The sequence below is a fragment of the Staurois parvus genome, unplaced genomic scaffold (assembly GCF_062004578.1).
Source record: "Staurois parvus isolate SC_StPar_1 unplaced genomic scaffold, SC_StPar_1.0 ptg000604l, whole genome shotgun sequence".
NCBI lineage: Eukaryota > Metazoa > Chordata > Amphibia > Anura > Ranidae > Staurois > Staurois parvus.
Genome location: NW_028318400.1, coordinates 2,945,329 through 3,167,439, shown reverse-complemented (window position 1 = coordinate 3,167,439; position 222,111 = coordinate 2,945,329). Strand labels below are relative to the sequence as shown.

At 42.1% G+C, this 222,111-nt stretch overlaps 1 protein-coding gene across 4 annotated transcripts; it reads left to right on the top strand.

Moving 5' to 3' along the window:
* The first annotated feature begins 21,809 nt into the window (after window positions 1-21,809).
* On the top strand, window positions 21,810-148,335 carry KIF20B (kinesin family member 20B). 4 transcript variants are annotated; one of them, XM_089692768.1, is made up of 35 exons: window positions 21,812-22,023; window positions 29,660-29,826; window positions 35,070-35,159; window positions 36,552-36,665; window positions 41,146-41,284; window positions 42,901-43,085; window positions 46,706-46,781; window positions 48,459-48,698; window positions 52,108-52,219; window positions 53,521-53,592; window positions 54,633-54,779; window positions 57,669-57,831; window positions 62,898-63,194; window positions 63,749-63,888; window positions 64,092-64,245; window positions 75,299-75,458; window positions 79,585-79,646; window positions 80,958-81,077; window positions 86,118-86,244; window positions 102,641-103,763; window positions 104,081-104,219; window positions 106,129-106,251; window positions 107,629-107,689; window positions 110,246-110,371; window positions 111,355-111,494; window positions 112,342-112,497; window positions 116,372-116,548; window positions 121,937-122,062; window positions 123,086-123,202; window positions 125,609-125,812; window positions 129,921-129,989; window positions 143,464-143,559; window positions 145,571-145,691; window positions 145,799-145,941; window positions 147,946-148,335. In XM_089692768.1, the coding sequence occupies exons 2-35, from the start codon at window positions 29,665-29,667 to the stop codon at window positions 148,021-148,023; spliced, it is 5,559 nt and encodes a 1,852-aa protein (XP_089548894.1). In that variant the 5' UTR covers window positions 21,812-22,023; window positions 29,660-29,664; the 3' UTR covers window positions 148,024-148,335. The 4 variants fall into 4 exon arrangements, with proteins under 4 accessions (XP_089548896.1, XP_089548894.1, XP_089548893.1 ...); XM_089692767.1 differs by having other exon boundaries at window positions 75,251-75,458; XM_089692770.1 differs by lacking the exon at window positions 123,086-123,202 and having other exon boundaries at window positions 21,810-22,023; window positions 75,251-75,458.
* The last annotated feature ends 73,776 nt before the right edge of the window (window positions 148,336-222,111 follow it).

Genomic DNA, 222,111 nt, shown 5'->3' with positions numbered 1-222,111 from the left:
CCCCCGGGCAATAGGGGATCATGGGGCCCCTGTGTCCTTGCCCAAACTCAAAAAAGCCTATGAAAAAGGTACCAGGGGCATCTCATGGGGCCCCCTACTGACCCCGGGCCCTCGGGCAGTGCTCGAGTTTTCAAATGGTCAGTCCGCCCCTGCTCTGCATATGAACACAAACAAACATCTATTCCTTCAAGATAACAAACGGCAGGAATCTGCAACAAAGGTTGTTGAAATCCTTGCAATCTATAAAGATCACCCAGAGGGAAATGGTTTTTTTCCCAACAAAAGTGGAGTTAGCCCAGACTGACATATGTGCGGCCGTGCGGGCCCCGATTTGTGGGGGTACAAGAGCCCATTCATTTGAATAGACTCCCGAGCCACGGGACACGCAGGGAAGAAGTCCCTGCACTTCTTTGGAAATCGCAGCCTGCATGGTAACCGAGGTTCCCAGTACGCAGTGGCGTCCCTAGGCAGGTGTGGGGGTGCTGCCCGCACCAGGTGACACCGACCGCATGGGATGACACCGGACCCGCTCCACGAAAAGGTAAGTTGTAAAGAATGCCGATGATCCCTGCAGGATGGATCGGATCTGCGGATTGGGGAACATAATGGATCAAACTCCGATCCATTATGCTCAATCCACAGATCCGAACCATCCTGCGGGGATCGTCGGCATGCAACCTACACGGGGTGACACCGGACCTGCTCCACGAAACGGTAATTTGTAAAGAAAGCCGTCAATCCCCGCAGGATGGATCGCATCTGCGGATTGAGCATAATGGATTGGAGTCCGATCCATTATGCTCGATCCGCAGATTAGATCCATTCTGCGGGGATCGACGGAGGGGGGTGTCACTAAGTGTTACCACACCAGGTGACACCAACCCTAGGGACGCTCCTGCCAGTACGGTTGCGATTTCCAGTGCAGGTTCCACATTCCTCTGTGTTGGCGGTGCGGCTGCAGGTATTTGTGCGGGTCCCGCAGCGGCACCACCTGCACAGATGTGAACCAAGCGTTAAGCTTGCCGTACACAAATAGATATTCATTTAATAATTTTCATTTAAAAAATATTCGTTTGATTATCTAATCGTTAGTGAGGTCAAATCAATGTTCATTTCGACAGCAGTGACAAGAAAATTTGAAGGGGCAGGAAGGAAAACTTCTCCTAATCGAACAAATTTTCAGCCAGTGTTATTGTTCAAAAATTACATTCATTTTAAAGGTGAATGTTAAAAGCAAAAGACAATTTTCCAACGACATTCGTCCATTCATCGAATGTGCAAAGAATTTTCTTTCGACTTTTCTTAGGAATATTCTTGTCCGCAAATCTACACGTGTATGGCCAGCTTTATTCTTAAAATAAGAGAATCAGAACCATTGCTAAGGCTCGGCTGACATTATAAATCGCACAGGATTGCACACCACATTCCTGTACAATTCACATGCGATTCAGTGCAGTGCAATTTGAGCCTATTTATTTTGAATAGGTTCAAAATGCACTAAAGTAGTATATGCATTACTGTTGGAAACGCTCTGCAAGCGGATCACATGGTAGTTTTGTACAAGGCAATCAGGTGCAGGCAAAGGCATTTGGGGTGTTGTTAACATTTCACTGACACCCTCTGTGACCAAGCCCCCAAACGATGGGCGAAATGTGTCAGAGGGGGTGGCCAGAACAGTAGCAAAGGTCATTCCTTAACTTTGGACTCCTGTTGTGTCACGTTTTTCAGCATTAGAGCATTTTGTACAGCTAAACATCTCCTCTAGAAACCCACTAGTCCTGGGATTTTGTTCCAGCCAAAAAACACACCTGACAAAAAATGCTGATTACAGCCTATGTGTGCATGGACACATAGGATAACATGCTGGGGGGTTTACTAGCTGCAGAAAAAAACGTCAAAAGCCAAAAACAGCCGCTGTAGAAACGTCAGTTGTGCATGAGGACTAACTAGCATGCTTTACTGCATATACAGACTGATTTTACTGTTGTGGGTTTAGTAACGCTGCAGAAGTGCAGCTCAATTTACATTCTGTGGTGGAAAGGTGTACCTTGTAGTGGCAGGATATACTTTTTTTTTTATACTTTTATATATCTTTTTATACCGTTAAAGTGTAACTAAAAGCAAAACAATTTTTTTACTTAATTTTTAATATCGTAAGGGAATTTTATAACCCCTGACAGTTTTTTTTGGCTTCTGTGTCCCACTGAGGAAATTTCCCTTCACTTCCTGTCCTATAGCCAAAACAGAAACTGAGAAGAAAACCCTTCAAAGTGAGGGAATCCTGGTGTGTCATCAGAACTAGTGTCCTTATTGAAAGATTTCCCATTTATTAGTGTTCTGATATAAACCTCAAATTTGGGATTTTCTTTTATTTTCACTCTTTCACAGGACAAATAGAAAGGGTTAATCTCCCTAACAGGGGTAATAAACACTGACAGGGGTACTAATTCCTCTCCACTCTATCCAAAACTAAACAAAAAAAAGTTTTTGCCTTTAGTTACACTTTAAAATAGCTACCGATGATTATATAATAGTTACAGAAACTAGCCTCTGCTTTTACTTCTCCTTATGTTTAATGTACATATGCATCTGCGTGTTGTAACCCGTGACCACAGGATCAGTGCAAAATCTGGAGACATTAAGTCATAAACCTTATAAATGAAATATATGCAGACAGCGGGGAAAGTCCAGCGGAAAATCCAGAAGCCGTCTAATATTTTTACCAATCCTCACCATCACCTGAGTGTAGTCACCAGTTTCTGATCAATCATCAAAACCATCTGACCAGTGACCAAAGACTGTTGAAAATACACGTCAAATCTGTAATATAAAGTGACGGTCCCAGCATACATTTGATGTTTGTGTCTGATCTCCCGTACTAAGTGTCAGATTTATAAAGGGGAAAAAGGACCAACTGCCCCGGGCCCCCCTCTATACAAAAATCATATAAAACAATATTAAAAAAATTATATATGAATAATAATAAATAAATAAATAATAACATAATCTAAAAAGTATAATAAAAAATGACTTTCTTTTATTAATTGTATTTTGGGAAGTAATATGTTGCCGGCCATTGTCTGTAAAAGTTTTTACTCTGGACTGGTAAACTGTATCATTTTAAAAAATATTTTTGGTGGTTCAAGCAAACCACACATAGAGTGCTATGAGTGTTGTGTGCACACGTGACCTCAGAATGACGTTGTGTCAAGCATTTTAAAAATGTGTGACTGTCGCTGAGAATGTAAACCAACTCTGTGTATAAGGGCTCCCCCAAAGCTGAAGTGCCCTGCCCCCCCCAAGGTCTAATCTGGCTCTGTCCATACTGCAGCATGTCTTCCAGTTGGGCTTCATATATCTGGAGAGCAGTGTTGTCGCTCCTGTATAATATATCCGGAGAGCAGTGTTGTCGCTCCTGTATAATATATCCGGAGAGCAGTGTTGTCGCTCCTGTATAATATATCCGGAGAGCAGTGTTGTCGCTCCTGTATGATATATCCGGAGAGCAGTGTTGTCGCTCCTGTATGATATATCCGGAGAGCAGTGTTGTCGCTCCTGTATGATATATCCGGAGAGCAGTGATGTCGCTCCTGTATAATATATCCGGAGAGCAGTGTTGTCGCTCCTGTATGATATATCCGGAGAGCAGTGTTGTCGCTCCTGTATGATATATCCGGAGAGCAGTGTTGTCGCTCCTGTATGATATATCCGGAGAGCAGTGTTGTCGCTCCTGTATAATATATCCGGAGAGCAGTGATGTCGCTCCTGTATGATATATCCGGAGAGCAGTGTTGTCGCTCCTGTATAATATATCTGGAAAGCAGTGATGTTACTCCAGTATAATATATCCTGAGAGCAGTTGTCGCTCCTGTATAATATAAATTATATCTGGAGAGCAGTGTTGTTACTCCTGTATAATATATCTGGAGAGCAGTGTTGTCGCTCCTGTATAATATATCCGGAGAGCAGTGTTGTCGCTCCTGTATAATATATCCGGAGAGCAGTGTTGTCGCTCCTGTATAATATATCCGGAGAGCAGTGTTGACGCTCCTGTATAATATATCCAGAGAGCAGTGTTGTCGCTCCTGTATAATATATCTGGAGAGCAGTGTTGTCGCTCCTGTATAATATATCCAGAGAGCAGTGTTGTCGCTCCTGTATAATATATCTGGAGAGCAGTGTTGTCGCTCCTGTATAATATATCCGGAGAGCAGTGTTGTCGCTCCTGTATAATATATCCGGAGAGCAGTGTTGTCGCTCCTGTATAATATATCCGGAGAGCAGTGTTGTCGCTCCTGTATGATATATCCGGAGAGCAGTGTTGTCGCTCCTGTATAATATATCCGGAGAGCAGTGTTGTCGCTCCTGTATAATATATCCGGAGAGCAGTGTTGTCACTCCTGTATAATATATCCGGAGAGCAGTGTTGTCGCTCCTGTATAATATATCCAGAGAGCAGTGTTGTCGCTCCTGTATAATATATCCGGAGAGCAGTGTTGTCGCTCCTGTATAATATATCCGGAGAGCAGTGTTGTCGCTCCTGTATGATATATCCGGAGAGCAGTGTTGTCGCTCCTGTATAATATATCCGGAGAGCAGTGTTGTTGCTCCTGTATGATATATCCGGAGAGCAGTGTTGTCGCTCCTGTATAATATATCTGGAAAGCAGTGATGTTACTCCAGTATAATATATCCTGAGAGCAGTTGTCGCTCCTGTATAATATAAATTATATCTGGAGAGCAGTGTTGTTACTCCTGTATAATATATCCGGAGAGCAGTGTTGTCGCTCCTGTATAATATATCCGGAGAGCAGTGTTGTCACTCCTGTATAATATATCCGGAGAGCAGTGTTGTCGCTCCTGTATAATATATCCGGAGAGCAGTGATGTCACTCCTGTATAATATATCCGGAGAGCAGTGTTGTCGCTCCTGTATAATATATCCGGAGAGCAGTGTTGTCGCTCCTGTATAATATATCCGGAGAGCAGTGTTGTCGCTCCTGTATAATATATCCGGAGAGCAGTGTTGTCGCTCCTGTATAATATATCCGGAGAGCAGTGTTGTTGCTCCTGTATGATATATCCGGAGAGCAGTGTTGTAGCTCCTGTATAATATATCTGGAAAGCAGTGATGTTACTCCAGTATAATATATCCTGAGAGCAGTTGTCGCTCCTGTATAATATAAATTATATCTGGAGAGCAGTGTTGTTACTCCTGTATAATATATCCGGAGAGCAGTGTTGTCGCTCCTGTATAATATATCCGGAGAGCAGTGTTGTCGCTCCTGTATAATATATCCGGAGAGCAGTGTTGTCGCTCCTGTATAATATATCCGGAGAGCAGTGTTGTCGCTCCTGTATAATATATCCGGAGAGCAGTGATGTCGCTCCTGTATAATATATCCGGAGAGCAGTGTTGTCGCTCCTGTATAATATATCCGGAGAGCAGTGTTGTCGCTCCTGTATAATATATCCGGAGAGCAGTGTTGTCGCTCCTGTATGATATATCTGGAAAGCAGTGATGTTGCTCCAGTATGATATATCCGGAGAGCAGTGATGTCGCTCCTGTATAATATATCCGGAGAGCAGTGTTGTCGCTCCTGTATAATATATCCGGAGAGCAGTGATGTCGCTCCTGTATAATATATCCGGAGAGCAGTGTTGTCGCTCCTGTATGATATATCTGGAAAGCAGTGATGTTACTCCAGTATAATATATCTGGAGAGCAGTGATGTCGCTCCTGTATAATATATCCGGAGAGCAGTGTTGTCGCTCCTGTATAATATAAATTATATCTGAAGAGCAGTGATGTCACTTCTGTATAATATATCTGGAGAACAGTGTTGTCACTCCTGTATAATATATCTTATACCTGACTCATATCTGGAAAGCAGTGATGCCACTTCTGTATAATATAATTTATATCTGGAGAGATGCAGGGGCGGACTGACCATTTGGGCACCCAGGCACTGCCCGAGGGCCCGGGGCCAGTAGGGGGCCCCATGAGATGCCCCTGGTACCTTTCATAGACTTTTTTGGGTGTGGTTTGAGTGTGGGCTAGGACAAAGGGGCCCCATGATTTCCTAATGCCCGATGGCCCCATGAGTTGTCAGTCCGCCCCTGGAGAGTTGTGATGTCACTCCTGTATAATATGACTTAGATCTGGAGAGCAGTGATGTCACCCCTTTATAATACAATTTATATCTGAAGAGTGGTGATGTCACTCCTGTATAATATAATTTATATCTGGAGAACGATGATGTCACTCCTGTATGATATAACTTATATCTGGAGAGCAATGATAGCATTTCTGTATAATATAATTATAATATAATTTATATCTGGAGAACGATGATGTCACTCCTGTATACTATAATTTATATCTGGAGAACAATGATGTCACTCCTGTATAATATAATTTATATCTGGAGAACGATGATATCACCCTGTATAATATAATTTATATCTAGAGACTGGTGATGTCACTCCTGAACAATATAAATTCTCTCATGCTACCAGTGGTGTGCTGCCATCCACGGGTTGTGTTGTGGTTTTATGTGCACATCTTCCCTGGTATAGATCTGGGGCCACCTTCACTAGAAAGCCTCTGTATGATGTAATACACATCCACACATTGGGCTCAATTCACAATTCTTTAAAACAAGGATAAGAAGATTAATTTTTGGCCATGTGAATAATGTTTCAAACCTCATTGGGCTCTGCCAACAAAAAATATAACAGGTTTATTAAAATAAGTATCCTGATATGTTTGCTTTGGCCAATCTAAATGCACTGTGAAAGTGCAGTGCATTATGGGGTGTGGTGGTGAACAGCCCGCCGAACGCCCTTATTGTTTGTGTGTTCGCCGAACACAGGGACGGCCGATGTTTCATACAACTCAAACATTCAACACATCACTACTAAAGACCTCCAAACGTCGTGTGGCCTTCAGATTAACACAGCAGTGCGTAGAGAGCTTCATGGAATGGGTTTCCATGGCTGAGCAGCTGCATCCAAGCCTTACATCACCAAATGCAGGTCAAAGCGTGGGATGCAGTGGTGTAAAGCACGCCGCCACTGGACTCTAGAGCAGTGGAGACGTGTTCTCTGGAGTGAAAAATCACGCTCCTCTGTCCGGCAATCCGATGGATGTGTCTGGGTTTGGCAGTTGCCAGGAGAACAGTACTTGCCTGACTGTATTGTGCCAAGTGTAAAGTTTGGAGGAGACTATGGTGTGGGGTTGTTTTTCAGGGGTTGGGCTTGGCCCCTTAGTTTCAGTGTAGGAAACTCTTAAGGCGTCAGTATACCAAGACATTTTGGACAATTTCATGCTCCCAACTTTGTGGGAACAGTTTGGGGATGGCCCCTGTGATGGGCGTGGCGTCAGACCCCAGCCCTTCTCACCAACTTGTGACCGAAGGATTAGCCAATCTAAAACCACGCTGCCACTTGCATAACAATGCCACACTCAGCTGCACCCTGCACAAAGATTTTCCAGCTCACTGGAACACAATTTATGTGCCCGCAGCCTGACAGCGATTGTTACTGGGTCAGGTTAATTATGCAATTAACCCTTCACACTGCCACCACCACCTTTTTACAGAGAAGGAGGAAACTCACTAATCTTAGCAGTAACACTATGATGTTTGAATAAGTGTCTGTATACACACTATCACCTCAGGCAGATGTATCCAGAGGTCTTAAAATACAGTAGCACTCTTCAGAGACAGGGATTCTTAGTTTGCATTAAAGAGCTTTAGAAACAGTTCAACACTTTTCAGAAAATAGGATTTATTACTAAAAAGGTCAAAATGGCGCAATAAAAATATTTACAGAAAAAGATGCAGCCAATATATGTACATATAAATACAGAGAGCAATAACACAACAGAGAGATAACAGAAAGAAGTTTACGGAGGTAGAATACTTGCAGAAGTCCTGGTTCAAGCAGTGTTCAAGTGTCCTGAACAAAAGGGTGCCTTTTCTCCCAAAGTTGGTTCCTGATGTTAAAAGGGAGAATCTCTTTATCTTCATCTTCAGGCCTGACAGCCTGTTTTCTAGTCCCCCAGCAGGGGGTGTCTACTGAAGCCAAGGGCCAATCGCCTCATTTGGGGAGGGGGTTTAGGCGGAGACCCAGGCTGTGACCCAAATCCCTCCCAAGTTTATGCCATGGTTAATAACCTTTCATAGGTACATGTAGCATCCTATCCACTGGTAGGATAATATGCAGAATCATCTGCTGAACGTCCAGACACAAGATATGACATATCTGCCTGTGACGGTTAAAGAGATATCGCTTTCTGCTCTCGGGTAGACGTTATCTACAGGTGTAAGGTATCAGGTGACTTGTATTAAAATGTCCTACCTGAATATATGCTTTGTTTTATTGTACTTTGTTCCTGTCGGGAGTTATGAATTTGTATGAAAAAGTGATTTCAGTGGAATGTACGTTTACTGCTACTTCCGGAATGCTTTTCATGTCCAGTGACTGACAGATTTATACTGTAGCTTTACGATCAGGCCAAGGCAAGGGTTTGACAGACCTCATGGAACCAGCTAATTGGGTTTACAACCATGAAGTGTATCCAGCGGTGCCCTGTGCACTCCTGAACTCAGCACACACACAGACCACATGCCATTGAAAAAAAAGGGAGGGGGACTGATTTGGAGTGAGAATGACACAAGATGGTGGATCTTAGCAAAATGGTTGTCCGCGTCCATATCTGTGCCACACAATTATCACAGCCCCTTTCTGTTCCAACATGACTACGCACCAGTGCACAAAGCAAGGCCCATAAAGACATGGATGAACGAGTTTGAGGTGGAGGAATTTGACTGGCCTGCACAGAGTCCTGACCTCAACCCGATTGAACACCTTTGGGATGAATTAGAGACTGTGAGCCAGGCCTTCTCGTCCGGCATCAGTGCCTAACCTCACAAATGCGCTTCTGGAAGAATGGTCAAACCTTTCCATAGACACACTTCTAAACCTCGTGGAGAGCCTTCCCAGTAGAGTTGAAGCTGTTAAAGCTGCAAAGGGCGAGCCAACTCAATATTGAACCCTACAGACTGGGATGCCCTTAAAGTTAATGTGCGTGTAAAGACAGGCATTCCAATACTTTTGGTAATATAGTGTATGTATACAGCATATAGTTATTAATAAAGATACCGCCAAATGAATGTTGCAGCAAAGTCCAGTTTCAAGGCACCGATGATGATGTGGCATCTGCCTTGTGTCAGAGACCCAAAGACAAGATAAGCGGTCATGGGGGGGATCCTCCAACTGTTGTCCATCCAGCTTGGAACAGAGCTTTTCACCAGCAGGAACCATGGTGTGGCAAAGGAACTCAGAGTCAGCCTATGCATACTGTGCTTCAGCAACCCCATTATAGTTTCTAAGCTGATATGCAGACCTCTTAGCCTATGATCCCAGCGTGGCCACCGGATGCCTAACCTGGCTCTAGCCTATGCTGGTTATTGAGCCCTAGGATAAAACTAAAGGGGGAGTAGCTGGGGCAGCACTGGCTGAGGCCATATTCATATAAATACTAATGCACTGGGTTGGTGAGTGGTGCCTTTTCTTCTCTTTGATAATGCTCTCACACCTCTGAATGGTGCACTGACCTCAGCTCCCTTCACTTAAACTGGTAGGCAGGTCTCTGTCTCAGCTTAGAGTGGCACTGCAAGTTTTATTTGGATCACTGCATATAAACTCTATTGAAATAAACAGGCTCACCTACTAATATAATGGATGGTGACCCCTAGACATACTGTAGCACAGACCTAGCTATCTGACACTGTGCATGTGACATATGAACAAGGAACAGCGCAGGGATACTCAGTCTGTCTCAAGGATTTTTATATACCCTCAGCTGCAGATAAACTATGAGATCATAACAATAATGCATAATAGTCCCTTCTGGCTTGGTGTTTAGCACCATGAACAGGACATGTGGCAGAGAATTTTCCTCTCTCTCTCTCCACTTCCTCCTTCTGGGATTTCAAAGCCAACAACCCAGGGACAGGAAGTGTGTACATAACATATTTACAGGCATTGTCAAGCACAGCTTAAAAATGGAGTGCACCCTTGTAGTTGGTGCACCATGTAGCTGGTGCACATGCTCCGAAACGTTGTTGCATCACTTTCCACAGTGGCGAGCTGGTCCTGTTCTACCTCACAGCCAGCTCTGGACCCAGGATTTGAACATCTTTCACCCACAGCTGATCCACACCGGTCCCGGATGATTCTTATAGACTTCAGATGTACTTGTATATATCTTCCCAAATGTAAGTGTATCCATAGCAATGTTTTAATAAAGTGTATTACAGTCTGCACTCAGTGGCGCCTTCTCTACCTCTCTTTTTAAGTGTTTTAAAAGCACCTCTTGTGCACGTGCAGACACTAGATACAGACTTGTGTCTTGGGATGACATAATATTCTCCTTCAATTGAAGGGTTAAGAACAGAAATGAATGAGGTTTGCAGTGTCAGCTTCAAATGCTCTATTGACAATAATAATATGCTTTATTTAAAGGTAGTGAAACTTGTATTAAGCCATTAACCCATTACGCCATTCTGAAAACCTCCCTGAGGGTAGTAATGAAAGCTGGCAGCAGGGGCGGACTGACCATTCGAGCACTCGGGCACTGCCCGAGGGCCTGGGGTCAGTAGGGGGCCCCCCATGTGGGCAAGGACACAGGGGCCCCATGATCTCCTGTTGCCCGGGGGGCCCCAAGAGTTGTCAGTCCGCCCCTGGCTGGCACCTAATTTGCTGAAGGCAAAGCTGGATTCAATGTGCATAGGGCTCTGCAGTATCTCTTATTCATCCAGATGAAACAGACTCTGTGGAAGTTGTATGCACTGCATAGGACACAGTAGTAGTGACTGACACCCCTACATCCCAAGGGACACTTAGGCTCTGTTCACACCTATGCATTTTGCTTTTTGTCCATTCTTCAGTGCTTTTCGCAGATCGTTTTGCGTTTTCTGCATGCGGTTTTGATGCATTTTTGACGTGTTTTGATTGTGTTTTGCATTTTATTCAGCTCCTTTTTTTTTTGTTAAAGTGGATTTTTTTTGTTGCCGGCAAAAATAGAAATGCAAAACACAGTAAAACGGCACTACCATGCATTTCAGCAGATTCTCAATTAAACTCTATTGTAGAAAAAACACTGCTTTTTCCTTTTAAAAAAAGTCCCTGACCCTTTCCAAAAACGCAGCAGCTCAAAAAAGCATAGATGCGAACATGTTCCATAGGAAACCATGTTAAATGGACTGTGAAAAGCAAAAAAGCACTAAAATACGTATTGGTGTGAATGAAGTCTTAGTGGGTCATGCTCTTCAATGAAAACTTGAAGACACACAGTGGTGAAGGAAGGGAAAGAAAATGAAAGTGGTTATAAAAAGAAACTTTTTTACCTTAATGCATTCTTTGCATTAAAGAGGATCTTCAATCTAGAGAGAAAAAAAATAAAACCCAGCAGCTACAAATACTGTAGCTGCTGACTTTTAGTAAAAGGACACTTACCTGTCCATGGAGCCAGCGCTATCCTTACCCGGGACAGTTCTTTGCTGGTCTTTGATTCCCTTTTAGGGTGAACACCCATGTGATCTGATTCTGGTGCAGGCAAAAAAGGGGTCCTGCACTTTTTTGGTGCAAATGCGGTGTGATTTTAGCCATACAAAACGTATGGCTCAAATTGCACCGCACAGAAATCGCATGCGAATTGCACAGGAATGCGATGCGATTCCTATACAAATCACATGTGGTGTGCCACACCGCATTAGTGTGAACCAGGGCTTAAGGTAAAAAAACCTTTCAATAGTTGCTCCCTCCAGCCCCCCTTAAATGCTTACCTGAGCCTGATCACAATCCAGCACTGTCCCGTCTGCAGCGGCAATTCTCCCATCTCTCTCCTCCCACGGCAGACTCAGCAGCAGCCGAATCATGCAAGCAGGGAGCAAGGGGGTGGGGCTAAGCTGCGCTGTGTGTGTATATGGGTGCAAACAGCATGGTTCAGGAGCTTGCCTGCATGAGTGGCCCCATGTCAGCCAATTTGCTATGGAGGCACTCAGAGAGGATTAGGAGCTGAGAGCGCTGGCAGGAGACTCCAGAAGAGGAGGGTCGGGGCAGCTTTGTGCAAAACCATTGAACAGAGCAGGTAAGTATAACATGTTTATTATTTGCAGGAAAAAAAAGAAGCTTTACAACCACTTTAAAGAGCAGCACAGTTTTCCACCAAGCACCCGAAAAGAGCAGATGGGACAGAAACAAGTGTGGTTGGAGCAAGTGATTGATTTTATGGGTCAGAATTAACTGATTATGTCTGGTGTTGTCATTGCTAAAAAAAACATGTAAATATTCAAGGTAATCCACTGTTATCTGTTATTATTATTATTATACAGTATTTATATAGCGCCAAAGGGTATGCTCAGCGCTGTACAGTAGCAGGGGGGACAGAACATGAGACAAGACAGTAACAATACAATACATGAGGGGTTCGAGGGCCCTGCTCTTTCAAGCTTACAATCTAGGAGGGAGGGGAAGGTGGTACAGGAGGAGATGGCTGTGGGGGATGGAGTGGTGGGTGGAGTGGAGGAGGTTAATTGTTAGGTGAGGTCGGGTGTTAGGTGAGGTTGGGGTAGGCTTCCCTGAAGAGGAGGGTTTTCAGGGTGCGCCTGAAGGTGAGGAGGGTAGGTGACATTTTGATGGATTGGGGTAGGGAGTTCCAGAGGATGGGGGAAGTCCTAGAGAAGTCCTGCAATCGGGCGTGGGAGGAGGAGACCAGGGAGCTAGAGAGCAGGAGGTCCTGTGAGGAGCGGAGGGCATGGGTAGGGTAGTATCTGGGTATCAGGTCAGTTATGTAGTTCGGGGCGGCATTGTGAGTGGCCTTGTAGGTCAGGGTTAGCAGCTTGAACTTGATGCGTTGGGCAATCGGGAGCCAATTAAGGGAGTGGCAGAGGGGGGAGGCAGATGTGGAGCGCTTGGTGAGGTGGACGAGTCTGGCCGCAGAGTTTAGGATCGACTGTTATAACTTGTGGCTGCTGTTTAAGAAAGTTACTTCACATGAGAATTGTGCCAGATATGATTTCTCTTTCTGTTTGCATGCAAACAAAAACATCTGTAGAAACATGCTGATGGACTTAGTGTTGGACTGGGGATGCATTTAATCACTTTCTTGTGTCAGCACTAGATGGCACTATATAGCCACCATTTGTATGTCTGCACAGAAAATTCAGGGAATGATCATTCATTCTAAGAGACAACAGACACACAACAGGATGTAGTCAAAGACTATGGGCATGATACAAGAGATGGTCAAAGACTGTGGACAAAATACAAGAGATGATCACAGATTGCAGACATGATTCAAGAGATATGCAAAAAAAACTTCAAAAAAGTATTCCAGTGGTGCATAAATCAATTATCAGTGTAAAATAATCTATATAAATAATAAAAATAAAATAAATGGTGAATAATAAATATTGATTAATATATTCCACATAAACAATATTAATAGTGTAAAAATAAATCCTGAATAATTCATATTATTCCAAACGAAAAAGTTCAAATAACTCAGTCCATCAAACAATCACCACATGAATAAACGATGAATAATGTATGTTATTTCAAACGAAAAGTCCAAATAACTCAGTCCATCAAACAATCACCACGTGAGAAAACTTGTGCCAAAAGTAAATTATATATATAAATGTGTGGTGCTCCCCTCTCAGGTGTGCACTCACCAAAAAGTGTTGCCTCCCACTCTCATGGTTGGCACACTGAGCTTTGATTAATGATTTTCTAAGGACTTGATGTAATAATTTATTCTCCTTAAACTTGTGACCATGGAGTCCCAGGACAAGCGTTCCCGATCTCCAGAGTACAAATTTCTCCTTCCGGTGCTCCACTCACAATAGACCATATAGGAGATAAAAAAACGAGAAAACCCCAAATGGTGCAGTACCAACTAAACAGTTTTATTGCCACAATAGAGTACTACTTACAAAATGTAAATAGATAATAAAGCCCAAAGATGTTAGCTTTACAAGCTCTCAATATGAAGAAAGCCGGATCAGTTCCCTCACCACTGTCGGCCTTCGATCTCTGAAGCTCACGCGTCACTGCCGGTTCCGGTCTGCGTCACTTCCGGTCACCACACAGCCTCGCCCTGATATTCATAGGGGAATAAGTCGGAAACGCGTCAGATCGAGGCTGTGTGCTTGCTCAATATAACTCCAACATTAAACATATAAATCAAAAAATATAAGAAGCCAAATGTCAGGGTCCACCACGGCGTCCGATCCGACGCATGCGCAGTTTGCCGGCTCGCGCCGGGATACGGGCGCTAGGTCCTGGCCGACTGCGGCGGAGGGGAACTCGCGCATGCGCACTAGGTGCCGCGGGTGCGCGCCAGGCACTAATGACAGCGCAGGGCGTGGTATTTAAAGATGCCCTGCGCTGACACTGGTTGTCGTTAGGTCTTCCCTGTGTTCCCCTGCTCTGTTCCTGTGTACTATTGCCTGATTACTGACCCGGATTGCCTCTGACTTTCTGCCTTCTCCTACCCTGACCCCTGGCTTGCCTGACCACTCTTTTGGATTACCCCTATTGGGTTGAAAACTCTGGTATTGACCCTGCGTGTGACCCGACTCTCCTCTGCCTGCCGCCTTGTACCTCGCTGCTCCCATGATAACGATCTGGCCTGTCTGACCACGAAACATCCATCCATCCATCCTGCTTGGGCCTGTTGGCCTCTTCACATCGGGCTCTCCTCTTGTAGATATTCCCTGCGGGACCCTCTGCCACAGGTGGGAGTGCTCAGAGGTCGTGACCTGGTCCTGGTCTGCTCCAAGTCCATCCCCACCATCAGGGGCCCTGGTGAACAAGTAGACCGGGACTTAGACTCCACGCTCTGGGAAATCATGTCCGGTGGACTGCCAGAGGTACCACCAGGTGGATCATAACACCAATATACCGTATGTGTATCAATAAAGTGCTTTCCCAACACCACATTGAATAGTGAGAGTCCTATAAAAGGGTGTCACATTGATCCAGATAGGTCTTTTCCACCAAATGTACAAATTTCCCACTCGCCAGAAGGTGTTGACCCCCAATATGGATAGTCAAATATCGCTTGGATGGTCAAATAACACTTGGATTCCCAACTGTAAGCTCTCAAATGGTGGGTCTTTAGGCTCACCTTCTCTCAGTAGTGGCTCTCAAAAGAACTCAAAATAAAAAGTGAATATCTATAAAATATATTCTAAATGTAGTATTTATTGAGGACCATACTCACATTGTATGGTGCCTAAACTCCGGCACCAGTCTGTACAGCCAATGTAGAGATATCATGTCTCTTTAAGTATGGCCGGTGTGTGTTCCAAACCTCCTGTTAGCAGGCCAGACTTGACGTCATGCAGGACCCGGAAGTGACAGGATCACGTGATTTATGTCACATCTATTCATGGTTTTGCAACTTAGCATGGGATTTCACTTAACAGGGGCAGCTGCCACTACTGCCTTTGGCAGGTTTTTCAGGTTGATTAGAGCACGGTCACCCACACAAGGTTTTCAATAGGTGCCACGATAATGGTTTTTTGATTTATGTCATTAGATTCGGGTTATTAAACAGAATCTGTGCTCCCTTATATCAGGTGTTCCTATCAGAGTCCCCCTTTATATCAGGAGTCCCCATTAGAGTCCCTTTTTACATCATAACTACTTATCTGAGTCCCCTTTTACATCAGGTTCCCATCAGAGTGTGCCCTTACATCAGGTGTCCCATTTAGAGTGCCCCTTACATCAGGTGTCCTCATCTGAGTCCCTCTCCCCCCCAACACCAACATCAGGTATCCCCATCGGAATGCCCTTTTAAATCAGGTGTTCCCATCAGAGTGTCCCCTTACATCAGTGTCCCCATCAGAGTGCACCTTACATCAGGTGTCCCCATCAGGGTGCCCCTTACATCAGGTGTCCCCATCAGAGTGCCCCCTTACATCAATATCCCCATCAGAGTGTCACTTACATCAGGTGTTCCCATCAGAGTACCCCCTTACATCAGTGTCCCTATCAGAGTGCCTCCTTACATCAGGTGTCCCCATTAGAGTGTTCCCTTACATCAGTGTCTCCATCAGAGTGCACCTTACATCAGGTGTTCCCATCAGGGTGCCCCTTACATCAGGTGTCCCCATCAGAACGCTCCCTTACATTAGTATTCCCATCAGAGTGCCCCTTACATCAGGTGTCCCTATCAGAACGCTCCCTTACATCAGTATTCCCATCAGAGTGCCCCTTACATCAGGTGTTCCAATCAGAGTGCCCCCTTACATCAGTATCCTCATCAGAGTGCCCCTTACATCAGGTGTTCCCATCAGAGTACCCCCTTACATCAGTGTCTCTATCAGAGTGCCTCCTTACATCAGGTGTCCCCATCAGAGTGTCCCCCCTACATCAGTGTCCCTATCGGAGTATCCTCTTACATCAGGTGTCCCCATCAGGGTGCCCCTTACATCAGGGTCCCCATCAGAGTTCCTCGTTACATCAGGTGTCCCCATCAGAGTGCCCCTTACATCAGGGTCCCCATCAGAGTTCCCCGTTACATCAGGTGTCCCCATCAGAGAGCCTCTTACATCAGGGTCCCCATCAGAGTGCCTCGTTACATCAGGTGTCCCCATCAAAGTGCCCTTTTGCATCAGGTGTTCCCATCTGAGTGCTCCCTTACATCAGGTGTCCCCATCAGAGTATCCCCTTACATCAGTGTCCCCATCAGAGTATCCCCTTACATCAGTGTCCCCATCAGAGTATCCCCTTACATAAGGTGTCCCCATCAGAGTGCCTCCTTAAATTAACTGCATCAGGCTGGCTCATAGATCAGTGGATGCACTGTCAAAGACCTGGGGGGAGGGCCCACAGCCCACCCCAGCACCCCCCTTCAATCTGGGCCTGTGTGGGACTGGTTCATGGCAATACCAGAGGATGTGTGATTCTGCACCATGTGGTTTTAGTAAGTAACCCCCATGATGATGAAAAAAGCACTTGTTGGTTTAGCCAATAATTGTTGCTTAATAATTCTTCATCTGCCCCGTAATTGGGGTATGTCAGGGAGTGCGTCCTTTGTCTACGCACTTTGTGCTAAAAGTTGTCTCTCTCTCCCATTTTAGAAATGTGGGAGGTGGGGACACACCTTTGATGACTGTGCAAACCTTTTGGAGTATAGACTAACCAGTGTAGTGATGGGAAATTGAGTGCTTGCTCCCTCTAGTGGCTAATCTGCAAATCACCGTACATAATATGTAAGTGAAAATATGACAGAGCAAACGTGGGAATATGAGTGACATATACAAATTTTTACGATAACCATTGTTATAATGACTCAAAATACATGTGTTTATTGGAAATACACTATTCTTGCTATTTTCAAGTTAACCTGTCAATCAAATCCTGTGAAGGGGGAGCAGTGCTGAGCTGCGTTGTGTGTGTCTATAGATGCGCACTGCCTGGTTTGGGAGCAATCCCGCAGGTGCACCCCCATAAGAAGCAGCTTCCTATGTTGGTGTACTGAGAAGAAGAGGAGCCCAGATCACTGACATTATTATTATTATTTCAGGTACTTATATATCGCCATCAATTTACGCAGCGCATTACATATATATTGTACATTCACATCAGTCCCTAACCCTCCAGGGGCGTACAATCTAAGGTCCCTAACTCACATCCATACATACACATACTAGGGCCAATTTAGACAGGAGCCAATTCACCTACCAGCATGTCTTTGGCGTGTGGAAGGAAACTGGAGTACCCGGAGGAAACCCACGCAGGCACAGGGAGAACATGCACACTCCAGGCAGGTGGTGCCGTGGTTGGGATTCGAACCAACGACTCTAGTACTGCCAGGTGGAAGTGCTAACCATTTAGCCACTGTACTGCCCTATGGGACCCCAGAAGAGGTGGTTTGGGGCTGCTCTGTGCAATACCATTGCACAGAGCATGTAAGTATAACATGTTTACATTAGTTATTATTAAAAAAAAAAGTTCAGTTTTAGGTATTTTTTTGTAGCCAAAATTGCTGATTTTGACAAGTGCAAAAAATGGAAAAAGTGGTTAAGTGAAACTCATTCAGTGCAATGACAGGGTCTCTTTAACAACTTCCCGCCATTAGGTCTTATACAGTGCTTGGAAGGCCCCCCTCTGTCCTTGCTGCTATTCTCAGGCTCTTCCGTTCCACTGGGGAGCCCAGGACTGCTGGAAATGTTTTGTCCAGCTGCCCAGAGAGAAGATAGAGGAACATCTGAGGTGATGTCTGCTCCCTAAGGAGACCTCTGGAGCAGACATCACCCATTTACTGCAGAGCTGCCCAATAGGAGACGGATGTCCCAGATGCATACCTCACTACTCTGGTGCTCCTGCTTTGGATACATCAATGCGCAGAATCTATGCCCTTCTGGTAAGCGCATCATTTTATCATTTGCTTGGAGCACCACTAAGAAGGATACGCTTACTGGCACTATTCACTATTCACAACACCGATTATATTGAATTATATTGGGACTTTATTTTCATTTATTTAGCGCTGCACTTTATTATTACTCAATCAGAGGCTATCACAGCGATCATGTGACCTGGAATCAGAAGTCCCAGGTCCTGATCGTTAGAAGGGGACCCGGGGCTCTCAGTGACACCCTGGTCTTTGTGCTGGGAGCGTGCTGTGTGGCACAAAGACAGGTACGCAAATATGCGGCCCCACGGAAAAAAGCCCTGTTCTGTGAGGCATATTTGTGTGACGTCGGCCTCAAGGGGTTAAATTTTTTTTTTAAAGTACCCCCATCCTTTGGGCAAATGCAAACGCGCACGTAGGTTCGGCATGCATATGTGAACGGTGATTGCACCATACAGGTGAGGTATTGCCATGAATGGCAGAGTGCGGGCAATAATTCTAGTGCTAGAGCTCACGTTTAACTCTTCACTGGAAAGGACCCTTTCACATAAATGTTCCGATCAGGTCAGCATGTCCGCTTTTCAGGAGGACCCAATCAGACTCTCTATTCTCCTCTATGGAGCGGTTAGTGTAAGCGGACAAGTGTTCGTTTACATCTACCTACCTCCAATCCGATCTGGGAGGGGATCTGTTCCCTTCTGTCTGGGTGGATCAAATTTACATCTGACTGCCCATAGTGAAGAGTTGCCTTGGTCTGTGTCTGCTCTGCATAAGCTGATCAGACAAGGACCTGTTATCTGCCTGCTCAGTGGGGGATCAGCAAACAGACCCCCCACTGAGCAAGCAGATCTCAAGCAGTGTCCCCCCCCCTGTGAGAAAGGGGACTGACCTGTAATGGCTTTTAAAGTGTTGTCTATGGATAACTGTAGGTACCGTAGTTGTCGCCATTCCATGCGTGTACGCAGTTTTAACTCGACACGTTTGGTATCTATTTACTCTGCAAAACATCATCTTTTTTATTTTACCATTTAGGTATATACAGTACTGTGTGCATTCAATTCATTTAACTTTATCTTTTCCTGAAATTTTCATTTGATAAAAAGTGCAAATGTCATGTGACATAAGAAATTGCAGCAGCCACTATTTTATTCTGCAGGGCCAGCCCTTCTTTACCAGGCCAATTTTCAGCGCTGTCGCACTTTGATTGACAATGCAAGATTGTACCCATATAAAATTTTTATCATTTTTTCTCACACATAGAGCTTTCTTTTGGCGGTATTTAATCACCGCTGGGTGCTTTACTATTTGCACTATAAACAAAAAAATTGCAAAAAATTTGAAAATTTTTTTTTTTCCTTTGTTTCTATTATAAAGTTTTCCAAACAGGGAATTTTTCTCCTTCACTGATGTGTGTTGATGAGGCAGCACTGATGGGCACTGATAGGCGGCACTGATAGGCAGCACTGATGGGCACTGATAGGCAGCACTGATAGGCGGCACTAATGTGGTGGCACGGATAGGCGGCACTAATGAGGTGGCACGGATAGGGGGCACTGATAGGCAGCACTAATGAGGTGGCACAGATAGGTGGCACTGATAGGCAGCACTAATGAGGTGGCACGGATAGGCGGCACTAATAGGCAGCACTGATGATGGGTACTGATAGACAGCACTGATAGGTGGCACTGACTGGCATCACTGCTGGGCACTGACTGGCAAAACCGCTGGGCACTGACTGGCAGCACTGCATTGATGGGCACAGGTGGGTGGCACTGCTGGGCACAGGTGGGTGGCACCGATCATCAGGGCACTGATCATCAGTGCCCTGATGATCGGTGCCGATCCCTGCTCTGACAACTGCCAGTTCTCAGCAGTACTTTCCTCACAATCTGACAGCGTGAGGAAAGTGCAGCCGAGAACCGGCAATTGCATTTCCCGGTGATCAGCATGTCATTGGACACGGCTGATCACGTGGTAAAAGGCCGCTGTGATTGGCAGAGATCGGAGATCGCCGGGTGCGCGCCCCCGGGGGCGCGCAGAAGAGCACGTTCTGGGAGGACAACATATGACGCCATCCCAGAACTGGCCGGACGCAGTGTAGCCGTCATTCAGGAATCTGCGGTTGTTAAGTAGTTAAGAAAATATATATTGTGTGGGGGCTCTAAGCAACTATTAGCAGAAAAATGTAGATTTTTTTAATACATATATGTGAGAAATGTCAAAACTTTTGAGACTCATTTTGGAGGTGTTATAATCCCAGTCGGGTTGTTTTACTATCTGTCTGTGTCCAAAGGGAGATTTCCCTTCACTTCCTGTCCCATAGGGGAGATTTTCCTTCACTTCCTGCCCCATAGGGGAGATTTCCTTTCACATCCTGTCCAATAATGGAGATTTCCCTTCACTTCCTGTCCCAGAGAGATTTCCCTTAACATCCTGTCCCATGGGGGAGAATTTCCTTCACTTCTTGTCCCAGAGGGGAAATTTCCCTTCACATCCTGTCCCGGGGGAAGATTTCCCTTCACATCCTGTCCCAGGGGGAAGATTTCCCTTCACATCCTGTCCCAGAGGGGAGATTTTCCTTTACATCCTGTCCCATAGGGGAGACTTCCCTTCATTACCTGCCCCTCAGGGGGATTTCCCTTCACTTCTTGTTCCAAAGGGATTTCCTTTCACTTCCTGTTCCAAAGGGGAGATTTCATTTCACTTCCTGTTCCAGTGGAGAGATTTCTCTTCACTACCTGTCCCAGAAAGGATATTTCCCTTTGCATCCAGTCCCATAAGAGAGATTTCCCTTTGCATCATGTCCCATAGGGGAGATTTCACTTCCTGTCCCAGAGGGGAGAATTCCCTTCACTTCCTGTCCAGAGAGATTTCCCTTCAAATTCTCTCCCAGATGGGAGATTTTCCTTTGCATTCTGTCCCATAGGGGAGATTTCCGTTCATTTCCTGTCCCAGAGGGGAGATTTCCCTTCATTTCCTGTCCCAGAGGGGAGATTTCCCTTTCTTTTCCTGTCCCAGAGGGGAGATTTCCAGGAAGTGAGAGGAAATCCCCATTGGAAGCCTTCCCCTTACTGTTGTGGTATGTGTGGTGTTCTTGCACTGTATGTGAAGCAGAGATGGTCTGTGTATTCGGGATAAACCTGACCCCGCCCGGGTCTCCCTTCCCTCTCAGACGGGACTGGATGGTGAACAGAGCGGACGGACTATATACTGAACGGGGAGCCCGTCCAACGCTCGGCTCAGGACCGCCTTCTAGAAGAGCACAGCGATTTCTCGCGCTTATTGGCGGACCTCACGCCACAGTAGGCGGGGTTATAGAGAAGTAGGCGGATTATAGAGAGCAGGAAAACGGTTGGCTAGTAGAATGCTCGGAGGAGCCCAGGCGAGATGAGTTACTGAGCATGCGTAACGCAACCAAGGTTTCTATTGGGAGTTGAGACTACTCTTCCCATAATGCAGTACGGCAGGCGGCTGCTCTGGATTGGAGGAATTTAAAAAGAGTCGGTGGCGGCAGCGGGTGAATGGTGGCTGGCGGTCCCGGGGGCCTAGTGAGGAGAGTCAGTGCCTTGTCTTCGTGTACAGCGGTGAGCCCAGCTATGTGTGTGACAATGGTTGTGTCTTCAATGGTCTGTGCGGGAAGGAGGACTACAGGTCCCAGAATGGCCGGACTCTTTTCAGCTGTTGCTCTGGTTTGGGGTGTTGTGGTCAGCAGATAGGTGTCATAGCCCCTCCCCCAGTCCTGTGTATGGAGGTGTCCCCTGTGTGCATCCCCCCCCCACACCCATCACTGGGGACACTCCATACGGAGGAGGGGATAGGTAGAGCCCAGCACTTCCACACTTTTTTCCTTTTCATCCTGTGCCAGATTTTACATCACTTCCTGGCCCAGAGGGAGCCAGGCCCCAGCACTCTGTATAGGAATGTAGGCCTAAAGGCAGCTCTCTGTTTTGTCTTAGACAAAACCTGTCCAGATTTTATTGCAGTCTGTGTCCCCGTCAGGGAGATCCATCCTCTGTCTCCTGTTTACTATTATCAGCAAAAGTAAGAAAACCCCAAATTTTGGGTTGTCACTTGAACAGGTAATAGTGGGTAAATCTACCAATGGGGACACTAGTTCTGGTAACAACCCCAGCAGAAGGGATTTCCTGTTTTGGCCATGGGACAGGAAGTGAAGGGAAATCTCCCCAATGGGACACAGATGGCTTAAAAAAAAAATAAAAAAAGCTTGACGGGCTATAATCATCTATTAGCCACTTTTCCTCCAGAAGGTTTTATTGTTTTTATGACTTGGGCATTTTCTTGCTATTCAGCACTGCACTGCTTTAACTGCAATTGCGCAGTCATGCAACACTGTATTCAAATGGAATTTCTATAATTATTTTCACACATAGAGCTTTCTTTTGGTGGTATTTGGTCGTCGTTCGGGTTTTTTTTTTTCGTTTTTTTTACTTTTTAACCATTAGCCTTCCGGCCAATGGCCGTTTGGCGGCTTCAAATGTGTTGCTGCATTCCGGGTGCACGCCATTGCGCAGTTTGCGCTAATGCGGAGCGGCGCAGCGGCGCGATCTGTCACCGGCTGTGCACCTCGGACACGGCCGATGACAGATCCGAGTACTGGCTCCCGTTGCTGGTACCATGTGGCCGGTCGCAGCAGGTCACATGACAGTTGTATACAATGGATGGCTTCGTTCATGCCATCCGTTGTATACTGGTGCCTAGCTGTGGATGGTCACAGCTAATCACATGCACATGTCATGTGATTAGCTGTGGCCAAATCACAGCTAAGCACAAAAAAAAAAAAAGCTGAATGAATCGATTTCATTCAGGTAAATGCTTGCTTATAGCAAAGTAATTCTTTGCTATAAGCAAATTGTGTGTAAAAAAAAAAAAAAAAATACTGATCACTTCCCCAAAGTAGTACAATGTTACTATGGTAACATTGTATTACTTTGGTCATAGTAAAATATGAAAAAAAAATCTTAAAAAAAATAAAAAAAAATCTAATTAAAAATAAAAAAAAATATATATATATTTTTTTCATACTGTCACCAGTCAGTGTCCCTGTTCACCGCCATGCCAGTTATATGATGACGCTGTACTGCACTGGTGACAGTATGTAAAAAATAAAAAAATAGTGAAAATAATTTTTTTAATTTTTTCATTTTCTGAAAAATTATGACAAAAAAATACAACTTCAAAAAACTCACCATGCCTCTTATGAAGTACGTCGGACTGTCTACTCTGCAAAAAGGGGTCATTTGGGGATATCTGTACTATTCTGACATTCTTGGACCTCAAGAAATTAGATTGGCTGTCAGTACTTCAGGATTGATCAATATTCAGATCTATACCATAGTTTGTGAACTCTATAACTTTCCTGCAAACTAAATAATACATCCTAATTTGGGTTATTTTCACCAAAGACATGTAGCAGAATACATCTCGGCCTAAATTTATGAAGGACAATTATTTATTTGTAAACTTTTATAACCGAAACAAAGAAAAATGTGGGTTTTTTTTTCAACATTTTTGGTCTTTTTTTTGTTAATTTAGCAAAAAATAAAAACCCCAGCGGTGATTAAATGCCACCAAAAGAAAGCTCTAGTTGTGTGAAGAAAATGATAAAATTTTAGTTTGGGTACAATGTTGTATGACCGCGCAATTGTCATTCAAAGCGTGAGAGCGCTGAAACATGAAAAATGTTTTGGGCAGGAAGGTGTAAAATTGCATGGTATTGAAATGGTTAATAAATGAAAAAAGACCAGACATTTTGAAGAAAATACTCTGTTATAAAACCTATCCAATAACAAAAAAACAAATTAAGTCATAAGTGTATTTTGCTACGTCTTTGGTAAATAAAAAACCTAAATTCCAGTGAGTGCGTATTGATCGGTTTGCATGAAACTTATACTGTCTACAAGCTAAGGTATATATTCTGGAATTATTTATTTTACTATATATACTAGTAATGGTGGTTATCAGCGACCTATAATGGGACTGTGGGGCGGGCAATCTGGCACTGGGTGGGAACGGACATCTCTAGTGACACTACTACAATGGTCAGTGATACTTTTCACAGTCCTAATGACATTGGCTGGGAAGGAGTTACCAGCCAGGGGCAATCAAAGGGTTAACTGTGTGCCTAACAATGTGTAAGGTGTGCTACTTTTACGAATTGATGTTACTGATTATCTGCCTGCTTTACATGGAGGAAAAAAAATTGTCACATCGCTGCTGTCTGTAGAGAACCTATAGATGTGCGGCCTATTGCATTAGGGTATGCACCCCAAAGCTCAAACACACGCATGCATGTGTGTGTATGTACGTACAGTTAGGTCCTTATATATTTGGACACAGCACACATTTTTTAGTTTTTTTTTTCTTCAGGTATTTACCAAAACATATGCAAGCTCTAGTTATATAATGGATAGGGGCTGAAAGTGCACACTCTCAGGTTTAATTTGAGGGTATGACGTGAGTGACTTTGGGTGGGGGGCCCATGGAACACAGCCCCCTTTGGAGAGGCGGGGAGACCCCTGTCTCAGCTCCCCATATCTCTCCTATGTGTAAGTCACCCTGTGCCTGTTAGGGGTACAGGGTGGAATGTCCTGGTATTGTGTAGACATGTATAGGTGGGGTGTGGGGTTGTTCATTGTTTACTGCCATGTGGTGCATCACAGTGTGTCTTGCTTGGGAGCAAACTATTATGGGATGTATGTGTTTGTGTATTGGCTTGGTGGGGGGTGTCTGCTGATGTCTCTGGTTGAAATATTTGGTTGGCCACGCCCTGTGTCCATATGCAGGGAGGGGGGTTGTTCCCCTGAATGTATATATCTTGTATCTGTGTTTAAAATAAAGCAGTCTATTTCTGTTTTATAAAAGTCTGGTGCTGTCTCGTCTTGTATGGCCAGCGGTGGTGTCCGTGAATCTGTGTTCGGACAGGGAAGCAGGAGTGTAACGGAAATACCCTAGTGCAGTCAGGGTCCGGTACCGTTACAGAGGGTATGTACATCCAAATCCGAGGAAGGGTTTAGGAATTACAGCTCTTAAGAGTAGTCATCCCCCCTTTTTCAAGGCATCCACAAAACGCAGCAATACTCACGCATGCACAGTGGGCACCTAGCTGGGAAGCCGCAAGCTGTCACAGCCGGTTGCCTATGCATAAGATGCTGGCGAGAGAGGACAGCCGGTGAATCTGGCTGCGGTGAGGATACCATGGGATCGAGGGACAGGTGAGTAGCTGTGTTTGTGTTTTTTTTTTTTTTTTTTTTTTTTTGTTATTTGTTGTTTTTATTTATTTTCTTTAAGTCAGCAGCTACAGTTTTTGAGGGAAGAGTTTGATGGATCGTAGGATGGCTGCAGTGGTGATCCTGCTGGATAGACGCACATTCCTGGTCAGGGAGGTGTGCTGTTAGTGTGGGAGTGTATGGAGGAAACATCTGGTAAATATTTATGGTGGAGGAATACCAGAGGTTCCTGTGGCATGCACAAGGTAGTATACATGGCAATAATTCTGCTTTATCAAGTACAATGGTAATAATGTGGCTTTAGGGCTCATTCACACCAGACCAAATGCTGAAAGGGGGAGGGCAGGTGTATGTTGGTGAGGGGCCACCTCCCAGTGACCCTTTAGGCCTCATTCACACCAGTGTACTACAGCATAAGCCCACGCCTGGGCTGTGTTCACCCAAATGATGCACAAGTTCTCCATTCAGGCAGTCCCATTGGCAACAATAGTGATGTAGCCGCTGCTTCCATTTTGACATTGGTGCAGGTGCACAGTTCTGAATGCAGACCGTGTGCATTTGGTGCTGTGCACCCACACTGATGTTACATTGAGAACAATGGCTGTGTCTCTACACCTGCAGCATCCAAATTGACATCAATGGGACTGTCTTCACAGGGATGCAAGGAGAACCTGTGCATTACCATACAAGTGTACGCTGTAGTACACCAATATTACATGGCACTAAACATAAAACGGAACTTGACCCATAACAACTTGATAATAAAGAATGTTCTTTAGCATGGAACATACATTCCACATTAATTATGCTGCCAAAATGATTTTGTGCTGTAAATTGCCTCCAGCAGTGTTCCTGTTTCTTCTTGCTAGAGGCGGACATTTTGATTAAGCTCAGAGCCCCTGAGCAGCAGTAAATCAAAGCAGAACTAAACCCATTAATTTATCGGTTTCCAAAGACTGTTACATTCCTGGAATGCCAGGATTGCTAACTGTCACATTTGCTTGTGTCCTCAACCAAACTGTCAAACCATCAAACAGCTGGTCTCATAACTGATCACATGTGCAGCAGCACCATGGCTGTTGCAGATCAAGCAGAAGCAGCTTCCTTGGCTGTAAAGGATAGGAGGGTTTAATTCAGCCTTAGGCCATGTTCACACCATAGTGCAGAGGCCTCAGTTTGTCTGCTTGCGTAGTGCAAGGGTGCAAAGAAAACAATTCTCTATGTGCCCTGTTCACACTGCAACACTAGCATTACGTTGTAACGGATCCGGACCCCGACTGCACTAGGGTATTTCCGTTAGATTTCCGCTTTCCTGTCCAAACACAGATCCACGGTGTTAGATAATGAGTTTATGTGAAATCTCCATTAATGGATGTAAATGGTGTTGTAATTGCAAGTATTTTTTGGTTAGATGGAAATGTACAGTATTTGGGCCGTTGAGTGTTTTGCAGCATCAAGGCTTTCTGGCATCCATGCTGGTATAGATGTATATAGTTTTCCACTGTAGAAGTTCTGGACTTTTGTTGTCCCCTTAGCATATCTCACATGAGTGGTAAACAGCAGCCTCCTTTGAACTTCCAATCAGGCTGTGCCCAATATACATTGGCTAGGTACAGTGTCCAATTGGTGAGCATTATATTAGCCACAGTACAGACAGGAGGGGGGGGATATAAGGCCTGGTCACCCATTCTCAGCATCCATTAGTCACCCTGTGCCCCTAAGAGACACAGGGTGACTTACACATAAGAGGGATATGGGGAGCTGAGACGGGTCTCCCCACTCCTCCAAAGGGGGCTGTGTTCCATGGGCCCCCCACCCAAGGTCACTCCCGTCACATACGTGCAGATTTTTTTTCTGCTCAGGAGCCTGAAAACGCGTAAAAAAAAAAAAAAACTTAAATGCAGATGAAAACTGATGTCTCTGCAATTGAAATCTGTGCGTTCTTTCTATCAGTTTTTCTGTATGTATGGTGGGAACGAGGCCTAAGGCTGTCAGCAGATCGGCCTCGACAAATTCAGCACAGTGCTTTAAAAATAGAGAACAGCTGAGCATGTGCAGAGCAGGATGAGACAGGGTATTACTGGATTCTAAGACGTATAGACACTTATTTTTAAATGTTTTGTTTCGCTATACCTGCAAAAGGGGCCAGTATGAAGTGACCTGGCAGGACTTTAAAGTTGTTATAGCCTGAAGGTTTTTTACCTTCATGCATTCTAGGGCAGACCACCCTCAGGAGTGAGCATTCATGAGTGCCCTCAGAGCAAGCAGCTCTGCATTTAGCAGGGGTAGGAACCAGGAGCATCTGTGGGGGACTCGAGAAGAGAAGGGTTAGCTGTGTACAAAACCATTGCATAGAACAGGTAAGTATGCCATGTTTGTTATTTTAAATAAAAACAAATCTGAACCTTTAGTGTCACTTTAAAGTGTTCGCCTTTACAGAAACGCTGTACTTGCCTACCGCAATCCTGAGCTGCCAGTGTTCCTGCAAGCCCCTCCGCCGATCCAGGCATTTTGAATCTGTTTTTTTTTTTCTCCTCTCAGTCCAGCGCTGCAAGGATGGCCAGGTGGATCCCGATTGCTCAGCACAATGTATGTGACAGTGCTGACCAATTAGAATTTTACAAGCAGAAAATGACATTTCTGTGAGCATTCTGTACAATAACTGTGTACAGAAGCTGCAGATTGAAAAGGATGGTTTTTAATAACATTACAGTATGGCTTGTGTTGCAATTGATTTTTTTTTTTTTCTCATTAAAGTGGAGTTACCCTTTAAGCAGCTTTGCACTGCAGGCCAAGCTGAGAAAAACAGTGGTGTTACCTACTTGGCTGTACTTTGTGCTAGTGGTGTGTAAATAACAAGAATGACTAAGCAGGTAAAAAAAAAGTTTGCATAACTGTATTTCAATGGTGTATTTAGCTATTTACATGCTTTGTGTCGTAGATGGGATATCAAACCCATATTGTAGTCTAGTCCAGACTATGGGGATATCCAACCACATATTGTAGTTTAGTCCAGACTATGGGGATATCCAACCACATATTGTAGTTTAGTCCAGACTATGGGATATCCAACCACATATTGTAGTTTAGTCCAGACTATGGGATATCCAACCACATATTGTAGTTTAGTCCAGACTATGGGATATCCAACTACATATTGTAGTTTAGTCCAGACTATGGGATATCCAACCACATATTGTAGTTTAGTCCAGACTATGGGATATCCAACCACATATTGTAGTTTAGTCCAGACTATGGGATATCCAACCACATATTGTAGTTTAGTCCAGACTATGGGATATCCAACCACATATTGTAGTTTAGTCCAGACTATGGGATATCCAACCACATATTGTAGTTTAGTCCAGACTATGGGATATCAAACCATATATTGTAGTTTAGTCCAGACTATGGGATATCCAACTACATATTGTAGTTTAGTCCAGACTATGGGATATCCAACCACATATTGTAGTTTAGTCCACACTACAGGAATGCATGTCTTAACAGAACTGCTTTTATAACCAATCGTAGAGGTAGTTAGTTCACTCTGGCAGGTGGTGAGAACTACAGAATGTGTTCTTGATCACCAGGTACCTGTGTACCAAGCTAACACCATTGCTCCGTATAAAAGCAGTGCATTGAGCTAAACCACATCACACATACCAACGCACATCACACGCACCAAAACACAACAAAGCATTTGAGTTGAGCAGCACAGCACTGGATGCAAGCATCCACTTTAGTTTGCACTGTGGTCTCCCCTTGTTATACTGTATGGACGTCCATGCAAGACTGTCATCTAAAAATGTTCAAGACTCCTAACAAGAATATGAAGTTGATCTAATTTATGATGCTCTAAAATCAGCCTGTATGTGTGATAATGGAGTCTGTTAAATTTCAGGGCATATGGTGCCATTTGGTTTTGCCCATATTAAAAAAATGTTTTCCTTCTAATTCTCCTTATGTTTAGGAAGTATGAAGCCAAGTGAAGATCCACATCCTCATTCAAGGCCATCGTATCTTGGGGTCGGAATAACTTATCCAGAAAGAGATGAACCACAAGAGACTGATGATATCAGAGCAAATCTGTCAGAGAAGTTTTTATTGATTGGAGATGCTGAATGTGACACTACCCAGGTGAGACAAAAACCAAACCATGTTTTCATATAATGCCTTAAAGCGGAGCTCCACCCAAAAGGGGAAGTTCCTCTTTAAAGACTGGTCCCCTGCTCCCCATTAAGGAGTGAGTGCCTGAAATTAACAGGTTCCCACTTCTGCTGCGATCGCCATGGCGATCAAAAGAGGAAGTTGTCCTTGTACCCTCCCTCCCTGTAGTCTTCTGGCACACGTGACAGGTCCCAGAAGACTTGCGGGACCATTCAGGAAGCGCAGCGCTACTCGCACATGCGCAGTGGGCACCCGGCTGTGAAGCCGCAACCTGTCACAGCTGGGTGCCCATACTGTAGATGTCGGCTCCTGGAACACCAGACTGCTGGGGAAATGGGTTGCGGGGAGGAGTCTGTGGGATTGTGGGACAGGTGAGTGGCTGTTTTTTTAAAAGTTAGCAGCTACAGTTTTTGTAGCTGACGACTTTTATTTTTTTCACAGTTTGACTGGAACTCCGCTTTATGCACTTCAAGTGAGAGTCGTCATTATCCTTTTCACTTGGCATTGCTGTTCAATTGACTGAAAGATCTATAATTTAAATAGATTTTGTCATTTTGCCCTTTCAGGGAGAAAGTGGTAATCTCTTGGTAGCCAACCTTTATTCCATTATTACTTTGCTTCATATTGCCTCCCTGCTGCTCTTTCCTCTGCCGTAGCCACTCAAAAATTCTCAGCACTTTCGGGGCAAAGAGAAAAATTTGACCTCATTAAGCAGTGCTTTGCCGTCAGTGGCCAGTTGCCAGGACTAAACACTGTCAAATGATGGAGGCAATTGGCTATATAAACCCATGTGTAAGCTCCAACACACAGCTCACACAGCTTATTTGGTGGTTGCTGTGATTGAGGAAGAAGTGCTGTGAAGGCAAGTATAAATACGTAAGGGGTTTGGGTCTAATACTGTCAATGAGCAAGGGCACCTTTTTAAAGGATAGGTTCACCTTTAGGAACATGTTAAATGTTCAACCTGTTTTTAGGGTGACAGCTAGCGTGGGATCTTCTCTTCCCCCATTCCCCCCCCCTCCTCTGCTTGCTGTCTCTTTTTAAAAATAAATAAAAACATGGCTGTGCGGAGTTCCACCTTCCTGCCCACTTCATTTACAGAGTTATGTGAATGGAGAAGACTCAAGTACCGACAGTCTTTGCGGCTGTCGGCTTGTAGTTCTGAATGAGCTACCAAGGTGCTGTTGAGCGCTCCGGCAGTTCATTTTCTCTTCCTATCAGTGTGTATCTGCCTGCCCATACGAGGTAAAAGCAGACAGATACGCTGACAAGTTTGCTGGAGTGCTGCATAGCACTTGAGATCTGCTGATCGCGGGTGCAATGCCTTAATAAATGCAAGTTTTTATTTACCTGCAAAATGATGTATGTATTCTATTTTTATGTACGCTTATCCTTTTAACCACCTCCCGCCCGGCCATTGTATATAAACGTCCAGACGGTGGCAGTGCCGGGTTGGGTGGCTGTTTATAAACGGCCTCCTCTGCCCCCTGCTTGTGCGCGCTCCCTGGTAGCGCGCAGCACCGTGACCTGGTGCCCGCTGTGGTCTCCGGACACAGTGGAACACTGATCGTCGTACGGGACCTCTGCGAGGTCCTGATCATGTGATCACTGATTGGCCAATCAGTGATCACATGCAGAGTAGTAAGCAAGATGTCACTTCTGACATCATTGCTTACTACGTGTGAAATCTGTGAAAGATCACAGAGGTCACATGGTACAAGACTATTCAGAACAACCTTGTACCATGTGACAAGCTATGATCAATCAGAGCTCACACAGTATTTCTCAATGGCTGCAAGAATGCAGCCAGAGAGGAGGAGAAATGATTGCTTTTACACCCATAAAGTCTGTAAAAGCAATCGGTGTAAAATAAAAAAAAATCTTCATCACCCCCAAGTAGTAGTGTCACCATGGTGACACTGTACTGCTAGGGTGACAGTATGTAAAAAAAAAAAAATAACTAAATAAATAATACAAAAAAAGTTAAAGTATAATTTTTGGTTATAAACTAATTTGGGTTTTTTTTTTTTTTTTTTTTTTTTTTTTTTACTAAAAAGTTAACTGAATACATTTTACCAAGATTTATGATGAAATATTATTTATTTGCAAAATTTTATAAGAAAAACTTTTTTTTTTTTTTTCTTCTCCAAAATTTTTGGACTTTTTCATTTATATAGCAAAACAATAAAATCCCAGTGGTGAATAAATAGCACCAAAATAGTTTTCCCTCTCAAAAAATGCTAAAATTCATATGGGTACAGTCTTGCATGACCGCGCAATTGTCATTCAAAGTGTGATGGCGCTGAAAGCTGAAAAGTGGCCTGGGCAGGAAGGGGGTAAAAGTGTCCGGACTTGAAGTGGTTAAGTGTATGTAAAGGCAAAAACATATATTTTTTTTCTTATTTTGTATTGCATTGGGAAGGCTATTATTCCTGCCAGGTTTTTATTGCTCCGTGTCCCTACTGGAAAGATTCACACTCTGTCTTGCTGAGACTGAACGTGATACAAAATTAACTTTGTTGTCACCAGAAAAGAGTAAATCATCCAATTGGGGACAAATGTCCAAGTGACAACTGTCTAAAATGGGTTATCCCTCACTGCTGGGAGAATGCGTTTCATTTCACGTTTCCCCAGGTCAGGAAATAAAGAGAAATTGCTCCAGCAGGACACAGGGAGAAAAAATAACCTTAGGCAAAGTGATGTATTTTTTTTTTTCCCTGCCATACTTGACTTTGGGGCTGTTGCCTCTGTGTTAGTGGGCACTGAAGTGTCACCTGGTTCCAGAGGCTTAGGAGAATGGCGAGTCAACCTTATGTGACGTAGTGATTGGCTGCTACACACAGTCACTAAGGAGGAGTTCGCATTATCCTCCATACCCAGAAGTATCATGTTTTTCTTTGGTTGAAGCAAAAGCAGGACTGGTGAGGGAGCACTGGTAGATGGGTATAACTAGGCCTAGCATGGGGTGCCCTTTACAAACCTTCTCTTTGCCCTTACTGGGAAAGATGACTGTCTCTTTAAACAAAAGTAAGGCCCTGTTTACAGATTGGCCCTAGGTTTCAAGGGGCTTCACTGGAAAACCATGGGCCTTTGCATATGAGCATTTGTCTGCTTTCGAATTCCCTTTCCTTATACAAGTCTATGTGATTGCTAAAGTGGCTTGATAAAGCTCAATGCATCTCATAAGCTAATCCTCAGAAGTAAGTTAAAGGATAAGTTCACCTTTTTATATTGAAAAAAAAAAAAACCCCAAAACATTGCATATCTTTTTTCAGGTTAAAAAAAATGGTTTTTGTTTTACACTGAAGCCTGTAGAGCATTGCACCCATGATCAGCAGATCGCTGGTGCAATGACAGGGTCCTGCAGACTCTGTACACTTTCTGCCTATACCTACAGTACAGGAAGTCAGTTACTGAATATACTGAATGTAATTATAAGTAGATAATATCAGCAGCCTTTACAGTTCATTGAGAACTACTACAAGCCATGAATTGCTGTGGCTGCCGGTACTTTTAGTTCAGTCAGTCGCAGAACTTATGGGCCCACTGTTTTTAAATTGTCCCAGCGGGTGTGGGGAGGAGATTCTCTGCCCACTGTCACGGGGGGCACTGGTTTTTGTATCCAGCCTTGCATTACTTCCCCCAAGAGCAAGTCACACACACTTCATAGGTATGATCAGAATCCGCACTCGCACCATAGTTTCTAAGCTTGTGAGGGGCACACTACAAAGTGTAAAACTGCCCTGGCACATCATGCAGCATTCACTCAGCACACCAAGAAATAATGGAATCCAACTGCACTGTTCTTGCACTGTCAAAACCTTTACTTTTATTATCACACAACACACAGGAGCATATTTCGTATGGTCATCACAATCTGCATAATAACACACCATCAATAGTAATGTAAGTATTACAGCATGAAATAAACACATCTTTTGACAGTGTCCCAGCATGGAATTAATACAGTATCAAAGTTAGGGGAAGGAAGAGACCTCATCGGACCACAGTGCACAGGAGATCGTGGCGAAGCCCAGAGCATGACTGACCGATGAGTCCATGCAGCTTCAGCAAAAATTTCAGCATCAGAGCGTCCCATTATGCGTTTGCTGGCTTCCCATCGTATCGTCTCCAGGCCTCTCCTAAATACCCCCGCTCAGTGCTTCTGGCCACAATCCCAGATTGGGCAGTGCCTCACCCGTTCCAAGCTGCTTTCTTTCAAATAACACTGAAAGGTTCTGTGAGGTAACAGAGTCACACCGTGTGTGTGTGTTTAAAAACCTATTCAGACTTCACAAAGTGCTTGTACTTCCACAGTCTTGTTTTATTAAAGTGGCTCTCAAGGCACAATGTTTTTCACTTTAATGTATTTTATGCACTGAGGTCAAAAACCTTCAGCATGCACCTCCTCCCGCCCCATTCCTTATACTTGCCTGAGCCTGTTTTTTGATCCAGCGATGTACATGAGCAGCACCTCTCTTGGATCTCTCTCCTTATTGGCTCCTGCTACTGTCACTCACAGCCAGTGAGGGAAGGTGGGAGTGGTGCTGAGCCGCACAGTGTGTCAAAGGACAGAGGTGGCTTGGGGACGAGCATGCACGAGTGCCTCCATAGCAAGCGGCTTGCTGTGGGGGGGGGAGGGCCAGGAGAAGGGGCTGGAGACCCAAGAAAAGGAGGATCTGGGCTGCTCTGTGCAAAAGCATTGCACAGAGCAGGTAAGTATGACCGGTTATTGTTTTTAAAAACAAAAAAAAAAAAATCTATTTTTACAATCTAGAAGTTTAAAAAAAAAAAAAAAGTTTTAGCAAGTTCAAAAGGTAAACATATTATGTACTTCAGACAGCTTTCTGGCTTGCTCAGAGATTTCATAAGATCGTCCTCTTACTTGCTACCCATTCCCTATTTGCCAATGAGCAATGACCTCTCAGGCTTTGATGGTTTTTCCATGTATTATTTCTTTGCCTGGTATACCAGTGGCCTTACCAGATTTACCAAACTCCAAGCAGGTCAGTGTATGCGCAAAATAACCTCATCTGCTCAGTGTTGGATGGGCTTATCCTTTACTTACCAGTAGGAATTTTCTGAAGGGGGGGGGGGTATGGAAAGAAAGCTGACTGCCTGGAGGAAATCCACATATACACTGTGGTATCATATGCAGAAATATAAAGTATTTTAAGGTGTCCCAGCATGTAAGGTCCTCTTTTTCGTTTCAGAAAAGCACAGTAGAGTCTAAAGAACATATGCATGTATATCTTCGTGTGCGACCTTTTACTGCTTCCGAGATTGAGCAAAATGAGTCACAGGTGAGTGATGCAATGCACAGGTTGGTGAATGTAAACAGCACCTGCATATATACATGTTTAAAATGTAAACATTTTAAATGGATTCTGTACTTGGAGAAATATAGAGACAGTCATTACTAACCAACTTTTGAAAGATAGTCACCTTAAATTATTATCCTTGAACATGCAGCAAGCAAATTTAGGCCTCATTCACACTGGCACTTTCAAAACTTGAGGTTATGTCTGCATCCAGGATCCGATCAGACATTAAACACAGGTAAATGCAGCTAAACCGGTTTAAAACCAGAGACATCTATACCAGGGGTGTCTAACCTTTTGACATTCCTGGGCCACATTGGAGGACAAAAAAAGAGTCTTGGGCCACACATAAAATACACTAATAATAAGGATAGCTGATGAGCAGTTCCTCCTGCAGCTATCAGCAGATAGGTGTGGCTGCCATCTCCGTTCACTATATTGAGTCTCCGGCTTCCGCAGGAATTCTCAGATCTCTGCACAGTCAGCGATTACCTGCGATAAACACTTCTGAACGCAGACAAAGTGTGTCCAGCAGTGGTCACCACATGTAATCGCTGGCTGTGCAGAGAGACTTGCGAATAGATGTGGCCATGGCGACCTGCCATTATAGGGAACGGGCCAGCGGCCACATCTACCTGCTGAGAGCTGCAGAAGGGACCACCGCTACAATTCGCACCGCCCCTAATTGCTGGTGTGAATGTAGCCTGTGCATGTGCTGTGTGGGAAGGTAGAGGGGGGGGGGTGTGGGCAAAGGGGTGCAAGTGAAATGGGGTGGCGCAGCCCACCCCAGCACTCCTCTAGATCCGGCCATGCAGCATTTACTTACCAGGCGCCCCTGCATTCCTTGCTGCCTGTTCTATTGCAAACAAGGCAACCCCAGCATCCCTCCAGATGTACATTTGCCTGGCTTGCCAATGCAGGCGCCTGCTATGCTTGCAGGGCATCCCTGGAGTCCCTACAGATGTATATAGCCTGGGATGTCTGTTTGCCACCACGGCTGCTGTGCTCTGTTTGCATGGCATCCCCGGTGTCAGAGCCTCATGCTAAACTCTTTGGGGCTGCGGGTTGCACACCCCTGATTTAAATGCAGGCAAATCTCATTTGAGAGGCATACAAATTGTTTATAATTCTCAGATGACTTCCGTGTTTAAAAGAGCTAGATACAGGACTGCAGTGTGAATGAAGCCTTAGTTATGTCAGATCTGCATTCCAGAATAGTGAATTATAAGTTACTGTTACCAATGGATAAGTGAGATGGCTGAAATCCAGGAGAGTTCAACAATGTCAACCTCTATGCTTTCTCAAAAGAAATGTCTGTATTCTGAACTTTACCTTCTAATATAATATAATGGGTTGTTTATTTTTCTCTTTAAGGATTGTGTCAGTATCCCAGATGCCTGCAGTGTCCTAGTGAAGGCGCCACACAATTCCCAGGCTAGTCGGCTAAGCGAGAAAGGCTCAGTGGTTCAGAAGTTCACCTTTACTCGTGTAAGAATTGGATGAAGTCTGCAGTGTCAGATTTATATCTTCTGCTAAAAATAGTGTTTAATAAAGGCACGGTACCTTGTAGTAATCCATAGCATCCATTCTATAAATCCAGAACTGTCCTTTCTACAGTGGGGCAAAAAAAGTATTTAGTCGGCCACCAATTGTGCAAGTTCTCCCACTTAAAAAGATGAGAGAGGCCTGTAATTGGCATCATAGGTAGACCTCAACAATGAGAAAAAAAAATCCAGACAATCACATTGGCTGATTTGGAAAGAATTTATTTGCAAATTATGGTGGAAAAAAGGTATTTGGTCATCTATAAACAAGCAAGATTTCTGGCTCTCACAGACCTGTACCTTCTTCTTCAAGAGGCTCCTCTGTCCTGCACTCATTACCTGTATCAATGGCACCTGTTTGAGGTTGTGGACAGGTGTCTTTTATACTGATAACAAGTTTAAACAGTCACACTCCACTATGGTGAAGACCAAAGAGCTGTTGAATGACACCAGAAACAAAATTGTAGACCTGCACCAGGCTGGGAAGACTGAATCTGCAATAGGCAAGCAGATTGGTGTGAACAGATCAACTGTGGGAGCAATAATTAGAAAATGGAAGACATACAAGACCACTGATAATCTCCCTCGATCTGGGTCTCCACACAAGATCTCACCCCGTGGGGTCAAAATGATCACAAGAACGGTGAGCAAAAATCCCAGGACCACACGGGGGGGACCTAGTGAATGACCTGCAGAGAGCTGGGACCAACGTAACAAAGGCTACCATCAGTAACACACTACGCCGCCAGGGACTCAGATCCTGCAGTGCCAGACGTGTCCCCCTGCTTAAGCCAGTACATGTCCGGGCCCATCTGAAGTTTGCTAGAGAGCATTTGGATGATCCAGAAGAGGACTGGGAGAATGTCATATGGTCAGATGAAACCAAAAAAGAACTGTTTGGTAGAAAGACAACTCGTCGTGTTTGGAGGAGAGAGAATGCTGAGTTGCATCCAAAGAACACCATACCTACTATGAAGCATGGGGGTGGCAACATCATGCTTTGGGGCTGTTTCTCCACAAAGGGACCAGGACGACTGATCCATGTACAGGACAGAATGAATGGGGCCATGTATCGTGAGATTTTGAGTGCAAACCTCCTTCCATCAGCAAGGGCATTGATGAAACGTGGCTGGGTCTTCCAACATGACAATGATCCCAAACATACCGCCCGGGCAACGAAGGAGTGGCTTTGTAAGAAGCATTTCAAGGTCCTGGAGTGGCCTAGCCAGTCTCCAGATCTCAACCCCATAGAAAACCTTTGGAGGGAGTTGAAAGTCCGTGTTGCCCAGCGACAGCCCCAAAACATCACTGCTCTAGAGGAGATCTGCATGGAGGAATGGGCCAACATACCAGCAACAGTGTGTGCCAACCTTGTGAAGACTTACAGGAAACGTTTGACCTCTGTCATTGCCAAAAAAGGATATATAACAAAGTATTGAGATGAACTTTTGATATTGACCAAATACTTCTTTTCCACCATAATTTGCAAATAAATTCTTTCCAAATCAGCCAATGTGATTGTCTGGATTTGTTTTCTCATTTTGTCTCTCATAGTTGAGGTCTACCTATGATGCCAATTACAGGCCTCTCTCATCTTTTTAAGTGGGAGAACTTGCACAATTGGTGGCTGACTAAATACTTTTTTGCCCCACTATATATGGCTTACTTCACCTCACAATAGCTATTGTCTGTGTGTGTCTTTTTATTCAGATATTCCTGTCACTTTGACAAAAAAAAGCTATTGATGGATGTAGACTACAAGCACCTAGAAGTGCCTGGTACTTCCTTACCGTGTTAACCCTCCCCCAATACATTATTATCCTCACTGGTTGACAGGAATGTGTGGGATGCTGAAGGTGGTGAGGGGTGAGAATTTTCACACTGAGTGGATGCCAAAGCTTTGCACAGTCAGGCTTAACATTGGCAGTCTGATTGGCTGATTGCTGCTGCAAGTATATAGGTACACCTTTAGGCATCTGCCCTTTTTTACACCAATTCATTTTTCTTACACAGGTTAGTCAACATAGGAGGGGGCAGCATTTTTAAGACTAGTTAGATTTATCTCAGAATTCTACTTTTAACTTTAATTTCATATCAGAGAAATTGACTGCTTCCAAGCTCTAGCACTAGATTAATATAATCACCCAAGTCAGCGCTATAGACATCTAGTAGCCCAAACAAATATTAATATAATGTGCAATCGTGCTGCAGCCTTCAAATCAATATACCCCAAAAATGTAACACAATAACACAATAAAAAAAGGTGCTGTGAACATAAAATGTGCATTATATCAAACACCACTGAAAACCAAACTGACCAGGTGTATGACAACTAAAGCTTAAACCATCCTGCCACAGGTCTAAAACAATTCAAAAGTTCAGCTTTTCCACTGTGAATAAAAAGTGCTCAAATAAAGAATAGTCCATACTCCAGCAGTTTAAATAAACTTCCCAAAATAGTTCAATCCCTCCAATGTGAATAGAACGTGTTCAAACTGCTCTCCCCAGCAGACTAGGACAGCAATGCCTCTCTTTTTTTACAGGTTGGCATATTACTCGTGTACAGATGACTTCCATCTATAATGGCATCCGGTCCCGATACTCCTTTTTTTGTTGACCTCCCCATTTGGTGAACAGGAAAGAAAAAAAGGGATTCCAACAGTGTACAAACTTATTTAAAGTGGCTGTAAAGGCTCAAGGTTTTTTACTTCCATGCATTCTGTGTGCGACAGTTTCCCCCCAACCCCCCTAATACTTACCTGAGCCCCACTGCGATCCAGCGATATGCACGAAAGCCTCGGTTCTCCATAGACTCTCCCTCCTCATTGGCTGAGACAGCAGTGAGAGCCATTCGCTGTCAATTACAGCTAGTGAGCCACAGAGAGAGAGACGAGGCAGGCCTGAGCTGTAGCTGTGTGTGAATGCGACACAGAGCAACGGCTTGGGAGCCACCATAGCAAGCTGCTTACTCTGGAGGCAGGAAGGAGGGGCCAGGAGCTCCGGTGGGGGATCCGAGAGGAGGAGGATTAGGGCTGCTCTGTGCAAAACCACTGCACACAGCAGGTAACTATTACATGTTTGTTGTTTAAAAAAAAAAAAAAAAAAATGCCTGTTTTAATATCACTTTAATGGGTTCATTAAAGGAGAAGTATAGCCAAAGCTCTTTTGGCTGTACTGTGGATCACAGGACTACAGTTTGTTCTGCACTCCTGTGGCCCGTTTTCAGCTAACAGTGGGCTGATGTGAAGCAGCCTGTCCAGGCTGGGGAAGGATCTGTACTTTAAAGTCGGGATCCACCCCATAGTCTGGAGCGGTTCCTGGCTCAGCCTCTCAGCAATCCACTGAGAGCCTGAGCCAGCTGCTCCCTCCCCCTCCACAGTCCAGCGCTCCAGTGAGCGCTGGGGGGGGGGGGGGGGGCAGAGCAGACAGCGGGTGACTGACTGTCACTGCTCTTCTCACAGAGGCTTTGAGAACTCAGTGATCATGTTACCACTGAGTTGTCACACTTAGAACTGGCGGGGGACAGATGCAGCATCGGAACGATACTGTATCCACCGAGGTAAGTATGATATTTTTTTTTTTTTTTTTTTAAAGGGAAATCCCACACTTTTAAGTTCAGAAAGAATGGTTTGGCTTAAAATATTGTCTGCAATAAGGTTTTATTTGAAGTGCGTACTTGAATATTAATTTTCTTTGATCTTTTAGTTATCTTGAATATAAATAGCAAGGAGTTCTTTGCCAATATAATCTAGGTGAGAGGGGACAACCTCTTCTTTGCCCAGTGATAATTGATTTTTATAAAAAAACCAGCATATTTTTCTTTCACTGAAGGACAATCAAATAAAATTGCTATTCCAATCAAAGTTCATTTTAATGCTTTTTTTTTTTTCGTGAAAGCGAAATAGAAATATTTCAGAGATCTATTATCGGAGATGCATAAGACTTATTCCCTTCCTTAAATTCACAGGCTTGTCTCTTTGAGATAAAGCCAATATGATCCCTAGGAATAATAGATCCCAGAGGTGTTGATTCTGGGTGTAAGAATTTTGGCTGCGTTTTTAATGGGTGTTCATCTTTACATCGTTTTGAAATCATTATATATGAATCGGTATGTTCTGGGAAACTTCATAGCTTTAGTGATCATTATTGGCTTCCCTTTTTAAGGCATTTATTTTGGAAATGAGAAATTTCCCCAAACAATTGCATTTCAATTCTCATATTCTGCAATAGTGTAGAAATAAAAGCTGACGCTGAATTTGCTGCTGAGGGCGCCACCTGCATCCATTTTTAAATTTAGTCCCAGATGTGGAGGACTGTAACCTGAAATCTTTCCAATATTTTAGCTGGATACTGTACAATGCTATGTGTGTCCTAACCAAAATCTTATGTCTTACTATCTGGCTGTTTTTTCTTTTTTCAAACAGGTCTTTGGCCCTGAGACCACCCAGAGTCAGTTTTTTGAGGGTACCATTAGGAAACAAGTGATTGATTTTATGAAGGGTCAGAATCGCTTGATTTTTACTTATGGTGTTACCAATGCTGGTAAAACATTTACGTTCCAAGGTAAGCAACACTTATCTGCTAGATTTTGTGACTGCTGGTGTTGTAACCTTTCCTGTGTGAATTGTGGCAGATAATTCTGTGTTTCCATTCTTTACATAATGATGCCAGATGTGACCTTTGTTTGCATTCATTACCTAATGATCATTTTCTCATCACAGTAAACGGATCTGTATAAACATCTGTTACATTTAAGCTACTTTGTTGTTTCACCACTAGATGCTGCTATATGGTCACCAATTTTTATGTCTGTATTATTTGGATCAGAAGGTTTTCCTTAGTTTAGAGTTTCCTGCTTTAAAGCTGGTTTAGGTGCATTTGGCATTTCTAATTGTATCTGGGACACACAGAAGTCAGTTTCTCGTCATGACCAAACTGACTTCACCCAAAAGCTGGTTAATGCTCTGTGTAAGTGGTAAGGTTGTAATAATTTTAAAGCTTAAGAGCACGTTTACACTTGCTTTGCTCTCTGAAGGGTGACCGAAAAGCATTTTGATAGGCAGTGAGGAGGCATTGTATCGCCTCCTCACTACCTGCTTTAATTGCCTAAATACAGGACAGTTATGCTGCAACAACACTCGATTGTGGGGAAGTTACAGCATGTCCCTTTCACTTGAACAGTTCTTGCTCAGCAGGCGTTGCTGCCTGCCGAAAGCGAACTAGGGTATCATTTTGACCACGAAGCAAAGCATCCCACTCGCTGCAACAACAAAAGGGAGACCTCAGTTGTGAAGTTTTACACCCCCTTCATCACAAGTGTATACAAGCCCTACCTTGATTGAGATGTGCTGGTCTACTGAATGGATAACCAACCAATGCTTGCCTTAATCTATGGTCCTGTGTTTCACTTTTTTTCTGGTCAGTTTTGTTGCAACCTTTCTTGTTACATACAGGACAGGACCAGCTGTCACGTCATTAGGATGAAACATGGCCACTGGTCTATATGTGAGATCATAATAAAGCTTGTCCTGCATTGTATATGAAGATGCCAGTGAGAGGGCAGAAGGGCAACTTAAAGGGGTCAGTCATTACATCTGGAATTTATGGGAAGAAAGGCAGGACTGTGGATCAAGTAAATGGTTAAGTTCACCTTTAAGAAAAATTGGCACCTTATCGTTGTCACTGACAACTCCAGGTCTAGTACTATCTCAGGTTGCAGTGCTGGGCGTGCTGTGTAGACATGTTGTAGCTGTAATACTGGCAAGCAACAAACATGCTCAAGGTAGGTGGCTAGATGGTGAGTGACATTTTTGCATGTGGTGTCTTTTTGGAGTATCTCATATAGTCTTTTTGGAAGTGGTGCTGCACCAGTTCAGTTTAATTTATCTGCTTAAAGAAATTCAATGCATTTTGAAGTAAATAAATGCTTCACGTTATAGTAAACTTGGTGCATGCATGTGTGGTTATTTTGCAGACAGTTTGTGATGGATCAGCCTTCATGAATATAAGCATTTGTGGCTCACTTGATGATCTGGGTTTCAACTTTCATATGTTTTCAATATAAGAGCTTCATTCTACTATGTGTATTGAGTCTTCCAGTTTTGTATGTTGCTTTGTAACACTTTTTTTTTTTTTTTACTACTACTTCCCTTTTTTTTTTTTTTCTTTTATCATCACAGGTACAAAATATGATGCAGGCATCTTACCAAGATCAATGGAAATGCTTTTTAATACTATTGAAGGAAAAGTCTATTCCAAGATGGACATAAAACCTCACAGATGCAGAGACTATATACGGCTAACCAAAGAGCAAATGAAAACAGAAGCTGCATTCAAAAATAGTGTACTTCGTCACACAAAAGAGGTATATCCAGCAATGGCTGATGTGGTACATTTTTTCTTTTAATCCAGGGCTTGGATATTTGATTCTGTTATGCAGTCATGATGTGTTTGTATAAAGTCAGTCAAATGACAGAGCAACTACTGTTAAGCTGGCCATACATTATACAATTTTCTTCAATTTTATTTAGATTTACCTTCAACTATGTAGGGGAAGGGCCTGCCCGATTGCATACAAATTGAAGGTGTTTAGGTTTGCCCTGATATTATATGGTTTTGGTAACTCTAAAGGAAAATAGTACAAGAGAATTGTATAATGTATTGCCAGCCTTAGTCTTCATTTTTGATCATTTACAAAGACTTTATTATTATTATTATTCAAGATTTATATAGCGCCAGCTGTTTACGCAGCGCTTTACAAAATGAAGGTAGACATTACTGTTACAATACAATTTTTGGTATAGGAGGAAACACAGGGCCCTACTCCTTAGAGCTTACAACCTAAGAGGCAGGGTCAAGTGATACAAAAGGTAATAGCTGTGGGGGAAGAGCTGACGGAGGAAGTAAAAAGCAGTTCACTACTTAGAAGCAGGATAGGCTTCTTTAAAGAATGGTTTTCAGGGATCGTATAGATAGGTGATTAGATTAGGATGTAGTTGGACAGATTGGAGTAGGGAGTTCCATATAATGGGAGAAGTCCTGGAGGTGAGCACGGTTTGATATTTTGAAACTAAGTTGGTGATGTAGCTGGGGGCAGAGTTGTGGATGGCTTTAAGGGATCTATCCTTGTGATGAAGAGATCATTTTAGAGGGATCTAGCTCATTCTTCCACAGTTTGACAGGTTAAGGTCACTACCAACACAGGACAGAGGATGGGACCAGGCAGCTTATTAGTACAATCCATAAAAGTAAGCATGCTTTCTACCTGTCTAGTAATTTTCCTGTTAATGTAGGACACTGGTGAATTCACAGTGGGTATAGACCACCTATTTAGCATTCCTCTCAAATGGGAACAGTTCAACACACTTGGTAGGGGCTCTAGACCAGGGGTAGGCAATCTTTTGAGAGGTGAAGATCTACTTGAACAACATGAGAGATCAAAGATCACCGGGGTTCAGTGCCATTTAAAAAAAAAAAAGTTAACTAGCAAGGCCTAACTAAATGGCAAGGGAAATGTAATAAAACAAATGTCACTGTAAAAATACACTCTTGGCCTACCTTTTAAAAATGGATGGTGTCAGCAGGTTAATGGATGGGGTCAGTTGCCAGCAGGGAAATTGATGGTGCCAGTTGTCAGCAGGGCAATGGATGGTGTCCGTGTTGTTGTGTTTTTTTTTTTTTTCTATTTTTCTTTATTTTTTAATATTCAGAATTTCTTTAGGAGCCCTGTTGAAAGGGGAGCACTTGGGGGAAGGGCCAGGCAGCAGAAAAAAAAGAGGAACAAGGACGGGAGGGTCAGGAAGGGAGGCGTTTACTAGAACCTATCCCCTGGATTTTCCTTCTCCAGCAGCTGTACGCTGATGGGAGGGCGAGGAGGAGATGCTAACTTTCAGCTGCTCCAGGAGGACAATAAAGGGGATTGTCGGAAGGCAGGTATTTAAAAAATCTGAACTCCCAGCAAGTGGCTGGGTAAAGGGATTTTGCTACCGTAGTGCCTTAATGTGGCTGCCTAAGCAGCTGTATGCTGGGCGCCAGCATAAGGCTGCTTAGGCAGCTGCCTTAGGGTGCCAGGGTAGGGGGGGGGGAGGGCACGGGGGGACAGAAAAATCCCAATCCCCAGTCACTTGCTAGGAATTTAGATTTTTTTTTAAATACCTGTCCCCATGGGAGGGGGGAAGGGGACACTGCTTGGGTGGGGTGATATGAAGGGCAGTAGAGGACACTGCTATGGGGGTGGCCCTGCCCATTGCAGTGTCCTCTGCACATCATCTTCACCCAGTATTGTCCTCTGCCCCTCCTTTCCCTCATAGCAGTGACCACTGGCCCCCAGCGCCCCCCCACTATAGCAATGTCTCCCAACCCCACCTTTCCCCCAGCCTCTTCTGCTGCTGCTGACATGCTCGGTGCACAGACCAAGCAACAAATCACCTGTGGGTTAATTTGGCCAGCTCCTCCTCCTGCCCTCTGTCTTGAGCCCTGCTGTCTTCTGCTGTCCATTGAGAATGTCTGTCATCAGCAGTGCGGGAGAGGCTGTCTTCCGGTTACCTGCCTGCGGTCGACAGGTAGACCGCGATCGACTGGTTTCTGAACCTTTATCTAGACCTTTCAGTGTGCTTCCAGTCTGCATAGAGGAATGCCTTGAATAGCAGGTGTAGATCTTTGCAGCTGTAGGAGCTCTAAAAGACCCATGGCTGGAGACATACACACTACCCTGCATTTGGATGGTCAGTCTGCTCACGGTGTCCTTAAAGTCTTAAACGATCCCTTGCAATTTCAAAGTTTTGGCAGGAGACTGCGATGCCTCAAGGACAGTCTCTTCAGAGGTAGATTGGTGGGATTGTGAATCTGGGGCAGAGATGGTCAAAATGACCAGTAGCCCAGCCTGTTTTAAGGCTTTAGAAAAGTCAAAGTAAGACTTTGAAGGGGGTGATGCTGGAGTACGCTTAAAGCCTCTGCAGACCGGTTCTGCAAGGAATTGGATGACTCTGGCCACAAAGTACTGAGTTCCCATGTAGGTCCTGAATGACAAAGAATAAGACTACTTCTCTCGATATAGCTATAGGGTCTACAGCACTGGAGTCTCCAGTTCTAAGTGTAACCAGATTCTAGATTGCAGTGTGGTGTTTGTTTTTTCCCCTCCGAGAATTCAAATTAAACGTCCCCAGAACAGTTAGTGTAATATTGTTTGGAGTCACCTGTAGCAGTGGTGTCCATATACAGACATGTGTACATGTAGTGATACCACAGCTAGGTCCAATATGTGAGGTGAGGCCTTAGATTCTCATCAACCCAGGCAGCTGGTATTTATGAGGGTCATGAAGTGATTAGGTCAAGTAGACTAGCAGTGGGAATGGACCACAGTTGTCCCACATAGCATCTCGCTGCTACGCCTTCTTTACAAGCACTATCAATACACTGAATTATGAGACCTAAAGCTTGTGACATGGCTAACTTTTACCAGCACAGTAAAGGTCTGGAAAGCTTCACTATGCTGAGGCCCAGTATTCGAAAGGTCACATTCCACGCTATCCCCACACATCCAGTTCAGTAGGGTCTGGATATGGCTATCCAAAGTCGAGGTGGGGAAGCTCCAATCTGGATAGCTGTGTAGATTTTATCAAGCAGCAGCGTTTTAAGGAATCTTGATTAAAGTTGATTGGGGGGATGGGGTGGTATCAATTGAGAATAAAGTGGCAAAATGTGGTTGGACTTTTTATTTATTTCTCATTTTGAAGAAAAGATGTCCGTCCCCCTAATACTCTAGCAGAAAGCTTGCTGAGCAGATGAAGGGTTATACTGGAGATTGTTTAATGTTTCTGTTTGCCAATCCCCATTCCTCCTGTAGGTGACAGTATAAACCGACTATCTGAATTATGGTGTACATCAATGGCTATGAAATAAAAAAGGCTTTTAAGAATCTTGTATTGTCATTGACGTCTTGTATTTTTATATTGGTTTCTTACATTTAAACTATATTCCTGTTAGGCTGATCCTCAGTGTAGCATTAGGAGCAACAATAGCGCTACCTCTGCGGACACTACAGACGTGCTCACTGATGACGGTAATGTATCTAGATTCATTTGCTGGAGAAAGTACATTTCAAAAGTGTGTTGTGGTTTTTTTTTTTTTTTTTTTTTCCCCTCTCCTCCTGACTTTTTTTTTGAAAATTCTGAATACATTTAATTTTATTTCTAAGCACCTCAGCTCAACTTCGGTGCATAAAAACAGACAGTACATTGAGTCTTCACATGAAATCGAGTCTCTTTTGGAAAAATGCATATGGTATTTCCACACCGCACTGCTTGGCAGCCAGGGACTTCGTTGTAGTGTGAACAGGGCACATAAGTAACCATTGTTTGTTTGCACATTTTTGAGCTTTTATCTCCATAGAAATAAATGGAAACGCGTGATTTGTTCATGTTTACGTGGATTCGCGCATTTTGTTGCACGTTTATCCCCCCCCGAAAAAAATAAATTATTTATTTATGATTATATTTGTATTTTATTTTACATGTATTCATTTATGGTTGTTGTTAACACCCACCCCCATAAATAGACAACAAAAAATATTAACCCCTAACCTTAACTCTAACCCCTTACCCTAACAAGAAAAAGAGAGATTTAATAATAAAGAGATGAAAACCTCAGCAACAAATGATGCAACAGATGATATATATTTTTCTCTATTTGGCTAAAAAAAAGTCAAAGCTCAAAAACTCTGCATGAAATCGCACAACAAACTGCAAAAACGCTACGCTCAGTTCAGCCTGGCCGGTCTGGTTCCAAAGGGGAGGCTTCCTTGAAAAAATAAATCCCTAGCCTGTCCCTATTTGTCAGCAACCTTACCCTGGCGCTAGTCCCTTTTCCTGGCAGACTTCATCTCTATCCACTTCACCAAAACCCAGGGGCAGGGACTTATAAAGACCCTGCTGACCCAAAATGGCCACCAGGGGTCACATGGATGCAGCATAGCCAACCGGGAATGCTGCTCCATGGCCCAGGAAACCATAGAGAAACCAGGTTTCCAGAAACTTCCTCTCCAGCTGTGGTACCACTCATTAAGCAACACCTGCAGTGGAAAATGCAGATTGCATCTGCCTACACAAATCCCCGCAACCTCTTTACTTTTTTACATCAGTGTCCTTTGTCTCCCCTTCACATCAAGTTTCCACCCCCCCTACATCAGTTCCTTTCACATCACCCCCTTTCCCTTGTATCTGTCTCCTTCACATCACTGCCCTTTCCTTTATAGCACAAATAATGCTCTCCTTTCCCCCTTACATCACAGTCCACCCTTCATATCACAGTCACACCCTCCCTTCCTCCCTTTATATCACAACACTTCCCCCACTACAAATTAAATCGCTGTTCTCACTTTATATCACAGCCCTTTGGGGGGGTTGGACCCTCTGTCATTTATTTTCTTTTTCTCGCCTTCTCCTCTTTCTCCATTTTTAGAGGAGTGGTGAAGGGTTAGAACTTGTGTGTGTTTTTTTGCTATCTGTTCTTTCCGGTCTTGGTGACAGCTGCACCCCTCCATCCCTGGAGGAGAACTGATGCCCTGCAATCCATATAGTTGGCTACTTTAAACTGGCCAAGTACAATTTGTATGCTGGAAATCTGTTTTTTTTTTTCCCTAATTTTTAGGTTTTTTGTTCTATTTTAGTGGAATAATGTTGGCTAAAACTAAGGCTTTTGACATCTTTTGGAGTGATTTTTTGTTTTGCATTCCGCACAGGCACCGGAGGACTCTCCAACTACTCCCGTGTCCTGTCTGAGTTTGAAGAACGGTTAAGAGAATCAAAAGGCTTCAGCCTGGATGTGGATAAGGCAACAAAGTTTTCCGTTTGGGTTTCATTCTGTGAAATTTATAAGGAGTGCATTTATGATCTTTTGGATCCGGTATCGGGTGACAAATTTTATAAAAGGAAAACTCTAAAGCTTGCTCAGGACATTAAAGGATTCTCTTTTGTTAAAGGTAAGCATGTCTTCTAGCATATGTAAGCACCAATCATGAATATCTCTTCAAGATAGTGGGGGAGGTAATTTGTATTTCTAAAGTCAGCCATACATGGGTCGAATTCTGAAATTTTCTTTCGAAAATCTTTATTTTTTTTAAAGAATTTTTATTTGGATTAGTGGGGCCACAATCAATGATGGGAGAATTGTGTGAGAAATATCAAAGGAATTAGTGTGAGCTGTTAGCTGGAAACAAAAGAAAATTCTTGGCTACAAAAAATTTTTTTTTTTTGTTTTTTTTTTTGTAGCAAGAGGTGAAATTGAAGGCTTGGATGGTCAAATTTTGAAATCAATGGTGGCACCATCGGATTACAAACCGCACAAAATTTCTGATTTTTTTTGTACAGAAAATTCATTCTGAATTCAACCCATTTATGGCCTGCATTATGCTCTTCATGGGAAATGTGCTTGCAAAAAAACAGTTTACATGGAATTTTTTTTTTTTTTAAAGTAATAGTTTGTCTAACGCTTATATAACTACAATAACATTATGTAACTATACAATCATAATGTGAAGTGAAAAAATGCTGCGCTACATGAAACAGTGGCACAATCCATTATATAACCAAACAACAAAGTGAAAAGATAATCTATATATTAGAAGAAAAAACAGTAGGAAAAAATTATATTTTATATTTTTAAGTATGAATCAAGTTCAATCAATATAGTGTTCATTCAGTGAACCCTCCTTTTTGGATAACAAAAAATATGTGCATCTGTTATCAATTCCCGTGCAAAGACATCCTCCATCATATATCTGCTCACCTCACGCAGTGTGACCTCACATTATACAATGTTACAGTCTAACTGCTATTTTGGTCCCATATGGACTCAGATGATCAGCTTGCTGAATGAAGACTCCAAAGTAAGCTCCCTCCTGATGAGCGTCTTTGTATCAGCCGTATTCCTCATTAAAAAGAACTCGACATAGTTCTTTATCCTTATAAACTTTTATTCATCAATTGGACATATGAAATACACTCATGTTCCGGAGGTGTATTTTGCACCAGGTATGATGAAGATTCAGTGATGTACTGATTAACCACAAGATGGCAGTATAATCGCAGCAGAGTCCTGTACATACTCAAAACAGACACCATCCGTAATGCAAGGCCTAGCACGGGCCCACTCAATGAATGCTATTGCCTTCTGTAATGTCATTCCAAGAGCCGTTTGTAGAGTACTACAACCGCTATCCTGATGAATGGCAACGTTGTGATGTCATCCGCACACTCCACCCGACTCGTTTTGTCACTAGTCACGTGACTTTATCAAGGGGATACGATTGGACCGTCCGACAATCAATCAATTTATATAGTAAACCAGCGCCATTTGTTGTGGCCCGGCCTAGCACATGGTGGAAAAGCGATCACCGCCATTTTAACCGCTTGCCTACAGGGCACTTATACCCCCTTCCTGCCCAGGTCAATTTCCAGCTCTCAGCGCTGTCACACTTTGAATGACAGTTGTGCGGTCATGCAACACTGTACCCATATGAAATTTTTATAATTTTTTTGTGACAGAGCTTTATTTTGGTGGTATTTAATCATATCTGCGTTTTTTTATTTTTTCTTAAACCAAAAACCACTGAAAATTTTTCTTAGTTTTTGTTATAAAATTTTGTAAATAAGTGATTTTTCTTCTTCACTGATGTGCGCTAATGAGGCTGCACTGATGGACACTGATAGGTGGCACTGATAAGCAGTGATGAGGAGGCACTGGTAGGTGACACTGATGGGCATTGACAGGCATCACTGATGGGCATTGACAGGCATCACTGGGCACTGCCTGGCAGCACTGATAGCTGGCACTGTTTGGCACTCGGGGGTGACACTAAAATGCAGCTCAGATGGGCACTGATATGTGACATTGATGTGCACTGGTAGGCACTGATATGTGGCATTGATGTGGCACTGATGGGCACTGGCAGGTGGCACTGTTCAGCACTGACAGCTGGCACTGATGGACACTGACAGGTGGCACTTCTGGGGCCACACTAATCATCAGGGCACACTGATCATCAGTGCTCTGATGATCAGTGTACATGTCCCCTCCGCGGAATGCCGATTACCGACTCTCCTCTCAAGCTGTCAGCGTGACAGCTAGAGAGGAGAGAAATGCCGATAACCGGCATTTCCCTGTTTACATGTGATCAGCTGTGATTGGACACAGCTGATCGCATGACCGAGCCGACATCTTAGGCTCTTTCCGTGGATCGGTGATCCGCTGTGTCCGAAGGACACAGCGCACCGCCGATCGCCGCGCTGCCTGAGCCACACATGCGCGGTGAGAATAGGACGTCATATGACGTCCTTTCAGAACGAGAGAACCACCTTGCGCCCGTCATTGGACTATATGGCGGGCGGGAGGTGGTTAATGAATACCAAACAAGGAAAAAAGAAAATGCCAAAAAAACGCTGTTCATTGATCAATAACATGGGATCTGCATTGCATGAGCTGTGGAGATGTCACCCATTCACCATCCACAGCCCTCAGTATATTTCATACGGGATGCTTTATCAAGCAAGCTGCAAAGCCACTTACTAACGATAATATAACCATAATAAAACAAAAAAGAACATAAACATATTGTGAATAAAATCAAAAAATAAAAATTCTGATATAATATAATTACAAATTCAAAATATATATGTATAAAATAGATATAAACCTACTTAAAAATCACTAATGAAGCAGTTAAGATCAAATTCTCTATTTATCCCCTTGGGAAACAGTTAGAAGCTCATGGATCCAATAGGACTCCCTTTTACTAAACTCTTATCTTATTACTACCCCTCCAATTCTTTTTATATACTTCAATGCCCCAAAAGGTCAAACCTGAGCAATCCTTGTTGTGCACAGCCAGAAAATGCCTGGAAACATAATGTTTAGGAAATCCTTTGGTAATATTGCAGACATGTTCTTGGATTCTATCTTTAAGCATTCTTTTGGTGCGTCCAACGTATTGAAGCCTACAAGGGCAGGATAAACCATATACAACTCCCACTGTGTTGCACGATATAAAATCTTTGATCTGATATGACCTGCCTGTTACAAAACTACTAAAACTCTCCCTTCTTTTTTTCGACCACGTCACCCTTGTTTTTATCTTTTCACTTTGTTTTTTGGTCATATAATGGATTGTGCCATTGATTCATGTAGTGCAGCATTTTTTCACTTCACATTATGATTTTATAATTTGCTCCACTGAGACATGGGTTGTGTGCACTAGCGGCTACAGTATTTAATTGTTGTGTTTTTTTTTTTTTTTTTTCTATTTCACCATAGTTAGCGCTTGAGTTATTCAATTTATTTTACATTATGGTACTATGTTCAGTTGGAATATTTATTTGTAATCTTTTCTGCAGATCTCCAGTGGATACAGGTTTCTGATGCGAAAGAGGCATGCAGAATTCTTGCCTTGGGGAAAAAATTCCAGAGTATTGCTTTTACCAAGCTAAATAGTTCCTCCAGCAGAAGGTAGGTAGCTTCTAAATATTTAGGCTTCATTCACACTGGACGTTTTAAAAATGCTCCTCCTCTTGGCAGGAGTGTTTTGGCAGAAAACGCCTGACGCTTGTGGAAGTGTCTAATGCTTGGCATTAAATGTTTGGCTGTTAATTTTATTTAATTGGCCAGATTAATAATTTATTTAAATGGCCAGACTAAATTAACACTCAAGCGCTAAACACGGCTAGCGTTAACACACGTGTAGGTGCGTTTTAGACACATTAAACACTTTTTTTTTCTTCTGCCAAAATGCTGCTTCTAAACGCATTGGCAGTGGGTTTTGGTGTGGTGGTTTTTTTTTTTTTTTTTTTGTTTTTGTTTTTCTTTCTTTATAGCTCCTAAAAGCTTTTAAAAGCCCATGTGCAAGGACCTTTAGGATAACATGGAGGGGCATTTGGAAGCTGTAGTAAAAAAAAAAAAAAACCCGCCTGACGCCCGTAAAACTGACTGCAAAAATGCCCTGTGTGCATGAGGCCTACCGGATGCATTCTGATTCGGGTAGACAGTAATTTGGGTTATCATATTTGAATGTTTTTGGCTTTCAAGATCCCATTTAGATATGGTGTCCACAATGTATGAGTATTACAGGGTTATTCATTAACCAGCAAAGGGTATGCATAGCCAGAAATTGAGAAGAAAAATGCCAGTCCCTACATAAACGTAACGGAGGTAATAGCGTTCTGCTTGTTGAGTGCGGTTTATCAATATGTGTGTTTTTTGCTTTTGTGTGGTTTTTGTGTTTTTTTTTTTTTTTTTTTTTTTGTTTTGTTTTTTTTCTCAAATCCTAACCTTTTTAAACAGATACTCCAGCCCCCATCCCCCCCACCCCCATTCCCCCTCAAAAATGTTAAACCTAGCATATGCACAAAAGGTCATTTGTGCTCCTTTTTCTGCTTTTCACAAGAACAAACATTATAAATCTGCCTAGTTACTCAAGACTAGATTTGTCAGAATCTCTAGTGGCACCTTATGTATCTTCATTATTTGGTCATTTCCTACTACACCCTATTATACACACTATATATAGCAGTGAAAACCCATTCACTGTTTAGTATTGTACTAGGTTTGAAGTAGGTTTGAAACGAGGGATTTTACAGATATAAATACAAATTGCAACTTCCTTTTACTGATCTGACATCACTAAGTCACTGTGTGTTTTTTGTGTGTGTGTTTTTTTTTTTTTTTTTTTTTCCTTTCCTTGCTATCTTCACATATGGTTTCAGAAGTAAAAGGAGATGCCTTAATTCTCAGTTTTTCCTGTCTTTTTGCAGTCACAGTATATTTACTGTTCGCCTGTTAAAAATTGAAGATGCAGAAGTTCCACGAGTGGTCAAAGTCAGTGAGTAAGTATAGAAACAGTAAAAAAGAGTAAAGTTCACAGCACTATTGAATAACAGCAGCCTTGATGATCTGGATAAATCTTCCAATCATCTCAAGACAGACAGAATACAAATAATAGATCAGCTGGTGCTTGCTTTCACCTATAGACTAAAAAAAAAAAAAAATCACAGGTTATGATTCTGTTAGTCCATGCTGAATGCCACTTGTCCTCACAGTGGGATACACTTTTACACAAAAATGGCAGCATAAAATTGTATCCAATGTATTGCAAACCATTTCAGCTTGTGCTACTGGCTGATTGACAGAAACAGTGTTTCAGCTGCAGTTCTTTGATAGCAATCTCCAGCTCTAATGACAGCTCTTAGCCTCTGTTCTCATCCACACATGAACATGTTTTAAACTAAAAGTATAGCCAAAGCTTTTAGTTTAGTGTCAGTGGCAATGTGGATGGTAGTGTGTTTTAGGAAAAAAATAAAAGGTTTTAGATTTAAAGTGATTCTAAAGTGTTAAAAAAAAAAACACAAAAAAAACAAGTCAAACTTGCTTGCTCTGATGTCAGTGTGAGTATCGATGTGCTTAAGTAGGCTGGAAACAAAATTGTGTACTATTGTTTGTTTACCCTACTATGGGTGCACAGAACAAGTATTGCGTTTATTGCTGCGATTGTCAGGAGTAGGATAATCTATTTTGCAGGTGTTTTTTTTTTTTTTTTTTTTAAGTGGTGGGTTGCGGTAATGGCAAATAATAATATACAGCTACATTTTTAAAAAAAACTCTTATTACTATTTTGGGCCAGTTTTCATTTTTATAATATAACAAAGTCAGGATATATCATTAATATTTTCCACCAAATGAAAGCCCAATCTATCCTGAAAAACCAAAGTAAAATCCACCTGGATACCCTAAGTGACATGCGATAGTAAAACTGTACAGATCGTAATTAAAGTTGCAAACTTTTATTTGGACATTAAGGTTTGTTTCTTGGCATTTTTTTCAGTCTTATAACTTTCACAAAATATTTTTTTCTGTAATGCATTTATAGATTGGCATTGTGCGATCTGGCAGGTTCTGAACGATGTACAAAAACTCATAACGAAGGTGAAAGGCTAAAAGAGAGCGGGAATATAAACACTTCATTACTGATTCTTGGCAAATGTATCAATGCACTGAAGAACAGCCAGCAGTCAAAGTATGTTCACAATCTTTCCTTCGCATTTGATCACTCTTTAATTTTCTAAATGTTTCTTCCATTATCTGTTAAAAGTGATCTTAGGGTTTACAAGTCAACATGCTTTAAGTGTATGTTTGTTTGTTTTGTTTTTAATTCTATCATAACATTATTGTTCAGATAGTGTTTTTGTTGCCTTTTTTTTATTTATTTTTTTTTATTGATTTAAGAACATGTCTGTGATACAGGCACATTTCCTCATGCTTTATCCCTTTTTAAAAAAAATACATGATGATTCTGCCAGAAATCCAATGAGCTCCTAAATTCCTTTTGTGAATTGTCAGTGCTGCCTCTGTTGCACTGAAATACCAAGTCCTGTTGTCAGCCACTTGAGTTCTCTACTGCTGAGCTACAGAACCAACCTCTATTCTCATCTCCATTACTCCACTTTGTTTACCTTAAAGTGTTTGTAAACCTCAGACATGAAATATGAACAAAGCATATTCCTCTACAGTGTGTACTTGTCTCAGTCATTTCTCTCTGCTGCCTAATTTCTGCTATCGGCATTAGTTGCTTCTGACACAGTCTTCCTGACACCAAACAGAATAAAAGGTGGCTGGGAAGAGACTTCCAGCACACAGCCAGTGACTGACAGCCTATGTTCTGTTCCTGTGTACTGTGTGAAGGGGGAGTGGGGTCTCCCTTCCCTCCAGTAAGCCCTCACTGAGCTCTGTAGAGTGTAACTTAAGCTCTCCGCCCCTGCTTTTTTGGAAGCCCAGACAAGCTGTATATTGTACATTTTGCACTCTGTACAGATATAGAGAAGAGGGCTGCAGATAAAAAGGTATAACTGGTGTAGGAGGATTTTGTTTCATCTGTGTATCACCTGAGACCAGGCACTTCACTGGGTATATGTAAGGCTTTACAATGTCTTTTAACCCTCAGAGTAGATAATCGGTGGAGAAATGTCAACTGTTTAGCAGCCAGTGGTGTCACAGTTAATGCATGCATGGATGCATACATAATCATACTTTTTTTTTTTTTTTTCTTTTTTCCTTCAATCAAGACTCTTTACATTTCTGCTAAACCTTCGCCTTTGATTTCAGCTCTCAGCTAGGACTGGTCAGCCTATGCATCAGGAGCTTCATCAATTACTTAGGTCAGGGTGCTTTTGTTCCCTTTTCTTGCCAGTTCTTCTGTAGAAGGGGATAACACTGTGGGACAGAGTGCTAACGACGCCTGCTGGGTGGAGTGATACCTTTACCACAATATAGTGTCAAGATAAAATATTTCTGCTGCTGCTCCTGCTTGAAAAATGTAATGTGGATTTTTGACCTGTTCCTGCTGTGTGCTGATTGTTTTCTACAATGACTTTTGTTTTGGCTCTGGCTATCTGACCCTCTCCTACTACCAGCTGTCCAGGTTTTGTAAGCATCTAAAACCTTGCCTTTTACCGTAAAGCTTTTCTAAATTGCTGTACCACCACATGGTATTTCTAGATTTGGAAGAGTCCTTGTATAAAAAGCCTTTGATCTGCATAATCTTTGAATGAGACAGTGTGTCTTCTGACCAGCTCTTGACAACATAATCAAAAATTCTACTGGTGGCATGATCACCCTTCAGAAGAAGAAGCCCAAGGAAAAGGCTGCAAAGTCTTTTCTTCCTTTTTCTGTAATGTTTGTCCAGCCTATGCATTGGGGCCTACCAAGCTTGGTTTTCTGCACACCCACTTTCAAGTGCTGACACTCAAGGCCTACCAAATTTTTTTAGGCTTCCTCTGCATGAAAGTGTGGCCCTACTTTCCAGAGTGGGCAAAATTTGTTGGATTTTGTGGATGCTTGGATAGCTTGTATCTCTGATGCTTTGATGTTGAGCTCAAGGACTTCCTTACAGAACAATATGCTTCTGCCATCCCTGTTTTGGTTTTAGTTCCCCAATTGTTTGGATTGCGGCCAAGTCTTTTCAAGCTTATTATACCTCTGTAATAAACTGGTTAATACAGCCAAAATCAGGGTACCAGCCCTGAATCTTACACCTAAAACAGGTCAGCAGTAGAAACCTCCAGATTCTTTCTCTCATGTGTACATTAAGACAAACCTGTAAAGTAGGTCTTTAGCCCCAAAGCAACACTTACCATTTTTGCTACTTTATGCTCGCTGCTTGTGTATGTAAACCTTAATGGTTCTTTTAATTGTTCCTTTCTGGTCTGTTTAACATACCAACGCATTGTGTTACCTTTTTTTTGATAAGTACAGTTAAATACCTGTTCTGCCAGAACTCTAATGCTGTCTTGCACACTATCCAGTGCTATCTATTGCAGTCCAAGTATCCTCTATGAACTACAAAAAACCTTCCTTTGTGATGGAGATGAGGTGTTTATAGTTCTTAAACACTTCCTGTCCTAGGGTGACAATACTGCTGCTTCCCTGAGACAGTATAGTGGATAGGTGCTCTCATCCTAGGACAGAAAATGTTACAGGCAACATTACCAGTTAAAAACAAAGAAAAAAAGCTTGAAAAAGGAAACTAATTCAGCCACCACATTTAAAGACTGGTTAGCTAAAATATTTTATTTATTTTTGTTCTTGGGATTGGTAAGCGCTGTCTTCTCTGCCCAATGAGCGCTGGGCTGTGGAGGGGGAGGCTGAGCCAGGTGTTGCTCCAGACTCTGGGTGGATCCCAATTTTGAAGTTGGGATCTTTCCCCAGCCTGGACCGGCTGAGTGACGTCAGCCAGCAGCGGATTTCGGTCAGCTGAATACAAGTCACAGGAGTGCAGAACGTACTGCACTTCTGTGATTTACAGGGGAAGTACAACCACAAAATGGTGGATTTTATTATTCTCTGTACTGCAAATATAGTAAAATTTCTGGCCCACGTGTAACTGTGTTGTCCATTATTGTTTGTTTAGGATCCAGCAGCATGTACCTTTCCGGGAAAGCAAACTTACACACTACCTGCAGAGCTTCTTCAGTGGCAAAGGGAAAGTGTGCATGATTGTGAACATCGGTCAGTCAGCCTCTGCCTATGATGAGACTCTTAATGTGCTCAAATTCTCAGCTGTTGCCCAAAAGGTATGTGCAAAGCAGAAACTAATGGCTATAAGCTTCATAGTAAAAAAGAACCCTGAGTGTTTTTCTCTAGTGAATGATGCTTGATTATTAAAGGATAAATACACGTTAAGCCAAAGCGCACTTATACTTTTTGTACTTTACTCCTGACCTAAACCATCCCCCTTACACAGATCCATACTTGCCTCACTCTGATGGCCATGGCTTCCAGTGGTTGTTTACATCCTGGCTGTGCCTTTGCATTACAGCTCCACTGACTTTAATGCTAAGGCATGGCCAGAAGTGTGAGACTTGTGGTGCTGGATGTCAATCACCAGATGCTGCAGCCATCAGATCGAGGTGCGTATGCATCTGTGGGGAGGGTGGGTTAATTCAGATCAAAGCAAAAAGGATAAATGCATTTTCTCCAACATTCTTAAATGCATAAAGGTAGGTGTGTGTGTGTGTGTGTGTGTGTGTGTGTGTGTGTGTGTGTGTGTGTGTGTCCCTCTATTGTTCGTTCATCAAATATGTACTGTGGTGTGCTACTATTTAATAAATCACAACTGAATTTATACTTGCAGTTGATAAATGGACTTATGTTAACTTTGTTTTAAAGGTAATTTTAATCTTTTGATGAATTCAAAAATGGGAGGGGGGGGGGGGAAGCATGTTTTCCTGCCTGGTAAATATTTAAGGCTATTGTAAAAAGCTTTGATTTGATGAGGACAACAGTTGGAGGCAACCCTGAATCTTTGTTTTAAAAAAAAAAAAAAAAAAACAAACCCCAATGAGCTCATATCTGTAATATCCAGATTTAGGCCAATGAAAACATAGTGTGTAGTGTGAAAAAGACAATTATATGATGGTTGGAGCTACTGGCAAGAAGATAAACCGTAACTAAATCAGTATCAGTAACCGTATTGCTTCAACACCAGTAGTTAGCGCTTCACTGGTCATGGGTAAACCAAAGCACAAAACAAGAGCATCTATCATGGATGAAAAGTCTATTGCTGCTGGGTGGACAGTGGGGAGCTCCAGAGACATGTAAAACATAAACACAAATAATCCAGCACACATTCTATAGTATAGTACTTAAGAGCAATGTGTATTAAATAAAAAAAAAAAAAAAAAAAAAAAGATGCACTCGCCAACCTATCAAGAGGGAAGGGCATGTGACTGTATACAGGGAAGCAGGTGAACAGCTCAGGCTGTTGTGTGACAAGCTGGCCCTATAGAAACCTGGCCAGGCTGTAGAAGAGACATGCATTGCTGGACTCAGGAGCACCGAGAGAAACACAACAGCTGTCAGTAGGAGGCCTCATCTTGATAGGCAAGGGACTTGTGCCGAGGGTGGAATTAATTTCAGAAGGTTTTCCCTCTTTTTCTTCAGCCTCTGAACTGAAGATGGTTATGTGGCTCAAAGAAGCATATCTGATTTTGGCTTGGGCAGAACTTCAGGTTATAGTCCCTTCTGCCTCTAAAGGTCACTAAAGAGTTTTAGTATAAGGTATGCTAAGTGGGATAGATGACTGTAGTGGACTTGCCCCTACGAATTGCATCAATCTTGTTGAAATGATTGGCAATATTGTAAGCAGTGAGTGAGTTACTGGGTGGAGGAGGAGAAAGTAGAGAGTTAAAAGTAGAGAAGAGACAACGAAGACTAGATGACAAGGTATTAATAAGAGTGACAAAGTAGGCTTGTTTGACAACATGGAGGGAGGAATTGTATTTTAAGAAAGCAGATTGATATAGGGTGAATGCTTGCTGGGATTTGGTTTTATGCCACAATCGCTCCAGTGCACAACTATGTCTGCTAAGATTTCTGGTTTCATCAGTCTGCCAAGGTTGTAATGGTCGGGGCCTGATACTTGTGTAATTAGAGGAGCAAGCAAGTCTAGTGTGAATGAGAGCGAACTGTTGTAGACAAAAGTGGCCAGGACAAGGGAGAGATTCTGTCTTAGAGGTGGTCATTTGCAGAGTGGAAAAGAGAAGGGTTAAAGTTGTGAAGGTTTCTGCGGGTAATTGTTTGTTGCTTGGAGAGAGAGGTGTTTGAAGACGAGGACACTGTGATGGTGATGAGATTGTGATCAGAGAGAGGAAAGGGGGTGTTTTGTGAGGTTGTAGAGTGCAAAGATGAGAGAAAACAACCTCTAATGTATTCTCATCAGAGTGAGTGGAGGACTGTATCCATTGTGAGATGAGGTTAGGTTGAAGAGTTGGGATGTAGCTGAGTTGTTCACACTAATGGGGATGTTAAAGTCTCCAAGAATGATAGTGGGTATTTGAGGAGAGAAAGTAGGGTAGCCAGGTAGAGAAGTCATCAAGAAAGCGTGACACCGGTCCAGGAGGACAATAGATCACTGCAATCCTCAGAGAAATGGGAGTAAACAGACGGATGCAGTGAGTCTCGAAAGAAGAGAAGGATAGAGAGGGCGGGTTAGGGAGGACTTGAAAGGTGCTCAGTGGGGATAGAAGCAAACCAACTCCACCTCCTTTCCGACCACTGGGTCTGGGTGAGTGAGTCCAGTGGAGGCCTTCATAGGAAAGTGCTGCAGAGAAACAGAATCTGATGCTTGAAGCCATGTTTCTGTAATTGCAAGTAGGTTAAGGAAGTGGGAGACAAAAAGGTCATGGACAGATGTGAGCTTATTAGACAGAGCTGGCTTTCCAGAGTGCACATAAAGGGTAGGGTGGTTTTTAGAAGCCTGGGGATTGAGACTAAATTGAGTGGAATGTGGCTGTTCCTGCAGGAAGGAGGGTGCCTGGTGTGGGGGTGAGATACTGGAGGACCAGGGTTCAGGGAGATATCCCCAGAGGTTAGGAGAAAGAGGGTGAGGAAAGTAAGATGGGAGCGGGATGTATATGAGTACACCTGCCTTCCCGTCCTGGTGTGGAGCAGAAGGGTAAAGAAATGAGATTTTGAGAATAGTAATAGGAAAAGAGGAGTAGAGTTGGCATATTAAAGGTAGATGGAGTGGGAGTCAGACTTGTAGGAGATGTTTCCCAGGGTGTTTTGCTTGCATCTTCTCGTTGCTTTAGTTAAAATGCACTCACGCATGACAATGCTCCATCTGTGACTGTACCCCCAGTCTGTGACCTTCCCCATAAACTGGTCTAAATTTTATAGGAAGATGATCAAATGGGCAATCCTTCTCCACCCCAATTAGGAATTGATAAGGAACACATGAATTTGGGAGGAGATTAGTCAAAGCCAGACCAGTCACAGGCCAAAGTCATAAAAGATGATTGATTCTCTGATCACAAAGAGGCAACAAGGAGGTGAGAATCGATCATCACAAACCGACCAAAAGATCTAGACTAATTATCCTGAGCTTTGCAGAAAGTGCGTTGCAGTGAGGCAGTTTTAGGTGGAGATGGGACAGCAGCATTTACACTGTTTGCAGAAAGTCACTGCGTCCTCATTCAAGCCTTTGACAGGGAAAAGTAGAACCTTGCCCTTGAGATCAAAGTGCACACCACCAGGTCAGACAATACTTTGTAGGCTTTTTCACCAGGCATCTGTTTCTCCAGCTGCCCTCTGGTCTTCTGTTCACATGTTACTTATATTTTACCAGGTGGTGCTGAATCTGGTTGTAAGATTCTTCAGATGGCTCTGTTGAACCTCCCTCTGTTAACTTGTGTTTATTGTGGGTTTGTTAGCCCTTCATTGATGTATGTTGCCCATTCCTCTATTGGGCTGCTTTTAGACATCTTGGTGTAGCTGAATACTTCATCCTATATCTCCCTAATGGTTTTTTTTTATGAAAATGGTTTTATTTACTGTAAGATTCTTGTCTTGGAGTACATTAAGAAACACAGGTCCTTTTCCTTTATTCTTTTGATGCATTCTATTGCTTGCTACAAAAATCAGTCAGGCTGGAAATGGGAAGGCTTATACTGGGCTGTCCTTGCAGCTTTGCCAGTGTCCAGTCTCCTGATGGCAGCAGGACAGAAGGCAGTGTTTAATACTTCATGTGTCCCTGAATGTACTCCAAGAAAAGGATTTTATGGTAAGCAGCAACAAAAAACTATTTCTGTGGATATTGGCTTTCTAAGAAAAAATACCTTTTTACTGAGCAACAAAGACATCGCCATCATGGATTTTCTGACCTATAATTAAAATTTTTTGGTGCAGGGGGTAACCTTTTGGCACCATATCCCCAAAATTGAAAACAAGATGCTATTTGCCTAAAACCCATGCTGATACTTGTACATTAATACATTTTTGGAGCTGCTGACCTGGAGCAAGCTTGCTGCAAATTAAGACAGGGAAGTCAAAATTCCGTATGAGCATGCTTGTTTCAGGGCTTTGACTCAGAACTGAAGTAATCAGGTCAATTATGTAGCTTACAGTGAGAAACCCAGGTGCTGCCACTGACTTCTGAAAAGGCAAGTGTTCCCTTCATTTGTTCTGAAGTGTAATTAAAATGACCTAGCCAATTTTGTTCCATGTACTATCATGGATATGCCTAATATCTGAGCTTCAGGAGGCAGGGTACAGGGATCTGATGTCACACACCGTACAGCAGGGAGCTGATTGTAATCTAGTGTAACCTGAGTGGATGAAAAGGGCCTATCCCTCTCTACAGTCTCATAGGGAAACATGCATAGCTGAAGCTTTCAATCACCTGCTGCGTGCTGTAGAGGGGGCTTTCTCCTGAGATTTCTTTGTTGGGATAAATGATCAGTGGTGCCTTATGGCTATAGAGGGTGGAGAGAGAAAAGCTAGAAATCATGTGAAGTATTTTGGATTGAGGCAGTTAGACACTATAGAACAACGTTTTGTTCATTTTTCATTTTCAGAGGTTTACAACCACTTTAAATCTGTCAGGAGGTTTCCCATATACTATTAGACTGTCATATTTGGGTTGTGGCACAATGTACAGTAAATGAAAGAAACAAAGCTTCTGTGTCTTATACACAGAAAAGTGCAAGATATACCTGCTTTTGAAATCTGAGTTTTAACCATATTCCTCTTCTGTTGAATGTAATAATGCTTTACATCAAAGAACAAGGTACTGGGTTGATATATTGACTTTAATATTTGTTCCCTAGTTGTCCATTAAGATTTTGGCTTTCTTGGGTAGGTTCTTGTACCGGAATCAAGCCAAGCCTCGGAAAACAGTCAGGCAAAGCGTGCTAGAGAAGTTTCCTTCATAATCAATAATGCTGACAACAAGATGTGGTTATCAAGAAGACGTGCAACAGTACAGTGGGATTCCCACTTAAATGATGTTTTCGAGGATGACGATGAAGAGTTTAAGGAAAATGTTGAAGATGATGCTGAGGATGATGAATGTCTTGACTGCACCAATCTAGAGGAACAAGATGATGATGATGAAGAAGAAGAAGAAGAAATTCTCATTAAGAAAGAGACTTATGAGGTAGGTTTATCTAGTTGTGTACCTCATGAAACCTCACTGGAATACACCCAGGATGTTGCTAAGATGTTACTTTTTACATTCACCATCACTGGGAAGAGCACTTTCTCTGATTCAAACCCCCTTTCATGTGCTTTCTCTTCCCTGATGCAGTAGCTCTGAGCTTAGCATTTTGAGAACTAATTTCTATGATGGGTGAACAGTAACGATTGGGCCTCTCTTAGCAACGTTCTAGTTTAAGAGTTCTCCAGTTGGGCTTCATGATGTACATAAATGGAATACACCTATAGCAGGGGCAATATTCGACTTTGGTCAAAGCTGCAGAATTTATCTACAGACGCCCCCTTATCTGCATAGGTAGTTTTTTGATAAAGGTGAACTGATCCTTTTTAAGCGAGAGCTTGTACTTCGAGGGATATCTCCCACTTTGAAAACCACTATTCTGTCTACAAATAAAAAGCATGGAGATCTTCCTTAATACTAAGTTCAATACAGAACTTTTTACAACAATACTTAAAATTCATTCTGTACAATATTTATTTATTTTTTTGATTTAGAAACTTTTGGAACTTGTCCAAGATCTGAAAACTCAGCTGGTTAATGAGAAACGGGATAAACTTGTAATGGAACTTAAAATACGTGAAGAGGTGGCTAAAGAATTTGCCCAGCACTTTATTCAGCGTGAAAATGATTTCAGGTAAATAGTTCATGAGAGAAGTTGGTCTAAATTTTCAGTGTGCTCTCTATTGGCTTTCTTTTATGTATTCAGATGAAGTAATTTGACACTGTATTCGTTTTTCATGTATATCACAAAGCAATCTTTGTAATAAAATGTTGGTATCTGTAACCAACAAAATGCTATTTGCTGTCTATTCATTCTGTGCTTTCTTATTTCGAAAGTGAGCGCTTACAAAAGGAAAAAGAACTTATAGAAGAAAGATGTGATGAAAGAATAGAAATATTCCAGGACTTGGTGAGAAAATGTTCTAATGAAGAAGAGGATGATGAGGATGATGCCAATGAAGCAGAGACAGTGACAGATACAAATGTCCAGGTAGATTGAGATGTTAAAAGAACTCCCCTAAGCTCGGTTTTAAATTTTTCAGCTCCTAGAACCCAGTGCTGCTTATGTATTGTTTCAGTTTTGTTATTTGATCTCCAGACCCTACCTTTTGGTCCAGTCCAAGTGAGGTTCAGATAATGTGGAAGTGCTACAATCCCTGTCAAGTTTGTTGTTTTTTTTTTTTTTTTTTTTTTGTCTGGTTTGATATTAATATAAAACTTATTGCATATGAATACTTTGTGCTTTCTAAAAGTGGAACCTCACCCTCTCTGTCAACACTGACTATTTTAAAATCCTTATGCTGCTAGCAGTGGTAACTAGGTAGGAAAGTATATCTTCTTTACTTTTAATTTACAGTTCTTTTGTTACTTCCTGGCTTCCATGCTTAGGCAAATTGTCATACATTCTAGAAGTCTTCAGGAGGAAAGGAGGGGTTTTCTTAGCTAAGAAGACCCTCCTGCCTGCATGTCTGAGCTAAGGGCTGATGGATACCAGGAAATAAATGCTACATGAATCATATGCCCTTATTCAACATGGTCATGGACAAAAATGCTAGTTGGTGTTTTTGCAATGTAATTTCTTGGCAAAATAAAGTATGGAGATATGGATGGGTGAGTTTGCCTTGAATAAAATGAACTAAACAGTGTTTTTGGTTTGTGGCGCTCAGATGCAGTAAAGTCTGCTTTTTAAAAGATAAGCTCACCTTTTGGACAAAAATAATAAATGCACATTTTTTTAGCAGGTAATAATCTGTTCTTTTCATAAACCTCTCTAGCTCACTCGAGAACACCCGTTTTTCCTTTTTATCAAAGAAGTTTCTGCTACAATGTCTGTCTGCATTCATGGTTGGGCTGTCAGGCATTTTTAGAGGTATCTGACTGCAAGGGTGGCTCTTTTTATCCTCTCCATCTGATTTTCCACTGATTGAACCAGTTTTTCGTAAGGAGGAGGATGGTTCTGATTTTTAAGTTTCAAGCATGGAGATTGCCAAATCTGCCAATTCATTTTGATCCTTATTGAAGCAGCTCACATATGCCTTGCCTTAACAAAGCCTGCGTCTATGAGGAGAAAAGTCACTAGCCTAGGCTCATTGAACTGTCTCTGCCAAGCCTTTCCTGTAAATTTTGTGTTTACAGCTATTGTTTTACAGTGACTGACCTTACCTGGGAAAATCTTTGTCCCTCCATAACGTTTTGTTAAACCGTACCCTATTAAGGAGGATTACCTAAGAAAACCTGCAATTCTGGCCACAGATTCTGCCATTTCCTGCATTAAAAATACCCTAATAATTTACTGCTGGAGATGACTAAGCCTTCTAGGACCCTGTGAAGAAGTGTTCCCTTTTTACCCTAGAAAAACAAGTCCAAAATGACTTCAGGTAAGCCCTAGGCTTCAGAGATTAAGAAGTTCTTTCCTTTTTAGGGTCCAAGCCAGGCATTCACATCCCATTTTCTCACCAAAGTGTCTTATCAGAAAAATCTATTTTTCACATTTTAAAGCAGTGGTGCACAACTTTATCAATTTGTTGCTTTTCCCTTTGGCCTGCCTATGGTTCCTTGGGTCTTCACCAGGGTGTTAACGCTGCCCTTGTTCTGCATCTTCCTGGGACATTCCCTTTTTGTGGGTTGCCTGAACTCTCCTGCTAAATGAACAATGGGTCCAAACTATGTTGACCAGTGCCTAACTGGACAATGCAGGCCCTGCAGAGATTCAGACCTATAATCTCCAGAATTCAACACTAGATTAGACTCTCTGCTCAGTCTATGTGGACCTAATCTTGGTTACACCCCTGTCCAGGAGCTACTTGAATCCCATCAGACCTTCTCTCCCAGGGGATGGTTTATCATCCATCCTGCTTATGGTAACTGGCTTTAATGGCCTCCGTCACCCCCTAATACTGCTGAAAGGTAGAAAATCAACTTCTCAGTTGCACCTGCAAGTCCTATTGTGTTTGGTGCAAGACTTGGAAATTACACCCCTGAAAGCACTTTGAGGGCTGAATCCTGTCTTTCCTTAAGTCTGGTCTAGATCAGTGCTTAGCCATAAGTATCCTTGAGGGTCAAAGTTCTGTCCTTTCCATTCTTTCTAGAAACTGTTTGCCTTGCGCTCCTTGGTGAAAGCCTTTGTGCAAGGTGTTGCACACATTGTTTTTCCTGTGTGCTCTCCAGTGACTCTGTGAGACTTTAATTTTGTTTTTTTTTTCAGAAACCTTCCTTTTCGAGCCTATATGATAAAAAAAAAAAACAGAATATTTTTTTTTTTTTATACTGAGATTCATTCCTTTTGGCGGTCTTAAGTGCCTGTTAGCTGCCTTATACACTCAAGAGCCCTTCCTAATTGTACTATCCTATGAAAAACTTTAATATTTTTTTTGTAAAAATTATTTTTCATAAAGTGGTGCACTTAAAGCTGTTTAGCAGAAAAGGCTGCATAGAGTGCTCGGCATACATGAGTACACCCTTTTGAAAAGTAAGATTTTTAATATCTCAATGAACACCAGAACAATTTCCAAAATTTTGACAAAATTTAGATTTATAGGACATTTGTTTAGCTCATTAAATGAAAGTAAGGTTAATATAACTTGGGTTGCAAAATCTTTAGTTTTTTAGTCAAATTAGTTGATGCAAAAATGAATACACCCCATAACGAAAACCACTCCATGTAGTATTTTGTATGACCTCCATGATTTGTAAAGACAGCACCACCTTGGTTCATTGTAGACACCATTCATTTTTCTTTGTACTCCTCACCTTTTACGCTTCCATACAGTTTTGAGGCCATTAGTTCCAAAAATATTTATCTTGGTCTCATCACTCCAGAGCACAGAGTCCCAGTAGTCATCTTCTTTTTCAGCATGGGCCCTAGAAAATTCTAGGTTGGCTTTTTTGTGCATGGGCTTTAGGAAAGGCTTCCTTTGTGGACAACACCCATGCATGCCATTCTTCTGTAGTGTACGCTGTATTGTGTCATGGGAAACAATTACCCCATTTTGGCTTTCTACTACTTTAGCTAACTGCAGTCAACTTGCATGGCGATTTTTTTTTTTTTTTTTTTTTTTTTTTTTTTTTTTTTTTTTTTCTTTCCCCCCCCTTCCCCCTACCAATCCTTATCAGAAGATGCTTGAGGTAATAATGTCTGTGGACATCTCTGTGAGATTGTTGCAGCTCCATCTTTGTTAAATTTTTAATTTTTGTATCACTTCTGCTACAGTATTCTGACTAAGTAAAACTTTTTTCTGATCTTGTAGCCTTCACCTTTCTTGTGTAAAGAAATTATTTTCTTTCTCAGGCCTTGTGACACCTCTCTTCCATTTTGGTGCCATTGCTGACAGCATGAAATGGGAAGAGGCTTTCTTTGTTTAACCACTTTCCTGCTGCCCTAGAGTAGAACTACTGCTGCAGGGCTGCGCAAAATCAGGTGTGTGTGTATATATACATGATTTGCATTTTCTGGTAGGGAGTGCGCACGACTAGGAATGTCAATCACAGAGTCCTGGCTTGAGATTTTCCGCCGGCAATCATCAGGGAAAGCTGGCAGGGGAAAGACCTGTGTGTAAACACAGGTCTCTCTCCTGCCAGCAAGAACATGCTGCTTTGTATTTCTCTGCATATCAGAGAAATACAAAGCAGCGTGTCTCCCTAGTAAAACGCACACTGTTAACCCTTTTGATCGCCCCAGATGTTAACCCCTTCCTGCCCAGTGTCATTGTACAGTGTCGGTGCTTTATTATTAGCACTGTATTATTAGGGTGGCAGTCAGTGCCCACCCAGTGTCAGAATGCCCGCCGCAGTCCCGCTAGAAGTTGCTGATTGCTGCCGTTTCTAGTATAAAAGAAATAATAAAAATTCCAGTATCTATACCACCATTTGTAGACACTATAACTTTCACGTAAACCAACTAATTTACACGTATTGGGATCTTTCTTTGCGAAAACATGTAGCAGAATACATTTTGGCCTAAATTTATGAAGAAATTGTAATTATTTTACTGGATATGATATAGAATATTTTTTTTTTTTTTTTTTCAAGTGTCATCTTTTTTGTTTTATAGTGCAAAAAAAAACACGCAGAGGTGATCATATACCACCGAAAGAAAGCTCATTGTGGGGGGGGGGGGGAAAGGACATAAATTTAATTTATGTAAAGCATTGAATGAGTATGCAGTTGTCTAAGTAATACAGTGCTGTATCGCAAAAACTGTCCTGGTCAGGAAGGGGGGTAAATCCTCTGGAGGGCAAGTGGTTAAGTAACACCCTTTTTATAATCAACTGTCTGCTGGACACCTGTTTTAATGAATAATTAGAGTCACCTGTAATTGAATACTTGTTGATTAGGATTTTGTCTAAAATTTAGCGTTGCTCCTAATGCAGGCCATAGATGGGTCGAAAATCGGCCGAAAATAAAATCGGCCGATTTTCGGATCGTTAGTGGGTGATTTGGTCGGCCGTTTTTCGGTATTTTGGCCGGTTTTTTTTTTTCTGTAAAGTTGGAAAAAAATCGGCCGATTTTGCCGATCGGCCGATTTTCGCGGCAATTAGTGGGCAAATCGGCCGATTTTTTACCGATAAAAAATCTGCGCATGAGCAGTGACCTGCAAGAGGAAGACAAAAAGAAGAGGATGAGGATGAAGAAGAGGATGAGGATGAAGAAGAGGATGAGGATGAAGAAGAGGATGAGGATGAAGAAGAGGATGAGGATGAAGAAGAGGATGAGGATGAAGAAGAGGATGAGGATGAAGAAGAGGATGAGGATGAAGAAGAGGATGAGGATGAAGAAGAGGATGAGGATGAAGAAGAGGATGAGGATGAAGAAGAGGATGAGGATGAAGAAGAGGATGAGGATGAAGAAGAGGATGAGGAGGAGGAGGATGAAGAAGAGGAGGAGGAGGAGGAGGATGAAGAAGAGGAGGAGGAGGATGAAGAGGATGAAGAAGAGGAGGAGGAGGAGGATGAAGAAGAGGAGGAGGAGGAGGATGAAGAAGAAGAAGAGGAGGATGAAGAAGAAGAAGAAGAGGAGGAGGAGGAGGATGAAGAAGAAGAAGAAGAGGAGGAGGAGGATGAAGAAGAAGAAGAAGAGGAGGAGGAGGAGGATGAAGAAGAAGAAGAGGAGGAGGAGGAGGAGGATGAAGAAGAAGAAGAAGAATTCCAGTCCAGCAAAAAGTGTCTCTGCAGAGAGCTCCGCTATTTCTGACAGTTCCTTGACATTTACAGCGGTTGAAACATTGTATCTATTTGTTTCCGAATAAAAACATCTGTATCCTAAATGGAAACAAATAGATACATTGTTGCAACTTCTATAAATGTCAAGGAACTGTCAGAGAACTGTCAAAGAAATAGCAGAGCTCTCTGCAGGGACACTTTTTGCCGGCTCTAGACGGGTAGAAAATCGGCCGTTTTTTTTTTTTTTTTTTTTTTTTTTTTTTACCATTGATGGTAACGTCGGCCACTTGAACAACCGATTTTTCGTTTTTTAAAAGAAAAATCTGCAGTTTTTCTCCCCATCTATGGCCTGCATTAGGCTGGCCATACATTATACAATTATCTGGAGATTTTTGGTTTAGATTTACCAAAAACCATATAATAGGAGGACAAACCTAAACAACACTTTCAGTTATATCCAATTAGGCAGGCCCTTGCACTACACAGTTGAAGGTAAATCTAAAGGAAATTGGGCAGAAAATTGGAAGATAATTGTATAATGTATGGCCAGCCTAAGACTTTCATTGGGGTGTATTCATTTTTGCAACATGGACTTTAATGAATTTGTTAGGGAAAAATACTTTTTTGTGTGTGCAAAATAACAAATCTTGTTTGCAATCAATGGTCCACATTTGTTGGAGTATTTTGTAGTAGAGTGTCCCATAGAAAATGTTGATTCTGAAAGGAAAGGTTTTCTGATAAATCTGTTGTACAGTGCTCAGCATAAATGAGTACACCCCATCTAAAATAAAACATTGCAAACAATTGCAAAGAATGTGCCAGCCATGCAGGGCCCACAAGTTGAAAAAATATAAAGTATGAGCCTGTGAATTCAAAAGCTGCTCCCCACAAAAGGTAATCATTGCAGAGATGGAATCCCAGAGCCAACATAGAAGATCAGTTGTTTGATATTTAGGGGTTTATTTACTAAAGCTGGAGAGTCCAAAATCAGACTCCCTTCTGCATAGAAACCAATCAGCTTCCAGGTTTCATTGCCAAAGCTTCATTGAACAAGCTGAGGTTAGAAGCTGATTGGTTTCTATGCAGAAGGGAGTCTGATTTTGGACTCTCCAGCTTTAGTAAATAAACCCCTTAGGGTCCATGCACACTGGCTTAAAAAAAAAATGCTGCTTGTATGGGAGTTTTGTGTTTTGCCTGTAGAGGCAGCTCAGTGTTATACAGGATTTATATAGTGAGAACAGTTTGTTCAGCGATTTACAAAATAAAGGTAGACATTAGTTACAATACAATTTGGTACAAGTGGAAACCGAGGGCCCTGCTTGTTAGGATTAGGACAGTTAGAAACATATTTTAGAGGCAGGAAAAAAAAACCTTCTGGTTTGCATTTTTGATTGGATCATTCTGGCAAAAAAAAAAGCCAGTTCCCTTTTCTAAGTCCACTGTGCATGGAGCCTAACAGGGAGATCATACCCATCCTCAAGAACTTTGAAACATTAGACTAGTTGAATAAACATAAATAGATCTCCTCGGGCAAAAGGCATAGAAGGTTTGCTAAATTGATGTGCCACATAAACCACATCCATAAAACAATAGTACCAGCCAGTGTTCCATGGCTCCATACTAGTCAGGCATTGGTAGAGGTAGTGGACATCCAGTACTGCCAAACCTTCTAAAAATGTTTTGGGCATCCTCTTCTCAAGTATGCGGCTTTATAGAATGGTATCATCTTATTCACCAAGCCTTTACAAAAGGTTTGATTCGGTACAGCTGCTTATTTCTAGTGAAGGGTTAAGGCTTTGCTTGCACAGAATAAAAGGGGGCTAAGCAATATCCTTGAGGCCTTTTAGTGGGTGCAAACCCCTCCACCAATCCACCAGAGGAGCATACCAAACTTATCAACAAAAGTGGTAGGGTCAGGAGGTCAGCAATGCACTGACACCTCTAACCAGTACCCCTGGACTACAGAGCAGTACCAGAAATTATGGCCAAAGGTGGTCAGAGCATGGGGACATTGCCAGCACTCAGTAAATATTAGCTTGATTTGGCAGGAATAAGGTAAATCCTATGCAGGAATTTGAAGTGAAGTAGTTGGTTCCTGGCTGAAGCCAGTTGACTAAAAAGGGTATTCCTATGTATATCTTCCCAGCATTGGGTCACTGAGGGAGGCCTTACCAAAAGCATTTTTTGTATACTCTGCATAAGGGCTTTTTTTTTTTTTTTGGCAAATTATTCAACAGGAGAATTTCCATTACAGAAGGCAGCGTTTGTCTGATGTGAGCCGAATTGGGAGGTGAATGCATGGTGTAATGGATTAAACCTATAAAAGAAATAGTGATTAGGAAGGGCAAACTTTTTTTACTTTCAGTTTGTCAAATGCTAACAGTCTATCTTTCCGCGTTGTCTCCCAGGGCTTTGACACCTTTTTTTTGGCCCACAGAGGTGGGGCTGGAAGAGTAGCAAATTGGAATAGATTGGGGTTTAGGGAGAAGCAGGGGAAACACTGGTTGATTAGGAATGAAAAAGATTGTGACTCTGGTCCCTGACTCTAATGCAGGCCATAGATGGGGAGAAAAACGGCAGATTTTCGGCCGATTAACGAACTATCGGTCGGTCTAAAAAACTTACCTGACCACCAATTATTACGAAAATCGGCCGATTAATGAGTAACCTATAACGGGAAATGATGTCATTTTGTGACCTTTGTGATCCTTTTTCGGAAAACGATCGTTCGTTTTTGACCATCAATGAGGATAAAGTCGGGCGTTTTTCGAAAATTTTCCAACATCACCGATAATCTGAAAGTCCAAAATACACGAAAAACGGCCGACAAAATCGTCCACTAACGATAAGATAATCGGCCGGTTTTATTTTCGGACGAAAAATCGGCCGTTTTTCTCCCCATCTATGGCCTGCATAAGAGTAGCTCTCATAGAGCCTATAAGGTAGAAAGCCGTGCAGTTCCCCCATAGTAATAGTAGTAATTTTAAACTTAATACCGAGTAAAGCAGCTTCCAGTACCGTGGCTGAATCCCCATCATCCCTCAGGAGTCATCACCCCGTGAAAAACATTTTGGCCCCCCAGATAGTATTTGTGGAGATCAGGCAGGGCAAGAGTTTTAGTTTGATAGTGGGACCCACACTTGGGCATTTTGTATAAAGTATAGAAAAACAAGTAGGACTTTCATTTTTATGAAGGTTTATCCTACCTAGCAGATGCGTGGCAGAACATACCACTTTCCCTATCTTTCTCTATAAGAATCCTGACAGAGCCATGAGCTTCCAGGCTATGTAGTCTTACACTATAGCAGTGATTTTCACCCCAAGATAGATTAACTGTGAGACGCATTGGAGCTGAAGATCACTCTCTGCTGTGTTTCTAGTTCCATTGTCACCATTCGATGGGAAATCCATCCAGGCCTGGGAATTTATGCGGTGGAAAGGAGTTAATGGAAGCCACAATCTGCAGGTCTGTGATGTCTGTCTCAAGGAGGGCCTTATCACCATCTTTTAAGGAGGGCATAGGGAGACCAGAAGGGAGTGTTACCCAGGCCTCTCTATTATATGATGGAATATGAGGAGTAATATTGAACAAAGGTATCTAAGATAAGTGAGGGATCAGTTAATATCTCTTCAGTGATAGTTTGGATATACAGGATTTTCGTTTGTATCCATTGGTCAGCTACCAACATGGCAAGAAGTTTTTGTCACCCCTCTCAAATAGAAACTCGGCCTTTCATAGGCAGTAGGTAGGAGTGAGATCAGTTACGTGCAGAGACAGCTGACGTCTTGCTTCCAACAGAGCCTGGTAAGCGTCCTCTGTAGGAGTAGAAGCATATGCCTCCTTACACCACCTTTCCTCAGCCTGTAATGCCTGCTATAACACACTGTGCTCTTTTCTTGCAGCTTTGTTAGCTAAAATGTACTCCCCTCACATCACTGCATTGAATGTGTCCCACACATAATGCTCTTCAATAGAGTGAAGACTAGTCAACCACAGACTAGTTTTAAGTTTTTCAACTTTTTTTAGACATCCGTTACAATCGCAGCCATTCCAGAGCCAATCTCCATGCAGTTCCCCCAGAATGGAAGGGATTGGATACCCCCTTGCATAGGAAGAGAATGTAGAATGGACCACCCTTTTGGATCCATGGGCCCTTTAATGCTAGCACCTTGCTCCCATCTAATCATGGCTAAGCAGAGCAACCTTCCACTATACAGCTTATACCCAGGACAGTTAAATAATTAGGGACAGAACCAAAATACATAGTCTTCTCTATACCCTTCCTGTTTTTAAAAAGGGATGAGATTGTCCTGTGGACTGAGGCTACTTATTACTTTTTTGTTTTTCTCTTCCAAAGGTGGGTTCTTTCTTCAACTTTGCCATAAATTTGTGCTTCTTTACCTTCTCTGTAAAATTCCAGGGAACTTTCTTATCACTATCTGGGTGTGGCATGCACTGTCCGAGTTTACTTGGCTTCCTTTAGCCTAGCAGATTCTTTGTGTTTGAGGGTCCATGTAGGGGGCATCCTGTCTCTTGTTGCACCAACACCATGTAGATTAAACAAGTTATCTCTTAAGCCTACAGCCTACAACTGTGTCCTGGCGCATGGTCACCTGCCAGCTCACCCACCATTGGCAGGGCTGCCATCAGGGAGGGGGGGGACAGTCAATACACAAGTAGAGGGCCCGGGTGGAGGGTTAAGTGGTGGGCAGATCCCAGGTGTGTGCAGGGAGCTGTCAGGGCCTGCTGTCAGGCAGGCTCCAGTCAGGAATAACAGTGTACGGTGGGGAGGGTGAGGCCAGGGAGGTACAAGTGCAGGGCCGAGCGGAGTAGCCACCCTGCTCTTTGTTGCAGCTGCTGCTGGAGGTCCTGGTGGATATGGGGCACAGGCTCAGCTACCCCTCTCCAGATCCTCTCCAGTGACAACATCTGGAGGAGCTGCTGCTGGACGGGTAAGCTGCAAGGATTGGTGCTTCCCAAGGTGTGTGTGACACTGCCCCCCTTCTGTGATGTTGCCCCCCCCCCCCCCCAACCTGGCTCTTAGGTTCAAAGCAAATTTGTCAAGCCCTTGTCTAAAAGATAGGATTCCCACCCTTTCTGTTAAAGCACTCTTGACCAGCTCTGTCTCTGCTTCATGTGTCATGCAGCATCATTCATCAAATTTGCAAGGCTGCCACCTGATCTTCTGTTCCCACATTTCTGATGCTAGTTTTGGGTGGGAGGTGCTTCAGGTTGCCCTCTGAGCTTTAGAGCCATCAGCTTTTTTGTTTCATGGGCCTGTCATGTCCGTAGCTGCTACCTTCAGGTGATTGGACAATGGCAAGCAAAGCTGTAAGGACAGCCCTAGCATAACCAATCACAGTCCCAGCAAGCCTCAGATCAATAGCAAGCAATTAGGAATGAATCATAGGAACAGAGGAGAGGGACCTGTGTTCTTTAATGTACTCAAAGTATGGGATTTTACTGGTAAAAAAATCCTATTTGTCTTCCTTGTCTCTGCTGTATGTACATCCAATACAGGTAAACTGCCACCATAAGACTTCTAGGAATGGTTCTAGTTCTGAGGTTGTGCTAATAAGTGCAGCTTCACATACAAGGACATGCCATGGTTTAAGCAAGTTAGAGGTTGTTTGGCAGGCTCCCTTCCTAACTGTTCTCTGTTCTGTAAAAGTAAAACATCTACACATTCATACAAGCTCCTGACTCCTTTATCTTCTGTATGTGGAAAACAACATGCAGATGGATTGAGTGCAGAGTGAAAAAGGACTTTTCATGTTGAAGTGCTTTTTATTTTTAAATGAACCTGTGGGAGACAAATATTGCTTTCTCCTCACCAGGTTGATGAACCCAGCATGCCACTTCAAGGGCTCTTCTCTTCTATGCAGAATGACCTGGTAGCAATCAAAAAGCAAGCAGAAGAGGCTCATCATCATATCGCAGCTATCCACGATGAACCAGAGACCATTACTCAGCTGGAAAACAAATTACATCAAGTGACATCTGAACTTACTAAAACACAAGAGGAGCTCAAAAGAAAATCTCTTGGTAAGTTAAAGTGGGCCTTTTGGTCCCAAAAGATTTTTCTTCTCTGCAACCCCCATCCTCCCCCAGCTGTTTTTTACTTTTGCTTGTTTACAAGCAAAGATACATTGCCAAGGCACAATGTTTTCCTCTGATGTTATCGAATACCTCTTCCTACTGATATCACAAGGAAACATGATGGTGTGGGATTCGGGCTGCAGCACCTCAACATCACACTGCAGCAGGACAACACTGCATCCTCTGGGCAGATGATTATCTAAGTACATTGCACATAATGGGTGATTAAAAAAAAAGTGGGTTTGGTGGGGGTAGGGGAAGGAGGAAAATTTCGGAGTGGGCGGAACTGTAGTTCCTTTTTTAAGCCAATGTTTGTAAGTTGGCTATACAATCTAATCGTTATACAAGGAACGGTGTTTTAGACTCACTCTTGATTAATTTGACAGTGTGGCACTATAACATTCAATTTCAAAGCTGCCATGTTTACATTTATAGATATCCGAGTCTGCGATACTGGTTCTAGCGTCATACAATTAAAGTTCATGTGCTGGGCAGCCTGGTCTCGCTCTGTACATTAAGTTTTTTTTTTTCCAAAAAACGTTTTATTGAAGTATGAAAGGTAAACAAATGATAGACAGATACGGATTGCAGTCCGTGCAAAATTTCTTTTACGTTCTCCCGTAACGCAGACGGGATGTCTCTACATTAAGTTAATGAAGTTAACCTTAATTATTTTGGGAAACCTTTCTACTGATTTGGCCAACTGAAACCTTTTTAGGCTCAATATAATCTTCTGTTTACATATTCTTCATAGTAAAAAGTTAATTTCCAGCAATCCCAATAAATTTTTTTTTTTTTTTAAGAAAAGTGAACTTCTTTAAGTAGGAGACTGTAAAGTATTGCACAAGTGATCAGCAGATCGCTGATGCCATGCAGGACTCCTGCAGACTATCTGCTTATACATCCCATACGGGAAAGCTGGTACTTCTGACAGGAGAACTCAATAAACTACTGCCGTGCTCACAGCATCCTGGTAGTTCATTGAGAACTTCAAGCTGACAGCCACTAAGGCTGTTGGGACTTGTAGACCATTCATCATTCATTCACAGAACACTGAGTGATGCAGCCATGTCATAAGTGATCGCTACCATAGGGAACTACTCCCTGTTCACAGCATATTGGGGGGGAGTTGGAATCTGGCAGTGGCTGCAGGATCAAGAACATGTTGCATGTTTCACCCTAAAAACAGGTGTAACATGTTCCCAAAGGTGAACCTATTCTTTAAAGTGGCAATACATGATAACCTTGTTTTTCAAGAATAATCCATACATATTCACTATTTCATGGCCCTGTAATCTATCAAGATTTAATTGAAATCTATTTTGTTACAGTATTTTGCTGTCGCCTTGTAACGTCCTTTTGTAAGCTCCCAAATCTCTCCCTTTCCCACTCTTCTGTTTTGTTTGTAACAAGCAGTGCACAATGGTTGTGGTAATTGGCACTACTTTATGCACACTGCAAATCCCATAGTTCTTCTTTTGGGTGTGCGCAAGAGGGGATGGCTAATTTCCCACGTACAGTGGGACCATGGAGAATGTAAGTAGCCACACTCTAGCACAGGGGTCTCCAAACCTTTTAAACAAAAGGCCACTTTACTGTACATCAGCCCTTAGGGGTGCCAGTCTTTGGACAGCAGGAGCAAAAAATTATTTGTCATCAGTGGACAATGCCTCAGGCTTGGTGGTCACTGGGAGTAAACAAGTTATAGCATCTCTGGTCAGTAGGAGGAGGAATCGTGCCTCATTATTAGTGTCAGTTTAAGAAATAGTGTGCCACTGTTGGTGTCATGAAAAGGAATGCTGCCTCATAGTTTGTCAGTAGGAGATATTATGCCCCATTGTTTGAGGTCAGTAGAAGTAATGCCACCCCATTGTTAGGATCAGTGAAAGGAATGGCGCCCCATTGTTGAGATCAGTGGAAGGAATGGTGTCCCAGGGGCTGGATAAAGGCTAGCACAGAGCCACATCTGCCCCCCTGGGCCACAGTTTGCTCTAGCAGAAACATGGATTACAGCAGCAAAAAAAAAGAACTTTGAGATGTATGTAGGAGGCTAGTAGAACAACTTTTTTGCGTGTCACTTTAATGTTTACCAAGGAAGACTGATCGTGTTCCAAACTCAAATAGTAAACTTATATTCTGTAGGATTTATCTAATTCTTTGCAGTCAAGATCAGCAAACCTGAATGTGCAGCCACCTGTCACATGATTCTGCACACTATCCATTCACTCTTGAGAAGATTAAAAAAGTTTTGTGTTGAGACTACTTAGCCTGCATTGTCCTTTTTGTAGCCTTTGTTGTTCCTGGAACACCTGATTACCTTAAAATACATGCATTTGATGCACTGCAGTTGTCTAAAAGGAAATCGAAGCCTTCAGAATTCCCCAGATTGTAGTGCCTGGACCCGAGGGAATGGTCGCTTCTCCTGGTGAAATACATGAGACTGGACCGATTTATTGTTCAGGCATACGGTTCCTGTGACAGCAGCGGATGGTGGCTCAGTGGGACCAATACACACTGACCTATTCGTTTTCTCCAGTAAAATAATTTTTTGTTATCTGCCGTGCAGGATCATGGTGGAAGGCATCTAGTGATCCTTATTGATTCAGACTAGCCTAGGCAAATATGGTAAAACTCATACCAGACTCTGTGGGCATTGCCAGATCGTCAGAATCTTCCTCTCCCAAGGACCAATTTGGCATTCTGTTTCACTGTTGCTGGCTTTAACTGGCATGGCGGTCAAGGCCCAGATTCTGAGGGACAAGGGCATTTTAGCTTCTGAGATTCCTATGATACAAAAAGCAGACAATGCCAGAAAGATGCGTTTTTTTTTTTTTTTTTTGTTTTGTACTTTTCGTCCAATTTTTTCTATTTTTTTTTTTGTATTCTTTTGAGTGACACAGGTCCCCATCTCTCTGTGTTTATGATCATGCTCCTTCAGTTCTACTTTGCTGCCTGGCTGAGACATGCTGGCAGTTTTGTATCCTGGGCTGACCCGGCCTACAATTTTTTTTTTTTTCTCACTGTCCAGTCCTCCTGTTGTTGGTGGCATTCAAAAATGTAGTTCCTGTGTTAGTGTAACTGTATCAGAAGGACATGTAAGGACCTTTCATACAGGACCACAAACCACTAGAAAAACACTTCTAGTAAAGTAGGGGAAGGCTAGAACCTCGGCCAGCCTTTGTTTGCCCTTTCTGCCCTAGTTTGGCGACTTCCCCCTACTTCCTGTCTTGACATAAACTCGTTCAAGTTTTTTTTTACCTGAAATAAATTTATTTTGTACCTCATGCTTAAACCATATGAAGCAGGCATTCAGTAGCTGAATTCTGTATTTCAGAAGCAAGAGTTAATTAGAGGCTCTTACAGTAATATAGAGGGTTCAGTTGGGCTTTAAATCCCTTACTCTTAGACCTCATGCTCACTGTTGCTCCTAAACTTTTTGAAGCTTTTGATGTTTTTTGCCAAAGCCCCTGAACTCTGCTCAATAAAAGCCTCTGTGTCCATGCACACATAGTCTTTTACCAGAGGTTAGGAGCAGCAGAGTTTAGATGCAGTAAAACGCTCCTCTCCTGAACGCAGAAGAATTATGTTCAGGATAGGAGTGTTTTGGCAGAAAATGGCAAAAGTGCATGTAAACAGGCATTAATGTAAGGTGCATATAGCACGTGGACTTTTTTGTGTGTTTTCATTTCATTGGGTAGAACCCATTATTATTCTGGCCAATGAAATGAATGAATGCCCAGAAGATTAATGTGGGTATACGCAGTTGCCAACATCAACTGTTTGTTTGTGTGTGTGTGTGTGTTGTGTGTTTTTTTCTTTTGTTTTTTTTTTTTCTGCCAGGAGAGAGGCATCCAAGGCAGTTGATTTAACGAATACCCTAACTTAATGCCCAATAGCCACTTTATTTGAAAAAGGCATTGGTGTTCAACTTTTTTTTTTTTTTCTCTGCTCTTATTTTACTTTGTTTTAGTTGTAACTGGTCATACGCTACATATTTTTTTTCTTTGATATATAATGCAGTATATAAATCTAGTACCTACTTTTTTTTTTTTTTTTTTTTTTTTTGTTTTAGAATTGGAAAACCATATTGAGAAGTCCACAGGAAGGGATCGTCAACTGGAAGAAGCTGACAAAGTAAGCCCTTAAATTTTTCTATTTCCTGGTTTCGTTGCTGGAGATAATGTATTCAAAGCTGGTCCTCATACCAGTTTGCTCTGTTGTTACCAATTATGCCAAGTGGTTTTTAGTCAATTTAAATTGCTTAATGGTTCACTTAAAAGAGAAGTATGGGATTGTGGTTTTTTTTTTTTAAATCATGCTTACCTAGGTGGTATTGGATTGATGCTGCATTTGTCCCCCGTCTGCTCTACGGGTGAGAACTGAGTGATCAACACCACAGATCATTCAGTTCTCCCTGCCACTCTGAGCAGAGAGCGCTGACTGTCAGCTTTGTCTGCACACCCACTGGAGTGCTGGGATGTGGAGAGACTGGCTCACTGAGAGGCTGAGCCAGGTGCTGGTCCAGATATCTGCATGGATCCCGACTTTAAAGTCTGAGTCTTTTTCCAGTCTGTACCAGCTGAGTGATGCCAGCCGGCAGCAGACTGTAGCCCGCTGTCTGCTGAAAATGGGTCACAGGAGTGCTGAGAAAACTGCACTCCTGTGATCCACAGGAAGAGTACAGCCAAACAAGCTTTAAGCAAATGTCTCTGGATAAACTATTGTCATCTGACAACTCCAAATTGGTCTCCAAATACTATAGGGAGCTCCTGACTAAGTCTTGAACAGTCCATTTTGTACTCTAAATAGCATAATCCTTTTCAGTAGCACAGTAGACTTTATCCATGCACTCTACTCCTGCCATAAAATACAGTACTTTTGGACAGAAATTGTTACTTTTTATTGAAATGCTTTTGTACTTCCTAACATACAGTATGCCTCTTGGGTCTAATGGGGGGACTTCCCATTACCACCTATGCTAAAGGAAAAAAAAAAAATTCTACTTGCATGAAAAATACATCTCCCTTCTGCTTTGAGTGGGACAAATTGATTTTCTTTGCCGCTCCCTCATTACCAGCTCACATACACCAATGAAAGCTCTCTAAAACATTTTGATTTGGAGCCCTTGGACTTGTTTTTCTTTAACAGTATGATCACTCAGTAGTTTGCAAGAGGCCACATTACTGATTACGTTCCTGTATTGGATACATTTTCACGCATTGTCACCAACACATATGCACTAGTTCATGAACATATGTATACTTGGTGAGGCGTTTTTGTATTTTATATGTGGTGGGTTTTTTTTTTTCCTTACCTCTCTTTTTTCACTCTGCACTTGCATTTGTCATTGTACTTGTAATTTTATTTGTTTTTTTTTTTTTTTTTACGTGTGAAAACAGTAAACCACATATTAAAGTATTCAAAATAAGATTTTATTTTGTGTAGAAAGTGTCATCACAAAGGCAGCAGATTGACAAACTGATGGACATGGTTCAAGAAAAGGATACAGCCATTGAGAAGCTTAAAGACCTTATAGCTCACTGGGAGGCCAAATGTGAAGATTACGTAAGCACAACTTTTACTATATTTGGAATTGTGTACAGTATTCAGATGTGTTTTGAAGTGTAAACCACTGCAGTAATCAACACCATATGGAATAAAGGAAGTTGCTGCATATGTTAGAACTATGGTTACAATGAGATTCTAGAGGAATTATTTACTATTGTATGTTGCGGGCGTGAACAGGAATATATACAGTGTGTAATTTTTATTTATATATATATATATTACAGTTGTGCTCAAAAGTTTGCATACCCTGGCAGAAATTGTGAAATTCTGGTGTTGATATTGAAAATATGACTGATCATGCCAAAAAATGCTTTTATTGAAGGATGATGATCATATGAAGCCATTTGTTATCAAATAGTCATTTTAGCTACTTTTTAAATCATAATAACAGAAATCACCTGGATCAAAAGTTTACCTACCGTGGAATGTTTGGCCTTGGTACAGACACACAGGTTAAAATGGCAAATAAGCACTCATTTCTCACATCTGTGGCTTTTTAAATTGCAATTAGTGTCAGTATATAAATAGCCAATGAGTTTGTTAGCTCTTACATGGAAGCACTGACTAGGCTAGATACTGAGCCATGGGGATCAGAAAAGGACTGTCAAAAGTCCTGTGTAACAAGGTAATGAAACTTTATAAAGATGGAAAATGACATAAAAACATGTCCAAAGCCTTGACTATGCCAATCAGTACTGTTAAATCACCTATTAAGAAGTGAAAATTCAGGGACCTCTTGATACCAAGCCAAGTACAGGTAGACCAACAAAAGATTGCAGCCACAACTGCCAGAAGAATTGTTTGGGATACAAAGGGAAACCCATAGGTAACCACAAGAAAAATACAGGCTGCTCTGGAAAAAGACAGTGTGGTTGTTTTGAAGGAGCAGAATATGACGACACTTGAAAAAAAATGAGCTGCATGGTCGAAGTGCCAGAAAGAAGCCTTTCTTCTGTCAGTTGTGGCTGCAATCTTTCTTGGTCTACCTGACCTTGGCTTGGTATCAAGAGATCCCTGAACTTTCCACTTCTTAATAGGTGATTTAACTGTACTGATTGGCATATTCAAGGCTTAGGAAGTTTTTTTTAATTGCTTGCAATTTAAAAAGTCACAGATGTGGGACATTAACCTCTAATTGGCATTTTAACCCGTGTGTGTCACCTTGTGTGTCTGTACCAAGGCCAAACATTCCAGGGTATGTAAACTTTTGATCATGGCCATTTGGGTGATTTCTGTTATTATGATTTAAAAAGGAGCCAAATTACTATTTGATAATAAATGGCTTCATATGATCATCATCCTTCAATAGAAGAGCATTTTTTGGCATGATCAGTCATATTTTCAATATCCATGCCAAAATTTTACAATTCCTGCCAGGGTATGCTAACTTTTGTGAGCACAACTGTGTGTGTGTGTGTGTGTGTACAGGTGAAACTCGAAAAATTATAATATCGTGCAAAAGTTCATTTATTTCAGTAATGCAACTTAAAAGGTGAAACTAATATATGAAATAGACTCATTACATGCAAAGCAAGATAATTCAAGCTGTGATTTGTCATAATTGTGATAATTATGGTTTACAGCTCATGAAAACCCCAAATCCACAATCTCAGAAAGTTAGAATATTGTGAAAAGGTGCAATATTCTAGGCTCAAAGTGTCCCACTCTAATCAGCTAATTAAGCCATAACAACTGCAAAGGGTTCCTGAGCCTTTAAAAGGTCTCTCAGTCTGGTTCAGTAGGGATCACAATCATGGGAAAGACTGCTGACCTGACAGTTGTGCAGAAAACCATCATTGCCACCCTCCATAAGGAGGGAAAGCCTCAAAAGGTAATTGCAAAAGAAGTTGGATGTTCCCAAAGTGCTGTATCAAAGCACATTTAATAGAAAGTTATGTGGACAGGAAAAGTGTGGAAGAAAAAGGTGCACAAGCAGCAGGGATGACCGCAGCCTGGAGAGGATTGTCAGGAAAAGGCCATTCAAAAGTGTTGGGGACTTTCAAAAGGAGTGGACTGAGGCTGGAGTCAGTGCATCAAGAGCCACCACACACAGACGGATCCTGGACATGGGCTTCAAATGTTGTATTCCTCTTGTCAAGCCGCTCCTGAACAACAAACAACGTCAGAAATGTCTTACCTGGGCTACAGAAAAACAGACCTGGTCTGTTGCTCAGTGGTCCAAAGTCCTCTTTTCTTATGAGAGCAACTTTTGCATCTCATTTGGAAACCAAGGACCCAGAGTATGGAGGAAGAATGGAGAGGCACACACTGCAAGATGCTTGAAGTCCAGTGTGACGTTTCCACAGTCTGTGTTGATTTGGGGAGCCATGTCATCTGCTGGTGTTGACCCTGGACTTAATGAAGCACAGTGGACCAACGCAGCCGTCTACCAGGAGATTTTGGAGCACTTCATGCTTCCTTCCACAGATGAGCTTTATGGGGATGCTGACTTCATTTTCCAGCAGGACTTGGCACCTACCCACACTGCCAAAAGCACCAAAACCTGGTTCAATGACCATGGGATTACTGTGCTTGATTGGCCAGCAAACTCTCCTAACCTGAACCCCATAGAGAATCTATGGAGCATTACCAAGAGAAAGATGAGACATGAGACCGAACAATGCAGAAGAGCTGAAGGCCGCTATTGAAGCATCCTGGTCTTCCATAACACCTTAGCAGTGCCACAGGCTGATGGCTTCCATGCCACGCCGCACTGAGGCAGTAATTGCTGCAAAAGAGGCCCAAACCAAGTACTGAGTACATATGCATGCTTATACTTTTCAGAGGTCCGATATTATTCTATGTAAAATCCTTGTTTTATTGATTGCATGTAATATTCTAATTTTCTAAGATAGCAGATTTGGGGTTTTCATGAGCTGTAAGCCATAATCATCACAATTATGACAAATCACGGATTGAACTATCTTACTTTGCATGTAATGAGTCTATCTCATATATTAGTTTCACCTTTTAAGTTTCATTACTGAAATAAATGAACTTCTGCACAATATTCTAATTTTTCGAGTTTCACGTGTGTGTGTTTCCCTCTATTGGGGAGGGTGTGTGTGTGTGTGTGTGTGTGTGTGTGTGTAAAGCTGTTATAGAGCAGCTGGAAAGTGGGTAATTTACACACTTGCAAACCCGTATATATGTGTAAGTGTACTTAGATGCAGATTCTGTGTTGCAGATCCAAATGCAGTGCATGTTTACACACCTGTGTGACCGGCTCCGTTGAAAACAATGCAGCTGTGTTCAGATCCCTAATTTTTAAATAAAAAAAAAAAAATTGTATATGCATTTTTGTTTTTACGGCCACATGAATGACGCCCTATAAAGAAATAGATGCAAATAAATGTTGGCTTTAATGACACTGTATTTCTCTGCATATTGAGGATTACTGGTGTTATGGGGGCTTAAATAGATGGATGTGTGTAGTAAATTATACATGGTGTGTTGGTAAGGAAACCTTTTAAAGACTTGTTTACATGTGTACCAATACCATGTGTTTGTGGCATTTATTCAGCAATTTGTAAAGCTTCATAACCACCCTTGAATGCCTGCCATGACTATTACAATGGCCACCACACAGGGCGGTACACAAAGGAGTGGCAGTGTTGTGGTAAAATTAAGCAGCATGTTGCTTTCAGTAGGTGCATCGATGCTTGTAGGTCACTGCCATTAATTTCATGGGTAATGTGACATAACCACACCTATAGCATTTTATTGTGTGTTAGTGAAGCTTTTATGAAGTGTTAGCTGGGTGCTGTGGGAGAGGCAGTGGAGCTTCCTGTATCCCAGAATGCTTTGGGAAATAATAAAGAACTAGGACAAAGCAGCTCGGACCATGTCCTGTTTGAGCAGAGCAGCCGCGTGGTAACAATTTGTGGTAGAGAGTATGGCAAAACCCATTGGGAATTCTCTGTGAGACTATGCGATGCACCTAATACTGGTGTAACACCCTCCTTTTTTTCCGCTGGGCCATTTTTTCCATGATCATCTTGAGTTTGACCAAACCAAGTGTCAGATCTCTCTGCAAAATGGATTTGTATACTTTGATCTCTAAGAAATGCCTGCTATCACACCATAACCTAACCACACCTCAAAGTAGATCTTCTCTACATCACTTCCCCTTTAAGCACTTTGACATTTAACAAGAATCCTTCAAGCTTTTTCAATGCTTTCCCATGGTCACTGTCGTTGGCAACTGAGACATTTTAAGGCCAGGTTACTGGTCACCCACCATGACTTTTTTTTTTTTTTTTGTAAAGAGTAAAATTTGTGCGGGATATTTGCCTTAGATCTCCTTATACCTGTTAATCTTTGGACCTTTGTCTAATTGGTTCTTGTTGTCACTGTGTTGTCAGACTGGAATGGGGAGGGTTCAATATCTACTGCAGCCTTGAAAAGAGTCAGGCCCCGTACACATGGGCCGAATATTGGCATGTTTAACAGAAACTGGCCGACATCCAGCCTATCCGACAGAAGTCGGTCGAACGGCATGCTGGAAAACCAGCTTCTGATCAGTACTAGCAGCCAATGGCTTCAAGTGCAGACCGGTGTGTTCTGGCAGTGGGCCAGTCCCCCTGTCAGAAAACAATAGCTCAGTGGGAAGATCACTGTACTAACATTAGATGGTTAGTACAGCAAAGTCTTCCAGAGCTCTTCAGTTGTGGTGCTTTTTTGTGTTACATCCAGCCCGCTGGGTTGAATGGAAAAAAAAAACAAAAACAAAACTGATAGTGTGTACCAGGCATAAGTTGAATTAAGTGCCAAGCTCAATGTTATCAGGCTGCTAAAAATGACCCCCTATTGCCTGCCTTATTGGTGTCTTTCACGGTCTGTGAATGGTACATATAAAAGCTATAAATGGATTTTCTGTTTTAGCCAAGGATCTGCTATATACCCTGTTCTCATCTGGTGTCATTCTGACAATCATTGGCACATAAAATCAAAAGTAAGAGGTTTTTGTTTTTTGTTTTTTTAATGGATAACCCTTTTTGAAAATAATTTTTTTTTAATAAGCACTTTGTAATACAGGAGAAAACTATAAATGGCATTCGAGGAGAAATGACCAAATGCAGCAGCATAGATGGCGGCTCTACAAGTCGGAAAAGGCTGCCCGAGGATCACCACCATTCCCAGGGACAGCCTCCAGCAAAGAAAGGTATCTGTTTAGATGGGCAAACTGCCAGAAATCCATTTTCCTATGTCTCAATGCAAAGGCAGAATGCTGCAAATCGCAGGCTTTATCGTCTGAAAAGAAGAAAGTCTGGCTTTTCCAGTGAAACAAAATGGAGATGATTTAAACTGATGGAACAAGAAAGTGTAGAACTTTTTGAGTACAAAAATTATCTTTACCAAAATCTTGGCTAAAATGTACATAACTGTATAAATTAGATTATAAATGGCTAGGGCTAGTGCTTATCCGTTTACATACTTCTTATATCCTCTGTATGTATACTTTCATATCATTCATGTATCATTTCATATTCCTGTATCATTTCATATCATTCATGTATCATTCTACAAATATTGCTACTCTTATCAACTACATTGAATTCAATATGCAATATACTGTAGAGAAATCAGCTAATGTATTCTCAACATGTTTCATGAACCAGATGCCTGCTACTTCAGGAGAATGCAGAAGACCAGGCTGCCGCCTGTGCAGGGCACTGCAGCTTGGTGGGTTGGTCATGTGGTACGCAGCAGGGATATATAGGGAGATGGCGCCCTTTCTCAGGGAGCCATACAGGAGACTATTACTTTTGAACTTGCACGAGTAAGTGAGTCCTTGCCTTTACTGTTATCTTGGACTTTTGTAATGTGATAATTTGACTAGCAATAAAAAAAAAAAAATCTTTTTTCAGAATTTTGGAGAATATTTTATGCAGCCATCTGCTGGGACATATTGGAGGAAATGTTTTTTCTTCCTTTTTTCTAAGTGTGATCCTAAAAGTATAATTTTTTCATAACTTTTCTTAGAAGCAGTTTTGATGTATTATATTGGGAGTTAATAAAATAACAGATCTCATAATAGGTGGTAGAGTTCTTTCCAAGACCTTGTGACAGCCTCTATTTCAAAACATTTGAGACTGATCCTGCTGAGATTTAGCAAGTACATTTTTTTTTTTTCTCTCAATCAACTGGGTAGCTTTAGAGAAATGATTTGATATTACACGCAACCCTTTTGTATTAGATTTAATGGATTGTAACATCTTTACAGATTCAGTTTGAGTTCAGGAGGAGATTGACTTATGTCACCTGTGACCACCTCTCTCCAGGCAATTGGAGTTTCACACCTATAAGTGGCATTTTATAATTTTAAGACCTCATGCACACTGGGCATATTTAAATATAGGAGTGACTTGGCAATATACATATGTTAATGTTTGTAAGCTTTATAGATCATTGTCCACTGCCTTTTCCTAAAGAAGCAAACCCTTGGTGTTGAGAATCAAATGCCCATCATTGATTTCTTTTGCATATATCAATGTAGTTGACTGTAATAGCCATGTAGAACGATGGGTTATACATACAGAGGATATATTAAGCATTTTTATGCATCAGCGCCTGGCTTTTTATGGTTTTAATTTGATTTATTAATCTAAATATATACATATACAGAGTCACATTAGTGGTGACTTTGGTAAAAACATTTTTTGTATCAAACTCCCATAGTTTTTTTTTTTTTTTTTTGTTCTGTCTTAATCTACATATTTGGATGTTGCTACATCACCTACCTTGTGGGAATTCTATGAAGTGTCCCTGAAAAATGTAACTGTCTATGTATAATGACCTAAACTATACCTTCAGGTTGCTGGACTTTCAGTTGATGCTTATGTCTGTTAATTTAAAATAAAACTCTTAACTTTTTGTACATGCTGCTTCTCTTCATTCAGTTCTTCTGTGGTTGTGAACTAACTGCATGTTCTTCATAATAACATAACTGATCGTCACCTCCTGCTGTAAAGGCAACTAACACTTAGATCGTCTTTGTAGCCTCTCTTGCAATTCTGTTTCTGTGCAGCAATGTTTAGACTTAAAATATGCAACTGAAAATGTTCGATTTTGGAATCTTTTGCCCAGAAAGTTCCAAAATTCAATTCCAGTCAAAGCTTTCTTAATGGTACATCGCAGGACACAGAAGATGTAATATTCATTACTACTTAGGTTATGCTGCAACCTTCAGGTGAAAGGACACTTCTCCCCCAAAAAATGGAAACCTGAGTGTAACTTCTTCCAGCTCAGCTAAGCCTCAGTTTTTAGCTAGAGTGTTTTGGTAACAGATGTGCCTACACATGTTTCTCTGAACCTCTTCTTTCTGGGCTTTGTCCTTTTTTAATGCTGTCCTATTCTATTCTACACACCCCTGCTGGGATAGAGAAGGGCCTCATACAAATTGTTAGCTACAGTCAGCAGGCCAAAGGGGATTGTACCAGGAATCTCCATGCAAGAGCAGGAACAGCCTGTACTGATACCAGTCAGTGCTAGATGCTGTGTGTGGCAATCTCCTGGTTACTTTGTACTAGCTGACCTTGCTGGCGGGGTGCTCCACAGGTCCAGGGCAGTGATCCTTCTGCAGGAAAACTGAGTTTCTGAAGGTTGTGTGGAGTGTGCTCACAGTGATCGGTGAAGATTCAGCCAACTAGCCCTGCAGAATGGACTGGTGAGTGTCTCTTTATATGGTAATTTTGGGGGGCGCTTACGAGATGAGTGATATACAGCTGTAGTTGTGTTTTAGAAGGGGTGTGCACGGGCACAATTTCGCCATTGCCCTCCATACAGTAAAATGGGCAAGCACTGGGCCTCCACAGCAGAAATCTCGCAGCTAGAAGACTAATATACCTCAGCCCCTGCACAGTTGCCTACAGTGCTACTCTGCCAATGGCACAGCAAGTATCTGAGATTCCTCTCAGCTGGGTGGCCGCTACAAAAAGGCTTCATATCATCAGCAAGCCATGGCCTTGTGCAGTCAGAGAGGTAGGGGAAAGGACTATGGTGGGATCCCAAATCCCTCAAAGGTAGTAAGGACACCCCTGTACGGTTACCCCTGTAATTGCTTCCTTCAGGGTTAGTTTTGATTTTGAACCCCCGCCCTTTTCTGGTATTTCCACCACCGCAAGGACACAATCCTCAGGTTTCTTTTTGTGTCAAGGGAGGAATTTTCTGCAGCCCTATTTGGGCTGCGTGATCAGCGTCCAGGCATTCTTGCTAGTTTATACAGTGGGTAAAACAAGTATTGAACACTTCACCATTTTTCTTGGTAAATCTATTTCTAAAGGTGTTATTGGCATGGAAATTTTCACCACACATCAGTAACAACCCATGCAATCCATATATACAAAGAAATCAAAACAAATGAGTTAAGAAAAATTAAGTTGTAATAAAATGTAATGACACGGGGAAAAATTATCTTCCTCTAAAGTCACTATATTTGGATCCTGGTACTTGCCAAAACATTCCAAGTCCTTCCCATAGCACTCTCCTTTACAAGTGATATGTGCCACTAAAGCATTTTTGTTCACAGTACACCCTGGAGAGGGAATTATACAAGAAATGGGGATCCCCGGCTGTTGATCCTTCTATTTCCTATCTAAGTAAGACCCTGACTGTCCTTGTGGAAAAGGCGTTCTCTAAGGCGTCCTCTCTCTCATGGGAGCAGCTTTGAAGACGAAACAAAGCCGCTTTCACAGTGGGCACTGTCTGTCCACATGAGAAAGATCCTATGGCTCAAGTGTTAGCAGATCTTCTATGCAAGGCTCAAATTGAGAGGCTGTTCTTTTGAGGGTAAACTCTCGTTTGAACCATCCTTGAATGCCTTCATCTAGAAGGTGACTATGGGGAAGAGCATGCTCTTAGATCTTAATGATTGTAAAGGCAATTTTATTGAAATTAAAAAGAGCGTATACTTGCTTTCATCCAACACTTAAGAGGAAGAGCCTGGTTGGCTGCCTGTTGAGAGGGTCAGCCTTGCAACGTTTACTTTTCTCCCATCAGAAGATAAATACTTTCATGTGAGAGAGCAGGAGATCCAAGGCTCCAGTGGAGGCTAATTGTAATCAGACCCACTGGTGGTTTACATAATGTTTCTTTAACTCTGTCAGGCTACCTCAATAGTTTTCTGTTCTTTATTATATTTTCTTATTCTTGTCTGCTACTGTTGGTTGCTTAACTCGTTTTTCCATTTTACCAGGAGTGTCAGTGCTTCCTGCGCCATTCTGCATCAAGCTTCTGTTCAAATCTGTAAGGCTTCTATCTAGTCACCTTTGCATATTTACTTTGTTCTACCAAGTAGATGTTTCTGCCTCTGTGGATTCCAGCTTTGGATAAAAGGTCTTGCAGGTGGTTTTGTAGTGGGGTTCTTATCTGTTAGGTTTTGTTTTGGGTGTGTTGGCCACCCCTCAGGTTCAGTGCAGTAATTCCTGCTCAGGCATAACCCCAGTTCATCCAAGCCTCAATTTTGTAGCAAAAATTGTGGAGAGGGATCTCTTTTCTCTGTGATGTACTCCAAATTTGCTACAAAGCTTAAACTTGAATGAGTTGGAGTTATGTCTGAGCATGAACTGTTGCCTTTATTTATTTTAGTTAAGCTGCTGTCTATTCACATGAAGGTGGCAGCATAACCCAAGTATTCATGAATGTTAAGTCATCTGTGTCCTGTGATGTACCCCAAGAAAAAGCGGGATTTTTACAGGTAGCCTGATTTTTAAGGGGGTGAAGAAGGAACAGGAACTCTCCCCAATTATGGCTCTTAGTATTAAAATGCAACTCCAACCAATCCCCCTTTTTGTCTTTTTTTTTTTTTTTACATAGTTTAAGAAAGGTTAGAACCTTTTAATTGCGAGCTGTGTCCCCATTGAAGTAACACCACTTTTACCCGTGGGAGCCATTCACTTAGAGCAGGGGTCTTGAATTAAAATGTACGGCGTTCCAGTCAGCAAAATTTCCTTCAAGCAGAGGTCCGACTCTCGTTAGCGATAGAACACATCAGTCTCCTGGTACATTATGATCTTTAGTGTACTTTTCACACTGTAGTCCCCTCTACATCACAGTCCTGTTTAAAGAAGCCCCACAGTGTTCTATTTTCCCTTCACATCACAGCGTCTCCTAACACAGCACCTTTTAACACAACACAGCGCCCCTTAACACAACAGAGAGCCCCTTTTAATGCAAGCCTTCCCATGTACAGTCTTATGGTACCTTTTAGACAGAGCAGAGACACATCCTTCTGGGGTGTCCTCTCCTGGACCTCTGGCCCACCACCGGTGTCGTCCTCATGGTGGGCAGGGTGTGGGGGGCAGGCAGGTGGGCGATTGCCTGGCTTGCTGGTGTTGGGGGGGGCTCCCGCTTTCTGTCTCTAGCTGCAGAGAACAGAGGTCTTTGCATGTTGACTGGCCGGATGGTTGCTGGCTCCTGCCCCTTGGTCCCGATCTGCAGCTCCTCATACTCCGCCAACCGAGTGCCTGTCCTCTCCAGACTGCGGCCGGGCCGCTGCTGCAGCTGGGTGTCCTCATACGGGCCTCTTGCCCAGCCGCCGGTGTCATCCTTGCAGTGGGCGGAATTTGGGGGGCTGTGGGTTGGGACTGGGGGGGGCGTGAGCTGGTGATTGCCCGGCTTGTTGGTGTGTGGGGACTTCCACTCTCTGAGGGTGGGGGGTGGGAGTCTTTTCATGCTGGCTGGGCGGTCGCCCACTTGTTGGCATGGTAACTTGGGTAGCTCCCGCCCCTTGGTCCTGATCTGCAGCTCCTCGCCCGCTGTGTGGATAATGTCGGTGGCTGGGTGGGGGGCCCGGGGGAGGACACGTGGCGGTGGTATGGCTGCGGTCCGGACGGGACTCTCCCTCGGTTCGGTTCCAGACCACAGTCCGCCATTTAGTGACCACTGACTTGGAGAATGTGAGGGGTTTTCAGAATGTTAAAGCTGGCACTGGAACTGAGGAGGAACATGTTCTATAAAGGACACGGCAGCGAGAACTGTCAGAGATAGAATTTCTCTTCAGTTTGGGGAGATATTTACAATACATACAATGACTGAATTTGTTAGGTGATTGCTGTCATTAGCTGGATGGATACACAGAGCTTGCACCCAGCCAATCTGAGGGGCTGTGTATCATTCAATCACTGTGATTGGTCATCACATGGTACTTTTTACAATGCTCATTCCTCCCCTTACAACATGAGGAGAGAGAGCAAGTGTTTTATATCTAGGCACAGAGGGAGCTGATGCTTTTTAAAGTCTTTCCTGCCCCCCTCCTCTTACACATACTGTATCTAATACTATCTCCCTTATCCTGCCCATCTGAATCTGAACATTAACCCCCTTACCTCCATCTTGCCACTGTATGTGACAAGTACATTAACCCCTTCACTTCTTTATTTCTGTGTATGACCTGTGTATTAACCACTTCTGCAAACGTAAAAAAAAAAAAAAAATCTTCATTTTTGGCTTTAAAATGACCTCCCCAGAAGATGATATATTCTCTGAAACGCAGAGGCCCTGAAGAATGAAAAGATAGCAGATGTAATATTTGTGTCATGCACTGTTTGCACAATAGTTTATCAAATGCACATTTTGAGGAAAAAATATTTCAAAAGGCACTTTAGTGAAAACACACAATATAATACTGCAGCCATCAGCTGCTTGTGCTGATCTATCTAGTACACCATTCTCAAGCTTTATATTTTTTACTACCCCCCCCCCCCCTCCCACCTCAGTACTGGCATGTTTCTTCATTTCCAAACATTTATGGTGAATGTGATCGCCTTGGGGTGTCTGCTTTTCAGATAGAGGTCATTTTGACGGCTTTCATACTATTTTTTGCAATTTTTATTTTAACAAAGTAAGAGAGACAGTTTTTGGACTTTTTTTTTTTTTTTTTCTCTTTTTATAGTGAAAATAAAAAAAAAAAGTAGTACTTATTAAAATACCACCAAAAGAAAGCTCCATCTGTCTCACTTAAAACTCCATTTTGGTAAAGTGTTGTAAGATAGCGTTATTGTTGGTTAAACTATCACGCTGGGAACTGAAAAGTGGCCTGTAACCAAGGGGGTAGAACAGGCTGGTACTTAAAGCAAAACTTCACTCTCACTAAAAAAACAATGACTATTTTTAATCCTAATGCTGCTAACATTAGTAAATAGGTAGGAAAGTATATCCTATTTATTTGTTTTAAACTTTTTTTTTTTTTGTACATTTCTTTAGTTAACTTCCTGGTTTCTGGTCTAGGCAAATAATGTCATACATCAAGGAGTCTTCGGGAGGGAAGGAGGGCTTTTTTCCGCTATGCCTATCCTGCCTGCATGCCTATGCTAAAGGCAGATGGATTCCAGGAAGTAAACGCTACATGAGTCATCTGACCTTAACAAAGATGGCCACAGCTAGAAAAGCTAGGGGGTGTTTTTCAAAGTGATTTCTCAGCAAAATAAAGCATGGAGACATGGATGGGTGTGTTTGCTTTGAATAATAAAAATTATTGAAATGGTGTTTTTGGTTTGTGTTGCTCGGTTTCAGTGTAGTTCCGCCTTAAGTGGTTAAATTTTAATGAGAACTAACATTGTTTGCAAGCAACCTCCCATGTTCCTCTTTGGTTTTTTTTGGGTTTTTTTCTTGTTTAACCACTTCTTGAACATGTCAGTTTACTGTATGTGGGTCTTGATGTTAAAAGGGTGGTCTGCAAGTACTGGAACTGCCTGCTGCAAATGCCTCAAGTGAGGAGTTCTGTAATCCTTTCTGCCCCTTGTCTCGCACTAACCACTTTATCATTACTTTCACTGATCCTTCACTCTTTTCTGTAGGGTAGGCAAGCAAGGAGATGTTCCTGTCAAGCGATATTCCAGCATATTAGAAACATGGACAGCTCTGTAGGAAAGGTTTAACAGCATGAAAACTGTTTCATTTACTTGCCTTTCATTGAGATATTGATGGGCATATTTAGCGTTACCTTTCCAGAGAGAAGCACAGGCCTTGCATTTACTGACCCATTTTATTTAATGCTCCAAGTGCATGGTAGTCCTAATAATCAATGGCTTTGATACTGAGTTGCTGACTTGTAACAAACTTTCTAATCTGTCACTCACTTTCATGCTTTTTCCAGGTTCGTGGTTTAGTATGTATTGTAGTTAGAGGATCAGCATGGCCGCCAGGCTGCCTTTAATTTCAGAATGTGGCTTGCAATGACAGCCTCACTAATATTACATGTATCCTTTAAGGCAGACCATACACGGAGCAAGTTTCTTTCCTTCAACCACAGTCCATGTTTACAGGGAAATACCTCCTGCCAAGACATTGTGTTCTCCTGGTGGGGGAAGCCATCCCCGCCAGGAGAACACGGTGATTATTGCCAGCGGCTATACCAGCCACTAGTGATAATTGTATGTAAAATCTGGCAGGCTGCTTGTACTCAAGTTGTGGGTACATTCAGCCTTGCCCATACATGGTTCTGATCTTGGTCAGTTCCTGCTGAGTCGGCTGAAATTTGAACTGCATATGGCTGACATAAGTGCCAGTTCTGATCTTCCACAACCTCAAACACTTGTACCAGCAATTCTGGACTTTCTGATATCTGGTTGAAAAAAAACAGATAAAACCTCCCTAACTGTAGAAATTAGTTTTTAAAGCTCATCTGCAGCCAAAACATTGTAGGTTTTTTTTTTTCTTGGGGTTTTTTTCGATTATAGGGTAAGAGTTAATGGTATAGTGATTTATTTATTCAAATTAATTTTTTTTTTTTTTTCTCTTTTCTCCTCACGAGTGTTTTCTTGCATGGTATCACAATATTTTATTGTTGTTAAAAGTTAATGCACTATATTTAGTTTTTCTTTTGAGGTTTCTTGGATTTGAAGTGATGAATGGGACAATTTTCAACGCTTGAAGACCTAATAATGGTGTGGACTTGTGGTGGACTATTTTGAATTGATTTAGGTTATTTTGTATTTAAGGAATGGGATTAAGTAGTTTGAAGAAAAGGTTTTCTATATAATGGTATAGTGTTGTGGGTTTTTTGCGGGAGGGATTCCCTGTCCACGCTGACAGTGTTGATGAGGGCATCAAGTGATTTTCCTTTCCTGCAACCATGACATAATTTATGGCCTGCTTAAGACCGCTTTCATACCAACACCCACCCCTTCCCTTCTTTGAAAAGTGATCACTTTATCAAAGGACAGTGAAGGGAGGTTTGCAGGCTTTGTCTGAAAGTGCATTTAGTCCTTAAAATGCAATTGAGCTGAATGTTCTAAAACAAATTGCAATTCTTTGCATCTTTGCCGAGCCATTGTAAGTCATGTCTTGCCTAAGTCACTTTAGAGGACAATCTCTTCTTTCCATTTCACTGCTTTAGAAAGACATTCGTATATTTAATCCTAAATAATGCTGCCAATGTCTTTACATGGCCACAGATGGTCCAGTACACTTTAAAGTGTGTTTCCACCTTTGCAACCAAATAGTGATAACACCCACTTTATATTTGTTACATGCTACAGTCACATAGCATAACTTCAAGTGGAGCGCCAGTATCCTGTGAAAAAAGTCAGCAGCTACAAAAACTAGAGGGCGGGGGGCCTTCCACTTCTTCTGTTCACCTAGGTCAGTGTTTCTCAACTCCAGTTCTCATGGACCCCCAACAGGTCATGTTTTCAGGATTTCCCTCAGATGAAACAGCTGTGGTAATTACTAAGGCAGTGAAACTGATCAAATCACCTGTGCAAAATAATGGAAATCCTGAAAACATGACCTGTTGGGGGTCCATGAGGACTGGAGTTGAGAAACACTGACCTAGGTGTAGGGATCGGGTACCTTCTTAAAGCGAAACTTCCCTTTTTGGGTGGAGCTCCAGTTTAAATAACTGGTTTTCGATGCTCTATTCTGGACCCTCCAGCAAAGAAAACCATCCTAGGTAGTTGTTTAGTCTTGTTTATGAGAAGGTTGAGCAGCTGTTTACCATAATTAACTCTGTCTAAACTATACAGGCAGATCTTCAATATCAATTATAACTAGATTTGAACACTCTGTCCTAACAAAGGTGTTGAGGGTGGGCTTTTTGCGTTGTATGTAACGAGGTCAGACCTGAGGCAGGCTCACTCTAAAACCTTACTGTCAGTCATGACACCTTTTTCCTGGGATACATCCAAAAAGTAAGAAATATTTTAGCCAGGGTGTGTGAAGGGGAACACACGACGAACATATAATATTGATTTCTCACATTTGACTGCAAAATATGCTTTGAGTGCTGTTTTTTGCAGAAGTAGGAGTTTTTCTATTTATTTTTCTTCTAATATCTTTCATTTTTAGGTTTTTAAACTTTATTGATGTGTTGCTGAGCATCAGTTTTTAGCCCAAGCTTGTGGGTTGTGAAGGATACCGTTGCCATATATAAATTGAAAGATTTATGGTCTTGCATCCTATGTTGTCTCCTGTGGCTTTATGTGCACCATCAACCTGATGCTGTATAAGGTCTGCGCCTATGATTTGTTGCACATTTTCTTAAGACATGAAGTAACAAAGCTGAAATACCCTTTTATCCTGTCAGATGCATAATGAGAGGTCTAGCACACAGACTTTACTCCTTTGCCCCAGCTAGCTCACCCTATTAGTTTCTTGCAAGGCACAGCAGTATTTTGGGCCATATGTCTTTTCTAGGGTTGTGTTAACAGAGTTTAAATTGATCTTGTGACAGGTGAATGCTGGCCTTGAATGTAGGAGAAAAAAAAAAATAATCAAAGGACGGCATCATATCCTGTGATTAAAGTGTCACACTACAGTTATCTGTCAGGAAGAAACATACTACTTACCCTGACAGATAACACTGTCTAGACATGGCTGAATCCAAGACCTCATATGAGCTGCATGAAGAAAGGTGAAATCTCTGTTTTATATCTGAACCCCAAGCAAGCAGCTTACACAGTTAAAATTAATGTATCAAAATGTATCTCTCCTTTTTAGATCGACAAAAAACACTGCAATCTATTAGCCAATAAATGGTATCGCCGTAGATCCACATCTGCCTCATCTTATGTCAAGGGCTGACACAATACAACACTCTGCTACTGTCTTATAATTTTGTGTAGTTTAGTTGGTCAGCTTGGTCACACCAGCCTTTTGATAGTGGAGGAGAATGGAAAATGGTTGAAAAATGCTTATGAGTGTTGCTGTTCAGGGAGATACAGGGAGTCCTGATAGTAAGATAAATTTATGTACTTACTGTAGTAATATAGATACTGTTTCATGACTTTTTATTTATTCGCACATTAATTGGTCTTTTTTGTAAATGCCCTAAATTTAGTATTAGAGTATACGCAAACAAAGCATATGAACACCAGATCTTCACGCCTGGGTTTACGAGGGTCACCGCCGAGAACATGCTATAAAGCACTAATACTATAAATGGCAATGTTACTATATAAAGTTGAGGATGATAATCGGTTGATAATAAGATGATAATAGTAATTGTAGAAATTTGTTCAAAGAAGTAGTTACAAATTATTTGTTGCATTTCATACAATGCCCCTTGTACTATATTTAAAGTATAACTAAAGGCAAAACTTTTTTTTTTTTTAGATTTGGATAGATTGGAGGTGGATTAGAACCCATGTACGTTTTTATTGCTGTCTGTGTGCCTATTAATAAGGAGAACCCCCCCCCCCCCCCCCCCCCTGTCATGTTTACCATTATCAGTGAAAGTAAAGGTAAACCCAACATTTTTGGTTGTCCCCAAAAAAGTAATATAGGGGAAATCTTCCAATGGGGACAGTAGTTCTGATGACCTGGGGGTCTACAGGGAATTCCCTTGATTTGCAGGGATTTCTTCTCATTTCCTGTTTTTGGATATGGGACAGGAAGTGAAGGGAAATCTCTGCAATGGGACACAGATGGCGAAAAAATCTGTCGGGGCTTATAACCATCCCTTGCTTTAACCACAATTAGAAAATACAGTTTTGCCCATAGTTCTACTTTAGTTCCACTTTAGTTAAACTGCTTGGTCAAGTAGAGTTAAAGGCAAAACTTTTTTCCCCATATTGGATAGAGCAAGGGAGGGTTATAACCCCTGTCAGGTTTTTTTTGCCATCTGTTTCTCATAAGGGAGATTTCCCTTCACTTCCTGTCTCATAGCCAAAACAGGACGTGCAAGGAAATGTCTCCTGCATCACCAGAACTAGTGTCCCCATTGGATGACTTCGCCTCTTTTACTGTTCTGTGGTCAAAATTTGGGATTTTCTTTTACTTTCACCTTCAGTAATAATGGTAAACAGGACAAATAGAGGGGGTGAATCTCTCACACAGGGACAAACAATAATATAAAAAACTGACAGGTGTTCTAATCCCTCTCAACTATATCCAACAGTTTAAGAAAAATAATATTTTGCCTTTAGTGCACTTTAAAGTGTCTCTAATCCCAAGAACAAAAATAGTATACGGTACATTGTGTTCTGTAATTACAGTATACATTATACAATATTTCTTTTTGTGATTAGAAACACTTTAAAGTGTAACTGAAAGCAATTTTTTTTGTAGGTTTTGTCTAGAGCAGGGGTCTCCAAACTTTTCATTCAAAGGGCCAGTTTTCTGTACCTCAGACTAGAGTGGGGCCAGATTGTGGTCAGAGGTAGAAAATGTCCCAGACCCAGCATCAGTGAGAATAAACATGGCCACAGGGTTGGTGGTCAGTAAAAAGTATTGCCTCATCATTGGTAATTGTTGGTGTCAGTGGAAGGAATCGTGCCTTATATCATTGGAAGGAATAGTGCCGCATCGTTGGTATCAGTGGAAGAAATAATGCACCATTGTTAGTGTCATTAGGAAGAACAATGCCTTGTATCATTCAGAGGAATAGTGCCCCAAGGGCCAGTTAAAGGCTGGCGAAGGGCTGCATCCAGCCCTGGGCCACAGTTTGGAGACCTCTGGTCTAGACTGAAGAGTGATTACAACACCTGCCAGTTTTTAATAGTAGGTACGTAGATGTGGTGGCTGGATTAAAGTTTTTTCCAGACTTTTTTCACTATATTTTCAGTCCTGAAAATACCCCTTCAATAGGCCAGTAATTCTCACAATTTAACAGTGGCTTGATTGCTCTGTTGAGTATTTATTGTACAGCTTGTCTTGACATTTAAGTTCAGCATATACTGCAAATTTTAACACAGATATAAATTTGTAGGGGTTGGTAACAGAAATTGGGGGGGAAAAAAGGGAAATATATATTTTCTGACTTGACAAGACACAATCACAACAAAATGTAAAAGTTTTATACATATTTTTATTACACCATTGGAGTAAATAAAAGCATACAAAATGCGGAGTGCATTGTTCCAAAATTGCCTCCCTTTACAAGTTACCTGCAAGGGCAGAAACCCCAGTATCAAGCAATATCATCTAATTATGTGTGATAAGATGACTTCAAAAAGTGCTGGGGATGTTCTCACTGCAGATAACACCTCAATGCTTTTTGTGGGAAACTCCGCTTCTTCAGGAGGGATAGGGAAGCAGTGCTGGCAGACTGAAAGTAATGAAAAAACATTTCAAATATCGAACGCTATAACCATTGTACATAATCACAAAACTAATGTGAAGGCTCACCAAACCATCTGGAGAGCCATATAACCAAAGTAAGGGGAGGTCTGGTCAGAGTAATGCAAAGTCTTCCTCTGTGGCAGGTGTTGAAGCAGATTTTAACGGTATTTTAAAGAACTCTGAAATACAATGAATAGTAATAAACATTGTTATAAATGTATACATTTATGGCCCCTATTGCCAGACTACACCATAAGGTGCATCTAAAAGATGTGGTTTACACACCTGGACACAGTGGACGCAATTTTGGAAAAAAAAGCACTCTGTAGTTTGCATGCTTTTATAAATTTAATGATTTCAATGGTGTAATGTGCCTTGGCACCTCAAAAATCTTTTTTTTTTTCTTTTTTTTTCTTTTTCAGTTTACAGCAAAGCTATTGTACTCCAGCTTTACTGCTGACTGCTTGATTCAGTGCCTACCTGTTAAAATGCTAATACGGAACCTGCTACTAGCTGTCCAGTTTTTGTTAGTACTTGAGGCCTTGCCTCTTACCCTGAGCTTATACATTGTTTTACCTCCATGTGGTCGCAGCTTTTCTTATAGACATGGGAAAAGGGGGAAGGACTGCGCCCAGAACATGTTCTGTTAACGGTTTACAGGTATTGGCCCCAGGACTATCCCTAATGCTGTCTCCTGGCACCTTCATTTGGGATGTTAAGATTACTTCCTATTGAGGGGAGTGGTCAAAGTGAGATGTGGCAAAGACTATCCAGACCAGCCTTTCTCAACGGTTTCAACACAGAGGAACCCTTGAAATAACTTTCTGGTCTCAGGGAAACTCTCATAAAATTTTCATATCTACAACTTATACATTAGTGTGATGGTCACTGGGAAGAATGCTCCTTACACTTATCATTGGGAAGAATTGTCCCGTTACAGATGGCTAAAAAGATTAATGGTGACAGGCAGAAATTGCTCATTGCTGAAGGAACCCTAGCAAGCTCTGGAGGAACCTTACGGTTCCATGGAACCCTTGGTTGAGAAACCCTAATCCAGACAATGCAGTGATTCAAATGGATTCTGAACCTTCAGAAATAATCACTGGAATCCACTGATTGTGTGCGGTATCTTGGTCTAGTCCTGGACATGGCCAAGGCCAGTTTCTTTCCCAGGATAAGCTTCAGACAATCCAGTCTTACAGTAGTTTCTAAAGCAGCCCATACATTAATCATTTTTGATTTGCTGGTTGAACGGGAAAAAAAAAATCCAATTCCCCCATCCTCCTCCTATTGGATGTGGATAGGGGAATCACTCCTGCTGAGCCACAGTATTCTGACATTCCCTCCAGAATGCAATGATCAGTGCTACCAGCTATAGCTGGTGACACCGATCATTTGGGAAAGACCCAACAGGCTCATTCATTTCATACAAATAAATCAACTTGTATGCATCCATCCTGCCCATACATGGATTAAAATTCACCTGGTCCCTGCTGAATTGGATGAATTTCGATCCATGTATGGCTGCTTTAGGTCTCCAGTCCAGGAGCTGTCTAACTCTCCTCTTTTGTATGAGAGTTGTGGGTATGATGGTAGTCTCTTTTGATGCAATTCAGTTTGCTCAGTTTCATGCCAGACTTCTGCAGTGCAACAGTGTGTCTTCGTGTGACAAATTGTTCCAGTCTCCGAACAGACCTTTTCCTGCCCTGTCACTCAGAAATCCAGTTCTGGAATCAGGGAAGTCCTTGCTTTCCTGCCTTTTGTATGATCCTCACAATGGACACCAGACTGGTGGGCTGGGGAGGCCCCTAAATGTGCTGGAGACTTGGTTGTCAGAGGAGTCTCTTAATTCGATCAACATCCTTGAATTTCAGGTGATTTTGAGTGTCCCTGCATTAGATCCATCTTACTAGAGGGTCATTTGAACCAGGTTCAGTCAAACCATACCATTGCTGTAGCGTATATCAATCATGGAGGAGCCGCAAATCTTGCCACAGCAGGAGAGGTGGATTGGATCCTGTCCTGAGCAAAACTTAAATTCCAGCCTTATCAGCTGTAGCATAGACATTTGATAGGCAGGCATACTCGGCCGGCAGCACCTGGACCCAATGAAGTGGTCTTCACACCCACAGACGTTCCAGGGCCTGTTTCACAAGGGGGAGGGGATGATGTTGGTCTCAAGGTTCAAAAACAAACTGAAAGGTTTGTCTCCAGGCAAAGGGATCCTCTATGGGAAGCAGTGGATACTCTGGTGGCTCCAGGGGATCAGCATGCCTTTATTTATGCCTTCCCCCCCCCCCCCCCCCGAAACATCTTCTGTACCTGCTTCACAGGATCAAGTTTAAGGGCATTTCAGTGATCCTCATTGCTCTGAACTGACCTAGGCAGATGTGTTATGTTGACCTTGCAGTCCGTTGGATTGTAGGCTCTCACGAGCAGGGCCCACCATAGTCTCTTGTTTGGCTTTCTATTGTGACTGTCCCGTCTCCATTTATTTTGTAAAGTGCTGTGCAAACTGTTGATCCTATGTAAATTGTGCACAACAATAATGCTCTGGATCTTCTGTCTCCGTGACCAATTTAATATCCTGCTTACAGGTTGTTGGCTTTAGCAGCATGACTTTTAGCAGCATGAAGTTCTGAGGGATAGGGGCATCTGAGTCTGTTATTCCTACAATGATAAAAGGTACACTCGCTATAAAATCCTTTCCTTGGACTTGGTTTTGCTGTACGTACTGATTTGCTTAAATACTGAGTTAAGATGTTAGTAGGGGGGGTTATCCTATCGGTTTTTTTTTTTCCCTTTCTTTCCTGTAGTTGACTATATAGCTTGAAGGTTAATGACTTCATGTGTTCAACAGGCTCCAGGGAAAGGATTTTAGAGCGAGTGCAAAAATCCAATTCTTAATCGTTATCATCATCACCATTTTCTTTTAGTTATCTCTAACACTTTTTATTGTATGATCTTATGTTATTGGGAACTTGTTTGTGTAGTTTGTGGCTTTTGTAAACTTTTTCTATGCTTAATTAAGGTTTAATTTTGTATTTTTTTGTTTTTAGAACTTGTGGAAAGTAATGATTCTAGCATAGAAAGCAATTGCAAGCAAAAAGACTCCTTGGGCAACATAAACAATATGGACACTTGCCACAAATTAGAAGAGCTTAGAGCTGAAAATGAACAGTACAAAGTTCAAGTACTCCACCTAAATCAGACTATTGTTGAATTAAAAGAGAAACTAGCTAGCTGTGAAGAACAGGTTACGGATTTGGATTCCAAAAATAAAACCATGGCTTGTGATCTGCAGGATACAAAACATCTTGTTTCCACTCTGGAAGAGACTGTTGAGATGTTAAAGCAGGAAATATATCACAGCAAAGAAAGTACTGCCAGTAAGGTTGCCCAGATCAAAACTATTCAGAGTAAGCTGGATGATTTTAATAAAAATGAGGCAAAGCAAGACTTTGAGGCAGAATGTCTTAATCTAAGTGATTCAGTTCAGAGCTCATTACAGAAATATCTAACATCTGGTGGAAGTGACAGTCTAGTGGAGAAAATTGGATCAGGAAGAGAGAGTGCATTTTACAACGCTATAGAAGGTTTATGGAGGAAGTGTCAAGAAGTTCTTCAGGAATCTGCCAAAAAGAACACACAGATCCAACATCTCAAAAAAGAGCTTGAAGACCTAAAGAACAATATGGCTGAAATTCAGAAGGGAAAAGACACCTTACAAGTCCATCTCCAGGAGGCTCTTTCTCAAGGCTCCATTCTAAGGGAGAATGACCAACTTGTTACTGAGCTTCGAAAACAGTTGTCAAAAGCTTCCAATGATTTGGAGAGACTTCAAAAGCAAGAACTGGATTATAAAAATGAGGCAATGTTAAATGGCCAACAGATAAATGATTTGAGGCTACTTGCAGATTCTTACAAAGAAAAATGTGAAAAGCTTAGCAGCTTGGAAGACAAGAATAAAGAAAAATCTGCTGCCTTCCTGTTGCTGGAAAAGCAGTTGGCAGATATCCAAGCAGAACATGCGAATTGTGAACATAACCACCAGAAATTAGCTGTTGAAAAGGGTGCATTAGAACTGAAGATTAAAAAGGTGGTGGAAGAGCTTTCAGGTGCTCAGAATGCCAAAAATGAGAGTGAAAAGCAAATCACAGAGACAACAAAAGAAATTGAGCTGTAAGTTTAATGCAGAATAAACTGTATTGTAACTGGAACCAGATCTTATGCATGAGGGCAGAAATCCGAGTGCGAAAAATGTACCTTTTTAATTTTAAATGTATTGATTTTTTTTTTTTTTAGCTTGATGTACTTCAGTCATTTAAGACATTATTTTTTTTTTTTTATATATAGGTAAATGGCTTTTACAGAGTTGTTGGTAAAAGTTTTTTGTTTTGCAACAATGTGTTTTTCTGCTTCCGAAGAGATGGGTGCCACTTGGTGTATGACTGTGAAATACAGTAATTTTCCTTTTATTTTTCCATTATGTTGTTAAGGTTAAAGAAAGATCTTTCACAACATAACAGTCAAATAAAAACAGCACAGCTGGAGCTTCAGAGAAGGGAAGAGGAATATGCAGAGTTGAAAGAGAAATTAGCTGATGCTAAAAAGCAAATGCAACAGGTTGAAAAAGAGGTTAGTGCATTTATATCTTCCTTTCTATAACAAAAAATACACTTCTGCCCATCTCTCAACATCCGTAGTATGAACATTTCTGAACTTTTTTTTGTTCTGATGTTAAATTATGTTTTAATATATTCTGAATTGTATACCAGGTATCTGTTTTTGATGTTAACCTTCTTGCAAACCCTTCACAAGTATGACAAGTGTAATAAAAGCGCCACACCCTTAATACTTTAAAGCAGCAATTCCACCTCAAAGAAACCAAATAAATTTCTTAGTGCTATAACTTAAATCAAGGAATGCGCTAAAACCACAAACTATTCCTAATTTAGTGTAGAAACATTAGTGCAAAAGATATATATATCTATTATCAATTAATATCAAAAAATATCAAAATTATGTGCAAAACATAAGTAATTTAAATAATTAAGTTTGTGAATATAAAAAAAACAAAAATGTCCAATTCTGAATTTCTTCAAATGTCCAAATAAATCCTTTCCAAATTCAGGTGCTCTCAAAGAAATTGTGCCAAAATCCACCACCAAAAGTAAAGTTGGGTAACTCACCAGAGCTCCATGCTGATCAATCTCTAGATCAGCAAAAAACGCTTTTTGCTCTGGGAGCAGATGAAATGAATCAACTTCTCAGGTGTGATGATCAATAGCTACACATTCATCCATAAGGTAGGTATCCACCACTCAATATAATGGTTCCAGGAGCATTATATCACTCTCTCTTTTTATATCTCTCCACCGAGGTCATGTTTGGGAATGAAAGAGAAAAATCATGGTGCAGCCAGTTTTTTTATAAAAGTATCCAACAATTTAATAAAGATTTACACTCACAAAAAGGGTGTCTTTTTGTGAGTGTAAATCTTTATTAAATTGTTGGATACTTTTATAAAAAAACTGGCTGCACCATGATTTTTCTCTTTCATTCCCAAACATGACCTCGGTGGAGAGATATAAAAAGAGAGAGTGATATAATGCTCCTGGAACCATTATATTGAGTGGTGGATACCTACCTTATGGATGAATGTGTAGCTATTGATCATCACACCTGAGAAGTTGATTCATTTCATCTGCTCCCAGAGCAAAAAGCGTTTTTTGCTGATCTAGAGATTGATCAGCATGGAGCTCTGGTGAGTTACCCAACTTTACTTTTGGTGGTGGATTTTGGCACAATTTCTTTGAGAGCACCTGAATTTGGAAAGGATTTATTTGGACATTTGAAGAAATTCAGAATTGGACATTTTTGTTTTTTTTATATTCACAAACTTAATTATTTAAATTACTTATGTTTTGCACATAATTTTGATATTTTTTGATATTAATTGATAATAGATATATATATCTTTTGCACTAATGTTCCTTCACAAGTATGGTTGGCTTATGATGTGATTGTCTGGACTTGTCCAATCTGGAAGCATTAGATGTTCTAGAGCTGTAAAAATCAATCCCAGTCAGGACTTGACTAGATAGTATTAACCATACCAATGAGTTTTCCTGGATAATTTGATAATCTAACACCCTAGTGCCCAACGTGTGGTCCAACGGCTGCATGTGGCCCTCTGGTATATGATGTGCCACCCTCAGACCTCAGTAGTCTGTAGTGGGAACATTGATTAGGGTAATGGCATTGATCCCAACTAGCCTCATATAACATGTTCCCAGTTTCGTATTGTCTTCTGCTGCATATCCCCAGGCAAAAAGGTGACTTGTCCAAATTCTCTGACCTTCATTTCATCTAATAGGTCTGCAGTTTGACAGTCTTGTCAAGCATTATATATATTGAACGTTATGTGTGACCCTTTGATGTCAGGGGCCACATTTAAGGCCCACTTTAGCTCATATGTTGACAACCACTGATCTAACATCTTAATTGTAGCCACTCTACAGTCCACTTGGTTTACTTGTTTCAGATATCTGCTATGCGTGAAGAGAAGAAAACCCTAACCAACAAAATTAATGATTATGAGAAACAGAAGAAGCAGATGTCTAGTGAACTAGAAATGAAACAGAGGACTATTCAACAACTTAGTAAGGTAATCATAATGTGTGTGTGTGTGTGTCTCTCTCTCCCTCTTCCGCTCATTGGATTCAGGTGTTCCAATCACCTCCATGGCCACAAATGTATAAAATCAAGCACCTAGGCATGCAGACTACTTCTGCAAACATTTGTTAAAGAATAGGTCACTCTAAGGAGCTCAGTGAATTCAAGCGTTGTACCGTGATGGGTTGCCACCTGTGCAATAAGGCCATCCATGAAATTTCCTTGCTTCCACTTTGTTATAAAACCACTAACAGTTGACCGTGGAATATTTAGCAGAAACTGGGAAGAACAGCTACTCAGCCACGAAGTGGTAGGCCACTTAAAATGACAGTGGGGTCAATGCATGCTGTAGCGCGCAGAAGTCATCAACTGTCTGCAGAGTCAATAGCTAAAGACCTTCAAAACTTGGTGTTGCCTTCAGATTAGCACAACAGTGCGTAGAGAGCTTCATGGAATAGGTTTCCATAGCCAAGCAGTTCCATCCAAGCCTTACATCACCAAGTGCAATGCAAAGCGTTGGATGCAGTGGTGTAAAGAACTGAGCAATCAAACACCACTGATTGCTTTGCTTTGTCTTTTAGCCTATCAGGATAGGGTGGTACCTTTCATATCTGAGTTTCCCATCTGTGGGCTACTACTGTAGTATCAAACTCAGGCATGGATGCTGTTTCTGAGCCAATCGCATCTCGGTTTCTTCTAGAATGTTGTACTCTGCCATGAAACTTCGCACACTGTCCAGAAATCAGGCATGGGAAGCCTTTCCTATTGTAGGGGCGTACGCAAATGCAATAGGTAATGGCTTTTACTACAAACCATTTTTAATATTCCTCTGATACAATTTTGTCATGTATGTGCTAATTAGGTTATCTGAAGACAGATTGGTCGTCACTTAAATCTTCTAGCCAAGCAAATGAGTTATAATAATCTACTGTTGCTTATTATGAATTTGATAAGCCTATGGGAAAGTCTTGGATGATCTTTTAAAATTATTCCCCTGCACCGTTATAAATGCAAAAAAAATAAATTTCTACTATAATAAAGCTGCAAAAGAAATTATTACAAGGTAAAAATAGGAGTTGTCGTTTATTTGGTGTTACATAATAATAATAGAATTCGAGCTTTCTCAGCTCGGTGAAATAACAGACCTTAATAATAACAAAGCCTGCCTGTTAAAAGGCTGTAGTAACATTTTCTCATTTCATTCTTGTTTACAGATTACACATAGTGGCTTCATAACTAGGGCATCTGCTTAAATCAAGCTGGTTAATCATTCTGACATGGAAAGACTACATAGTGATCAGTGTATGATTTATGTTCTCATAAAATTTGCTGTGGCATAGCTGATATTCATACACTTCTTCTTATATAGGAACAGCGCGGTAATGAGAAAAATGGAGACACAATGCAGCTGTACCAAAAAGCATGTCAAGGTAATGAGTTCCATATATTATCTACACACCTGAAGACATGTATGTGATATTTACATTAGCAACATAAAATATTGTACTCTAAATCTGGACTATGTGTCTGCATCAAGAATGGCAACAAGAATGGTAAACGACTGTATACATTCCTTGTCAAATAATTGAGTCACTGCTCTTCATAAAGACTCATCTATTCTTTTCTTGGTGCTGTGTAGGCATGAATTAAATGAAGCTGTGTTCACTATAACTCTCCCTAGCCAAACTCAGTAAAGTAAAACATAAATTGGACCTTTTTGTGACTCGAAGTGGTTCTAAAGGCAGAAGGTTTTTTTTTTTTTTACATTAATTCATTATATGCATTAAGGTAAAGAACCTTCTTTGTGCAGCTCCCCCTTCAGCCCCCCTTATACTTACCTGAGCCCCATCTTGATCCAGTGATGTGCATGAGAGCCGCTGCTCTCCTGGGTCTCTCTCCCCTCATTGGCTCACATAGCAGTGGGAGCCATTGGCTCCTGCTACTATCAAGCACAGCCACTGAACCAGTGAGCAGAGAGTGGGGGAGGGTTAATGAATGTCCATTCATAGGAGTGCGGCTCAGGAGCAAGCCTACCCTAGTGTCCCCATAGCAAGAGGGGAAGAGCCAGGACTGCTGGCGCAGATCACAAAAAAAAGAGGATCAGGCCTGCTCTGTGCAAAACCATTACACAGAGCAGGTAACTATATAACATGTTTGTTATATTTTTTTTTTTTCACATTACAACCTTTAAAGTTACTTTTAAATCTACAGAAACACATTGCTTGTAAATTTCTGACAAGTTACATAAATATACAGTAATATCACTTGGTGTACCTTTTTATCAATAAAAAGCCATTATTGAGTTGCATCCTATCAGTCGCTTCATCCCTAGTGATCAACAGTGTAATTTTGTCAACAAGTCACAAGGTGAGAGGCTGCAGCGGAGGCTGATCTATGTCAGACATTTGTGAACACTGCTACAAACTGCAAGGTACCAGGAATTACATGATTGTTCTCTCCGAGATGGCACCTCCAAGTAGGCAATGTGGATGTGTTTCACTTACACATTATATAGCATGTAATAGATCTGACCCCAGCTTCACTTTCAGAAACCTGTACACAGTCTGAGGAGGTTAAAGGCCTTGTAGATTAAAAATAACCCGATAAATAATATATTTTCTATTAAATCAAACCTTTGCTTGTACGAAAATACTGTTTGCTCAAAGGTAACACTGAAAGCAGATTGTTTCCTGATAGAGAACTGGATTTGTCAGCATGGAGCAGATGGGTGGAATCTCCATATCTCGGGAAAATTTAGGCTCCAACATTCTTTGTTAATGGAGTCTCTTGGTTTTTTTTTTTCTTATAGTATTTGAGGACTGGTGCTCCAGACTACCTTTTTAGTTTGTTGGGGGTTTTTTCTCCCCTGCTTTCCTGTACATAAACACTGCACAACCAGGCACATGCACAGCTTTGCCAGGTAGATATCTTTGTACCAACTTTTTATTGTGCATATAATGTCATTCTTTTTCAGTTTTGAGTGCACCCGGGGTTGAATCTCCCTCTGGTTTCTCTCTTGTATTGCAATGGAATCACACTTTTCCTTTGTATAGTATACAGGGGTTAGACAAAAAATGGAAACACTACATGATTTCAGGTGTGAAAGTGAAGACATGTTTCGCATTGAAAGTGGAAGTGATGTATTATTCTTTTGCTTCCGCTGTCTGATGAGACCCCAAGCTAACAGGTGGGGAGCCTCACTTTCGTAGTTCACTGCATGCGCTGCTAGTAATAAAGAGTCATGTCAGTGCTTACTGAGCTTCAAAGAGGTCCAGTTGTTGCTTCCCATTTAGATGGCATCTTTGTGACTGAAGCTGCCAATGTATTTGCCGTGTCAGTATCAAATGACTGCATTTACAGTTTCCGGGAAAACGTCTGATAAGCATAGGAGCAGTCGACATGGTCAACTGACCAAAAAAGACAAAAGGAAATTGCGCATGATTGTGACCTGGAATAAGAAAATTGCTGCAAAAGTGACTGCAGAACTCAATCTCAGTCTTCACGGGACAATCCTGCACACTTCCTTTTGTCTTTCGGTCACTTCCGCATGCTGTCACTTTCCCCCCCTGCAAATCTTGTCCTGTTTCTATTTTTTTGTCTGAGCCCCGTATGTGTAAGTGCAGACCAACAGATTGAGAACCCTTCATAATGAACTGGGGAGTGCTAGCTATTGGATAGAATCATGTAGAAGGTACTGTATAACCTTATTCATTTTAAATCATAGATGTGGCTTAATGTATTTCCATGTAATGTTGTATCACTCCTGAATGTGGACTGTCCCTTCTATGAGCTTCTGTTCTGTAACATGGTAATGTGTTTTTGTTATGTTGGTGTATATTCCAAAATCTGCGCATTACAGATACTGTGATAGACTGTCAAATGATTTTACTGAAGTGCTTTAGCTGTGAAAAAGTGTGCTAACCTAATTGTTGCAAGAAGATATGGGAAGGGTGAAAGCTGAGGATTCTTGTATCGGTCTGTCTCAGATGTGAAGGTAAAGGAAAAGATCATTGAAGACATGAAGCTTACACTCATAGAGCAGGAACAGACTCAGGAAGAACAAGAGCAGGCACTTGAGGCCAAAGTGGAAGAAGCAGAAAAATTGGCTGGAGGTATGTTGCCTTGAAAGTAATCATTTTGAAAGTATTTTTTTTCTTTTACTGCTTTACAGTACACCATGTGTCATCCTTATCAGCTTAAGCTTTTATATACCATTTGTTATATTAAAATGTATCCATAATGAATTACTGAAAAGTCCATTCCTATTACTATGGCAGCCTATGCAAATGCTACATTGGTAAGTTACAGTGTGTGTTTGCGACTACTTACCTGTCGTTGTATTATTCATTTTTACAGCTCAGGGAAATAGGGAAAATTTTAAAAAGATTTATATAGTGCCCCTGATTTGGAATTGGCCCATTGATGCCAAGACCTCAGCAACTGTGGTTCTAATGAGAAATATAAACTATTTACATTCGCCAGTGTTCCCTTTGTATTATATTCTACTGCAGTTTGTGCACAGCTCTGATTACTATAAGGGAAAGAAGCCTAACATTTTTTACCTAAATGCGCTCTCTGCATTAAGATAAAAAATGTTCCAGTACCTGTATTGCCTCTTCACCCTTCCTTATACTTACCCAGGTCCTCACGCAATCCATTGCTGTGCCCATCTGCGGCGGCTCTCCCCTCTCTCACAGGCTTTGCTGAGGTAGTGGGAGACATTGGGTTCCGCTACTGTCAGTCAAATTCTTTGAAGGGGATGGGGCCCAGCCCAGTTCTGTCTGCTTATAGACGCAGGCAGCGTGGCTCAGAATCTAGCCCAGAAGTGTGTCTAGGACGTGGCTTCCTTTGGTGGCATACCAAGAAGAGGAGGAGCCGAGGGTGTTGGCGGGGTCCCCAGAAGAGGAGGATCAGAGCCACTCTGTGCATTTCTATTGCACAGAGCAGGTAAGTAGAACTTGTTTGTTATAAAAAAAAAAATTTGACTTTACAATCACTTTAATGTGCTCACTTTTTGCAATTTGAATGCAACAAGTCAGCATTGTTATGCTAGCTTTTTATTCTGTATGTGATGCACTGTTTTTTCTTTTTGTAGAATTGGAATTGTGGAAACAAAAGTACAGAGAACTTGAAAAGATTCCTAGTAATGAAATCCTAACAAAGTTAAGCTGTGAGACTAATAATAACATAAAGACTGTCAACACAGAGGTAACCAAGCTACAGAAAGAGCTAAAAGTAAGTTTGTAACTGTTGTGCCAGACATATATTTTATTAGCTGCTGTGCTGATCTAATTCTGCAATAAAGACCTTTGATTCTGCTAATTACAGCACATTTTTTGGGTAATTCCCCTCCTTTTTTTCTGTGGTTTTCCATTTATCTTTCCAATTAAGATTTTAGTCTTTTACAGACAGAAAGCGGCTTGTGGAAAGGTTCACTTATCAGTTTGGGTAGTTTTATATTGCTGTCTGTATTCAGGAAGTTCACTTCTTGATATGAAGTAGGACAACAATGGTACTTTGTGTTGCTGTTTTGCATAAAGAGCGACTTGCTGTCACTATGGACAGACAGAACTAATAGGGGATGTAAAGTTCTGCCCTTACTTCAAGCTGCTAACAAATGTTTTTCATGACAACTACTGGTTCTGATTTATTGCAATATTGTCTTTGGGCTGTAAGCCGTGAAAGGATAATTTTTCTTCTCTATAGAACGAAGGACTGTTTTTCTATTGTTTTACAAGACCTGGGTTCCAGCTGTACCATATCCCATAGCCTACGCAGCTGTAGCTTGCATGCAGTGCTCAGATTTGCTGCCTATTGTTATAGCCATCTTACGCCATATTATAAGAAGTTATGCCTGCCTACAGAGCCTTGATGTGTTCTAATGTTATAACATCCCTGCTCCACTTCTGTTGGAAGATTCATAATCCGTGACACTGTCTTACATGGATAATCAAATCATAAATGGAAATTCGTAAATGAACCCCAAAGTATCCTACAAAACTAGAGTTGAGGTATGCTTCAGCTTAAAAATGCTGATTGCGTGTGATGTGTGCAGTTGTAATTCACTTTTACTTGTTTGTAGGAGTTTGAGGAGAAATATAGCAGTGACAGAAAGAAATGGCTAGAGGAGAAAAAGACTCTCATAACCCAGGCTAAAGAGTCAGAAACCCATAGAAACAAAGAAATGAGAAAATTTGCTGAAGATCGCGAGCGTTACATAAAGCAGCAGAGTGACATGGTAAGAACATGTAATGTTTGCTGTTTGTAATCTCTTGGTAGCTTTCATGAGTGATGTACTCATGCCAATGATGACAGATGGTTGGATAGTACTGATAGCAAAGTGTATAATAAAGTTAAGCCTAGTGGACTTAGGGCTCATTTAGACTTGCTTTGACTTTAACACACAATAAAGCGCTTACCGCTTCAACATGCTTTTATGATATGTTTTTGATGCTTCGGTGGTGCTTTTTTTTATGTTTTAATTAAGCTTGCCAAATTCCGTGTGTGTTGATTTTTTATTTGTTTTAAAGGGGCCCAGTAGAACCCCAGCTGAGTGGTACCCCCACTCAGTCGATCCTCAACTCATTGGTACATTCGTTCAGCAAATCCCATGCTCGGTAGTACCTCCCAGCTCTGCTGATTCCCCACTCTGTAAAAACCCCCAGCTCTGCTGATTCCCCACTCTGTAATAACCCCCAGCTCTGCTCATTCCCCACTCTGTAAAAACCCCCAGCTCTGCTGATTCCCCACTCTGTAATAACCCCCAGCTCTGCTCATTCCCCACTCTGTAAAAACCCCCAGCTCTGCTCATTCCCCACTCTGTAATAACCCCCAGCTCTGCTCATTCCCCACTCTGTAATAACCCCCAGCTCTGCTCATTCCCCACTCTGTAATAACCCCCAGCTCTGCTCATTCCCCACTCTGTAATAACCCCCAGCTCTGCTCATTCCCCACTCTGTAATAACCCCCAGCTCTGCTCATTCCCCACTCTGTAATAACCCCCAGCTCTGCTCATTCCCCACTCTGTAATAACCCCCAGCTCTGCTCATTCCCCACTCTGTAATAACCCCCAGCTCTGCTCATTCCCCACTCTGTAATAACCCCCAGCTCTGCTCATTCCCCACTCTGTAATAACCCCCAGCTCTGCTCATTCCCCACTCTGTAATAACCCCCAGCTCTGCTCATTCCCCACTCTGTAATAACCTCCAGCTCTGCTGATCTCCCCCACTCAGTAGTAACCCCCATCTCTGCTGATCCTCCTTTTTGGTCACCGCTCACCTCCCACTATATTTCTCTCCTGCTCCGGTTCCCCAGCTCTGTCGATCCTCTGCAGCTCAGTCCTCTCTCTCCGGTCATAGCTCACCTTCCACTTTAGCTCACTTTCCTGCTGCTCCTTGTTGTACACCAGATTAGAGTCCAGTACTGAGTATTAAACCTTAGACATTACTATATGTGGGTGGCGGTTAATTTTATACCTGGCAGTATGTAAAGGAATTGGGAGGCCCTGTCCAATAAGTTGCAGGTTATAACAAATGAAAGCATAAATCAGTACATGTAAATATACAAACAAAAACGTGACTGATAGTCCCAAAAAGATGATGAAACAAAAAATAAATGCAATTCTTCCAAAATATCCAAATAAGTGAAAAATCTTCCTGCTGGTGATTGCACTCAAAATCCCAGTGCTGTAAATCTTCAATACATGTGAATCACTACAGTGAACATAGACTTCTAGGTGGACTCTCACCTTCTTGCATGGACCTGTATGTGGACACAGGTCAAACAAATCATCTCCCCTATTAGTGGGGGTAACACAACTTGCTCTTCTGTGCACTCTTCCCCTTATGAATCATCACTGGACCTTCACAAATGGCACCCGATTTCAGTACAGCCAACAATGTGGATAAAGCTCAACAACCACACAGTAGACCATAGTGCAGCAGGCTTCTTTAAAAGGTATGTATTTATTAAAGCATATGAACTCACATGATAATAGTGTTAAAACTGCATAAAGCAGCGGTCAGAATCAAACAATGGAGAGCAAGACCCTGCCTGTCAGAACAATGTAGGTGCCCTGACATCACCTGACCTCCTCACGTGTATCGTCACACACCATGTGACTTCATCAGAGGTAGCTACTAAAAGAAAAAAGGTTTGGCTATAGATGTGCTTAAATTATGAGCCTTAGAATTGTTGGTTCAGAAAGTGATCTCTCTTGACACATTTTCAGTGCTGTTAGAACTTGGTATGGTAAATATGACTTTGGTCTTGTTCACATCATCTTTTCTTTCTAAAGACCAATCCACCTGGGATCACTTTTAAGAGAGCGTTTGACAGGTGGTGAGGAGGAGTTGTATTGTCTCCTCACTACCTGCATTAACCCCTTGAACCCCGCACTAGCCCCTCATAACTTCGTCCAGTAGAATAGGTGATGTTCGGCAGGCAGTAGCACCCTCCAAAAGTGACTAGATAATATTCCTGCTGCAAAGCAGAGTACACCCTCAACTGCTTCCTCTGCAGCTAAAGCTGGTAGCTGTTTTGGAGCAGTAAATGTGCAGCTCAACCGCTAAAGTGAATTATTATTATTATACAGTATTTATATAGCGCCAACAATTCGCTCAGCGCTGTACATTGCAATGGGGGACAATACATGAGACAGTACAATAACAATACAGTGCAAAACACAAGAGGTTCGAGGGCCCTGCTCCTTGGCGCGTACAATCTAGGAGGGAGGGGATAGTGGTACGGGAGGAAATGCTGTGGGGGATGGAGTGGTAGGAAGAGTGGAGGAGATCGGCAGTTAGCAGAGGGTGGGGTAGGCTTCCCTGAAGAGGTGGGTTTTTAGGGTGCGCCTAAAGGAGAGGAGAGTAGGTGATAGTCTGATGTATTGGGGTAGGGAGTTCCAGAGGATGGGTGATGTCCTGGAGGCGGGCATGGGAGGAGGAGATCAGAGAACTAGAGAGAAGGAAGTCTTGTGATGAGCGGAGAGTGTGTTTTGGGTTGTATTTGGATATTCGGTCGGTGATGTAGTTTGGGGCAAAATTATGGACAGCTTTGTATGTCAGTGTTGGCAGTTTGAATTTGATCCGTTGGGCAATCGGAAGCCAGTGGAGGGATTGGCAGAGGGGGGTGGCGGAAACGGAGAGGTTGGTAAGGTGGATGAGTCTGGCCGCCGTATTCAGGATTGACTGAAATGGGGATAGCCTGTGGTGAGGCAGGCCAGTGAGGAGGGAGTTGCAGTAATCGAGTCGTGATATGATGAGGGAGTGGATGAGTTGCTTAGTAGTTTCTGGGGTTAGGAATGGGTGTATTTTGGTGATGTTGCGGAGGTGGAGTCTGCATGAGTTTGTTAGCGATTGGACTTGGGGCTGGAAGGATCGATTGGAGTCTATTATGACACCAAGTACTCTGGCTTGCGGGGTGGGCTTGATGGTGGCATGGTTGGATGTGGTGGAGAAGTCAGTGGGGGGGGGGGGGGGGTGCGCAGGCTGGGGGGAAGACTAGGAGCTTGGTTTTGGAGAGGTTCAGTTTAAGGAAGTGGAGCAACATCCAATCTATGTCGTTCAGTAGGCTGAATGAGCCCTTTAGGGAGAAAAGGTTTCAACTGTTTTGTTTTTGGGATAAAAAAAAATTGGAAGTTTTCGAACGTTCTCACCTAGATATAGCTAAATGGGACCAAAATGGCTTCTTGGAATCGAGAGCAATGGCTAGAGGACCCCAGAAGAGGAGGATTGGGGCTGCTCTGTGCAAAATTATGTTTTACGGCTGTAATTGCACATTCACTGGTACAGTAAAAAGGATGGCGCATCCTGGTTCATCACATAGTAAGTAGATACAGTATTATACTTAAACGTCAAAAAAACATGGGCTGTGGTTCTAACCCTACACCATCTAAACCTCAAAAAAGCATTTTGCCCTTAGATACACATAGAATCCCCTCCACTGGCCATAACTGCTCTGTTTACTTGCAGAGAATCCACAGGAGGCAAGTTGACAAGCAATGTATTTTATATTGAGTTGAATTCTGAAATAGAAACTTTGGTTTTGAAGGTATTTTTTTTTTTTTTTTTTTTCCAATTCATAAAATATTGCATTTTTTTCTTTTCTTCCAGGAGCAACTCTCAACTCAGTTGGCTGAGAAGGATAGTACTCTTCAGAACTGGCGCAACGAGAGGGACACACTTGTTTCAGCACTTGAAATCCAGCTTAAAAACCTGCTGTCCAGCAATGCTGAAAAAGAGCGAGAAATCGAAAATTTAAAAAAATCTAACCATGCACAAAACCGTGAGGTGAGATTAGTAAAGACAGAATTTCAGAATTTGTCTTCTCTTTCACTGCTTCATTCTATACAATTCTTGGAGTCCAGTCAAAATAGAAATAATTTAATTTGTGGACTCTTGGTTAATTGGAGAGGTTTAATAGCACTGATTCACAGTTGGTAGGTGATGCAAACATCACATTTCATTCTAGAGATGATTTGACCTCTGGCTATGTGCATGGTACAGGGAAAGAGCATATAACTCAGAACAGAAAGAATTGCAATACTTGGAAACCCTAACAATAAATTGTAATCTGCTTCCAATAGCACAATTATAGGAAAAGCATGGTGAGCTCTAGATTGAAAAGGAAATGCTTTATCTTGTCCACTGAGGGACACAGAAATTCATAAATTGTTGGGGTCATACTGCCACCTACAGGGGGATTGGACACTGACCAACAAACCAGTATAACACCTCCTGTTTCCAACATGTTTCAGATTTTTTTTCTTCAAGTGTGCTAGGATGGTTGTCTTTTCTCTGCTGTGCTGAGAATCCTCTAACCTTTTTGTTAGCTGACTTTTTTCTTTAATCAAGATTCATGATACATCCCACTGAGCTGACCTCTTCTCTGTTCTTCCCACCTACAGTGATTTGATTACCTTCCCCCCCCTAACTTTCTTCTACTACCCAACAACTGGGTTTGTTTATTTGAAGTCTAGGCTTGTACCCCGAGCTACATTGTTTCCTCCTTGCAGAGCAACATATAAGATCCTAGATGCACTGGGGACAGTCCCACCTTCCTGGGTGCTTCACTCTCGAGTAGCGTTTCTGGTGCTGCCTACTGTGTTCCCCTGAGGTCCCTGACACTGATGCCCCAGAATTTTGTCCTCTACTTGAGCCTATGCAATCTTTTGAGTCTTTACTGTGGTGTGGCCCCTTCCTTTGGTTTATCCCAGGATTTCAACTCCGTCTTGCAGGATTTCATGAACCAAATGGTAATTATATTGCTGGCTCTGACTACAAAACCCACAAGCATTCCCTACAGAATCCTTATGTGACCTACATGCAGAATTAGCAGCCTCTGACCCTTCAGCCACCAAGGCTGGGGATGAATTTCTTCAGTCCTTAATGGATGATCCAACACGTGAGAAGTTGCACGATTTTGCTATTACTCACAAACCTAGAGATTGCCTTGACTCTCATTGATGCAGTATGCACCACCTCAAAGATCAAGGATCTGCCCGTAGCTTCTACCAGTGCTGTCCCCAGTCTTTGGGTAATCAAGCCTGCTAAGGCTGTTGCACCCTCTGTTCGCAATCTTCCTTCTTGGAGACTGGTGGAAACCTGACAAGTTGTTTTCCCTTCCCAAACCGCTATCAGCTCTGTACTCATTTGAAGAGGAATTTGTTAAATGGTGGACTGCCCCCACTGTGGATCTGGCAGCATCCAATCTTGACAGGAGGATGTATCTGTGTTTAAGGACACATTTGACAAGGAACTAGAGGACCGTCATAGAACTTTATTCTTTTGCTTAGGCTCTGTACTGCAAACTACCTTAGCCATGATTTTAGTCTGCCAGTCCCTAGCGGATTGGACTAAGGCCCTCAAAGGGATCTGCTAACTATGGCAGTTGATCATAATAACACATTTGGGGCTCACATCCACACTATAGATGGGTTGTTAGTGGTCTGCCATCTTATTTTTCAAATGAATTCATGAATCTCTTACCAGTTAAAATGAGGAGGACTGTTTGGCTTAATTGTTTCTGCTTTTTCCACCATTTCTGGGTGGCTCAGACAGGTAGTCATGCAAAATGATGGTCTCAAAAATCGTATTCACCCTTTCTTGTGAAGATGCACTCTACTGGATCTGTGAGTGCTTCTTGAGCTTTTTTGGTGTCAAGCAACGGTTTCCCAGATTTGCAAGACATGTCATCTGGTCTTCTGTTTACATGACTTTGAAGTTTTCCCAGGTGGATGGTCAAACCTGTTCTGATGCCCATACTTTAAGCAAAAAGTCCTTCAAGTGGGGTTCCATGAGCTGCAGGCAGTCCCTAGAGCTATTGTTTTTTTTATTGTTTTAGTGGTCTGATTCTCAACCTATAGTTGGATTGCTTTTAAACATCCTGGCAGTTTCTGAATTCCTGTGTCCCTTAGGCTCCATTCACACTTTTTACTTGTCATGCTACTTTGGACACTTGAAGTCGCATGACAAGTTTCAGCACATGTATTTCAGTGGAAGTCATTAAAATCTATGTGACCTAAAATTGCAGCAACTTTAACCACTTGCCTACCTGGCACTTTCACGCCCTTCCTGCCTAGGCCAATTTTCAGTTTTCAGCGCTGTTACAATTGCACGATCATGCAATACTGCACCCATATGAAATGTTTATCATTTTTTTGAGACAGAGCTTTCTTTTGGTGGTATTTAATCACCTCTGGGTTTTTTTTATTTTTTGATAAACCTAAAACAACTGAAAATTTAGGGGAAAAAAAAGTTTTTTTTTTTAGTTTGTTAAAACATTTTGTGAATGAGTAATTTTTCTCCTTCGCTGATGTGCGCTAATGAGGCTGCACTGATGGGCACTGGTAGGCTGCACTGATAAGGGGGCACTGGTAGGCGGCACTGATGGGCATTCACAGACATCACTGATGGGCACTGAAAGGCAGCACTCATATATGGCACTGACTGGCACTGATAGTTGGCACTGAAAGACAGCTCAGATGGGCACTGACAGATAGCACTGATGGGTCTACACTGATCATCAGGGCACTGATCATCAGTGCCCTGATGATCAGTGTAGATGTCCCCTCTGAGGAACGCCAGTTACCGGCTCTCCTCGCGATCTGTTTGGCGTGACAGCTCGTGAGGAGAGAAATGCCGATAGCTGGCATTTCCCTTTTTACATGCAATCAGCTGTGATTGGACACAGCTGATCACATGACAGAGCCGAAGTTATCGGCTATTTCCGCTGATCGGTGATCACTCCACCGATTGCTCACTGCGCGCCCCTGGGGGTGTACACGCGCGGTTACAGTGGGAGGACGTCATATGACGTCCTCCCAGAATGAGAGAACCGCCTTGCGCCCATCATTTCCTTATATGGCGGGTGGGAGGCGGTTAAAAAGGTTCCTGCATTACTTTGATGCAAATTTCATGCAACTTGAGTGCCATAAACTACTATGTAAAGTCACATCTTAATGTTAGCAATTTGACAGCTATGCAACAGTCAACAGCCACTTCCAAGTCGCACCCAGCCAAAGTTGCATAAAAGTTGTAATGTAAAGTCCCAATGGAAAATCACACAACTTTGGATCACACAAGTGTGAATGGAGCCTTAATGGAAAAGAAAATCAGATTTTTGTGCTTTTCTTGAAGTCTATTGAGAGACACGACCTCTGTGTATTGTCTTGCTCTTGGTACTGCTTGTCACGAAAGTGTGGCATGCTTGGATTAAGCTGGGCTGGCCCACAATTATTTTTTTGCCGTTGTCCAGTCCTCCTGTAGGTGTCAGTATAAGGCTTCATTCACACGGCCTTTAAAAAAAGCACTTTTATACAAGTGCTTTTTGATTATGGATCAGAATGCAACTGCTTTGTTTTTACTGGAGCCATTCATACAGGTGCATAAACATGAGCTGCTTTCTGATCCATAACACAGAATCCAAAAATCTGCATCTACAAACATGCGTTTTACCCATTTGCGCATTTAAACGTATGTATACACATTCGTAAATGCATAAATTGGGTCTAAGCAAAGGGGAAAATAAATTATCATAAAAGCAATACACGCATTAAAACACATCTATAAGCAAGTGATTTACTGATCATTACACTGGATCTTTTCTGCTAGAAAACACTTGTAATAACATCAGTAACATTTTTACGGTCGCGTGAATGAGGCCTAACCCTGCCACTTTCTGAATTTGTGTCCCTCAATGGACTCAAGAAATTTTACATCAAGTATAAATTTTTTTTAATATTAGAATATTGAATGATTTGCGTGACAGTATGAACTAGTATTACTTATATATAAGCTTTAAAAAGGTAATAAACATAAAAATACAATTTTAGTATGTGGCTGCAACCATTTCCCTAAAGGTCCTTTTGACGTGGGCTTTATCAGTTCAGTCACATCTTTTTTGCTAAGAAAAACTGTTGAATACTGATTCAGGTTGCATCAGTGTACATCAGATTGCACATTTGTCTTCAGTTCAGTTTGCATCTTTTTTTTTTTTTTTTTTTTTTTTTTTTTTTTTTTTTTTAGGTGTTGAAGAATCTAATTATAGGTGACAAAAGTATGAATGAAAAATGATTCTTGCCTAAAAACTAACACGAGGGGTCGTAAATGGACAGCATTTGTTTACATCCGTTCAGACCCATCTAAATGGAAAAGGATTCATTCTGGTTCTGTGTAAAAAAAAAAAAAAAAAAATATGGACCTGAGCAGACACAGATGTAGGCAGCAGTCAGCCTCTGAGTTTAACAAGCTACTGGCAGTGGGGATTAATGTGCACCTGTGCCTTCTGCCCGCCACCCTAATACTTACCTGAGCCCAATCTCAGTTCAACGCTGTGCATGGAAACTCTGCGCTCCAGGATCCCTCTCTCCTCATTGGCTGAGACACAGCAGCTCCCATTGCTTTCAATCACAGCCAGTGAGGATAGGGGGTGGGCTAAGCTGCACAGGGCTTGGGAATGGCAGTGGATCCAAGAAGAGGAGGATTGGGGCTGCTCTGTGCAAAACCACTGCACAAAGCAGGTAAGTATAACATGTTTTTTTGTTTCTATAAAGGATAAGTTCACTTCTCCTTACATGTTACACCCATATTCAGGGTGTAACATGTTATGAATGCACCGGCCACCGCTCCCCTGCTTTGACAGCTAGCTGGGACCTTCTTTTTTAAAAAAAAAAACGTAGCCATGAGGGGCTCTGGCTGCATCACTTATTCATTTTGAATATGAAATGGCAAGTCCCGACAGCATTAGCGGCTGTTGGCTTGTGGTTCTCAGTAGACTACCACGGCACTGTGGAGCGCTGTGGTAGTGCACTGGGTCTTTCTGACAGTATATCTGCTTGCCCTTACATCCCGTAGGGGCAAGCATATATACGGACAGATCTGCAGGAGACATGCATGCTTTAGAGGCTCCTGCGACAAAAAATAATAAATGCACATTTTTTTACCTGCAAAAAAAGTGCATTTATTATTTTTGTTATAAAGATGAACTTTCAACTGATACTTGAAGGCTTTGTCTCACTGTACTAAAAAAAAGTTTAAAAAAAAAAAAAAAGCATCCCTCCTTTGCTTGTGTGGGAAGTGTGTACTGCTATGATGGTGGGTAAAGGGTTCACTTTTTCTATCAATACAAAAAGCATTTGTTTCAAGACTACTTGGTTGACTAGCCAAATTCTACTATAGGATTTTACACTTCTGGAAGAAATGAAGAGGCAGCTGGCTGCTAGTGAAGACACCATCAAAGAGCTGCAGAAGAAACTCTTAGAAGTGGAACATAAACCATCCTCATCTGCCACTACAGTGGAAATGGTAAGTACTGATAAAACTAATAATGCACTGCAGAGATGTGATTTTATGTGAACGTGCAGAAAATGTATTTTTATTTTAGTAAGAAAAAAGGAAAACTGGTGAGAGAGACTTCCAATGAGAAGAGGGATTTGTAACATGTAAAAAGTAACGGTGACAACAAAAAGTTGCAGTGTGGTCCCTATTTGTTATACAATATTTGTTACTGATCTGATTGCAGTAATTTGAAGTTTAATTGCCATTGTTTACTGGTCTTTGGACATTATCTTTGAACTGCCACTTCCAGTTTTAGTGGCTAGTGCTTCCTTTCTGTAGAAAACATCATGAAATATGCCCCCCCACACACACATTGGAAGCTAATAATGTGCAGGGGTACCTTACTCTAGCCTTGATTTAGAAGCATTTGAAACCCCTCTGGGCTTTTTGGTAACTTTCATGATGTGAAATGATCATCTTTGTATGGTCGATTTTTGAAGTGAGCCTTTGCGTTACCTGTGCAAGGAAAATCAACCATGTTCACTTACACCAGCTTTGTGCTATTTATACTTTTCATTTGTTTTCCTGCTGCTTCATTTGCCCATTGGATTTTATATAAGAAGCCCTAGGTAAACTGTTGATCTAATCAGAGATTTTGTATGGTTTAGGACTCTCTCCCCACTCCTATGTGACAGGTATGGCGATTGACTCTGCAGGCACCCAGCTCTGTATCAAGGGTGGAAGAGGAGTGGGATATCTGTACTCTGATAAAAGAGTACAAGGAGTTAGTCTTTCTAGCAGCTGAACAGAGCAGGAGGAGAATTACAGGAAGCATATTTGGATGATGGCAGTTGATTATTAACAGAACCCTCTACCACATGCCTCCTTGTTTTGTTTAGTAGGTACAATCTGATAATGTGCTGTAACTATTGTATTTGAATGGTTGCACAAAAGTCTATCAAGTGGTATAGACAACAGACATGCATACTACTTCTGGCATTTAGTAAAATAATGATCAATCTACAGCACTGATCTTTGTTTAATATACAGGTGGAGAAGGTACAAATGCAGACCACTGAACAACCTAAATCAGCCAATTTGTTAAGCAGAGATAACAGGAAGGGTTATTCTTCTGTAAGAAGTGATGTCTCCACGAGTAACAGTCAGGTTAGTAACTGAATAGGAAATATATATGGGAAAAACAATTACAGTGTACATATACTTGCAGTGTTATTTTTAAAAAGATGAAAGGGAGAATCCTTTCAGAGGAGAGTGTTCTCAAGAGGGGGCCATTTCAGTGCAGCATAATACATAAGCTTGTATGGAAACATCCCACGTAAAAGAGTCCAAGCAGTTGCTCTTAATTTCTCTGCCCTCTTTGTTCAACTGTACAGTTGAGTTCAGCCAGAGAGAGTCTGAAGGTTAACATCTTATGCTATGCTCATTGTAGAAAAAATAGTGCTCTGTAATTCCTATGTTATGAGGGTGCATCCTTTATTAAGTGTTTATTCCTAAAATAAAGTTTTTGAACTTGTTAAAATAAACATATATTCTTAGAATCTAAACATATACCCTTAAAAATAATGACTTCAAATTCATTATAGTTACCCTTTAAGGGACTACCCTGCTGGATTACTTGTTGAATCTGGTAGGCCTGTTCTCATACATGCCATTGCCTGCTCCTAGGCTTTCTTTTTTACCATGTAGAAATGTAGGCTTCACTGTAAGTATGTTATTCCCCCTATACAGACTGCATACAAAAAGTAATCAAGAACCCAGGTTTAGAAGACCCTGTCTTATTCTGAATAACCACTTATTTTGTTCGACAGATGTGGCTTCACTTGTCTATTGTAGATTATTTGTACAAGATATTGCTTAAATAGCATAAATTACATAAAATTAACACAGTGCCTTATACCTCACCAATATAAAAAACCGCAAAAGTGTATAAAACACCACCCATACAAACTGCGTCCACATGTCTTATCTTGGTCTGGCTGTGACACTGCTGGGACTAATAAGTACAAGAGGGTCTATTGACCTTAACAAATGCCCACATCCACACGCCTCTACCTGTTCAAGTCCCCATAGCCTGAGGGTTGTAAGGAGCTTGCAAATTTTTATACTAGGGTGGGGAAACCATCAACGCTCAATGAGCCATCGGTTCTCTACTGCTTATAATCAATATTATCAGCATCTGTAACAGTTCCTCTTTAGAAAATTTATCATAAAGATTATTAATGTAGTTCAGTCTCTTGTTAATAGATGACACATAGCCTGAAGTTGCTGCGATAGTTATTCCTCCAAACAGGACAGATAGCTAGCAAAGCGGCAGGAGAGTTAGCAGAAGTGTATCAAAGTAGGCAGCAAGGAGAGTTATACAGAAGCCAAGCAAGCTTAAGCAGACGCCATGATCTGTCATACTGTTTAAGAGATGTGCAGACTGAGAAGCAGCCACCCCACACACACACACTTCCTGGCAGAACTACTATACCCAGTGCTGTGGGAAACATGTACATTTAGAGTACTGCTTTAACTTCTACGAAATGGATACTAGCTTTTATCATACATTAGTCTAACTCTAGTTTTATCTTCCTTCTTTTCTTATTGTGATACAGTATGTGGTTTTGCTTAAAGCGGAGCTCCACCCAAAAGAGGAAGTTCCACTTTAAAGACTGTTCCCTCGCTCCCTATTAAGGATCTGCACCTTTGTGGAGGAGCAGGAGGGGAAGCCTAGGCGATCAGAAGCGTAAGTTGTACTCCACAACACCCCCTTCCTCCTCCGTGTAGTCTTCTGGGACACGTGACAGGTCCCGGAAGACTACGAGACCATTCAGAAAGCACAGCGCTACTTGTGCATGCACAGTGTGCACCCGGATGTGAAGCTGCAAGGTGTCACAGCCGGGTGCCCACACTGAAGATGTCGGTGCTGGGAACACCAGATGGCTGGTGAAACGGGCTGTGGGGAAGGACACCGCGGGATTGAGGGACAGGTGAGTAGCTGTTTTTTAGGTCAGCAGATACAGTTTTTGTTGCTGCTGACTTTTATTTTTTACAGTGTGACTGGAACTCCGCTTTAAGCTACATCCTGCAGTTGAGGGTCACTGTGACCCAAAGATATATAGTTTTGAGTATTAGCACACATTGTACAGAATGTTGATTTCTCAATCTATCGAATAGCATAATCAATGTTGAGGGGTATTAAATGTTTAATTAAAAAAATCCTCCTGCAAGGTAATATATCGCGCTAGTGTGCATCACATACTAGCACATTGTAAAAGACTTGCCTTAAAATGAAGCTCTCCAGTGGCTTGCTGACGGGGCTTCCATCTTTACAGTCTTCCTTCTGGATTTGTGGTTCCGGCTGTTTCAATGGCTGAGCCGCTATGACGTTACTCTTGCGCATGAGAGTAATAGTCACCGAGTTCTGAAGAGGCAGTATGAGTATGCTATATCTAATGAATCAGCTTCAGTTAGAGGTGGACGCGGCAAAGATTACTGTTCAATAGCTGTAACCCCAGTCATTGATACTTGGGCAAACCTTAAAAATTAAATTTTTTTTTCTTGTTGCAGGATGGTTCAGAAACTGTTTTGGACTCCTCTATGATTTCAACTGAAAATGGGAAAACTAGTAGGTTCCCTAAACCACAGATGGAGATTAGATTTAGCCCAGTAAAGCCAAACAAAATGGAAGTTAAACATCACGGTGACAACTTGCCAATAACTGTGAGAATTACTAGAACATCAAGAAAGAGAAAGAGTGGTGAAATGGAGCAGGTAATTTCATTTAGTCCTAATGCCTATTTCCAAAATTGTTCATATGTAACGCATAAGGCAAATACCATGTGGCTTCAAGTGGTATTTTTCAAAAAGTAGCTAAACTGATTAGGCATGTCCTAGATAAAGATGTACAATATTGTGAATTGGTGAGATCACTGAGAAACTTGTGAAATGACTCTTGCAGTCTGCAATCAGGCATGTTTTTCCATACACTATTAAATAAGAAAAATGTCCAGTCACTGACTCAAGTGACTGTATTATGTGGAATTGTATCCTTACTGGACACCATACTTCTCAGACTTTTGACAGAATGCTGTTGCTTGTTCAGCTTTGAAGCTTCGACAAAGAAAGCAAGATTTCCACTGTTTCACTTTTAGGGTTTTAAACTGGGAAACACCATCCTCTGTTCTTAGTGGGGAAATTGCAGGCACAGCAGGCTACATAAAGAATCAGCAGTTAAATAACATGGCCTTACAATAGTACATTCAGTACAAACACTTGCTTCCTACCAGGAGTTTGTTACAGTGCCAAAAATCTGTAAAAATTAAAATTGCACATCTGCTTGGTGGTTTTTGCCATAGCGCATAAAGCGGAGCACCACCCAAAAGGTGAAGTTCCACTTTAAGCCTTTGTCCCCTGCTCCCCATTAAGGATTGGCACCTTTGGGGAGCGGGTACCCAAATTTGACAGGTACCCGCTCCCACTTCTGCTGAGATCACCTAGGCGATCGGAAGCGGAGGTTGTTCTCCCCCATACCCCCCCCCTTTACTACAGGGCCATTCACAAAGCAGAGCGCTTCTTGCGCATGCGCAGTGGGCACCCTTCTGTGAAGCCGCAAGCTGTCACAGCCGGGTACCCACACTGAAGATGCCGGCGCCAGGGAGAGAAGACGGCTGGTGAAACCAGCCATGGTGAGCACACCACTGGACCAAAGGACAGGTAATTGGCTGTTTTTTAAAAGTCAGCAACTACAGTTTTTGTAGCTGCTGACTTTCTTTCATTTATTTATTTTTATTTTTTGAGGTGGAACCCTGCTTTAACTAGTTGTTTAATTTTTTATGGTTTTATTATTGGAAAATGTGTTCCCATTCTAGAACAGACAAGATTGGGCTATTACAAACATCTAAAATAGCTAAAATACAACTTTCTTTCTTGTCTAGTGAGGGATTACAGTGTCTTTCTCCTTTGGGTTATACTGCCCCTTACAGCAGGATTGGGCACTACAAACAAACTGTAGTCCAGCCCAGGATGAACCCTTCTGCTATGAGCATGTTTGTGTTTTGCTAATGCCCTTGGAGGATGGAAGTTAGACTTTTCAAAGCAGAGCTGAAAATAATTTAAAAAAAACATTTTTGCATGCATTTTTCTTATGTTTGTGATCAGTTGGAGGTTGCAGCCCTATCCAGTGCCAGCTTCTGTTGTTGGTCCTTAAGGCGTCTCTTGAACTGTAGTTATTCCCCAGTTTCTCTTGTTAGGCCTGTTAGCAGTTCTTTGCTTTTGCCCTCTCTCCATTTGGACTGCTTTTAGTCATCCCGAAGGTTAGAGACTTCTTGTATCCCTCAGTGAACAAGAAATATGATAGAATGTTTGTACTCAATGGTAAAATCCTTTTCTTTATTCTATTGAGGGACACAGTAATTCAGAATTTGTTGGGCTATACTGACACCTACAGGGGGATATGACACTGCTGTGCACTGTCAATCAGTCAATGAATGGAGCCTTATGCTTCAGGTGTGATGGCTTGTTACAAGCATCAAAACTTATGTCCCACATTGGGTTTGATGTCCATGCGAGTGTGCAGAGTAGTGTGGTTAAGATGCTAGGACACAGATGTCATAACTAAAGAGCATCTGACTTGCTTGACCTTTGGGGGGTGTCTAAACACCAGCCAGTTTTCACCAGAGCTTCTGATGGTGAAGATGGATTTTGATACATGATGGTACCAGGTCACGGCATTAGGATCACCCCACCTAGGGGTGAATGGGAGCAAGGTGGCTATGGATTGGCGATAGGAGACCAGAGCAAAGTTGCAATCAAGCAAAGGGTTGAGGCAGGCTGCTGGAAGTGACAGTAATCTATGTCCAGGCAAAGGGTCAAGGCAGACAACAAGCAAGAGAATGGTTAAAGTAAATTCCCAGCTTCATTTCAATGTACGTCTGGAAGTCCTGGCAGGGATTCTGTAAGTACCAATGGCAGTCCTGGCAGGGTTTCTGCAAGTCCTGTTGAAGTACTGGCAGGAATTGTGAGAGCAGGACTTTTACAAATCCTGACAGGGATTCTAAGAGCAATCCATACCATTGACTGAATCCCACCCTTCTTCATCTACTTTGCTGTTAGTGCTTCAGAGCCTGATTCTGACAACCCATGGGGCTCAAAGACAGACTGCCTAAACCCTCTGAAAAGCCTCCCACATGCAAATGTATCCCCACATCAAGTGAGGGACTGATTGCGTAGCCTGGTGGGTTGTTTGGTAGTTTGCCTATCTGGCATTCAGGTGCAGAGAATGCCACTTTAGGCTCACTGGCTAATCCCTTGCCTCTGACACTTCCTTCAGCTTGTCTTTCTAATCTCTCCTGCTATACAGATTAATGCTGCTTGGGTTCCTCCCATGCCTGGGACCCCTTTCTTCAGCCAAACCATCTGGGCAACCACTATTTTCTTCAAGGAAATCCTCTGTCCATAGCCTGCATACTCTCAAATCTCTTGTCATTGGGCATAGGAGGAAGTTCTTTCTATGTTGACCCACCTCTCTTATTTTGTCCCTGGTGTGATCCTTCAATCACCTATAGGAGCTGTGAGTTAGTTTCTTCTTCCCACACCTGAGGGGCTTCACTCACTGGTGAACTGCCATACACAGGACAGGCATATTCAGGACCTGGGACCTATCTACCTGTGGATGGGTCCTTCCATGTATAATCTGCAACCTCTTGCGGGGGATTTTTTTTTAGATGCCTGGATGCTGTCCTCTGTTCTGTACTTAATGATGCAACTGCTCTTGGTGGTACTGCCAAGATTCATGCTCCTTGCTCCAAGGCAACCAATGCTCTGCTGGTTTTGGGGAATAAGAAGCTTCAAGGCCTATAGTTGAGGTTGGGGTTCGGTAGGCCATTTCATCAGTGGGTTTATTCTAGAATGTCCCTGTGGTATTACTGACGTGCTTGGGAGGATGCCTTGACTTCATCCTCACCTTTATCTGGTGGCTCTATCTCACAAGTCTGGGAATAGGCCTTGCCTTCATTCCTGCCTTCCCTTGTGGGTTGCATCCCATGCACCTTACCACCTCAATCCCATTGACTTTGTGGGTTCAAACCCCTGCGTTTTCAGGGAAACTCAGGACTTCACACTGATTGTGTTGCTTTTGCTGATACAAGGTCTTTCCTGACTGGGGTCATATTTGGATTGTATTCACTATAGTGTAAACTTTTCTAAAATGTACCACTAAGAGCTTAATCTCAGGTGCATGACCAGGTTGAACATTCTAAAGCCCTCATAGGATACTCAAATGCTTTCTCCTGCCTTATCCCCACAAGGATTTGCTACAGGGACAGTTTACAATTGTGTTGCTGCATTCTCTTTACACATGTACCCTTATATTCCTCACCCTTCTCCATGAGTTCCCCAAAAGACGAATACCCTCACATATAGCAGAGACCAGGCAAAAGGGAGCCATTGTAAAATATGCAGGGGAACTTCCATTCCACCAACGGCCCACACAACACTCAATCTCAGAGTGATGATGCGTCCCTTGCACTGGGGCAGGAGCCAGTTCTAACACCAATCTCTGCATCTGATTCTAGCTCTATTTCAAGCACACAACAAGCGGCCTATTTGACAAAAGCAGAATTTTCTGCATCTGCAGTAGGTTAGTAATAGCATTCTTTGTATTTCCTTTAAGTGGTGTTCTTCATGCATTTTCCTTAGATGCAAAATGGGATTTGAAATGCACTTTGGGTTAGATTGTGTTTTTAAAGGTTTTTCTGCAGTGTAATTTTAACCAGTCATGGCTGAAATGCTTTTGTGGTACTCTGAAGAAATAAATGACATAACAAAGTCAAACAATTTTGCAGTAATAATTATCTGTTTCTCTAATTGATTTCCTTTTAAGCATACAATGCTCTCAAGCTGCTGGAAAATTAGATGTAAAGAGTCAGATGACACTAGGAACATTTGTCAGGTATTGAGTTCCCTTCATAGTGTGGGTGAATTAATAACCCGGAAATCATTCTGTAGACTCACATTATATGTTTCCTATGTTTATTAAAGCGTCTGTGGCATATTTCTGAAGCCAAATGCAAGCTTTTTTATTTTCTTTTACTGTAAATATGTGAAATGCATTGAAGATTACAGCAGAAGGATCTAAGTGGCACATTGGCTGCAACCAATTTATGAATCACAAGATATATACCAAAGAGTACATCTATTCTCAGGCATATGGAGGAATTTTGAGTGGTTGGTGCACTTTTTTGGAGTCAGTGCCTTAAAGAACAATTCCACTTTAAGCCATAGACCTATAGATCTAGTAATTCTCTTATAGCTATGGCCACAGATGTATTCTTGGCACACAAACCTTGGAGGGAAAGACCAACCAGGTGCATTTGATCATTTTGTATAATCACTGTTCTCTTGTGTAAGCCAGCACTAGAACCTGCATTCTAGGTAGCCATATGCAGTGTGATCTCTTTGGGAAAGGAAAAGGAGAACATTTATTGAAAATCTCATATCTACCAAATCTATTGCATTGATGGCAATCTCCCACAGAATGAAATACTCCATCAGAATAATTGAAATTGTTACACCACAAAAGTTTGTATTTTGCAGCAGTCTCTGTTTTTGTATGCCATCATCATGTGCCGTGACTGACTGGTGATTTTGTTGCAGAAATTGTTAGCACTTACCATATTCCCATCAATTTTTAGGTAGCTACTATACATATCTGAAAATTACTGGGGAGATGTTCATAGATTGGGTTGTGGGGGAAGCATAGCCAGCACTTTATGGCACTTGAAAATTGAATGACGCTGGCATTTTGATATTTAACGTAAACTATCAGAGGTGAATTCTGTTGTGACCAAGCCATAGAGTTACAATGTCATCATTCCATGGACTGCAGTTTTTTTTTCTTCTTGGCAGATAAACACTCTGCCAAAATAAATTAGTTCCAAAAGGTCCATGTAAATTATGTTTGCACCTGATACACCCCTGGAGAGATTTAGCATGACCAGCGTTTTGGACTGACTGCCTATTCTTATATATACAGTAGGTGCCAGACTCAGGAGTAGACAACTGCTGAACTTTTAGTCCAAGAATCGGAAGGACAAACAAGAATTTAATCCAGACATGGAAAAACTGCGGCACCAGGGCTACATCCAGCTCTGTCGTTGTCCCTATCTGGCCCTCGATGCCTCCACTGTCAGCATTTCTCTCTGAGCCTGTCAGCTTCCTCTGTGTTTTTCAGAGGGTATTTAACAGACAGTGAGGAGGTGTATATCGCCTCCACACCACCTGAGTTAACCATATAATACCACACTACAATTATATGCATTGCACGAGGTTGCAGTATAGCCCTATTGAACTCCAATAGATGAGTTTGACAAGCGGTGCCGCTTGTCAAACTCTGCTGCCCAGTTAAAGATTTTGTGGCAGCTTCATGCATGTGAACAGCCCCATCCTGCTGTTATTTTTCAATTTGGGTGGGTGACCACCCCCGACCACCCATCTGAAAGAGACCTTTTTCGTGGGCAGTTGTACCTAATTATTCCTAGCTCAAGGTGTTTGCTTCCTATTCTTCTGTACTTACAGACCTTCCCAAGTCTGAAATAAATATTGAGCAGAATTAAGTTTGGCCTTCCACAACTGTCCCAATTGCTCATGTGGCCCCTTGTGAAAATTAATTGCCCACCCCTTTTTAATCCAAACACTTTTAACAGTCCAAAATTGCACCGCTCAGGGCTGAAACATAGTTGCTGCCATTGTGGACTCCAGTTCTGTAATATTCACTTGTAAGTCACTGACCTGCAGCAGGCAATTACCTACGGGTGACCTGACATCTGATAATACACATACTTGTTCTTGGTCAGTGACTTCTGAAATTGTAAAGGAAAGATAAGAATGGCAGAGATGAAAATGAACACGATGGACCATGTGCTTGATAAAACAAATTAACTGTAGCAGCTGCCATATTTCCTTCCAGAAAGGTTCTTTTCACTGCCTTGTAAAGTCTACAATAATTTTCCACATTTAGAGTTGGCTCATGGCACATAGAGAAGACATAACTTTCCATTTAAATTGCACAATTTATAATATAAGCATGTTAACAAAAATATCAAAATGCATTGCCCATGTTTTTTATGGCCTTAGTCACAGAGCAGTTTGCACGTTGGGTGAAGCGGCAATCATAAACACATTCCAAGTGCAATGCAAGAGCTTGTACTAGAGTAATGCAAATGGTCACAACAAACTCGGCGGGAAGACTGTCCAAGTGGAAACACTCAGGGATCCCAAAAATGAATAAAAAGCAGGTTTCAGCCGAACTGACAGTGCCTTTGATGATGATGATGAGGGGAGGGGGCACAGGGGCAGAGTGCAGCGTGACCATCTCACACCCAAGCAGAAAGATGTTCAGAGAAGTTTTTATGCTTTCCTTCCTTGTCAGGAACCTTTCCCTGTCACTAGTTCTGTCCCTAATAGGTATGTGGTACGTGATCCTGCTCTACCCACTCACAAATGCCTACCAGAACCTGGACTTATAAAGCCACTGCTGACCCAAGATGGCCACCAAAGGTCACCTAGATGCAGCACAGCCAACTGGAACACTGCCTTCAGGGACCAGGAAACCATAGAGAAACTAGGCTTCTCCTGATTTCTTCTCCAGGCTGTGGTACCTCTTGGGACCAATGTCACCTACAGTGGACACAGCAAACTACACCTGCCTACAAGTTTACCTTTCATCACCGTAGAGCAGTAAATCTAATGAATGAGGATAGTTTTTGTGTGAAAAGCAATGTATCTTATACACATCTTTTTGCCATGATTAGGAAACCCAGCAGAGATTAGTGGAAACTGTCCATGGTATGATGTCACTCCTGGTTCCAGGTTAAAATAGTCAGGATGTGACTTACTCCTGTATTTTGGCAATCGGTGTCAGTAGACCCTGACTCTGTATACTGCTTGACATTATACTGTATCTCAAGCTGTTTGATTTCAGAAATATTTGCTTCATCTGATTTTAGTTTAATTTTGCATTAAACTTTACCTTGCATAATAGCCTTTAATAAACATTGTCTGTGTTCTTGTTGGGATGGGTGCTCTTTGTGAACTGTTATCAACTTTCATACTGTTACTAACTATATCATAAGCCACCTTTTCATCCATAAAACACACCTTTGGAACTGATCTATAAAAACTGCTGCTTGATATCCGCATTAATGATTACCATAAAAGGAAGTTTGTGTCTGTTAGGAGAAATATGTGCTGCATTCAGAATGCATCTTTAAAGGATCACCCATGGTTTTGCTTAATCATAATGTTTAATTATGAGTACTTGTGGAGATTAAGTAGAACAGGTCCTTTTGTAGTGCTGTTCTGAAATCTCTTATGGATTACCATGTTTTAGTTCAGACCAGAAGCAGGATCAATCAAAATAGGGAAAAATGTGCTTCATTCTCCATGCTATTTTGAATATTGAGGGTAATGTGAGCACAATGAAAACTTTGTTTTATCTCTTATGGATTGTGTACACCAGGGGTCTCCAAACTTCTTTAAGCATAGGACTTTGGGGTGGCCAGATGTTTGCGTCAGTGGGAGGAAATGTACCCCATTGTTGGTGTCATTGGGAAGAATAGTACCTCATGGTTGGTGTAAGTGGGAGAAATAGTACCCTATCATTGGCAGTGTGAGGAATAGTACCCCATCATTGGTGTCAGTAGGAAGAATAATACCCCATCATTGGTGTCAGTAGGAAGAATAATACCCCATCATTGGCATCAGTAGGAAGAATAGTGCCCCATCATTGGCGTCAGTGGAAGGAATGGGACCCCATCATTGGTGTCGGTAGAAGGAATAGGGTCCCATTATTGGTGTCAACAGAATAATACCCAATTATTGTTGTCAGTAGGAAGAATGGTTCCCCGTCGTTGGTGCCAGTAGGAAGAATGGTGCCCCGTCGTTGGTGTCAGTAGGAAGAATGGTGCCCCGTCGTTGGTGTCAGTAGGAAGAATGGTGCCCCGTCGTTGGTGTCAGTAGGAAGAATGGTGCCCCGTCGTTGGTGTCAGTAGGAAGAATGGTTCCCCGTCGTTGGTGTCAGTAGGAAGAATGGTTCCCCATCATTGGTATCAGTAGGAAGAATAGTGCTCCATCATTGGTGTCAGTAGGAAGAATAGTGTCTCATATCAATGAGGAACAGTACCTCAAGTGCCGGATAAAGACAAGCGAAGGGCTGCATCTAGCCCCCCCAGGCCTCAGTTGGAGGACCACTGGTATACACTGAAGACCAACTCCAGCCAAAATACAGAAGTACTGGAAGGTTTAAAATGCTGTGGTGAGAGTCTAGTTAACCCCTTCTTAATAGTAGGCATCTTTTTTTACCCGTTTAAAAGACTTGTACAAGTAAAATCAGATTGCAGCTCTCTCACGCATACCTGCAGTCCTTTCACCTGTGGGCCCACTTGACACTGCTGTAATCAACAGAGTTCTTGTTCTTTGAGCAGAGCAGGTGATCAGAGCAATAACCAGGAGGTGTGTTGGAGAGCTAGGCTGCTGTTAGAGTGTCAGAGCATTTGTTTTGAATCTCCTAGTAATTGCCAGCACAATGTGTTTTAACCAGGAAAACGGGCAACTGTAGTACGGTATATGCAGCCTGACTGCATTACAGTAATAAAATTATTCAGTTTGTCTTTAAATGTTTTTGTCTTTCTATTTTCTTTTTTTGGACACTCATTGCCTGGACAGGAAGGAAGTACAAATCTTTCCTTTGTGGACACAGACAAAAATAATATCCTGCCAGAGAGATGCTAAAAGTTTTCCAGTACATTGGGTTATGCTTTTAGATTAGAAAATGGTAAAGAAAGCTATAAGGACAGCCTAGGATAACCCCTCCAACTCCCAGCCTGCCTAAGTTTTTCGTTGGTGTCCTAGGAAAACGAACATCACCTCTCCTCTGAGAGAACAAAACCCTTTTTTTTTAATTCTTAACATTCCTTTTTTCCAAGTTTCTTTATTGCCTAGAGACGTATAAAGGGGCTTATTTTGCATCTTAGAAGAACCATGGCCAGCCTATAATGTGTCATTTGGAACTACAGGTGAAACTCGAAAAATTAGAATATCGTGCAAAAGTTAATTTATTTCAGTCATGTAACTTAAAAGGTGAAACTAATATATGAGATAGACTCATTACATGCAAAGAAAGATAGTTCAAGCTGTGATTTGTCATAATTGTGATGATTATGGCTTACAGCTCATGAAAACCCCAAATCCACAATCTCAGAAAATTAGAATATAGTGAAAAGGAGCAATATTCTAGGCTCAAAGTGTCCCACTATAATCAGCTAATTAAGCCATAACACCTGCAAAGGGTTCTTGAGCCTTTAAATGGTCTCTCAGTCTGGTTCAGTAGGAATCACAATCATGGGAAAGACTGCTGACCTGACAGTTGTGCAGAAGACCATCATTGACACCCTCCATAAGGAGGGAAAGCCTCAAAAAGTAATTACAAAAGAAGTTGGATGTTCCCAAAGTGCTGTATCAAAGCACATTAATAGAAAGTTATGTGGAAGGGAAAAGTGTGGAAGAAAAAGGTGTACAAGCAGCAGGGATGACCGCAGCCTTGAGAGGATTGTCAGGAAAAGGCCATTCAAAAGTGTTGGGTACTTTCACAAGGAGTGGACTGAGGCTGGAGTCAGTGCATCAAGAGTCACCACACACAGATCCTGGACATGGGCTTCAAATGTCGTATTCCTCTTGTCAAGCCTCTCCTGAACAACAAGCAACGTCAGAAGCGTCTTACCTGGGCTAAAGAAAAACAGACCTGGTCTGTTGCTCAGTGGTCCAAAGTCCTCTTTTGTGATGAGAGCAACTTTTGCATCTCATTTGGAAACCAAGGACCCAGAGTATGGAGGAAGAATGGAGAGGCACACACTGCAAGATGCTTGAAGTCCAGTGTGAAGTTTCCACAGTCTGTGTTGATTTGGGGAGCCATGTCATCTGCTGGTGTTGGTCCACTGTGCTTCATTAAGTCCAGGATCAACGCAGCCGTCTACCAGGAGATTTTGGAGCACTTCATGCTTCCTTCCGCAAACTAGCTTTATAGGGATGCTGACTTCATTTTCCAGCAGGACTTGGCACCTGCCCATACTGCCAAACGCATCAATGACCGTGGGATTACTGTGCTTGATTGGCCAGGAAACTCGCCTGACCTGAAGCCCATAGAGAATCTATGGGGCATTGCCAAGAGAACGATGAGAGACATGAGACCGAACAATGCAGAAGAGCTGAAGGCCGCTATTGAAGCATCCTGGTCTTCCATAACATTCAGCAGTGCCACAGGCTGATAGCTTCCATGCCACGCCGCATTGAGGCAGTAATTGCTGCAAAAGGGGCCCAAACCAAGTACTGAGTACATATGCATGCTTATACTTTTCAGAGGTCCAATATTGTTCTATGTACAATCCTTGTTTTATTGATTGCACGTAATCTAATTTTCTGAGATTGTGGATTTGGGGTTTTTATGAGCTGTAAGCCATAATCATCACAATTATGACAAATCACGGCTTGAACTATCTTGCTTTGCATGTAATGAGTCTATCTCATATATTAGTTTCACCTTTTAAGTTGCATTACTGGAATAAATGAACTTTTGCATGATATTCAAATTTTTCGAGTTTCACCAGTATATTCAAGGAAGGTGATTAAAGCTGGAGAGTGCAAAATCTGGTGCAGCTCTTTATAGAAACCAATCAGCTTCCAGTTTTATTTTCATAGTCAAAGCGTATATGAACAAGCTGAAGTTAGAAGCTGATTGGCTCCCATGCACAGCTGCACCAGATTTTGCATACTCCAGTTTTAGTAAATCAATCCCTAAGGGTCTATGCACACTGGCTTAAAGCTGCTCCTAGAGGAGTTTAGTATTTTGCCTGTAGAAGCAACTAATGTTACCCTATGTGTCCATGCACATTAGGTCGTTTAGAGCCATATTTTAAGCCCAGTGTATAGAGGCAGAAAAAAAAACCCTTCTGTTTTGCATTTTTAACAGCAGTTTTCTGGCATAAAAAAAGCTAAATGCACCTAAACGCTAGTACAAAAAACACTCAAAATTAGCGTGTTTTTTTTCTGCCAAGTGCACTGACATTTTTTTAATCTAGTGTGCATGGATCCTAAAGGTGCTAGTCTCTCTACTTATGTGCAAGGTGCTGCAGAATGCTTTACTGGTCCAGGACTGTGGTGCGCTTATCTGGTGTAACCCTGTTCCTAATAATCCTGTAAAAAGTATGCCCCCACTTAAGGGGTAAAGAGTGGTAGGAACAGCATGCTCCTTAGATTCTGCCTCTTTATCCCCTGAGGTTGTCCAGCTTTCCATCCTCTTTTCTCAGCCCCATGGTGATTTCTGTGAATAGATTCCTCCATGGATATAGTAACATCCTGCACCTGGTATTTTGGTGAGATCCATACTGCAAACATGCCTTTGTTTGCCCTAATTGAGTTATAGCTAATTGTGGGCACTGTATTTTATTACTGGAGCAACATGGGTTTTCCCCTTAAATAATATATAAACCCAACATTTCATATTCCTGATATGTGCCTGCTGTACAATGTACTTGTATGAAAAGGAATCCTGTACTCTGTATTGCTTCCTTTGTGTGAAATTCCTGGTTATCCTTCCAGTTTTTTTATATCTATACACAAATATTTTGCCTTTCATTTCTATTTTAAACTGAATGGATCGTTTTACAAAGTGAGGGTTTACAATCACTTTCAGCCACCAACTTGTATGCCCTGGTTGGTTTTCTAGTGTTAATTACATGCTGCCAGGCACAAGTAGTTGACTTTCTGTGCTGTGTATCTACCGCAGTGAACTCTTTACATCAACCAGCCTCTCTTTAACAATATTACACAGTAACCGCACCGTGATGGTTAAGTACATACTGTGGAAAGATTATTCATTTAATTGATACTACAATTTTAACCGCTTTTGATCGCATTCTAGCTGGCTGCATGCTTTGTATGGTTCTTTCACACAGCTGTTGATGTTTGCATGCTACCTTTGAGATACAGATTTTTGCATGTGGTGCACTACTTTAAATTTATCTGCTTAATGCTTATTTGCATTTCTCCGGCTTAGTGCATTCTGATTTATTTGCATGGTCTGTTTATATGTTGATGAACACTTGCATGTTACTAGGCATGAGCGAAGACCCAATACACTGAGCATCAATCATTGTTTTATTTTTATGCTTGTTTAGTTGCCTTCAGTTTAACTATATCATGAGAGGCTCGTCTGAGCAATATTATTTCTTCTATCCTACATGATTGACTCCCCCAATGCTCTATACAACCCTAGCTACTGTATGTGCCAGTTGACACTACTTCAGCCTAAATCATACTGTACATTATACATTTATAGTACCTGTATAGAAGGCATTTTCTATACAATGTTAGGTATCCACAAGTTCTCTTGAACTCAGAATTCTTTCACAATGCTGGATCTCCCTGCTGTCCTTCGCACCAGATTTATTTATACAATTGAAGATAGTTTAAATCAATATATGGGACAATGCATTGGTCTGCAGTGATTGTTCTATTCATTAAGGTTAAAAGCCTTCTGGGTGCAGCCCCCCCCCCCCCCCCAGCTCCCCTATACTTACCTGAGACCCATCGCGGTCCAGCAATGTGCATGAGAGCTGCGGGTCTCTCTCTCCTCATTGGCTCACACAGCTGTCATCCATCCGATATTCTCATTGTGTGTACAAGGCTTTAATTTATTGATTGCATTGATGAGATGACTTTTGCGTTGAAAGTGCCAAAGTGCCTTGGCAAAGACTTTCATGGTTGAATCATCAGTCATTCTTTTCACAAATGCTGCAGATTAGAAGATTTAAAAAAAACTTTTGAAATTAAATACACATGTTAAAAAGCTTGAGATTTTTGTGATTGGTGATAAGCTTTTTGTACCTTAACACTAGAATCTGTGCTAGTTTACTGCCCTTTTCTTATATGTAAGGGTTAAGTAACTTTCATGTGTACACAGAATTTACTTGTGTATCGAAGTACCATGGTACTCAGACATACTGTAGTGAAGAGTACTTCAAATGCATATAAATGCCTTACTGCGATTGATATCTGCCTGAATCTTACAGCGTGATGGCGAACTCAGTGTTCCATCTTCTATTTGACATTCATTATTGCCCATTATCTTCTGTATGCACAGCATAGGTCTGTTTATTTTGCTCATTTTGCAATGACAGCACATCTCACTCTAAAATATGTCTGGAATTGAAGTGCTTATTGTAAGCATTGTGATGCGCTTGAAGCCCCTTATTTTTAAGTACTTTACCCAGAAAATGTCTATAAGAAGATATTTCTCTTCTTGCAATCGACAAAGACAATTTCAGAAATGTACCCTGTCAACCCTGTTTTTTTTATATAGTATGTACATTTATTGAATGTCATCTTAACAAGTATAAAAGGAATACTGTTTGCAAGTGTATTATTTATTGCTGTGCGTTACTACAGTAAAGCCAATCTGTAGGTTTGGCATATATGTTAGAGAGGAACTAAAGTCCCCTATATTCTCCTGACCTCCAGCAATGTAATGTTTGTGAGCTACCTCACCAGCATCAACGCCTTGCCGGTCTTCTTTCAGATTTATCATCTACGGCCATCTTTACTGGTCTGACTGGAATGATGTAACTCGCCTTCATACACCAGATGGACTTTTGTCTTTTTTTTCAGCCAGACTAACTATGTAACATGGAAGTTAATTTATCCTGGGACTGAGGCATACACATGTGCAGCTTGGTGTACATTCTAAAGTTTGCGAGCAGGAAGATTTTATTGCATAGTAGTTTTCTTCTGCAATATTAGGTTTTCCTGCTCACAAATTACAGAATTGGACAGGGAATGGCAAACAAAAGGTGTCAGTCAACAGAAACCGCCCGACATTTGGCCCATGTGTACAGCAGCCTATCTGACAGAAGCTGGCTCAACATCCAGCTTCTATTGGACAGGCATACTGTTAAAACAGTAGCCTAACGGAATCCGATCAGCGCTTCAGATGTGTTCTGGCGTGGGTGGTCGGTCCCCCTGTCAGTACTGTGTTCTCCCCACTGAACTTTTGAATTCTAACATTTGGGTTGAGCGAAAACAAAACTGCTTGTGTGTACCAGTCTTTAGGAGAATAGTTATCTTTACCACTCTGGTTAAATGCATCACCATTCCCCTTCTCTTTATCAAGAATTTTCTACTTGCAAGATTGTTTCATGTGGAGCAAAAGAGTGCTCTTAGATGCAGTATCTGGAATCGGTAGAGCCTCGGCATAGCCTTGAAATTGATACCTGCTATGCGAAAGACATGGAATTGGACTGTAATGTGTCCTTCAGGCACTGGGCTTGCTTGGGCACTTCCCAGGTCCTGCTGTGCTCTACAGCAGTGATCTCCAAACTGTGGCCCAGGGGCTGGATGTGGCCCTTTGCTTGCCATTATCTGGCCCTTGGGGCAATATTTCTCCCACCTATACGAGGAGCTAATCCTCCTACTGACAGCAACATTTGGCCACAATATCTGCAACTGACACCAACGACGACAGAAGGAAATATTCCTCCCACTAACGCCAACGATGGGGCATTATTCCATCCACTGACACCAACAATGGGGCATTATTCCATTCACAATTCCATCCACTGACACAAATGAAGGAGTACTATTCCCACTGCCATTCACAATTACATCCACTGACACAAACGAAGGAGTACTATTCTTCCCGCTGACACCAACAGTGGGGCACTGTTCCTCCCACTGACACCAATAATGAAGTATTGTTTGCTCCCACGCTAGGACATTTTCTACACCCACTGGCCACAGTCCAGCCCCCCTATAGCCTGAAGGATAGCAAACTGGCCCTTTTGTTTAGAAAGTTTGGAGACCCCTGCTCTACAGGTTTAGGGCCTTGATACACTTGTTCCTGAAGACCTCCTGGTGATCATGCTAGAAAGGTCCATGTTCAGGCATTTCCTGTTATAATGTGACACTTCCCTGGCTGTGAGTGGTATTCTGCATTGTCACACAGGCTTCTGATGGAGACTGCAGGTGGCCCTATATTATTTGTTTATTAGAGGTATTGTTTGCGCAGTGCTGTACATATATTGACTTTCATATCAATCTGTGCCTTCAAATAGCTTACAATCTAAGGCCTCTACCGCTCATGCATACATATACATACTAGTGCCAATTACCTACAGGCATGTTTTTCGGGTGTGAGAGGAAACTGGACTACCTGGAGGGAAACCCATGTGCACAAATGGGGAGTATGCAGATTCCACGTAGGTAGTGTCATAGCTGGGATTCACCTTTTCTAGGTATGGCTTTGTCACCAAGAAACTTGCCCTAAGACAATTCCTCCATCACTGGAATGCATGCATATGGGCAGTAAGTGTCTGCAAAGATGCTCCTGGAGATCAGAAATATTGATATACTAAAAACGATAAAATATTATAAAAAAACGTTAATGACACTGCATCAGAATGCTGTTGCCATGCAAAGTGTTCTGTGTTTCAATCTTATACATTGACCATTATCTTTATGGTTGCATGTTTGTTAGGAAAAGTGAGGATTCCTCCTTCTTTATGTGTCACGGGGTGTCTGCGCATGGTGGTGCCTTGGTTTGATGGGGTTGTTAACAAACTAACCAGAATTGCTCTATTCATCATTTTGCATAATCCATTTTATCATGTATAAGCAAACTGACACCTAGGAGTCTGTTTTAAATCATTTTCACGGAATGCACACATTTTGGCTATAATTTTTGTAATAGCGCTAACGATCGCAGGAATTTATTACATAAATTACAGCCAAAATGTATGCAGCATGCACAAATATGTTTCAAATTTATCAAACATTTGTTGAGATGAATGCCAAAGTCTCAGACAAAGCACAACATTGTTAATCTGCCAATCCAAAAAAAGTATATGCGTAAAGCAGAACTCTGGGCAAAAACGTATTTACATGTTCATGTTGCTGATTTCCTACCTTTACTGAATATGTCATCCATCTTCTAGTTTACGCAGTAGTTGCTCTGAAATAGCCTGTTCATTTTCAAAATAAACCCTTAATTCTCTTTGGTTTCCTTTCTGTAAGACCGGTGGCTGCTATGCCTCCTATTCCCTTGGCACATCCCTTCTGTAGTTTTCTTCAGGAAGCAGTGATGTAATTCAGCCCCACTTGCAATGGTGGGAAGACTGTGACAGTCAGACGCATTCAACATGTACAGGCCTAGTGTACCCACCAACATTCACTACAATACCCTGTGGTTGATGAGGACTGTAGTTTCCTTTTAGTGCAGAGAGAGAGGATTTTCTGTTTTGGTTGCACTACTTAGGGGAAAAAAAAAAAAAAAGTTCTGCTCCAGAAATCTTGAGGCCTGTAGCTGAGATCAAAACTTTTCCACAATAGACTGCTATAGGATGATTTCACAAAGCTAACACACCAGGATGATGACTGCTATTAAAAAATATCAATGGTTATTTCAGCTAACTTCTTTAAGGCATAAAGGATTTCAGTGGTGGATAAAAAAAAGGTCTTATGCTTGTGTAATGCTTTGTGAATTCTGCCTTGTGTGTCTTGGACACAAATATGTAATTTGGTCTCCCACGGGTTCCTCCTAAATCAATATCTGTTGCAGTTGCTTAATGCAAACCAACATGCCCTCCACAAAACGTACTTTAAACTTTGCACTCATTTCTTTAGCCATTATTATAATGTTTTGCTACAGGTCTTGTCTCACCGAGCCTATAATTTTGGTGTAGGTAAGGCCTCATGCACATAGGGCATTTTTGCAGCCACTTTCAGGGCATCGGGCATTTATTTTTTTTTATGCCGCACCATGTTATCGTAATGTGCCCATGCACACATAGACTTTTAGGAGCTTTTAGTGACAGGAGTGTTTACAGACAGGAAGAAAAACCCAGGACCAGTGCATCGAAAAGCAGCAGCGTTTTGGCAGAAAAACGTTTGGTGCCTGTGAACGCTAGGTATGTTTAGCATTTGAGTGTTAATGCATTTCAGTGGCCAAAATAAATAATTATTCTCGCCAAAAACATGAATTAACTCCCAAGTGCTTGACGCCTGCAAACGCGTCTAAATTCTTGTAAAAGAAAAGCGCTAGACACTTTTACAAGTGTCAGGTGTTTTTTGCTCTGCAAAAACACTGCTGCCAGGAGGAAGGCTTCTAGGAGAGTTTTTTTTTTTTTCAACACCCTGTTTGCATGGGGCCTAAGAAGGCTGGGTGAAGCAGACCAAAGTTGCTGGTGCGCACTACATGATCTTAGAGCAGGTAGTTTTTACATATATTAGCAGTTTCATCTTGCCGGGAGCTCTCTCTTAAGTTGTCATAAGTCGTATATTGTAAGTGCATATACCTGTATTAATATATATCTTGCTTTTAGGATATTGTAAAAAATGAAAACTGGAAAAATACAAGAACAAATAAAATGACACCATTCACCACGGCAAGCCCTGCTGTCAATAGCAGTGAATTAAAGGTCTGTATACGTCATCAGTAGATGCTTGTTATAAATAGTTTAAAGAGTTTTGGTCAAAGCAGTGTAAACTGTAGTTCAATGTTTCTAAATGTAAGATAATGCACCTAGGGAAAAATAATAATTTCACAGTGAAAAATAATGGAACAGTGCTGGGTAGCTCTACAGAGGAAAAGGATTTGGGGGTATTTAAAATCGGATTGCTTTCCCCACTGCCTGGCCACAATGTTTGCTCATTTAGTAAACAAAATTCCAGGATACATCATTACATAGGTCACCACCAGAATATGGTGTCCAGTTCTGGAGACTTCACTTACAGAAAGATATTGATAAGCTAGAACAAGCCCAGAGACGGGTAACAAAATGGTGAAGGGTCTGAGGACTGAAACATATCAGGAGAGACTTCAGGAACTTAATTTGTACAATCTGGAGGAAAGAAGTGAAAGAGGAGACATGACTGAAACTAGTGGTGCACCAAAATGAAAATTCTGGTGCTGAAACCAAAACTTCAGGATGCACTTGGCCGAAAACCGAAATGTCTGCATGTGTGAAGGTGAGGAGGCTCAATTTTTTTTTTATTTTTTTATTTTAAACTTATGATTTTATTGCTATCACATAGGGGAAAATAATCCCATATGTGACGGCAAGTAAGTGAGAGGTCCTCTTTCTAGGGGGAGGGGGTGGGCAGGGGGGCAGTGTGTGCAAGGAGGGGGCAGGAGAGGAGCACTGTATATAGACAGGCTCCCTCACTTGCCGCTGCTACATATCATTGCTGATTTTTAAATGCAGTTGCCGGCTTGTGTTTTTCTTCACTTTATAGCTCCGAGAAGGGGCTGTCATAAAGTAAAGGGGCGGGCGGCCACTTGGTAATGTCACTGGGTGACCCCGCCCTTTTTTAATTTTAACGGCAGGGCGAATGACTGCTCTGTCACTGAGCTATAGTGAAGAAGAAAAAAGCCGGCAATTGCATTTAAAAACTGGCAGTGACATTTAGCGGCGGCAAGTGAGGAAGCCTGTCTGTATACACTGCTTACCTATTCTCCTTCTCCGCCGCCCCCCACCCCACTGCCTTCTGCAGTACACACAGCCCCCCAAACTCCCCAGCCAAATAGTCGGTCTGCTCCTCACTGGGACCAGTTCTCTCGTTATTGGCACCTGTATTGAGCTATTTTCGGCGGATGTGTTTTGGTGCTTCCCTAACTGAATCCTTTAAATACATTCGGGGGGGGATAAGGTTGAAGAGGACAGTATTTTCAATATGAAACTAAGATCAAGGGGAAGCAGGGACATAACCACAAACTAACTGGAGGAAAGTTGAAAACTAATCTTAGAAAGTATTATTTTACTGAAAAATTATTTGATGCTTGGAATAGGCTTCCACCAAAGGTAGTGAATCAGTCAACAGTAAGTGAATTCAAACATGTTTGGGACAAACATAGATCTATACTCAGACAAACAACAAAAAAATACAAAAACATGTATATATTAAAAAAATAATAATAATGGACCAATAGGTCTTTTTTTCTGCCGTCATTTTTCTACTGTATGTTTCTATTGCTAACTTCAGTAGGCCTGGTTCATACTAACATAGAATGGGAATGTTCACTTGATTTGTGTGGCTGACCACTTCAACAAATTCATCAAAAGATGAGGAAACACAGGACAGGACAAAGGGAAGCAATGCTGGTGTTTTAGTGCAGAATAAAACTAGGATAGGAGAGTAAATGCTTCTTACAAAGTTATTTATATGAGTAACTATAATGCTGTAGTAGACCGAAATGTGAAAAGTTTAAGCCATGGGTCTCCATTAGTCCTTCCACTGTATTGCTAGCATACTGTATTCTTAGAAAATTTGGCTTCTGGGCACACTATAGCTGACTGTGTATTTATTAGCAAATGTCATAGTTTGCATTGATTCAGAGGTTCTTTGGTATTAAATATTTATATTTGAAAATTGTTTAATAATAACTGTGATGCCCACATAAACATTACGGGATATATATCTTTATTTCAGAAACAAACATTGACAAAGCAGCCGTCTACTTCCAGCACTGCCTCTAGTCGAAAGAAAGATGGGACCCTGCAAAGGCTTGGGGAATTCTTACAGAGCTCTCCTTCGATTTTCCAGCATAAAGGTATTAACCCATCTGATATGTTCAGTTTCATTCAGGAGCTGTTCTGATTCTCAGTAGATTTTACATTCATTGATAATGCTCAAATTTAACTGTGTTTACTTTCAAAGCCAAAAAATTGCTGGGAACAATTGCGGCCCCGAAGACGACAGATATGATCTCTGGAAATAAAGAGGAGAGTAAACCTAAGAAGACCAGGAGAAAGTTGTACACTGCTGAAATCTCAGCTCCACTAGACATCCCTGCTTCTGCAGTAAGTATATGATCACAATGTATCTTGGGAAGTACCACTTTCTCTTTTAAAAGTGAAATTAGAAGACATTTGGTCACTTACAAGGTGAGACCAATGTGAACCAGGCATACAGTAGCTGTTAAGTTGTATGACAGGTATTGTTATGTCTAAAGCCTCAATTTAGATATTGACATCTTAAAGTGGTTGTAAAGTTAATTTTTTTTTCCTAAGGTAAAAAACATGGGTATACTTGCTTGCTCTGTGCAATGGTATAACAGAGCAGCTTTGAATCGCCTCTTCTGGGATCTCCCACCCGTGCTGTAGGCTCCTCCTCTTCCGTGTATGCCACCATAGGAAGCGCTTCCTATGGTGGCAAACATGCGGGTTTGTCCATTGACACACACACCTACCTGCCCCCACTTCCCCCTCACTGGGTGAGGCAATGGCTTCCACTGCACTCAGCCAGAAACAGGCACTGAAAGGGTTTTAGTCTTAATGCATAGAAAGCAGTAAGGTAAAGAAAAAAAAAAAAACCTTATGACTTTAGAACCACTTTAAGTTCATACACTTGTTATATTAGGCCAATTTAGTCAAGAATAAGTCACCAGAATCATCAAAAACATGCAATCCTACCTCCACCCCCAACACCAATTTCATCATATGGTTATACAAAGCCACTACTGATAATGTAATACCACTGCAAGTTTCAGTTATTCCTTGGGCCCCGGTTTATATTAAACAAGCATAAACTGTAGTCAACCAGGTTTGCTTGCAGTCACAGCCAGCAGCAACACATTCACAAAAGTTAACATTAAGTGTAGAATATGAATTTCAGGAAAGGTTATGTGTTTTTTCTTATGTTTGGAAGCCTGTGATATTAATTAATAAATAAGGAGGATTTAGATTTGTGCAGCTAAATCTTAGGATTTCCTATTGTGAGTATGTAAGAGCACTGCCTAACCTACAACATTTACAGGTTTGGTGGCTGTGTAGTAGTTCCCAGGTTTGATAGGGTGGGCTTGCTTTAAGGACCATGACTATCTGTGAACTTGGAAAGGCAAAATCTTGCTATTGATGCCTGCTTGAGTGATTTAGAATAATATACCCCTTACGAAGATGGTGGAATGATCAAATTTTAGGCGTATGTTAATTTACTCTAAAGGCAGTAGAAGAATAGGCTATGGGCTAATGGACTGATACCTAGCCCTTGAGGACCAGGACTTTCCTCATTATCCATCAGGAAACCTAGTTGTTGCTTGAAATTACAGATTATGGGTGACTGTCATGTAGTGTATTTGGGTACCTTAAAGTGGTTGTAAACACAAATACCCAGTGAATTGGCTGGCCTCAGGTGATACACAAAGATGAAAAAAAAAATCCTCCTACATAAGTTGTAATTCTTTACCTGCAGTCTACTCTACAGTGGTTCAAAGGCCAGAATTTATAAAGATGTCTGAGAGTTAGAAAAAAGGTGAAGAGCTGAGATTACACTCTGCAGAACTCAGTGAGGAGAGCTTTGAGAACTGATTGGAAGGAAATGACACAACCCTTCCACACAGCATGCAGGAGCAGAGCTGAGGCTTTCAATCTGCTGGAGTTCCCTCCCCTGTCACCATTTTTCTCTTGGTGTCATAAAAACTTGTCCTAAGTAATTTATAGTGATAGAAGAATAAAGCAGCAGGTAGAAATGACACTTGGTGCTCTTATTGAGACAAGTATATAGTAGAGGTATGCTTTGTTCATATTTCATGTTTGAGGTTTACAACCACTTTAATTCTAAAATGTTGTGGCTTTAGAAATGCTTTAGATAGTACGAGAATAGAAATACCTGTGTGGGTTCTTTTTTTTTTTTTTTGTAAGCGAATGTAGAAAAGCTGATCACCTGTGGAATGCCTATTCTATATGACCATAACAGTCTGCCTTAGATTTTGAGTGATTTTGCTCTCTAAATGTATTTTGATTGTTTCGTAATATCATTGGGTAAATTAAAGAGAGTACTAATGCAGCTCTTTTGCTTTCCCATAGATCATTATGGACACTAAGGAAAAGGAAAGTGACCACCTTATAATGAAGAGAAGGCTTAGAACCAGAACAGCTAAATAAACCTGATCTTTTTCTACTCTTTATTTCTGGTGTATTCATATAACACATGTAGATATGCCTATTTCCTATGTTTTTGTACAGATGTTAATTACCTACATTTTATTATTGTAAGTAAGTGTATAGTTGGAATATTTTATTTCCTTATTTTTTTCCATTTAAATATAGTTATTGTGCATTTCTTTATACACCACAATGTAAACTTTTGTCAATATTACTTTATAGCAAAGCCTTTGCTTATTGTTTTTCAAAACAAATTCTGTAAAATCGCAAATTTCACTGGTATCATTGATGAAAATTTAAGTTTAAACACAATTTTTGGCCTTGAAAATTATTCATTGTCATTTAGAGTTCTGGTCTTAGATTTTATTTTACTCTTTGGTCTGTAAAATTGTGACCACACGCGCCCATATTCCACAGCTTTTCTTTTGTTTAGAGCAGTATTATGGAACATATGCAATATAAATGAATAAGTACCAAGCAGTACAAATATTCCTAGTGATAAAACATAAAATCATAAGCCGTGCGCTACTATAAAGACATCACATAAATTCCAACTATACACAAAAAAAAGTTAAACAAAAATGCTCATCTTATGTATTTATATCAAACAATATATCTTGAAAGATCAACACCATTTACTGTGACAAAGCAGAAGAGGTCTCAAGTGTTCATTTATTCTCATAGATATCCTTCTTGTCCAATAATCTAACCGCGTCATCTATCACTTTCTCATTCTGTGTTAATGATTCTACTTTTACATAGTCACCAAGTGCCGATAACACTTCAACGGCAATAGTGTGCTCTCACCTTTTTAATAGACCTCACAAGTAGGTGTAATGCGCTTGCCCCTTGTAGTGGGGACCCCTATACCACAGATGTGATGACTTCTTCCAATCCACTGGTGTTTCGCAATCCTTGGGTGGATATTGCTAAAACAGTCAAAAAAAACCTCCTCTTCACCTCCTTTTTTCTAACTCTCAGACAAGCTTTAATATAGTGCTCTCCAAATAAAAAAAAAACAAAATTTTTTACTTAAAAATAGAATACACTCAACTTTTTTGGTGCACAGAACAGGTGCACACAGTATACAGACATGTATTGTTGAAACCAAATAACAAAATGGCCAACTGTACACTTCTGGTTAGTGCGGCTTGACGTCACCGTCTCCTCTCAATGTGTTACGTCATTTGATCGTGTGACTTTATCAGGGGAAAGATTGATTGAGAAGCACCAGTGGATTGGAGGAAGCCATCACATCTGTGGTATTGGGGACCCCTCTACAAGGGACAAGCGCAAAAGACCTTCTTGTGAGGTCTATTAAAAAAGTGAGAGCATACTATTGCCGGTGAAGGGTTATTTGCATGTGGTGACTATATAAAAAGGAGAATTATTAATGCAGAATGAAAAAGTGATAGATGACACGGATGGATTATTGGACAAGAAGGATATCTATGAGAATATACTGTATGAACACTTGAGACTCTTTTAAGCTTTGTCACAGTAAATAGTGTTGATCTTTAAACATATATTATTTGATATCAATACATAAGATATACACATGCTCATTTATTTTTTTGGTATAGGAATAATTTTACTGCATGGCACTTATTCATTTATTGTGTTTATGCTCTGTTGTAACACAAATGGTTTAAGCAGCAGTACTTACATTAGTTACACATAGTCAAACACTAAAGAATAGGGACACTCTCTTTTTGTCTTTCTTTTTCAGTTTGCACATTTACAGATAAATTCACAAAGTTCTTTTAGGGTGATTGCACTGAGGTTTTCTCTTATCCTAATTTGGTACATATGATTGTAGTTTTGTTTTTTTACAAATTTCCCAGTACTGAACAAAAGACAGATTTTTTTTCTATAACTTGAAGCAAAAAGTCATTTCCTACAATGTAAAACTTCTAAGACGCAATGGTATGATTCTAAGTTATTCATATAAATTCCAGTGTTTGCGAGATTAGGCGTGATTTAGGGTAATTGATTAGTGTTTGATGTGTTAGGTGAAATTTGCTCACATAACTATTATCCTCAGACAATGAATGAGAAGAATGAATCAGTATGATTAAAATATGTCCCTTCAACCCTTCAATGCCTGCACTGATCAGTGTGTGCAGTCAACATGTAATCCCTTTTGTTTCCAGCTTAATCAACATTTTGACATATATTGTACAAGCTTAACAATATGCGTGTATAGCCAAATTTGCTAAAGATGAAAATCTGGTTCAGTCACATAACAGCTTTCTCAAGTTTTGCATATATCAGAAGGAGAGATTCTTTGGCGGTTGTGACACAGTAATACATGCACATGTACATCTGCACAGCTGGAACATACAGGTGAAACTCGAAAAATTAAAATATCGTGCAAAAGTTAATTTATTTCAGTAATGCAACTTAAAAGGTGAAACTAATATATGAGATAGACTCATTACATGCAAAGCAAGATAGTTCAAGCCGTGATTTGTCATAATTGTGATGATTATGGCTTACAGCTCATGAAAACCCCAAATCCACAATCTCAGAAAATTAAAATATTACATGCAATCAATAAAACAAGGATTGTACATAGAACAATATCGGACCTCTGAAAAGTATAAGCATGCATATGTACTTGGTTTGGGCCCGGGGTTAACACCAGCAGATGACATGGCTCCCCAAATCAGCACAGACTGCGGAAACTTCACACTGGACTTCAAGCATCTTGCAGTGTGTGCCTCTCCATTCTTCCTCCATACTCTGGGCCCTTTGTTTCCAAATGAGATGCAAAAGTTGCTCTCATCAGAAAAGAGGACTTTGGACCACTGAGCAACAGACCAGGTCTGTTTTTCTTTAGCCCAGGTAACATGCTTCTGACGTTGTTTGTTGTTCAGGAGCAGCTTGACAAGAGGAATACGACATTTGAAGCCCATGTCCAGGATCCATCTGTGTTGTGGCTCTTGATGCACTGACTCCAGCCTCAGTCCACTCCTTGTGAAAGTCCCCAACACTTTTGAATGGCCTTTTCCTGACAGTCCTCTCCAGGCTGCCGTCATCCCTGCTGCTTGTGCACCTCTTTCTTCCACACTTTTCCCTTCCCCATAACTTTCTATTAATGTGCTTCGATACAGCACTTTGGAAACATCCTACTTCTTTTGCAATTACCTTTTGAGGCTTTCCCTCCTTATGGAGGGTGTCAATGATGGCTTTCTGCACAACTGTCAGGTCAGCAGTCTTTCCCATGATTGTGATCCCTACTGAACCAGACTGAGAGACCATATAAAGGCTCAGGAACCCTTTGCAGGTGTTATGGCTTAATTAGCTGATTAGAGTGGGACACTTTGAGCCTACAATATTGCACCTTCTCACCAAATTTTCTGAGATTGTGGATTTGGGGTTTTCATGAGCTGTAAGCCATAATCACAATTATGACAAATCACAGCTTGAACCATCTTGCTTTGCATGTAATGAGTCTATCTCATATATTAGTTTCACCTTTTAAGTTGCATTACTGCAATAAATTAACTTTTACAGGATCTTCTAATTTTTTGAGTTTCACCTGTATGTCAGCATGGGGAACTGTGCCAGGGAAGATGCACCTAAAATTGCTGTTATTAGGCCCCTTTGACTTGGCCAGTTTATTGCAGCCTCCGGATTCCTGCGGCAAGAATCTTCAGATTCTTGCTGCAGGAATGACCGGGTTATTGATTAGCATCTGCCGCTCAGTCTATTTACATTAATGGCGGGCCACACACAGAACGATTAGCTGAAGTTCCGAGACAGATGTCTGAGCCTGGACACAGTCAGATTTTCTTCTTTTTGAGCAGTATTATGGAACATATGATTGTAGGTTTTTTCCAAACTTTCTACAAAAAAACTGAACTAAGACAGATTTTGTGTCCAGGCTTGGACATCTGTAGCATTTTAACACACAATGCACTAGACTGCACATAACACGAGCATTATGGTTTGAACAGGACACATAGAAAACAATTGTTTTCTAAGTGTCCATGTGATGACTTGCTTCTTCCAGTGCTGTAAAACGCAAGTCAATGCCATATGTGTGAACAGGCTCTAAATCACATAAAACAATTCCCATATATCTTGAGCTGAATGCATTCCAAAAACATGCAATGATTGTACCAGTGTATAGTAAATGAATGAATTTGACTGTAGAGTGCTTGTTGGAGTTTCTTTTTAACAATTTTGTTATATCGGTAATACTATAAATTCAGAAGAATGCCTTACCATTGTTCTATGTAACTGCTGTAAGGTACATTATACTCTACACTGTTACAAATAGCCTCACAGGATACCATCCATTTTCATTGATATAATGTCGAATATCCTATTATTTTGCATATATGTAGATTCTATCATAAAAAGACCTATTATTTGTTGACCTTGGTGTAGCTCCCTTTTATTCTGATACATGCTTCTTGAATGTTATGTTACTATTGAATTGCGTTTTTATTATCTGAGAAATGAATGAAGGCACATAGTGATACTATTTAGATACATTATATAATAGATTCTTGCAGTACAATGAAGAAATGGTCTCTGCATTAAACTGTCTTTGAAAAAATAAAATGTCCATCCACTTGGATTTTGCTTACCATTGGATTGATTACTAAAAGAATAAAAATGTTCACATAATCTTGCCAATACACTGATACTCTGGTGAAATTTCCACTAATTCCTGATAAACTAGCTGGAATTCACATAATGCTTGGTCTTGATAGAGCTGGGCAGAAAATCGGTGGGTGAACAGCAGCTTCCTCCAATTAGAGGCAGCCCCACTGTTCAGGCTTTTTGAGAGGCGGCAGCAAAGAGATACATGACCAACAAATATAATTGCATTGACAGTAATTAGTCGAGTAAATGCCACTAAGTTTCCCTACTTTGAAAACAAATATTTCACAAGATACAGAGTCCATGCAAAAGTAAGAAGTCCTTTTTATAGAACTAAAAGGTTTGTACAGTATATGCAGTAGACAGGTACTAAGGTAAGTTAGTAATATTCGGGAGGAGGGCATTGTTACTTTAGAACTGGATATTTGCTTGCCTTTATCCTGCCCTTGAGGTATTATTCCTGCCACTGACACCAACAATGGGGCACTAATCCTTCCATTGACACCAAGATGGGGCATAATTCCTTTCACTGACAACAAAAATGGGGCACTATTTCTCCCCCTAATACCAAAAGGCATTGTTTATTCCTACTGGGCACAGTTCAGCCCCCCTAAAGTCTTAAGGACAGTAAAACTGGTCCTTTCTTTAGAAAATTTGGAGACCCCTGCCCTACAGGGATGTAAAATACATCAGTGGCATGACCTCAAGTGGGAGTTTTCCTGTGTGTGCTGCTTGTCCTTACTGAATGTTTATTTTATTGGATGTCTCTGGTGTGCATCCTGGTCTGCACCATTTTGAATTACATTGCTCAGAACGGGCTCCATTGAAAACCATGAGATTTCCCTTGTCATGTGATTCTGTGTGACTTAAGCCGCATCAGTGTGAACCAGGCCTTAGGGGTCTAAATCTGTATAAAACAAATTCAAGCATTACCGGTCCAGAAGTGAGCGAGTGACCCACAAACAAAGCATACATTTCTTACTTTGCCACAGGTTAGTTTGTTAATTTTAGGCTGTTATTATTTATTAGGCTACCTAAGGCTTTCTGTTTCACTTTGTAAAGGATATTGCTGCGCAAATCCCAGCATTGCGCGAGACAATGCCGTGATTGAAGATTGGGTATCTGTTTGTTAGCAGAGCCCTGCAGTGGGATTGGTAAGTTTGCCCCCTTTTTTTTTTTTTTCCTTTGCTTATCTCTTTCCTCTCCTTTTTTTTTTTTTTTTTTTTTTCTCAAAGGAAAGAGGGATGTATCTTTTAATATCTTCATTTCCATAGGGAAAACGGAGGATTTGGCTATGTCTAGGAGTCTTTTTCCGACTAGGCAAAACACCAATACTGCCTGTGCAGCAACAGCTTGACAGGGCCAGGTATCCATAATCTCTGTCCTTTTCTCTTTTTGCCACTAGAGGGGGTAGGGAGCACTATATTTGTACTGGGAGTGTCCCTAGCTGGCCTTTACATGTTTGGGTAAACGCCTTCCGGAGGTAACTTTGTTCTATTGTTTCTAGCTAGAGGCTGCAGGAGTCCAGGCCCACCCGCTGGCCTGTGTGGCGTACACAGTTTCCCAAGGGTGAGTGTTCACGCTGCGCATGGTTTTTTGCAGATGCGCACAGCGGGCATGTACTGTACATGGCACACCAAATATGCGCAGTTGCGGCTGGAAGCTATGGGTGGCCATCTTACTTAGGTTGTCTGCGGATTTACCTTGCCAAAATTTGCTGGTTGAATTCCCATTTCATGGCAAGCGCCTGTTTGGAAATAATCTAGATAAGTATATCCAGAAGATTTTTTTTTTTGGGGGGGGGGGGGGAGGGAGTTATTTCCCACTAGTTAAGAGGAGACGGAAGCGTCCATCTTTTAAGGGTTCAAGTGCTCCTGCCCACAGGCATCTGGATCTAGAGTCAAGCCTCAAGGGCAAAGGAAAACGTGGGTTCAGAAATCCACAAAGGCGGACCCTAAACCCTCTCTATGAAGGGACACACCCGCTCATACAGATGGAGGGAGACACTTTTGCAGTTTTCAAGTGCCTGGGAAGAGGGGATTCAGGACAAGTGGGTCATTTTCATGATTTCTCAGGTACAGACTGGAGTTCTGAGTTTTTAAAGTTCCCTGGTTTTTAAAGTCCAATGTACCTGCAAACCAGCTAAAGAGAATTTCTTTATTTCAAGCACTCCATTGATTGCTGTCCCAAGGGGTGATTGTGGAAGAGCGGTCAAGTGAAAGATTTAGGGGCTTCTACACGAACCTGTTAATGGTTCCAAAACCAAACGGACATGTGAGGCCTATACTAGATCTCAAGGCTCTGAACCAATTTTTGTTTGTTCGTTCATTCATTTCAGATGGAATCAGTCTGTTTAGTAGTAGCCTCGCTGCAGATAGATTTTCTAGTGTCCATAGACCTCAAGGACGGATACCTTCATGTACCAATATTTAAACCTTATCAAAGGTTTCTGCAGTTTGCAGTAGAAGGTCATCATTTTCAATTTGTGGCTCTACCATTCTGGCTTGCCATGGCCCCTCGTGTTTTAACAAAAGTTTTGTCTCCAGTATTGGGCCCACTAAGAGCCAAGGGAATATCGGTACTAGGGTATCTGGATGACCTATTACTCAGGGAGCAGTCTGTTCGGAACTTAAGGCGGAATGTGGCTTGTGCCGTACATGTTCTAGAACATATAGGCTGGATCCTAAGCTTCACAAATTCAGCCTTAGAGATGGTTCAAAGTCTGGAATACTTGGGTGTGGTCCTAGAGATGATGCAGGCAAAAGTCTTTCTGCCTCTAGGGAAGTGCCGTGTGCTGAGACTTTTGCCCAAAACTTGTAGACAAGCCAAAAGTGGAAAACATCCACCTTTTAGTTACACAAAGCCACAGGTTTTCTTGTGTTTTTTTTCTAAAGAAAATTAATAAAATATATAATAAAAAAAAATCGCAATATTACATCAAATACATCCCCTTTTCCTCCCCCCCTTAAAAAAAAAACAAAAAAAAAACCCATGTCCATTCCGGTCTTAACTTCTTTCCCTTTCTGTATACCAACCTTCTTCTATTTAATCTTTTCAGTTCTCCAACACAATTACCAAATCACCCCTCATTTTAACATATTTTCCCGATGTTTTAAAATCATACTACCCTCTCCATTTTTCTCTAAATACTTACACTTTATCCTCTTCAATATAACAACTCCTCCATCTTATTAATATACTTAATTCTATCTACCCAGTTCTTCATTGTTGGGGATCCTGGGCCTGCCAATATTTAGGAATCAAGCTTTTTGCCGCACTAAGTAGATAATACAGTATACTATTTTTATATTGTTTTACTGACATCTCTGTTTTATAGAAAAGACACCCTGGGTCCTTCTGGATTGAAGTCCCCAAAATCTCCTTTATATTTTGAATTTCTTGCCAAAATACCTGTATTTTTGGACATTCCCACCAGATGTGCGCCATTGTCTCTAATGCTCCACATCCCCTCCAACACAATGGTGATATTTGCTCTTGCTGTTTCTGTGCCATACTCAGTGTACAGTACCATCTATAAAAACATTTATAATTAATTTCAACTATGTTCATATTCCTCACCCTGTGTATTAATTTTAAACACTTTACTCTTCTGTTGATCATGTATTTTTATAGCCATTTCTCTTTCCCATTTCTCGAAGAATGTCGGAATTCCAGCTCCCATGAGTTCAGATAAGATCTTATAAATCCTTCATCTTATATGTTCACAACTTATCTTCGAACTCAACAATTTTTCAAATGGTAGCATCTCTTCCTAGGCCACAGGTTTTCACTGTGCACCATTACAACCTCCTATCTGCCGGAGTCCTGACAACCAATGACATTAGTTGATAAGGAGGATGTTAGTTGCTGCACAGCATCCTTGTTTGACCCTCCCCTCTGCATGAGGTTACTGGGGAAGATCGTATTCGCATTCAAGGCAGTTCCCTATGCACAGTTCCACTCCAGACTGTTGTGGATAATAATTGTCTGTCTGGACCAAGAAGGTCCAAACTTTGGATAGTCACATGTCTCTTTTCCCCAAGGTAAGGCAGAGTTTGTATTGGTGGTTGGTAGCTTGGACTATGGGAAGAGGGAAGTCTTTACTATCCTTCCAAAATACCAGAAGACACCATGGATTGCAGTCTTTTTGGCTGTGGGGCTGTTCTGGAGGGAGCCATAGTCCAATGAAAGGTGGCTCGGCCAGAGAACAGTCTGCCCATGAATGTTCTGGAATATCGGGTGGTTCACTTTGCTCTGAAGTTCTGGATGAACAGGTTACACATATATCCAGTATGGATTCATCCATATAATGCCATGGCTGGGGCTTACATCAACCACCAAGGAGGCACCAGGAGCTGGATGGTCCAGGAGGAGGTGAATTCCATTCTAGCTTGGGCAGAGCTTCATCTGTCTGTCAGCAGTTCACATTGTGGGGTTGAGAACCGGCAGGCAGAACATCTCAGCTGTCAGCAGTTGATTCCGGGGGAGTGGTCCTTGCACCTGTAGATTTTCAAGGCAATTTACCAGCGTCTGGGTACCCCAGGCATAGATCTATTGGCATCCAGGTCCAACAAGATTGACAAGTTTGTTTCCAGAACAAGGGATCCACTCACGTTCGGGGTAGATGCTTTGGTGACCTCTTGGGATTAGTTCTGCCTAATTTATGCCTTCCACCTAATTCAGCAGCTGCTGCACCCTTTGTGCAGGAGGTAAGACCGATGATCTTGGTAGCCCTGGCCTGGCCCAGAAGGGTTTGGTACATAGATATAATAAAACTAGCTGTGGATGGTCAATGGGCTCTTCAGGTCCGGGTGAGCCTACTGTCTCAGGGCCCAATATGACACCTTGCTTTACAGTCGCTAAATTTGATGGTGTGGTTTTTGAAGCCAGGATCTTGAGGGACCAAGGGGGTCTCCGGTCCAGTTATTTCTACACTGTTGAATGCTAAGAAGCTAGTTTTCAGGAACATCTATTAGAGTCTGGAAGTTTTACATTTCCTGGTGTGAGTCCAAAGGATGGCATCCCAGAAAGTATGTTATTGGGAGGATTCCCTCATTTCTCCAGTGACGTGTGAAAATGAGGTTGGCCTTGGGCACCATCATGGGTCAGATTTCAGCTTTGTCTGTGTTCTTTCAAAGGCCTATTGCTTTGCACTCCCTGGCTCAGGCCTTTGTACAAGGGGTGGTTTGTAAGGTTCCACCTGTCAGGCTACCCTTGGGATTTTGGTATTGGCTATTTTTCAGAAGCAGCCATTTGTACAGACTTTATTGGAATATCACGTATAGGTTCAAAGAATGACAGGCGCATGGTTCAGCAGTCCATGTATATGTAGATAAATGTATATGTTCCAATATGGGCAGAGGCAATCCAGTAAGCACTAAGGGCAGGCGGCGATGGAGCCAAGCGAACTCTGCAGTAGAAGAAACAAAGGACACATTGCCTCGAAGTGTAAACTGTGTGACATTTTTTAATAAGAAGGTAAGCTTAAAAACTCACATATTGGATAGTAAAAACAGGCTCATAAGGAAGTGGTGTAGTATGTCTGTTGCAAGATGTAAAAGGCTGTTCCAGAGAGGAGTGAACCCTGGTCGGTCAGCAGGAGCCGCTGCACCAAGTAAGGCATAGACGGTGAAGCCTGGCTGGGTATCCAATATGTCCAGAGCTAGTCACGTTGGGTGTCTGATGTCATCGGGATGCAACGCGTTTCTGAGCATGCGTGGGACCAGTGTCGGCCACCGCGCTCTTTCATCAGGCAAGGAGGAGCGAGGGAATAGGAGAGCCTTCTGTAGAGCGATAGGGATTGATGGGCGGGGAAACAAGAGGAAGACTATCGACAGAACAGCGGAACACTGCCTGTTTCAGAGGGATAATGAATCCAACGATGGCCAATGGCAATAGATGTATACATACAAATGACATATTAATGGACATAAAACTAAAAATATTGGATCATTACAGTGCATAAGAAAATAAACGGTGGTAAAAAAGCAATAATAAACAACATAAAAACTACCAAAAAACGGGATTGAAAGAGATGGAGGTGGAAGAGGGGACATATATGCATATACATAAGATCATGCATGTGTATAGATTAGTCCCTTGTAGGGAGACAAAAGGAATATACGTAAGTATAAAGAAAGTAATGAAAGGATTTAAAAAAAAAAAAAAAGGATATTAAAAAAAAAAAAATATATATATATATGATGTGTTTGGAGGATAGCCCTGCATTTTGATACAATATACGTGGGCCAAAAATAAATAATAAATTGCATGTTGAATTGGAACCATGAAAGTGCAACCAAAATGCGGTGGTTATTGGCAAGTATGGAGATATGATGATACATAAATGGTTATGCAAATGTTATTAGCAATAAGGTAATTTGTTATACAGTATACATATATGCAAATACAAATGTGTGTATGTATATTGATAGGTCCAAAGGACTAATAGTATCAGTCCATGTAGGGGTATGTGACTGTGAAAACCAGCATGGTCAGAACCAATGCAAAAAATGTGTACCTGACACGGGAGCCCAACCACCCTGGAGTATTGGGGTGTGGAGTACATCAAGAAATTATTATTCTGGGGTGTTTTTTTTTTGTCTGAATCCTCATTCACCAGGAGAGAAATTGCTGCATTCTTTGGATGTAATGCGAGCCATCAGGGTCTATCTCAAAAGGTCAACACATATCTGAAGATCCGATTTCCTGTTTATGCTACCTGATGGGCCCAGGAAAGGGCAAGCGGCCTCTAGGGCAACTATTTTTCATTGGATTCGCTAGTTAATCATTTAAGTGAATGGTTTGAAGGGCAGGGTCCCACCTTTTGCGTAAGTGCGCACTCTACCAGACGAGTAGGAGCCTTTTGGGCAATTTGCCATCAAGCTTTGATAACTCAGGTTTGCAAGGCCACTACCCGGCCTTCAGTGCATACATTCACAAGGTTCTACCAAGTGGATGTTTGCAGGCGAAGGAATAATCTTCTGTAGCTCTGTGTGTTATTATTTATTTATTATTACACAGTATTTATATAGCGCCAACAGTTTGCTCAGCGCTGTACATTACAATGGGAGACAATACATGAGACAGTACAGTAACAATACACGAGGGGGCGCTGCTCCTTGGAGCTTACAATCTAGGAGGGAGGGGAGAGTGGTACAGGAGGAAATAGCTGTGGGGGATGGAGTGGTGGGGAGAGTGGAGGAGATCAGCAGTTAGTTGAGGGCGGGGTAAGCTTCTCTGAAGAGATGTGTTTTCAGGGTGCGCCTAAAGGTGAGGAGGGTAGGTGACAGTCTGATGGATTGGGGTAGTGCGTTCCAGAGGATGGCGGAAGCCCTAGAGAAGTCCTGGAGATGGGCACGGGAGGAGGAGACCAGGGAACTGGAGAGTAGGAGGTCTTGTGAGGAGCGGAGACTGCGTTTTGGGTGGTAGATGGATATCAGGTCGGTGATGTAGTTTGGGGCATGTTTATGAACAGCTTTGTACATCAATGTTAGTATTTTGAATTTTAATGCGTTTGCCAATCCATCCACTGGCTTCCGATTGCCCGAGGGGGGAAGCGGATACAGAGCGGTTGGTAAGGTGGATGAGTCTGAAGGGGTGAGGTGAGGAGTAGAGAGACAGATTTGCGTGTCATCGGCATAGAGATGGTAGTTGAAGCCATGGGAGTGTATCAGTTTACCAAGGGAGGAGGTGTAGATGGAGAAGAGAACAGGCCCGAGGACAGAACCTTGGGGGACCCCAACAGAGAAGGGGAGGTGGCAGCATTATAGGTAACACTGAAGGAGCATTGTGATAGATAGGAAGAGAGCCAGGAGAGAGCGGAGTCTCTGAGGCTGTGGAGTAGATCCTCGGGCTGATAATGGTGTCTCTCACTCCCCTCAAATGGATTGCTTTGGGACATCCGAGATAGAAATTATTATAGTCTGCTCTGTGTCCCGTGATGTAGGATAAAGAAAATTGGATTTTTTTTTTCTACATACCTGTAAAATCCATTTCTTGGAGTACATCACAGGACAAAGAGGTTGCTCCCCACTTTCTAGAATTCAGTGCTTGCTACAAAACTGAGGTACTGTCTGTGTAGGAGGGGATATAGGGGAGGACTTCCTGTCTGTTTTGGTCTGCCAGTGTCTATTCAACTGTAGGTGGTGCATAATCCAGATAGTAATGATTACAGCCTGCTCTGTGTCCCACAATGTACTCCAAGAAATGGATTTTGCAGGTAAGTATGTAGAAAAAATCCATTTAATACAGTATCTCTTTAAACAGGGAATTTCAATCCCCAATGAAGGCCACACATTTACTTCACTGTAAATACACTACTTATGTAGTTATGTGGTCAGAATAGTGAACACAACTCCCAAATGGTCAATAGACTATAGTAGGGGTCACCAAACTTTTCAAACAAAGGGCCAGTTTACTGTCCTTCAGACTTGGGGGGGGGGGGCAGATCGTAGCCAGTTGGGGTAGAAAATGTCCCAGGCCCAGCATCAGTGAGAATAAACATGGCCACAACGTTGGTGGTCATTAGGAGGATGAGTAGTGCCACATCATTGGTATTAGTGGGAGGAATAGTGCCCCATCATTGGTATCAGTGGAAGAAAAAGTGCCCCATTGTTGGTGTCAGTGGGAGGAATAGTGCCCTAAGGGCCAGATAAAGGCTAGCAATGGGCTGCCGTTTGGAGACCCCTGTACTATACGAATAGTACCCTTAAAAAACAGGGGCTATAGACTTTGACCCATAACACTGAAAACATTTCAGAGCAAAAGAATACTTTAGAATAATACCTACAATCATCAAACCCCCCAAAACAGACTTCCTATTTCTTGGCTTTTTAAAGGAGTATTCGTTGTTCATAAGCATTGATTTCCAAAAATTATTACAGGTCATGAAATGATTTTTCCACTGCTCAAACTGGAGAGTATGTAATGACAGACTAAAGATTTTTTACTACATTCTACTCATGGCATAATTGAATGAACCAGAAGCTTTTTTCTTTGGATTCCAACAGAGTCCTTTTTTAAATTTGTGATAAAGAAAAAAAATCTAATTGATAAGTTAAACAGCATGGAAAAGTCAACCTTTTCAAAGAGTATTGAAAGGGCATCTATGCCTTTGCTTTTGTGAACAGCGTTAATGGTTCTCTGCAAGCCACACAGGCAGTATGTGCTGTTCTCATAACCCTTTTCTTCTGAAATTAATTGTATAAGTGATGAAAATTACATTTGATACTTTTCTGCTTTTTTGTACTTCTTATATGAAATATATCATGCAGTGTAGCTGTAGATAGTCATCACTGGTTGAGCTGATACTGAACATTTAATTATAAACCCTGTCAAGTGAGACATGAATTATCTCATTTCTTCAAACTGGGCGCTGCTGATTAAAGATTCCCATACTATACAGACATGTTCCATTTTATTTGATTGAATTAGTGCTATACGGTCTAATAATCTACAGAAGTCTTATTTTTATATAGCTACAGAAGGCCTTTTTTTATATAGCTGCCGTATTGGAATAGGCAGGTATGCGATTACTTGGTCAAAGCTTCCAATAGCAGTTGCTTTCTTGAAGGACTAAAGCAACCTGTAAGGAATCTTGTAATAAAGCAAACCATTCTTGAGAATGAAAGATCCACTTTACTTGCAGCTGCCCAAATAATAATGCTTTAATAATCCAATAAAAAATGTAGCTTATACCAAATATTACCCCTGCTCAGCTCCTAGGAGGCACATGTGAAGTCATCCTGCCTCCTGGGAGAGCTGGGTGCTTAAAATTCCATGAGAATGTCCTCCAACTTATTACAGGAGTGAATTCTCATGGGAATGCACTCCCCAGCTCCCCGGAAAGGCATAGTTATATCACTAGGGCCGAGACAGATTTTTCTTTTGATAATCATTTTTTCTTTTTAGTGGTTTTTTAACCACTTCCAGTGCGGGCTGATTCTGACATTCCTCTCCTACATATAAAAAAAAAGCACGTTTTTGCTAGAAAACTACTTAGGACCCCCAGGCATTATAAACTTTTTAAGCAGAGGCCCTATAGAATAAAATGGTGGGTTTTGCAATTTTTTTATGCCATGTGTATGCAGTGGTTTTTCAAATGCAACTTTATTTTGGAAAAAGTACACTATAATGAATTCTAATGCACATAAAGATAATATAATACCCAATTTCTTGGTAAAATATAAAGATGATATGTTAAATAAATAGATACCCAGCATGTTACACTTTAAAGCATAGCCTATGAAGATTTTTAAGTACTGTATTTTGGTGCTGTTCCAGGAGCGTGTGAAATTTTAAAAGCCTTTACAAGTTTAGAGATTTTGAATTTTATTTGAATTTTGTTATTTTTATACTGTCTCTTTAATTTTTTATTACTTTTATTGCTTTCAAAAGAAATGTAAACATCCCTTGTGATAACAATAAGCAGTGACAGGTGCTCTTTAATGAGACATCTGGGGTCTATTAGACCCCAGATGTCACCTCTGCCCTTGAAGGCATTGGCTCAAACTCAGATCAGTTCGATCCGGTGCTTTCACAAGCTAAAACTAGCTTGTAAACAAAGACTCAAAATCCTTGTCGCTTCCGATTTCTGATACTAAACAGAGGGAATAATGACATCTGTTCCTCTCACTGTGTGCCTGGAGTCAGATGCCACATTTGCATCTTTACCGGGCTCCCCGATTGCACAGGAGAGCCTATTAAAAGGCAGCAGCGATGGCTGAGATATCGCCCTTCCCATCCAAGGACATTCAGGTACATTCTATGAATGTGAAGTGGTAAAGACATATTTTTTCAAGGAGTGGGAGCACACCTTCAGTTTTTTATGGAGCCACCGCTTTAAAGTAGAATTCCTGTAAGACCCTTTACCCTATTGTAGTTGGAAGTGGGCCTCGCTGGGAGAACACCATGGCTCCTTGGGAGGAAACCCCTCAACAACACTGACAACCCATAGTTGCAGGAAAGAATTGTCTATGGCAGACTTAATTCTTCCCTACTCAATCCAAAACTAAAAAGTACTAGCTGTACATTCTTCCCTACTCAATCCAAAACTAAAAAGTACTAGCTGTACATACAATTTTACTATCCCCTGTTGATATGTAATGAATCCAATACACCTCTACTGATTCCACTACAAATCTGTTTAGAAAAACAAGATGGTAAAATTCTGATTACCAAGAACAAGAAACCATACAGAACCAATGAACTACTATGTCTCAAAATTGATATGGTCCAGAAATATTTACACAGAGTAAACGTGAATAAGGCTCCTGGAACAGATTGCATACACCCACAGGTTCTAAAAGCACTGGGCTCTGTCATCTCTAAGCCATTATTGTTAATTTGTATGGACTCTTTGATGACTGGCATAGTACCAGTAACTACAGACCTGTTAGTTTAAAGAGTATGCCCCCCCCCCCCAAAAAAAAACAAAACACTTATTAAAAGTCAGCAGCTATAGGAGTTTAGCTGCTGACCTTTATTAGGACACTTAACTGTCCAGGCTTCCAGCAGTGTCCTCACCCAAGCCGATCTGCAACTGGCTATCAGATGCAAGTGCTGCCATCTTGACTAAGGGAAACCGGCACTGAAGCATTGCAGCATCACAGCCAGTTTCCTACTGTGCATGCACAAAGCGTGCTGTACTTTGTGTGACACTTTAAAGGTCCCAGAAAACTGTGGCCCATTCACAAAGCTGTGGGGGGATGGCTGCGGTGAATTGAGCCCAAAGTGGGAGCGGGTACCTGTCAAAACCAGGTACCCGATCCCCCCCAGAAGGTGCCAAATGTAGCAGCGGAGGGGGTATGGAGGGAGACAAGTCGAGCTTCCCATTTTGGGTGGAACTCCGCTTAAACCTCTATAGTTGGGAAAATACTGGAGAGTTTAAAAAAGGACAACATAGATGAGTTCTTGCTAGAAAAAGAAACATTTTAGGGAATAGCCTGCATGGATCCATTAAGAAAGAAGTTGTCAAACAAATCTGATTTCTTTTTATGAGGAGGTATGCAGAACTTTGGACAAAGGAGTTCCTGTAGATATTCAGTAGTATACTTGGATTTTGCAAAAGCGTTTGACACAGTTCCCCACACATGGCTAATGTGTAAAGTAAAGTCTACAGGCTTGGAAAAAATAATTTTGTAAATGGACAGGAAAATTGGCTAAAAGAACATGTTCAGAGAGTAGTGGTTCATACTCTGAATGGTCTACGGTTATTTGTGGTGTACCTCAAGGTTCAGTGCTGGGACTCTTACTTTTTAAATGATATAGGGTCTGGGGGTCCAGCAAGAACTCATCTATGTGGCCTTAAACTCTCCTGTAGCTTCCCAACTATAGAACTAACAGGTATATTGGTAAAGATTTTGACCCCTTTTTAAATATAGTCACCACGTTGGCCTTGTGCCAATCCAGTGGTACTATGCCAGACCCTAAAAATTAGAAACAATGGCTTTGAAATGACAGAGCTCAATTCTTTAAGGACCTGTAGGTGTATGCCATCTGGTCCAGGTGCCTTATTCACTTTTATTCTGTCTAAATATTTCTGGATCATATGAATTGTGAGCCAATGTGGATCATCTGGAGCTGTGTCAATACCATGCCCATTATGGACAAGCGCTCCCACCTGCTCCTTTGTATACACAGAGCTGAAGAAGGTATTAAATACATTTGCCTTCTCTTTGTCCCCAGTCACGCACTCTAGATAATTTTGCAAAGGGCCTACATGCTCGGACTGGACCTTTTTACTATTAATATATTTGAAGAATTTTTGGGGGTTTGTCCTGCTATCTTTTGCAATCTTAAAGTGAAGTGAAAACATGCTGTGCTACATAAACCAATGGTACAAACCATTATATTACCAAAAAATTAAAGTGAAAAAATAATTATTTAGAAGAAAAAATAGTAGTAGAAAAAATAATATTGAAATAAAAAAAAAATAGATAGATATAGAAATATAGATATATATATAAATATACATATAAAAAAAAACATAAAAATTAAGAATATTTTATTTTTTGTGTAAGTATGAATCAAATAAAAGTCAATCAAAAATCAAGTTCAATCAATAAAGTGCTCATTCAGTGAACCCTCCTTTGGATAACAACAAATATGTGCATCTGTTATCAATTCCCGTGCAAAGACATCATCATATATCTGCTCACCTCACACAGTGTGACCTCACAATATACAATGTTACGGTCTAACTGCACTTTTGGTCCCATATGGACTTAGAAGATCAGCTTGCTGAATGAAGGCTCCAAAGTAAGCTCCCTCCTGATGAGCGTCTTTGTATCAGCCGTATTCCTCATTAAAAAGAACTCGACATAGTGCTTTATCCTTATAAACTTTTATTCATCAATTAAACATATGAAATACACTCACGTTCCGGAGGTGTATTTTGCACCAGGTATGATGAAGATCCAGTGATGTACTGATTATCCACAAGATGGCAGTATCATCTCAGCAGCAGAGTCCTGTACAAGCTCAAAACAGACACCATCCGTAATGCAAGGCAAAGCATGGGCCACTTAATGAATGCTATTTCCTGCTGTAATACTGTTTTAAGAGCCTTTTGTAGAGTACTACAGGCCGCTATCCCGATGAATGGCAACGTCGTGATGTCATCCGCACACCCCTCACTGACGCGTTTCGTCACTTGTCACGTGACTTTATCAAGGGGATACGATTGGACCGTCCGACAATCAATCAATTTATATAGTAAACCAGCGCCATTTTGTTGTTGACCGGCCTAGCACATGGTGGAAAAGCATAATTTTCAATATATATTTTTAAATTTTATTTACAATATTTTAAAATAATTTTATGTTAATGCTCTTTTTTCGTTTTATTATTGTTATATTTTTATTAGTGGATGGCTTTGCAGCTTGTTTGATGAGCATCCCGTATGAATTGTACTGAGGGCTGCGGATGGTTAATGGGTGACATCTCCACAGCTCATGCAATACAGATCCCATGTTATGGTCTTCATTAAAATGGCACCTATTGGCTTTTCCACCATGTGCTAGGCCGGTCAACAACAAAATGGCACTGGTTTACTATATAAATTGATTGTCGAACAGTCCAATCGTATCCCCTTGATAAAGTCACGTGACAAGCGACGAAATGCGTCAGTGAGGAGTGTGCGGATGACGTCACGACGTTGCCATTCATCGGGATAGTGGCCTGTAGTAATCTAAGAACGGCTCTTAAAACAGCATTACAGTAGGCAATACCATTCATTAAGTGGCCCGTGCTTTGCCTTGCATTACATTACGGATGGTGTCTGTTTTGAGCTTGTACAGGACTCTGCTGCTGAGATGATACTGCCATCTTGTGGTTAATCAGTACATCACTGGATCTTCATCATACCTGGTGCAAAATACACCTCCGGAACGTGAGTGTATATTATATGTTTTAATTGATGAATAAAAGTTTATAAGGATAAAGCACTATGTCGAGTTCTTTTTAATGAGGAATACGACTGATACAAAGACGCTCATCAGGAGGGAGCTTACTTAGAAGATCAGCTTTCTGAATGAGGACTTCAGAATCCATATGGGACCAAAAGTGCAGTTAGACTGTAACATTGCATAATGTGAGGTCACACTGCATGAGGTGAGCAGATATATGGTGGAGGATGTCTTTGCACGGGAATTGATGACAGATGCACATATTTTCGTTATCCAAAGGAGGGTTCACTGAATGAACACTTTCTTGATTGAACTTGATTTTTGATTGACTTCTTTTTTTTTTTCCAAAAAAAAACGTTTATTGAAAAAGTGCATAATAATACAAAAGAAAAGCAAATGATGGTCATTTACAACATTTGGCAGTGCATGTCGGGAGAAAGTAGGAATATTCTTACAAAGAACCACATAAGGAGCATGGATGTGCCAGTCCACGACGGGGTAAGTCCGTAATACTCAGGCAGTCTAGTAGGGCGCATGGGAATGTTATCGCATCGGACCTTCTTAGTATTTAATTCTCATTATAGCGCCGCAGAAGGAGGCAGGGTAGATGCAGCACAACCGTTGAGGATGAAGCTAGTGTTTTACTGGAGTGGTGGTACCTGTAAGTAAGCTTAGATTGTCGTGAGGGTCGCTAATGTAAGCAAGGTAAATATGACAATGGCATGCCTAATGTTCTCTAAAGAGGAACCCAGTGGTTAACTGGGCGAGTAACAAGAAGGTAAGAAGAAAGAAAAGGAGAACAAGAAAAGATAAAAGATGAAAAAAAAAAAAAAAAAACGGGGGGGGGGGGGTGAAGGGGGGGGGGAGCTGGGTTTGCATTGTCGTCAACACCAAGGGTCTTTTATGGGTGGATTTGAGCAAAAGTCTATTAACCGGGGCCGGTAGGTGGGGATAGAGCCCTGAAAGTGGGGAAGTCGCCTACCGTATGCTCTAGAGTGTGGAGTAACATACAATGAAGATTAGTAATCAATCAGGCGTGTTGGTTGGACGGTTCATAAAGGACCGGTACGTAGAAGTAGTTTTAAAGTGATTCCAGCAGGCCCAAGCATGGGAGAATTTAGTGGGGGAATCGAGTGCGGTCGCAATCAGTTCTTCCATTTCCGCAATTTTACCCACACGGAGCAGCCAATCGCGTATGGAGGGAGGGCGGGTGGAGCCCCAAAGAGTGGGAAGACAGAGTCTGGCTGCGTTGACCATATGCATTGCTAAAGATTTGAGGTATTGTCCCCTGGGCAGAGAGGAGTGATGGAGAAGAAACTGCTCTGGAGAGAAAGCTAGGGACAAGGTGGTCACAGACACTACAAGCCGGTGGACCTCCTGCCAAAATGGTTGGATATTGGGAGAGGACCACCAAATGTGGAGAAAGGATCCATCCGGAGTTCCACATCTCCAACAGCTGTTGGGGACGGAAGGATTAAAACGAGAGATTCTCGACGGAGTTCGGTACCATCTCGAAGCAATTTTATATCCATTTTCCTGAGTCGAGACATTGAGGGAGCATTTATGAGTATGCATAAATATTAGGTCCCAATCGGCGTCCAATAAGCTGTTTCCCAAGTCTCTGTTCCAAGCACGGCAGGAGGGTAAAGAGTTATAATCCCTACTCTCAACAAGGAGAGGGTAAATCGCCGAAATCAAATGTTTGCGCGGTTCAGCTCTAGAGCATAGGGATTCAAAAGGAGTGAGGGGACGAGTCCAGTTATGGAACAGTTTGTGTGAGAGCAGGAAGTGTCTTATCTGCAGAAAGGCCCAAAAAGGAAAATCTCGACTATCTAGGCTATCAAGCAGTTCGCGGAACGATATTACTTTTCCACCGCGGATAAAGTGTTTAACTAAGATCTGGTCATGTGGCCAATGCTCAGATATGAATGACTTGTGCATGCCTGGGGGGAAGTCAGGATTGAGACGAATGGAGGTTAAGGAATTCGGTGACTCAGAGATAGATACCGTTTTACAGTTCAGGCGGAGAATATTTAAGCTTGGTCCCACTAAAGGGTGGGTGAGGAGCTCTTGAGGTGTATGCTTTGGCAGTAACCATGGAATCGATGTCAGGGGTGAGGGTGAGAAGGCATTTTCGAGGCAGACCCAGTCTTTAGAGGTAGAATGAACATGCCAGTCCACTATGCATGTAAGGTGGCATGCCCAGTAGTACCGGTGAAGGTCAGGGAGCCCAATTCCACCTCTATGTTTGGGGAGAGTCAGTTGAGAAAAAGCAATACGTGGACGCTTATGATTCCACAGAAATTGTGTGCAGAATTTTTTACAAGATGTAAAAAAAGCAGCAGGTATGTGGATTGGCAGCGTTTGAAAAAGATAGAGAAGGCGTGGGAGTATGTTCATTTTGATTATAGCTGCCCTTCCAAACCAAGAGAAACAAGGACGATGCCATTTGTGGAGGTCCTCTTGGAGAGAACGTAGAGCGGGAAGGAAGTTTTTTGCATAGAGGTCATCGAGGTTGCGGGTAAGTTGGACGCCGAGATATGGAAGGGAATTCTTTTCCCAACGAAACGGGAAATGAGATTCACAGAAAGATACGAGTTCTGGAGGCAGGGATATGTTAAGGGCAAAAGATTTGGAGAAGTTGATTTTAAAGTTTGACAAGAATCGAAAGAGGGCAAATTCTTTTAACAGATTAGGCAAAGTGGTGTGTGGATCAGCAAGGAAGAGAAGGATGTCGTCTGCGTAAGCAGCGAGCTTGTATTCCTTGTCCAATACCCTGATCCCTTTGATGTCAGAGTTCGAGCGGATTTTGCGCAATAGGGGTTCGAGGGATAGGACAAACAAGAGTGGGGAAAGGGGGCAACCCTGACGTGTTCCGTTTCCTAAGTAAAACGAGTTGGACAGATGTCCATTGACCCTGACTTGAGCGGTGGGGCCTGTGTACAGGGTCATGATGAAGTTGAGCATCTTCTCACCCAAACCCAGTGACACCAGAGACGCTTGCAGATAGTCCCATGCAATTCTATCAAAGGCCTTCTCTGCATCCAGGGAAAGGAAAAAACCAGAAGTGTTAGACTTGCACAACCAATGGTGAAGGTTAAGGGCCTTAATGGTATTGTCCCTTGCTTCCCTTCCCGGTATGAATCCAACCTGATCTAAATTGATCAAGGAGGGAAGCAGGGGGAGAAGTCTATTAGCCAAGATCTTCGCAAATAACTTAATGTCTACATTCAGCAGGGAGATGGGTCTGTAGTTGGATACCTGCGTGTTATCTTTATCACCTTTGGGGATAACCGTTATGTGGGCTTCCAAAAGACGATGTTGAGGCAGGGGGGATTTGGAGAAAGTATTAAACGCCAAAAGAAGGGGGGTACCTAAGATATCCAAGAAGGATTTATAATAGGCTGCGGAGAAGCCGTCGGGACCCGGACTCTTACCAGGTTTTGTCTGTTTCAAAGCACACTGCAGCTCATTCAGGGTCAGATCCGCTTCCAGAGAGTTGACCAAGTCTTCCGAGAGAGCCGACGGACCGTGGAGCTGGAGAAATTCAGAAATCAAAGAGGCCCTGGATTCGTCAGTATGCGGCGGTGGGCGTTCAGGAGGAAGGTTATATAAGGATCTATAAAATTGTTCAAAATGGGCAGCAATATCAGGATTAGATGTGGCCATGGTGCCATCGGGACCTCTAATTTTATGTACCGTCATACTGGATCGTTTTTCGCGGAGAGCTCTAGCTAGGAACTTTCCGCTCTTGTTAGCAAATTCATAGTATAGTTTTTGAGAGAGAATGAACCGTTTCTTAACCATCTTCCCCAATTCTGTAAGAAGCTGTGAACGTGTACACGTAAGTTCGGATAGGGTCGACGCAGCCAGAGACCGCTTATGTGCTCTCTCTAATGAATGGATCTTAGCTGTGAGGCGTCTCAAACGCTCTTGTCTATCTTTTTTACGCTTCGAAGCAGCTGCTATGAGGACGCCCCGAATGACACACTTATGAGCCTCCCACTGCGTGAGTGGGGAGGTATCAGGGGAGCAATTGAAGGAAAAGTATTCAACCAGATTGGTGCGGATCTCTTGTTCGATAGCAGAGTCAGCAAGAAGGGAGGCGTCTAGGCGCCAATATTTCGAGCGTGTGTAAGTATCTGGGAACCGTAAAGTCATGGTGATGGGATGGTGATCGGAAAGAACCATCGGTTCTATAGAAGCGGCATGGAGTAGCGGGAGATCTGATTGCGACAGAAAAAGATAGTCTATCCTGGAGTACTTATTATGTGGTGCGGAATAAAATGTGTAATCTTTTACCGTGGGGTAGAGAGTTCTCCATGAATCGTGCAGTTGTAAGTGTTGTAATTGTATGTTTATTTGTTTGAGGGCCTTAAACGGTAAAAAGGAGCTTCCGGAGGAGGAGTCTAGCAGAGGATATAGTGGGACATTCAAATCGCCCCCTAAGATCAGAACACCTGAATGGAAAGCAGATAGGGTGGTAGTTATTGAGCGTGTGAAAGAGACCTGCTTGGTATTAGGGGCGTATACATTAGCAAATGTGACGGGTCTATTGGCGAATGAACCCTTTATGAATAAGTACCTGCCTTCAGGATCAGCAAGGGAGTCTGACATAGTAAAGGGAAGATGTCTAGCGAGTAAAATAGCTACCCCCTTCGACTTGGCCAGAGGGTTAGTGGCATGGTGGACTATGGGAAAGTGGAAATTAAAAAGCTTGGGAATAGAGTCCTGACGAAAGTGCGTCTCTTGAAGGAAGACAACATCTGCCTTTTGTTTATGCAGATAGGAGAGCAACATGGAGCGCTTTTCGGGTGTATTCAGACCCTTGGTGTTGAGTGAGAGGATTTTCAGGGACCTTGGTCTCGAAACAGAGGTGAGGGACGGCATGTTCACCAATCAGTGTTGCGAGTGTCCAAAGATGCAGCGCCCCGGGGGGGGGCGGGGTTGAAGGGAAAGAGAGAGAGAGAAAACAAAAAAACAAAACCAAAAAAAAAACAAAAACCAAAAAAAAAGAAAAAAAAAAAGATAGTAAGAGTAAACGGCTAGAGGAAGAGACCTGCTATTCCACGTGAGAGAGGACAAAACACCTGAAAGGAAATAGACAGAAAGAAAGAAAGAGAAAAGAGAAGGAGAGGAGTACGTATAAGAGAAGGAGACGAACAGTATGAGGCAAGTAAAGAGAAAAAAGGGGAGAATCGAGATAGTGAAGATAGCCGTAAAAATATTCAGTAATAGCTCGCAGAGCCTACTGTGTTGGGAACGAGGTAGACGACGAAACGAGAGTAGAACCACCGCCGGTCGGAAACCACCATGAAATGTGTAAAAATTTGTTTAAAGGAGTGGGATTTGAAGAGGGAGGAGTCTACAAAGACCCATATTGCAGAAGAAGCCTGAGGTACGATATGCAGCACAGGGTCCCAGCCCTCACTGTAGAGTAGCAGGGCACATATCAGGGTTTAGAAGCCATAACCACTTGTGAGCCAACAGGTAATTTTGAGACATTTGGCAGGCAATCAAGGGGGAAAAGGCAATATGCGGAATTGTAGGAGGCCAAATGAGTAATACAAGCATCCCCTTACATAAAACATAATATCAACAGGTTAACATATGCAATAACAGTTGAAGCAATGCAAAAACAGAAAAAACAGTGTTGAGTCCCAAGCATCGCGCAAAAATGTCTGGGCTACCCCAGGGTCAACGCCAATCATGTCCCATAGAGTAGAAAGGCTAAGTGTCAAAAATCAAAGCAAGGATAAACCATCTACAGCCCCTACGGTGACAACAAGAACGAGCATCACCTCTCACGCACTAGGGAAATCGGGGAAGTCGCAGGGGTATGGGGGAAGCAGGTCCCGTGGAAGCATTGACAGTGCGGGCAACCCCTGAATCGTACTCTCTTCCGGATCAAGAGACGGGGACCGGCCAGTAAGCAGAGGCACGTCCAGATGGGACAGATGGGACAGCTTAGTAGGAGGCGAGGAGAGGTGATGTTCGCTCGCTAAGACAAAAAAAAAAAAAAAAAAAAAATAACAACATCTGTGGAATCCCCCTATAAGTCCCACCCTCCTCCCCGCAACCAGCCCCCCCTCCCTCCCATGCCCCCAACACACCCCCAATTGAATCATATACTGTACTAAGTCTGTCAGGGTCTTCTTTGAGGACACCGATTAAGCAGAGTGTGACGGGACGGGCAGCAGAGAAGCAGAGGTCATCTGGATACTTCCACGGAGAAATAGAGCTTCTTCCAGTATAGCAAGAGGAGGCTCTGGGGGAACAAAAAGGGCAGGGACAAAGGAATACAGACGACTCAGAGGTCCACATGAGATTGGAGTACGTGTGGGTCTAGCTCATAGGGCAAGTCAGCGCGAGGTCTGTTGACTGAAACCGGGATGCTGAATGTCGAAAGAGAAGAGAGAGCTGAAGAATAGGTCATCTGTCCAGGAGGAGGAGCCATTTGTATTATGTATAGATCTCTTCTGACCATGGCGTAGAGATGATCAATAGGGGGCTCACAGAAGTCCACCATTCGTTAGTTGCAGAGCAGACCTCTGGGGCATTGCGTTCCCTTTAGGAGGTCAGATATTGAAATGGAAGTAATGAAGGTCCACTGATCAGTGCGTGAGAGATCGAAGAATCGCCCGGGACTCGTGAAGAAATGGTATAGAAACATGAGGATAACAGTAAAACTGCAGGCACCTGTGAGAGAATGCGCTTGAGTGGCAGGAGTAGATGAGGATTAGGTAGGATTAAGTCTCGTGCCGTGACTTTCTATGCGCAGGCGAAGCCGTAGGGCTAGGGGCCGCAGCAGTGCCCCCTGTGGGGTGTCTTGGAGGAGTCGACGGGACTGTCCGACGTCTCCGATGGGAATGGCCTTGCCAATCCATTGCGTTTTCTGTAGATCCTGCGTCCATGACCGGCTGCAGTCCCAAGAGTCCGCACCATTCTGGCAGGGCTATCGGTGGGATGTTCAAGGAGGAACAGAAAGACGGTAGATCTTCGGGGTTTCTCAAGTTAAAGGTGTGACCACCATCCTGTACTGAAAGGCAGAAGGGAAATCTCCACCTATAGGACAGATTTCGGGAGCGAAGCGTGTCTAGTAATGGACGCAAGGCTCGCCTTTGGCGTAAGGTCATGTTGGATAGGTCCTGGTACAATTGTATTTCCGCCCCTTTGTACATTAGCTGTCTTCTGTCCCTAGCGCATCTGAGAACATCCTCCTTGTGCGGGAAGCTGACAATGCAGCATACCACATCCCTGGGTGGGTCTGCGTCACCCCCCCTAGGCCGGATGGCCCTATGTACACGCTCAATGTCAATTGGGGTTGCTGGCGGGCGGCCCAAGAGGTCATTAAAGATGGTAGTTACTGCCTTAGGAATGTCAGTGGCTTCCACGGATTCCGGCATGCCACGGATTCTGATATTGTGTCTACGGCCACGGTTGTCTAAATCCTCGATATGCTTGTAAAAATCCCGGATAGTCGAGGTGTGCGACTCTGACTATCGCTGTAAATATACTATGGCAGTCTTATTTTGTCTAGCGGCCATCTCTACTTGATCCACTCTGGACCCCATAGCGCGGATATCCTCGCGCAGGTCGTTAAGGGCAGTGGTCAGTGTAGTGGTTAGTGTGACCTTAATGTCAGCAGCCACCGCTTGTAAGTCCCTTAATGAGAGGGACTGTGTGGCAGAGGAGATATCATGGTGTGGCACTGTGTCCTGGCCAGCGTGTGTCTCAGTGCAGGGAGAGCAACCTGTGTCCTCGGCTGCAGAGGGAGGGGGAGAGGGGGACTGAGAGAGAGAGGGAGAAGGCTGCGGCCCTGCTCTCTGCTGGTGGGAGCTGAACAGCTCCTTTATGTGCCTCCCAGTGGTGCTAGGGCCCCTCGGGGACCGGGACCGCGCGCCGGAGGACACCCTGTCGGGTTTCCCCATAGCGAAGGGGCACTGTCTCACCCGACTCCTCTGTGCGGCGTGGTGGATCGATCCGGCCGGCGGGAGCTCCGGATTCAAGCGGCCATGCTCGTCGGCGTCTAGCCACGCCCCCTTTTGATTGACTTCTATTTGATTCATACTTAAAATATAAAAATTAAGAATATTTTATGTATATTTTTTGTTGTGTGTTTTTTTTATATTTTACATATATATATATATATATATATATATATATATATATATATATATATATTTGTATAATTTCAATATTCCTATTTTTTCTACTTCTATTTTTTCTTCTAAATAATTATTTATGTTTTCACTTTGTATTTTGGTAATATAACGGTTTGTACCATTGGTTTATACAATCATAAAGTGAAGTGAAAACATGCTGTGCTATATAATTTGCCCCACTGAGACATGAGTTTTGTGCACTAGCTGCTACAGCAATTTATTGTAATTTTTTGTTTTTATTTCATAGTTAGCTCTTGAGTTATTCAATATATTTTAGATATCTTTTCAATCTGTCATTTGTTTTAAATATTTGTGGCCTTTATTTCCTCTTTGCATATTCTATTCTATTATTTGTAATGTTTAAACAATGATAGCATTTCTTCATATTTATATGTAATAAAAGCTCTTTTCTTATTATCTATAGTTTTTTTAACTTTAAAATTCAAACCTATGTGGCTCATTGCCAGCCTTTTAAACTTGTTGCCCATGGAATATGTTTTGCAGTGCGTTCACATACAGTCTTTCTGAAGAACTCCCATTTCTATGTTGTGTTCATCGATGCCAATATTCTCTCCCAGTCGATGTCGTGGAGAATAGATCTCAGCCTTGGAAAATTAAAGTTGAGTGTTTTTATTTTTTCTGCATTTTCTTGCTGTTTCAGCTAACAATAATGAAATCATATTATGGTCACTGCTACCCAGATGTTCTTTTATATGGACATTCATAATAAGCTCTGCATGGTTTGAGATTACCAAGTCCAGCAGAGGATCATTCCTAGTAGGGGCCTCTATGAACTGTACCATAAAATTGTCCTGTAGTAGGTTTAAAAATGTTTGCCCTTTAACTGTTCCTGCAGTACAATTGCTCCAGTCAATTTCCAGGTAGTTAAAATCCCCCATTATTATCACTGTCCCAGCCATTGCAGCCCTTTTGATCTGTGGAAGGAGCTGAGTCTCCACCTCCTCATTAACACTGGGAGGCTTATAACAAACTCCAATGATTACCTTTGTAGCATGCACCCCCATGTGCAGTTCCACCCATAATGCTTCAGCCTTATCACACTCTCCATCAACTAGATTCTATTCACACTCACTCTGAGATCACTTCTCATATAGAGACATACACCGACACCTTTCCTATTTACTCTGTCTCTCCTAAAGAGAACATAGCCAGGAATATTAATGGCCCAGTCATACGAACAATGAAGCCAAGATTCAGCAATACCAAGTAAATCATAGCTCTCTTCATGCACCAAAGCTTCCAACTCACCTATTTTGCTTGGCAGACTTCTAGCATTGATGAACAAACACTTTAATTCATTGACACCTTGTGGACACATATTTTGCATATTTTTTATTGTCATACAAATGGTACCAATTCCAACATGCCTTTCAGTTACTTTCTGCATCCAAAACTCAGAGAAAGTAGGTTATATGGTTGTCAACGTCATAGTTCTCATCAGTGCTTGCAGTTACAGTAGAACGTTCCGGTTGCAGAAAAAAAGTAGAACATGCTGCATTTTTTTCTGCACAGAACTGTACTGGAACGCAGTAAAACGCATCAAAAACACCGAAATGCACCAAAACGCACTGGAACACACACACGTCTCTATTTAAATTGAAAAAAAAGAGGGGGGGAAATTAAATGGAATCCATAAAAAACGCAGTGGAACACATCAAAAATGCAGCGGAACGCATCAAAAATGCATCAATAAAGTGCATACAGAAACGCATCTGGACTGCATTTCTATAGTGTGAACCGACCCTTGATCAACATGTAAAAATACATCAGTGTTCATATAGTGAACTTCGTGTAGAGTTATTCACTTTAAGGTCATCACAGAGGACAAGGGAGCATTCTTTAGGTCTGGAGGAAAAGAGATTATTTCTCCAAATACGGAAAGGCTTCTTCACATTAAAAGCTGTGAAAATGTGGAATAGACTCCCTCAAGAGCTGGTTCTGACCAGCTCAGTAAATTGTTTTAAGAAAAGCCTGGATTCTTTCCCAAATGCACATGATATAACTGGACGCTAATATTTATAGGTAATGTTGATCCAGGGAATATCTTATTGTTTCTTGGGGATCAAGGAGGATTTTTTCCTTCCCCTGGATCAACCATGGGTATTGGATAGTGTAAATGGAGGTTTTCTATTTGTGTGTGTTGTGTTTTTTTATTTTTTTTGTTGCCTGAACTGGATGGACTTGTGTCTTTTTTTAACCAGAATAACTATGTAATGATGTAAAAGATTTAGCACTCCCTGAGCCCCTAACCCAGTGGTGGCGAACCTACGGCACACATGCCACAGCGGGCACGTAGAGCCTTCTCTGTCGGCATGCGAGCCAAGTCTCCCCAGCATCACCCTAGCACCCGAGAATTGGATTACAGCGCACATAGGGGCCATTCGCATGCTCCAAAAGGAGTGGCAGCGCTAGGCAATGACGTCATGAGCCATGATTCATTAGCCGCAACTTGTCCAAGTTTTCGCATGGCCAGTCAGAGCGCTGCCAAGGATATACAGTATATATATATATATATATATTGGACTGGCTGTGAGTTTTAATACATTTGTTTTTATTAACACAAGATTTTAGCTGGTGCTGGTGGTCAGTGGAACTTTGCCCCCCTTTGCTGGTGATCAGTGGAACTTTGCCCCCTTTTGCTGGTGGTCATTGGAACTTTGCTGTTTTGTGCTGGTGGTCAGTGGAAGCTCTGTTATTGTGTTTTTCTTTTCAGGCAAAGATGTTATTGGATGGGTTGTTTTTTCTAAACTAAAACCTCAGTTCAGGTTTATTCAGGTTTAATTGCAGTATTGGCACTTTTCGATAAATAAGTGGGTTTTGGGTTGCAGTTTGGCCACTCGGTCTCTAAAAGGTTCACCATCACTGTCCTAGCCTGTAACAAATATACAGTAGCCAGCACAGTGGCTAAATGGTTAGCACTTCCACACTTCCGAAATGGAGGCTTCCATTTCGGGTTATACGTTCAGTTCCTTGTGTTACCACAGCGCTAATAGTAACTCAGATCACGAAGGTTTTCTGCTGGGCGAAGTCAGGCAAGAAGAGTCTTTCTCTATAAGTGATTCTCAGATTAGTAACACAGAACTACTGCAAGTTATAGAGATCCATAAACATGAGCCATGTACAAAGTTATTCAGTGTTGCACTATGGAGGTCTGCTCTTCTCTTGCATATGCGCCCTGTTTGTGAGGGAAGGTATTTGAGAGGAACCCATAGCTTGGAGGAGGATCTTGATTTAAGTCGGTGGAGGCAGTGGAGTATCAATATCCTGGCAGAGATATATATTATATATACAAAGCCTTGTGACCCGCAAGGGTCGAATATTGAAGGTGAGGGGGCACTTTGGCTATTTATGAGGGGAGTCACTTCAAGAGTCACGAAGAGCACAATGGCAGCATGGAGTGAAATCATTACCACAGCGTATTGAACACTTTTATTATTTTACACAGTGTGGCATCACTAATAATAATTTTTGGATTTGATTTTGCATTATATTTTGTTTAATATTTGTCACTTTGCACAGTCTAAGTGTCATTCTGTTGAATATCACTATTTACCACTAGGGGTGTATAATTTACGTGGGGGATTTTGCACTATATATGTTTGTAGATTGATTATAATTTTGAAGGATATAAGTTGAGCGCTTCATCATTTATATTATTTGTTGACACATATCTGGAGGTATAAAGATTAGGTGAAAGCAGCTTACTTTTTGATCACTAGGTTCTGTGGAGCGCAGGGGGATTTTTATATATTTACTTCCGCCTGGTAGTACTAGGGTCATTGGTTTGAATCCCAACCACGGCACCACCTGTCTGGAGTGTGCATGTCCTGTGCATGTGTGGGTTTCCTCCAGGTACTCTGGTTTCCTCCCACACTCCAAAGACATGCTGGTAGGTTAATTGGTTCCTGTCTAAATTGGCCCCAGTATGTGTATGTATGAATGTAAGTTAGGGACCTTAGATTGTACACCCCTTGAGGGTTAGGGACTGATGTGAATGTACAATATATATATATATATATATATATATATATATATATATATCTATATACATATAAAGTGCTGTGTAAATGAACAGCTCTATATAAGTACCTGTAATAATAACACAGAACGAGAGTTCTGACTTTCCCTCTACTTAATCTACATATCTCTTCCTGACAGTACTGAAGTCAGAGACAACCAAGCACTGAGTATTTTCCGTAGGTCAGCAATGGCAGTCTCTGTATTTCCTTCTGCACAGATTTTCTTTAAATTAATACAAAGCACTCACATGTGCTCTGAACAGCAGGAGCTCTTTGCATCTTCTGAGAACTTCATTGGCAAGGCCACCTCACCACTGCTCTTTGCTTTTATTTCTGTAGCTCCACCTTCGCGTGGGCCACTTGCGTGTTTGCCCCGGTTTCCCTTCTTACTTCGCCCCGCAGCCAGGCACAGTGTATTTCTTCAGCTAAATACACACACAAACTTCCGCTCGTTGTCTCCAATGACCAGTCTAGGGGATGTTTGTTTGTGGAGTTTTATTGTAGGACTGGGGCTAGGGATGGGGAATTGTAATAAGATACTCCAAAATTAGAACTATTCACACCGAGGACACCTGAACCCATCTCTTCTAGTTGAGCAGTACTGAAGTTTGGACTGAAAGCAGATAGCAGATTCTTTTTAAAGTGTAGCAATAATTAATTTAGGAGTGAGCAAAGTCCCTTTAGCAGTAGTAGTAGATGCAGGGCTTAGCTCCTCAGGTACAGGCTTGGTACGGCAGACTTTAGCAGGCCAGAAGTAAAAGAACTGAGCAAAAGTCCTTTGCAATAGCACCCGTTAGACAAGCACGTCAGAACACCAGCCAGTGTTCTCTTTTCTCAGACCCAAGATGACCATCAAGCACCAGAGGGGTAGCAAAACACATAGAGTCCCCAAGACCTCTCAGGGTCTGTACTCACAAGTCCAAGGACAGAATGGTTGCATCCTTCCAGTCTTCCAAGCATTACAGTGACTGCTAGTCTGGGTTCACACTAGCAACAGTCTGAAAAGTAATCTGCTGTAGATCGCTTTTTAGAGTGCAGCTAAGCACCCAAGGTCAAGCATTCAGGACGTGTGTGTGTGTGTGTGTTTGTGTGTCTGTGTGTGTGCGTGTGTGCGTGTGTGCGTGTGTGTAACAACAGTTTATAATGGGGATAATGTGCTGCACCTGAAAGCCAAGAGTTTTTGTTTAGTTGCAGTGCAGCCCTATGGACTTAAATGGCTGAGTGTGACAGGCTATGCCACCTGTCAACTCAGCATGCCATGTTAAATTTGCTGCTGCATGTGAGCTGGGGTGGAGGGGGCCTTTCCATAGCTGGAATAAGGGTGCCATGTTGTCAGGTTGACACAGGCAGGGTTGCCCCCTGGGGGTCTTCTCGGCTACGCTGTATTCATCAATACCTGGGAGGTTACTTTAAGGTGGACCTCCAACTTAGAGATGGCCGTACACTTCGTACACTTGAACAGCTACCTGAACTCCAGTTAACTCTCCCGTCCCCATGGGAATGTACACCTTCACTGAAACTTGATGCATTTAGGAGGGACACTTTGAGCCCTAGCCGGATCCACTTATCCAGCATATCTCTGCTATCTCCCTCCCAGTAACAGAATAGGGTCCCGCCGAGCACCTAATGATCTCCCTCCCAGTAACAGAATAGGGTCCTGCAGAGCACCTAATGATCTCCCTCCCAGTAACAGAATAGGGTCCCTCCGAGCACCTAATGATGTCCCTCCCAGTAACAGAATAGGGTCACTCCGAGCACCTAATGATCTCCCTCCCAGTAACAGAATAGGGTCCCGCCGAGCACCTAATGATCTCCCTCCCAGTAACAGAATAGGGTCCCGCCGAGCACCTAATGATCTCCCTCCCAGTAACCGAATAGGGTACCACCGAGCATCTAATGATCTCCCTCCCAGTAACAGAATAGGGTCACTCCGAGTACCTAATGATCTCCCTCCCAGTAACAGAATAGGGTCACTCCGAGCACCTAATGCTGACTCCATGTGTTCTCTACATTAACTCTTCCTCCTCCATACCTCGTGTCCAGACTGGGAAGCTCTCCTATTGCTATGGGAGACGGACTGCCAAGGGAGACAACACCAACAACAACTCCCTCCTGCGAGAGGATGTCCCACCTGTCACAGGTACACGCTCCACAGCAGGCTTCTTGCTGGACCTTCATTACCTTTGGTAACCACTTGCTGTTCTCTGTAACAGAATGACGCTTGTAGTGAGTTTTCATACCTCAATGTGCCTCACTGATCCCAGCTGCAGACTGTGTGTGTGCCATTTATTTAAATACACCCCTTTAATAAATACTGACCAGGCAAAAACACTTCAATCAACAACTTGATCATTACAGATGACAACATGACAGTTCTTTCCCTAATAAAGTCCCTAACTCAGGCTTTAGCTGTCCCAGTGTACCTGTGAAGGTGAGAGTCCTTAACAAGGAAGGTCCATTTAAGGCAGTGCTCCAGCAGCTTGTGTTCTTCAGGGCAGAATGCAGGCCCCTGCAGCCCCCCTACATGTTGCAGGCTCCGAGACACAGGCCTACGGCCAAGAACAATGCCACAGCTGGCAGCAATACAGAAGGAGGGTGAGCAATGCCTGGGCTCAGACCCATTCCCCTTTTATATGTTACAGGACCACTGGGTCGGACCCAAAGAGAAAATCTGCACTTTTGCCATACCCACACACCACCTCATAATTCAAGAGTTAAAATAAAAGAGAAAATCATATTATTAGCCAGCACTGCTTGTGGTGCTGGAGGAAAAGTTATCAGATGGGAAAATTAGTTTACATGTGACTGCAGTGGTAGAAGATGCCATTTTAAAAATCATGTTTTTTTAAACATCAGCGGGATTATCATGAGAGCTTTTTTTCTTATGATAATTTCAAGAACAGCATGAAATACATTGCTAAGGGCCTTGAATACTTTCTGTAAGAATGTAAAATAATTTTTAAGTAGTAAAAATGTACATTGTTAAATGCACTAAAGTTACAACATAATAATTCCTGTATCACAAAATCCACTGTATATTCTCCAGGTATTTCTTTGGAGGATTCAACAGAAGCTGGTTGCCTTAGTCATTCCCTAGTGGATTTTCCATAGAAATAGCTGTTAATGCACTCCAGAAGGCAAACAGTACATTCAGCTCATAATATTCTCCGGATTTGGATTTGAATGACTGGTCACATCCATACTGAAGGGAAATCTCCTTTTGGCTGGTGAGGCTGCCGTTTGTAGTAATGGACTGATTGGAACAAAAGGAAGGGGGTGGGACCAGTTACAACATTACCAAAAAGTCCTGAAACCTGCTGGGCACAGCTTCTGGGTATTCAAGACTCTAGACTTCAAAATATGGTGAATATTGGTATGTTTAGGCACCATTTTGTGCCTAAACTGTATTGCTGGAACTCATTAGCAGGTATTGAAAGGTCGCTTTTGATACAGGTAAAGAATGCAGAGCTTTTCTGTTCAATCTAAATGGCCATGTATCCATTCAGATGATTTCTAGAAAGGGAACCGCAGACATTAATAAAATTCACATTTAGGAACTGGACTTATACCAAGCAACTATAACTTTATGACCACCCACCTAATATTGAGTAGGTCCCCCTTTTGTGGCCAAAACAGCCCTGACCCATTGAGGCATGGACTCCACTAGACCTCTGAAGGTATGCTGTGGTATCTGGCACCAAGTTGTCAGTAACAGTTCCTTTAAGTCCTGTAAGTTACAAGGTAGGGCCTCCATGAATCTGGTTTTTCCATCACACCTCACAGATTGTTAGGGTTTGAAATTGGGACCTCGATGGTGTCTTGCTGTTCCATTTGAAATGCTGGACAGGTTCCTGTGATCCCTTGAACAATCTTGCCTTGTGTATTGTTTCTGGTGAACCGTGAACTCTTTTTTCCTCCCATGAACTTCTTGATCTAAGCTATGTTTCTGCACTTCCTGTTTGCCTCAATATGCATCCACTTGTCACTTACCTTTGGCTTTTTACTGACTACACTTCTGTTTTATCTCTAACTACTACACATGTTACAGGACCCCAATTTGCTCACCTCCTGGTGTGGTGATCCTGAGAACTGCGACCTGGAACTACTGTGCATTGAAAGCCATCTCCACCATCAGGAGCTCTGGCAAAGAGTGGTTAGTTCTTAGACCCCATGCCTCAGGTGAGCCTGCAGGGTGGTCTGCCTTTGTACTTATCCTGCTGGTAGGTGTGAACCTGCCTACTGCTATAGCTACTGGTCTCAGAGCATGACCCCTGCCCATGGTACAGATGCTTGATTGGATTGAGGTCTGCAAAATGTGAAGGTTAAGTCAACCCCTTGAGCTTATTGCTGTGTTCCTTAAACCATTCTTCAGCAATTTTGCAGTGTGTCAGAGTAAATTATCCTGCTGAAAGGCCACAAACATCAGAGAATACCGTTTCCATGAAACTTGCATGTATATCGTCAGCAACGATGTTAAGGTAGGCGGGACGTGTCAAGGAACATTCACATGAATGGCAAGACCCGAGATTTCCCAGCAGAACATTATTCAAATCATCACACTACCTCTGCCAGCTTGGCTCCTTCCCATTGTGCACCCTGGTGCCATCTCTTCCCCAGGTAAGTGACACACACACATGCGATGTAAAAGAAAACACGATTCATTGGACCGAGCCACCTTCTTCCATTGTTTCATGGTCCAGTTCTGATGCTCATTTGCCCATTGTAGGCACTTTTGGCTGTGGACAAGGGTCAGCATAAGCACCTTGATTGTTCTGCTTTCAACACACCAGCTTCAGAGACAACATGTTTACTTGCAGCCTAATAGTTCCCTAAGATTTTTTTTAACTCATAAATGGTACATAGAGACCACAGATGGCTGCTGACAAGGTATGCACAAATTTTCACATGAAATATGTGGTACATGGTTGCTAGCTGCCAGACCAACTGCAACTGACAGCTTTGGTCCTCACTAACAATCGGGAATCAGTCAGGATAGTTCCCAACCAATTAAACATAATACAGACTGGTGGCTCCTCCATAAAATAAGCCTTCAGCCAGCAGGTGTTCCTACAACCTGGAGATAACAGTGCGCTTATTGTTTATACTGTAATTATCAGATAAAATGACAGTGTTAAAAATAACCAAAAACATTTAGAATTACCTTTCTACATTTTTGGCAGTAGATAAACTTTCCCTGGTGACATTATAGAATCATGCAAAAAGTAAACTCAGACTACCTAATCCACTTACTTAAAACCAGCTCCCCTTGATGTGATACTACAACGTAGCAAATTAAAGTAGACATTATTCACTCCAATATATAAATGCAGTAGTGGGCATAGATCTTTTTCTTCATTTTCATTTACATTATCACAGCAAGATAAAAACTATGGAATGCATTGATCACGCAGTATGTAACCTCTGTAAAGTGTTCACTAATCTCTGGAAAACACTTACCTCCACAAAACATGTCAAGTACAGGATGATGTTACGAGAATAGATGGACAGGTACGCTTGTAATTGCTGCACGCGCACTAAAATTTTGCTTTGTTATAAAGAGAAGAAACACACAGGTAATGTTTTGATGATGCGTGTCACATACTCTTAGCAGTCTGAATACCTCTGTGGTGATCAAAAAAATGTACATGTGTAAAAAAAATAAAATTAATTAATATTAAACCCTAATAAACAATGTACATCACATAAATGATGGAATAACACAATCACAGAATAAATAATTGACTTGTGCATAACAAAAAGGGCAATCTTCAAAGACAAATGTATTTCCACATGTGAAATCTTGAAAATGATGATAATCCACGTGTAAGAATTCCAAACCACTCTACAAACAAGTGTGCCAGTTCCCTTAAAAAATGTTAATGATCTCCAATTGATAAGAGATTAACAGCGCAGAAATCATCCAATTGGGGGGCTATCACTCTGGGTTCCACTGACTTCCACGGTCCTTCACTCAGGGGTGTATTTACCACAAGGCATACAAGGCATTTGCCTAGGGCGGCATTTTTCAGGAGGGGCAGCACTGCCCCTTGGAAGAAGGGACGGAAGAAGGGACACACGCGGCATGGGGACCTGGTGGGTTCCGAGAGATGCTATGGGTTTCATGACGGTGTATGCACAGCCCAACTCTCGTTCCTGGGGATGTCCGGAGCTGTGAAAGTGAGTGTTTTTCTCTCTCTCGCCATGGTTTATGGTGGCTGGTGTATGGGGGGCAGTGGTAGTGGAAGGCTTTGGTGGAGGGCAGGGGTGCTCTTGGTTAATGTCAGGCTTCTTTCTGAGTGGGGGGGTTCAATTTTTGTATTGCCTAGGGCAGCACAAAACCTAAAAATACACCACTGCCTTCATTGGTTATCCAACGGCAGCACCTCAGAGTAATAATGGGTAGGAGAAAGAATAAAGGACCATACAGTAGTACGCTAAAACCACATGATTTATCAAAAGTAGATATACTCACAAAACTTACATAGTAACACAGGCAAAATACATCACACCAGGGATCAACAGCGGCCGTTCAACATCATATACCACTGACCTCGCCTGATTCTATAATATCATTTTGCTGTTGATAACAAGAGAGATTTCTCAGTTTCATCCTTAATAAAACCACCAGAGCTCTTGGCAGAAAAAATGCTAAATGAGTGTTTAGCAGCATTTAGGAGCATTTAGCAGGGTTTTTGCCAGAAAACGCTCTCAAAAAAGCAAAGCAGAAGTGCTTTTTTTCTGCCTCTAAACAATGAGCTTCAAATATGCCTCTAAATTACCTAATTTGCTTGGACACATAGGATTACATGAGTTGCTTCTAAAATACTAAACTCCTCCAGGAGCAGCATTTTTTTTAAGCCCGTATGTATGGGCCCTAAAGCTCTTCTCCAAACAAGTCTAAATTTCTGCTAAGGTAGTCACTCAGCTTTTTTTTAAATTTATTCTTAGCTCTCTTTTGTTTTTAGAACTCCCTCACGGAAGATCAGGTGACATAGAAGTGTAACGTCAGAAAAAGACCAAGTGGTTCATCAAATCTATCCATTTTTTTTCAGTTTTCCATTATTTGACCCTTTACTTTGAGTATAGACCTACATTTCTCCCAGGCATGTTTGAATTCTTACTTCTGATGCTACGCACTGCTCTTTCAATAAATAATACTTTGTAAGGTTAGTTTTCAGCTTTCATCCTCCTAGTTTGAGGTCACTTGCTTGTGTGACTGTGGCATCATATGTCATCATCGGGTGCCCAGATCCTTGGCTTTCAGCGGTGCAGGAAAAGGAGTCTGCAGGACACCTTATGTGGTGCAGGTGCATCCAGGAGAGCTAGAGGGGTGTTGAGAAGACTGATTGGCTAGCAAATAGGTAGCTGGGACAGGTCTCCTCAACAGAAAATGCTGGGCTATAAAAGTCGGTAGCATTTCCTAAAGAATTAGAGTGAAAAGGAGCTTCTGATTTCACAAAGTCATGACAACTATAAAGTTGGGACAGTGACTTCTTTTGCTTTCTGTAATACCCAGACATCAGCTTTAACAATAAAAATTCTGAGAGCAAATTAACTCCCACAATTGTTTAAAGAAATGTGCTTAGTATGTAGGATGGCTGCTATTGCTGACATAACCTTATAATATACTAGTTCTCATGGTATAGGTTTTCTGATTTCCAAGTACATAAGTGCAAGTGTGGGCAGGTCCAAGCCTTTGATACTCAGAGAGGAGAGAATTCACACAAAGACCAAGGATAGTAGTTATGTGTATTAAAGCGGAGTTCCACCCAAAAGTGGAAGCTCCACTTATCTGCCTCCCCCCTCCACCTCTGCTGCCACATTTGGCACCTTTTGGGGTGGGAGCAGGTACCTAGTTTTGACATTTACCCACTCCCACTTCCGGCTCAGTTTGCCACAAGGCTTCACTGCCGGTTTCCATGAGTCAAGATAGCGGTGCCAGCACCCGACAGCCAATTGAACAATCGGCTCTGGGTGGACACTGCTGGATCCCTGGACAGGTAATTGCACTAATATTAAAAGTCAGCAGCTACAGTATTTGTAGCTGCTGACTTTTAATTTTTTGTTAGGGGGGGCAGGGTTGGAACTCCGCTTTAAGTTCTGACAAGGTGGTAAGAGAGTCTGTGTAATACATCCAAACTGGCATGGCAGCACATTTTCATTGCAGTGGATACCCCGGATAACCGTATGATGCCCAGAAACATCTGACAGGAGGTGTGGCAACAAGACACCTGGACGCGGAAGGGCTCCTAGTTGACGGCACAGGCGAGCAGTCCCTACTGTGTCCCTCCTCCACAGGAACCTTTTGCAGTTGTAGACACACTGTCCCTAACCAGTGGATTCCTGTCCTTAGCCTAGCCACTTCAGAATGCATGTCAATTGAAGGGGTAAAGCTAAAGATGTCCACTGAGGTCATCCAGGCAGCAGCATCCAATCAGACCGCTGTTCTCCTGAAGACATCTATGGAGGCCTCAGAGGAACATGAGTGCCCCCCTTTGCTCCTCTCTCTCTGCACGGTGGCTGCCGAACAGTGCCATCTGTGCAAGGAGGCTGAACTGCACCTGCTTATGCACCTATATTTGCCATTTACAAATGCAAGCTCTGCTCCCTGCTTAGCAGTGCTGCATGGTGTTGTGTGTTAATATGTTTTTATTGCTGAATGTACATCAGACGGGGAGGTGATTTATTAAAACTAGTGCAAGTAGAATCTGGTGCAGCTGTTCATAGTAACCAATCAGCTTCTAGGCTTTATTGTGAAAGCTTAATTGAACAAGGTGAATTGGTTACTATGCTCAGCTGCACTAGATTCTGTGCTTCCCCAAGGCCTGTGTGACTGAAAGCATTGGCCTCAGCAGTCTCTAATGATATCAATCACCCACCATGTTTCTTCTTGTAACCAGAGACCATGTGACCTAAGCAATCTAGTCTTTAAATTATATGAAAATCCTAAAAACAACTGTTTTTGAATCATGACAAGCAAGGGGCACTTTTACTCAAAATATTAATTCAATTAGAAATGCTGATACATGCCCTATTGATTCATGTCAGGTGATGAACTTTAATGATAGGTCCCCTTTAAAGCTTTTGGTGGATGACATCCAACATTTTATGTTCACTTATGCAGGGTAGGACGTCACTCAAACAAGCACACAAGTCACATCATAACTATTATGTTCCACAAGAACCCAAAAGAGCTGCAGATTATTATGGCTCAAGGTCAGATTTAAGGAGGCAAATGTATGAGAGGTTGATTTCACTTCATTACATGCACTGCTGGATGTTGAAAATTCATTTTCCTGAAAGCTGGCTCTTTTTAACATTTTCTCAGCCTCTACTACAGCAGCTGCTTTTTTGAATAATGTAGAATTATGGTGAATTCCTTTTTTTTTTTTTACTGACAAGTTGACAAGATAATTTCTGAAAATAATGAATGCCCAGCTGAAAACCCACTGTGTAAAAATATCTATTAAACAATGTAACCTCATATAAGTTAAATTGGAAGCTTTATTATTGGCAGACTTGGATTTTAGTTTTTGGTAAGAGCCAAATAATCCAATATTACTTTAAATGCCTCTACGCAGCAGTTCCTGACTGACATGATCTCTTTGGGACAATGAAGCATTAAATATAAAAATGAAAACAAACAGAAGAGTTTACAAGGCTATTTCTGCTAGAATAGCAAGGGTCACTTCAAACAGACAAACACTTGTAGACACTAGTCCAAAGAGCAATCGGTACAGCATGCATTTGTAAAGCATCTCCCAAGCTTTGAACAACCTTTTAAAAGCTACTAAAGTGCAACTGTAGAGTACCTCCCTTCCTTCTCCCTAAAAGTGGATTGATCAGAAGAGCATCACCCCTTGCTATGAACGGGTTATATATCAACATTGGGGTTGACACGCTAAATTTGATAAAGATTTGATATTCCTGGATAATCACCTGCAGACCTTATACTTAACAGATTGCTGGGGTGACATTAATAATATTTGCTTACCTACCATCCAGATGGGCTCTCCAGTTATATGAGTGACTGTATGTATGTTATACCGGCAGGGTGATGGTATATATATCTGCAGACACGTCAGGGAGGTGCGATGACATATAGGAGGATATAATATATAGAAGAGTTATACCGGCAGGGTGATGGTATATATATCTGCAGACACGTCAGGGAGGTGCGATGACATATAGGAGGATATAATATATAGAAGAGTTATACCGGCAGGGTGATGGTATATATATATCTACAGACATGTCAGGCAGGTGAGATGACATATAGAAGGATATTATATATAGAAGAGTTATACTGGCAGGGTGATGGTATATATATCTGCAGACATGTCAGGGAGGTGAGATGACATATAGGAGGATATAATATATAGAAGAGTTATATCGGCAGGGTGATGGTATATATATCTACAGACACGTCAGGCAGGTGAGATGACATATAGAAGAATATTATATAAATAGAAGAGTTATACCAGCAGGGTGATGGTATATATATCTGCAGACATGTCAGGGAGGTGAGAAGACATATAGGAGGATATAATATATAGAAGAGTTATACCGGCAGGGTGATGGTATATATATCTGCAGACACGTCAGGCAGGTGAGATGACATATAGAAGGATATTATATATATAAAAAGTTATACCGGCAGGGTGATGGTATATATATCTACAGACATGTCAGGGAGGTGCGATGACATATAGGAGGATATAATATAAAGAAGAGTTATACCGGCAGGGTGATGGTATATATATCTGCAGACACGTCAGGGAGGTGAGATGACATATAGGAGGATATAATATATAGAAGAGTTATACCGGCAGGGTGATGGTATATATATCTGCAGACACGTCGGGGAGGTGAGATGACATATAGAAGGATATAATATATAGAAGAGTTATACCAGCAGGGTGATGGTATATATATCTGCAGACACGTCAGGCAGGTGAGATGACATATAGAAGGATATTATATATATAGAAGAGTTATACCGGCAGGGTGATGGTATATATATCTGCAGGCATGTCAGGGAGGTGAGATGACATATAGCAGGATATATGTAATATAAAGAAGAGTTATACCAGCAAGGTGATGGTATATACTGAAGATCTGCAGACAGCAGGAATGTTGCATGGGTATCAGCGTTCCATAGCATGCAATATAACTCCACAAATACACCATGGGTGTGAGTGGAGAAAACTAGAGGAACAATGAGAGATAACTTGTCTGGCTGAGCACAGACAGTATTTCTGCCCCCTGCTGTGACCTGACAACACACTGGATGTGATGTGATGTGTGATGATGATGAGACCAACTCACCTGTCCTCTACTCTCCACTCTCAGGTTCCTCCTCCCCTTCCAAACTGCATGCAGCTAATGGAACTGCTCCACCCCCTGAGTTGCTTACCTCATGCCCCGCCCATTCATCCAGCAATCCCGCCCACTTCACACTTCTCCCACTTATTATTCTACTATGTACACGCCCCCGCACTGTATTCTACAAATCATGGCTGCATGTAGGAATCCGAACTCACAGCTATGTGCTATGTGATGCCTGTGCTTTCTCTGTGTGCAGGGAAAGGAAAAGAAGCTCATCAGTGGGCACAGTGTTTTAGGTGGGCAGGGGGCTTTGGGGGGGGCGCAAGTGACATCTGGGGGCACAGCCCAACCCAGCACCCCCTTAGACCCAGCCATTCCTATAAGGTTATCCCCAGTACTTATGAGTACATTTAACATTATCATTTAATCTTTATAATCACATTGTACACTTTACTTTTTAGATGAACGTTTACACAATAGTTTCTGTGTGAACATGATAGTGCTAGATAGGGGTTTGCAAGGCACACAGCAATCGAGTGAGGGCTGGTTGTTGAAGGGGGAAGAGGTCAGATGGCCAGCAACATGATAAGGCTCCTTTTAGCCCTGTGTTTCATAATAGGATTATTGTGTGTACAAAATGTTCCTAGAGTAGCATTGCTATTAGGCATCACCTATTAGTATCTACCTCCAACCCACTAAGGCAGAGCTTCTCATGCAATGGTACATGTTCTTCTTTCCGTTTCTCATCCAATGGTACAAGTTCTTCCTCCATTTTCTCATCCAATGGCACATGTTCTTCTTTCATTTTCTCATCCAATGGTTCATGTTCTTCTTTCATTTTGTCATCCAATGGTTCATGTTCTTCTTTCATGTTCTCATCCAATGGTTTATGTTCTTATTTCATGTTCTCATCCAATGGTTCATGTTCTTCTTTCATGTTCTTATCCAATGGTACATGTTCTTCTTTCATTTTCTCATCCAATGGTACGTATTCTTCTTTCAATTTCTCATCCACTGGTACATGTTCTTCTTTCATTTTCTCATAATAGGATTATTGTGTGTACAAAATGTTCCTAGAGTAGAGCTGTCATTGCTATTAGGCATCACATATTAGTATCAACCTCCAACCCACTAAGTCAGAGCTTCTCATGCAATGGTACATGTTCTTCTTTCATTTTCTCATCCAATAGTTCATGTTCTTCTTTCATTTTCTCATCCAATGGTACATGTTCTTCTTTCATTTTCTCATCCAATAGTTCATGTTCTTCTTTCATTTTCTCATCCGATGCTTCATGTTCTTCTTTCATTTTCTCAGCCATTGGTTCATATTCTTATTTCATTTTCTCATCCAATGGTACATATTCTTTCATTTTCTCATCCAGTGATTCATGTTCTTCTTTAATTTTCTCATCCAATGATACATTTTCTTCTTTCATTTTCCCATCCAATTATACATGTTAGATTCTCTTAGATTGTAAGCTGTAATGAGCAGGGCCCTCCGATTCCTCTTGTACCAAATTGTATTGTAACTGTAATGCCTGCCTTCATTTTACAGTATAAAGCGCTGCGCAGACTGTTGGCACTATATATATCCTGTGTAATAATAATAATGATATTTTTTCACCAACACTGATAGGTGCAGGGGGAACTCCTGCTTGCCAAATTAAGCTTAATATACAGTTCCTTGAAAAAGTATTCAGACCCCTTGAAATTTTCCACATTTTGTCATGTTACAACCAAAAACGTAAATGTATTTTATTGGGATTTTATGTGATAGACCAACACAAAGTGGCACATAATTGTGAAGTAGAAGGAAAATGATAAACAGTTTTCAAAATTGTTTACAAATAAATATCTGAAAAGTGTAGCGTGCATTTGTATTCAGCCCCCCTGTACTTTGATACCCCTAATTGCCTTTAGAAGTCACCTAATTAGTAAATAGAGTCCACCTGTATGTAATTTAATCTTAGTTTAAATACAGCTGTTCTGTGAACCCCTCAGAGGTTTGTTAGAGAACATTAGTGAACAAACAGCATCATGAAGGCAAAGGAACACACCAGACAAGCCAGGGATAAAGTTGTGGAGAAGCTTAAAGCAGGGTTAGGTTATACAAAATATATCCCAAGCTTTAAACATCTCATGAAGCACTGTTCAATCCATCATCTGAAAATGGAAAGAGTATGGCACAACTGCAAGCCACCCAAGACATGGCCATCCACCTAAACTGACAGGTTGGGCAAGGAGAGCATTAATCACAGAATCAGCCAAGAGGCCCATGGTAACTCTGGAGGAGCTGCAGAGATCCACTGCTCAGGTGGGAGAATCTGTCCACAGGACAACTATTAGTCGTGAACTCCACAAATCTGGCCTTTATGAGAGAGTGTCAAGAAGAAAGCCATTGTTGAAAGAAAGCCATAAGAAGTCCCAATTGCAGTTTGCAAGAAGCAAACATGGAAGAAGGTGCTCTGGTCAGATGAGACCAAAACTGAACTTTTTGCTCTAAAAGCAAAACGCTATGCGTGGGGGAAAACTAACACTGCACAACACCCTGAACACACCATCCCCACCGTGAAGCTTGGTGGTGGCAGTATCATGTTGTTCGGATGCTTTTCTTCAGCAGGGACAGGGAAGCTGATCAAAGTTGATGGGAAGATGGATGCAGCCAAATACAAGACAATCTTAGAAGAAATTATTTCAATACATTAAAAAAGTGTGCTGTTCACTTTAAATGTGATAAATAAATAAATATGTGCAAACTGAAATTCATATATCCTCAAAAGATAATTATTTCATATAAAGTACAATACTGTGCAAACTGAAATTCATATATGACCAAATAATAATGTTTCATATAAAGTTCAAAGCGGTACAAATAAATATAAAAGCATGTAAATAAGTCCCGAAATCCAATGTAGATTCAAAATTTTATATATAGCAAGCTAGCATAGTTATTCTTCATCATTTTAAAAGTCTATGAAATTGCTTGAAAAGTGCAGATAGATTTGAACAATAATTAGATTCTAGTGTTTACCTCATCATAACGAGGTAAATGCTATAATAAATGTAGGAAATGCTGCTTTAAAAGGCTTGACGGAAAAATATTATTTGGCCCAGTCATGTCAGTATATCAGCATCAGCATTTCATGTTTGCCGAATCAGACCTAAAACTACTAATCTCCCGACGGGATAGATAGATTGTTTGTGTTTGTGTTGAAGAGAACATGTCAGTATAAAACTATGGGAGCTGAATTGCTTGTTTTTTGAAGGTGCCCTTTCCATCATCATTCCTACGTTACTACATAGGATAAATAAGGACCTATAAAGAAGATGATTTCCATATAACTTAACCGCTTCCGCTACTCAAAAGATGTCACTTCCTTCAAAAATCTTTATTGAAACAGACAGTGCACATCCAAATCCTAGTTTGAGAGATGGGTACAGTGAAGCCACAAGCTGTCACAGTTGGGTGCCCATAGTAAAGATGCCAGCTCTGGGGAGAAAGACACACAAGGTGAAAATGTCTGGGCCGAGCAGAGTGCTGGAATGCAGGACAGGTAAGTGGCTGTTTATTAAAAGTCAGCAGCTACCGTTTTTGTAGCTGCTGACGTTTAATTCTTACTCTCAAAAACCAACATGTAATACATTGCAGTTTACCAACTGTATGGAGGTCACTTTAAGGTGGGAATACACAATTCGAAAATTGACCGATCGGTCATCCGACGCCGAGAGGCATTTGTTCGTTGGTCGAAATCGTGGCCCACATTAACCAATTTGAAAAAATTGTTCGTTGGGCAATACGTAGTGTTGACGTCTTCCATACAAGTGGAAGTGATGCAGTGTGCGTGTGACCTTGTAGCCAGAACGAGCGATATAAACAAACATTACCAGCAATGAGTATAATATAGTTTATTACATTCCCTGTATACATAAATACTGATACATAAAATATAATATGCAAAATTCTAGTTTCATTATCTCATTAGGCCAATCTACTTTTAACATTTGGATTTTTCGTTCGTGTTTACAAAGATTCCTTGGACATAAACATCCGGGTCATCTTTTGTTTCCACTCATGCGTGATAGCGCTTGATAGATTTTTTTCGTACGACCGTCATACCAACGCATAGAAAATCAGTCTTTCGTATGCAAACCAACAACATTTTTCACTGTTGTTCAACTGGATTTTTTCGTTCGCAATATCGTTATCGGTTAAAACATTCTGCTCATCAACGAAGAGAAAATCGTTCGATCAGTGGTTCCACTAAACGATTTTCTTATCGTGTGTATGGGGCATTAGGCTGCCCTCCCGATATGACCTGCAAACATCTTCCTCTTTCTTCATCTCGATTACATAGGAAAGAAAAGTGTTTTTAGTTCAGAGAAGATAATGGAGAAAGCTGATAACATTGTTTGATATTTCTGTTCAGTGTACATGGATTTACAATGGATTTGTGCCAAGATCAATAGACATTGCTTTGTACTTGAAGAAAATGTACTTAGCCTTGAAAAAGAGAAAGTAATCCAGCCATCACACCTATGGACTGGTAGGCTGCAATATATTACATTTTTGTTCTTGGGTTTTGGTATCCTTTATGTTTTTGAAGTGTGAGCAGAAAAGTACACAGTTCTTTCTGTGACATTTAAACTGCTGTGTCCTCGCAGTCTGTCATTAGGCAGATGATGAGGTTCATTGCGTTAGATTCACCTTCACGCAATATAATGGCAGTACAAAACGATCAGCACTTTATTTCTTTTCCATGAGCTTATATAAACAGATCCATCAAAAGCTCAACAGGAGCCTCTCCTGCTCTTTATCTTTATTTACTTTGTGTCCTCAAAGTACACAATAAATCAGTAATGCCAGGCTTATGTCACATTTCTACTAACCAAATATCACTGACATGAGAGCTTGTAATTGTAATATGCATTGGAAGCAAAGGTGCCCTTTCAAGGTACTTTGTCACTTTGCATGGCATTACTGATGCGTGACAGGCTGTTTGAAGTTTATTATAAAATGTGTGATTTCTATACCTCCGTCACTGCAGTGTTTTTTTACACGATTACATTACTTTTGGTGGGGTTACTATGAATTCACCACTTTTTAGTGCTCTTACCAAAATGTTCCTTTGTTATTAGAAATACTGCAAAGATTGTCTTAAAGTGAACCTGTCAAGGCATACCCCTCTCCCATTGAAGCTTACAGGGGTTAGACCAAAAATGGAAAGACTCCATGATTTCAGGTGTAAAAGTGATGACATGTTGTGCGTTGAAAGCAGAAGTGATGTAACATTCTTTTGCTTCCTCAAAAAACACTCCAGCGCTCAATCCAAGGGGCTTCAAAATATGTTATGGTGTATAATGCTTCCTCGAGTGCAGAACTTCACGAATTGGGGACGAACTGTAGAAACACACAACAGAAGTTTACGCTCTCTTGTATGTATTCCTACAATTCTTTCGCTTCCACTGTGTGATGAGACACCTAGCTAACAGGTGGGAAGCCTTACCTTCCTCAATCACTTCTAGTAATATGGAGTCATAACAGAGCTTTCTGAACTTCAAAGATGGCAAATTGTTGGTGCCGCTTAGCTGGTGGCTCTCTGACTTCAGGTGCCAATTTATTTGCCGTGTCGCGAGGTACAGAATCAAAGGTTATGACGGCTTATACAGTTTCAGAGAAAACACCATCTGATAAGCATATGCATGGTCAACATGGTCAACTGACGAAAGAGACAAAAGGACATTGTGTAGGATTGTGAACCCGAATAACAAAACAACTGCTACAAAAGTGACTGCAGAGCTCAATGTCAGTCGTCAGAGGACTGAGATTGAGCTCTGCAGTCATTTTTACAGAAGTGGTTTTCTTATTCCAGGTCACAATCCTGCGCAATATCCTTTTGTCTCTTTTGGTCAGGTGACCATGTCAAATGGCTTATGCTTATCAGATGTTTTCCCGGAAACTGTAAATGGCGTCATAACCTTTGATTTTATACCTCACGACTCGGCAAATAAATTGGCACCTTCAGTCACAGAGGAACCAGCTAATCGGACACCAACAATTTGCCCTCTTTGAAGCTCAGTAAGCACTGACATGACTCCGTATTACTAGCAGCGCACGCAGTGAATGATGAAAGTGAGGCTTCCCACCTGTTAGTTAGGTGTCTCATCACACAGTGGAAGCAAAAGAATGTTACATCACTTCCGCTTTCAACATGTCATCACTTTCACACCTGAAATCATGTAGTGTTTCTATTGTTTTTTTCTAACCCCTTTTACCTTCCCCATCCTTCCTCGTATAAGGATTATGGAAGTGCTCATTATATACAACCATGTTTAACCTCTTCCATACAGGGCACTTTTACCCCCTTCCTGCCCAGGCCATTTTTTCAGGTCTCAGCGCTCTCACACTTTGAATGACAATTGCGCGGTCATACAACATTGTATCCAAACTAAAATTTTATCATTTTCTTCACACAACTAGTGTTTTCTTTTGTTGGTATTTAATCACCACTGGGGTTTTTATTTTTTGCTAAATTAACAAAAAAAGACAGAATTTTTTAAAAAAAAAAACACATTTTTCTTTTTTTCTGTTATAAAAGTTTGCAAATACTGCAAATAATTGTTCTTCATAAATTTAGGCCAAGATGTATTCTGCTACATGTCTTTGGTGAAAATAACCCAAATTAGGATGTATTATTTAGTTTGTAGGAAAGTTATAGAGTTCACAAACTATGGGATATATCTGAATATTGATCAATCCTGAAGTACTGATGGCCAATCTAATTTTTTCAGGAAATGTCAGAGTCAGAATGTCAGAACAGTACAGATATCCCCCAAATGACCCCTTTTTGAAAAGTAGACAGTCCGACGTATTTCATAAGAGGCATGGCGAGTTTTTTGAAGTTGTAATTTTTTTGTCATAATTTTTCGGAAAATGAAAAAATAAAAAAAATTATTTTCACTATTTTTTTTTTTTACATACTGTCACCAGTGCAGTACAACGGCATCATATGACTGGCATGGCGGTGATCAGGGACACTGACTGGTGACAGTACGAAAAAAAAAAATTATAATTTTTTTTAATTTCTTTTTTTTTTATTAGTTTTCATTTTTTATTACATTTTTTCTCTTTTTTTAAGATTTTTTTTTCATATTTCACTATGACCAAAGTAACCATAGTACCATAGTAACATTGTACTACTTTGGGGAAGTGATCAGAATTTTTCTTTTTATTTTTACACAATTTGCTTATAGCAAAGAATTTCTTTGTTATAAGCAAGCATTTACTTGAATGATATCGATTCAATCAGGGTTTTTTTTGTGTGCTTAGCTGTGATATGGCCATGGCTAATCACAAGGCTAATTGCATGTGATCACTGTGACCATTCACAGCTAGACACACTTGTATACAATGGATGATATGAAAGGAAGCCATTCATTGTATACACCTGTCATGTGACCTGCTGTGATTGGTCACAGCAGGTCACATGGGACTGGTACACAGATCTGTCATCGTCCCTGTCCGAGGTACACGGCCGGTGACAGATCACGCCGCAGAGCGGCCGTGCGGGCAGGCAAACTACACATGCCTGAAAGGACGCCATATGGCGTCCACCCGGAGGGACAGGCTGCTCGCCCGGCCGCCTTTGTGCTATTGGCCGGGCAGGAACTGGTTAATGTCGAGAATTAAATGGTTATATTTTATCTGCAGCATTAAAAAGATACTCCAGTAGAGGATTATTGTTATCAGGTTGCAACATGAAATGCTGTTATTGGCAGGATGTTCAGGCAAATTATTCCACTGCTGTTCTACTTATTGTTAATAATGTGTTTTAACCACTTGCACTCCTAAGGATTTACCCCCCTTAATGACCAGGCCTTTTTTTGCTGTTTGGCGCTGCACTAATTCAACTGATAATTGCGAGGTCATGCAATGCTGTACCCAAACGTCGTGTTTGGAGGAGAGAGAATGCCGAGTTGCATCCAAAGAACACCATACCTACTGTGAAGCATGGGGGTGGCAACATCATGCTTTGGGGCTGTTTCTCTGCAAAGGGACCAGGACGACTGATCCATGTACAGGACAGAATGAATGGGGCCATGTATCGTGAGATTTTGAGTGCAAACCTCCTTCCATCAGCAAGGGCATTGAAGATGAAACGTGGCTGGGTCTTCCAACATGACAATGATCCCAAACATACCGCCCGGGCAACGAAGGAGTGGCTTCGTAAGAAGCATTTCAAGGTCCTGGAGTGGCCTAGCCAGTCTCCAGATCTCAACCCCATAGAAAACCTTTGGAGGGAGTTGAAAGTCTGTGTTGCCCAGCGACAGCCCCAAAACATCACTGCTCTAGAGGAGATCTGCATGGAGGAATGGGCCAACATACCAGCAACAGTGTGTGCCAACCTTGTGAAGACTTACAGGAAATGTTTGACCTCTGTCATTGCCAACAAAGGATATATAACAAAGTATTGAGATGAACTTTTGATATTGACCAAATACTTATTTTCCACCATCATTTGCAAATAAATTCTTTCCAAATCAGCCAATGGGATTGTCTGGATTTGTTTTCTCATTTTGTCTCTCATAGTTGAGGTCTACCTATGATGCCAATTACAGGCCTCTCTCATCTTTTTAAGTGGGAGAACTTGCACAATTGGTGGCTGACTAAATACTTTTTTGCCCCACTGTATGTGCCACTTTGTGTTGGTCTATCACATAAAGTTCCAATAAAATACATTTACGTTTTTTGGTTGTAACATGACAAAATGTGGACTATTTCAAGGGGTATGAATACTTTTTCAAAGCACTGTAGATGAAGAGGGAGACTCTGTATTGCTACAGCTTCTAATACACAGTGTGAGAAGCTCGCAGTGTCCGGTACAATCAGAGTTAGCAATTTCATAACATGGAAAGAGGCCATGCAATCCTGAAGGCATTCCACTGTTAGCCCGGGTTCACACTGATGCGGTACGGAATTTGTAGTGTTTTCAGCGCAAATTCCTCACCACATCAGAATCGCACCCTGTTCATGCAAACCGCTGCGGGTATGTATGTTAACAACACCCCGAAAGCAGTCCGCAAAATGAGGTGCGATGTGCAGAATTGGATCACATAGGTGTGAATACCCATACGATCTGATTCTAGTGCGGACCCAAAAAAGGGTCCTGCGCATTTTTGGTGCAGGTGCAGTGCGAATAGAGCCATACAAAATGTATGGTTTCAATCGCACAGCACACAAATCTCACGTGATTTGCACAGGAATGCAGTGTGGTTCCTGTGCGAATTACATGCGATATACCGCACCGCACATATTTGAACCCAGGCTAAATGATTAAATACATAATGCTAAACATGCAGTAAATTTTCATATACAGTGGGGCAAAAAAGTATTTAGTCAGCCACCAATTGTGCAAGTTCTCCCACTTAAAAAGATGAGAGAGGCCTGTAATTGGCATCATAGGTAGACCTCAACTATGAGAGACAAAATGAGAAAACAAATCCAGACAATCACATTGGCTGATTTGGAAAGAATTTATTTGCAAATTATGGTGGAAAATAAGTATGTGGTCACCTACAAAGAAGCAAGATTTCTGGCTCTCACAGACCTGTACCTTCTTCTTTAAGAGCCTCCTCTGTCCTGCACTCATTACCTGTATCAATGGCACCTGTTTGAACTTGTTATCAGTATAAAAGACACCTGTCCACAACCTCAAACAGTCACACTCCAAACTCCACTATGGTGAAGACCAAAGAGCTGTCGAAGGACACCAGAAACAAAATTGTAGACCTGCACCAGGCTGGGAAGACTGAATCTGCAATGGGCAAGCAGCTTGGTGTGAACAAATCAACTGTGGGAGCAATAATTAGAAAATGGAAGACATACAAGACCACTGATAATCTCCCTCGATCTGGGGCTCCACACAAGATCTCACCCCGTGGGGTTAAAATTCTCACAAGAACGGTGAGAAAAAAATCCCAGGACCACACGGGGGGACCTAGTGAAGGACCTGCAGAGAGCTGGGACCAACGTAACAAAGGCTACCATCAGTAACACACTACGCCGCCAGGGACTCAGATCCTGCAGTGCCAGACGTGTCCCCCTGCTTAAGCCAGTACATGTCTGAAGTTTGCTAGAGAGCATTTGGATGATCCAGAAGATGATTGGGAGAATGTCATATGGTCAGATGAAACCAAAATAGAACTGTTTGGTAGAAACACAACTTGTCGTGTTTGGAGGAGAGAGAATGCTGAGTTGCATCCAAAGAACACCATACCTACTGTGAAGCATGGGGGTGGGAACATCATGCTTTGGGGCTGTTTCTCTGCAAAGGGACCAGGACGACTGATCCATGTACAGGACAGAATGAATGGGGCCATGTATTGTGAGATTTTGAGTGCAAACCTCCTTCCATCAGCAAGGGCATTGAAGATGAAACGTGGCTGGGTCTTCCAACATGACAATGATCCCAAACATACCACCCGGGCAACAAAGGAGTGGCTTCATAAGAAGCATTTCAAGGTCCTGGAGTGGCCTAGCCAGTCTCCAGATCTCAACCCCATAGAAAACTTTTGTAGGGAGTTGAAAGTGCGTGTTGCCCAGCGACAGCGCCAAAACATCACTGCTCTAGAGGAGATCTGCATGGAGGAATGGGCCAACATACCAGCAACAGTGTGTGCCAACCTTGTGAGGACTTACAGGAAATGTTTGACCTCTGTCATTGCCAACAAAGGATATATAACAAAGTATTGAGATGAACTTTTGACATTGACCAAATACTTATTTTCCACCATAATTTGCAAATAAATTCTTTCCAAATCAGCCAATGTGATTGTCTGGATTTGTTTTCTCATTTTGTCTCTCATAGTTGAGGTCTACCTATGATGCCAATTACAGGCCTCTCTCATCTTTTTAAGTGGGAGAACTTGCACAATTGGTGGCTGACTAAATACTTTTTTGCCCCACTGTACTAATACACCCTGGAATACTCTTTGAATAAGATTTATTATCTGCAATGTAAAGTGTTGCTGTAAATTGAAGCGCCCCGTGTACCTCTTGGGGTACACATACCAATGGACCTGGCGTACATGACATGTTTCCAGGGCATAAAGTGGAGAGCGAGCTGAGTGATCTTCACATTTCACACCTTTGATCTCCACATGAAAACACCGAAAATAAAAAGAACGCATTTCTGCATGCTGCTGCATTTATTTTCCAAAGTGCTAAAAGTTACTTATATGCTTGTAAAAAGCTTCTGCACCCAACGGTGACACATCAAAGAGATCTAGTTTTAAAATATATGGATTTATAAACCCTGCATGATACACTTCACCCTGGGGATTGCTAATCTGAAAAAGCTGAAATCAAATAAATAAATTGCATTTTAAATTATCTCTGCAATGGGATTTACTGCTCATTTATTGCTGATAGTTTAATCAATGCTGTTTCCTTTAGTAAAGACTTTTTTTCAAAAGAGATATCAATAATTTATTATGGTTAACAGCTTGACAAGCATAATTATTGAGAATGCAATGCATAAATAATAATGCCATTGTTGGAAAACGGTTGATATAAACATAATACAAGAGAGAAGATAGCAAACAGAGGTTTGTGAAATTCACTGCAATGGCATACTAATTGAACTTGATAATATTATTACAACATTTAAATGGACAATATTGAAAAAGGATAAGAATAAAAACAAGCTAAAGTAAATTATAACTTTCAGAAAGTGTCATTCAACCCTTCCCTCGGGTCCTTGGGAAGCTTAGGATCCCAAATCTTGAGAGAGTGTGAGTCTAAGTTAAGTATTTACTTTTTCTACTTTTTTTATTTTTGTAGGCCTCTTGAACATTGCAGCTTGAAAAAGCTCAGTGCAGCATCTCTTTTTACTGAGAAAAAATGTAGCCCATTATTAACAATGTGCCTTTGCACACCAGCGTGTAAACAAGCGCTGCATATTCCTCAGTAAAAAAAAATAGGAAAATCTGTATTTTTGGTCAGTAACTTAACCTGTGTGTGCGCAAATACGTGCATATGAGCATAAATCTTAATGCATTATTGTGCGCACATGTGCGTGTGAATACGTGCAAAACAAATGCTTGGAATTATGTCCAAAAAAAAGCAGATTCTCAAACATCAGTACCATGTGCAAGAGGCCTAAGGTAGTGTTTTTACATGGGAAATCTAGGAAAAAGTGCCACCTTTTAATGTAAGGTTCACTTTAAATTACTAAATGGAGTGGGATTAACGATTACTTTATTTTTCATCAAGTTTGTTTAAATTTGTCACCTTTCCATTGTACAGGGGAGGGGGTGCAGAAAGAACGGGCATAGTTGGCACTTTTGATGGGTACAAAGAAATGGCAAACACCCCAACCTATAACTAGTCTTTGCAAGAAGGAGCATATAGAAGGGCAACGCAAATCAAAAACAAACAAAAAATCCTAACTCTCTTAGCTACCCTGCAACAAAACCATATGGACCCTGTCTAACAGTTCATGATAAAAACAAGGGGATTAGCCGCACACAAATGCAAATAGAGTATGTGTATAAGCCGAAGTGGCCACGTCAAGGCACCCCAGTGTACTGCAAGGATGCACTGTATACTTTCAGCTGCCATTGCACTCTTGCTGGATGTCTGGTCTGTCCACTGCTATATGTGCTCCAACTTGGGAGACTCTCAAATTATGGAGTTAGGAATTTTCACTGCATTCACTGAGCTAAGGGATCAGTCCTGTAAAGTGACCAACCTGTTTGCATTTAGTAACTCAACCGTTAAGAGTGGCCATGCCAACACTTATTGCCCAGGCATGGGATGCTACTGTAGTTGGAAAAGATGAGCTCATACAGAATCCCCAATACTTAATGACAATGGGCACTAGACAAAATGGATATTAAATAGGTGCTAAAGTCCAAATGATGTGTAAAATAAAGTCCAAATGACTTATGCAGTAAGTCCATAAAGCACTAGGGCAAGCTCTTGTAGCTGTAGCAGGATCTAGATGAAGATAAAAAAGGAGAAAAAGTGCCTCTAAGTGCAATATGTTGTACATTTATTGAGTAAGTGGAGCATGTGTGAGGCCAATGAAAGGCAAAGGTGCACTCCCTTCTCAAAGCATAAGCTGGAATGGAGGACATGAGTGTATAGATATATAGAGAGGGGCAGATCTAATGACGATTAACAATGCCTGCTAATTCCACATTATCAATCGCCATTAGGCCTGCCCCTCTCTATCTCTGGTGTCTATCTCAGAGGAATCTGGCTGCTTGCATCACCATTTCGCTAGATGGATTTCTCTTACCCCACATGCTTGTGAGTGCACAATTTTTTGATTTAATAAAAATTTACTTTGCTTTTACTTACTACATCAGCAGCATTAGATGCAAAAAAATTGAAAAAGTAAAAACAGTATTTTATTTGAAAAAAAATCACAATTGTTTAAGATACACTGTGCTTTAGCAAACTAAATGTAATCCATTTAGAGTTTACATTAAAGTGTTACTAAACCCAGGACCCTGCATTCAGTATATCTGGTCTCCCACATTACACACAACACGGAAATGCAATTATTTTAGTAAATATAAACTGCTAAATACCTTTTCTCATCAGCAGTTAAAACAATCTTGTGACTTCTATCAATGTTCAGCAGAGCACTGGTTAAAGCTTGTAGGAGGAGTTTTCTTTCTGCTCTAGCAGGATGCAAAACCCCTGACTTCTGTCTGGACAGTGCTGATTGGCCCAGTGCTGATCACATGGACTCTCCCAGGAAAAAAAAATCCTTTCTAGCAATACACACTAAAATGAGCATGTGCAGAATGGCTACTGTTCAGTCTGTCTTATCAGGAGATGAGACATGGACATTTGAACAAGAGGAGGAGTAGAGAAGTCAGGATCAAAGGGCCTTTTTACACAATATACAAATACATTAGTATGAAAAAAATACATAGAAAGAAAGAAAGAAAAAGAAAGAAAGAAAAAGAAAGAAAAAGAAAAAGAAAGAGAAAAAGAAAAAGAAAAAGAAAGAAAGAAAAAGAAAGAAAGAAAGAAAGAAAGAAAGAGAAAAAGAAAGAAAGAAAGAAAGAGAAAAAAGAAAGAAAGAAAAAGAAAGGAAGAAAAAGAAAGAAAAAGAAAGAAAGAAAGAAAGAAAGAAAGAAAGAAAGAAAGAAAGAAAGAACGTTCTGTGTGACTGAGCAGATAGAATACAGCATTTCAATCTATCATGCATTTTCTTGGAATCTGCAAAGTGCAACAAAATCAAATGACTTGGAAATAAATTGGCTACAAAACTGTCTCCAAGTAGATATTACTTTGTCAAAGAAAAAAGTAAGCTTTTGATAGTGGATTGCTGACAAAGTTCATTCTTTGAACAGATGAGTCATAAGGAAAAGTGTGTGTAGGTGTTTGGCAGTTTTAATACAATTTCAGTGCACACATTACGGGAACTAATTTCGATATGGTACCTTAAATACCAGCTAAAAGTTCAATATCAAAGTGCTAAAATGAGTGATAATTTAAAAGAGATGAAGCTAACAGGTTCCATTCACATAAACGTGGGTCATTCAGAGAAAATAAATTTTCATCTGCTGTTGTAATAATGGGACCGATTTTAAAAAGTTGAGAAAAGAAAAGTATGTTGGCCATATCAGCCTCTCAATTTGAAAACACAGGTAAGAATTTTATGAAAGCGTTAGGACTGCTGTTGGCAAAATCGTCATTTTTCTTGCCTCCAATTTTATATTTAAGCACAGTTTTGCCAGATTTATTAAAATTTTGTGTTTAGATCCAGACTTTGGATTTAGAAACAAATATATGCACATACGTGCTTTTTAATTTTTTTAAAAGTCCAGCATGAAAATGAGAAGCACAAATCTTAAACTAGAAATACATGTATTAATATAAAAGTGCACGCATGTTACGATGGGAGAAGGAGCTAAATAAATGCTTGTGACATTCGAAGAACAAATTTGTTATACTTAGACCCCTTAGCCTACAAGATTCATTACTTTTTTGGAAAATGTAAATGAACTTATCACAAGTCTGGGATGTCACAAGAAAGACATACACAATCAGAAGGACAGCTTTCAATTTTCACCTATAGATCCCAAAATAATAACTGGGAAACGTTATATAATTCACTGTTCTTAAAATGTGTAGAATGCCTTTTTTGCAATAGAACAAACTTTCTAAACAAAGGACTTGTTTACTGTCTTTCAGACTTTAGAGGGGCTTTAGGACTGTGGCCAGTGGGAGTAGATAATGTCTTGGCATCATTAGGAGTAAACAATGCCTCGTCTTTGGTATTAGGAGGAGTGCCCCAATGTTTGTATACGTGAGAGGAATAGTACCCCGTTGTTGGTGCCAGTGGAAGGAATAGCGCCCCAATATTGGTGTCAGTGGGAGAAATAATACCCCATCTTTGGTGTTAATGGAAGGAATAGTACCCTATCATTGATGTCAGTAGGAGGAATAGTGCCCCCATCAATGGTGTCAATGGGAGAAATAATGGCCCATTGTTGGTTTCAATAGAATAAATTATGCCCCACTGTTGGTGTCAGTGGGGGGAATAGTGCCTTTTATCAGAGGAAATAATAGAGCCCAAAAGGCTGAATAAAGATAGCAAAGGGCCACATCCAGCCCCTGGGCCGCAATTTGGAGACCACTGCAAGAGAGGGTGGATTGAATTACATGACATGAGAAATAAAAAGTTATATTAATTGCATAATATAATTGTGAAGTTAAAAGCTATGTTTTGCTTATAATATGAACTTCTATACCAATAGAATGTTTTCTATGAGCTTTCCTGTCTGAATGTGGGTATCTCTTACTTGTATTAATACTAGATTATATTAGAACAGCCTTTCTCAACCAAGGTGTCTTGAGGTTTCTTCAGGTGTGCCTTGGCAAAATGTCTACAAATTTCCCAAGACTTGTATACAAACCAGAGGGTGGAACAAGCCTGCCTTTTAGTTACACAAAACCACAGGTTTTCATTGTGCACCATTATAACCTACTATCCTCCAGCATCCTGACAACCAATGACATCATCAATTGATAAGGAGGATGTCAGCTGCTTACACAGCATTCTAGTTTGACCCTCCCTTGCCCCTTTCCATCAGTGCTGGGGTCACATTAGCTCAGTGATGGAGAAAAACTGAGGGAGAAGAGAAACACTGGAATACTAGTCAGTACCAGTGTGCAAAAGTGTATTTGCTTTGGAAGAATAAATCGCCTCTAGTGTTGGGTGTCCTACATGTGTGGATGTTGCTGCATTATATAAAATGATTAAAATAGTTTTTCACATTTTAGAATGGGGTGCCTTTTTAAAATTATGGACAGTCTTGAGGCACCCCATTTTAGAACAGGGTGCCTCAAGACTGTCCATGATGTTAAAGGGTGCCTTGACTGAAAAAAAGGTTGAGAAACACTGTATTAGAACTTCCTTCCTTTCTTCCTTCCTTCCTTCCTCTCAGACTTGGATATTAAATCAGTGAGCTCTTCCTGCTATAATTTTGGCACCTGTCCATGTTAGAGTTTTGGGTGCTGAAGACTAAAAAAAATTAAAAAAGAAAGGGTTGAGTGTTTTTTCACCAACTGGTAGGTTAACATTTTGCTCTTTGATCATATATTAAAAAGTTTGCATGATATAAAGTTACACTTAACCAAAAGTCTATGTAGAAATCAAAGTTGTTTAGCAAATCTGCTGTTTCTGTTTGCTATTTTCTAATTACCGGTATATGTGACAGATTATACGTTAGGCGAGCAAAGATTGTGTTTGCCTAGTTATTTGAAATCGTTCTTTCTGCTTTGCCTCCCCAGCGTCTACTGTAATCAGCATGTTTACTTACAGTGTTCTTACTGAAAATGAGATTTTAGCAGTGTGCATAAGAGGTATGTATTTTATGACAGTATATCATTTATTTGAGAACTATAAGGCACTCCAAATATGAACCTTTTTTAAGATGCATTTCACAGAATAATCAAATGGTATTTGTGGCACCCAGAGCTGCAAGCGACGAAGTAGGTTTGGCCCAGGGGCGGACTGACAACTCATGGGGCCCCCGGGCAATAGGGGATCATTGGGCCCCTGTGTCCTTGCCCAAACTCAAAAAAGCTTATGCAAAAGGTACCAGGGGCATCTCATTGGGCCCTCTACTGACCCTGGGCCTCGGGCAGTGCCCGAGTTTCCAAATGGTCAGTTCGACCCTGGTCTGGCCCCCACTTATCAGACAAAACACAGATACACAAGTAGCACAATTCACAAAGCGTTACATGATGGGTCTTTATTTCAGCCATATGATGTTAATTTTCAAATCTCACTGAGCTGAGTCTTTTTTTTAAATAAAGATCTTTATTCTGGTGTTTTAGCTTTGTGAACTTAGCCTAGGGTATTTTATCCAGAACCTCCCTTTTTGGCTGCCATTATATTTATAAAAAATAAGAAAATGAAGACAATAAATGATGAGAAGACAGTAAGTAAAAAGATAATAAAATGTCTCACGCGAAATAAAGCAGTAAGAATTTGTTAAAAGAGAAGTATTGCTAAAGCTAAAGTGCACTTCGTTCTGCACTCCTGTGACCCATTTTTAGTTGACAGTAGGCTAAAGCCTGTTGTCGGATGATGACAAGGATCTGAAAGGATCCCAACTTTACAGTTGGCTCTCAGTGAGTCAATGCACATCTGAGCCAGCCCCTCCTCAGCCTAGTGCTCCAGTCAGCACTGGAGGGGCAGAGCAGAGAGCAGGTGACTGACAGTCACAGCTCTCTGCTCAGAGCAGAGGGGAGAACTGAGCGATCAGTATTCCATCACTCAGTTCTCAATGCAGAGGTGATGCTACATCCACCTAGACGAGTATAAATGTTTGTTTTTTTTAAGTTCATATTTCTCTTTTAACATCCATTATAAAAAGAAAACAAAAGACAGCAAAACAATGTAAAAAAAAAACCTAGAAGACCAAAGAAGATCATCCAAACATTTAGATGATGCCACCTCCCTGCCTCTCCATCTAATCCAATACAAAGCATTCTCTGAATGGCACCCATGCCAAATGGCTGATCTTCTGTGTTCTGAATGCAGCAGGGCAGCCCCTCAGCACAGGAACCAGGGGTTAGTGGAGATCACTGGAGTAGCATACTACAGTAATTTTCAGCTTCTAGAGCAGTGTTTCTCAACCAGGGTTCCATGGAACTGAAGGGTTCCTCCAGAGGTTGCTAGGGGTTCCTTGAGCAATGAGCACATTCTGCCTCTCCGATAAGTTCCCACTGACACCATTGATCTTTTTAGCTATCTGTAAGTTGGGAATTTTTCCCAAGACCTCAAGTGTAAGGAGCATTCTTCCCACTGACCATCACACTAATGTATCATGAGCTGTAGATATCAGAATTTTTAGCAGGGGTTCCCTGAGACCAAAAATTTATTGCGAAGGTTCCCCTACGCTGTAAAGGTTGAGAAAGGCTGTTCTCTAGGGATCCAATGGAAATTCTATATGCATAGTTACTTTGGTCCAAGCTAGATTAATGTAACTGTATAACATGCCACACCTAAAATTCTGCTTTCGGTAATGGGTAACATCCTGCAGGAATAGGCCTTATCAGGCTTAAGAAAAATCCTATGTTCTAACATGCAACAGAAGAGTTTATATTCACCTCCCAGGTGGCCCATGTGGCCTATATTTTCTCAGTTCCATTATTGAGGCCTCCACCAATCTCTTTTTTGGGAGTTTTGGATGCCTGTGCCTCCAGCAAATGCCATGGTCCCTTCCTTTGACCCCTGTGATTGCTATTCTTGTATAATGAAAGTGTCAAATGCTGAAGAGACCAATGAAGGTGGCGGTGCTAAAATACACTTCCTTTTATGATTTTGTTTAGTCTGACTGGTTTACTTTAAGTCTCTATATAGAAACAATTGTATTTTTAACCTAAAGATTACATACTATCAAATGTATATAGCACTTGCATATTGGCAAGCTGCGTGAAAATGATATACCCTAATGTAATTAGCAGTGCTAATGATGCTCTATGTTGGCATTTGGCCTAATAGGGTTACCACTTGTAATCTAATGTAGCATTGATAATTACTAATAAGTATTCTTTCATTGCTTTTGGCCTTGATTCTTCACCATTAAAATAGCCAATGAGCAGATTAGTGTAAAATGTTCTAAAACATTCTGCTTACTGCTCCGAGATTTATTGTAATGTTTTGCCATAATTCATGTCCATTTCTCCTAATATAACTGGCTGGAATTTTATGCTCGTAAATGACCAGATTTAAGTAAATTAAACTGGCCTAATGGATAATAAAATAAAAATTAAACTGTTTACCAAAGGCACGGCGTGTTAAATAGATTCTATACTCATTTAGATAATCTCATTGTGGAAGCAAAATGACAGCAAAAATCATAAAAAAAAACAAACAAATATAACAGCAACACCCTATTAAAATGCATTTTATACTTAAAGTAGCTGTAAAGGTTGAAGGTTTTTTACCATCATGCATTCTATCACAATCAAGTTCTGTGCACGGGAGAAGCGGCTCTCCTGGTATAATGAAGGAAAGCCGAGGGCTGGGCCCACAGATTCAGAGGGTACACGATGCCACACAGACACAGACAGCGGTTCTTTTAAAACAATTATGTTTACTGAACAGTTATAGTGATCATGTAGTTGAGCATACGTGAACAGAATGATAACAGCGCATAACCATACAGTAAGAATAATACTGTCTAACACTTGCGGACTTTCACCAATGTCCAGAAAGCAGCCTGGCTGCGCCTGAATGTTCCTGAGCAAGATATAACGTTGGGGTGCACCCTAAGTATTGCGCAATACTATTTGTAATCCAAAGGAAAGTGGAGTGTGTCTCTTGTAACTTTCTGGTATATCCAAAATGTCACTGACCACGTGTGGTGCGATGTGCTGCGGCAAAGCCGCACTTACGGTTCCCTGGCAGGCTCTTGGTGCTTTCTCCTGACCCACTCCGGAACCGGACCATACAGTCACTTGTTTCCTGGCCTCGTTGTGGATCTACCTTAGGTGCCCTCGCCAGATTCCACTGTGAGACGTAAATCCTCTTCCAGGCCCCACACAGATTCTCCAGACGTCCTCAGCATCCATCAGCCAGACCCAGACTCCACTTCCTCCTCAGCACAGGAACTCCTCCCCTTCCCATAGAGTTTGTGATGCAGTAAGTCATTTCTTAATTGCAGCCTCAAACCTGCATTTACAGTTCACTATGGCCCTTCTGAGGGTCCTACTCAGCCCCTAAATTAGTATTCATTAAACTTTATAGGGTAAATAAGCATTTATCTTGTCTTAGCAAAAGTCACTACAAAATCGATTCTTGTACTTTGCTGCCATCTACTGACCAAAGAGCATATTGCAGTTTAACATTACACACTAGAATTAATCCATGGGTCACACCCTTACAATTCTCCCATCTCACACAGCAGCGGGAGCAGGTGGTGAGGCCAGGCTGCCCTCTGTGTGTCTCATAGACACAGAGGTGGCTTGGGAGCAAGGAAACATGAGTGCCCCCAGAGCAAGCAGCTTTCTTTGGGGGCACTCAGTGGGGGGAGGGGCCAGGAGCTCCAGTGGGAGACTTGAGAAGAGGAGGATCAAGGCTTCTCTGTGGAGAACCACTGCACATAGCAGGAAAGTATACCACGTATATGTTATTTTGTTCTTAAAAAAGTGAACCTTTAGTATCTATTTAACATTCCAGAGGGTGGTGTATCACATTTTTCCTCTTTTTATGTGTTTTGAGCATCACTGCCATCTGAACTTCTGGATATGTCATATAATATGTCCCCTAATGGGCACTGTGGTTTCTTCTGCAAACTATATATTTCTACAGAACACAGCAGTGAGAGGAAACACAGAGGGGGATCTGTTATTTATTTGTCGAGTTTATATAGCGCCAAAGGGTTTGCTCAGCGCTGTACAATAGAGGGGGGACAATACATGAAACAGAACAGTAACATCAAACAGTACACAAGGGGTAAGAGGGCCCTACTCTTTCGAGCTTACAATCTAGGAGGGAGGGGGTAGAGGCACAGGAGGAAACGGCTGTGGGGGATGGAGTGGTAGGAGGAGGGAAGGGCAGCTGCTGTTAGGTGAGGGAGGGGTAGGCTTCCCTGAAGAGGTGGGTTTTCAGGGAGCGCCTGAAGGTGAGGAGGGAAGGTGACAGTCTGATGGATTGGGGTAGTGAGTTCCAGAGGACGGGGGAGGACCTGGAGAAGTCTTGCAGTCGTGCGTGGGAGGAGGAGACCAGGGAGCAAGATAGAAGGAGGTCCTGTGAAGAGCGAAGGGTACGGGTAGGGTGGTACCTGGGAATCAGGTCGGTGAGGTAGTTAGGGGCAGTGTTGTGAATGGCCTTATAGGTCAGGGTGAGCAATTTGAATTTAATGCGTTGGGCAATGGGGAGCCAGTGGAGGGAGAGGCAGAGGGGAGTGGCAGAGGTGGAGCGGCTGGTGAGGTGGATGAGTCTGGCAGCTGAGTTCAGGATGGTCTGAAGCGGGGAGAGTTTGCACTGGGGTAGGCCGGTGAGGAGGGAGTTGCAGTAGTCAAGGCGTGAGATAATCAGGGAGTGTACGAGTAGTTTAGTGGTGTCTGGGGTAAGGAAGGAGCGTATCTTGGCGATGTTCCGGAGGTGGAGCCTGCATGTGTTTGTAAGTGATTTGATATGAGGTTGAAAGGAAAGGTTTGAGTCCAGAATGACGCCAAGGACCTTGACTTGCTGGGCGGGATTGATGGTGGCGTTGTTGGTAGTGATGGAAAGGATGGGGGGGGGGGCGCGGGCTGGGGGGAAGACGAGAAGCTCGGTTTTGGAGAGGTTGAGCTTGAGGAAATGGAGCGACATCCAGTCAGAGATGTCGTTTAGGAGGTGAGTGATGCGGGCGGAGAATGTGGGGGTGAGGTGAGGGGTGGATAGGTAGATTTGAGTATCATCAGCGTAGAGGTGGTAATTGAAGCCGTGGGAGTGTATGAGTTTGCCAAGGGAGGAGGTGTAGATGGAGAAGAGAAGGGGTCCAAGGACAGAGCCCTGGGGGACCCCAACAGAGAGGAGGAGGGAAGAGGAGGTGGCATCGTTGTAGGAAACGCTGAAGGAGCGTTGGGATAGATAGGACGAGAACCAAGAGAGAGCGGTGTCTCTGATGCCAAGGGAGAGTAGTTTATTAAGGAGGAGGGGGTGGTCGACTGTGTCAAAGGCGGCAGAGAGGTCTAGGAGGAGGAGGACAGAGTAGTCGCCTTTGGCTTTGGCGGTTAGTAGATCGTTGGTGATTTTGAGGAGGGCAGTTTCGGTGGAGTGTAGGGGACGGAAGCCGGCCTGTAGTGGGTCAAGGAGGTTGCTGTCAGTTAGGTGGGCGCTTAGGCGATCGAAGACCAAGCGCTCAAGGAGCTTGGAAGTGAGTGGCACCAGGGAAATTGGTCTGAGGTTGTTGAGGTCAGTGAGGTCCAGGGAGGGCTTTTTGAGTATGGGGGTGATGTGCGCATGTTTTAGGGGGGAGGGGAAGACGCCAGTAGAGAGGGAGAGATTGAAGATGTGGGTAAGGGAGCGGATGAGGGAAGAGGGGGGTGACCGGAGGAGTTGAGAGGGGATAGGGTCCAGGGGGCAGGTAGTGAGGCGGGCTTCTGAGAAGACTCTGGTGACTTCCTCAGTGGTAGTAGCGCTGATGGACTGCAGTGATGGGGGGGGTTACGGTAGGCAGGGCCTTGGGTGTGGTGGGGGGCAGTGCCGTTGCGAGGTCAGAGGAGGGGAGAGATGAGGGGGTGATGGAAGGGGGAAGGCTAGATGGGGAGGTAGATTGCAAGTTGACTATGTCCTTGCGAATTGCGTCAATCTTGTTGTGGAGATGAGTGGCAATCTCGTGGGCGGTAAGTGAGGTACTGAGTGGAGGAGGGGGGGGAGAGAGCAGGGAGTTGAAGGTAGAGAAGAGTCGGCGAGGGCAGGTGGAGAGGGTGTTGATCAGGTTAACGAAGTAGGCCTGCTTGGCGGCGTGGAGGGAGGAGGTGTAGGTGAGGAAGGCAGATTTGTAGAGGGAGAATGCATGAGGGGACCTGGTTTTGCGCCATAGTCTCTCCAGCGCACGATGCGACGTTTGAGGCATTTAGTATGGTCGTTCTGCCATGGTTGGAGCGGTCTGGGTTTGATGTTGCGTGTGGGTAGGGGTGCCAGAGAGTCTAGGGTAGCTGATAGTGAGTCGTTGTACGCGGTGGTGGCTAGGTCAGGACATGACAGTGGAAGGATGCTGTCGTGTAAGCGGTCGGCAGCCGAGTGGAGGGGGGCCGGGTGCAGGTTGCGGAGGTTGCGCCTGGTGATGGTTTGGCGCACTGGGGGGGGGGAGTTAGGGGAAGGGGAGATGGAGAACATGAGGAGGTGGTGGTCGGAGAGAGGGAAGGGGGTGTTAGTGAAGTGGTTAAGGGTACAGAGGTGGGAGAAGACGAGGTCCAGGGTGTTCCCATTGATGTGGGTGGAGGATTGAGTGTATTGTGTGAGCGCGAAGGAGGAGGTTAGGTGGAGGAGTTGGGAGGTAGCTGGGGTGTTGTCGTTGATGGCGATGTTGAAGTCCCCGAGGATGATGGTCGGTAGCTCAGAGGAGAGGAAGAAGGGAAGCCAGGCGGCGAAGTCATCCAGGAAGCGGGCTATGGATCCGGGGGGCCTGTAGATCACTGCGATCCTTAGGGGGGTGGGTGAGAAGAGCCAGATGCAGTGAGCCTCGAAGGAGGAGAAGGTTAGGGAGGGGGGGTTAGGGAAGACCTGGAAGGTGCTCAGCGGTGATAGGAGCAGGCCGACACCACCACCTTTGTGACCGCTCAGTCTTGGTGAATGGGACCAGACGAGACCTCCATGGGAGAGTGCCGCAGGGGAGGTAGTGTCAGTGGCCTGTACCCAGATATCCCACATACACCCATAATTGAGTCATGCAGGAGGCAACCAAGCCTCCATCTTTGCAAAGCTGATTGAGTAATGTTCTAAAGAGTCTGTGCTCTCTCCATGAAGATACACTAACAGAAAAGAAGAAGCTGCACACCAATGACGTCACTTGGCTCAGTAAATTTTGGTTCAGCAACAAAGCTCATCCCCACATGGAGACCACCCCTCTCTGACATGTTTCACCCTTACAGGCTTAGTCATAGAGGCAAGGATGAGCTGTGTTGCTTTTATAGCTGAATAAAATTTACTGAGCTGAGTGACATCTCCGGTGTGCAGCTTCTTCTTCTCTGCCAGTACACCTATAAGGATTGCACCTGGAGCTGTTTAGGAGAATAAAGATTTAACACACTGACCTCCATAAAGGTAAGTATAAAACATTAGTTTATAGGGTGCTGCCATTTTATTTTATTTTTGTTTGCAGCTGGGTCAAGTAAAGGGGAAGTCTTTCTGGCCTTACTATTTATGGCATCATTGACCTGAGAAAAATATATAGTCAGTTGAACATTGGAACAACTACTATGTAGATACTTGTTCTTGGTTAATGGCTCATAAGGTGAGGGGGGGGGGGCAAAGCCCATATTTCTATTTTTTCAAGGAACAACTCTTACATGTAAATCTACACTTTATATAGCCAAGCAATGCTGCAGTTCATTTACCAGCCATGTTTGTAAAATTAGGATGCAACAGAATATGAGAGGTATGGATTTGTATTTTAAAATTAGATGGTATCCTACTTTCTAAAACAAAACTGTAGCCTCACCATGTATACATTCATGTACTACAGAAATGCTAGGAGAAAAAGTGTCCTCCCAATGGCTGCATGTATATGTGTCCTGGGTACGGGTGAGAAGAATGATTTTGATGAGATTAATTTTACTGTTGGTGAAATTTCATTGAAGTCAAAACGCTTGATTTTAGTTATTGAACAGCTTGGGCGAAATTTTCTTTCCTTCAAAATTAATTATTAAAGAAAAAGAGAGTATGTTTTGTACATGTACTTCGCGAAACACACAGGAGAAAAAATGGTTTGCGTAAATTGTTAGCATAACATCATGATAACATCAAGTTGGGTTCATGAGATTACAAATTAGCACAACCTTTTTCACAGGTTTTCAGTCATTAAAATTTAGAATAACATTGCATCCACTTACATGGGCATTTATTGCTTGTGCAGTGAATTCAAATGTCTTCCTAATAATGCATCATTGTTGTTGTAACCTGAGAAAGGACTGATATGGGAAGGGAATATTTTTATATGTGTGTTTAGCACTACCCTCTTGAGGGCTGCTGTGTTTCTGGATCCCTCTAAGCTTTGCACAGCCAGGGAACACACATTTTCCACATTTGCATCCACAGTCAGTGAACAATCCATGAGCTTGTTTTTTACTTTATTAGGAGGTGTAACTTGGATAGAGTAATAGGGAATTTGGGATGCCCAACTTGACTGAGTCAATGCACGGGGACAACCTCCTTCCTGTTTACAGGAACAGATCCTGGACTGTTTCATTTTCTTGAAAGTGGCAAGTCATTATGGATCAGTCGAAAATGCCTCTTATGGGCTAGGGACTTGCAGCCCCCCTGAAAGTTAGCTTAGCTTGTTGCAAACTACATGCAGAGATGTCTCCTTTCCCCTGGAGAAATGCTCCCAGCTCCACAGCCTGCAGACACCACCAGCCCTCCTGGCTGCTCTGAAGAACTCCCAGGACAATGATTAAGCAAAACGTTGTGATTTGAAAGCTTCCTACATGTGACAGTCCCTCCCCTTGTTGATCCCTGGGTGTGCTGATGTACTCACTCTGTCCTCCTTGCTCCCACTGCTCCCAGTCCTTGATCCGATTAATGCCACAATGCCCATGGACCCAATAGACCCTCTTTAGCCAGCCCAAGCCTAGCCTGGAGGCCAGCTCCCCTTAGACCTAGGGGATCCCTTCCAGGCCACTGACAGTCTCCTCAGCACTCCATCTTCCACACAACTCCCATGCCACCCTGATTCTCCCATATTTATGGGTTGGTCTCACCACTCTACCAGGGCCTCCAAACCTGGGATTGGTTAAACTCCCATAAACATGCAGATTAGCTCTCCACCCCTTCTACCCACTGGCTTCTGGAAGGTTCTATGATCTTCCAGAACCAGGTGGAGGCGATAGAGTCCCAACTTGTTAAGTCAACCAGCCCGACCTGCAGTAACCAGACCTAATTTACAGACTCACACAGTTACCATGATTCATACACAATAGACTTACCTACACTACTCTAATATCACACTTGAGGGTAATATATATATATTTATATATATATATACACACAGGTGAAACTCGAAAAATGTGAATATCGTGCAAAAGTTCATTTATTTCAGTAATACAACTTAAAAGGTGAAACTAATATATGAGATAGATGCATTACATGCAAAGCAAGATAGTTCAAGCCGTGATTTGTCATAATTGTGATGATTATGGCTTACAGCTCATGAAAACCCCAAATCCACAATCTCAGAAAATTAGAATATTACATGCAATCAATAAAACAAGGATTGTACATAGAACAATATTGGACCTCTGAAAAGTATAAGCATGCATATGTACTCAGTACTTGGTTTGGGCCCCTTTTGCAGCAATTACTGCCTCAATGCGGCGTGGCATGGAAGCTATCAGCCTGTGGCACTGCTGAGGTGTTATGGAAGACCAGGATGCTTCAATAGCGGCCTTCAGCTCTTCTGCACTGTTTGGTCTCATGTGTCTCATCTTTCTCTTGGCATAGATTCTCTAGGGGGTTCAGGTCAGGCGAGTTTGGTGGCCAATCAAGCACAGTAATCCCACGGTCATTGAACCAGCTTTTGGTGCTTTTGGCAGTGTGGGCAGGTGCCAAGTCCTGCTGGAAAATGAAGTCAGCATCCCCATAAAGCTCGTCTGCGGAAGGAAGCATAAAGTGCTCCAAAATCTCCTGGTAGATGGCTGCGTTGACCCTGGACTTAATGAAGCACAGTGGACCAACACTAGCAGATGACATGGCTCCCCAAATCAACAGACTGTGGAAACTTCACACTGGCCTTCAAGCATCTTGCAGTGTGTGCCTCTGCATTCTTCCTCCATACTCTGGGTCCTTGGTTTCCAAATGAGATGCAAAAGTTGCTCTCATCAGAAAAGAAGATTTTGGACCACTGAGCAACAGACCAGGTCTGTTTTTCTTTAGCCCAGGTAAGATGCTTCTGACGTTGTTTGTTGTTCAGGAGCGGCTTGACAAGAGGAATACGACATTTGAAACCCATGTCCAGGATCCGTCTGTGTGTGGTGGCTCTTGATGCACTGACTCCAGCCTCAGTCCACTCCTTGTGAAAGTCCCCAACACTTCTGAATTGCCTTTTCCTGACAATCCTCTCAAGGCTGCGGTCATCCCTGCTGCTTGTGCACCTTTTTCTTCCACACTTTTCCCTTCCACATAACTTTCTATTAATGTGCTTTGATACAGCACTTTGGGAACATCCAACTTCTTTTGCAATTACCTTTTGAGGCTTTCCCTCCTTATGGAGGGTGTCAATGATGGTTTTCTGCACAACTGTCAGGTCAGCAGTCTTTCCCATGATTGTGATTCCTACTGAACCAGACTAAGAGACCATTTAAAGGTTCAGGAACCCTTTGCAGGTGTTATGGCTTAATCAGCTGATTAGAGTGGGACATTTTGAGCCTAGAATATTGCACCTTTTCACAATATTCTAATTTTCTGAGATTGTGGATTTGGGGTTTTCATGAGCTGTAAGCCATAATTAGAGATGAGCGAAGTATTCAAAAATTCGATTCGACTGATTCGGCGAATTCGTGGACAATATTCGATTCGAGTCGAATATATTCGCTGTGAATTTAACTTAAAAAAGGGTGTTTCTAGGCTTCAGAGAGACTTAATATTAGTGCAGAACACTGTACCTTTAATTTAAATGCCCTTGGAGTCTGCTGGGGAAGAGAAATAATACTGTCAGTCAGTATGACATGCAGATGAGTGCCGTCGATCTTAGAATCACCGCACACTTCACTCATTTGGCCAGTCACGGGGCCAAAACCAGTGTTTGGAGCCACAGTGTGGCGGTGGAGGCAGCAGCAATGGGAGGCCATACAGCAACCTATGACAAAATGGAAACCAGCAGGAGTGTGAGGAGACCTCAAAGAGGCACATGGCAGAGTGGGAGCAATGGGAGGCGGTACAGGGACCCATGTCACACTGTGGACCCAGCAGCAGCGTGACGAGGCGGTACGGGGGCCCATGGCAGATTTGGGGCCTGGCAGCACCTATGGGAGGCCTGTAATCTGCCAGCAACCTATGACAAAATGGAAAACAGCAGGAGTGTGAGGAGACCTCAAAGTGGCACATGGCAGAGTGGGAGCAATGGGAGGCGGTACAGGGACCCATGTCACACTGTGGACCCAGCAGCAGCGTGACCAGGCGGTACGGAGGCCCATGGCAGATTACAGGCCTGGCAGCAGCAATGGGAGGCCCGTAATCTGTCAGCACCCTATGACAAAAAATGAAACACACCAGCAGTGTGTGAGGAGACCTGAAAGTGGCACATGGCAGAGTGTGGCGATGGAGACAGCAGCAATGGGAGGCCGTACAGGGACCCATGAGAGACTCTGGACCTGGCAGCAGCATGAGGAGGCGGTATAGGGGCCCATGGCAGATTAGGGGCCTGGCAGCAGCTATAGGAGGCCCGTAATCTGCCAGCACCCTATGACAAAAAATTCAACACACCAGCAGTGTGTGAGGAGACCTGAAAGTGGCACATGGCAGAGTGTGGCGATGGAGACAGCAGCAATGGGAGGCCGTACAGGGACCCATGAGAGACTCTGGACCTGGCAGCAGCATGAGGAGGCGGTATAGGGGCCCATGGCAGATTAGGGGCCTGGCAGCAGCTATGGGAGGCCCGTAATCTGCCAGCACTCTATGTCAAAAAATTCAACACACCAGCAGTGTGAGGAGACCTGAAAGTGGCACATGGCAGAGTGTGGCGATGGAGACAGCAGCAATGGGAGGCCGTACAGGGACCCATGACAGACTCTGGACTTGGCAGCAGCATGAGGAGGCGGTATAGGGGCCCATGGCAGATTAGGGGCCTGGCAGCAGCTATGGGAGGCCCGTAATCTGCCAGCACCCTATGTCAAAAAATTGAACACACCAGCAGTGTGAGGAGACCTGAAAGTGGCACATGGCAGAGTGTGGCGATGGAGACAGCAGCAATGGGAGGCCGTACAGGGACCCATGAGAGACTCTGGACTTGGCAGCAGCATGAGGAGGCGGTATATAGGGGCCCATGGCAGATTAGGGGCCTGGCAGCAGCTATGGGAGGCCCGTAATCTGCCAGCACCCTATGTCAAAAAATTCAACACACCAGCAGTGTGAGGAGACCTGAAAGTGGCACATGGCATGAGAGACTGTGGACCTGGCAGCAGCATGAGGAGGCGGTATAGGGGCCCATGGCAGATTAGGGGCCTGGCAGCAGCTATGGGAGGCCCGTAATCTGCCAGCACCCTATGTCAAAAAATTCAACACACCAGCAGTGTGTGAGGAGACCTGAAAGTGGCACATGGCAGAGTGTGGCGATGGAGACAGCAGCAATGGGAGGCCGTACAGGGACCCATGACAGACTCTGGACCTGGCAGCAGCATGAGGAGGCGGTATATAGGGGCCCATGGCAGATTAGGGGCCTGGCAGCAGCTATGGGAGGCCCGTAATCTGCCAGCACCCTATGTCAAAAAATTGAACACAACAGCAGTGTGTGAGGAGACCTGAAAGTGGCACATGGCAGAGTGTGGCGATGGAGACAGCAGCAATGGGAGGCCGTACAGGGACCCATGAGAGACTCTGAACTTGGCAGCAGCATGAGGAGGTGGTATATAGGGGCCTATGGCAGATTAGGGGCCTGGCAGCAGCTATAGGAGGCCCGTAATCTGCCAGCACCCTATGTCAAAAAATTCAACACACCAGCAGTGTGTGAGGAGACCTGAAAGTGGCACATGGCAGAGTGTGGCGATGGAGACAGCAGCAATGGGAGGCCGTACAGGGACCCATGACAGACTCTGGACTTGGCAGCAGCATGAGGAGGCGGTATATAGGGGCCCATGGCAGATTAGGGGCCTGGCAGCAGCTATGGGAGGCCCGTAATCTGCCAGCACCCTATGTCAAAAAATTGAACACAACAGCAGTGTGTGAGGAGACCTGAAAGTGGCACATGGCAGAGTGTGGCGATGGAGACAGCAGCAATGGGAGGCCGTACAGGGACCCATGAGAGACTCTGGACTTGGCAGCAGCATGAGGAGGCGGTATATAGGGGCCCATGGCAGATTAGGGGCCTGGCAGCAGCTATGGGAGGCCCGTAATCTGCCAGCACCCTATGTCAAAAATTTCAACACACCAGCAGTGTGTGAGGAGACCTGAAAGTGGCACATGGCAGAGTGTGGCGATGGAGACAGCAGCAATGGGAGGCCGTACAGGGACCCATGACAGACTCTGGACTTGGCAGCAGCATGAGGAGGCGGTATATAGGGGCCCATGGCAGATTAGGGGCCTGGCAGCAGCTATGGGAGGCCCGTAATCTGCCAGCACCCTATGTCAAAAAATTGAACACAACAGCAGTGTGTGAGGAGACCTGAAAGTGGCACATGGCAGAGTGTGGCGATGGAGACAGCAGCAATGGGAGGCCGTACAGGGACCCATGAGAGACTCTGTCATGGAAATTTTGTATTGTTGGTCGAACTTTAAATGTGTCATATATTCGTGTTATTCATATGTCTCTCGTGTGGCTTAATTAAAGCTCTGAAGGCTGCAATTGGGCCATGCGCATGTACAATGTATGTATTACAGTACTCAGCTTGGTAATGGATGAGATGGCAGATCTGCGCTTATAGACCGGCGTGTATACCACCACGGCATTCGATGCGAATGTCGCTGGCAGTAGACCGCGGGCCTGTATCCACATATCAGCAGCATAGTACCACGTGGGCTTCGTAACGCAAGGCGCCAAGCGGTACGAACTCCGCGTGTAGGCTTATGCATATCTTACAACCCATTACCAATCTGAACTGTATCCGGATGGATGTGTTTTAATAAAGATCGTATCGGGCCCATCCAGGTACAGACTGATATTTTTAGGAAGTGCTTGTGCAGAGAATGGACATACCAATAGAAGCTAGTAGGACAGGAAATATGACCTCAGATGGCTCATGGGGGGGAAGGGGAGGAAGTCTGCTGACCTCAGAAGACTCATGGGGGAGGACCAGTGATAGATAATAGGAAAGGCTATGCTCCAATTGGAATATACATCCTGTGTATAGGCACTCCCCATTGCATTGTTTGGTGGGAGGGGATTGACTTTATTCATGTGGGGGGCATGTGTGTATTTTTAATAAAACAGAGAGCTGAGTCTAAAACCAGCCCTGATGTGAGTTGCAACACCATCCTGAGAGTGTCGTTTGATCATTCTAGGGTAACAGAGCTCTAATTCCCCCACATCTCAACAGAGCCAAAGTATTTGGATGGGCAGGAATCGTGTAGTTTAGCTGCAGTCATGGTAAGCGAGATTCGCACAGCTTTATGGGGGATTTCTGCGCATCCAACT

Excerpts from the sequence above, each read along its gene's own strand:
- KIF20B (XM_089692767.1), top strand. The coding sequence starts at position 29,665 with ATGAAGCCAAGTGAAGATCCACATCCTCATTCAAGGCCATCGTATCTT. Across the intron at positions 81,078-86,117 it reads AGGCCAAATGTGAAGATTAC|GAGAAAACTATAAATGGCAT; the intron begins GTAAGCACAACT and ends TTTGTAATACAG. Across the intron at positions 112,498-116,371 it reads TAAAGCAGCAGAGTGACATG|GAGCAACTCTCAACTCAGTT; the intron begins GTAAGAACATGT and ends CTTTTCTTCCAG.